Source organism: Echiichthys vipera (assembly GCF_963691815.1).
Source record: "Echiichthys vipera genome assembly, chromosome: 7".
NCBI classification, from domain to species: Eukaryota; Metazoa; Chordata; class Actinopteri; order Perciformes; family Trachinidae; genus Echiichthys; species Echiichthys vipera.
Window position 1 is genome coordinate 5344243 of NC_139832.1, and position 260827 is coordinate 5605069.

Genomic DNA, 260827 nt, shown 5'->3' on the forward strand with positions numbered 1-260827 from the left:
TTCCCTCTTAAATGATGCATCACCATTGTACCACATCAAGGAGCTGTTTTACTAAATCCACTGTAAAATATTTAAACCTACTTCTGCCCATAACAAAAGCATTTCATAAGATTTTAGCAACACTGACACGTTTTATTCGCATCGCACTGAAAATGATGAATATTTGATGCGTGTTTCATTTAATGCAGCCGATAAGATGAGAAACAAGAGATGCTGCGAGAGGCACATTTGTAAACTACAGCTGTGCAGCAAAAAAGCAGAACCTCAGAGCTCAGGGACCTGAATAAAAATGCCCTGTAATAAGTAACACTAAGACTTTGCATTGATAGAGAGAGAGAGCAGAACGCTGAGGGAGTCAAATCTGATAGAGCAGTGATGGACCTGGCTCCTGTCTCACCGGGTTCCCTTTAAATCTTCTATGAATTATGGATGAAATATTTAGTCCTCACAAAAGAAAACGGTTGTTTGGAAAAAAATACTTTTAACATTCAACCTAGTGTCTCTTTTAAAATGTATTTTCTGTCCGCTAGGGCTTACGATGAGACTTTATTCTGCTTAATTATGCTGCTATAGGCCTAGTCTGCCGGGGGATAATCCTGTTCCTGATCCTCTGAGCTTCTCTCCTCTCTGTCTGAATCATCCATATCTCATCAATGCATGTTACTGATTCAGCTTCTTCCCCGGAGTTGTTTGTGCTTTGTCGTCTCGCAGGTCTCTGCTGATCGTGGTGGTGCTTGCTGCCGTGGTCCTGCATGACGCTTCCTGCTGCTATTGTCACTGTTACTCATATATACTATCACTAGTTTAATAAACTATAAAATTTGTAGCTGTATCGTAGCTGCTATTGCCACTACTCATCATTGATCATGTTTGCCACCATAATTATTATCATTTTCATATTCTGTCACCTTAGCTGTGCTTGTTTCTACTATTCTGTTGTATTAACTGCCATAACATATACGTTATATTCACATTACTATATAAATATTATAGTTACTGTTAGGCTTTGCTTGCATCTCTGGAAGTGTGTCTGTCTTTGTCTCTCTCTGTCCATCTGTGCGTCTTTTCTCTCTCTCTCTCTCCTTCTCTCCTCTCTCCGGTGCAGACAGATGTGCGTCTTCCACAGAGCTGGGTCTGTCTGACGTTCCTGTCTGTTATAGGGAAGGTTTTCGTTGCCACCGTACTCTACGAAGGAATTGTTGGGTCTATGTTTATCATAAATAAGTCATAGAGTGTGGTCTTTACCTACTCTGTAAAGTGTCCTGAGATAACTTTTGTTATGATTCAACACTATAAATAAAATTGAATTGAATTGAAATTGAATTGAATTGAATTGAATTGAATTGAATTGAATTGTCCTTTTATGACTTTCGATGATGTCGATAGGAAATGGGTAAGGGGCTGAGAGCCAGAGTCAAACCTGCCCCGCTGCAGCGAGGACTAAGCATCTGTATATGGGGCGTCCACTCTACCAGGTGAGCTACCGGGCGCCCCGACCACGTGTCTTTTTAACCACATTACCGCAGTGCAAAGGCCTCAGTGCGGCTCACACAAAGTGCTTGTCTAATTGTCTCACGATATCTGAAACCACTTTCCCAACAGGAGACTTGGAGGAGCTGCGTCTGACAAAGTTTTTGTAACTTTGCAAAAGAGACAAACGACAAACATCATGCTGACTTCACAATTAACCAGACGTGTGGAGGTGAGAGAGAGGGCAGGATTTGAACGTCTCTCTCAAGCAATTGACCATTTTCACAGCAGACATTTTGCCATGGTTTCCCAGTAAACCATGGCACTTAAAGTATATTAATTACAGACAAAATTAAAAAAAGTCTGCTGTGAAAAGGTTATGGGTCTAGATAGATAGACAGACAGATCTATAGACAGATGGAAGATAGATGGGTAGATAGATAGTAGATGATAGATAGATGATATATAGATAGATAGACGGATAAAATATATACTGTATAGATAGATAGGCTGTTAAGATGTGACGTAACGCCCTTTCAAAATATGATAGCCGGTCAAAAGCCTCGTATTTCTACAACGCTGCAGCGCCGTGTTTCCCCGTTGTTTGAACAGAGCTGAGTTTTAAAAAACAACCTAATTGTCATTTTACCGATATAAAAGATGTATAACCGACGAAAGAGGTGATCGAAATTGTTCATATGTTCATCCGCTGTTGGCAACAGAGCGTTTGGACCCAGAAATCGTATTTTGAAAGGGTGTTATGTCAGACTTAACAGCCGGATAGATAGATAGATAGATAGATAGATAGATAGACAGACAGATAGATACATAGACGGATAGATAGATAGATAGACAGATGGATAGATAGACAGATAGATAGATAGACAGATAGATAGATAGATAGATAGATAGATACATAGACAGATAGATACATAGACAGATAGATAGATAGATAGATGACAGATAGATACATAGACAGATAGATAGATAGATAGACAGATGGATAGATAGACAGATAGACAGATAGATAGATAGATAGATGACAGATAGATACATAGACAGATAGATAGATAGATAGACAGATGGATAGATAGACAGATAGATAGATAGACAGATAGATAGACAGATAGACAGATAGATAGATAGATAGATAGACAGATAGATAGATAGATAGATGACAGATAGATACATAGACAGATAGATAGATAGATAGATAGACAGATAGATAGATAGACAGATAGATAGATAGACAGATAGATAGATAGATAGATGACAGATAGATACATAGACAGATAGATAGATAGATAGACAGATGGATAGATAGACAGATAGACAGATAGATAGATAGATAGATGACAGATAGATACATAGACAGATAGATAGATAGATAGACAGATGGATAGATAGACAGATAGATAGATAGACAGATAGATAGACAGATAGACAGATAGATAGATAGATAGATAGACAGATAGATAGATAGATAGATGACAGATAGATACATAGACAGATAGATAGATAGATAGATAGACAGATAGATAGATAGACAGATAGATAGATAGACAGATAGATAGATAGATAGATGACAGATAGATACATAGACAGATAGATAGATAGATAGATAGATAGATGGATTGATAGATAGAACATTTCCAGCACATCTATCTATCTATCTAAGGATTACAGTTCACAAGTGGAGAAACATCACACTGCTTGACCACTACTTGTCGGCTGAGTGCCCGTTGTGGAGTCTCTTGGAAATTGCGTGCATGTCTGGATCACATCTCTGAAAAAGCAGATTGCTTGGCTGCAGCTTCCCACACAAGGTTAACTTGCTCTGGTACTCAAAAGCCAGTGCATCCAAAGTTCAAGTGCCAACGCTTTCGACACTGTGACAGCTGAGACAGAGAGTAACATTAAACAATTTATGGCAGCGCACACACACACACACACACACGCACACACACACACACTATGAGCCAATGTCACCTCTCTTCTATTCAGAGCAGGCGGTCCAAACTGATGCTGTAATGAGCTGCTGTTTGTTTGGCTACAGGCCGTCTCAGATGAGACATGATGCTGTCACTCACTCAGATTTCATGGCAGCGGCCCCCGTGGCACTGACTCACCATCTGAGTCTCTCTCCAATCCCTCGTTTTAATCAAAGACAAGTTCTCAAACAGTTTAATGTTATCTCTGGTGTGAAATGTCCTCATCCTGGCTTTTGTTTCTTCTGTTTATTACGGTTGTTAAATCTTTATTCATCCAGAACATGTTCTTATTTACACTAATGACTTGGGAAGTTCACTGTGGGGGCGGATATTTTAATTCGCTGATATCCGCATGTACAATGATTATGTGCTGCTGGCCGCTTTGCTGGAGCAGTTGGGGGCAAATTGCTCAAGGGCATAGAAATGATAGAGTCTGACATGCAAATAGACTGACTGGAGTGGTACAGTGTCCTGAGAGTCTACAGGAATGTGTTAAATCAAGTGTTGAAAGGCCGGCATTTAGGCTTGCAACCCGTAAAAATGCAACGCTTTTCTGAAACCAACTAAGTAAACATGTTTTTGTGACTTCCACACAAGCAAACAGCTGATTTGTGTCTTTATTGCAGCAGTCCTACAAAATGATTCTGTGTTAAATGTTTGTTATGGCATCTAATGTTTCAGATTTCCACTCTGCCACCCACACGTTTGCCCTAATTTGTGTTGACGGTACATCTGCGGAGGCCGTACCTATGACTACATCAACACCTGTGTAACAGCTAACCAGGTCGATCTGAAAGGTAAGGCTACACTCGAATGTTTTCCTGATCTTAGATGCACCTGTTTGAGTGTTTACGTTGCGTACCAGCTGGTGTTGTTTCCATCCTGTGTGATTGTGAGTCATCATGGCAAAACATGGTCCTGGAGACTTTTACTGTAGTGGGAACTTCTACAGCTGTGGGTTGAAGCATTTTGGCAGGTGTTCATATTTCTGCAGCCAGATTCTGTTTGAAAACATTACAGGTGTGTAGTGGAGATCAAAATGAAGTTTGAAAATAGGGGTGATCTGTGTAAGGGGGCCTGAGGTAGGGGGTAGAACGTAGGGAAAGAGTCATTGACCCGTCAGTATATGCCCCTGGTCAGATTTTGCAGATTGTTGCTGATGTGATCTTGATGATCTCTAGTATTATCATTGAGTATATTTATATCTCAAATGCAACTTTGTGTCTTTTTCACTGAGTACAAAGATTTAAAAGTCGGCTTACAAGTTTCTTGAGCTTTCAATCACATTTCACAATCTTAATTTAGAGAAAAAAACAATAATATTTTAAAGGGAACCTCTGGAACAGGTTTGAACAATCAAATAAGAGCTAAACAAACTTAAAACTTGTATATGAATGAACTGTGTCTTTGGTATACTGTGTCCACACAATCAAGAGAAGAATAATAGAGAGAGGAGAAGAGAAGTTCAACCCTGCCTTCTCTCTCACCTCTGCATTGCTGACCAATCAAAGATGATTGTTTTATGAAAGTTACAGGAATGGTCGCACATAGCCTCCCAAGTCTATGTCGGAAAGGTCCGATGGGAGGGGACTCAAGAGCAGTTCTGACAGAGAGTACTTCCCTTTAGAGGCCTTTAATACTGAGACTTCCCAACAGACTTCCTTGCTTTGCTTTCTTAACCGATTCAAAAATGTCGGAATATTCACTCTTTGAACGGCCCTATACAGACATATTTCTCAAAAAGATAATAAACAGGTAGATTTAAGAAACCAAAACCATTAAAACTGAATAAAAAAGAGACATTTGACTCCTTCAACAGCCAAGGTGTTGAAATGTCCTCAAGCAAGAGCTGAACTGATACAACCAGCTGAGCGCGGCCACAGCTGGCCCTCCTGGAGAACGCCTGCATCTTAAATAACCAGCACATATGCGATGTGGAGAATAAACATAATTTGTTCATTCATTCATCTTCAACCGCTTATCCCCGGGGTCGGGGTCGCGGGGGGTGCTGGAGCCGATCCCAGCTGACATCGGGCGTGAGGCGGGGTCCACCCTGGACAGGACGCCAGTCTATCACAGGACACATAGAGACGAACAGAGACAGACAACCATTCACACCTACGGGTGATTTTAGATTCATCAATGAACCGAACACCTGCACGTCTTTGGACTGTGGGAGGAAACCGGAGAACCCGGAGAAAACCAACGCAGACACGGGGAGAACATGTCTGTAGCCCACATTATTTGCTCTTATAGATTTTCTAACGGGCAGCCAGCTGATGTAATGCTGCCCTCCTAAACTCCACTAGAGCACGGGGTATTTCAGTGGAAGAACACGCCACACGTCTGCTGTAGAGGCTCCGTGTCCTTGAGAGCACGACTGCGCCATGAAGCTACAGCGTGCTTTATTAGATATCGCACGATAGACCTGGTCTGAGGTAGAATTCATGTCTGCAGTTAGAGGGATAATGTTTGGCTGCGGTTCAAGAGGGAGGGTGCACCGGGTATTTATCACTGGAGGTGACTGGGTGTCAAATAAAAAAGCAGTGCTGGGTAATTTTACAGGGTGAAAGTCAATACAGTCGATACAGGCAATCGTCTAAGGGACGCCTCTCGCCTCTCCTCCAGATATTCATTGTTACAGTATTCACAACAGTCCGGGGACACGTGCTCAGTAAAGAGAGGGATTGGGTAGTTAGAGCGCATACCTAACGCCGGGTCCTTACTGTAGCGGCCCCGGTTCAGGCCGCAACTAACAATTATCTTCATTATCAATCTGGTGATTATTATTTAGATTATTATTATTTGTTTGGTAAATAAAACATCAGAAAAAGTGAAATATACATGTCATAGTCCACGTTTTTGCATTTTAATGTCTCGTTTCGTCAAAAGAAATATTTTAAAACCCAAAGATTTCTGATTTATTAACATAAAACAAACAAAAAAACAAATCCTTACTTCGGAAAAACTGGAACCTGTAGTTATTTAATTAATATTTACTCGAAAATTTTAAATTAAATACGTTAAAACAAATTAATTGTAAATACTGTTGCTAATTAATGTTTTTCTTAGCGACTAATTGATTTATTGACTAATCATTTCAGCTGCTATTACATAAAATAACAAAAATGAGAGGCTGACACTAGGGAATGTTTAAGATTTTTTAGGGAAGCATCAACTCATTGGCTGATATTTGCCTTGTTCACCACATTGCAGTGGCTGATGTTAAGGCAACCAAAAGCTGATGCCTGGTTACCAGCATGGCAACCACTGTTAAAAGTTAGCGTTGAGCCTTACTATCAAGTTTTTTCTCTTACATGTGACCTCAGAGACACCGAAAACTACTATTACTGTGGATTATGGGACAAAAATGTAATAATATTGAATGTTTTTCACATCTCAGCGATGTGTTGTGTCTGGAAACCTCAAAATTTGACTCTTATCACAGCAAAAATAACCAGCTTAGGTTTGAGTTTCACCCTAAGAGATGACAAGGATAAGAAGCCCTGACTTACTTTCATGTTTCCAATTTTGAGTGTGCAAAACAGGAAGGAAAAGGAGAGCAAACCAGCCTTTGATTTATATTCAAATGAGAAGTATACAGGGGAAATTGGATTTCTCTTTCATTTCAGAGAATGAATTTCCTGTTGGTAGATTGTATTGTATCATCTCATGGCATTAATATCCAGCTCTGAGCGTCAGGAGCTATTCTTCATTACAAAGACTCGCAGGAACTTTTACACCTCCTCGCCACAGAATGCAATGACAATTTCCATTTCTGTTTCAATGTTCAAACAATACCCCCGAGGCCATTTAAGACATTTTTCACCCGTTTTAATTCACACATGAAAGGCGATAACATATCAAAGGAGCTGTGCTTTAAATTCCCGAAGAAAACTTCTGTCTTATGTCCCTTAAGTCAACCAGTGGGGCTAATTTTGTACCTCAAAGCAAGCCGGCTGGAAGAGGATGCTTTTGTAGGTGTAATTGGGTTCAGCTTGTTTACGCACCGATGACAAATGTACACAACAATTCATTAGCAGTGAGCTTTCTGGGCAAAATCCCTTAATGCCTCATTCTGATTTGGTCTTTGGTTTTGAACAAACATGCTGTAATCCTCAAAGGATACATAACACCAGGTGTCCGGGCTTCTGTGACGCTGCTATTCACAAACAATAGAAACACTGGACTGGAGAGAAGAAGCTGAGTTTGATAACACAGTTGTTCCCAAGGCGGATGCCAGGGGTGCTCTGAGGACTGATGAAAGCTGCAAGATGACCGTTTAAAGGCCCTGTTAAAGATGCATTTGTGCCACGGTGCACAGCGGTTAGAGATGACAAATGTCACAGCAAGTGGTGTTGGGCTGCGACTAACGCTTTCATTATCGACTAATCTGCCCATTATTTTCCCGTTTGATCATTTAGTCTATGAAGTGTAAAAAAATGGCATCCTTAAACAGCTTGATTTGTTTGACCAACAGTCCAGATATATATATACAGTACGACAAAGACAATCAGCAAATCTTAATTAATGAGAAGTTAGAACCAGCCAATATATAGTTAAAGATAAATAGTTGTCGGTTTATTTTCTTTTGATTAACTAATTGGTTTATCGGAGACGCTCCAAAGAAATGAAAAGAGCCTTGAGATAAAATGTGAGATAGTAAAAAAAGAAAAGTGTTTTGGTTGTTTGTTGGACAAGAACATGCATCACTCTCCAACCAGTGTGGTAATGCTGCTGTGAGCTGATTACGGTTGAACTGGTTAAACAGTTTTATATTCAATATGTAGAACGAAGTACGTTAGCAGCAACTGTGTCTGTCAGCCCGTCACTCAGGTTCTCACTGAAACAGCTGTTTTTGGACTTTTAAACCTTAAAGTATGTGCAGTATATAGAGACCACAGACGGTTATCTCCAGCACCACCTAGTGGACGTACACAAGCCCACACTTAAAACACTTCTACAATAATAACATTTATTTCTCTTTTTTAAAGCATCTTATTTTTAATTGCCACACTGCAAACTGACGAGTGATTAGGGAGTTAAAGTGTTCATTCACCCAAATAAGGAAAATCTCATTTAGATTTAGAGATATTTTTTATTTAGCCATGCAAATAGTTTTGATTTCATTTTCCCATGTGTTGATATTTCTACTGCACCCAAATACAATAAAGATGAAGCAAATTTTGTTTGTGGTGTTTACAGCATTGAGATTAATGAATGTCAACAACATCCTGGCTACTTTTATACCTGATAAGTAGCCGATATTAAAATTGCAAATAGGCTGTTTTTTGGATTAAGTAACTCTGAAATGTTGCTGTTGATTCATGTAATTCTTTATTGCTGCATAATAAAAAATCACTTCCATTGAATCGTGGTTTAGGCAGAAATCTTTGACAAGAGTTGGACAAATAAAACCTGAATTATCCGAACAGATACCTCTGAAGGTAAGAGAGAAAATGTGTTTTTGTTACATTTGGTTGAACTGACCCTTTAAGCCCAACAAGCATAACTCATGATACAGAAACAAATACTCAACAGATGAAGCAGTGAAGTTACCTCGATCACTTTCCTCATAGAGACCAGAGATATATATCGTCTGTTTCTAAAGTGCCATTTATTATAAACAGCTTTGAGGACTTGTGAATCTTTGGCATGTGTGATGACAAAGCTGAAACATATTCAGAGTTAATGCTGAAATTGCACTGCAGTGATCTCCGTCAAGTGGTTAACGTCTTATATTGTGTTCTGTCTACCTCTGCATCCATCTTCAGTACCGATCTGTGAAAAACTGAAGCGTCAGGGTCTTTTTTCGGTCCTCTGTTTTACTTCCTCAACAGCAAAATAGCAAAAGTATACAAATAAATTAAAGTCAAGTTACATCATGACAAAACTGAAGTCCATGAGAAGATTGAAACTAGCCTCTGTCCAAGAAGAGAGTTCTCATTTTACTTCCAAAGTGTCGGTACGTCTGTGCTCCTTGTGTGATCCGATGGCAATGCTCTTGGTCGTCTTGGTTCTCTCTGAGTCACTTTGTCACAATATTTCCAAAATAATGAAATTATATTGTTTAGAAAATTAAAAGCAGTCAAACCGCATGCAAGCAGTTCATGGGAGGGATTTCCAAACCGAACGACAAATGTTTGTAATGCGAAAGAGGGCAAGATCCAAAATCGAGTTCTTGATGTTTTGCGCAAAAATCTCTCCAGCAGCAGGAAACATTTTTTTAGATTGTTTTATGTCGCTGCAACCGTGAGTCTCTAAAACCTGCAACACATCTGCAGGACAAGTTTTTGAGCATATGGCGTCCATTCAGACTCAATCAAAGTGTTTATTCCCCCCCGTCTTTCGATTAGTAAGGAAAGCGAGTGCCTGGAAGATTGCCAGTTTGATTTCCTGCAGGGAGGGGATAAATAATCTCCAGGCCCTCTGCAGTCGGGTACATCTGATCACAGCACTTAATTACTTATATAAGTTGGCAACTGCTCAAGTGAAGGTTGAAGGTTGTGGGTAAACTCAGGTATGAACGTGCGTGTGCTCAGTAGAAGCAGTATAGGAAGTATGATGCTGCTGATTAAGAGCATGTGGGTTCAGCAACACTTCCTGCATCAAGTAAAAGAATAAAAAGAACTGACCTAGAGAGCTGACTAGAGTAGTCCCACACATTTACACCTAACCTCTATCTTTACAATGAAAACAAGCTTTAACGAGTGATCCCTACATCTTGACAGACCTGCACTTCCTCCTGGCGACAGAACTGGATGGAGTCTCAGGTAAGAAGCAGCTGTGTTGGTATTTAAAAAGGAGGCTACTTGGTGGCAGAATCCCCATCAGGCCTCATGCTGAAGGGCTCCAGGCGTTCACTCTCAGGCAGCATGTTGTTGAGACGCTCCATCAGCGGCACCGTCTGGTCGATGCCCATCTGGATGCGTCTCAGGATCATGGACATCTCGTTGACCTTCTGGATCTGCTCGGCGTACTTGGCATAGCGTTTCTGGCGCTCCTGCATTATGCTGAACAAGGTTTCCACTGACAAGTCCATCTGGAAGTAAACAGTCGGGAGAGAAACAGAGAGTCTTGGACTTATGATGATGAATCATCTTGTAACGACTCATAAAATTCTACATCAGCAACACCTAATGCATGGATATGGTTCATATATTACAAAAAAGGTACAGTGCAAGCGTCTCTCAGTAATTAAATTAAAATATGAAGAATAAGTGGTGTTTAAGATTATATGAAGTTCTGTAGACATGTAGAGTTTAAACATATCTTTCCTAGAACATGCAAAACTGTAATGGCCGTGACTTAAGACTGAGGGGTCTTTTACATTCGCTCATTTGCCATCCAGGACGTTCTCCCCACTTTCAAATCCTGTATTAAACCCTACCTCTTCAGATTGGCTTACTTCGGGGAACTTCTTAGACATTTTAGAAATGTTTTGGTATTTAGTTGTGTTGGTTGGCCAAGAAGAACAACACAAGTTGCCCCCCTCAAAGGTAGCTTCCTCTAGCCTCCTCTGTACCTCAGGTCTTGCTGCCCGGCCATGTCTCTGTAGTGACAGCTAGTGTTTGTGTAGGTGTGAGTGTGTGTGTGTCTGTATGTGCATGTGTGTGTGTTGCTCTGTGCATGACTGTGGGGGTGGGAGGGTTCTTTTAACTTTCTTCTCCTGATTTTATTTGATGTTTCTCTTTTTCTGTACATCTCTGTAACTTGGCACTTTGCGATACTTTCTGTATGAAAAGCGCCGTATAAATAAATAAAGGTTGATTTGATTTGATTTGATTCTACTAGTCTGTTGTTGTTTATTGCCTCATATTTATGTTTGGTCTGTTTTATCTGTTGTCTATTTGTTGTTTATTTCTTTTTTGTTGCTGTGAAACGTCCTTGAGTGTCCTAGAGGGCGCCCATAAGCAAAATGTAATTTAGTTATTATAAAATGTCCAACAAAAGTGGAAGTTTCCAAAGCGTAAGGTCATGTCTTGAAGCAATTTGTTTTGTCCAACAAATGGTCCAAAAATCATAATAATTTACCATTATTATAAAACAAAAACAATCAGTAAAAACGGGGGAGGTTTAGAGTAACAGGTCAGAAAAGTCATGTCTAATAATTTCTTCTTAAAATAAAACATTTCCTGACAGACAGATTTTAAATCAAATACCATGTTAGTGGTTTATATATTTCCTAACCATGTTGGCACAAATCCTCCATATTCAATAGGAAACACATATAATACGGCTGTTTTGGGTTTGTTTATTTACCACCTCACTGGTAAATATCTCGTGCTGTACTTTTGAAGCCTCACCTCTTTGATTCTCTTCACCAGGGCGTTCTGGTCGAAGGCCACGGCCTCGGCACACTGGTGTAGGTGGTCCTGGTAGCGGATGCAGAGCTGCAGAACCTGAGCAGCATCCAGCCTTTCAAGACACACACTGCTGGGTGACGTCTGGCCACTCAGCACTCCTGCAGAGCGTGAAAAGCCAAGGACTTATGTTGGAACAGACTAACAGTATGCGTGTAAGCTGTATTAGATCGCATTCGTTTTAACATGTTGCACCTAATAAATGTTCAGCCTAAGAGAATACACTAAAATGAATGACAGCAGCTGAAACAATCATGAAGTTACCTTTTAAAAGTGGCTGAAAAGTTGGTATCTCCTGAAGCTTAATGACATCGGGGTCGTTGTGGATATTTCGCATTGACTGGGTGCCCTGAGCCACGATGACGATATCATCCATCTTTGCTTTCTGCTTTGCTGGAGAGGGCACCACTGCGATGACGATAATGTGGTTAATATCAACAGGCAGTAATTGTACATCACATCACCTCGTTTTGTTGCAATCAGAACACTAACTGATAAATCTGACAGAGATTCAGGATACTATATTGATCAATTTAAGCATAATTTAAATACTTGGGTTGTCATTTTGGACAGTGGTAAATGAAGTACTCATATCTGTAAGAGTAGTTAAAATATAAGCAGTCACAATGTAAAAAACAAAAGAAAAACATATCCAAACAATTTATTCAACGTTTGATTTAAGTAAAAGTATTATCAGCAAATGTAATCAAAGGTAAATGATGGCTTAAGTTAATTCTTGTACAAGATAGTATCTGGTATATGTAGTTATCAAGTACATAGTTAATAAGAAACATATCACTTTAGGATGTAGTAGAGTAGAAGTACAAAACAAATATAATACTCAATGTACTTCAATAAATCTACTTTACATCAAGTAAGATTATAGATATCTAATCTTAACTTACTTTTCATCACTTATGGCTCATGTGTCCCAAGTCACCAAAGCCTTCTATCAAAGATTTCCTGCATATAAACTGATTAAAACAAGTATTATCTTACCCGAGGAGCTGTAATCGGAGTGCTTATGCTCCGCGTCTCCACTCTGTTCGGCTCCCATGGTGCTAACGTTTGGCTAGCAAGCTAGCGTTTAGCTTTCAACGTCTCCAGAAACGCGAGGAAACACCAAAAACACCTGATAAATAGATTAATTGTCTGCAAAGACTCAACACGACATTGCTAACACACCGGGACCGACACAACTAAACAACCACCATGTCCCCGAGGAGAGCAGCTGAAACACAGGGTTGTTGTTGTTAGCGATTTCAAGCTAGTTAGCTCCGTTAGCTGTATTGTTCCTGCTCTTATTTACTAACAGGTTAAACAGACTTCCACTTGAAGCTAAGTGACATATGAGTAGACATCTATCTCTGTGGTGAGCAACACCGACTATCCTAATGAAATAACCAGTGATAACGTTACATGATGCGACATAATTGACAGTTCAAGACGAGGCATCACTTCCGTAAATATTGATCACGTGGTCTGCTTCTTACCGCCCCCTGCTGCTGAGGCCGAAAACAGACAACATGGCAACCCCGGTTATAATATGTATGATAATACAAACACCAGATATTCAAATACACTTTTAACTTTTAATGAACAGGACAAAAGCAATGCTGAAAAGCACAACTGGAATACAAAACACGCTGAGTAAAATGAACAAATATAAAAACGAATGCGTAGTAACGCTAACGTTTATCAGTGTGAAATGATTTTGAAACATCACAGGAACAAACAAGAGCTACTTTTTATAAACATGAACATGCTGAACCACCTGAATGCTGTAATTCGTAAAAGTAACAGTATTTAAGAGTCTCTGTGGGTCTTGTTATTGAGTCATATTTGCACGATTTTTAAAATGTAAGCTCATATAAAACAGAACTGGCTCCTGAACTAATTGAGTCAAATGCTGCGTTACCCCAGGAAACAACTCAAGTTCATTACAAAAATCCTTTTTTAGTGAAATCTATTTAGGTAATACAGCCTAAAACAGAACATGGTTAAGTGAAGTTAACTACTTATCCTGTAAACCAAGTCAAAACCGCGGATACGGCCAATGAACAGAAATGCAGGAGACGTACATGCAAACAGCATCATGCAGGTGTTTCCGTTCCAGTCTTCTGTCTCCCGTTGTCCTCTTCGACCAGAGGGTAGGGCCGCAGGTCCAGGGTCAGAATGCGGCTGAACATGCATTCATCAAACTGCGAAAAAGAGGACACGGTAGTAGTGACTGCATTTGTCATGACAGGGAAATAAAAGCGTTCTTCTCTTGTTAAACTTGTTATAAAAGTTAGTTACGTCTGAGTAGACTCCCAGCAAAGCGTCGGACTTGGAGAAAAACTCCTCCTTCAGGGAGATGACGATGATCTGCATGTTCTCCCTGGACTCCTCTCTGATGAAACTGGTCACCTGGATATAAAACAACACATCCACACAACAAGGTACACACAAAGAGAATTCATGCATTCAAACCTTATAAAAAAAACAACTCAATAATTACATGAATGACATTTCTCTTAGCTCGACGTTAACGCTTGCCCAGGGCGAGTAGGTAAGTGCCTTGTGCTTTTGTCTTATTGGGCAAATGAAAAGTATTTGTGATGTTGTTACTGACGGGGCTCAGCATTTAGCTACCGCAGCTAACCCGGGATTACAAAAAGAAAAAAACACAAAGCACCAGAATGTTTTTAAATATAATTTTAACCAGCTCTGCACACAGCAACATGTGGTATCCAGTGGACTTTTGCCAGCAGGCGAGCGGAGAGCTCTGGGCGCTGCGTGTTACTTTACTTTACATTTTTAATGGCTTATTTCTACCAAACTAGAGGAAGGGAGGTGACCAACTGTCCAAATCCCTGTTGATTTTATTTATTTTTAATAGGCCTATATTTTTCATTTCTGACAAGCAGGTAAAACATTTCAGCCACCTGCTTAATGTCAAGCCCTGCTCCGGCTGTTTTTGATGTTTTTATTGCTGCGGCCAACACAAACTTCCCTGCAAGCAAAATGTAGTTGATAAAAAAGTTTTCTGTTTGCAGGTATTCAGGTTTCATTTTAGTCTCAAACTATGTTGCTGGAAATCCAGTGAGCACTAATTGCTCTGAAACACAAGTAAAGCGTGTCTGAAGTAAACAAAACACCGTTTTACAGCATGTTTGGAATTTATTACTATAGATTAGGCCTCTAACTACTAATTATTTTCATAATTTTAAAATATTTTAGTATATAAAATGTCAAAAAAAGTGAAAAATGCCTCTTTTATTTCCCTGAACTCACAGTGACTCATTAAAATGTTGATTTGTCCGACCAACAGTCCAAAAAACGCAAATTATTCAGTTTACAATCACATAAAACATGCAAAGTAGCGAATCGTAACGTTGGAGCGCATGGAATCAAAGCATTACCTTGCCGATGTTAGTGTTGTCCAGTGCTGCATCCACCTCGTCCAAGATAAAGAACGGAGCAGGGCGGAAGCTAAGGGACATGACACAAGAGCGTGAAACAGCGCGGACACACTAACCCAGTGATGTGGGTCAAATGTCCGAGCCACAGCCAATAAAACTGATGCAACAGGTATAAGATAAAGTGGGACAAGTGCTTCAGCGGGATAGAAGAAGAGTTTTAGTTCACAAAGGAACAATAGTAGTACAAAAGAAAATAAAGAAGCAGCGGCGATAGATTCAGGGACATGTCAAGTGTCTCTTTAGGAGAGTTCTTCACATTAACCGTGTGAAAGAGGAGCAAATCAACAGGCTCTCAAGATGACATCGCCTTTACTTTATTAGCCAATTCATCAGTTTAAAAACTCATAGTCATTACAAGTTAAGTGCCCCGAGGCCAACTGAAAGAAGACATTGTTTCTGAAAGATATTTTATAGCATGTCGACAGCTGTGCTTATTCCTTTTTTATTCGTTGTTTTTGTTTTGATCGCTGTGGGGGGTTATTATGCAGCTGTGCAGCTAAATTAATATTCAGCAAACAAAGATTTTATTCAACGATTTTAGAAATAGGATGGTGGTTAGTCAGTCTGTCAATAAATACTTTACCATGTGTTGTGAATGATTTTGTTATCTTATTGTCACTAACCTCTAATACACAGTTTTCCCTTTTCTGATCCAATGTATTGTGATATAATGAAAATGTAGTTTATTTCAGTGTTACCTGTGGATGGAAAAGACCAGGGCGAGGGCGGCGATGGCCTTTTCTCCACCAGACAGATTGTCCATGGACATGAAGCGTTTCCCCGGTGCCACGCAGTTGTAGTTGATGCCGCCGAGGTACGGCTCATCGGGATTCTCTGCACTCAGAATGGCCTGAAGCGCATAAAGCAGGATCTTGTTTCATTTAAGGCATCTTGTTCTTGTCTGTAACACCTTCTGCAATACCAGTGCTAATGAGAGTTTAGTAAAGTGTGCACTGTTTAGGCTTGAAGTTCATGAGGGAGCCAAACTGGATAGGATCTTTTTTTGTTTAGTCGGCATAGATGAACACAATAAAAACAGAGAGACTTGAGAGTGTACTTTCTGTGGTTGAGGTTTAGTTACTTTACCTGGGCGCTGCTGTTCCTGCAAATTCTTTTATAGATCTGATCGATTACAACAGCCACATGTTCAAAGCACTGGTTGAAGAGTCGTAAGCGATTGGCTTTGACATGCTCAAACTCCTGGCTGCATCTTCTGGCTGCTCTGGTGGCGGCATCAAACGCTGAGCGAGGGACAGGAAACAAAGCAGCAGTCCAGAGACACGAGTTATCATGTTACAGCTCAGTATTATTATTAAACTACAGGTAGAAAACATGAGCAGCTGATCATTGAAGAAGGCGTAAACCCCTCCTTTCTTATTACACTTATACTTAACAGAACAGAATATAAAATCTTCTAAATAAGATGTCAAATATAGAAACTATGTCTTCTTGATTGATGCAAAACATTTGTTTATTGATTACAGGAGGTATATTCCACTGCTTAAAGGGCCGTCCACAGCAAGAATGATAACTATAAATATAAATATATAGTATTAAAAATCCTTCTAACTCAAGTGGATGAGAGATGATCAGTGACAGAAACAGTGACAGCCAAACAAAATCCGTATGAATTTACGTGATGAAGGTGTCACATTCAAATTATACAGCGTAACAATAAATAAAGAGGAGGCTACTTACTGAAACCTACACCATCTCTCTCTCTCTCTCTCTCTCTCTCTCTCTCTCTCTCTCTCTCTCTATCTCTCCTTGCTGCCAACTGTTTGCTTCACTCTTGATTAATAAGAACAATGAAGTGCTTCATAATAAGGATGGTCGTGAGGAATCGAGGAATCAGGCCATTTTTTAGAGATATTTATATCACACCTCCTCATTTCACTAAAAAAACCTAAATAAATGTGTTTTTGGAGCTAAACAGGGCCAGAAAATATGAGACCAGAAGAGTCTCGGAGTTAATGAGTGTGTCTGTTAATGTGTGCGTATGTGTGCGGCAGAGCTTTAGGGAGATGGCATATGAAGTGACTCGTGTAAAACAGATTTTGCTCTTCGAGGAATAGATCTCCCCTCAAGTAATTCATGTAATTACTCATCCCAATCCTTACTTTATAAATGTCCTATCTGCCTATTGCCTATTTCATGTAAGCTAATGTGATGGCATTTAGGAAACAGAATAATGCAGGAGACGAGGGACATGCACTGGTGCGTGCTTTGCGTCACTGTTTACAGAATGTTATCGTTCATCAGTGTGGATGCTCACATTGTTTCATAGTTTAAGTTCTTGGTGTGGATGGCCCTTAAGAGTCTGATTTTGAAATCAAAAACGTCATACATACCATCTGTCACTCCCTGTAACTTTTCCCTCACATTCCTCATCTTCTCCATAGCTTTCAGGTTAGGTGCAGTGGTGCGATGCAGCACTGCCTCTTTGGAGGAGACGGACTCCTTCAGCCTCGCAAAGCAGGCCTCCGCCTCCTTGTCTGTCTGCAGATTCTGTACACACACAAATTCATTGTATGTCATAGAAATACACCACAAAGCGCTAATTGGGACAATGATGAGGCCTGATGTCTCACCCTGAGTTCTTCCTCGAGGTCAGAGTAGTCGATGACTAGTTGTGCCTCTCTCTCATAGATGCTCAAAGTGGCTGAAGTGCTTTCAGATTCTGTGTCCAGCTGCACAGACCAGAAGAATCAATCAGGGCTTCAAGTTGTTTCATTACTTTAGTTTCGCCACACATCAGCATGGTTTCTGTCTTTATTACTCTAATGTGAAGGTTTCTACAGCTCCTTTTATTGCCTTCTTTTTTTCAAAATCTGATAATTTCTAGCTTAACTTCATATCCAGTAAATGGTTATTCAGTAGAGGCAAAGAACAGTCCGTTCTCTCTGTGTTACCTGCACTTCACTGATTTCATTCAGGCTCCCTGACAGCAGAGTGATGGGCAGACTCTGGATCTTGCAGGCGAGTAGCAAGTTGTGTCTGGCCAACTGTTTCTGCTCTAAGGCTGACTCTGCACACATCACCTCCCGCTGAAGCTTCACCAACTCTCTGATAGAGAAGGAGAGACAGAAAAAAGTGCCAATCCAAACTTTGTTTTCCTGCTGATCATTTTGTTGATAGGAAATCTAGACATACAGATATTAAATATAGAATATTCTGATGTTTAGTTCGTGGAATACTAGAACAAAAATCATACCCAATCATCCCACACCACGTAGTGCAAAGCCAATAACTTATAGAAAGGCTGTTTCCTTTTGACCTCAAGGTCCTCAAAAGGTCACAACAGATCATACTTCTTCACAATAATAGTGTTTATTTTACAAATACTACAGCCATCAATTATAGTTTTAGTACAGCTAGTGGGTTTATTTGTGTTTTAAGAGACCTGTCAATCAATTTATCAGTAAAAGCAAATAATGCAATGCTATTAAAGTGAAACTCAGTCGAAAATCGAACCCACGGTCTTTCACCGCATGAATATAATCAAATAAGCCATTAAGACAAGTTTTTTGGGTGATCACCTATAAACAGAGAAATGCCAGACGGTCGTTGACAGCCAGACATGGCTAAGGTCAGAGAGGAGCGCTTAAACATCCAAAACAGCTTTTTTAAACCACTAATATTACTCAAACACCAAACCTCTGCAGTAGCATGATAACGGTTCCTACACATTAAACGACCAATAACGTAGTTAGCGAACCTGGAGTTTATTAAAAAAAAAGACTGTTTTACAATGCTGCAAGCCTTAGCAGCCGTCTCAGCTCATATTGAGAGGCAGCCCAAACAAGTCGATTACCGAGTTCAGTTCTATTTAATAGAACTGAACTCCAGTCCGTTCGGTAATCGACTTGGCCCACGAGGAATTAATGCGACCCCTCGATCTTGGAATTAACCACTCGTGCCCAACCCTATTGGCAGCTTTACTTGTTGATCTCTTGGAGACTCCATGTTCTCTGGTCCAGCTCAGCTTTGGCATCGGCCACCTGGCTCTTTTTAGACAGCAGCTGGTTCTTGAGCTCCAGCATTTTGTTCTGAGCCTCATCCACTGCTTCCAGCAGCTTCTCCTCATCCTGAGGGGGAATAAAAACATCAGGCTGAAATAAAGTCGGCTGAAAGGTTCATTTTCACATCATGGTGTGTCCAGATAAAGCTCTGAATACAAACTATTTCTTAAATCTAATTTGGAGAAAATTGATATTCCAGGAGGTAATACAATTCTTCCATGTTCATTAATACTTAAACCTGTCATTTTGGAAATCTTTTACCCATATTACAGGAGGAGCTTTGACTGTGATGACACAGAATGAAAGCCTGAGATGATTACCTTCCTCTGCTCGGCAATGGTTCTCTCCTCATTCTTGATGGTTTCCTCCATTTTGCGGAGCTTCTTCTTCTGCTGCTCCAGTTGGTCTTGTTTGTACTCAAGCTGTGCATTTAAGCGAGTGCACTGACTCTCAAACTCCAGCCTGAAAGGTGAGACATATCAATGTGTTTGTGTAGAACATTCTGAACCTCAAGTTACAGAAAATAACTATTCATGGCTATGAATATAGGCAGTAAGAATTTTAATTACATTATAGCTAAAGGTAGGGCTGGGCAATTCTGCTAATTTCATTAATAAATGGTCTGTATAAAATAACCACATGGTAAAGCCTATTTTTGTAAACTCCTGTGTGATTTAAATACAGTACATGACAAATGAAAAGTACTTTATAGTACTAGTATTTTCTCATTTAATAAAGAACTGCAAATATGTGCTGCACATATTGTACTGAAGATGTGTTTTGTCGCACCGCTTCTTGTCGAGCTCCGTCTGCTGTTTCAGGTGCTCCTGCTCGTACTCTCTGATGCTGTCCATGCCGATCTCAGCACAGAAGTCAGAAAACACCAAGTCCTCCATCTAAATTCAGAGATTACATACACTGTTTATGTCTATTGTAATTATATAGGTCAATATCATAATCCCAAATCAAATTTGGCTCAAGATACTTCTTTACAGGATACGACACCCTCTATCCTTAGAACCTCGACCCAGACAAGGAACCCCCCCCCCCCCCCAAAAAAAAATAACTTGAATGGAAGAAACCTCAGGGAGAGCATCAGAAGAGGGAACTATCTCCAAAGACATACAGTAGCTGAAGAGTGTACAGAATAAACCAACATAGTAAAGTTACAGAATAGACAATCAAGAGAACAAAAATACAGATAGATTGCAAAAATTGGAACAATATGGATGTGGGACAGCATTAAGCAACTTTGTGAAGTACACGTGACCAGCTATTTGAAAGGACTGATAGCTTCAGTTGATGGCAGTGAAATATTTTTTGAACATGAAAAATCAAATTTGGTACTTTCTAACCCATTAGCCGTGGCGGTCATCCTGATTGCCCAAGCTTCTGACCCAAAACCAAAACGAAATCTCACCTTATGATATAAAATATGGCACTGAGAAGGGTGAAGCTACGCCAATCCGGTTTTATCCAGTTCAAAATAATGATTTAAAATATTAATTTCCTGGTAACCTAAGCATGAGGGTCGAAACTGCAGTCAAAGCCAGCATGTGGAAACAGAACACGGTGCACTGACAGCAGTACCTGGTCGATCTGGTCTCTGATCTTCCTCATCTTTGCATCCTTTGCCTCCACGCTCTCCTGCTGCATCTGGATCTGAGAGTCCAGGTTTGCTATTTCACTCTCCATACGAGAAATCTCCTGCAAAAAAAAAAAAAAACAATCAGCAGGGGGTAAGGGCAGATTAAGTACTGTTAATCTATGAATACATGATACAATATCCTTGTACATCTGATATGCTTTGGGATAGTGACACATGTATACATACAATAGAGCGATGTCAAAGAACACAGCCTCAATTCTGACATTACGTTTGGGAAAGTCAAAGTTCTGTGGCCCTACCGCTTGGCATTTAAGGACGTTTTTCTTCCGAATGTTTTCCAGCTCAGTCTTGGAGTATTTGAGGCGGGTCTGAACGCCCTGAGACTCAGCAATGATCTGTTTCAGTTCCGACTCCTTCCGCCTCAGCTTCATCCAACCCTATCACAGGACCAAAACACACAAAAGGTTAATTCAGAATGAATGATGTACTATTTTGTCTCGTTATAGACCAAATTGTTTAGCAATAAATATAAATCATGTAAATGATAAAAACTCTTCTGATGTGTAAACAGGCCAAGACAAAATTCATTCAGGACCTAAAATTCTGCACTTTGAACAATACTTTTATGGCCCTGAAGATTACATTGTATGATTTTTTGTGTGTGTTGACTCACGCGTATCTCTGCTGTCAGCTTTTCCTTACGTTCCTTCAGTCGCTGCATATCTTTCTCGTCCCAGCAACGAGCTTTGGTCCGCAGGTCACTGGAGCCTCCAGAGATCACGCCTGACTTTGCAAACATTGTCCCATCCAGAGCTACAGTCTACATGAAACACATGTGTTTACTTGTCTGCTGGTAGTAAAGGCCAACATGTCAGTCATTATATTTGATGGGTGTTTGGTTTTTGGAATATTTATAACGTATACAGTTTGCTTTATAACCTAAAAAATGCAAATCGATTTCAGTCAGTAAGCCCCATAGTTTTACTTTTCCTGAATGACAAAACTTTTAGAAAGTTGTTTGCAACACTTTCCCCTCTCAACAATGCTTACTGTTTATATTTTGAAATGCAGTAATCCTAATCCTAACTAAACTGTCTGTGGCCGAGGGCCAAGCCTACCTTACGGCGCTCCTGTCTGTCAAAGGCCACACTTCTTGCTTCTTTGATGGTCTCACATACCAGCGCGTTGCCACAGACAAACTGCACCACTTTCCTCAGCTGAGCAGCACCTGCTGCAGTGTTAAACTGTACAACATCGACCACCATCTTGGCACCGGGTATCTCCCTCAGTCGCTCGTTCAGAGGACTCACCTAGACACACAGGAGTGATGGTTTTCATTGACACTACATCTACTATGATTCACCAAGAGAAGATTCTGCAGTACAGTGACAACATCATCCTCTGCTTCTTTCAATCATCTAAATAAAGTACTTACTTCCAAGTAGTCGATAGGCAGGAAGGTCTCAGGTTCAGCTTGCTCCTCCTTCATGAAACAGATACAGTCACGGGCCACTTTCTCTGAGGCCACTACAATGGCGTTCATGTAGCGGCCAAACACCTTGATGACAGCCAGCTGGTACTTCTTATGGATGGGGCTGCACAAGTCAGAAAGGCGACCAAACTGGGACGTGAAAGAAAAATTAGTCAATAAAGAAGAAATAGTTTAATATGAATAATTTCATATTTACAAATAATTATCTGGCTCACAAGGTTTTGCTTTCCCAAAAAAAGCAACACAAATTTCTCTCTAAAGATGCAAAAAGACATTATGAGTAGCGCAAAACCTATCTCTCAGTAAGTTTTAAGACAGACAAGGGACTTGAAATTATTAAGTTATAAATGATGAATGACCATGTACTAAAGTGGTTTATAGCTACAATATATTTTAATGATGCTTGAAGGAAAAAGTGTCTTTTGATCTGCAGGGATTCATTATCATCTTGCAGGAAACTAAATTGAGCATGACGGTTGTTTGATGGCTAGGAGTTGACTGATGTTACTGTCAGGACTGTGCACCTCAGCGCTCTCAAAGGTGCTGATCCTGCTGCTAGGAGCACGGACTTCCAGCCAATAACTTATCTCTAAGTTTGTTGTTTGCGTAGACTCTGTAATAACGATGGATGTAGCTTCCGGGTCTGAAAAGTGCATCCAATGAGGAAGTGCCTTAAGCCTTCTTTCTAATGTCCAGCAGTGGGCGACTCCAGTGCCTCTAAAATAAGTCTGATTGTATAGAAGTCAGTCTGAAAATGACCCTACTTCTCACTTCATTTATTACCTCAGTAGAGACAAGTTGAGATTAGTTTGATATGGGGACGCACGGATTTATCAACAGGACATGGTTATTTCATGAAGATGTCTTCATTTCACTGTCACAAGAGGGGGAATACATTTTTGTTTTTTCGAGACAATGAATTCCTTAAACGCATCTCCTGTCTCACTGCACTTGGGTCCTCACTGTATTCTTACAGTTATCCCTGTTCACTATGTCACTCTGTATCCTACCACAGTTCCAGGGAAGAGTCTGCAGAGCTTCTCTAGCAGCTCTTTGCGCTGCAGCTGGCGTCTGCTCTCCTGGCTGTCGAGACGGGCGTTCCCCAGCTCCTCCAGCACCTGGCCTAGCTCCTGGTTCACCTCCTCGCTGCGCTGCTGGCCCTGCTGCAGCTCTGCGCCCAGGCTCTCCTCCCGCTGACGGTACTCTTCAAGAGACGACCTGAAACATGCAGTATTTCTAAGTTCCCTTCTGTGATGCTACATCCTGATTTCAAAATATATAATGTGTCACTAATAATAACCAAGGACTTTAATGAACACCTCCCTGACAATCAGGGACAGAGCTTATTATTGTGCAGCTATGTAGTACTGGGTGTGAATATGACGTACGTGCAAGACTTGGTGTACTCCTCCAGCTTCTCTGCTCTGCGTGTCAAATCTTCCAGCTGAGTCCGGTTGTTCCTGATGGCAACCTAAAAGAGTTGATGTTCCAAGAGTGATTAAATTAAAGCGGCTATATCTTATAATTTATTGTTCTTGTTCATTTTCAGCCACAGCAGGCAGCTGATTTCAGCGAAAGTTACTGATTAGCTGGTGGACATAATGGAGCATTTAGCAGCTAAAGAGACGGATATTTCCCTCAAGAGTTGGTAGAGATCCAAAGCTGCACTAAAAGAGATTGAATATTGGACTTATATCCATCAGGTGGACAGAAACACGACTCCAAATTAACAATAATGTTCCTCTGTAATTGCTGAATGAGTACAAACGCAACTGTCTAACAAAGTCACCATACGTCAATACTGTGTTCACAACTTGTTTCTGCTGCCCAATTGGCCCAAACATTCTATTATTGTATGATACTGAATGTATGTAATGTATAATGAATCCCAGACATGTGCCTTTCAGCAGCTGCTCACTTCAATCTGTGGTCATTAACTTAAAAGATGTGTAGTGGCAGCACAAATGTGCCACTGATAGTACCTCCACTTCCTTCTTTCTGCGCTGGTCAAAATCTATCTTCTCGTAGTCCGCTTTCACCTCCCAGTGCAGCTTCTCTGCCTGCTGGCAGAAGACAGCCCCCTGCTTTCGGGCCAGCTCCTTCAGCTCTTTGTATCGCTCCAACTGTATCAGAAATTATGCAAAAAAACATGCTGAGGGCTTTGTAACAATGCATTTTTGTCCCTTGTGATTTTGAGGTATATGCAGTTGTGTATCCGTGAGCCTGTAGTTGAAAAAATCCAGCCAATTAATTCAGTACCAGTTAATGTAGCCTCCGCCTCATAACTCTGCATAACTAACTGCATTACCACCAGGCAAAACTCCACATGCACACAGTGAAGCTGGCAGCAGCCACACTACTGACAGACTGTTTTATACTATTTGTGGTAAATTGATGTACTGTAGACAGTGTCTTTGAATAAGGTATAGAGGAACCTCACAGTTATAATAATAATGGCTAATAATGGTTTGGTGGGAAAGGAGTTGCTGCCGTTTGACACACACTGACCTGATCCTCATCCAGCTCGATGTCTCTCCCTAGGGAGGCGCCCTTCTGCTGTACCTGCTTCTCATACTTCCTCCAGGTCCTTTCCAGTTCAGAGATTTCCTGCCGTCCTTCTGCCAGCTCTTCTTCTTCAATATCCATCAGCTTCTGAGTCTTTCTCAGGGCATTACGGACCTCCTCCGCCTTCTTCATGTGATGGGAGGTGTTTACCTTGGCTTTGATGTACTGGGAACGACACTGGGACAGGACATGTTCCTGGGCACTGAGTGACAGAGTGAGAGGGGATCTCAGTTAATTCTTACACACTGCCGATGAATTTATATTATATGCCAGTTCCACTAGAGCTAAACAGATGCCATCATCTGAGGCTTGCCTTTTGAACATCCCTACAGCTGGTGAGGGAAACATTAGATGTATCCATTAGCTAAACTTAAGGGCAAGGCTATTCAATTATAAATTACATTGGGACAAATTTTAAAAACACAAAATGTAAATGTGCCAGAAATTCACAGCAGCCTGTTTGAAACCCGTCTGTGTGCTTGTGAATGTGTGTGTGTCTGTTCGTCTCTCTCTTGCTGAGACAAGGCTGACAAACAAGTGGAACAAGTACGCAATTTAAAAAACACAGTCACAAACAGCAGGGATACTAGGCTATTTCTAAGAAATATAGCGGATGGGCAGATGTAGACAGGAGGGAGAGGTGCCCTGAAGTGCCAGTAAGCACTGCCCCATTCTTTTCAGCACCTATTTTAACCAACGGGGGCTGTTCAGACAGGAACTGCTGCGGGGCTCCCCGGCCAGATCGCAATCTGCTACGATATTTCAGCATCTGGTCTATTTGCTCCACACACTCCAAGCAGATCTGGCAAGAAAATACACTAATAATCTATTTTTTATCTATCTAATATTAAATATGATGTGAATTATCTGAAGTTACTTCTGATGTTGCCCATGGACTACCAATTTAATAGACCTGATATACTGGTTTAATACTGTTTTTTAAATGTTGTAGTTTTCAAATCCTCACACACACACACACACACACACTCACACACACACACACACACACACACACCGTATCTCCTTCTCTATGTGCTGCTGCTCTCTTGTGAGACGTCCATGTTCCTTCTTGCAGCGCTTGACCGTCTGCTGAGCGTCCAGCAGTTTAATGTTCTTAGCAGCAGCAGCCTCCTGTTGCTCCCTCAGGTTGTTACTGAGAGCGTTGATGCCCCTCTCGTTATAGTAGAGCTCAGCCAGGCTCAACTGTAGGTGGTTTTGGTGGAGTTCGTCCACCAGCGCCTGGTACCTCTGGGCCTGGAAAAGTCAAGACAAGTTGACAGTAAACAATCAAATCCTGTGTGCACACATGCATCAGTAATTTAGGGCACCGTAAACTTATTTCTGCTTCTACTTTGACAGACACATGGGGGTGCACCCTAGAATGAGGCCCAGCATTAAACACAATTAAAGGAAGAAAATTCTAATAAAACAAAAGTCTGGCAATTTCTATAAACTTCCAAAAACGACCATCTGACAATCACATCCACTTTATGTTGGGTTTTAACTTCTATCTCAATCCATTTTTCCCCTTGTTTCAAACAACCACTTCACTTTTTTGTGCATATCAAGCACTATGAATGCCTTTGGGGAAAGATTGTATCCTTAACGATTATCCTCCTACATGACCGCAGGTTTTTTATTTTACCTCACCTTAGCATGTCAGAACAGCAATACACACTTTTGCTTTAATTCATGGTCGAGTAAACTAGCTTTTTTTGTTATTACCTCCATTAGGTCAAATTGAAAACAAGTTTTGATGTTTGTGGATGCACTTTTTTGTTGTTGTTTTTTTCCAGGATAGAGCCCTTCATTCTGGGAGCAGCATTAGTGATGGTACTGTAGTAGTATTGTGTCCTCCAGATTGGAAAATAAACACGAGCCACCTGCTCTCAGCCAGACACTTAATTTGTCTGTGAGTGGTTATTTATGTACCTGGCAGTAAAAACAACAGCAAATGTGTGGTGACTTTGGGGACGGGAGTGAACAAGTCACTGTAGCTGGATGTACAGAAAGATTACACTCCTAATTTGTGTGACTTTACCTCTACTTTTTCCTGGGACACCTGTTTCCTCTCGACAGTAGCAGATTTCTTCTTGTTGAAGTGAAACTGTGTGTCCTCTTTGGCCTTCAGCAGGGCCTGTTTCTTCTTATCATACTCTGCAGCATACTCCTTCGACTGACTGATGGTTTCGAACATCTTGGTCCTCTCCTTTGGGTCCTTCAGAGCTATGGACTCCACTGCCCCCTAGTGAGGAACATAATGAGAAGCACACTTGTTCATAAGGCATTATTACATTATTACCAGTCCTTATACTGGCTCAACCATGCACTGCACAGTGAATCCCTACATAATGAAATTACAGAAAGGAGTGCGTTTTGGGATTGCATGTGTTTGCTACAACCCTCATCATTTAATTTTAAATAGGGAGAATGCAGTCCTGTACCCTGTCTTGTTATCTCTCTATTTGTATGTCAAGTCCCCATATCAAGTTACATGCATTCATCTACAGCGTTCCCACATCATGAAATGTCTCAGGAACATAATTGGTTGACATACATCTGATCTTATTGTCTTCACTACTACAAACACTTTATACTACAGCATGTTTTATGTGTGTTATGACAGTATTTACCTGGAACACCAGGCAGTTTCGAGCTTTGGTCACAATGCCGATCTTCACCAGCTCCTCCATGTATTTGGTCAGAGAGACGTGTACACCATTGATGCGATAATCAGAGGAGCCACCTAAAATATACAATGAATGAATGAAGACTTAAGTCATGTTTCGTCCTCCATACACCCGCCCTGAACTGAAACACCCTGGGGGGGGGGCTTCTTAAACAGTTAACTACAAAACTATAACGTTAAATAATGTGTACAGACTCATTAAACTGACCCACGATGCTCCTGCAGAAGGTGGTCTCTTGGTCCTGGTCGTCGCAGTACCGCAGGACGACGCGGGCGGTGTCACGCACCGGCCGCCCGATGTGTGCTCCGTGTATCAGGTCCTTGAGGTGCTTCACCCGGAGAGAGGCAGCCCGCTCTCCCATGGCGAAGCTCAGGGCGTCCATTACATTGGACTTACCTAATGTCATTATTACATCTTGAGTAACATTTAAGGCGCATAATTATAAGAAATGTGTCACCAGTTGGACGCCGTTCGCAGGTCTTATCCCTATCCGGACGGATCTGCTCCGCCGCAGTTTACAGTCTTTTCGTGTTGCTTTTACTGGGTTATCGCCACCGGAGTGCAAGCATAATTAATTTACACACTTTTAAGAATATGCAAGTGAAGTTTCATATTTATACGTGAGGATTTACATGTTAAATTTGTACATGAAAGTGACGTTGATGAGAGAAACTAAGAAAGTTTCGGCTACGCTCGGCTCAGATGAGGGTTTACATTAATAATGGAAATGAAGAAGACTTTACGGTGTATTTTGTAGCTGTTGAAGCATGTAATTGTATTATTGTGAAGGACTGAATTACGATCCGGGTGTGTTGACAGCATCGATGTGAAAGTGGACGACCAGCAGCTCCCGGTGTTTACGGCGACGAGATCGGGGTGTCCGGCTAAGGCCGAGAGCGCACACGGCTAATTCACCGGTGTTAGCGTCCTTTTGACCACTCTTGTAAACACAGAGCTAAATTAGACCGTTAAAACGATATATGGTTAAAAAGATAAGAAATTAGACTTTAGTTTTACACCATTAAAGTAACTCAAAACATTACACTATCATCTATATTCATAGGTTAAACAGAAAGTTTCATAGAAATTAGCTAAAAAACTGTCTGACTGGTGACACAGATCCGCTAAAACACTGGAATATGTTAATTTTTAGACAAAACTTTTTTCTATTAATTCAAACATTATATGAAATGTTTTTTCAATTGTTGGTTTTCTTAAAAAAAAAGATGGATATGTAAAACATGGGCCCAGTAATATAACGTTAAGAATTTGACAAATGTAATATCAATGTAATTCAACGCAGCTAACGTTTAAGCTAGTAACATCGGCAGTTGACGTTGGTTAGCTTTGGCAGTTGACGTTGGTTAGCTTTGGCAGTTGACGTTGGTTAGCTTCGGCAGTTGACGTTGGTTAGCTTCGGCGGTTGACGTTGGTAGACGTTAGCTTGCTGGAGCTTTAACTTCAAATAAGTTCACTTACCTGAGCCGTTTGGGCCAATAATACAATTAAATCGCATGAACGGACCGATGACTTTCTTCCCTCGCCATGACTTGAAGTTTTCAACATCAATTTGTTTCAAATAGCCCATTTTAATCTCTAAACTTCGGAGAATAAAGAAGCTAATTAAGGAGTCAGAGGGAACTTGGTCAGAGTGAGCAGAGAGGCGGGAAACTGGTGACCGTTCGAAGCTCAAACGGTCACCAGTGTTTTTCTGGCAGTTGGATGTCAGTTGATGTAGTTTATCATATTTATTCATGGATAAACACAAAACAACTACAAGGTAAAATTAAAAGTCAGAGGTGGATCAATTAACTTTACTAACTTTTTAATTTTTTTTTTTATAATTTATTTCCATTTCATGCTGCCTACCTTTCCTTCACTACATTTATCTGACAACATTAGTTACTAGTTACTTTCAAGTTGAGATTATTCACACATAATATAAATCGTGTAAAAAGTATAAATTATAACAGATTAAACTACCCAGAAGATGGCTTTAATCCAGTGATATCACATATATTATTCTAAAATGAGCCATACTGCAGGAAAAGTATGTTACTTATATACTTTACTTTGGTAAGATTTTCAATACTTAAGTAAAAGATCTGAGTACTTCTTCCACTACAGCGAATAATATTTTGCTTTTAATAAAACTCAATGGAGCCAAGTTAAACATCTAATACAGTATTACTTTATATTTATCAAGTCTCAAGTAAATAAACTCACATACTTTACTTTTTGGCGACTTTTTGAGTAAAACAACTGAACATAAGAGATTAAAAGAAGTGCTGAAACACAGAAAAATCAAATATTCATGACTTTATTGGTCAATATTGACGTCAGAAGTCACATTTTCCTGATTCTAAACTCGATCCTCGTCACACGGGTTACGGCGATCAATAGGGATGGTCACGGACGTGCTCCATGATGTGTTTCAGACCCAGCCAGGTCTCGGAGGCGGTGGGGATGATCTGATTGGCTGGCAGGATGAAACCGTAGCGACCGGTGTCCCTCAGCTCGAAGGCGAAGGAGTACTTGATGCCCATGTTGTAAGACCAGTCGATGCTGCCGCCGCTGGCTTGATCTGGGAGGAGAGGAAGAGTTGAGGTGAACTTAAGCCGACCCTGGTCCCTGCTGCGGTTCCTCAAAAGGTTCCTATCACTTTATTATTATTCATCACAATAACAATAACACATCCAGGCTGTTTGACATGTGTGAAACTTTGAGGTGAGTTTGAATTTGGACTAAAAGAAGAAGAAAGAAAGTTACTCACAGATGATGTTGCAGATGCTTCCAACCTTGTATCTGGTACCATAGAGGGAAGTGAGTTTCTGCACCGCTGCTCTGCCAACAGAGTCCTGCAGGGAACAAGTAGTTAGGAGCAGTGCACAGATAATACGGGTGCAGAAGGGGACATGAGGGAGAAAAAGGTCAGGGACAAGGGCGCGGATTTCCTTTCAACATCCAGAGGGGGACACTCTAACTGAAGGAGTAAATTCTGAGCGTCAAACACTTAATTTCCTCCATTTGAGTGGATTTTTACGCACCAATTTCTAGTGGAAAGGTCTTTATTCATGTGAAGGAAAACATAGGTGACAATTTGGGGCGACTGTGGCTCAGCGGGAGAGTGGGTCATCCTCCATTCGAGCGATTGGCGGTTTGATCCCCACCTTCCGGTCCACATGTCGAAGTGTCCTTAGGCAAGACACTGAACCCTGAATTGCTCCCCGTGCTGTGCATGGGTGTGTAAATGTGGTGTGGATGGTTACATTAGATTAGATGGTATGTAGATGTCCACTGCCATCAGTGTGAATGTCTGTGTGAATGTGACAAACACTGTGAAAGCGCCTTGAGTAGTCAGAAGACTAGAAAGGCGCTATATAAGTACAAGTCCATTCACCAATTGAAAATAAGCAACCTACTCTGACTTTACTATAAAAATCTCAGAATATTACATTTCTTTCTAACAGAGACTCTAATACTCCGGCGTAGTTTACGGACTAGAATTTCTTATCGTCGCTCTAATTTGCTGCATTAGAGTAGCTTTTGCAGTGTTAACTTCATCTATGGTTGCCTTTGAAGTTGCATACTGCCCCTACGTTACCAGAGGCATTGCTGCGTCTACGTATGAGTTTCATTCAAGTGGTTCTTCACAATAAAAGAGATGTGTCCCCTGCGTCCCACTCCCAAGATCTGCCCCTATGACCACAGAAAAGTGCTTTTTAAGGTTTCCACTCCAAAAATAACCGGAATAAAAGAATAAGAGTGGTGAATAATACGGCAAATTTCAGGGCCATACATGTCCTTTTGTGGGTCGAGCCAATTTTATTCATATAGTCCAAAATCTGAAAGTCTCAGAGGGCTTTGTTACAGAGTTGTCATGTGTCGTAGTGATTGGTTTATAATTGGTTGATTTGTCAATCCTGAAGCAAATAAATAGAATTTTCAACAATACAACTAGCCTGTTAAAGTATCCTGCAGTCAAAAGGCAGGATATTGCTTCAAAAAACATTAAAGTAATTGCAGGATTACAGAGAGAAGAGACGTTTCCATATCAGGTACCTGCATCTTCCGTCTTCCTGAGAGCTCAGACATTCATAAAGAGACAAATGAAGCTGCCTGATGATGCTTTAACTCTCCCATGACAGCGCTCACAGCAGGGAGAAGTTGTCAGATTTAATTGACTACATGCCTCCTCACAATTTACTATTTGTGTGTGCTTTTTCCTTCCTTACCAGCTCTGCCTGATGGGGCACGTTCTTGCAGGAGTAGCCGTAGGGGTACATGAGCAGCTGGGAGTAGGCGTGGACGGAGATGAAGGACTTGAAGTTGCCGTGGCGCCTGATCAGGTTCACCACGTTCTTCACCTCGATCTCAGAGTGAGCCGAGGGGCCGTGGTAGGAATCAGAACAGGGGTTCCCGCTGGCTCCGGGGCCTGAGGGGGGAGAAGATTAAATGAAAAAAACAGCAATAGAGTAACACAATAAATGCAAGATCTTTTACACACTCAGTGGCCAGTTTATTAGGTACAACTAACTAAATATAATGCATTTCTCATTTCATCTCATCTTCAACCTCTTATCCGGGGTCGGGTTGCGGGGGCAGCAGCTTTAGCAGGGGACCCCAAACTTCCCTTTCCCGGGCCACATTAACCAGCTCTAACTGGGGGATCCTGAGGCGTTCCCAGGCCAGTGTGGAGATCTAATCTCTCCACCTGGTCCTGGGTCTTCCCCGAGGCCTCCTCCCAGCTGGACGTGCCTGGAACACCTCCCTAGGGAGGCGCCCAGGGTTCATCCTTACCAGATGATCCTGAACCACCTCAACTGGCTCCTTTCAACGCAAAGGAGCAGCGGCTCTACTCCGAGTTCCTCACGGAGGGCTGAACTTCTCCCCCTCTCTCTAAGATGTAAGGTCTATCATCTAATAATGCATTTCTTTTCGGGTAATTTGGGAGTTTGAGGTGCTTTTGAATTAAACTACGCTGTATATTTAGAAGTGTTTCTAACATTTCTACCTGCTCTATTCTGAACATGGGTGGACACATTATTAGAAACACTCCTCAGAATTTACCCATACAATTTAGTTCTTTATTTGTGCATACGGGAAATAAATAAAAAAGAAATATACAAAAACAAGAACATGCAAAGAGGGCCTTGCATGGCGGCCTCTACCATCAGCGTATGAATAAATGTGTGAATCGCAAGTAGTGTAAAAGCGCCTAGTACAAAAAAAAAACAAAGTTATAAAACACAAAATTCATGAGAAGCATTGAGAGTCTTTATCTATACTGACCACCAAAGCCTGCATCCCAGTTCCTGTTTGGATCGACTCCACGGCACGCAGAGCTCGAGTTCTTGGAGCGGGTCTTACGCCACATACGGTTCTGTACGTCACACAGTACCAGTCAGTCTAGTAACAGTCATCTCAAATGTCCATATAATAATCTAAATAATGTGTTTTGGTAAAGTGGTGTCATACGTTGGAGTGGGTGTAAACGTAGCCGTCAGGGTTGGCCAGGAGCAGCATGTAGATGTCCATGGTGTTCAGAAGGGAGGTCAGGGAAGTGTCCGTGCCGTAATCAGTGGCAATCTAAGCAAAAATGAAAAAGGCTTTTATTTTGTAGAAATAATCATCCAAAAACATGTTGTTGTTGTACGTACTGTCCAGCTTCACACCAACCAAATATAAAACATAAGAAACTGCAGCTCCCTCACAAACTAATCTGGAAATTTGACACAAAAGACCCCAGACATTCACAAATGTCCATGTAGTTTTTGGTTTGGCTTCACCTTTTCTTTGTCAGTTAAGGCACATTTAAGAGTTTACTTTTACAATGACTGAAACATTTAATGAAATGTCAAAGATTTTCTGTTACTCTAGTTATCAAACTGGGACTTCTGTCAGATGCACCACTAAATCCTTTTCCTCTGACAGTTTATTTTACAGCCTCAGGCGGAGATCTAACACATCTATCGCTCTGTCTCCTCGACGTGTCGTACCTTGTTGGCTGTCCACACTCCGGTAGCCTGAGACACCCATTCTCTGGAGTGGATACCTGTATCGATCCAGATGGCAGGACGCTTGTTTCCTCCAGTGCTGAACTGTAACACATTGTCGACAGAATCAAACACTCGTGCTGATATGAAAACATACGGAGTATAGGTGTGACACTCACACACATGTACGGACAGACTGGAGGAGGCGCGTCCTACCTTGAGCACATACATGGGTCTGTTCTCATACGATCTTCCAATTTCCTGTTTGGTGACCAGTTTAGGGTACTGAGCCACCAGAGTGTCCATCCAGCTGTAGATCTGTACGGGAGACATGTCAAACTTTTACTAGGGATTATCTATGCATGCATGTTCTTCTCACACCCACTTGTCTGAATGCTGTATGTCAAAAATCACATAGAAAATACTATAATCCGATGACACATTGCAAAAACAATGGCGTCACACTCATGCTGAAAACAAGGAGTCATGGATAATCTTTTTTTATTATACTAGATCAGTCTTCTCCTAATCTGTAGAGTCGTGAGTAACTTGTGTAACTGTGTTTTTATAAAAAGCCTACTGTCTCCAGCGGATGATAAGCTCCAAAGTTGAAGCTCCTGGTGCTGCGCTCCTTCATCTGGTTCTCCAGCATCTCAGCTTTCTCCTCATCAAGAAGCTCCTGAATGTCACACGGAAGAGAAATCCAGTGTTGTCATGGTTTCATTCTCAAATTCAAACTCAATTAGCTACACTCGGTGACACATTTACACACCTGAAGGTTGTCGATAATGACAGAATAGGAGATGCTGTGGAAGCTGAGGTACTCCGTCACAGAGCTCACACTGGAGCGGGGCACTCGGATGTCGACAGGGAGCTCGGTGGAGACCGGGTGGAGCCAGAAGTCCAGCTGGGATCAGAATGATTAAAATACAGATTGGATTTACTATAATATGGCGTTGTTTGTATGTTATTTATGTGCATTCTCCTAGGTTCATAACAGGAATGCATCATATTTAGAACGTATCAAGTGAACATAACTCATTATGCTGACGTCCTTTGTCCGTGTATTTGTTGATGTATAAGTGTAACTTTCATGTGCAACATATTTTTATCCATTTCTTTTTACAAATCACGTCATACTACTTTCAAACAAAGCAAAGCAAAACCCCCCACCCCAAAAACAAAACACAAGAAGTGTAACAACATTAATAATAATCCATAAATGGGACATTAAAACTGTTTAGCATCTTATAAATAACATAAAAGTTACATGGGCATTCTTTGTGATTAGCAGCCCAGGTCACATTTCTCCAAGAATGAAAGAAAGGGTTGTCACGGGACCTTTGGATACTTGTAATTTATAAATCATAACCTTTATTAGGCCAACCATGAATCCTGCATTCTCTGTGTGAAACTGTTTAAACACAACCTGCTGACTGGAACCTCATCCCACAACCTGTAACGATCGTCCTGTTTGTACATCTCTGGGTAGGCCCCTGTGATAATGAGTGTGACTACAGCATGACATGACATAACTCCAGAAGAGACAGAGGCATTGTGTGGCCCATGCATCCTGTTCTGTACAGATAGGAGATGACAAATCATCGATGCTTGCATGTGTGATGGTGAAGAATGATGAGTCTGAAAAGTGCTCTGTCCCCGTCTGAAAACATCATCCAGCTGAGCTCTTGTGTTTTGGACCTTATCTGTGTTTTGGCTTCTCATTAAAAGCAGAATAACTGTAAGGGTTCGGGCTGTACAATGATTTAATATTTTTTATTTTTTGTTATTTTTAAGGAGAGTGAGTTTGTTAGCTTACTGTGTACTGTTGTACTGTTCTAATATATTCAGTTAGACAAATATCAACCTGTATGGAAAAGATAACGTTTATTGTGAAGGAACCTTTATTGTGGAGGGGCCGGATGTGGGGTTAAAAATGTTGTTGCTGTTGTTGTTGTTGGTGACGGGCCATGATGGCGAATAAAGTTGGTGTTGAGCTGCAGTAAAAGTTTGTATTCTTAGCGTTTAAGACGGGGTCCCTCCTTCTGATTCTTAGCCTCGTGCATGAAGCAGCTGGAGTGAACAGAGAATTACTAAACCACAGAGAAAAGCTGATCCTGAAAGATGATGATTATTATTATAAAATTATCTCTGTGTCATTATTACTGTTTATAAAAACAGTAATAATGACACAGAGATGCATCCTCTGTGTTTCTTCTTAACTTCTCATTTCACATTTGGAGATGCGCAGAGTATCGAATCACTAGAAAATGTTCCAGTATGAATCTAAATGATGTTTAAGCCAAATAAAATATTTATTGTACTTCCTTGACTCTAAATCTGCATTAATTTACATGTTGGAGAAACAGCAAACATTTAATAAATAGAGTATAATAAGAGGGAAGGTTCATCTCGTGTTAAAGGGCGCAGCACAAACACCAGCTGAGAGTGAGAGTTTCTGACTTTCTGACTCTATAATTCAACACACACACACACACACACACACACACACACACACACACACACACACACCGACACACACACACACACACACACACACACACACACACACACACACACACACACACACACACACACACACACACACACACACACACACACACACACACACACACACACAACTTGATTTGCCTTCTCTGGGAAGTTAACAAGGAGATGTTTGGTGCAGGCAGCTGAGAAAACTTAAATGTACGTAGGTGTTTGTAATGTTTACCCAAAGCAGTGTGTGTGTGTGTGTGTGTGTACCTCCCACTCCTGCTGAGTCTCCAGAGCCTGCAGGAGCTGGAGCTGTTCCTCAGACTGCACATTGACCCTGATGACCTGGTCTCTGGAAGAAAACATTGATTTCAGAGTCTCGAGCATCATCATTTGCATTTTAGGTTTTTAGTTGCACAGTAAAGTGTGTGAGTTCAGCAGTCGAGGAAGATTTAATCCACCTCTGTGCCGATATAAAAAGCAATTAAACGGTCAGAACTGCTCAAACAGAGCCATGACTCCCGCTCTGTTCCTTTTAAAGCAACGGTAATTATGATTTAAACAAAAAGCCACATCATTATCTGCTCATTGAATACAAATGGACTTTTTAGACTTGGATAGTTATTGTTGTTGATTAAAAGGCAGCTAAGGGAGAAAAAACCCAAACAATTCGGTCTCTAAATACTTTTATTGTTATTATTTAATAACTAGGACTGCATGTTCCTTTTCTAAACTAAGTGGCATACTGAGTTAATGGACGTAAGTGTTGCTGGTGTAATAGTTATTTATTTATTGTAAGAAAATATACTTTATAATTCGAGAGACGCCCTTTATGTGTGACCACACATTTCCTCCTTTAGCAGCTGCAAATATAGTTATTTTTTTTGTTTGCTGACTATTTGGAGAAGGTTGTTATGAGCCACAAATGCCGATATGAGTGCACGTTATCATATCAGTACCATATTATCTTGAATAGAACCATTAACAGGTTTATTGTATAGTATGCAATCTCAAACCAGTGTTCTTTCCCTGGGGGCTCAGCTTTAAATCTGTTACTTGTCATCTTTTTTGCTCGGTTTATGCAGTTTTTTTTTGCCAGATATCCATTTCTTTTTATTCAAACGTGAAGTTTATTTTTTTTCATTTAAATGTCTGGAAGAGTTTAGCTTTAAATCATATTTAGTTGCTTTTTGTGAGTGAATATAAATGTAACTGATGTTAAACGGGCAGATGATATCTCATATCGATCGCAGGCCGCTATATTAAGTCGAATCAAATCTGTATTGTGATTTTGTGATATCAGCAAATATCGTATTGTTGTACAAAGAATCGATATAATACGAATAATGATAAAACTTGTGATTCACACCCCTACCAGGTACATCACAGCACAGTTCTTCTAAACAGCGTATCCCGTAATGTCTTTAGGCTAGGTTAGGTTTTAGTTTTTTGTCGCTCCAGAGAACCTGGGTCTGGTTCAGAACAGGTTGCCTCCAACATGGTTGCTGGGTCTTTACCCGTCTGCGTTTGAGGAAAGATTCTTCCCACCAAACTCTCGCCATACTGATCCAGTAAAGGGCCGTGTGGCTGCAGGTTTTGTGTTCTCGCTTGGTTGGAATGAAAACCTGCAGCCACAGCGACCCTTTACTGGATCAGTTTGACACCCCTGAAGCTCAGCAGTAATACACTGTCATACACATTTTATACCATTCTTCTGCTCAAGGTTTACTTTTGTTGCTTGTTCATGGGGGATGTGAATTATAAAGAGTAATCTAGACCTGCAGTTCCATATGAAAAGTGTCTTAAAATAACTTTTTTACTAATTATTATGATTTGATGCTATACTGTATAAGTCTTCTTGCAGTGTGCACAGATTAACTTACCCGATGAAGACCCTCTCAGCTTTGGCCGCAGCCACGAGCACCAACAGCAGCCAGAGGCCTCTCATCTCGTCTGTAAGTCCGGACTGAAGAGAGCCGGGCCCCGGTTTTCTCTTAATACCATCAGAGGACAGGTGGTCTGTTCCCATGCGAGAGAGTTACTTCACTCTACTGATAATCACACAAGAACTCATGTCTGGAAAAAAGGTTATTTTGAGAGACAGACTTGCTGATTAAACTTTGTTTTATCTGTCTATCCAGTATGCTTTACGCTCAGCTGCAGATAGTGCTAGTTTCCCCCGGTTCTTTTTATACTTCAGTGAACTTGTATTCAGATCCTTTACTTCACTAAATAACACCACACTGTAAAAATACTCCACATGCAAGACTTTCTAAAAAAAAAAACAACCTATTTTCCTACTCAATTAATCTTCGTTTGAATGATCCAATATTAATTATCAAAAGGAAAAAACTAGTAGACCTGGGGAATCCATTGGTACCAACCATGTCATGCTAGCTGGTCCAGATGGGGGCTAAAGCTATGCTACATTTGGGGATGTAAAAACAAGATATCGGACTGAACATGTCACTCAATACTCACTGACTGCAGAGTATATAATTAAGTTGACTGCTGTATACATGCTAAATACAAAAGTACATTAATGCAACAGCTCTGGGGTCAGTTCCTAAATGCACTGTACTCGATATTCAGAGCAGTTCTGAGCTTTCTGGCATTTCTACACTTTTGTAATCTTAAAATGCTCCTAACAAGCGTATGGCGCACTAAAATGTAATGTAAATCCACCAGCACCAAATAATAAATTATCAAATATTTCTGATAGAAGTCTGACCAACCATTTATTTTGGACCCAATCACATCTGCAGTAGTGATGTTTGCGTGTCCACATGCAGTAAAACAACCAGAGATTTAGGAAACACCTGCATGTGGTCACAGTAGCCAGTAGATGGCAGTGCGCGACCAAACTTCTCTAACAGGGTACCAGACATTAATAAAAATAAACCCTATTTATGGCTACAGTGACATCACACGCTGGAAATTTCCCTGCATCCTAAATTATGGATTACGCAGTGAGTCTTTTTGTTTTCATTATTGGAGCTGGTGAGCACCAGTGAGCAGAGAGCTACTTCATAGAGATAGAGTTGAGATGAATGGTTAATTAACTCATTTTCATGATTGATTCATTGTTCAAGCAGAAATATCAAAATTTGCTGAGCAGCTCCTTAGATGGGAGTATTTTATTTCTGTTTAATATCATTGTAAAAAACTACACCATGGGGATTTGTGATGATAAGGAATTTATAGACAAAAGTTGTAATCAAGAAAATAGCATAGGCAGATAGAATAGGCAGATTAATCGATCATGGAGTTGCAGCCCTATATAACACTTAATAATAGCTCAAAAGTAGATATTTCTAGATACATATCAGGGTCTACATTTTCAAACACAACATATTCTACACTTGAACATCCAACCACACATGTGTAGTGAAAGTAAAGTATATCACATGGTTCTTGTTTAAGCACTTCACAAGTCCTCATAGTTGATAATGTAATAAACACAGAGACACACAGAGAACCTTTAAATATTTATGTATTTTGGGGTTCACATTTTGCTGTCCTTATATGTTAAACAGTGGTTGCCACTGATGTCTACCAAAGGCAGAGAATTGGTTGCCAATTTCTCAACTTGGAGTCGATCTAGAGTCCACCTAACCTGACTCCGCCCGATGGATTGATTCCTATGATTTGCATATAGTCTGCATATCCATTTGGGAACTCTCCTTTGGAGATATTTTGGGAAGGGGCGAAAATACTGGTTGCTGATTGGATAAACCATCTGTCTATCACCAACCTACGGGCGCAATCAGCTCAACAAAGCGTATCACGTACTAACAGTGAGTAAACAACATTTCAGTAAAGATAAATTCAATTCAACCCCAATACCCCTGACACCCCTACCACACTTGTGCTACAAGTGTGGTAGGGAGGGCACACTGTACCATTGCCTATGGGACTGCCCACTGACTCAGGCCTTTTGGAGTGAGGTGATGGATGTGATTTTCCAGGTTAAAGGTAAACTAATATTAGATGTTCCAATAAACCATAACTTTAGCAAGGCAAATAAATCTATGATTACTTTTTGCATGCAACAAGCCAAATACACTAAAGCCAAATCATGGAAATCCCCTACTAAACCAAGTATTAGTGTCAAGACTATCAGATTTTCTGGCACTGGAAAAACTCACCTATAGGTTAAACGTCTAATTTTTGAATATGTGGAGATCTTTTATGGTGTTCTTAGAGGGGAGGAAAATATTGGAGGCATGTCCCCCTTTATGTAAACCATCAACAAACGTAATGACCATGTATTTATTATATATCTGTTTGTTTGTTTTTCGCTCTTTTTAGTTTTTATTTGAAAGCTTTTCTCTAAGGGAGTTGATGGATTATTTTACATTTTGGACTGTGCATAAAAACACACGCTACTGCCCTGTGATGGTTATCTCATTTAATTTTGATAGTTTTGTTCTACACCTGTAATATAGCTCGTTGTTGTGTGATTATTTATTCTGAAAATTATTAAACACAGGTGCCTGGTCCATATTCCAACAGAAGGATCCAAGAGAAAAAAGCGTTAGCAAGCGGCTTGCTCGATAGCTCATCTCATCCACGGATGCCGCCATGTTGTGTACACTGAGCGGTTGCTTCACCCACCACTTAAACCCGTCTCAAAACCAACGCTGATTGGACGTTCACTTGGCAGACGGCGCCAAATTTTCCATGTCCCACGTTACCAGACTGATCTGCGAGTTAAATACAATGGAGCTTGTGAGATCAGGATGGTCTCGCAGGGCTACAGTCCACCCCCCAGTGGTGCAAACAGTTGTGTTTTTATGACCGTTAGCAGAGGATTTTAGGTTTTGTGTTATTCATCCTGATACCCGCTGGCTCATGTCAGAATGTGCATCACACATCAGCTGCTGTGACACCCTGCCAAACCCTCCCCTGCTCTCAGAGTTAATAAAAAGAGGGTTTTAACATGTCACTTCCCTTCCTTTTCACTCCGAAACAATCCCACGAGACAAAGTGGGAAGGGTGGCGGGGCGGTTTAATAGGAGTGGGAGGCTACAGGGGACGTGGGAGTTGAGCTGGGGCTTTCCATCTTTCTCAATGTGGAAATTATTTATTGCAATTCCTGCTGTGTGTGTCTAAAAGTTTAATATCGCCATGAAAAGTGGCTTTACATGCAAATGTGGGCGTAGAGTGTGTTTTTTTTCCTCTCCCCTGTCATTTGCCTCTAAAAGCTATATGAACACGGCGCCCCCGACTAGCTTGTTCCACATGACTTCCTCTGCTACACTATAAATAGATCCATTTACATTGCATTTCATGGCTGAGCTCGCTCTCAATATTTCAGAAGCCCACCAGTAAATTGACCATTAATCATTCATTGCTCACTTGTTCATCACATTTTGCACACGACACATATGCTTAGATATACAAAGCATTTACCACAACACGATCAGTCTTTCTGATACGCATTTTTTATATTTTCTGTCCCTAAAAACGGCCGCACCAGATTCAAAAGATAATTTCAACGTGTGGGATTGGAGTTAGTGAGCAGCCGCGCTCGTGCGTTGGTCACATGTCCAACCTGGTGGTCACATGACGGAGGCAAGGAGAAGTTGATCCCCTCAGACTTCCTTTTGTAAGGAAATAATCTTTCCTCTGATCCGTTTACACTGTCAGATATCAACCTTTGACTCTGTGTGTCTCTTTAATGACTGAGCGCTGTAATTTAATTGTTTGATGAAGCAACTTTCCTTCAATCGCGCGAATAACTTTTCACGAGTGGGTGTGAACGAGACATAATAAGAGCAGGGTGAGAGTGAGGAAGTGACAGTTTCTCTAGCTGGTGAAAAAAAAAGCAAGACATCTGATTTAAAATGCATCGTGAAATGCAGCTCTATCACCTGCCTCTTACGTTGAATACTAAATATTGGCTGATGCTGTTGAAAGTTACTCTTTGATTGACACAGGATGTTAATATTTCTGTTTCCATAGTTCACACATTGTGCAGGTCATGTCTTCCCATTTACGCTACAAATACGTTTAGCTCTGTGTTGATCCTCCACCTCCTGAGGCAAGTCCTCCAAACTCCTTATGTTACTTTCTTCGCCAGCCGCTTGTTTACTTTTAGGCCTTCTGTCGCTCTCTCGGCTGCGTTGCGTAATTGTCCAGGTTGAGGTTGTTTGCTAAACAGTTGTCTGGAGCTTAATATGGGGGTGTATGAGAGCAGTGAGACTCGACCGTACACTCTGTTTCCAAACATTAAGCTTAGAGATGTTAAATACTAAAATATAAAAAAGCTGCTTAGAGGTGAAACGCTTGGTGTTGATTCTCAGCTGGTACGGCAGCGCTTACATCCCTTTCACTTTACAAAGAGCTTATACATTTATTGTTAATATCAAAATCAACCATTGGTGATTTTTTTCATGTCCTGGGCACTGCCGAGATGCTGTTGAGCAAGGCACCTAACCCCCTTCTGCTCGGGGCGCTGGTCACTGGCGGCCCCCTCGCTCTAACATCTCTCCATTAACTGCATGTATAGGTCCTGTCTGTGCATGTGTGTGTATCTAGGCCTGTGTGTGTGTGTAACATTCATTCATTCATCTTCATTCATCTTCAACCGCTTATCCCGGGGTCGGGGTCGCGAGGGGGCTGGAGCCGATCCCAGCTGACATTGGGCGTGAGGCGGGGTCCTCCCTGGACAGGACGCCAGTCTATCACAGGGCACATAGAGACAAACAGAGACAGACAAACATTCACACCTACGGGCAATTATTTAGAGTCATCAATGAACCGAACATGAAAAATAATAATAGAGTGAAAAAATTGAATTTCTTCTTCTTTTTGGTGACTTTGGGTAAACACAAGCTGAAAATAATCACATACCTCCGACATTAAGTTTTTTTAAAGTGTTTTGGCAAATGTGTTAGGTAATCACATACCTACTTACACATCAGTCAGACAGAGCGTGACATTTTCATCTACTTAAAGGAACAATGTTTAAGTTTCTGCCACTATGGTCTTCTCTCAATTTAAAAAATAAGAAAAGACTATTATAAGTTATAACTGGTGGATGTACTAGTCACTTTGTCCTGGTTAGGAGGCCAACTATGAATGAATGAATGAAATGTATTTATTTCAAACATGTTAAAAAGTGTATAGATAGATAGATAGATTAAGATTAATATAGATGTTATTGTCCTATAAACAACCAATATGATGTTGTGAGACAGCTCTCTACAGTGTGACACATGAAAGGAAAACTAACTCACAGAAATATAAAAACCAACTCTTCTGATTGTGTGTAAAGAGTCATTTTTCATTTAAAAAATATCAAAAAATGCAGTTTTAAGTCTCTCAAATATGGAGATCTTCTTTTCTCTGTTTAATATCATATATGCTATCCCCATATAAAATAACATTTCAAGCACTTTATTCAAAATCCTAGCATTTCAAAAACACCACACTAGTGTTTACAAGGATTGCCAGCACTCTTACGAACCCTGAATATGACATAAAACAGAGTAAAGAAGGAAATCCACATGTTTGAGAGGCTGAAAACATATTCTGCCATTTTTACTTGAATAACTTATTATCAAAACAGTTGTTGGTTAGTTTTCTGTCGATGGACTAATCGATTAGTCATCCAAATTTGCATCTGTAGTCTAATGTATAAAACCTCAAAGTTCACTTCCTCATCATTCTGCTTTGTTGACATTATTTCTCATTCACACTGACTCTTAAAAATATGCATTCAGACGTTTTCACTGATCTGTAAAAACATTATATAAGCGCTGTGTCATTTGCATTTTGCATTTTTTCCAGTTGAGTGTTGATGGAGCCGTACATCTGTGCAACATCACAGATGCGGAGAGCGAAAGAGCTGCTTTCTCACTATTTGACAACGATCATTGAATGTTAACCCCCCCGAGGCGGCATATTCTAATGCTGAAAAATCAACGTTTTTTCGCTTTAATATTATTACTTCTGCATACATGAGATGACATGTCCCCCTGAAGCAGAACTCATTACCTTTCCCTCCCTGTCAACCATCTGAGCTCACAGCGAGCTGACAAACCGTCCTCTGGGCTGTTTAACCCTGTGCAGATTCCATTAGTCTTCTGCTCCACACAAATCCCTACAACACAAGCTGCATCAAAACCATCTAAGTCTGTCTCTTATCCTTTTTTTTTTTTAAAACATAACACGATTGGATGATGGAATAACTCATTCTGGGTCTGACTCTGCATTCTTGCCTCATGCCTTGAGATTTATTTATTACGTAATGGTCTAAAAATAGACCAGAACAGCCCAGGAAGGCCTCGGCTTGTGTAAAAATAGAATGGCAGGCACAAAACGATCCAGTTATATTTAGCAACACCCTCCCCCACGCACTTCTAAGAATAGCAGGGGAGATGTTTCATATTCATCCTCAGACTTTGCCCTGTACTTGCCAGAATGTTTCTATTCCTGTACTTTCTGAGTCGAGTGGACAGGCGCTGCCTTTCTGCAGGGTCGGTGCATGCTTGTGCGCTGGCTGCGGGCTTTTTTCGAGGTGCATATCATCAAAATTTTACATACTATTCCTTATTCTGTTACTCATCGCTGCCTATTTCAGTGTGCAGGCATCTTGCAGCTGATGAGCTCATAAAGGGGGAGAGAGGGAAATAAAAGGGCTGAAACGGCAGCTAGGAGACTCCCCACATCGACTCAAGTGATATTAGATTCATGCGGAGCTTGTTGTAAGCTTGCTTTATTGCTTTAGAGTCTCGGTGCTCAATGCAGAGAGGAAAGCTAAGATGTGTGAGAGGTGCATATTAAAAAGTACATTTTGGGAGAGGGGGGGGGGGGGTCAGATAAGATGAAACAGGATCTGATGGAGCGTCGTAAAAAAATATATATATATATATATATTGATCCGTTTTATGAGAAGCTTCATCTCTAAAATATATTTTTAGCCTGTGTTTAGTTCATTTAGTCCTTGTAAGATAAAATTAGATTAGCTAAGTCAGTATCCTCCTCAAAGAAGACACTTTTACAGACGTGCTTTTATGGGCCAGTGGTTTTATTGCATTGATTTTCGTTTTACTGCTTTTGCTACTATCGTTTGACCTTAGTGCAGTGTTGGATACCATCAATCACACTATTCTTATTAAAGGAGTAGTTGGCCGTTTGGGAAATATGCTTATTTCCATTTTTGCTGAGAGGCAGATGAGAAGATCAGCGCCCCTCTCTCTCATATTGGTCTGTTAATGATAATGCTCGAAAGAGGAGCTGGCTAAAAAATAAAAATCGACCACAATGGAAATATGCTCTTCGGCTTTATTGTGTTTTATCCTTTTGACCAATGTACACAGATATAATACCTCCTGTTGAGGCCGTGCACTTATTATTTATTTATATCAAGAAAAACTGGAAAGCAAGGGGAAACCTCTAGCCTGGCTCCGTCTAAAGTAAATAAAAAGGGATACCCACACTTCTAAATTTGACACATTTACAGGTTATACTCCATAACAATGATGGGTTAGATACTTTTTTTAATTTTCTGACTGAAGTCTGCCTGGCAATCTCACAGTGATGGAAAGAGGTGCTTTTTGTTACTAGCTACGCTGAGTTAAGAGCCGCTCTAGCTTCATGTTAGGGTCGAATCGATCGTCTCGTCTTAATCTCAGCCAGACGTTGGATAAGTGTAATTTCTAAATTGTTGAACTTGTCCTTTAACAAACTATAGCAGTGTCTATTTCTTGTACTGTTCTGGACCCGTGTACTTGTTTCTGTTGGTGAGTTTACTTCAGAAACTGCTGAGATCAAACATGGAGTACCACAGGGAACAATTCTGGGACCTATTTACTCTCTGTGGGCTACACCTACATTTTAGAGTTGTTCCGATACCAATACCAGTGTCTGAAATGCCTCCAGTACTCCCTAAAATACTGTTATCAGTATCGACAAGTAGTGAAGTCTTTTTGAAGCCCTCTGGTCCAAAAAAACGTTTTCTCCACTGACTTACATGGTGAAAGAGGCGTCTTTAAATCCGCGGATACATGACTTGATACATGATTCAGTCCGATGACATTTTGAAAGTCCAGAGTGTGCGCTTATTGCGCCTGCTCTATGGGCCACACACCACAGACATATATTTATTTATTTTTTGACTTCATGCACCACTGAGCAGCTTCCATCGGATTGAATGGGGCTCCACCTAAAATGCTGTATACATTTATCTTAATACATCCATGATTTTGTACCGCAGCCTTAAATGGTGAGTACGTTTGTGTTATTGGGTGAGGAGTGAACGCTAGCTGCTAGCCAGCCCACAAGGGCCAATTTTGTTTTTGAACATTATCACATTTATTAATATAAATCTATTTAAATCGGACTTTCGTCTATAACTTTGCTATATAACGTAATGTGCTTTGAGTGGCAATTAAAGTTTCCCATTATAGCTTCAAGTGGGAGTTGACCATAATATCATAACTCAACATGAAGTCACACAGAGACAAACACACAGAGCAGATGAGCAATGAACGCTCATTAAAATCTTAAGACAGGACTGAAACGAGGAAGAGAGAGAGAAAAGTCTACCGGCTGTAATTAGTACACTGTCACTTGTTGCAAAGCAGCCCACGTTGTTAGCATGTCGGATCACTTCCAAACAGCTTCAGCAGGTTGTTTTGTTGCTTTCTCTAAACAGTGAACTGTGCCAGATAATAAGGCAGAAATGCCTCAATTTAATAAAAAACATTGGTGTGTAATTACTGTATAAAGACAGGAGGCTGCTACACTCACACACAGCTTTGTGTCTGTTGCAGCAAATGGTGCCACATTGTTCTGTAATTTCTGTTCTAGAAAAGCCACTTTTTCCTCTCTTGACACTCAACATGGTACTAAATAATGAAGCAGAGATCCCATAAAATGTGACTGTACAAAGAATGTCAGTGTCACATGATATAAAAAATGTACCCGCGCTGAGGAATCCTTCGACCGTAAACTGGCTCAATGTGAGCGAGACACCTCTCAGTATGTATGTATGTTCCACTGATGTCTGACTGCTGTTGTCCTGGGCAAACTTCATAAACCCGAACCCCTGTTTAGAACCCTTTGGATCGACTAGAGCGTGGGAGTCAAAGTCAATGAATGATCTTGGCCCCCGGGATGATATTTGATTAGTATTAGAACCGGCCCCCACACCACAGCCGCCTGCGGGTATTTTTCACGCACCGGAACTACATTACCCACAATGCAACGGTAGCCCGCAAACTCACTACAGCGCCGCACGTGGGCCGGCCCGGCTTCATTATTCATCAGCATTCAGGGCAGATGTCAACTTTCAGCACCCCCCCCCCCCCCCCCAATAATGGCTAAACTAAAGGTGGACGATGAGAACAGGGTGTTTCAAGCTCGGTGGGAGGCAGAGCGATGTTCACAACGCTGTGTGTCTTCATCTTGATATTAAGGAACACATTTTATTTTTGAAGGACATTTTCTTTTTTGCTGTTTACCTGTTGAAAATGTTTCCTTGTAATAACTAAAGTCATAAGAAAATTTTGCTTTATTCATTTAATGTACAGGATACAGATGTGTTTTCTCTTTGGAGGAAGTTTGTTTTTGTCTGTTGAAAAATGTTTTCACCTGAAATTACTGACAGAGCCGTACAAAATATTGGATTATTCATTGAATTATTAAATAAAATACGGTTCTCTGTGTTAGGTCTTGGTTCAATAGGTTATATGCATCATTTTAATATGTTTTAATAAACATTGAACCAGTCCGGCCCTCAGCTTGTAGCAAATTTGTTTTTTTGGCCTCTGATGTATTTGACTTTGACATCCCAGGATTAGAGAATCCATGGAAGTCTAAATACAGACCCATTTTTATCAGCTCCTAAAACACTGAGATTCTGAAGCCATAAAGTTTTTCTCTAAGAAACACTTCAGAACTGAAACCTGTTTACTCCTCTGCATGATAATGCTCTCTCCAGCAGCCGGAGGTAATTAAACGATGCTTCGCCTGGTAGTTGTTTCTTCAGTTTGCTTCCTGTTATTAACATCAGCCTTAAGTCCATCAACTCGTGCACTATTGCGAACTCCTGGACTTAAACTAAAGAGTTTCTTGATTGAAAATACCATGATTCAGGATCTTACCAAGGACGCAGTTTGTGAAGGTTTGTTTTTCAAGAGGACCTGAAGGTTGTATATAAATTACTGCAGGAAAAGCTTTCATATGCGCCTGCTCCACTACGGTGTTGTATTGTAATTACTGCGATGGTGCAGGGGTTCATGGAAAGTTCATATATATGATCTGCCCTGCCTTTTGTGAGTGTACCCAATGGCTGAATGCTTGTGCTGTGATTACAGATGGAAGACAAATTAAAAAGGAGTGTTTCTGTGAGTCTTTGTAATGATCTAAACAGTGTAACAGACATTCATAATGTAGCATGACGCTCTTTGACGAACATTATGGTTTTGCAAATTGTAATTTGCTAATACAACGAAAGACCCAGCTCTATGGAGGACGGCCATCTGTCTTGATTGGTTGGGGAGGAAGAAAGAGAGAGAACAAGAGAGAAGAGACAGACAGACGGACAGTTACAGTAACTATTATAATATCTATGTTAATGTGAATATGAGTTACATTAAGCTAAGGTGAAGACGAAGAAGAATATGGTACTGATAATAATTATGGTGGCAAATATGATCAATGACATGATGATGACCAGCATGAGTTTAGAGAAGCAGACAGAAGAACAAACACAGCAGCTGCAGCAAAAAGTACTTTAGCCACCGTAAATAAAAAAGAACCCCATAAAAAGGAAATTGATATCAGTTTAAATGTATTAATGAACTATGAAGCATAAATGCAAGTGCCAGAAGAAAAAAGCAAACTTTAGGCAACGGACAAATTACACCACAATAGCAATAGCCCCCTCGCTCTAACATCTCTCCATTAATTGCATGGATATAGGTCCTGTCTGTGCATGTGTGTGTGTTTCGGGCCTGTGTGTGTGTAACATGAAAAATAATAGAGTGAAAATTGAATTTCCCCATTCGCGGGATTAATAAAGGAATTCTTCTTCTTCTTCTTCTTCTTCAAGACTTCAGCGTCACACCACCACTAAGCTTACAGGGATGTCATCCTCTGTAGCCGCATTTAGCCACTTGTCAGCAACCGCCTTTTTAAAGAAAAACGTCTAAATTCACAAGTGGGGTATTTACTGACATAGAACAATACCGGAAAATCTCTTAATGTGTCATTCTCCCATGGTCTTTTTTGGCACTTGCATACATCAAATAAGTCAGCGAGATAGTTTTCGTGTAACAACTATTAACAGATAAATGTTTTATGTGCAGGGATACTTATGCTACTGCAGAGGTTTGGTGTTATTTTGAGCAGTATTAGTGATTAAAATGCATTCACAGTACTGCCCCGAGCTAATCTGTCCTTTTAGCGTCTCTACCGGATTTCTCTGTTAATTGTTGTTACACGAAAAAAACTGTCTTAATGGCTTATTTGATGTATGTAAGTGCAGAAAAAGACCATGGGATGATTGCTAAAATTACAATTTAAGCTTGTGTTAACCGTGAACATTATTTCTGGCATCGAACCATAAACGCATTGACTCTGAGACAAAGGGAACCAGAAGTGCAAACTTATGAACTCATTTCTGGGTTTTAGGGCTTGTTCCTGCAACGTTTTCAGCTCGACACTGAAATGAGAAATTTGGTGCCAAACCTAAAATAAATATTACATCATGAATTCACGAGATTGAGGGAATGAGAAAAGTCAGACTCCACTGAAACGGCTGCAAAAGACAACACCGATTTTGCCTTGAAGACAATTCTGCCAAAAAGGAGGCTGCACTTCTCAGCCATATTGGCAGCAGTGTTTGGAAGAGGACAGTCTGTCACCCCCCTGTTATAAGCGATAAGATCTTGAGATGCACACTTTAAAGGTGCAATGGTGTGAAGTACATCTATTCCAGTGTGCTGGCGCAGTTTGAACAGATTTTATTGGCATCGACGTCGAACACAGCAGCAGGTGCCTAAAAACATCTAACAAGAGAAAAGGTTGTTTTTTTTGTGTGTTTTACCATGGGTATTTTTATGAATTGTGAGGTGTTTAGTTTCTTTTCATAGTGTTGCGCTTACCTGGACGATCCTGTCATCTAACAGAAACAACAACAAAAAAGGGTTTGATATGAATATTTATTGAAAGACTTCAATTCTTACAGAAATAGTCATTTGAAATCAATCTTCAGTGACTTCCATATTTGCTATTAGAACAGTAAAACCTGTGCTTTCTTACAATATCACTTTTACTGCAAGCACTGATTTTAAGTATGCATCAATGGACAAATTATTTTTGATTAGTGTCATCACAAGCATCATGCAGAAGCCTTGAATCACTATTTTGAGAGCTGATGAAAAAGTAACAGTTGGATTAATTCGTTTTGGGCGGATGAATGGCTTCAGTTTAAAATACAGATCTATAGTAAATGTAAGCATGGCAGTATGAGGCTGGGCAACATTATTCTCAGCTGAGTGATCCTGCCTCTTCGCTGAGAGCGAGACAACCCAGTTTTTCCCCTCCGTTCGAATCATTCTCCCTTTAATTCTCATCACTTCAAACACTCTGGTCTGAGAGAACAATATGAGATGATGTAAGACGATGAGTGGCTGTGCATGAGCGTACAAAAAAAGTCTTTAAAAGAAACCTCTGAAGGCATTGCACAATACCAAGATTGATCAGTGAGATTTTTAAGGCAAAAAAAGTTGTCTAAATTACTCTGAAATAACACGTAAAGTTTTGCTTTTACACCCACTTATGCATCTCGGTTAGAAAACAAAGTATACACATGCAAACCTAATGCATGCTATAAAAACACACCAGCATCAAACATGATATTCATCATGAGCATTCAATTAAACCACTTTGTTATTATTATAAGGAACAGTAAACAACTTTCATGTCCTACGTGTGAAGATTACGTGGGCGTTCATATGGCCTGGCATGCTGACACGGTACCGCCTTGGCAGAGTGACATAGATGCAACGATGAGAGGTGGGAGGCAGCGAGGTGTAAGCCTACTTCATTAAAGCTTGTCTGTCCACCGTTAGCGCAGGGCTGTTGTTTTTGTTTTGTTCGCCTTGTAGATTCCTACACGATAAATGCTTTCGATTGTCACTACTACACCGACGCAGAGCCTCAGAGGAACAGTGGTTTCACACATTGCAGCTGCACGTGAAAAAACCCATCGGTATACGTTAAGACTTCCAACTCCACTGGGCTCCTGTTCAAACAGCATTCATTTCCTTTTCCTGAGGGCGAAGCCATGCGTGCCAGAGAAAAGATCTACATGCTTTCATATCCATGCTGCACATGATAGAAAATATGGCAGTGGTGTGGTTTTAATGTTTGATGTTGCTTTGTAGTCAATCTGACCAGAGCGACTCAACCCCTTGTGGGGCTGATCCATTTATTATTGTTCAAAAAATTTAAAATGCATTGACCGTTTGTTAAACCTCGTCTTCATGTTCAAAAACAGTTTTGAAGGATGGGGTTCTTTTTTACAGCCTTTCCAAAACCAAAAACAGGAGTCTAAGAAAGGTGTACCTATCTGAGATGCAATCAATAACTAATACAGTCACAGCAACAAATGAGCATCACTTATACTGTTTGGCCAACAAGTACATCATTAACTGAAGCCATTTGTTTTTGGGGTTGCAAGTTACGGTTAGATTTGGGGCAATCTCAGAACCCATCGCCTATCCGTCAACAACAATTTAGCCTCTGAGGGCAACCTCTTACAAGCGGCGGTCATGGTTTATGGTCCGATTAGCGACTAGAGACCATAGACAAATGTATGAAAAATGGACGTAGCCTCTACATCGAGGTCCGTTCTCTCAACTTGATCCAATCGTACTCGCTTACAGGAGTCGCCATCTTGTCAGACTTTAACTTCGCCTCATTTCCTCTTACCAGAAAAGGGCATGGATGTGACGTTAGGGGGAGGGAGATACGTCCATCTGGCTGACGTTTACCTCTGTGGAGAAGTGAGGGCCAGCGTCTAGCTGTCACTCAAGAGGCTGCACCTCAAATTCACCCCCCTCAGTGTTGTCATGGAGATATGACCTAAACATACAGACTAGAATGTTTTTTGTACCAGGCCTTAAACAGGTTCAATGATGCTGGGAAAACGGCCTGTTTAACATGGGGGTCAATGAGAAACTGCTAGTGGACACTCAGAGAACTGCAATTTTTGGCACTTCTGCATTGGATCAACCAGGAAGTCGATGTGGTTGGGGCTTGCTAGAGACGCAAGAATGGAGTTGGAGTTGAGAGACGTCGTCTCTAATAACAGATACCTGCAATAGAGAGCCAACATGGGTGAAGCTTAGCGAACAGTCAACTGGTTTCAATATCATTTATCTTCATTATCTCACATAAGGATGTTTTTTTTGGTCACATTTGTTTGATGTGGGTGAAATTGCCAGAGGGTGGTTTGCCAAGTGTTTTTTGGCAGATTCTGATTTCAGGAGTCCAGGAATTTTAAAATAGTACCTTAACAGTTTGAGATGGGCGAGTATTTCTGCTATTTTCTCATGCTGCCCATCAGTGTCAGAGTGTCTGTCACTTGATGTTTGATGAACATCCAAATGCAGATTGTTCTGAACATTTTCTATCATCAAAATTAAACACCATACATGTTTTTGCTCGTCGAGTGCTTTTTAGTTTTGAAATAATCCATTTGGAGTTGCCTCCAAGTTCTTGAAACAGAATACTGTAAATGCCATACAGACATTCCCATGACAGCTGGACAGCCTGGACACGAAACTGCGGCCACGGGGTGGGAAACGCTGCTTTTAAAAAGGTGTTTATACTGAGATAAATATCACGCCTCTGAAACCACCGTTTCTCTGAGAAGAGCAATGAACCCTTAATCTTCACTCAACCGCTGTTATGCAAGTGTCATGCATGTTTCATATACAAATACATGATGTACCGGATGTACAGTATACGAGAGTGTGGGTGCGAGATGAAGTTGACGTCGTGTCGTGATGAATAAATGAAGGGCCCCGCCTTTGTGTTTCAGGAGGAGAGTCACACTTCGCTGGAAGTCAACTCTCCAGAAAAAACACATTATATACAGAATATATACACACAAACATATAAAAAGACTGTTCCTGCCTGATCTGGTCGGATCAGGTTCAGTCTGGTGTTGCTCCAGTCCAATACAAGACCTGAGACCAGTGCTACATTGTGCAATTCAACATCCCCCGCTGTTGTACGGGGGTCCCCGCCATGAAACAACAACACAGAAGAGTACAAAATCTACTGCACCACCTGTCCCCCACACAAAGGGACCCTATTCAGTCAAACTGAACAACCAGCTCTTCTGGAAAAGGTCTCGGCCAACAATGAGACGCTACACTTCACAATAAGTCAAATTTGGCAGAAAAATGTTGCTACGTCGGGTCTACTTTTAAACACCTGGCACACATGAAACATTATCATTGAACCGTTTGCTTATAAAAAAATACAGGCCTGTCGTTCATGATTTAAATATGAATAACTTATGTATAAACATGAATAAGGCCTGTTAGTCATGATTTAAATATGATTACAGGCCTCAGTATAAAATGTAATACTTATATCAGCAGTTGAGAAGCAGCATTACATACACGGTATATTGACCATTACACAAGAAAGGCAAACATTTGTACAGTGTATAAATGTCTAAGAAAATGTTTCACAAGCAGTTTATAAGTGTAGACATTTTGATTTAACGTCATCAGCCAAGAAGTATAAGATGATTTTGAGGCGTACGTTTAGAAAACATGTTGTAAACCTTCTGTTACATTGAATCCTTGACTGAATAGGGCCCTAAGAAGTACCGATGGGATCTACAGTTTGTAGTACAGAGTCAAATGTATAAATGTTCTTCACACATGTACACGAGTTAAAAGGGGCCTCTGGTTACGAACGGTAGCTGAAGCTTCTTTTATAGGAAATGGTTTGTGCTTTGCTTAAAGTCATGTTGTAACGTTTTCGTGGACACATAAACGGGCGAAACAGCGAGGCTGCGTTTGAGTTTCACCCTGAAACTTGGCTAAAAGTGACTTATGTGCAATTACCTATTATAGGGTTTGAGTGTTTCCCCATTTTTAAAGAAAGTAATACTCCCCTCAAAGAACTAGGTTTTGAATGTTAATACTCATCCGCGGTTTGGCTCTGGAAAGTTTGGAGCTTGCTCTCTTTGCAGGGGACAGCAGCTGATCTCTACTTGGATTCACGACAGTTACAGTGGATTCCAACGGTGACGCAGCTTCAAGACGGAAAATAACATTTAAAAAAACGTCCATAGAAAGTTTTAAGAAGACGTAGTTGCACTTGACAGAAAGAGGTAAACTAGCTAACCGCGCTAGCAACAAATGAAGGCTGTGTGCTCAGTCGTATTGTGGTGAATATTGTGCTCGGATGATGATTCATTTTTTTGTATATTTTCACTCTATGAAACTGGGTTGCTATTAACCTGATAATCAGACTAATATGTCATTTTGTTTTCACTTTATTATTCAGTTAAACCCTCAATAGCTCAGCTCATCAGCACCGTGTGGTTTGATCAGATCCGACTGACAGTGGTGGCAAAATAATCAACCACAAAACTCTCATCGCATTTTGATTCAAATGTATGAGACATTAAAGTGTATTTTCCGCGCAAAATCATCCCATGGTCTTTTTCGGCCCTTACATGCATCAAATAAGCCGTTGAGACGTTTTTTTTTCGTGAATGAACTATGAACAGAGAAATCCGGGAGAGACACTAACAGCCGGACGTGGCTAACACTGATTAGCTCAAAAGGAAGGAGTCCATTAGTGCTTTGTTTTATGTGTCATGACTCTTCTCATGCCACTGCAGAGGTTTGGTGTTATTTTGAGCAGAATTCGTGCCTAAAAAAGATGTTTTAATGCCTTCACCGTACTGTCCTATCAGTGATAGCCACATCCAACTAGGGCTGTTATTTTCCCAAAAATCATGTTTGAAGTTGGTTTGTTTATTAATATTAACATTCCAATATATTAAAATATTTATAAATAATATTTTAACCAGTAGATGCCTTCAATAAGACCAAAGTGTCCATAACAGGTTTGAATATTAAGGGCTGCCTAATATTCGTTCCAAATCATTCAATTTATTAATATTCGAATTTCATTCTGATAACGAAGTTCAGAGTCAAAGCCCTACGTCCGACTGATAGCAACTCAGCCAAAATTTCTCCATTAATAGTTCATACACCAAAAAAAACCTGTCTTGATGGCTTATGTGCCGAAAAAGACCAGTCCCTCTCACTTCGAACCAGTGAAAAGAGCACAGACAAAACAAAAAAATAAAGAAATCTTAGAAAATATATCCGGAAATAGCTCACATTTAAAATACGTTTTCTGTTCTTGTTGGACCTCAGTGCTCCGCCGTCAATTTGGAGGTTCCTGTCTCTGGCTCTTCAACCAATTGACAATAACCCATTTTTAATGCCACCTACAAAACTCACAGAGGCTTGGTTGTTTTACCATCTGGGGAAAAAGCTGTCAATTAGTACAACTTCAAATCCAAAATGGAGGCGATCCAATAAGGAAAAGGGGAAACATCCATCAGAGAACAGCTGCTGTCATCCCCAAAGTATTGAAGAGGTGAGAGTTTGATAAATCGACTAAACTGTCGTTTAGTTACAATACTGTTGGACAATATAGAACTAAAAACTCACAGTCACGGCTTTGATCAATTTGGGTAGCTGCTAAATAAAAGCTATTTTTGCATTTTGGTGTGTTGGTTTTCTGTGCACATATTCACAATGTGAACACAAAGGTGTGTGTCACCTGATAGCTTCCGAAGTGCTATAATTCTCAACTTACAATTTGGCAAATATTTTATGGGGTACTATGTGAGAAAAAAGGTAAAACTGTGAACACTTTGTTATTTAAACAAACTTTTTTTGTCAATTCTAAACAAAGTGAGAGGTAGAGATGTAAAACACAACAAAAATAGAAATACTTCTGAAGTACAACGACTCTAACACACAGTCAGGTTCGGTAGTGAGATGTGTATTTTTGACTTCTGGGCTTGGAGATCCACATTTTCCAGAACCCACGGTGTACACGGTGCCTGTGAACGTTATCCGACAAAAGAGTAAGGCTGGTTCGAGTCCCTGCTGCATTTGATTTGACCGGGCTCCCGGGGAGCACAGCTTCCTTTTGAGTCAAGGCAGGTGGACGGAGCAGAAGGTAGGAGCGGGGGAAGATTGCGTTCGGTTGATGGGTTTGTTCTTAATGGAACATGGCAGTGGCAGTGGTGGTGGTGGGGGGGGGGGGGGGGGGGGTTTGTGTGGGTGGGACAAAGCCCTGAGTGCAGGACAACAGTGCATGCTTTTCTTAAACTAGCACATGCACCATTTATTTAAATAAAAAACAACCATACATACTCTAATGAAGAACGTGGCACCAGGGCCAAAATGTTTTTGTACAAAGTCACAACCTCTCGTTTCTGCATCCGAAAAATAGGAATCTGAAAGGTTTTCACATTGATCGGTATAAATTTCCGCCTGAAAAAAGACTCTCCACCTCCTGTCCTCAGATTTTGTAAACATTTAGATATCGAGAGATGATATTGTGAAAGATAGACGAAGTGGAAATAGAAATAGCAGATGGACAGTGTTCTTTCAGTCTCAGCTGTGAGTGGTCCGTTTCTGTCCTGTTTCACACTTCCTGGGGGAGGTGGGTGACCTCAGACCTCCACAACGACCCTTCAAAAACCCACCTTCGTCCACTACGGGAAAAGTCCCTTCTTCTAAAAAGTGGAAGCGTCCCACTCTGTTATTCGGATCGTGCCCTCGGCTCATAGCCAAACGTTCCACAGAAGTGCAACTTGAGGGAGCGGGCAAAGTTTTGCCGTGTGCTCAAAAGCTTCCAGTGAAGAGTAGGAAGAAGAAGAAGCAGAGAGAGAGGAGAGCAGAGACCAGTAGAGTTGGCTGGTCGGCGTTGGAGCGAGGCCTCAGCCTTTAGATTCGGCTTACCCGTCTGCAGAGGAGTGGGTGGACAGCCGGAGGGGGACAGGTGGTGTAGGGAGGCGGCAAGGGACCAGGTTTGATGCCCCTGGTCCTCATGTAGGACAGGAACTGATCTGGGATTTCAGCGAGCACTTCCTTAGCGAGGCGAGCCATGCTGAGGATGTGGTTTCCCCGGCGGTCAATGTAGTCTCTGAAAGGAACAAACTGTTGAGAGAAGAGGAAAGGAAATTATAAAAAAAGGAAAGGAGAGGAAAGAGGAGGCAGGAAATGAGGAGAGGAAATGAGACGAAACACGAAGAAACAATGAGAGGAGAGAAGAGCACACAATGAATTGAGAGGAGGAGAAACAAAGAGAAGAGAGGAAACAAGGACAGGGGAGAAAAGGAAACAAGGAAATGAAAGGAGATGAGAGGAAACAAAGAGGACAAGAAAGGAGAGACTGATGGATAAAAGATCAGTTAAGTAAAAGTGAAGAACAGAATTTAAAGGACACAGAGGGAAAGGTGGATATAGTTTAGAGGAGCGAGGCAGCGGGAGGAACATAAAGAAAGTAGAAAAACGGCAGACTGAGAACAAGAGCCCAGCAGAGGGTCAAGCACCGTGGCCTTTTCCCATTAATCACAAATCCTGTATTTCTCTGCTGAGCGAACGGTCTCACAGCCAGTCAGCCAAGTCTTTTGTGGAATACTGTACCTGAACAATGTCCCTTTCAGCGTATCGTCCTTGGGATGAAATCCTCTCCTCGTCTCCGTCCAGCTCAATCATTTCTGAGGAGGGAAACACACGCCCTGTCAGGTGCCTCAAACAGCCAAGTCTAAGCTACAGGCCACACAGCTCGGGATGAAGCCATTAACGTGCCACTGGGCTGCATTTCCTCAGGAGTGTTGGTGATGCCAAACGTGGCATGAGTACACAGGATTTGCGTTGCTGAGCGTGAAGCCGTCGGGCTGCACACGATTGTGCACATGGAGGGGGAAACATGCTAGAATATGTGTAAGCAGAGCCAACGATGTGCACCACGGGGACATCATGCAACCGTGCACACTGCGTGACAATCGTTGAAGTCCCGTCGACTTTGCAGCCTAATTGCTCAGCGTGAGTGAGCTTGTTTTTAACAGAGGACTGCTCCGTGAGTTGTAAACATGAAGGCACAGTAGAGAGAGAGAGAGGTGAGGAACTTGGCTATCGTCCATTAACAAAAAAAAAAAGGAAGAAGAAAGAGAGAAGGAAGAAGAAAAGCACCATCTCTGGTCTGACAAATGAGAATTTTCACATCCACTTAACCTCAGAGTCGGTGAAGGAGGATGAGAAGGAGGAAATTAGGGGGAAGAAGAATGGAGGAGAGAATAAAAGAAGAGCAGCAAAAGGAAGGGCTGAACCATGTGGGAGGAGAGATAGGAAGTGGAATGAAGGCGAAGGATTACTGCATGCAAATAAAAACACACACACACACACAAATACGCGCACACACGCACACACACCCACACGCACACACACACGCACGCAATCTTCACCCCACTTACCGTCAAATTCCGCTGGTCCAACCCCAACTATTATAATTGACATGGGCAAAGACGCAGCCTGTAAAAGGGTGGAAGGAGACAAAATAGGATCATCAAAGGCAGAGAAAGAAGCAGCGTTCGTCCTTTTAACCACTTGCTATCTTAAACGCCGCAGGCTGTCAGTGAAATACCCCCGTGAATGACTAACTGCGAGCTAACAGTCCATAGAAAGAAATAAGCTCAATAGCAGAAATTCAATGCCATTGTTAAGACTGACGGGGGATCGTCCAAATCCATCTGCCCTCTGCAGCCGCTTTCATAAAGCCTCTCGTCCGGCCAGAGTTTCTAATTTCATGCATCTACAACTTTGTCTAAATCTCCCAAAGCTCTGACAGCTTAAAAATTACTCCCATTTACATCCTCCTCTGCCCGGAGCTGCAGCTGAACAACCGCCCAACATCGCAATATTGTTTATTAAATCTCAGCTGAGTGGGACAGCAGAAGTACAGTTGGAGTGATGAATGAAGGTTTTTTTTTTTTTTTAAAAGTGTTTCATAACTGCGGTTATTAGATGTGCGCCCAAATTGCTTGAGAAATGAGGGGCATGGATGCTCCGCGGGCTAGCGAATAATTACTCTGGAATTGTACTTTAGAATAACATTACATCACATGGAGGCGTGTGTGAGGGGGGCGAGGGGAGGCTGTGTGACGGGAGAGCAGCTAGAGCAAAGGCGGCTGAGGCTCCAAATATATGAAAAATCGTTACACACATTGACTCTAATTAGAAAGCATAGTTATTGGAGCTGAACGTAGCAGGATGGGGGGTGGAGAGGGGGAGGTGAAGGTTTGGTGACCCCCTCCCTCACTCCTTCCTCAGAGGGAAATACTAAAAGTGAAGGACAGCTTTTCATATTCTCCCTCTCAAATTGTTGGCGTGTTGGTTTATTAGGAATTCCATTAGTGGCTTAATTACATCAGTACCTTCGGGGGTCCTCACATGTTTTACAGTAAATTGACTGAATGACTACGAGCACGGAGCACATGGACTGCTGCTGTCTCCACTGTAAACTGCACAAATGCAGGTAAAGCAAAAGTCCTACCAATAAAGTTTGAACAATAAAACATACAGTACATAGACTGAGTTTAAATCTGGTACGGTACATTGACTATGGACTCCTTGGTCTGCGCCATGTCCGTGATGACGCCGTCAGAGATGATGAGCAGGATGAAGTACTGTGAGCCGTCCGTCATCGCTGACGCATACCTGAGGCACGGAGAGAAAAAGAGAAGATTAAAAACGTATATATTGTCTTTTCTTTTCTGCTGAAATGCACCTCTCTTCATATATTAGAAAGGGCACTCCAGTGATTTGACACATCAGGACCAATTAACCATCTACGACAGAGAGCACTACTCAACCTTTTAAACTGCTTTATAATAGCTTCTATAATGTCTTTCTAAAGTCTGAGAAATTAACTCTGAACATGTCATCACAGTTATCTTGAGCTCGGAGGCTAAACATTTTTTTTAAGCAGAAAGCCTGAGTTATAAACTAGAGGCACAGTAGGGATGTCATCATTTTAAATAAGTCACGGTTTGATAACCGTAAGAAGTGTTGAAGCTTGGATATCTATGGTGTCCTGATTCCCGAGTCTCTTTCGTTTGTTGTGCTCGCGGTGAATTCTCCTAAAACCAAACACCTCACAAATACATTTTTACCTCAGTGATCACTAAAAACTTGGTGTAATTACAGGGTAAGTAAGTAAGTGCCCACATAATGTATACAGTATCATGTAAAACGCTTTTTGGTATGGTATGGTTATGTTTATATATTTTATTTTAATAAACAAAAGCTGTTTCTAACCTTTATTTAAACAGGATGTATTAGAAAAAGTAAGGTTGATGCTGTAAATAGACTGACACAACACTCATAGAAGTTTGCTGTTACATAAACCAGGTTGAAATGTTTGAAGCGATGTCACAGGACAATATTTTGAGAGTATGTGTTGAATAACGGTCTTATGCACACACAGTCACACAATTATGAATCTGACGTGACTTGGTGTCACTTTTTTTTTTTTTTAGCAGTGTCTTCCCGGGTTCCAGTCAGACGCTGCACAGAAGTGAGTGCTGAACAATGCAGCTATTCTCAGGCTGAGTGGGCGGACGGAAACTCAGATGGACGGACAGGTGGATAGATGGATAGATAGATATATAGATAGAGAGAGAGAGAGAGCGAGAGACAGACGGACAGACAGAGAGAGACAGAATGAAAGAAGTAGAGAATTGGGATTTGCAAGCCAATGATGAAAATGTTCATCTTGAGACTCATGAGACAAGATGTGGCAATAAGGAACGTCAGGTGGAAATCAGAAAATAACAGCACATTACTTTTTTATGAGTGGTTATTTATTAAGTATATTATTTATATTTATAGTATATTATTTGTTTTAAACGGGATATATTCTATTTTTAGTTTCTACTGGAACATGTTTACATGCTTTAATGTTCAAAAGAACACAATATTTTTCTCTTCCTGTCTGAATCAAGGCCCAACAGCACCACATCAACTTCCTGCTTGATCCAATAAGAAAGTGCTGAAAACTGCAGCTCTCCGAGTGGCAGGTTTCATATAGAGCAGTTTCTCATTGACCCCCATGTTAAACAAGCCGTTTACACAGCATCATTAAACCTAAACCTAAAAAAAATTCTAGTCTGTATGTTTAGGTCATATCTCCATGACAACACTGAGGGGGGTGAATTTCTTTGTACCAGGCTAGTTTGATTTTTATTGGAGGTTAAAGTTTATGAATAATTAGGGGCGCAGCCTCTTGAGTGACAGCTAGCTACTGGCCTTCACTTATCCTCTGAGGTTAATGTCAGCCAGATGGACGTATCTCCCTCCCCCCAACGTCACATAAATGCCCTTTTTTGGTAAGAGGAAATGAGGCGGAGTTAAAGTCTGACAAGATGGCGACTCCCGTAGGCGAGGACGATTGGATCAATTTGAGAGGACAGACCCCGACCTCGATTTTTTAAACAGTCTATGGTCTGAATATACCTGTATTCACGGTCTGTCTGAAACATTCTTTGAGACCCCCTCCTAAAAAAAACCCACTCTGATCTTTCACATCTGCACTCTTAGCGTCTCTGCACCATCACTGCAGCCCAGGAGTGACTGTGACGGCACAGCGGCAACACTTTCTACACATGCATAGTATAAAAATAGCTGTGACTAAGGAGGTAACAACACACTGACAATTAAAGAATGAACAGTTTGACACAATTCATGATACCGGGTTCACAATACGATTTTTTGAATTAGATCTTCTCTTTTCTTTTTTGAATTAAACATTATTGTTTCTAAGGTATCAACCGCAAAACAGTCCGTATTTCTTTTCTTTCCAAAAGTGAAACTGAAAATACATTTGTTTTAAATATCAAACGCAATAATTGAATTTGTCCTGTGTTCGTAGTTGTGTTAATGTTCTTTAAAAGGAATATTAGCAGATCTACATTTTCTGCACATTCACACTGTTCCTGCTGATGAACGTTCACAGGGACAGAGGTGGAAATTCTTCATAGTCAACTACAGAAAACCACCCTTTTTATCTTTTGCCATGAAAACACCAATTAAGCCACCTTGTTAAGTCGTTGATTCTTGCCCTCATTTGTGAGCAGGGTTTGGCAAAATGGTTTGTCAGCGTGGGTTTGGTGGGTTTGGTGGGTTTGGTCTTTTAGTAACTTTTTTGGCTCAGGTAACGGTGACCGGAGCTTCTCACTGCGGCGTCACTACATCGTGTTGGTTCATCGCCCTTGTGCGATATCTGCACATTGCTTTTTGTCTATCTTCAGACTTAGGGAAGCCTTAAATGCAAAATAGGCTGGTGCATCCTTATTTTTGGCATCTTGGCAGCGCTTGTCTACTGACGCGAGGGACGTAGGAAGTCAACAAGCAAAAGTTAACGTTAGATTATGCTACCTAATGATTAGAAAATACTACCATATTTTTTATCTCAACCATATGAATTGTCACATATTTGTGTGGTGGATTTACTCCCTCGCTGAGAATCTTTTTATTCCTATCTCTTGTGTTGAGTACTCCGTCGTATGTTATGTCTGATTTATCTAATCATGTTGAAACAGCTGTGCAGTGGAACTGTATGTATTGTATGTCAAGTGGTAGCTTGTGTTTTTCTGTTGGCAAAGTAGTTCCCCCTTGGGGATTAATAAAGTTTTCTAATGTAATCTAATATAATCTAATGTAATGTAATCTAATCACAACCGTACAGACGTCCTGACGACTCCTTTAAAGGAACAGCTTCTGAATACGGGCTGTGTGCAGGGTTTGTACACCTTTCAAGCACTTTCAAGGTCCATTTTCAAGCTCTCCCAGCACCTTACAGCTGTGACAATATGATATATTTCTACGAACACATATATACTGTAAATGATTATTTCACATTTTCATTTCAGACTCTAACTTTTGTTATTGCGACTCTATATAGATAGTTGTGGTGAAAGAAATATAGCTACAATTTCAAGCATTTTCAAGCACTTTCCAAGCCCCCTTTAGATATCTAGATATAAGATTTCAGGCACCCGTACGAACGAACAACCGTACGAACCCTGTGTGTGCCTTTCTCTGTGGATTGAGCATTTTGGCACTTTCACAGTATTTATACAGCACCTCCACCTGCTTTATAAAGAATGCATAGAAATCTAACATTTTATAATATGGAACCTTTAAATATTTACTTATTTATAACAGTGGAAGAGCAGCTTTGTAGAATTTGTTGCTGTAATATAAATTGAACTGCACTTGAGGGCCCACATGTCTCTCGTTAATGGGTTTTGGTTGGGTTTTTTTTATCGTGAAGCCCTGGTATATTTTCCTTCTTGTGTCTAGAGGGATACATTTACTGTTTTTTTGTGAAATAGTGGGAGGTGAGACATTTAATGTTATCCACAGAGCTGTTTCTTCTACTGTTTTTTTCTGATTTCCTTGGGGCCTTGTGCTTCAGCCCATCAGTCATCCTGCAGACTGGTCACCTTCTAAAGGACTGTTGCGGTTTGTTATGCGTGTCCAAACCACCACAGTGAGTGTTGATTCCTCTTAAGTGACGGAGCTATTAGCACATTTATTTTAATCTCCTCCCTTTGCTTCACAGATCGCTGTTCAGCAGCCCACACACACACACACACACACACACACACACACTTACACACACACACACACACGGCTGCAATTTCACCAAAGCCAATCGATCTTACAGGAATTCTTCCGGCAGAATTGTAACTTTCGTGGTGGCATTGTACTCCTAACATCTGCGTGTGTGTCAGCCTACATGTTTCTCGTCCCTGGCAGTGATTATAGTGGACCTACCTGGCCACATGGTTAATAACAGGGGAGAAGTGGGTGGGTCCGTAGAGACGCACAGATTTGAGGCTCTGGTAATAGGCCTCCATTACCCCCTCGATGCCATTGCAGTATGGGTTCTGTGGATTACCATTCTGCACAAAAACAGAAAGAGAAAACCGTTAATAAGTGTGGTAGAAACTGGAACGTAGAGGTAAAATTTATGAACCGCTGTGAGAGAAGGTTCAGGACTGTCTCGTCGTTGAGATTAGAAGACCTCGGGATGTCTCGATATCCTGACTGGATTTGAGTTTAGAGAATAAGAGAGAAGAGATACCTACGATGAGCCATAAATGCCTATCTTTATGACTTTGCTCTCATGGCAGCTTCGGTACAGCTGATGTGTGGAGTCAATTTCCGGGGTTAAAGCAAGAAACAATTTGGGAGCCTGAAAAGTTTTCCAGAAGGAAATGTGTACAAAGCATTGAATCAGGTAATATATGAATTTAAAGCTCCGCTCTGAGCCTGAAATCCGACATGGTGCCTGAGACCTTTAAGCCCTGGTGCTTCCTGGTATCAGTAAAGTAATAAAATATGTTGATTAAAGACAACAGAGGCCGACTGCAAATGGGATTGATCAATCAGTTTTGTATATGTTTAAGAAATTAAGACATTTCTTAGTTCTTAAGACAAGATAAGACAAAAAAAAGCCTCTATTTTATTGGTGAAACGTGGTCAATTCACACACATCTTTAACTCGGCAGCACATTAGATCCTTACAATCAGATCAAATTTGTGCCACATTTGAAAACGGGATGGATGGATGGACAGACAACCACAAAAAACATAATTCCTCCTGAATCGGCTGTCACAGAGGCATAAAATCTATACATATACAACCGATGGAGACAAAACTTGTAAGATAAAGTAATTAAATAATGACACTTAGTGTGTTTATGTATTAATGCAGAGATGTAATACAACTATAATGTAGAATATGATGCAAAAATCCAAACATACTGACATAATATAGTATAATATTGGGCCTTTCTGTGTGGAGTTTGCATGTTCTCCCCGTGTCTGCGTGGGTTTTCTCCGGGTTCTCCGGTTTCCTCCCACAGTCCAAAGACGTGCAGGTGTTCGGTTCATTGATGACTCTAAAAATTGCCCTTAGGTGTGAATGGTTGTCTGTCTCTGTTTGTCTCTATGTGCCATGTGCCCTGTGATAGACTGGCGTCCTGACCAGGGTGGACCCCGCCTCACGCCAGATGTCAGCTGGGATCGGCTCCAGCACCCCACGACCCCGATAGAGACAAGCGGTTGAAGATGAATGAATGAATGAATGGTGTGGGATATGATATATGGTATAGGTAAAAGTTAGTATACATACAGTATATGCAGTACAGCAATAAAAAAATGATGGAATAGAATAGAGTATTAAATAAACAGTAAAGTTTGGTCAAAATAATGGCAAGTGTAATAAAGTAACTGTAGTATAACCTATGAAAGAATATATCAACATATGTAGCACGGTATAATGTGATTTAAATACATGGAGGCCATCATTTTGCAACTATATTAAAGTATATATTTCAAAGGGGATTTGTTAGTTTGAAGGAAAAGGTAGATTTTTAACAGCTCCAAAATGATCTTTGTGTCAGTAGAAGCTCTATTGAATCCAGGATAATATTTGTATTTTTGCAGCTGCTGAAGCACAATTCTGCTGAGCCAAGAAAGCCTTTTACACTCTGTGGTGAAAAAGCATGGAAGGAGCTACCAGAGGATGTAGTAAAAGCTCCTTCAGTTAACTATTTTAAGAACAGATTGGGATTATTTATTGCATGTATATTGTAGTAGTGCTTGTTTCATGTGTTATGCAAAGTATTTATTGTCTTTATTTCTATGATGTACCAGAAAAATACAAAAATGACATTTTAATCTCTTGTGTCTCTGAGTTTGATCACGCTTTCATGACATTTCTAGATTACACGTTGGTTTTTCAGTATCATCAGCCACTTTTCCTGCTTTACACGTTCTCTATACGCCACCAACTAACAGTTAGCTCACACACAGCAAGTCTCTGTCATTGATTAGACGTCACCGCGACTAATACTTTGAAAAATGTGCTGAATATATTCAAGGGTAATTAGAATAACCTACTTACATTACGTCTCTGTGGTACACCTGGGACCTACTGTACGCACATTCTCACACTATGCATCAAAGTTAAAATAAATTGAATATAGTTTGTTTTGATATTCGCAGACAGTGGAGCTACAGTTAAAGGTATAATGAGAAAAGTGCCACCCTGAAGGAGATTTTATAGCCTTTTATGGGAAAAAGGCTGGGATGGGATTACATTTTGTTTTAGAAACAGGCATGTTTTGGCTGCAGGATAACAGGATTAAACGCAAAGGCTTTAAAAATGGCCACCTGAAGGCCAAAACATCAATAATACTTCAGTGTTATTAAAACACATTACCTGGTATAAGAGTCACTAGAGAGTTGCAAGCCCTTAAGGATACTGAATCCAATCTTACAACATATTACACGTATTTGAGAGAAATGTCGTTTGATTCTCCTGTTGCAGCATTTCAGTGAAGAATATCCTGAGGCGAGCCATTTCACATTTTTACCTCATGCACAGGGAACTTATACCAGAAGAAGCATTTTGTTCAAGTTCAAGTTGTGGTTGGATACAATTTGTTGGCAACAAATTACAAGGGGGCAAAACATGATGATAGTTTGTCTTAGAAGGAGTTTGTCTGAGGGCGGGTTCTCACATAAAGATCCTATTCTTATATCAAACTAATGCAAAGGTTTAGCCGTTGCAGTGGGATTTCAGGGGTTGCGAAAAATGGTCATGCCAATCGGGACCACCGGGCCGGGTTTTATAGATGTGACGTAGCAGAAAAGCGACTGTTTGTGATCGATCGAATGCCCAACCTTGTGGTTTAAAGCACAACCGCTACACCTCCCTAACAAAACCCACACAAACACCAAGGGGGTAAACGAACCAGGGTTCGGTTCAAAGGGATTAAACCAAGTTGGTGTGAATTTGGCACTTCCTACTGCGCAATGTGATGTCGGAGGTACGTATTTTTGATGTTGTTTTTGGACGTCCAATTTTGGTCCACTGAAAGGGGTGAAATAATTCACAATTCAAACCCCAATTTCAATCTTTTTTTTAAAGATACTTTTTTGGCAGTTTTCAAGCCTTTATTTTATAGGACAGACAGGAAATGGGGTCAGAGAGAGATGGGAGACATGCAGCCCGCGGCCGCTGCCTCAAGGACCTCCAGCCTCTTTACATTGGGCGACCAATGACCAATGTGCCACCGGCCGCCCCTATTTCAATCTTTATTAAAAAATAAATCGCTCTGAATGGCGCCAGACATATCAACATAGACAACAAATATTAATCACAAATGTCTTGTTGTTGAACGTGGGCATATGGGATTTCAACAGGACTGTCAGGTTTTTAAAAAATAATGTACTTGAACAGTGTGGCCATTCATCTTCAGCTGTAGCAAAAGATTGTTTGCTGCTAGCAGAGGTGCTAACATTAGCTTGTCGCTCCTGACCTGCATTTTCTGGCTCTGTAGTATTTGACTTCCTTTAAGGTGGGTTGGCTACCATGACATTATTTTACACAAATTGCATTTCCAAATTACAAAAAACAAACAGTTTAATGCAAAAATACATATATGGATAAATGAAAAACTCGTTCAAATTAAACCATTTAAAGACAAACAGGAAAATGTAAAATAACAAAAAAAAAAAAAACATCATGTACATTTCCTGCACCAGTCAAAGACGTCCAAAATGTACCCAGTTCAATATGATGTCCAAGTTGGGTCATGGTTGGACGTCCAAATAGTGGACCTAGTTTGGACGTCCAGAATTGATCATGACCGACAGACCAGAATACAGACATGACACTAAACACTGTACGTCTATCCGTTGTCCAGTGTTTAGTGGGAGAAGCAACGGTTTCTAAAGTAAATGAAGATATAAATTAAGTTTAAAGATGATGAACCAAAGTTGTTGCAGTGTTTTTGTATCTCTGCAGCCTTCCACATACTTGAAAAAACCCTAAAATAAATGTATGATAATAAATGTCTGGTTGACTGGGTGTAATATATCTAAAAGAAACGCACAAGGAAGCAAAACAAAATATAATTTAAGCTACCCATATGCTTCGGGTTCTCTCATTATACTCAGTATGAAACCATCTTGACTACCTCTGCTTGGTTGACCATGAGTACGAACGGCGCACATGAGACTGCTTTGCATTGTAAATGGAGCTTGCATAATTACGTCGGATTCAGTGGTGGTTTTCCTCCCACCGCGGCATCACAGCTGCACCCTTCCTCTTTGAGAGCTGACTAAGTTAAAACCCCTTAATGGTTAGATTAATGCATATGCGCCTTGTCTCGAGGTTTGGCGCCTCTGGGGAAGCTGTTACCCAACACTGAGCAGCTGCAAACGCCTCCGGATCAACATCTGGAAGCGACAGTGGACCAGGGAGAGGATTATGGGTGGCTGAGGAGTGGTCACGACGTCTACAGCCCCAGAGCGCTTTACATGTGCAGAGTGGTATGGACGGACGAACGGATGGAGGATGAAAAGATGCGTGGCTGAATGCTGACAGTGTTGAATGCAGAACACAGCTAATCCAGATCCTTAATGCGTTCTGCGTGCGTGCCTTCCATATGCTAGAGTTATCAAATGACCGTCATAACTTTGTGTAATTTCCCTAAAGAGATGAAACTGTCTTAGACTGACAGTGTGTTCATAAAAAAAATAATTTGGTGCGTTTTCAGCCCAAAACTAAGCGGCTCATTTGGCTTCCGTCCCCACAGAGTGCGCAGGCTGGTTGACTGAATTTGTTCATGTTTTTGGACAGCAGCGCTCCCCCCCCACTGATAAACTGCTGCCTGTGATTGGTCATCTGTGTATGAGAGCACCTGGTAGCATGCTGTGTGTTTTCAGTTTACTTTCACAGGGATTTATTTTTAAATTGTTCTGATGTAACTTTGAGTTTGAGAAGCACACAAGTTCCCTGTGCTCCTCACTGTGACAGACAGGCTTCCTCCAGCTGACATGAAGGTCATTAAAAAGGTGTATTTTCAGTCATGTAGTCAACAGAAGTCTGAGTAAAGGCCACATTTGTTTTATTGTTGCCAGTCGTCATCTCAATGTAGTTCAGATTTAGCACCACACATTTCACATTAGACCCATTACTTCATGTCTTTATCTCCTAAAGATGTTGTCTCTGATTTGAACTGTTAGATGATAAATATCTCTACAACTGTTGGATGGATTGCGATGACACTTGGTGCAGACATTCATGGTTCCCGGCAAAACATCCAAATAACTCTGGTGTTCCTCTGACTTTTACTTTAGTACCGACGTCAGGCCGACATTTTCTGAAGGCAAGGCAGGAAAATAATCGATGATTGATTAAGTCTTCATGCAAAAATGGCTGAAAATGCTGTTTTCAGACTCTTAAATATTGAGATTCCCGGCTTTTCTCTGTTTGATATCAGAGTAAACTGAATATGTTTGGGTAGTGAATTGACAGAACAAGACATTTAGGGACATCACCTTGTACTTTAAGGAACTGGAATGGACATTTTCACTATTTTCTGACATGTTATAGACCACGTGATTCATCTCTGAATCTAGAAAATAATCACTAGTGACAGCCCTAAAGTTTTAAATCATCCATTATCAAATGAGTCACATAAGGCACAAGGTTTAGTAGAGATATTTCCAGACAATGTATCCTCATGACTTTGTTGCTCCTCGTAAGTTTTCCTCTTTCCCCGTCATCAAGTCAAAATCTTACTCTGTCTAAAGCAAAGCTTCTAGAGCGGCCGTGGAGTCGAATTTCATTTGCTTTTTATTGCTTCCATCATTCAACATTTTAAGAAAGCTTTAAGCAATGGAATAATATTGTCCCTTTCCTGTGTTGTGCCATAAAGCAATATATTTTATATTGCAAATCAATCCTGTAACTTCCTGCCAAATCTGACCTGGTGGTTTGGTTCGGTTACAGTGATTATGTGGAATAAACGAACAGGTGTTTTTATGTTTCTTTTAGGTTTATGTGGAGAAATGGGTGCACAGATAAATTCAAGTGTTCGTACAGCATGCACCTATATTTTTAAGTAAATGACTGGAAGATTTGCGTGGACGGCTGGATGTTTGGATAATGCAAATAATGGGAGAGCGTTGTTTCCTCACCAGGGCAAACTCGTGCGAGACTCGTCCGTCTGGGGGAAGCTTGGCACCAAAGCCCAGCGCAGGAAACATCTTGTCACTGTCGTAGTCCTGGATGATCTCTCCGACGGCCCGCAGCGCCATGGCATAGTCATTCAGCTGGTATGGGCTCATGTAATGGAGCGAAGTGGGCTGGGACGGGTTGCCTGGGACCCCAAAGAAACACACATCAGCATCAAACTGTAATTATGCCTGCTCCCCCCTGGGCTGTGAGTCATATTAAAATAAAAATGTAGGGGAGTGGGTGGATGAGGGAAGAAATAATCTCACTGGTTGCCTCAAACCTCGGCGGGTTGTGTGAGTAACCACATTTTTTATTTCTGTATAGCTAAATTACATGACGCCACTGCGGCAATTGACCGACTACAGTAATAAGATGATGAGCCACAATGACCTGCTGACCCTCCAAGATCTTCTATTCCACTGTCATAAATAAATTAGAGCAGTAACGTGATTACTCATGAATTATACATCACTGTCAGATAAAGAAAAAAAAGATTTGCTAAAAGAACAACTTCTCTCTCTTGTCTATAAATGCAAGAAGCTGCACTTATCAATCAGAACTACAAGGACGATGTGATAAAAATGGCAAAAACAAAACTGGATTCATTTGTCTCGTCTTTATTTTTGTCTCTAAAAGTGAAGTGAGAACAGATAAAGATAAATACATCAAAGTAAGTCTAAAAACGGTTCTCACGATGGTGACATTAAAGGATAAGGCTGGTGTTTTTCTATATTTTGACTTCACTTCAATGTCTGCAGCATTCAGCCCAGCACCCATTAGTTTTTTTCTGAAGACGTGAAGCTTTAAAAATGGGTCAGAAAAATGCAGTTTCAGGAATAAGTCATTTCCCCCCAAAAGCTCTGCTCACTTCAGTTTTCAGCAAACGTTACTCAAACATAAGAAAAGAGTTAAATTGTTGCAGAATAATAAACATTTGTGCATTTGTGAGTCTTTGGCAGCAGGAAGGTGGATGTGGGATTGTATCAAAATGAACTACAGCTCCTTTGTTCAAATTAATGAAGGAACATGTTACCTAGTGAAAGAATGTGGCGCATTACATAACCTTTCAATTTCATGTGCAATATCATTTTTCAGTATCACTTTTCTATTGTTGACTTATTTTCTAAATGACTTACTTTCGTTGTTAACATGATTGGGTTACAATAACAACACTTGTTCAAGGATCAGTTCATTGTTGGTTTTTGTGTTTCATGTTCTTTTTTATAATAAGTAAATCTTTGAATACGCAGATCAGGGGTTTGAGCAAAACACGATTTGTAAGTTATCCAGAGGGAGATGTGAGGCGACCTGCACATCATCTAATCCAATCAGTCAAAACATATTGACACAGCCTTATTTGGGGTTCTGTATAAGACTTAATTCAATACATTGGGCAAAACACTGAACGGCTCTTTTTATGGACCTGGAACTTCAAACTCCTTGTGTGGACTGCTTTGTGCAGTACAACAAAAGACATTAGAAAGTTTTTAAATTTACACAACTTCTAGAACGACAACTGGAGGAAAACCTTCAGCACGCTTGCCAATTGCCAATCGTAAACAAAAGTAATTTTGTGCATAATATCGCTATTATTTCTGCCATTCTCAAAGGCGGGAATGCGGAAAACTAATTTGATGGCGGTAAAAGAAACCCACACATTTTCTCCGATGACATAATGATTCCTGCAAAAATTGTGTTACATATATTAACTTAGTAAATCATCCCTCACTAAAATGAGATCATGGCTGCTCTGTGACAAAGTCTTCTGCACACAATTGCTTGATTTGTTTGTCGTTAAATTGTCGTCATTGAAAAATGTAGAGCCGTTTACCTGTGGGGCTTCATAAACGCCGGCTACACAGGGGCAACAATCGGAACTGGAAAGGTAATTTTGAGAAATGTGGATATAAAAACTTTCCCTGTACACTGAAGCACAAAAGGTTCAAATTGTGGTTAATATAGAACTTCAAACCCTGCTCAGAAGTTTAAAATAGGAGATAAAGTTCAAATACAGTAACTGTCCAACTTCCAGCTTTGTCTCTGAACTGCTGAGCAAACGGGGGTGAAATGTCATTAGAATAAGCCGATTAAGACGGACGGATAAGCAACCACTAAAGACTTCACATCCATTAAAGATCCGAGTGTTAACCACCACAGTTTTATCTGGTCGATACACTTAATTTCAATGATAGGAGCAAAAGCTTTGAAACACTTACCATTTGATGCTGTGAAATCAATTGCCACTGTGAAATTAATCTGAGTCCTACAAGAGAAAACAAATCACGTAAGGAGTAACCTGGAACCATCAATCATGCTAGATTATAACACAGCGCGTTTCAAAGCGTGCAGCGGCGAGCAATTAAGCGGCGGGTTATCGGCAGCTGTCAGTCTTGATATGGGAGCTCAGAGATAAACACGGAGCGGTAATCCTCTCAGCTGAGTCTACACAACATCACAAGTGACTCTGGATTTACTGATGAGAGTAACGCTGGTGTTTAATCTCTGTAGAATCATATGTGGCCATTATTGTGAACTTACCCGCCGCGGATGTAGTCCAGGAAGGAGAGCTCGGTGTCCACGAGGCAGGACAGGAGGGTGACCTGTCAGTCAGGAAAAGTCCACAGTATGAACAGAGTCTGATAACGTCGCACCTGATTCTCAGATTGAACCAAACACACTTTGTGGTGGTGAAAAGCGATAACAGGCTGGTTAGATGGACTACAAACTCATCAAACACAAACATGACTTAGTTCATTCATTCATCTTCAACCGCTTGTCCCTGTCGGGGTCGCGGGGGGCTGGAGCCGATCCCAGCTGACATCGGGCGTGAGGCGGGGTCCGCCCTGGACAGGACGCCAGTCTATCGCAGGGCACATAGAGACGAACAGAGACAGACAACCATTCACACCTACGGGATATTTAGAGTCATCAATGAACCAAACACAAGCATGTCTTTGGACTGTGGGAGGAAACCGGAGAACCCGGAGAAAACCCAAGCAGACACGGGGAGAACATGCAAACTCCACACAGAAGGGCCCCAGCCGGGATGCGAACCTGCAACCTTCTCGCTGTTATCTCCGGGCCACCGCAGCGAACACTCTACCGCTCTACCAGGTGAGCTGCTGGGTACGTACATCTTTACAGAGCTTTATGCATCTGGCTCCTGCAGCTCTTAGCGGCTTCGTGGCTACACTTCTCGCCTTCTGACACATGAGACTGTAGCGTTAAGCATCATTGTTATTTCCGTAAATCGCCTTAGTCCTGGTTCAAACTCCTTGTCCTCCAACCATTTATGCGAAAACATTTCCCTAGTGGCAAAGTAGTTTAACACCAGGAAGTAAATGGGACTCTCGCAGTCGGTTGGTCAGTGAGCGAGCACGTTATCGGTTGTCCTTTTCAGATGACATCAAAAAATAAACTACACAGACTCCCACTCCACACTCACAAAAGTGCCCTTCTGGTTCAGTTTAAAAATAAATATGAATATAAATCATTCAGCAATTTAGACTGTAAGTGTAAAGTGAAAACACCAGGGAGAACTGCACAAGCTGTGGACTCACCGTTCCTGAGTTTTGGTATTTTTTCTTCTTCTTTCCTTTTTTCTTTGGATTCAGCACCTGCGGAGAAAAAACACACAAGCTTGTATCCACTTTGTTTGTTGCGTCTCAGTGAGCAGTGGGTGATCTTGACTAACATCTTCTTCTCGGTTCAATCCACCAACACCAAGAAGAAGAAATTAGAGAGAATTAGTTTAATTACCACGTTCACATTATTTTACTTCACTCGAAAAAAGACACTGCTTCCAAAATAAGTCACTGTAGTGAAATCAATATCAGACATCTCTCAGAAAATGCTCAGACCTGGGGTCTTGTTTGGTTTGTTTGACAGGTATTTCAACCTACTACACCCCCAGCTCAATATGTCTTTTTACAGTCTGTACCTCAGCTGTGTGAAGGTCAGTTCTGCTGAAAAACACTTCATGGAGTTTGAAAAATTGACAGTTTGAGACTTAAAACAGGTTAAAGAAGTCTGGAGAAAATCCAACACACAGCTAATTTGAAGAAGGGCGTAGAGGACGTAGGAGATCATATCACACGTTATGCCACGCGTGTGGAGAGAGAACGCCCCGCTCATTTCCAGGTTGTGCTTCATAAGCACCTTTACTGACTCTTCACCTTCAGATTCTTGATTTATGTTTTCGTCAGCTAGTGTAGAAATTAATGGTCCAGGTCAGTGAACTCCACTGATCATTAGAAGAGACAGAAGTCAGTCTTTTTAACTAGCGTATTTCGACTGGAGCACAGCATCCTGTTAAATAGTCAATGTCAGCGTGTGCAGTGCAAGTGCAATGACTTGGATCGAGATATAGACCAGGAAGGCAGGTCTTTAAATCTTAACTGATAATGTAACCCCCCTCCAAATACAAAAACTGCATACTAACCCATATTGCCCATGCTCAGGCCTAATAAGCCTTTATCAATTTAAAACCATTTACCCCTCCAAGTATGTGCGTGTCTACATTTTAAATGACCAGATGAGGAAAATGCACTGCACTGTAACCCAACATGGGAATTCTTCGCAAGCAATAGGTCACTCTCCACTGCCAAGATCTGGTGCATGCATTTTTTTTCCCAGTTTTGGTCAAGATCGATGTTGTTGTAATCCGTCTCTAGACCCGAGGCAACAGTAGGAGAGAGGGAAGTTATGTTCACATTATTGTGGGAAATTGATTTCTTTACTAACGCCTCCTCCAGTATGTTGTGTGTCTTTGGGCTTTTTTCCTAGCGTTGATCCTGTGCTCATGTATGCGCTGTGTGGGCAGCGCTTCACCCGAGAGACACAGGCTGTGCTCTGACCTTTGTGAGTTCAGGCTGTTGCTGTCATGGCAGCGCTTCTGCTGCAATTAAAGATGAATATTAATTTAACAATGTGTGTTTTAAAATCTCATTATTCTTGATAAGTAGCTGCTGCTGTGCCGTACGGTCACGGTGCAGTGTGTCTTTCAGCACCATGGAGGCGAGGAGAGAGATGCTGTTAATTGCAGTAATGAGCCTGCACTTTATTACACTTTATGTATTATCATATAGAGTTTGAACGTGAGTTAGGATGCGGACTTCGCCGTCAATTTGAATTAAAGCTATTGTTAAAACTATATATTAAGCTATCGTTATAGTTCTTGGTGTGGATGGCCCTTAAGACTCAGTCTCATGGGTATGATTTGTATTTGGGTCCAGTCATAGTAAGGGAAAGGACTTGAGGATAATGATTCCTCACAAGTATGGAGGTACAAGTGTGTTTGTGTGTGTGTGTGTGTGTGTGTGTGTGTGTGTGTGTGTGTATGTGTGTGTGAAGAATATCACCTCATAGATGTGGAACTGTGACTGGCTTCTGGACATTTCTCTGTAGCTGGTGCTGAAGTCCCCGATAAAGTCGTGGCTGTAAAAAAAAAAACACACATCACATTTCCTTCCAACGGAGAAAAACCCTACATGTTCTGCATTACAGTGAAAAGCACAGTAGTGGATATTAAAGCCTTGAGACCTGGTGATTTGATCCACTTCTTTGTAGTGTATTCACGGTGTCAAAGTACAGGAGAAATCAGTATCACTAACAAGCTCCTTGGTTACCGGAGGCGTGGGCGCAGCAAGCAATTTGATAATTTCATGGAGGTAATCAGCGCGGTTGGAATCAGGGTCAGAAATTTGTGGGGAGCTCAGGGCAAAACGCCCTTGAAGTGTCAAATAACTGCCTGTGAAATTAACAATGAAGGGCGCTAGAACTATCAGTTAAGCTAGAACTGCTCTCCCGAATGCCGGGAATTCACTTGCTACAAAAAGATAAACGCCGTCTTTATTCCCCAACTGACAAGTAAACTTTCAAGTGGCGTTCAAGCAATATTAATAGTTAATGACGTATATGTGAAGGAATAAGAAGTGTTGTCACATGTAAAGCTCTACGGTGAAATACAAGAGGGTGTATAAGGACAAACATCTTGGTAAGTACAGGGTTCATAACCTTTTCCAAGGTCAAGATCAAGCACTTTCCAGGTCAGTTTTCATGGTTATTCAGCATCTTACAGCTGGTAAATACATAACATATTTTTACAAATACATACATATTGAAAAACATTATTTCACTATTTTAAATCACGTTAAAAGACACGGTATTACGCTATAAACAACTAAGATTGGGCCCCGTAATACCAGAAGGATAAGGCATTTAATTCAAATTCTATATCTATTTGTGGTGAAAGAAATGCAGGTACAACTTCATGCATTTTCAAGCATTTCATCAAAAATCCAAGAACTTTTCAAACCTTGAAAACACAACATTCAAATTCTAACATTTTCAAGGATTTCAAGCACCTGTATGAACCCTGATAGTTGACTTTTTTGACACATTTTTAACATGTTTGAAATAAACTCAACTGTACTAAAAGCCTCATATATATGAATGGCATGTAGGGTTAATACATAAATAAATAATAGGGACATCACAACATAAAGCTCATAGGTAATTACTTCATCAACTCTGCCCTGGGGCCTTATTATTGCAAATGTGCGGTGTTAATCTCACAGCAGGATGTCAATGAAATGATAATGCTGTATAGATGGATGGAGCATCAAAACACATAATGAAGAGCAGCAGACATTACGATTTTAGGTTTTACAGTATAAAGACAGCGTTTTCCCTCACCCTCCATCTCGGTCCCAGTCGTACACCTCCACCTTGATGCTCCTGTAGGGAAAAGAGAAGAGGGGACGAGGGGACGAGGGGACGGAGAGGAAAAAAATCCCATTAAAAGCCAATTAGCGCCGCTGATTTACAGTCTTTCTGCTTAAAAAGCTGGTAACTGGTCCGTGGAAGGCTGGGGGGTCCTAAGTGGACGACGTAACACAGAGAGTGTAGTTTTTGTGAAGGTTGTTATCGGTATGCCCTGGTGTAACCCAGGGAAATAAGAAAATAATGAGAAAAAGATTAAAAATAAATAAGAATTTGGAAGCATTAACCACAACCAAGGCTGCACAGTCATCTAAAGTTGGGCTTAAGGGCTCCAGACTAACTTTTTACATTTGTTGCACTTGTTCGAACATTATTGATTTAAGTGTACCAGAACATGAATTCAGTCAGATGAGGCCATCTCCCCTCAAGATGTGGGTCGGGATCATGGACTAGTACATAAAGATGGACGGCTCGAAAGCGCCCCAAAAGTGAAGCCAAAACATTTCGATCGCCCCCTGGTGGCTGGCTGCAGTATAGCTCACAAGTGATGTTTGTTCAAGTGTTAGTTTTTCTGATAAATTTGGTTTTAATGCATTTTTTGATTTTATAAAAACGGAGTGAAACGTCATGATTGACAGCTGTGATTTTTGGATGTAAGGGCGGGACTTCGATGACAACATGGCGGAAACTATGACATGCAGTCTTAGGTCTTATGCATAGAAATTCCCATGGATGGAAAAGGACCCTATATAAATTTCACTTGTATAAAACTAAATTTTTTTTTTGTGTCCTACTGTACCTGTCGTAGTCTCCGTTACACAGCGCTCTGACGGGAATTTTAAAAGCCTGCCACACCGGATCAAGAGTGTTCTTCACCACTTCTGTTTTGTGGCAGATGGTAAACCTGAGAGTGAGACATACAAAGCTGTTAACAGAGGACACGTTTACCTTTAAATCCAACTGAAATCACATTAAGTCAAGTGTAATTCCGGCGTTAAGGCATCCCATGGACTTTTTTCGGCTTAAATATAAATAAAATAATCCACGGATACAGTTCAAGGAGGAAAGTATTGAACTGAACTCCAGCGCATTCAGTAATCGACTTGTTTAGGTTGCCTCTCCATATGGATGTAGCCAGCTGCTAAGGCTTGTAGCCTTGTAAAACTTTCTTTTGTAATAAACTCGGTGTTGGCGCTTTGTTTTATGTGCAGGGATTGTTATCGTGCTACTGCAGAGGTTTGGTGTTATTTTGAGCAGTATTAGTGGTAAAAAAAATGTTTTGGATGGTTTTGGGCGGCAGTAGCTCAGTCCATAGATGAGGGTCCGGAGGGTCGCTGGTTGGAGTCCCTGTGTGGACCATGAATGGAGTGTGGACTGGTGGCTGGAGAGGTGCCAGTTCATCTCCCGGGCACTGCCGAGATGCTGTCAAGCAAGGCACCGAAACCCCCAACTGCTCGGGGCACCGGTCACTGGCAGCCCCCTCGCTTTAACATCTCTCCATTAGTTGCATGTATATAGGTCCTGTCTGTGCATGTGTGTGTGTATTTCGGGCCTGTGTGTGTGTAAAATGAAAAATGCGGGACAAATAAAGGAATTCTTCTTCTTCTTCTTCCATCCGAGCTACTCAGTGTTAGCCATGACTCTTGGGGATTTCTCCGTTAATAGTTGATCAACAAAAAAACCTGTTTTCTTATTTAATGTATCATCCAAAATACAGCTGAAAGGTCTCCATCTACGTAATGTCAAACGTAGATGTGATTTACAGTATGTACAGTATCCTGTGGCAAACAAAAACCCTTTGTGCACCTCCTCTCTTTGCTGTTAGAGGAGAGCAATACCAAAGTATTTCATAAAGCATGATCTATGGCTGAAATAACAGCTTCCTGTCCTTTTTTTCCATGTGGCACCTAGTCTTTGTAAAGACAGCGTGCTGCTGTCATCGCCTGCAGCTGAACATTTAGGCTGCATCAGTAAATACCCAGCTGCACAAAAAGGAAGAATGTGTGTCTTTACTAAGGCGCTGAAGTCGACTTGAATAAAAGCATCTGCGGGGCAGAGAAAGAAAGTGCGACCTCCACACACATTTTTCACTTAACTCCATCTTATCCATCCCTTCTCTCTTTATTTTCCTCTTGTCAACGCTGTCCTATTATCTCTGCTCATCCTTCATTCTGCTGCTTTTTCCTGTTAACGTCTGGACGCCAGAAGTCCCATATACAGCACAGAAATTACATAACGTCACATAGTCAGTTTAGACCTTATATCCTCTGTATAGGAGCTTTTTGGAGCATGATAAATCACGCTCAAGAGTCTATATGCATGTCAGGCATCTGTACATGCCCTGTATGTGTTTTTTTGTGTGTATAAAACTGAAACAGCTGCTTTTGTTTGTTCAAGAGTTTGACATTCAACAAAGACAACGAGGAAGCAGCTTGTAAACTTACGATCCGTCTTCGTTGCTGCGGTAAAAGACGAGAAAAGGATCAGATTTTCCAAAGAAGTCCTTCTTGTCGAGCTTGTTGCCACAAAACTGCAGCATCACAGACTCCTGAAACGAAGGGAAGTAACCAAAATATAGACGTTACACAGCCACGGGTCGTAAAAAATGACACACAACGTGACCAGTTACTCTCAAAGCAGGTAATATTAAACACGGTGGTTTATTGGTGTGGGTACATTCTGAACTTTAAAGTGGTTCTTTGTGATTTCTGTATCTTCAGTTAAAGTTAGGTGCAGACTGCAGCGTATCATACGTTCTGCAGAAAAGGTGATTGGCTGCAACCTCCCTTCTCTCCCAGAACTCTACTCTTCTAGGACCCTGAGGAGAGCAAGGAAGATAGCTGCTGATCCCTCCCACCCTGGACACTTATCTGTTTGAACCTCTCCCCTCTGGCCGGAGGCTGCGGTCCATCAGGACCAAAACCTCCCGCCACAAGAACAGTTTCTTCCCCTCTGCCATCAGGCTTTGGGATTCTTTTAAAGACACTTAACGGTCATTCGTGATATTAACGACATCTGGATCTCATACGTTATATTAACCTACCCAAATCACAGGTGTTATATTAACACCCCCCCCCCCTTTTCACTGGACACTTTCACTTGCACACTACCACCTGCACTGGTCATGCAAATACACTCACTTATATTTCATGTATATAATTCAATGCTATATGTTTAGTTTGCTTGTGTTCATGTTTATATTTATGTAGGCACTGTCAAATCAAGTCAAATACCTTGTAATGAAAATTGCCTGGCAATAAACCTGATTCTGATTCTGATACTGAAATGTAGGACTGGCCGACTATTCCAACATCCTATCACTAAAAATAATAAAACACATGATCTTTTTTAATATTTTCAGCCACCGTGGTCTGAGATTGAAGATTAAGTCTTGATTTTCAGCCTTAATTCCTCCATTAAACACTCGGACACTTGCATAGTATTACCGTGTTATCATCTTAAATCTATAATTAATGATCTTTTTTCAGTGGTGTTGCACGTTTTGTGGTACAGTGCATTTCCCTGAGTTCTAGTTCCTAATTAAGAAATTCCCTTTGTTCTCCCAGGAGGACGGTGAGATGTGTAAAAAGGACATGTTGTATATTTCCTACAGCGTCTCTACAGCGTTTTTTCTCCTGTCATATTTTGGTGCACAATGGCAGCTCAGAGCCCTTGCAGTTTGATGTGAAGAAAAGACACCAGACTGTGATATTTACCATTTGATGTTTTGAGAAAAAAAACTGCTGTCACAATCAAAATAGAAATATGTTGTTGTGAAGTGATACAGCTACGGGCGGCAAAATCGCCACCAATCAACCAAATGGGACATGAGTGGAAATGCATCGTCAGAAAAGGTAAACAGTGTCCAAACGTTTGAGGTAAAATAAAGAAACGACAATAAAAAATAGACAGTCAGAGGGAAATCATAACAAAGTTCAAATGATGACAACAGTGTCCACCAGTCTGCTGTGTCTTGAACTGAAAACCAGTCCTCTAAACTGTTTGACAACTAGCACCATTTGTATTTTTGCTGTATGTTATTAATTACTGTGTCTTTGTGTAGCACTGTACAGTACTATCTTGTCGGTTTGTTTGAGAGTCCCAGTACAGTAAGGAATACATTTTTAATCCAGTGTCTCTGTGTTCTAGGTCATATAAAACCGCATTTCATCATGTCGGGGTCAAAAACTGGTGGTCATATGAGCTAGAAGAGCAATATGGAGAGAGATGGGACGAGATGTGTGAGGGCAGAAGCACCTAACTCTATATATTCATAGTATCTGGGGTTTCAGGACACCATTTTCATTTCCAGCAACTTGGTTGAGGTCTATTTCAGGGAGGCTCTGGTGAACCTGCTTTGAAGTGTTGTAGCGAGAAGCTTACCCCACCAACAAGTCGAGTTTCAAACTGAATACAAACTCCTAGGTTTACGTAGTCAAGTTAATTTTTCCAGGACAACACAGATTATTTCCAGGATACTTCGTCATTTTAGACTTTAGGCTTTAGACTCAGTACAGTTTATGGGCAGCACGGCGACAGATAATACACAGATGGACAAACACAACAGGATAACATGGCAGATATATGGCAGAGGGACAGTAGAGTTTTTTTTTATCTTGGCCTTTTCTTGAGGGCTGCTAAGGCTGCAGGCACCAGGCACCAGGCTTTTGCCATAGCGGGCCTTCCTGCACACCTGAGACCTGTATCTGTGTCCAGAGGGCATGATGGTGAAGTAGCGGTTGAATGGGTGTGTGTTCTGTGCTATTGTAGATGTGATGCGTGAGATGGCTTTGAGATTGAGCTCTGATGGTGTGGGTGTGGGGAGAACAATTCATTTGGCAACTATGTTTGTGACACGTGTGAGTTTGGCCGGGTTTTTGACAGTCAGCATGTTTCAGAAGCAGGTGGAACAGTAGAGCAGGAACAATACTCTGATATAGCAGCAGGAGGAGATGAGGGGCATCCATCCATTTCCAGGGCTTTTCAAGACAACTCGTCTCTAAATGTCCAGGTTTTCCATGTTTTCTAGGACATGTTGGAACTAAGTAGCAATACAGTATCAGTGCTAAAATGTATGGAAGGAAAGTGTTGGGGAGAGAATATTGAAAATACTGTACCAGTTTATTAAGTACACCTTGCTGATACTAACGCAGTCTAAAGCCCAGTTCAGACCAAAGATTCGTGAAGAGAAGTTGAAACTTGCAGCGTGCAGGTCTGCAACGTTCTGAAACCTGCCAGTTCCCACCAGCGAGACCATACGGTGTATCATCTCCATAGCAACGACTCTCTGTACTTCTGTACTAACCTCCGACTTCTCAGGCTTTTTTTCGCAGCTGGATATAATTTGTAGCATCATAAAAAATAAATGAGGATGGAGACAGTGAGATACCTGCCACAGCTGCATTTCTAGTTGTGATGAAACGGTGAAAATAACAGTTTATTTCTCTGATTTACTGCTTTGTCTCGATTACAGCGCTCACTCTCCTTATTCATTGTATTGCTCTCTCTCTCACTCTCTCTCTCTCTCTTACGTCAATAAAGGCCATTTTAACCAGCTGACAGTTTGTAAGTGACTTTACCAGCAGACTTTGCTAAGACTTAGTTGGCTGTTGCAAAAGGCAACGCGTCTTCCGTTCTAAAACCGGCTGCTGGCGATTTGACAAGCTGAGGCGCAGGCGACAACATCAGCCGGTTTGAGTCCAGAAGAGACGGTTCAGTTCACAACGCTGCAACATTGTAAAACGGTTTCTTCATGTCACACATCTTTGGTCTGAACTGGGTTTAATACAAAAGCAGTGCAATAAAATCTACCTTCATGAAGGTTATAATGTTCAGTTCTTGTTGTTTCAGAAGGTGTTTCTTATATTCTGTCCATCCTTTATGATATAAATGGGGGAAGGTGGGATTTGTCTTAGCTACAGTAGGTATACCTAATATACGGCCAACTGAGTGTATGTAATGTGCCTGCGTGTCCATGTTCATGTTTGAGTTAAGTTTGTATTAAAATGTCAGAGATTATGACAAAATATCCCAATAACGTGTCAAAAATGACTCCTATTAGTAAGTAATTGAGAGTTTTTAGTTTAAACTGTGTGAAGTACGAGCTGCTTGTCACTTCTGATAAAAGATAAAAGACTTCGAAGGTCGGTCTAATTAGAGGAAAGTCTCTGAAAAGTGCTCAGGTTTCACATGAAATGAATCAACAAGGGAACAAAACAGACTCTTACCCTGCAGTTGCTCAGCTCTTCTGCTCTCACTATGATGGTGCCGCATTTCTTCCCCGGGATCCCGCTGAAAAAAAAAAAAAAAGAGAACAAAACTAAATATTCCCTTAATGATGAAGCAGCCAAAGGCCTCAAACACTTATGGGTTTATGACAGGTAGGACCACGGTTTGAAACCACAGTTACAAAAACGTCCGTGTTGGTAAGAGACACTAATAATCGAGCTCTATAACAAATTAAGATTAATCTGCAGGTAAATGTAATTTAATTACCCTAAAAAACAAACATTTTATCAACAGAGACTCCTGAAGACCTGGAATCAAATGTCTCGGTCACATTTATTTCCCTTGTTGTCAAAATAAATATTAATTTATGCAGAATAAACACCTTCAAAATAGCACATGAGCATAATGCAACCACATCCAGTGACATTTCAACTGCAATGTTTGTTTACATCCTGAGCTGGCGAAGCGTAATATTCAGCCAATAAAGCCAAGGGAGGCTGACCACTAAAAATAGACCAGATGAATGCCACAGACCCCGGGCCTGATGCAGAACGAGGACGTGGGAGAGATAATTTCATCCCGGCTAAGCGCTGTCCAGTACAATAAGAAACTGATGGCAAATTGAAGCGAGGCTTTGATACGCCCGTCACCTGGGACACGCCGCCGTCCTTTGATGCACAGGGAAGCATTCAGTGAAATTAATTCAGTGAACGAGCGGAGAGATTGCTCGGTAAGGGGGCAGATGGAAACATGGCAAGGAGGGAGAGGGAGGGAGGGAGAGAGAGAAAAGGAAGAGCACAGTCACTGGAAAGATGGAGATGGAGGTGTGGAGGGAAGGAGAGAGACAGGCTGAAACATCAGCACAGGGTAAATGGGATTTCAGACTGTGATACCCTCATGTGCTGATAATCGATACCTTATATATTTGTAATGAAGCTGATATATCTTATATTCTAGAATATACATCGATAAGGCAGCGTGTTAAAGAAATGCCTGCACCAGACTCAAAATTTTACAGTATTTAATAATGAAAATGGCCCTTTATATTAATGTCCTGGTAATAAGCGCTAGTTAATAGGTAATAAGTATGAAGACGTGTTAGGGCCAAGTATGGGGGGGGGAAATCTCGGACCCGAGGAAGGGGGTAATATTTTTATTTTTAAAAGTCTCAGATTTATGAGATTAAAGACCTTTTTTTCATAGATTTGCTACTTTTAATCTCATTAATTTGCGACTTTATTTTCTCGTAGATTTGCCACTTTAATCTCATGAATCTGCGACTTTATTTTCTCGTAGATTTGCCACTTTAATCTCATGAATCTGCGACTTTATTTTATCGTAGATTTGCCACTTTAATCTCATAAATCTGCGACTTTATTTATCGTAGATTTGCCACTTTAATCTCAAATCTGCGACTTTATTTTATCGTAGATTTGCCACTTAAATCTCATAAATCTGATACTTTTTTGCAGAAATATTACCCTCTCCCCCGGGTCCGTAATTATTATTTTTTTCATACTTGGCCCTAATACGCCGTCGTAAATAAAGGCCTTACAAGAACCTTATTAACGTGTTAATAATACATTAGGCATTTAAAATCACTTATAAGAAACGCATTACTCAATATTAATTCTGTGGGCTTTAAAAAGCACACAGTCTAGTATTGCTCAGGCTTATTCTGCTTATTCTCCTTCTTCTGTCTAAAACAACTTTCCCAACAACATGCTCTATCTCCCACAATTTTTACCCTGGTCGCAGACATGTTGCTATGGGATCAAACAGGCGAACACATTTGACCCGATGAGCCTCCAAGTGACAGGAGTGCCGACCACTGGCCCAGCGTGCTGCAATACAAACTGAGCCAAGAAATGGTCTGGATCAAAGCAGACAGCCTGGTTTTTAACCTGCTCTGGTTCTCACATATTTGACCCCACAAACACGTTCAGCAGAGCCTCTTCTCTCTGGTGACAATATTTAGGACATTGGACTCACATTTTTTTAATTAAGAGATGTTGTTTGAGAGGTGTCATCTCCATTAAATCGACTTTCTGACCTGTCTACAGTAAGAGTATTGTTGATGAGGCCTAAGTGCCACAAATGCAATAGCATGCTGTGTCTGGACAGATTTCCTAGCTGTGCTCTGCTCTCTGCTCGTTATTAAGCTCCAGTTGCTGGATAACGAGCAGAGCATTAGACTCAGGGGTGTTGGAGCAGAGAGGAAACTAAAATATGCAGGACCGAGCAGGATTGGACACCTCTGGTCTATCATGTTACTACTACAGCCTTTTTTACTATTACTACTACTACTACTATTACTACTATTACTACTATTACTACTACTACTACTATTACTACTACTCCTACTACTGTTACAACTACTACTACTACTACTATTACTACTACTACTACTACTACTACTACTACTACTACTATTACTAATATTACTATTACTACTACTACTACTACTACTACTATTACTACTACTCCTACTACTGTTACAACTACTACTACTACTACTATTACTACTACTACTACTACTACTATTACTAATATTACTATTACTACTACTACTACTACTACTACTATTACTACTACTACTACTATTACTACTACTACTACTGTTACTACTACTATTACTACTACTACTACTACTACTATTACTACTACTACTACTATTACTACTACTATTACTACTACTACTACTACTACTACTATTACTAATATTACTATAACTACTACTACTACTACTAATATTACTACTACTACTACTACCACTACAACTACTTTTACTACTACTATTACTACTATAACTACTACTACTACTACTACTAATACTACTACTACTACTACTAATACTACTACTACTATTACACTACTACTACTACTATTACTACTACTGCTACTATTACTTCTACTACTATTACTACTACCACTACTACTATTACTACTACTACTACTATTACTAATACTATTACTACTACTACTACTACTATTACTACTACTACTACTATTACTACTACTACTATTACCACTACTACTATAACTGCTACTACTACTAGTACTGTGTATTCTATGTTAAGTTATATATGAAAACCTGTCTGTCTTTGTGTTTTTTACTGCATTCTTTTTTCCTGGCAATTATACGCAACTGTCCTATTTCCCGGGCTGGATGAACACCAATGTTCCAGAAGAGCAGCAGTTTTCAGCACTCGAATCGGCACGTCCTGGCTACTGTACCATGACTACTCCCTCTGTGTGTACAGTGTGTCTGCTGAGCACTGCCGGCCACAATCAATGAGCACAGATGATGCTGTTGTTTTTGTGTGTCGCTCTATAGACAGCCTAGTATCTCTAGGATTTGTGTTTGCAGTGGTAATTGTGATTTACATCAAATACAAACCTAAAGAGATGCTGAAGTTGTCTAATGGTAAGACGCAAACAGTAAAATATACTGTAATCTAAACCTCCCTGATTCCCTCCCCAGACACCGTGGTTTACCCTCTTTCTCTTCTCATTTCCAGTCACCTGTCAACTTTACACTTTCAAACACAGGTATGAAATGTCTAAAAAAAACATGCTTCAAATATCAGCATTCGGGGAGCAGCGTGTGCCCCAGTATGAAAACAGACAGAAAATAAAGCAGACTCCAGCCTCAATTAATGATAGATACTTCTTCTTTTTAGCTCGCTCGGTCAGTCTGTCTGCAGTTTTCTTAAACCAGGAGGCTGAAAGTCAAGTGTGTGTGTGAAGGTGTGTGTTTGTGTTCATGCCAAATGGCTAAAAGAGGGAACAGCAATGGGAGTGACATATCGCAAAAAGACACTTTCCAATTGATTCACAGAGTATCACAAGATTTAGTGGAGTCAAAAGGACAGCTAAGAGAGGAATGCATGCTTGTACGTGGTCGCAGTGTTGCAAATTCACACTTGTGGCGATCTTTTCATGACAGTAACCACACCTTAAAGTGTAATTACGGCAGAAAACAAAGCACCATTGAGCTCCTTCCTTTTGGTAATTGACTTGAATGGACTTTACTACAGGAGGTGCTGGAACTGGTCGAGTTGGTAAGTCTTTCAAAACACTCTTTTAATAAACTCCAGGTTCACTAACTACGTTTTTGGTGCTTGGTTTTATATGTAGGGACTCTTCTCATGCTACTGCAGACGTTTGGTTTTATTTTGAGCAGTATTAGTGGTTAAAAAGCCGCTTTAATGCCTTCACCGTACTGCCCCGAGCTAATCAGTGTTAGCCACGTCCGGCTGTTAGCGACTCTCCCAGGTTTCTTCGTTAATAGCTCAGAAAAAAACTGTCCCGATGGCTTATTTGATGTATCTAAGTGTCGAAAAAGTCCATGGGATGATTCTGCACTGGAATTACACTATGTACAGTTATTGTAGATGTAGATTATCATAATTTGCAGAATCGTCCAATATCAATGTTCTGTCTGGCAATAGTGTTGTAATGGACAAACTCATACGTTTGCACCTGGATATGGATTTGCTAAAAGATAACAGGGTACCTTGATACTTTTTGCTGTTGAAAATGATTTAAGAGCATCAAAATTTAGTCAGCCATTTCTTTGACTGTGCTGTGAGACGTTTTCTACTCACTGAGGTTAATTTATCAAACACAAAATGTTACATAATCTTACAAATATAATTGTTCTGTGTGATTTGAGCTCGTGGTCGTTTGAGTCGTCTTTGCTGCTCTGTGATCCGCCTTCACTCGACTGTGATGCTTTTGACTTAAGATGGGATTCACTTGCAGGCAGCGGAGTGAGCACAAACACACACACACACACACACAAACACACACACAGTTGTACAAACAAGCTCCATCTAAAAATATCTGCACATATCTAAAAAGTGGCTAAAAATAAAAGATGCGGTTATGCGCACTCACACACACACACAAGATCTGAGTGAATGACTGCAGGCCGAGGCGATTATATAATTCAGCGACAGTAACACATTCTTACTTCCTTACACTCTTCAGCAAGCCCATTCAGTTGCAACCACTTGAATTGAATCTGCGACACACACACACACACATACACATACACAGACAGTCATTGATGTAGACGCCGGTACAGTCCCTCCTCTCTCACTCAGTTTCTCTCTACTTTTGTCTTTCACACACACACACGCACACACACACAGACACACACACACACACACACACACACACATACACATACACATACACACACACACACACAGGACAGGGGATGAGGCGAGGACTACTGATGGCTCGCTGCCCCAGGTGGAGAAAACAAAAGCAACAATAAATTGTTCTCTTCAGTGAGCTGAAGAAGATGCTGCAGTTCTGCTGCGTGTTAGAGAGTTAGGGAACTCCAGTTAACGTCAAGTTGTTGTTTAACAAATAAAAAAAATATCAGTTTAAGCTTTGATGGGTTTAAGACGGAACAGTGTCTCTGTTGTAAATGTTCAGAAATGTAACTTCCACTGGTGTAGATCAAGTTTTCTAAGAGACTGCTCTGTTTTATGTGTAGGGACTCTTATCATGCTACTGCAGAGGTTTGGTGTTATTTTGAGGATTATTAGTGGTTAAAAAAGCTGTTTTAATGCCTTCATTGTGCTGCCCTGGGCTAATCAGTGTTAGCCGCATTACATTGCATTAATTACTGTTAGCGACTGTTCGGGATATCTCCCTTAATAGTTGTTACATGAAAAAAATTGTCAGACTGTAAGCAATGACCACCACACAGAAGCGGTAGTCATGGCCCGGATATCTGCCGGCTACATTGGAAACCCTGAGATATTAGCGTGGTAATTGTGTAACATCAAACCTTTTGCTGATGACATTTGAATTTCTGTGAGAAACACACTTCTCTCTGTCTTCAGCCATGGAGGCGATAATGATATGATATTTGAGTTATTGGAAACATGAGGAGAAGTGAGAGTGAGAGTGAGAGGGAAGAATCCTGGAGGATGTTTCCAAGGTGAGGCAGAAAAGTGAAATATTCATGAATTTGCTGACAGGCCCGACTGTTGTCTTATACTAGAGAGCAATAACCAGACATGTATTCAAATGAAAATGTCCCTGATTATTTCTTTATGCTTCAGTTGAGGCTTCAGTTCAGTTTAGGCTTCTTCAAAAAATTGAGCTGACATCTCCCCTTTGGGTGAACGATCCCTTTTCACTACACGCTGTTTACCATCTCAGCGTGTTTACAGTCTGTCATTAGGCCTGCTGCTGTTTAACTATTCATCTCATTTGGCTGATGGAGACAGTGTGCGCTTTCATCCACGTCTTGGCTCATTTTCATGCCCCTGCTTCGCTGCGGTTCACTTCAAAGACAAACAGTAGCAAGTGATCTCAAAATAACGCGCTGATTTTCAATTCACACCACTGAATGGAGCAGAATTGAAAAATCTGAACCTGAGCCCAAACAGCCTTTTTTTGTGGCACATAATGATTGTGGCTCTTTGATTAAGAGTAATGCGTTACAAGCCTTTTGCCCGTTCGCTTTCAATTATGAGGGTGTCATTAAAACAGCCGTGACTGTGTTTGTTTGTTTGTGCATGTGGTGTGTATGATACTACTCACATCAAAGGTTTTTCCAAGCGGCTTCCGAGGGAGCCGACTATCTCGCCCAGCGTACAGAACGCCTGGCCCAGGAAGTCCTGCGTGTGAGAAAGACATTCAAGTGAACACATGTAACAGAAATAAAGACAGCATTTAGAAGTGAAAGAGCAGGAGGAAACATTCATGAAGATGTTCTGGATATTTCTTCATTTAGCATGTAAGGCTGATTCAAACACGCCATGCTACAAAGAGAGCTTAAAGTAGATTTCCCAAAATGGAGGTGAAGAATATGTCATGTTACTGCGACCAAAAGCATTTATTTATACTTCAACTTCATTTTTTCTGACAATATCGATTAAACGCGAGGTTAATTCACAATAAAACACCACCATTTAACTATATTACTACCATTTACAGCAATTTTAGGGTTATATGTTTATTTTATCAGTAGAATTATTAAACTTTTATATTATTATCTTAGCTTTTCATACTCTCGCAAACTTTATCAGAGCCTTTATCAGACACAGTGGCTTCGGTGGTCCGTGAAGGCTGTCAACACCTGCTGACGCAACGTTTGCGGTCTAAACTAGGAGTAAGTGAATTATTTAAAATATATATATATACATACATATTTATACATACAGGTATATATATTTATAAACAAATTATTCCCCGATTAACTGAAAATTGAATCAGCACAATAGCCTATTATTAAAAAAAAAAAGTTAGTTGTTGCCCCCTTGCATTTTTTCCTCACAATGCCTTTGTCAGTCAAGATAAACAAGAGTGAGCCAGTTATGTGATAAGAAGTTGCTTCAGTCTGACTGATGAACCGGCCGTGATACAGATCAGCAGGGAAATGTTGACAAAAGATTGTATTTTCTCAGCTTGTCTTGTAACCAATTAAGAGTCATATTTTTTGGCTTCCTTTCTCTTTTTCATGCATATTTTGCACATTGACAGCTCAGCCCAGCTACAGAGAGTCCCGTGTCCTTGTTGGGCAGTGTAGGGTGACCATGGGCGAGGAATCGGTTTTGGGAGGAGGAGCCTTCAGCGTCAGCCAGCAAGAAGAGCAAAGAGCAGAGAGAGGGGATGGGGTGTAAAAAGTCGGTTTACTACAGGCAAGGAGGGCCTGTTCACGCACTACTACTGAGGCTCCCATACCAGATTGTGTGTGTGAGAAAGCATGAATGTACGTGTGTGTGTGTGTGTGTGTGTGTGTGTGTGTGTGTGTGTGTGTGTGTGTGTGTGTGTGTGTGTGTGTGTGTGTGTGTGTGTGTGTAAAGATGCTTGACAGATGAGCCGTGTAGAGTCCGGCGGGCAGAAAGCTGCTCCAAAGATCTTTGCCGGTGCTGGGCAAATTTCTCCCCAAGCAGAGGTCTTGAAACAAAAAGAGATGACAAAAACTCTCTGGCCGTTCTGTAATAAATGTGCTACTAGCTAGCAGCCCAAGCCTAGCGCCTTCTACGCCTCAGATGTCTAAGGCCAGCGGCTGAGGCGCCGCAGATTAACAGGCTCAGTGGTGGTGGAAAAAAAAGGAGGGCATTTCCTAAAGTAAAAAAGATCACAGTTGAATTTCACAAGTTCAACATTCCTTTTTGAAGCTCATTCTGCATCTAACATATGAATAAATAGATGTCAATAAAGGGAAATTCCACCATTTTAGTGATATTTCTGCCAATAATGACAGTTGGTCAAGATAACATTTCATGAATGAAGAAACAAAAACGTTTGATTCCAGTTTAATCTTCGTCAGGTCAAAGTTTTTAAAAATAGTTTTTAAAAAACCCATGTACACACCAACAGGCTGATAGGCTCTATGATAACAGGTGTAGCTAACACTTTGTCCTAATAGCATGTGAGCGTCACATTGACGCTCTTTCCACACCTATTCGCAAAATGTGTGGAACAAGTTATAAAATATGCCTCTGAATAACAGGTACATCTCATGTGCACCAGCAGATTCCCAACGTGTTAAACAAGGAACAAGCGGCGTCACTTCACAGAGGTGTCCGTCTCCCTAAAGCTCTGTCTTGACACACATACACACACACACACACACACATATATGCGCACGCACCCAAGCACACGCACACGCACACACACACACACACACAGTGACACTCACTTCCTCTGAGACTCCCCCCTTTTTTTTTTACCTTATCTGGCCCAGATCTGCTTCAACAACACATTCATTTAGGTTGTGTAGTAAAACGAGGATGACTCTTATAGATAACTCCTCCTCCTTCAACTTCATGAATCAGCTGTTCTTTATGTTTTGTGGCGCTTTCAACGTATGCGACAGGAATAAATAGAAACATTTGGTCCAAACGAAAAAGTTCCTCTCAAAATGGCGCTCCAGTTAGTACATCCCAATATAAAACAATGTAATCAAACTGAATTTAATGCTGACGCTAACTCTTGTTGCATGCTGTTAGGATACTTTAGTAACAATCCAACATGCCCACACTGATTAACATGTCAGAACAATAGAAAATACTGTTCAAATCGCTGTAGCTGTTAAAGCAAAAGTCATTCTTTTCAGAGTCTGCGTTTCCCAAACATTCATTAAAATGTAATCAAGACCAGCAGTGGTAATAGACAAAAGTATGAGAAGAATGAAAAATACCAGACCTTCCTTTAAAGGCAAATGGTTCTTTTGTCTTTTAGTAACCCCCTAAAATGAAGTGCTTTCTGTTACTACTCCTCATTACAAGATGCAAATAGTATGACACATCAAACATTAGGATGTAGCTGATTTCCCATAACAATCTGCAGGCTCTCCTCTGCAGCAACTGCATGTACTGGGCGAACAGTCACTTTACTGCAGGAGAATACTAAACATTGTATTCAGCAACAGTTCACACGTTATAGTACATTATAAGTACTCTGCATTGTGAGTAGATCAACCTGGATGAACCAAGGATGAAAGGAGAAGTAGGAATGAAATTTGCATAGTATCTCATAACCCCCCTCCAACTTTTAACAATCTAACAAAAATAATGATGACACAAAAATACGTTTAAAAGGTTGTTATAGTTTCTTTTGTAGCGACAGTTCATTGAAGGGGAGTATACTCTTAAATTAAAATCCTGACTGCTTCAAAAGCCATCCAGTTAACTTAATTACTGCCTGCAAACAAAGAAGCCATTTTCCTGCCTGGACTCATTTGCGAGCTAATCATTGAGTTTAAAATTATAAAATAAAGACATTGTAATTAAATTACTCTTTGTAAGAAGGATATTGGTGTATGTTTTTCAAACCAAAATAAACAGAAGTAAAAATCAAGGATTGTGAACTGGGTCGTGACAAGAGTCTGTCAGGATGAAAACAGCAGCATCCACTTCATCTGCCAGGAAACAGGATACACAGCCCTTAATTAGATTTTACTGTATGCTCTGTCTCCGCACATCATCCCCTGCAGCCATATCTGCACAAGGTATGCAACCATATGGCACAGAAAAACATCTGCTGTGATGGGAGGAGGGAGGGATCCTCAAACGCTGCCATTGAAGCTGCCAAGAGACATACTGTACTTGTGTGCATATTCTTTTCTATTTCCTGTTATTTAAAGTGACTGGCGATGGACTGTGCCCGGACAATGGAGCCATCACTGCGTGCCAGATCTCCAATCCCACACATCCACAACGGCGACAGGACGCATCCAAGCATCCTCAGCCTTCATGCTGAGAGTGAGTCGCTACGCCTGCATTGCTCAGCGCTCACAATAGAAGCCTGGGGGCATGCTGGGGTTGGGGCTGAGGAAGAAAAACTGCCCGCAGTTGGCAGTGAGTATGAAGCCGGGTAACTGGAAAAAGGGGCTGGGGGTGGAGATGGAGCCCAGGTTATAGACAGAACTGGAGCAGAATGCTGCTTTAGCTTCTGCTTGAACTGAAAGTGAAGGATGGGGGCTGAAGGGAAGTGAAATCTGAAGTCACAGGTTTTAAATTGAGATGGAGGTCGAGCTTGACCAAGAAAGGCAGGCGGAATAGTGTTTGGGAGTAAGGCCGCATTCACATAGCCTCAGACAGCAACAGTGAATCATCACAGGTGTGTGCGAAGGTGGGAGGGCCCCTTAACGCCCATTTGTTAACACCCTGCTGTGTTCTTTAAACCTCTAATGTAGCAAAAGACTTCATAAGATCGATATGATCTCGACATTTCAGACCGCACTTGAAGTCAGCTTCTCTTCACGTAGAGAAGAAAAGAGACGGAGCAACTGTGCTGCAGCTTATTGCAGGAAACATTCAGCTGTAACACAAAAACTCCCAGGCAGTTAAGTACTTCATTCACCCTCATGGTTTTTAAAACCCTCTTGTGTCAGAGACAGAGGTGGGATGTTAACTGTTGACGGTACAGGACTCTCACAACGCCTCAAAACGGACTGTGACAAGTCTGATCACATCGGCCATCGCAGTCTGACGTCAGGTTGCGTTTCTCCAGAAGTTGAATGGGAGGACTTTTTCGCCAGACCACCTGATCTAGTGTGAATGCACACTAACTTTAAACGGCAATGCATCGGCAGCAGTGGCAGGGGGACATGCAGGATGTCTGCCCACTCATGAGGAAGAGCAAAAGCAGAGCCAAATTTCTAATAAGCAATAACAAAGCTGATATAATCTCATAGCTGTATTAAAGCCTGTTAGCTGACACTATTCAATCATGTTGATGAGCTATCTCTCCCTCATGAAGTCAGAGCCCAAAGCCCCAAAGCTACAAAGCGTTCATTTTTACCAGATCACCAACATCTCTCTGGTAGAAAGTGTGATGTAAAAACCCTCTGAATGTCTTTGTTTCAGGCCATAAAAAAAGTACTTTCTGGAGGAGAGTTTAAATGCCAACATGATTGTCCTGCCACTCTTACCTCTGACATTCTGATTCACATCAGGCTGCTATTGTACTGGAAGGGTAAACATTTGGCTGTGTAATATCTCCATGAATGCACGGCTGATTGTTGAACAGCTGAGGTGAAGGAGACACTCACATGTTTGGAGAGGTTGTCGCTCTTGCAGTCTAAATCGTACCTGCGGAGAAGAGGAGAGATGAAAGGTTTGAGCAGCGGGTCTGTGACCGAACGGCGGCCAAAACACAAATTAGCAGTCGATGACAAAAGCTTCTCTACCTCATTACCTACCATTACTGCGAGCCACTCGTCCGCTAATCACTGCAAAGAAGCTGCTCTGGTTTAAAGTAGGCTCGTGGTTACGGCAATAAAAGCACTAGTGATCTGATTTCATGCACGTGGGAAAAACAATATTAGAGGCCTCGGCATCATGAATAGCTCTCAGGTGGAAATCGTTACATTTTACCCAGCAAACTTTCCATTTTCCCAATTTCAAGTATTGTAGTTTTAGCAGCAGTTGAATAAAATATACAGAAATAAGAGAGCTCTATCACTAAACAATGAAAAATTTAAAAATGTTGCGGCAGTAGAGCATATGACATTGTAGACACAAGTAGGTTTGGATTTAACAGGATGGATGGATGGATGGATGGATGAGATTATTATTAGTGTGTGTGTGTGTGTACATCACTGAAGCAATGTCAGGGGTATTTTTTTCCCATGTGCACATCAATGTATTTTTTCTTACTGTTTAGGAAACTGGTAAATGGTAAATGGACTTGTACTTATATAGCACCTTTCTAATCTTCTGACTACTCAAGGCGCTTTCACAGTGTTTGTCACATTCACCCATTCACACAGACATTCACAGTGATGGCAGTGGACATCTATATACCGTCTAATCTAATGTAACCATTCACACCACATTTACACACCCATGCGCAGCACCGGGAGCAATTCGGGGTTCAGTGTCTTGCCCAAGGAAACTTCGACATGTGGACCGGGGGAGGTGGGGATCGAACCGCCAATCTCTCCAGTGGAGGACGATCGACTCTCCACTTAGCCACAGTTGCCCGAAACTGGATCAGCAAATAAAGACATTTACCGATCACATTCCGCGGAATTCAAAACATACACTATAGTGTATCCCAGGGGATATGAGTTGCGCCTATCGCAGAGGCTCTGCAGTCCGGACCTAGGCGGTAAACTTTATCACCCTTTTCAACCTTGAGGCACCACATAGTACCTGGTCCAATCTTTCACTCTGTTTACCTTCACAATAAAAGCCCTTAGACAAATACACTACATAACTGTGCGCAACCAAGGATACTCAAGTTCAATTAGAGCATTTTACTAAAAGGAAACCAAATAAAACATCTTACAGTAGCTCAATAACTTACCTCCTAACTTACAGACTGCCAAATGCTGCTCTGGGTCAAAAGGATCCCAGTAGTTTTTCCCTGACTGCTAAAATCTATTTGAACGTTTTACTGAATAAGTGTTGCAAATTTGCATCCCTACTGCTGGCAAGTACTATTTAGATTTTCTTGTTGTTTGTCTGTCACACCCCCCTGTGTGTAAAGACCTTAAGCATGTCTACTCCAGTAGCATTAAAGTGAAATTGCATTTCAGTTGTATGAAGATACTGTATGTTTGTTGTCTATACATAATACATATACGTTTATGCCTGCTTATCTATGTTTAGCTATGCTGTCTGTGTTGAGTTGTAGGTTATAGTATTTGCGTCGGCCTGTATATTTGTTCTCAGCCCTGTGTTTTAGTTTACTGAGAGCGGCTGACAAGCAGAGTCGATTTCCTTGTGCGTGTCAACATAATTGGCCAATTAAGTGGATTCTGATTCTGACAGGACAGCTGGCAGATTGTCCAAACATATTTAGGAATACAGTTATGTTAAGCACGATCTCTTGGGTGCTACTTTTGGTGAAACTTTACGGGTAAAACATCTCCATTCGAGCATTTAAATTGCATTTGGCCAAAGCAGAGTGATACAGTGTTTGACTGATGGTCATATTTGGAAACACTGATTACTCTAAAGGAACTGTCACACAAAATTGCGCAGAATAAGACCATTGTTATCAATCAAGCCATGGTGATGTGCACTGCCCTGACTGGTTGCCAGATTTTGCAACTAAACTACACTGAACTTTGACCCCGAACTGATGACTGCCACAATGGTAGTCCAATGGGATTCTGGGATTGACAGGGGGCAGAAGTGGGTAAAAAATGGGTAAGGCAATCCCTACATTCAGGGCTCCAGACTAACTTTTCTCACAAGGAGCACTGTGTGTTTAGGGGCGCAATCAGAAATTCTAGGGGCACACACCGTAAATCAAAATGCTAGCCAAATAATCACATTTCTACTAATTTTCACTGTATTATTAATAAATACAAATACTGACAATTTATTCAGAAATAACATGTGCTGTTTCACAATCAGTGTCACATTTTATCGTGCACTTTTGAAGATGCAACATAGAAGGTAAATCACACCATCACTGTCGTGAAAGTACAATATTCAACATTCAGAATTAGAGATTGGAAACAGTTTAATCCTAAAGGTTCTGTTAGTTTGTGAAAGGTTTGTGAGGTCATCTAGAATGCAGCTGAAGTGAACTTAGTCATTGGAAACAGTAAATATTAAATATATAATGTAAATTGTATCGTAGAGTATATATCCAAAGGCAGTTTATTCAAAAATTCCACAGTGAAAAGTTCTATGAATATCATGCAATTAATATTATTTCCATATTAATCCTGTAAATGGGCCTGGTTGTGTAACTTTATTCTGAAAAATGGAAACTGGACGTCGACACAACAAATACACTTTTGACGCGACTAAATTTGCTTATTCCACGTGGTGTTCATGTAAAGTTAAAACCCAATATGTCCAAGGTAAATACTTCATCTCCTCTCTGCAGGTAAAAGTTTTATACTGCAGAGTGAGACAGAATGACAGTAAAATGTTTACCATATTCAGTCGCAGACTCTCTAAAGTTTTGGTCGTATTCTGGAGCCCTGAAAACATTGTGAAGTATACTTATTTTGACAAAACCTGGAGAATTTATAAACCCAACCACTGCATTAAAAGAGCAAAAAAAAGGATCAAAATCAGTGCAGCAGCATCAAAAATATCATCTTCCTTGTCAAAACCTGGTGCCTACATTACCCACAATGCAACTCAACCACCAACTGTTCAGCCTGAGTTTTTCTCACCTATGCAGCAGAGCTCGCTGTAAATAAAGTCTTTAAAGAATACAACATGTTATCTTTTTTTGAGGATATAAGAAAGGGCTTACAAAGTATTCAAATATAAGGATTGGACAATCATAGCTTCTCTCCGCCTGACATACATGTTCATCAGGAGCATTCATTCAAAGCATGTGATCCACTCGCTTCTCCAGAGAGCAATTTATCCAGCTTTATTTACTTTCCATAACCCGTCACCTTCCTGGGTGTCTCAGGTGTGTGTGTGTGTGTGTGTGTGTGTGTGTGTGTGTGTCCGTGTGTAACGCAGCAGCGTGCAGCAGAGTGTGTAAAACGGAGCGCCTGAGTGGTTTCTTCCAGCAGACAGCATGCCATGTACAATAAGGTGCCCGCTGACAAAACATGAAGACGCTGTGTCCAATACAGTGATGTTACCAACGTTATACCATAAGAGCAAGGAAGAACTGCTGCTGTTACGCAACGCACCGAAGGCAAAATGCACAGGTGCGCTTCATGTTCTATGCGCCCCTTGACTCAGTCACTCCCAAATGTTCATGAATGATTCATGTAAACTTATTTAATAATGACAGACCAAAGAGAGAGAAACAGAAAGAGAAAGAGAGAGAGAGAGAGAGAGGGGGGGAGGAAAGAAAAACAGTGTACTGATATATGTACTCATGTCAAGGCAAGTCAAGTCAATTTTACTTATATAGCACAGTATCACAAATACGCCTCAAGGGGCTTTACAATCTCTATAGTATACAACATCCTCTGTCCTTAGCTCCTGATAGGAAAAACTACCCCGTAAAAAAGGATAAATGGAAGAAAGCGCAGGCAGAGCACAGAAGAGGGATCCCTCTCCCTGGAATGACGGACGAGCATAATAGATAGTGAAATGACCATCAGCAGGCTCAAAACATGATTGTAAACATATTAAGAATTTATGGTGATTTGGCTGCACATGTTCACTCGCCCACACACACACACGCGCACACGCACACCTGCACACACACACACCTACAGTACAAACACACACATAAGATTGTGTGCAGGCGTACAAGTCCCAGGGCACCTCGTGAGTGCACATTTGCTGTGTGTGACTGAATGTGTGTTTATGTGGATGACATCACTCTGCAACGGCGCTGGGCCAGACAGGATTTCTCTTGGTCCTGTGCTGTCTGTCTTGCGGGGGGGAAGCGGTTGCTCAGAGCCCCGTTTTGAACTGAGCAATGATGACTAATGATGGCACACAAACAAACGCGGCCGGCGAGGCAGGGTAAAAACAGAGGACAGCATGCTGACACTTGAGCTCCGTTTTATGAAACCTTCATAGAGTCTTTAAACCGGCTGATACACGATGCTACACGTTTTTTTTTTAAACACATGTTCGCTGCTGAAGTTGATACTGACAGATTATCCTGAATATGGTTTTTATGTTTTAATTATTGCACTTACAACTTTAAGGCTGTGTAGCTGTTTCTTTTGAGTTGGCTCCACTTATTATACTAATGTCGCCTTGAACAACAACGTCTGCCAAACAAACGTCATGGAATGAATATCTACATGAGAGATATTTTTAAAATGTGGATTGTCGATACATAAGTATGCACTTTTAAATAGCTGGACTCTTTTAATCATATACAGATCTCGCTTGCATACAAAATAATGGTCAGATGTTCAGCATGGCATATGCAAACTTAGGATTTGTTGCTTGAAATCCATATAAACCTATGTTGGTGTCTGTCGTACTTAAAAACACAGGAAAAATGGGCGGGGTATTGGGTGTAGATTGTTGTGATTTGGCTTATTGAATGCTTGTTCTACTTGTGGTATATTATTTTAGCGAGGAAAGAAGACAAAATATGGTGAAACAAAACAAAAAAACACCTTTCTTTTCAGCAGATTCCAGTCATCTGTCATGCATAAATTTTACCTGATTTAAAGCATGAACTGATTCTGAAGTACTTTTACTGCAATACTACATTTTATACTAAGATGCAGGATATGCTTCATCGCAAAAGAGATGCCTCTATTACATAAACTCAAATCAGTGTAGTGATTTCATTTTAATGCAAAACTGTAGTCTTCTGACCTGTTTAGCCACGCTGTTATGTCCTAACTGCAATCCACCATATTGTAGACACTATTACGTACATACACCTACACGTATGTACTTATCCAGCAACATGCATTCTTATTTCCAGAAATTGATATGTGAAGATGAAAAGCATGTTTCTTAATAAATTCAATGTTGTTATGAATTTGAAATCAGTTCGGACACAGAACAGTTCATGAATTACGGATTTAATATCTTCAATCCAGTGAAATAAACAAAGCTAATACAGCTGCATCCTTGTTCTATGTCTTAATTGTGAGGGTATTTCACATTTTTTTGTAGTGTGATCCAATTTGCCACACTTGATTAGACAGCCATCTGCCCGGGGGGCTTCCACTGGCTTCAGTGAGCATCTCAAGTTTCAATAAAAAAAAATGTAAAAAGCAAAGAGGAGCACTGAACATGGCCGGCAGTGAGATGGGGGTCAACAGGATTTCCAGGCATGGATAGCAGCAGAGGAAGCAGAGTATGCTGTGGCTTTGGGGGTCTTCGGGTAAAGAGAGCATGGATGGTTCAGCAGCAGCTATGCTGGCGGTTAGCAGGGAGCTCTGTGTTGTCTGGCTGTATAGACGTCATGAAGGGATGTGATGCACTGAGTGGGAGTAAGGGAGGTGGAGGTAATGAAGGGCTTCGCTGGCTGCAGGAGCTGTACAGTAAACAGACTTCCAGACCTCTGGACAGAAGCGTGAGAAAATTTCATGAGAAATTGGAGAAATGTGTGCATGAGTACATGAGTTTGTGATTTTTTATTTTTCTGAGGACAGACGTGTGTGTGTGTGTTTGTGTGTGTGTGTGTGTGTGTGTGTGTGTGTGTGTGTGTGTGTGTGTGTGTGTGTGTGTGTGTGTGTGTGTGTGTGTGTGTGTGTGTGTGTGTGTGTGTATGTGTGTGTGTGTGTGTGTGTGTGTGTGTGTGTGTGTGTGTGTGTGTGTGTGCCATGCCCTCGCTGCTAGTGATGGAAGCCATCACCCCAGCAGACAGTAACTGGGCCTGATGCTCACCAACTCAAAACGAGCCCAGGGGGAGTCAGCCATGCCACACACAAGCACGCACGCACGCACATGCACGCATCGCATGTACAACTCAAATCAACCGATAAGCATCGTTTCCAGTTTAGGTACCATCTATATTACAGAAATGTTCTAAGTGCTTCAGAGTCGTGCAGCTTTTGCTCAGGAGATAAAGCCGGTCTCCCACTAAATTATACTCCTGATCCGATGTGGAGGCTGACAGCTGTGGAAACTGCGGATGCATAACACCGATAGTTCTGCGAATACTACTTTCTGGAGTCTGTTTGGAGGACGCGTCCCCATATGCACAGTGGATCTGTGTCTACAGGTCGGTCACTTACATACAGTATTTACACTTCTGCAGACGCACTTTTCTTTCCAAAATCGTTGGACATTTGATTGTCTTTATATTGTTTAAAAGAAAGAATGTCTTCACACAGCCTCTCTTCTGTAACAGCGTCCATTTTGGTTTCCTGCGCTTGTGTAGTTGGTGTGTAGCCATTCACTGTTGGCGTTGTGAAGGACACAACAAAAAAATCTGCACAGATCTTACACCAGCAACCTATGACGAAAAAATGTACTCAAGCAAGCACTTGCGCACTGGTGGATGCAGAAAGTATAATCCAGGCTTTAGGAGGTTGTTTTAATGGTCATAAAAGGTTAGGAACAACTCATGATATCCATGTTTTTGTTGCCTCATAATCACAAACTCATAATTTCTGAATATCAATGGAAATACATATTGCAAATTATGGTTACTTGCTATGTTTAAGGTGAGAACATGATGGGATCTAAAAAAAAGAGCTCTGAGGGGCAAAATAGGTGTTTGTTGTCTGTTGTGTTAGCCGAAGCGTCTTCTGTTTTAACAGTGCAGGTTCTGTTTAAACAGTAAGGTCTGAGAAAACTCTGTGTGGACCCAGTGCTTAAGGCAGTCAATTAAAATTGTATGAACAACTGTGTCAAATGCCGCACTTAGGTCTAAAAGGATTAAGACCGAGCAATCTCCTGCATCTGCTGTTGAAAGGAGGTCGTTTGTTACTTTCATAAAGGCTTTTTCTGCATTGCATAGCATCCTAAAACATGAATCAAGTTCATTAAAAAACTATGTTGGAAAAAAAAGTAATAAAAAAACAATATATAATTGACAGGCAGGAGTTCAGCATCTTGATCACAAAAAAGGAACCGACTCTTGCAGGTTTGTGATACCATTAACATACTACTAGGACGACAGTCTTGTCTTTTCAATGGATACAAAAGTGAAATGAACAACACTGAAAATGGGTCATTATGACCATTAAATGCTGTATTATTCTCAGTGTGCACATGGCCCAATGTTGTCTCAAAGTGTTGAATGAATGGGGTGAATTCAAATGGAAATGCTGGTGGAGAAAGTAGCATAAAAACTTGTCTTTTATTTAAAAAAGGAGTAGACTTACATCTCCCTCCGCGCAGACCATGAATATTTCAGCCATGCTCCACACACAGCAGTGCCGACGCCTGCACAACAAATACACGAACACACACTAACATGCACAAGTCAATTGTTAACTCACAGGTCAAAGCGTAGATTCTGCCTCTCCTCAAAGAAATAGTCCAGGATGAATTTGCGGACAAAGTCGGGGTTGAGGGTGTTGTCTATGACTTCTGTTCTGCCAAACTAGAGGAGAAATGAAGCAGGTGACGTTTGATTACTGGCTGCAAGACTCATTCAGCAAATTACACACCAGAAAAACACCAGTGAAAAACAGAAATAAATGTCCTATATCATACTTAAGCTCACATGAATCTTTCACTTTCAATCAAGGGCCAAGTCTGACAAGCTAAGTCTGAATGTCCAAAGTGGCGGTTCAGTATAGATGATAAACAGTTGTGATGAAAGTAACAACACGGCCATTCCCCCAGTGCGACCCTTGTTAGAATAAACACACATCAATTTTTCATCCATCCTAGAAATGGACGTTACAGCTTCACAAGGCTGATATGGTTTGCAATAGTTATGTGATCATTTGATGTGCTCACTAAGTTACTTATTAAAAGCTATCTTTCTGGCATTTTTACACTTTTCTTTTGTTATCTTAAAATGCTCCTAATAAGCGCATGACACACTAAAATGTAAAGGAAATCCACCAGGTATTGTAACTCAAAACATTCAGTTCTCATATATTTCTGATAATAAGTCGGACCAATCATTTTATTCGGTCCGAATACAATTATTTGCCGGGCTTCCTGCCTGTCATCCATCGCTCCGTTTCACTTGCGCTGCTCGTGTTGCGTTCAAATGCAATGGGAAGTCCGAAGTTTCAGACCTCCAACTAAGCAAAGTGCACTGAACAGGTGTCAACCTCTAACTAGAGTAATAGGGATAGGTAGATCTCCCCCAAATTTGCTAGAAGGGGGTTCCACTTTCACAGGCATTTCAGTGCAATACAAAAACGTCAGACTTCACATAGCACTCGAACGCAGCATTTCTCTCAGCGCACGTGTCAGGGAGAGGGTAAGATTTTGGAGGGAATCACTGTGAGGCATGCAAGAAAGGTGAGAATTGCTTTTAAGTTGGTAAATGTCAGTGTTTGGGACTTCACAGGTCCCAAATCCAAAATGGACTGAAGGAAAAACTAGCCAGTAGTTGCAAAGATTATTCAAATTTTCCAAATGGTGAGAGCTAGGGCCCAATTCACGGAATTTGCAAGATGCAAGCTGCAATTTGTAACGTGAGATTGCTTCCTCTTGTTGATTTCAGCATGTTTCACTCATTAAGAAAACAATACTTGTAACCCTCTGGGACTTGCAAATGAATCTGCAGTTTGAAGGCATCAATAATTTGAAGCTCCCATAATTTGCATTCTGCAGGTAAGCAGTGCTTAAAAATCACTTTGGTGAAACGGGCTCCTGATCTAAAAGAGCCTTGAAGATAATTTCATTTGATTGCTCCAAAATGCAATTAAACCCAAACACACAGAGAGAACATCAACACAATAAATATAATTTGGATAACTCAGGTCGCAAGTCCCAATGACTAGTAATTACGTAGACCCGAAACAACTTCTAGTTTACATTACACACACTTAAAGCTATCGTTGGTATCTTTCTGTAAAAAAAGTGTTGGTCACTATATCCTGACAGCACAGTGAGACAGATGATTTGGGAATAAGTATAGTCTCTCCACCTCTCTCTTTGTGCTCCTAATGTAATCTGATAGATCCACTGCGCCTGACAGACAACCAAACAGAGAATCTAGATTCAGTGTCGCCATAAATTAACAGTTTCATGGGTTTTCAGAGCAGTCAATGACACTGCGTCTCCTCAGCTTTGAGTGGTTGTTTTTCTTTTCTTCGGGCGCGGTGGAAACTAGCAGGAGCATGCGGCCAGGGCTTTGGAAGCAGAGAGGAACAGCAGATGGAGGTAAAGACTATTGACTTCTTCGCAGATTGTCTCATCATGCTGTCAGGATATAGTGACAGTTTCAGCAAATATGAAAAACAACAACACCTTTTTCATAGAACGTTACCAACTTCAGATTTAATCTGTTTTTTTGACGCAAACATTTGAACATGAATGCCCCAGGAGTGATACAGCAAAGTCATTAAACACAAACTAAAAAGACACGCCTGCACGATTGCCAAGTTTCCATCAAAACAAGTTAATGAAACAACAAAAAGAGTGAGCTGGGTTAGAAGAGTTACATTAAAAGTAACTTGTTCATCCAATAGGCTTAAGCTAGCTTGTAACAGGGCAAAAACAGTATTAGTTGCCAGGCCAGGCTCACAAAACTTTACTCTTCAATATTACTTTCTGAGAGACCACCACTTTAGCTCGTGAGCTTTCACTCGTTATAAATGATTCCCCCACCACACCTCACCCCTGTACTCACCTCTCTCCATTCCCTGTTGGCTATTCCTTGAGTGTACAGCACACAAACTGTTGAATTAAAACAGAGGAGGGGAGAGAAACAAGAGAGGGTTAGATTGATTGAAGAGTATTTAACGGTGCAAGTCAGCTGAGAGCGTGTTCTTTCCCGGACCCCAATATGAAAGGAAAACTCCCTAATTAAATGTCACAAGAACTTTGCCTTGCAGCATGATGATATTTAAGAGAGGGTGAGAGGAGGGAGGGGAGGGAGGGAGAGGATGGGGTTGGTGAGTGTTTATGTGGGTGGAGAAAAGTCCTTATTGAGCATCTCCATACAAGGGAGTCTTGGAGTGTTTTTTGATTACGGAAGGCTTGTGAAAACAGCGAGGCAATCAGCTGGCACTAATATGACATTTCATTTGCATTCTAGCAGCCTTTACTGTATTCACACACATCTGTCACATAGCAGCGACTTTCAACTCTGCAAAACCCCGGGAGTAGACACTTGGAAATCTGTTTTAACTGGTAAAACATTTACATAATGAAAAAGTGAGTGGTGGAAATGCTTAAGCAAGACATGAACTATGTGTAAACATGATGCAATTATAGTTAAAATCCTTAGAGATTGAGGACAACAACTTCCTGCCAAAAAAATACATACTGTATATATATTTTGGATATGTTTTGACGGGGGGCTGGAGCCGATCCCAGCTGACATCGGGCGTGAGGCGGGGTACACCCTGGACAGGACGCTGGTCTATCACAGGGCACATAGAGACGAACAGAGACAGACAACCATTCACACCTACGGGCAATTTTAGAGTCATCAATGAACCTAACACATGCACGTCTTTTGGACTGTGGGAGGAAACCGGAGAACCCGGAGAAAACCCACGCAGACACGGGGACAACATGCAAACTCCACACAGAAAGGCCCCAGCCGGGACGCGAATCAGGAACCTTCTCAACAGTGAGATGTTGTTTAACAGTCACTGTTGCCTGTTGTTAGCACTGTTGGCAACAGTGCTAACAACTACACCACAGGACAAGCGGTTGAAGATGAATGAATGAATATGTAATGTCAGTTGTGTGAATTATTTCTTCTGCTGACGCTTTCTTCTACTACAGTAAATATCTACACCCAGTTACTCCCAGGTGTAGCTGTTACATAGCTGGCTCAACCAACTGACAACGCTAATGTTAGCTTGCTAATATACAACAGCTAAACCAATTGGTTGAAGAGAATAAGAGGTGCAATTACAAATTAAGTTTGAACACCACAAATTAGTTCTTACGAATACATTGAAATATACTCCAACTAACTGCCAGGTGTTACTCTTACATAAATAACCAAGTAACAAAGCTAATGGTAGCTTGTTAACATGCTAACCCATTTAGACTGAAGAGTAAAACACTTGTGTAACAGTGACCTAACACTTAATCAAAATGCTGTTTTGAAATGATGAAAACTGAGGAGATTTTAAATTACAAGTAACAACACAATATTCAGAAAATGATAAAACATCAACATTATTGTACTAAAGTCAGACTAAATGGCTAGCTATCTTAATAGCCTGGTTAGCCTAATTGGATTGTACAGCATGATCACCGCTAGCTAACTCTGAAACATATTTTGCTCTATGTTTGTATTCATTATCAATAAAACAAATGCATACTTTACCTACTTTACAGGTTGGCCCCTAAAACTGTAATTTTTGTTATTATGTTGCATACTACTTCCTGTTAACAGAAGTTGATTGGATGGTGCCACACATATTTACTCATAAGTCTTCTTGTTAGGGTGTAACCTGATTGACAGTAGTTAATAACTATTTTAAAACTAGATAGTAATTACTCTGACTTCTGGAAGACTCAAACTTAGAAATGGATTTAAAAATAGTGAGTGCAATCCAATCCAGTTGGAAATAAATGTAGTAGTGAAGACACACACTTTAAAACACCAATATCTAGATTAACAAACATCAAACTGCTCTGTTTGGTATGGTCGGGTACTGTAGCCCAGTGGTTACAGATACATTAGCAGGTTTTATTGTGTCAAACATTTAGACTAGTACTTATTGTGTTATGTTTGTGTTTTTAACTGAGCAGTTACGGCAGATGGAAAGAGAAAGAGCTTAATCTGGAATAAAACATCACCAACTTCTGTTTTGAGATGAAATCCCAAACTGTTTTGTGCTTTTACAAAAGTGCTGTTGGCATGTAAGAATCCTTCTCCTCCTTATTCTTCTTTTTCTCCCTAGTGGTAGTGTCCCGTCGTGTAACATGATTGTCATTTTTCTGTTATCAATGCACGTCTGTCAGAGGCAGACACACAGAGAGGAGGAAGGAAGGGAAAAAGCTGCCTGGCAACCTCACAGTGACAACAAAATTACAGGAAGTTCCTGCACCTGGCCAAGAAATAGTCTGAAAGATAACAGTGTGAATGATGTGCTTCAGTTTTGCTTCTTGTGTTTTACTTTTTATATACAGTATATGCATATGTACGTCCCTCCCCTGTTACACGGTAACTGCTGGATCAATCTCTATCTCCGGCAAAGAGGTGACATTTTTGGTTTGATTGTTTGTCTGCATTCAACATTCATGTGGCGTCCGAATAATCAGAAAACTTAGTTCCTGATCATATTTCAGATCTCATTTCCTGTGCTCTTTGATGTCACAAATATTGGAAACAGCCACAATTCGTTGGATAAAAGCTCTGAGAAATAGAATACAACACTTCTTAGTAGCGTCCATATTTCCATATTACAACTTAAAGCTCATTACTACTGAAGTCGAAAGAATGATTTCACAACTCTGGAAAAGGAACCATCGGAGGTGCATGTGTGTGCACAACGGGCCTTGGCGGGTGCCTGTGCTCTTCAAGCATGGATTGTATATTTTAATTTTAAAATTGACTTGACAACACCTCCAAAAACCATAACATGTTATTTCAAGTTTTGTATGAATTAAGGTGGAAGATCATGCTTGGTTAGTTGATCTTTGTTGAGTGGCTTCTGTAAATGTTGCTTCTCGATAGAGAATTGTTACATCATATATACATTATATACGAGTAGTGAATGATTCCAGTGCGGTGAAGATCTATTATGTCTGCTGGAAACGACACACACAAATAGTATGCTTTGTTCCTTATAATGTTTAACCAAAATAAATTAATTAATTCATTCAAATATTTTTTTATTACCTGCTCTGTGACATGTTATGAAGCCTCGTTAAACACTCAACTCTAAACCTCTCAAAAAGCATTGTCAGCAGGAGAGTAATGAAACACACGTAAACCCAACTACCATGGCTAATGTATGCCTAAATTACTTTACCTTTAAATTACGTTGCAGAGAGTTAAGAAAGAAACTCTTGTTAATAATTAACCGAATGCCACTGCTACACTGTTAAAACCTGCAGTTAAACAACATTAAAAAGATTAACTTTGATCATCTTCAGGGATGAAGACTGGGAGTTATATTTAACCTTAAGGAGAGAGACTCAGTGAAGCCAAAAGGTGAAAGTATTTAAATGCAGCATGCAAACATCAGGGTGCACACGGCCAATCAGAGACTCTAAAAAAAGAACTTGAGTTGATCTAATTATGAAGGCAACACCTACCATTGAGGCGATATGCATCATCATTAATTACAGCATTGATTAATTGTAAATGTATGCCTAAGTTGGTGTATGAGCTACCGCCTACTGATGAAATTTATGACTGATTTAGTCATGGATTAATTAACAGTTGTGACTGTGACTGTCTGATGAATTCATGCTTTTCCCCCAAAACTGACATTTCCATTTAGAGCGAAGCTTCTGCAAAGTTCTCTTATTACTTACATTGTGTTTTGCTTTTTGAAACACAGCCTTGTTGAAAATGTCACACTGTTTTTGAATGCAAACACACACACACACAAAAAAACATCCCAATTACCCTGCGCCTGGTGCTGTGGCACAAGTTCTCAAACTTGCTGTGATTTGGCGGACTGTCAGTCTGAATGTGATGTATATGTTGTATTGTGGGTGGCGTGCAGCGAGCCGGGGCTCAGCTGGTTGAATATACAGACATTCTTTAATCTTGCAATGAAGCATCGCATGACACATGGTCCCTGCGTTACTGTGCGAGGAGGGGGGGGGGGTTTAGCGATACATCAATCACGCGCCCGTAAATAGCGACGAATCCTCGCTATCCGTACCGGCCCACTTTCAACTCTTCCTTTTAATCAGGCTGAATGAGGAATGAAGCTTGACAATAGCATCGCTCACACCATCTCCTGTTTCGAATGTAGGCGATATCGACGGTCTAATGTTCCTGTCTTCTAGATGCCTTTTTCCAATCAGCACATCCAAATTCCTGTAGCGGCTAAAACACACACACACACACACACACACACACACACACACACACACACACACACACACACACATATAACACACAAAACACTGGATTGTTGCCCAGCTTTATGAGCTAATATGAATATGGTGCCTGAGCCTGCCTGAGGCCCTGGATGTGTGCACTTTTTGTGTGTGTGTGTGTGTGTGTGTGTGTGTGTGTGTGTGTGTGTGCGTGTGTGCGTGTGTGTGTGCGTGTGTGTGTGTGTGGCTCTGCTGACGCAGTCTAATGCTGTGTGACTGGGGCCAGTGCTGTCAGCAGAGCAGAGACATGGACGCAGCACAAGTGCCTCCTTGTATAAATGTTGGGGCGGGCACGGATGCTCATCCTCTCCCACCGTCTGACACTTAAAGGTCCAACCTGCGATTCTGTGAGTTCATGCACACCGGTCAACACTAAAAACACCATTGGGTTCACTGTGCAACACCCAGGTGGCAAAGTGCTGAATATCTTGGGAATGAAGCAAGGTGACGCTAAAGAAAAAGCATGGTCACCAAACCCCAGGTGAATACATAGCAAAAAAAATACATTCATTTCAACTTTATCTTTTCATCACAACTCAGAGTATTTTCCTCCCATCGTGATGTTTTATTTTTAGAGGGCTTTAAACAGATAGGACTGTCACAGCCTGTTACAGAAAACAAAGCTGACACAACCGATGAAAACAGCAAGGAACTACTTTTCAATCTTCAAGCTTGTGTGTGCACCTGTGCCCGTGAGTATTAGAGGACCTTTTCTCAGCATTAAGTCACACTTAATAATCTGAGGAATATAAACCTTTTTTCATAAAACAACAGGCACAGTCGTCATAAGTTAAATGTCTAAAAACAAGCAATCATACAAGGACTTTTCCCTAATAAAACATTCAAAAGTAAAACAAATAATGGACATAGCCACTGCGACTTGGTTTGTGGACATTTTTGACACCAGGAGATTGACATTTGTCCGTCAGCATCTTGGTATTTTGGAGCCAGATGGCCATGGTGCTGCACTAAGCAAGATGCTAAAGATGGAAAATTGCCAGTTAATGCTAGCACAAGCTTGGTGAGCAAAGTGCAACCACACATTCTAGGCGACCAACATAGGGATGAGTCACGAGTAGTTAATTCCAAGATCAAGGGATCGTATCAATTCCTCAGGGGCCAATCGAGTACTCGTTTTCCAAATCTATTTCTAGAAGGCAACGCATCTTCCTGCAGGAATGATGCACAGCAATACAGCCTGCCCCACACCTAATGCTGATTCTCAATCAGTCACAGTTACCCCTGAAGGATTTATTTTTCTCAACCATAACTACAAAACATTGTTTCCTTACAAAAGCATTTGGGTTCCAGTGGGTTTTTCTGAGGCCGAATGCATGGCTAACTGAAACAAGCTTCTGGCTTGTTGACATCCATATTTTTAAACTGGTCCTCCCCGAGAGGTTGTCCAGTAGCTCTGTGCTTTTGACGTTGCTTCTCCAAGCATCACTGCTTTACCCCTCCATGGCGTCTGGGCCTTTCACAGTAACCCTGTCATGTATTTCACACAACTTCTCTCGGATGGTGTAGTGAAGTGCTTGTGTGAGTTAATCGAGTTAATTTGAAACGAGGACTACTTGAGGAATCACTCAGGCCAACCCTAGACCGAAATGTTACAATCAACTCTAATAAAATGAAAACACACTGGGAGAGGGTCAAAGTCCTAAAACGATAACACTTAGGTCGCAGTGTAGCCCTGCTCTGAAGCATACCCTGCTTCATCGCGTATTTTAATCTAAACGATACTACAATTTACTAAATGAACATCTCACTGTTCTGATAAAAACTTGAAATTAGCCATTGAGACAATAAACTCATTATGAAAATGTTTACTTTTTCAAGTGAGAAGGAGGCTCATTTTCTCATTGACTTCTATACAATTTGACTTCTTGTGGAGTCAGTGGAGTCGCCCCTGTTGGACTTATAGAGAGAATGTAAATTTAAGGCACTTCCGCATTAGATTCACTTTTCAGGCATGGAGGCTACGTCCATTATTTTCTACAGTCTATGGGGTTAGACAGAGTCATAAGTTCTTGCTGCAATTTGGCCAATGGACAGTCACACCAATCATCGACCAATCATAGCATAGTAGGTGATCAGAAAGGAGGTGCTCAGGACTGTTCTATGATCACCTTTGGTGGTGAAGATGGGCCCTGTCTTTTTCCTTCCAGTTGGTAGAAAGATGTGTTTGGCTGATAAGTTGTGTGATAAATTTGCTATTATGCTCCTGACCTTAGTTTAAATGCCAGCTTTTGGTATTTGACAGTTTTCCATACGCCATGCTATGGATGAATTTCAGTCTGGTATTCAGTTCTTAGGTTTACAGGTTAGCTGAGGACAAAATCATTCTCTAAAATGAGAGTTTGCACGTTTACAAGTAATAATGTCTTTAATCTGACTCTTTCTGTTTCTCTATCCAGCAAATTACCATTCGCTTGCAAACTGGGCCTTTGAAAACCACTGGACCAGTTGCCAAATTGAACCCCAGCTGACGAGTGTGTATGTGTGAATGTGTGAGTACCCTTCAATCTGTATGAGGGAAGTGGATGGTATGTGTGTGAGGATGATCTGGTTCCCCTCACTCACGTTGGGAGATAGAACAGTGACGAATACGACCCCTGACATATGCAAATGTCTACTGATTCACACAGGCGAGGCAGAGCGTGTGTGAGGGTGTGTGTGTGTGTGTATGCGTGCGTGTGTGTCCATATGTAGTGCATGCAGGCCTTTGTTTGCACAGTTAAAATCTGCCTGCATGTGGTGGATGTTTGTCTGTGGATATTTCTGTTTGTCTTCAGAATTTAATGTGCACGTGTCTGTGAGCCGTGTGTTTGGCCTGCTGGGAGCTGATTTGTGTGTTCATGTTGTGTGTGTGTGTGTGTGTGTGTGTGTGTGTGTGTGTGTGTGTGTGTGTGTGTGTGTGTGTGTGTGTGTGTGTGTGTGTGTGTGTGTGTGTGTGTGTGTGTGTGTTTGTGACAAGCTTACTTGGATCAGACTTGGAGAAGGTGTCTCTGTCCAGCAAGTTTCTGGAAAACAAGAAAAACAAAGAGACACATTGACATAAAAGAAAATACTTCGACAAAGAAAGTGAAACTAGGAAGTTCTTACATCACTAAACCTCACCTAATTAGCTCCATCGCTGACCCCGAAAACTAGTTTAACCATAATCCTCCTCTGACTTGATTAACAAAAGCCCATTTCATCCACTCATTGAGGCAGCAACATTAAACAGAGTATAAAATCGAGCTTGAAGCAGAGCCCATTTATATTTAAAACCTACAGAGAAAACAGCAGAGGAGAGGACCTATTTTTCACATTTCTGCACTCCCTGGGTGCCAGCAACAACAACAGTGAAGGCTGTTATCAAATTTACATGACACTCCAGTCTTTGCTCTTTGCATGGAGCGGGATTAATGCACCGAAGGGTCCCGTCACAGAGCAGATGCTCAGCACTACTGAGGTACTCCACGGTTAAACAGCTCTGAAAGGATTAAATATGCACAAAAAAAAGACGACAAGTCACAGCTGCCTGGGACCCGAGAAGTAACCGAGTTCGGGCTCAGCACAGGGAAACCCGGCCTGCTACGTCAGTGGTTGGCCTTTGTGGTTTTTAACTCTGCAGACTTACAGTGCCCAGGTCCCAGGAGGGCATCACACCCAAAGGGGCTGATGTGAACCCTTCACTCACTTACTCAGCTTGAACCCCTGCCAAATCTTACATTAAAACTCCATTAAGCTTTCATAGAGGTAACCTAGAAAGAGAAAATATTATAAGTGCATTAGCCATCAGCAGGGAAGCCAGCATTACCACAAAATCTACTGTACTGCACATGAAAGTATTTTTACACAACATCAAAAGGCAAAACTGGCTTAAAATGTATGACTTCATTCTATTAAATTACATTTTATATCAGAGGAGTGATTCAATGAACACAAGAAAACCACAAACTACAGCGTAGAAAAAAATCCATCAGGGACGATTAAAAAATGAATGAATTAATGATTAAAAATGAATAAATAAAAAATGTCCCTGAACCAGATATTTCCTCCCTTTCTGTCTTTATTCTTTCTTCTTTCTCCAAAAACCCAGGCTTCTACACAACCCATGAATTATGAATTTTCCTCATGACATTTCTCCTGGAAGCTCCTGGCTAACAGAGATGTCCTAAATAAAAAAAGACACTGAGGTGATGATAATGTTTGTATGAAGACACATTTATGAGGCTGATTTCCTTGTGACCACTTCCATTTCTTTCTGCAGATGTCAGATGATCAATATAAAGCAAAGTGTAAAGAAAAATGCAGAAAAAACCCGATGACAAAACCAAATTAACATACAAAGAGTACAGGCTACTTCTGCACTCTACACTTCTGTGAAAGCCTTTAGATGCTCCACTTGTCCTGGTGGTAGGTGCACCAAAGTCTGTAGTTTTACAACAAGTCAATCTACATATTTTACGCTGTAAACCTCTGATATATATATATATGATAATTTCCTGATCTTCCAATCTGATCTGATGTACACCAACTATACACCTGTACCAAAGGCAGAATATGAAGATGGAAGGGTTGACAGCCCCCCAGAAATGAAGCCAAAGCAACTTGATCAGCCCCTGACGGCTGACTGCAGTATAGCTGCCAGAGTTGAATTATGTAGAACTTTTTTCTACGCGACATGCACTGCAATCGATGGACAACAGACTGATCCCTGCTGTTTGAGTTCAATATAGAACTGTTTTCTAAACAGTTATTAGGAGATAAACAGGAGGCCAGAGTGGATGTTTTAACTTAAGCTAAGCTACAAAGTTACGACGCTATTTAATTCAAATCCTTTGAATCATTTGACTGACATGAATTAAAAGTTGACCTTTGCCATCCTGCTCCCTGAAGTAAAAGCCACAACAAACTTTTTAAAGTCACTTTCCGCCGCTACAGTGTGATTTTTTAATTCTTCATAGGGAGATTCTGAGCATAACTTTAAGCTGCAGTAATCGCAGCAGCCTGACTTCGTCCACATTGTGCTTTGCTGAGAGACAAAAGATGGGTTAGTGGGGAGAGAGGCTCCTGCTATCATGCTAGCTGCGGGGTGAGCGTTCTGTCGCCTGTCCTGTCTTGTATGACAAGCAGTGAGTGTCTTGAAGCCACTGATGGCTAGTGATGTATCTAGATCAGGCACTCGCATTGTGCTGATCCCAGTGTGGCCCAGATGGTAAAGCGCCATGCTCCGCTGCCTCGCTGTCAGGGATACGCCCACCGGCTTTTCCCCAGCTTTGAGACCTTAAATAAATGATAATAAGAGATGGAATTGGGCCTCGTCTTATCGGGGTTGTGTTTGTGACTGGCGGAAAATCTGAGAGATTGTGCACGAGTGAGAAGTGGAAGACTTCACCTGCCAAATGGGATAAATGTCCAAAAAAGTCAAAAGTATTAAAGAGGATATAGAGAGGATTATGAGTGAAGGCAAGGGATGAGATCCATTGAAGAAATGAAGTCAAGAGTGTAGGGAGTGTATGAGAGACAGGACGCATCTGTATGTGTATGAGTGCTGACAGAAGTGCACACACTTGTATGGATATGGTAACCGGCCTCTGATTAATGTACGCCCGAGGGCTTCCACCTGGCCCTGATAGAGACGGGCGACTCTTTTAAAAAGCCCTTTCCACCGCGGGCAGCCCTGGAAACGTCTGGGCAGTCCGCGCAGAGTGCCTCGTCGTTCATCAAACATTTACGAGAGCGGTCCCTCCTCGACACCAGAATTACATTTGAAATCCCACCAGTTACATCATAGCTACCTAAACATGGCAGCTGGAGCTTTAAATACCTGTACGTGAGGAAGAAGAGGAGGAAGACGGGGACTTCCATCTGCAAGAGCAATTGAGATGGAAATTTGTGTTCTTTTAAAAAGAAGGGAACATTGCTTCAACCAGACATAAAGAAGGATTAAAAAGGATAGTGTGGGCCTTGGAAAAAAGGTAAAGGTAATGCGTTCAAAGCAAAGATCATGACCACACCTGTAATTGTTGAACAGGTAAGAAAATCCAAGCGTTTTCCATATTATATAAATGCTTCAAGAGAGCCTGGTCCTTATTTGAGTAAATGTTCTCAAGCTTGATACAGTTCTGTACTTCTTTATTTATAGCCTTACTGTACAATTTACGAGGAGAAGGGTGTTTCCATTCAAGATAAGCGAAAGACTTTGGGTTGTGAATCCAAAAAATAATACATTTAACAATATCAAAACCCAAAATAATCCAAATTTGCACTAAACCAGTCCTGCTCATTAATAACAACATGGACCAAAACGACTTCAAACCCAGAGATTATAAACTAGTTTCCATTCATATGCCTTCAATATGAAAATGCATGTAATAAAAATGATCTAAGCTCAAAAGGTCTACTTACAATCTTTCTGTGCTTTCAACCTCACAGTCTTCATTCAACCATCAGCCATCACATATTAAACGCTCAAATATGAAAATACATTAGCATACTTTTGAAACCTAACTTTCCAGATTTTTATATTATTTTAGTGCCAAGATATGGAAGCAACTTAACTTGCAAATGAGTGTACTGTCCAAAACAACTATGGTCCTTTAAAGCTGCACTACTTGGTTTTACAGCCTGCGACTTTCATTCACTCTAACTAACCCTTTCCACTGAAGAAGCTCTCAAAAACAACCGTACATTACATGCTGGCAGACAGATAGTTAGCGAGTAGCTGGTGAACATTATGTGCAGCTTAGTTGAGTATTGAGTAAAGCGCCAGATATTTCCCTCAGGAGACCAAAATAGGAGGGTGAATGTTCAGGTGGACAAAATATAAGTTCAAATGAATGTTAATGCCGCTCCAAGTCTGCTGGATGTTTAAGTAAGTTACTCAATTAATAGGTTTTTAAAAAATCTTAACAAAAGTACTGTTATAATGGAATGAGAACACTCTGGTCAGGTAACAAACTCAGTACTTTTAAGAGTTCTGACCGAATTACGTCAGTACTTCAGAGTACTGACTCATGTTGAATCAGACTGGTTTCGGTACCCGAGAGTGTGCATGGGAGCTTCTCTGTCCTCTCCTCTGTATATTCGACAGAGAGTGGGGCTCAGCTTTGATACATACACACACAGAGACGGAGCGACATCCTGCAGCTTGTTTAAGTCACAGTGAGTCAATGGCGAGCAAAAAGAAGTCGCAAGTGTGGCTACACTTTTCAAAACTCCAGGCAGGCAACACTTGCTCCAATTTACTAAAATATCAAGCAGGTAACAGTCAGTAACACTTCCTCTGAGACACACACAAGTGTTCTCTATGCCCTGGTGACAGACAGAGAGGCTGGAGGTTTGAGGACTGGAAATTAAGTTTTTGTTGTTACAGAGAGAAAGTACTGAAAACGAGTTCTGTAGGACACCGAGGGTAGGTACCGAAATTCCATGTACCGGCAGCACCAAGACCTGCAAACGTTCAAATGGGAAAAGTACCCAATCCCAGAGAACACCCCCCAAATTACTAATGCACAATGGACTAAATAGAACAATTAAGCTTTTGTGATAAAGCAATGCTCCTGCAGCCCTGTGATTGTCCCCCATCTTAATTTTCATCACTTCATTTGATCAGTACGAGAATGTGCAAACATCAACTGAGTAAAACAGCCATCAACATAATACTTTCAACCATTCGGCTACCTGAACACATGCTATGAGATGGATCTGAGTGTGCCAACATTTTTAGCCCGGGTGGCCCCGATGGGATTGGAAGCGTTAACCCCGGCAGTGTTAGTGCCAGCCTCCGCTCACCGGACTCCACGGGAGCGCAAACAGCAAGGAAACCTTCTCGACAAGAAAACCACCTCCTCTTCTTGCTTTTAAAGACAGAGAGGTCCAGAGTGCTCATTCCCACAGTGTAACCGTGCAGTCCACTTCGACATTTAGCCCTCTAGCCATTGTGTAGGTTTGTTTACCGTTAGTGCCGTAGCAGTTGTCTAATAAAGAGGTCCCCTTTTAATGAACAGCACAAGCTCGTCCTGCTGGGAGGATGACACCGGATCAATAAGGTCAATTGAGTCTGAAGAAAACTCTGAGCTGTTGTGATCAATCCCCCGTTGAAGGACACTCTTAACTCTCAACGATTTTCTCAGATTCTCTGTGTGTGTGTTTGCATGTGTGAGGAGAAAAGAGAAAGGAAAGGAATCCAACGTCATTAAGAGAAACGCTCAATACTGGTCCAAGTCCAAAAACGTTGGTGCCATTAGTCACTTGCAGAGAAATACATGGGGACTGAAAAATACCTCTTAAATTTCCGGTCTGCAGTGAAATGATTTCAACTGCTCAGGGATTGTAAACAAGAATATATATCTATATCTATATATATATATATATATATATAATATATCTTAAACAAAAACATGAGGTGAGCTGGAACTGACATTGTGGATGATCAACCTGATAAACACTAAGAAGCAAAAGTATTAAGATATTTTACTTCGACAACACTAAGTAAAAGTCAGCATTCAGAGTCTGCTTTCTAAACACACTTAAAATGCAATTCCAGTGTAAAATCATCATCAAATAAGCCATCGAGACATTTTTTTCCGTGTATGAACTATTAACGTAGCCTGCCATGGCTAACAGGCGTAAGCTCGGGGCGGCGTGTTGGGCGCATTAAAACGCCTTTTTTAACCACAAATAGTGCTCCAAATAACACCAAACCGTTTGCAGTAGCATAATAAGAGTCCTTACACATTAACCGAAGCACCAACAACATAGTATGTGAACACGGCGTGTATTAAAAGAGTGTTTTGAAAGACTCACCTACTCTATTCAAGTCGATTATCAAATACAGTCCAAAAGGAAGGAGCCCATTGAACACGTAAACGTAGTGGTTTGTGGCAGACACGGTAATCCCCTGTCTCGATTGGCGTCTCAATATCCAGATTCAAAACAATAAGCCACTGGTTTATCAGAGCGTGGTCATAGTACAGCAATGGCAGCCTATGAAAAACCTCTTTATTTTAAGCTTTAATTTTTGTTTTGGAGCTGGGAAAGATAAAAACCCGAACCATTCTGTCTCCCTTCACTTGAGGTTGCAGGCTATTCGGCTTTACCTGTTCCTGAACTCACTGTGCGTCTTCCGGCAACACATGCCCCCTGACCCCTGCTCCCTGACCCCTGAGATCAGCGTAATGTTTCGGTGCTGCAGGGAAAGCTGATTGGGACATTTTACCAAAATGCCACAAAACACAACGTCTACGTGTTTTGCTGAAATAAATAATCAATGGGCACCTAAAGCTATCAGACCAATGTAGTTCGATAGTAAAAAGGTTTAAAATTTGCCTCCAAAATGCAGTGAAGTAGAAGAAAGTAGCAGAAAATGGAAAACTAAAGTAGAGTACATCAAAATTGTACTTTAGTACAATACTCTCTTTATCTTTTTATCTCATTATTCTTCTTTCTTTGCAAGCACCTTATGTTAATTAACTAACAAGCTAATAATAATTCCCTTTGTCCTCTGTACACTTTTATACAATGATGTTTAATTTATGGTTAGGTTCTACCGCATTGGATTTTACTATTATTTATATTATTTGTTTTGTTTACACTGTATTTTGATTTTTGCTATGTCAAAGCACTTTGATAACTACTGTTTTTAAAGGTGTTATACAAATAAAGTTATTATTAATATTATTATTACTTGAGTAAATGTACTTAGTTACTGTACTTAGTTACGTTCTACCTGCTGATCAAAATTTTACATTATAAAAGAAACTGCAACCACTGTAAAGCCACATTTTCTAACCATATACACTAATCTACAGATAACATAGTTACATACTGTATATTAGCTGAACAAATATTAATTCATATAATAATAACATATTTATATAAGATCATTTAAATGCTGTAAATTATACTGATTGAATATACAGCCTGCTCAGATCAAAACGGCATATACTTTATTGTGCTCAGTACGGAAAGGCATCAAACACAACTAATCAACAGAATGTCTTCAAATCTGCCCGCATCAATCACAGAGATGGAGGAAAGTGGCTATGCCAAAGATGAAAGCAGAGGAACAGAGGGGGCAGGGGGTGAGCTGGTTAGTAATGTGATGGAGCCACAGTCGGCTCTCTGAGGTAACCAGGTGAAGCTGCGGTGTCTGGCTGGGGCCTTAATTAGGCCAAATTACTCCTTCAAAAAGTCATTATTGCAGCGGCTCAGCATGACCCCCACTGGGTCTCCTGCGGTTTGGTCCTGCCATATGAGAGCGCCTTGATCTGTTGGTTTCTATACTATTTGGTCTGTTCCACCTAAAAGGGGGAAGAATGTGTTAAACTGAAAACCGATGGCCTACGCTTCAGGGAGCAAAGCCACAAGGTGAAGCAACACTGAGAAAGAGAGATGGAGGGGAGACAGAGGGTCTCGTTAGTCTGTTTCCAGTTTACTTAGTTTCAATAAAGTTGGGTTTGAATTCAAAGTTGTACTTAGTTTTAGTTGGTAGATGACAGATCTACCTGGTCATTAATAAGACCCAACAAAATTAAGTGGACATTTATTAAACAATAGGTGAAAAAAGAAAGATTACGAACAATAAATCAATAAGAAAAAGTGATAAATTACATAAAAAGCTGTACCTAGAGATATTTTTACACCCAATTATAACAGTGCACACAGCAACTGAGTGCGTCCCTGCTCTTAGTCTACAGTGATCTTTAATCATGTTGGTCCTTTGTTTATTTGACTTTGACTCAACAATAAACTTAAAGCAGCAGACTAAGAACCCAATGGCAAAAAGTTTAAGAAAACTAAAGACACTTCCCTATGCAAAATCCATTAACCCTTGGGTATGTCTCTATTGGTGCAAAGCTTGATGTAATTTATGTCATTTCTACTTAATATTACAAATGCAGAAAGTACCAATATTGAGCTGATATGGTGACATACATTAAATCAAATAACAAAGTAAGTTAATTCTGTATTTTATTACTTACATGAATCTTCCAGGTTCTTTGGGTTAGAGTCAGAGTCAATGTGTCTAATTCCAACTTGTTACTAGCTGGATTGTGCATTGACTAATAATAAACTTTATTTTGTGATACAGACCTCCTATGATATATTTTCCTCCTGCTACAGCGCCTATCGACAGCTACCACTCAGATCGTAGACACAATCTACTTCCCCTGAACTACAATTCCCATAATTTGGGGGCTTTGGGGAATAACAGGAAATATGATGTTCTAAATACATTAATCAAAATAATCTTTAGTTGCAGCCCTACTTTAAGTATTTCCTTTAAGCAATGGAAGTTACTTAAATGTGTCGTTATCTTGTTCGGTAAACCAGCTTAGTATTGCAGCCATGTTTATGTACAGTAGTAAATCATAAGATACATGCACGAAGAATTCCTTCTCTCTCACAAAGTCTTTCTGTCTCTTTCTTCACCTTCCTCGCAGAAATTGCAACATCGGCTGTGACACATCGACCTGCCTCCCAGCAGGTCAGCGTCCGGCTTCAATACAGCCACATCACAACACGTCAATTCTTCAACGTTATACACTTTCTACCTTTTGTGCCCAAAGGTCACAGCCATCTCTAGACGATTCAGATCAGGTGACAGTCACACTCCCGTGAACCACGACAAACATTCTCAGAGGACCGATGGTATGCAGCTTTGAACGCCCGTTGCCAGGCTTCGCTGTTTCAGGCTTCTGTGCACAAAATTAAATGCCATGTGTGTGTGTGACATCAAGGACTTGTGATCAGGAGTGTTGTCACTTGGGGTTGCAAAGGGTCAGAAGATTTCTTGAAAATTGCCAAGGTGAGTTACGTGTGGCAATTTGGATTTTTTGCACAATTTCGATATGAAAATCTTACCTTTTAATAGTGAATTTGTTTGGGAGGGGGGACGCAAATAAAAAAGCAATACTAGTTCTTGCATGTTTTGGTTAAAAGTGTGTCCATTTAATTGAATTGCAACCATGCACGCCAGCAGCGCTATCTTCCATCACATGCTCAGATCATCTGCCAGCATTTCATTAAATAGGAATCCTGTAAAATTACAACCATCTGCATGCATGGTGGATTCTCCCATCAAATGTGCAGCCAGCACTTCTGCACAGACTGAGCCAAAGTACTGCATGCTTTCATGCATGTTTTGAATATATTACTAGAGTTTATGTTTTTTGTTGGGTATTACATTACAGTTAACAGGCAGATAGTGCAAAGAAAAGTGCACAGTTCATAACTTGTAGCTAGCTAGCTAGTTTGGCTGATTGATGTTTGCATGTGAGCTACAGTTTTATTCAGGAGTTTTAATTAATATTTTCACTTTATTCTGTATGGTAAAACATCTATTTTATAAATGAGTTGTTCACTTTAAAACCTAAGTTTGCACACAGTTCACGTTAATGGATTCATTTGGCAAATTTAATAACTATGTCTGCTTGTGATATAGTAAAGATCTGATTCTATCTTCATATGACATGGTAAATACAGCCTGAGCAAATAACTCCTTTAATTCCAGTTTATTGCTTTTATTTCCAAATGAATGTTTCCACCTTGAATATTCCTAGAATTCTGCAACCCTAATAGGCAGCCAAACGGAGATGTTGTAGCAGACTGGGGGATTTGCTTCTCACTGATGCACAATATTGGACTTGAGTTAATCAATCTGTCAGTTCTTCTGCTTGACTACACACATGATGAGTGCGGCCACAGTCTGGATTTATTGAGTGAAGCAGGGCTTTCACTGAAGGATCTATCTAGACTGAATGCTTCAGTAGCTTTGACGACGCGCAGAGACACCAAAGTGGGATAATCACACCACCCACCAGCTCAGGGCTGGTAAATTTTGTGTTGGAGAGGATTCTGAGGGGGGCGACTCTGTCATCGGCTTGGCAGCTAAAAATCAGTGATCAATAGATGGTGTCTGTTTAAAAATAATCAAACTAAATGGTTAAGCAATGGATGTGTCTATCAAATAGAGAAAATATACTGGCTACCTCATCTTGTGGATGAAAACATGACAGCACTGGTATGCCATGTGTGGGACTTTATCAAAGTTGTGTAAATTAGAGCCACAATTAGTCGTTCAACAGAAAATGAATCATCAGCTATTGAGATCATCAATTCAGTCATTTTTTCAGGCAGAAATGGAAACCGTTTTGTAGTGTCCCCTAGAATGTGATGAGTTGATGCCTTTATTAGTCTTTTATCATAGTTGTTTAAATATAGTTGCATTTTGGACAGTTGGTCGGATAAATCAAGACATCTGAAGACATAACCTTGGGCACTAGGGTATCATGATGGCCATTTTTCTGAGTTCTGATGTTTTACAGACCAAACAATTAATCAATGAATCAAGAAAAAAAAATCAGATCAATCAACGACTAAAATAATCATTAGTTGCCGCCCTGTTCAATTCACCGGGCCGATCAGCACGGTTTCCCTCTCTGGTTGAGAGTTTTAAGTCTGTTGTCATGTTGTACACGGTGGAGTACACTTCTACATCACAGCTGGGGCAGCGCAAGATTTTTTGCTTCAAGATTTTTGCAATCATTAAGTGTTGCTCTTCCATAATGTTGGGGTATGTGGCACACAGAGACAGATTACAAAGAGGAATGGTATAAATCAATACAGTGGAGACCAAGGTATCCTGTCTTTTACTATCTAGTTATGGGTCATGCTCTAAAAAATCTGAATCCTACATTTTCCTATAATACTAATGGATAGTTACTTTCATTAGACCCTCATTGTTTGGTAAACACTCCTCCCTTTTACACTCCACACCTTCAGTTTGTAACACAGGCTTTCTGTAATAAATGAGTACCCTCTAAAACAATATTTTCTCAATATATTGTCTCATCCACAGAGGTGTTGAGATATCTGTCATTGAGGTATCTGCTGCCAACTCAACACAATGGAGGATCGTGGGATTTTGTCGCACGCTGCTCACAGCAGTTCACACTGACTTTAAACTTGTCAGCCTAGAAATAATGCCCTGGTTACTCCACAGACCTCCATGCGAACACCAAGATCTACATTGTTTGCCGGTCACGGCCCGTTTAGGGGAGGTGGGCTTTTGTAAAGCACGTTTGTACATGTACGAGCACGAGCGTGTGCACGTGTACGAGCACAAGCATGAGGCCTAAGGTGGTTCTGACATCATTTCATGTGTGCCTGTTCGGACATAGAAAAAAGAAGGACGGACCATGCGCGGACATTTAAAACAATGGCAGCAAAAGGTTCACGTTGGTGTGATGCGGAGGTGGAGTGTTTACTGCAGATTTGGTCGGATGAAAATATTCAAAAACAGTTGGACAATCCATTATGTGGCCAAAAGACCGCACGGTTTTGTAAACAAAGCAACGCATCAATGCTTGTGACGTGTTACAGCGTGATGACGTACAGGCAGGCAAGAAGCATTCGCACCGAGGCCCAGGTAGTGTGGGTACAAACGGGCCTGGACCGCGGGGGGAGAGGGAGGGTGAGACAAGTACCCTAAAGCACGGGGCATGGTATGGATGGACAGTGTGAGTGCACCCTATAAGAATTATCCTGTAGCCAGAGTAATGGAGACATAGATTTGTGTGACACTTTAATGTCTAGTTCACACTATGTCTTAAGCCCTGATTTCCCACTCACTGAGTTTCTGGAGCTCCCAGACAAAAGCCCCAGATCGAAGCTAAACTGCTGTTGGCTCAGTGCATGCTAAATCAGCGCTCAAGTGCTATGTGTGAACCGTTCAAAGACGCAAGCTTAGAGGCTCGCCAATATATCGCACAAGACATGGGGTGAGGGGAAACCTGGGTGAGGGGTCACCCACAGACCAAAGTTGTTGTTGCACCTACAGGAAAATGGCGAACCATGGATGTGTAAGTGGGAACAGGCTATTTTGTGTGGCAACATAAATAAGCATGACTTCATGGAAAGTTCCAGCTTGAACAAAAACCCTGCCTTGCGCATGTCCTTTCCAATGTCATTTCTGAAACAACTTATCATTTGATGGTCCTCTGACTGAAAACTCCTTTACAACATTAAAGAAATGCTGCTGCCCTTTGTGACTGCAATGCTCATCCACCCATTTTTTATCAGTCTTATGCATTATGTTTGTACAAGAACAGAATAAGTAAGTAAGCAGACAACTCTTTTCTTTCATAATGCCATCATTTCAAAACAACAATTATTTTGTCTGGATGGTGGGTTCTTCATTTAGGAAGAAAAGAGTTCCAGGGCTCTGATCTCAAAATCGTTCAGGTCATTACCAGGCTGACTTCTTCTGTTGAGTTATTATCAGGCTTTTATCTGAGACCGACAGAAAACAACAACTGCAGCACAGTCTCCTGCAGCAGCTGGCTGATTTAAGGTCAGTGGAAACACAATTCAGTCCAAAGTCTTTGTTCTTGTGCTCATTATATCTCAAAACAGGTTTACAAGACTTTGTTTTTTAGTAAAAACTCAAACTTAATCCTCCATGTTAATACACAACTGCACCTGAATACTTCAACAACATTTATATTATTCATATGATGATATACCATCTTATGTTTTGATCGATATATTACTGAAGATAGTGCTGGTGCTTTGACAGATGATCAATAAGTCGATTAATCATTTAGCTGACAGAAAATGAAGAAGCAACTATGAGGATAATCAGCTTAGATTGACAGATAGACATATGGATAGAATTATTATCGTCGCCATTACTGCTTAATCTGATTATGTTTGCGTTTAATTGATGAGTAAGTCTATAAAATTAAATGAAAACAGGAAAAGGTATTTGTCTAAGGTGACATCTATATATATTCTGTTTGGTTTGTTCAACCGCCCTCTCATTTGAGAAGCCGCAACCAAAGATTATTAGTGTTTTTGATTGAAAATTAATCAATTACAAAAAACAGCCATTAATTCATTTTCTATGGATCTACCAAAGTGTCTCACCTCTGAGATAGATAGATAGATAGATAGATAGATAGATAGATAGAAGTATAACATATATTAACTATAATACATGAACTTTGATCAGGGGTGACCACGGAGTCTTGACAGTGGCATCCAGAAACGACTCCCTCCGTCCCTCCACACCCTATTTACAGTACACCCTCTACTCTACTAGTATTTCTAGAGTAAGACAGGAGCAGAGAGGATGGTGCTTATAGTAAAACTGCCACAATCCCGACCAAACACACTGTCCATGTATGCTCCATTCAGTCTGCATGCACAAAATCCATAAACAACATGGCATGTGTTGTTTTTTGGTGGAATATTAAAATTACCGAGCACTGAAAAGTGTCTATTTGCTGTTTAATGCAAAAACACCTCACATATGTGCATGTGGCATCTGTATCAGAACAGCAGCTACGGTACAGTAAAGACAATTCGGTTGTATTGCCCTTCAAATTCCTCTATTTAAGCAACCATCTATTATCAACCAACTTCCACTACTATATACAAAGAGAAACCTGCCCCTTAAAGAAGATGCTTATCGGGCTAAAATCAGAGAAAACGACCGTTCCTGGTGCGTTTACGCTCCACTACCATCCTCCGACAGTTACTTTCCTTACAAGTGTCCAAACTGTTTAACAATTTCACACATTTAAACATGTCCTTTTGTGTATGTAACAGCAGCAGGATGTGTAAGGACACCAGCAGGAGTTTGTACTCACCTACAAGACACCGTCAGTTCAACTTTGGTGGCAGGTATCGCAGCGGTGAAGGGGTCCGCGTCCCCAATACACGCCATATTCATCAAGCTGCAGCCGCGTCGGTCGATCACAAACCTCCCCGTATCCAGCGCCTTAGCGGCGGCATGAGAGGAACCGAGAGGAGAGGGGGGTGGAAAGAAAAAGCCTCGCAACGAGAAGAGAAGACGGTTGTTTATGGAAGCGCGAAGCACCCGAGAGAGAGGGAGGGAGAGACGCCGACGTGAAGCTGCAGCGCACCGGAGTCGGGTCTCTGTGCGCCTCGGTGCTCCACTGGAGGAGAGAGGAGCAGTGTGAAGGGGAGGGAGGATGGACGGACACACACACACACACACACACACACACACACACACACACACACACACACACACACACACACACACACACACACACACACACACACACACACACACACACACACACAACACAAAGAGAGAGAGAGAGAGGCTACACACTGTACATCCTCATTCGTAAGGATTTAATAGCCTGACAAAGATGAAGGATAATTCCTCCTTTCTCTTCAGAGTTCAGACAATTACGATCAGGGTCAGGTTTAGTTCAGATCCAGGGTTTTTCGGTGTTGGGGATTAAAGTATTTTATTCGGGTTAATGGTCAAGTGCAGTTTAGTTTAGGGTCGGGCTGTAGAATAAAAGGTTAAAATCAACTTTAAAAAGCAGGAAAGTCAACTAAACATAGGTCAGACATGCGCGAAATACTATATCCATAAAATGATGTAACTTAACAAACTACCCTCATTTTATATTTTAAAATATTCTAAATTTTAAATCATATTTGACCACAATATGGGAAACTTAAAATTCAAAAATAATACATTGGCAAAAACTGTTAGATAATTTAACGTTATGCATTTCAAATTTACTCCGTTAGTTTACCAGCCCCCTTATGGTTTTGCTATTCTGCATTCCTTTTTCTACGTCTTTGTACTTTTTAATGTATTTAATTATTGTTATTACATATAGAAATACATATTTGGCATTAAATATTTTCAATAAAAAAAAAACAGACACGCTAACGGTTCTTGGTGCACTAGACATACGGGTCACGGGGGTAACGTTAGCTAACGTTAGCTAACGTTAACGGTTGGAATTTCTCAACGGTTCGGAAAAAACGTAACGTTACCGTGTTTCCGGCCATATTTTCTGAATCCTCAAATATTCTTCTTACCATCTACATGAAAAACTATATATATTTATATATTTCATCTTCTACATGATAAAAAATAAATGTTTTTAGCGAGTTTCCCAAGTTCTGTTTCCTGCCAAAGTAGCCGTTGGTCGGCCATCTTTGTTTTGATTCAGGAACAGAGGGAAACAGGAAACAGATCAATACAGATACACTGGAGATCAAAATTATAATAAAGTAATAATATTTGATTTTTACTTTAATGCTGTTATTTGTTACTGTTCAGAATTGTATAGAATATCCGCTGTGGCTATACCACTGCTGTAATAGCATGTTTTTTTCAAAATAACCAAGGCACTTCAACAAAAACCTTTATTTTGTGTGAGCAAAATTAGAGAACAGTAACCATTGTGTCAGAAGAGAAGATTTAAACAATGTTTTGTTATGGCTATAGGATTAAAAAATGAATATGAAGTGTAGAGACCCTTGCTTTGAATGACTTCAGCACATCTGCACCAACAGTACATCACTAGTTTCTCACACTGCTCGGGTTTGATTGGCGTCAACCCTTTGTTCCCCGGGTCCTATGTTCCACGGTCGCAACATAGGACGCCTTCGCTGATGTAATTCAGCATTTTGTTCGGGTTAGGAGTTACGGTTAGGGTCAGGGTTAGGGTCGACAGCCTATTTGCCGTGCAATTTGGCCCTGATTGTTAACTGTAGTGGGTTTCTTAGCCATTACGTTGTTGCCAAGGATTTTCCAGAGATTCTCTATGGGGTTTATTTCTGGACTGGTATAGCCACATGTGTGTTTTAACGTTTATCAGAGGAATGGGCTATTTTTGTCATCCTGAAGGTTAAATATAGTATTTTTGGGGATTATGGAAATACCTTCTGTTATCTGAGGTTTAAATGGCCAATAAACTAGTTGGCACCAGTACTTTTAGCTAAATGCAGATATTGTCATGCTAACATGCTAGTTCACAATGACAGGGCTAACATGCTGGTGTATAGCGGGTATAATATTTAGACTTAGAAGTTTAGCATGCTAACATTAGATACTTTTAGCACTTAAGAAGTAGTACTATACTATAAGTGATTCTTATGGGAACGTTTCTAGTTTTACAGGTATTTGGTCATTACCTAAAGTATTGGACAAATAAAAGATGATGAGAAGTAATGGGATCACTAAAGTTAATACAATTCATCAAGCATGACTATTTGCATTTCACTTCAAATCACATATTTTAACCAGCCGGTGGGGAAGTCAGGGGTTCACCAAAGTCACCTTAGTCCGTGAATATCTGCACAAAATGCCATGGCAATCCATCCAGGAGTCCATGAGATATTTCTGTCTGTACCAAAGCGGTGGACCCACTGACAGACCAACATTTCCAGCACCAACACTTATATTAGGCCTACAAAGTAACTTTCAGAAAAGCTGAGAATACTGTGGAAAGAAAGAAATGTGATATTAAAAGGTAAATATAAGCGTTTCTGAGGGGAAAGACTTTGAAGGGATGGGATTAAAATGAAAGAAAGTACAGACTTATGAAGTTATGTATTCATTATTGTCTTTTGTTTTAGATAAAACATAAAACAGTGACGTTATAGCTTACAGTCCTGAAGAACACTTACTAAGCAGTCTTACTGCCCACCCTGAACAATACAACTTCCTACTTTACTTTTGCCTCTTATGTAAATGAGACTTAGTTACTGTGTCTGTTAATTCACCTGGATGTGAGGGGTGAAGAAGCCACGTGTTACCCAACAAAAAATAGCTATGTTATCTAATTACTTGTTTGCACTAACCTTATGAGCTACTCTAATTAAAGGTTGAGTTACCCATAATATAATTTACCTTACAACCATCCTTTAAGATATTAAAGTAATTGAGATGAAAGACGGGAAAACAGAAAGTTGGCTCCCACTCCATTTAAATATGAGCAAACTCAGTTATCCTTGCGGGCGGGAGAAAATGTAATTATCTTTCTGGAGTATAAATGCAATGTAATACAACATTATGTAACGTTGTTATTTGAATATTTTAAATAATTAATGATGTGCGGTGTCTCAAAATGAGATTGAAAACGTCTATAGCTGACAGGTAATGAGCTCAACACAGAGCAAAAGTAATGGCTGCACATGGATTTTTAACTTTTCTTTGTACCTGCAACACAGTTTCTTCTCCACCCACATGAAGCGAGCTGCTTCCTTTAACTGCCAGGTAGAAAAAGGTGTGTCACATGAGTTGAGGACATTGTCAGAGCTACACAAGAGATACCACCTGAGGAGCAAAACCAACTCAATTAACCAGCTCGGCATGAAACCGAGAGCTAAAAATGGGATTATGTGTGTCAGCTCCAATTAGTTTGATGAAGTAGACAGAAAGTTCATTCTGGAGGTCAAACACCTGTTGGATTTGTCAAATCAAGAGCCATGTGTATTCTGGATTTTGTTTTCAATGCATAAACCAACCCTCTGAATAATCAAAATGTAGCGTTTCAGCATCCTGTTGTTGTCCTTACACCAATATAATAAAAGCACCTAAAGAAAAGGCTGTAAATAAAGTGATTAAGTCTTTTTCTTCTTCTTAATTTTAATCTCCTCCTAATCCTCCTGCGAGCCCCAGCTTTTATCTGTGACCTCAGGAGGGTCACGACCCCCGTTTAATGACAGCTGCTGTACAAATTGTTGTGGAAATGGATTCTTCAATAAAGATCAACAAACAGGATCAGCTTTTTCTCCGTGGTTTATTTTGCCAACGAATTTTCCTCTGCAGACAAAAATACGTTCACCCCTGCGTCCTCACTAAACCTAGAGCGAGCCACTCGCGCCCAGTCTTTTAGGGGAAGAGACAGGACGCGATAAGCCTTGGTTGGGTGACGTCTTTAGACCAAACAGAAACACGCTTTAGATGTTACAATTCTGAACCTCTCTCATCACAAGGTCTCTAACGCAGGGTGCAGATGCACAAATATGCCATCATGAGTTAGTTATTTGTATTATCCATTGAGGAGGTGAGACAGAGGAGACACTGAACTGTGTCTGACCTGACAAAACTATGATTATCAATTACAAATATCCAAAATTCCCACAAGACGACATACTGGAGTTTTTCCACATATATTTGAATATTATATTTTCTTATAAATTGTTATACCATTAATCTCTTCCTATAAATATTTATTTTTGGCATTCGGTGGTAAATTAAGGAACATCATCGTCTGATCTAGACTTTACATTTGTAGTAATAATAATTATAACATGTTTTTGGTATTTGTTTTAATGAATCTTGTAATTTTATTAATATAGTGTTAAGCTCAAATTGATACTGTCATTACATCCCTACTTGTCCGGCCTTTTCCAGCCCTAAAACTAAACAAAATAATGTACAAACTTAAGCGTATGTTAAATAAAGTTACATATACTGTATAATGTATAAGATACCACATGGCCAAAAGTATGTGAGCATCCTAATAAAAAGGATCTGGACATTTAAAAATCTGAAACCACGGGCAATAATATGCAACTACCGTGTCAAAGCTATAACATAACTGTTCTATCACGGAGCTGAAACTGTAATCTTTCAGTAAATTGGTATCTCACCCATTTCTGACTCCCATTTTGGATGAAGGAACTGAATGTGGCTTATACAATCTCAGTGTAATCTTCTGGCTAAAATGACGCCTTTACACTACAGCCTCTTCATCTCTACCTGAATTCAGCACCTGGCAATTTTGACAACACAAGATGATCTGACTCCCATTTTCCCCAAAGACATTACTGGAAAAAAAAGGAATAAGAATCGGATAACCTCTATGAATTCATTCAACTTCGAGTGGTGTCGCGGTCCTGGAGGCTGCTGTCGTTTTGGCTACATCTTTTCCCTATTTGAGACTTTAAACACAGAGAAAATCAGCATAAAAAAGACTGTTGGAAGCACCTTGTTTGCAAAAATGAAAATATCTGCTCATTCTGCTTCATGCCAGGAAGACAGAAGACATTTGAAATCCTAATCAAGTGTGAAAACTCTCAGTTTCACACATTTAATGACTGTTTTTGCAGTTGTTGACAAGTACACGGTGTTCTTGATTGAGTCTGTTTTAGTCTCGCATTGCCGTACCTATCTCCACCACATTCTGTCAGCGAGACTCAGCGAGTCTGTGGGGATTTTAGGAAACCAAAATGAATAATCATCTGCATATAAACATTTTTTATTTGTGATACTAAAAAAAACAACCACAGCTGTATGGGCTCAATTTGTGTATAAATGGTACAGTAAGGTGCTTTACCTAGGCGAAAAAGATCACAACCAAACAATGAAAACCTGAATAAAATGAATTATGATCAAACCCCAACGACTGTCGTTCAGACTCAATAGAGCACTAACGAAGTCGAAACCAACTGCCCACCAACGACTGTCACCCTAACGATGGGCGTGGGCTTTTGGAGCACAAAGGGTTTCAGTGACATCATCGGCCTTGTGAGAGGTTAAATACCTGGATCTCACACCAGATAGTTGGACCAGTCCCAACCTGGTCCTGGTCCAGTCCCAGCTTGGTCAGATGCGTACATGAACTGATGAAGCCTCTTGGATGAGAGGTGAAACGTCTTCCTAGATAAATAACCAAGTCCAGTTGTTTTTTGACTTAAATTGCTTTGAGGATAACGACGACCTGGACGAATGAGAACATTCACAGGCTTAAGATCAAAGATAAAATGAGATTTCAAGCATCACTGAGTCTCAGTGTGGCATCACAGATCCGCTGACATGGCTGTCTTCTCTTGGTTTTTGGGGCGATAACCATAGACATGACATAGGCATGAAAGTCAAATCACTTACTGACATATTGTGTGCGTTGGGAACGACTGCTAACAGGATGCTGCCACGCAACATTTTGTTCATTCATGGGGCTGGAACATGCATGTCAGTGAAACCAATATCCCCCCACAGAAAACACACGGCACGTTATTTTTGCAAAACTAACAGGTGTTTGACCTTCATTTATCAAGGTAAAGGGCCTCACTGTGATTAAAAAAACATGCTGACATTAGCATTAAAGGCACCGAGTACATCCTTACACAGCTGATAGACACTTAGTCTTGTTTCAATCAGTTTTATTCTGCTGCAGTAGGAGCTTCATACAGCAGCTGAGGGAGTGATCCGAATAAAGTGGTGAGGTGGTCATTTACAGGGGGCTTTGTCCATCTCCTTGGTGTAGCTGCTTGTCGAACGGGCTTTAATATTAGGGAGCTATTTTATCAACTTTTAATTGGGGAACTGCTTGTATCAATCAATCAATCAATCAATCCTTTATTTGTTAGGGACAGTGCACATTAATGGACAACGATAACATATCACTGTAAAAGTGCCGGATTATAGCAAAGATGCTAATTTGCATCCGTAGTCCCTGATAAAATAAATAGATAAAATACAAATACTACTAAATAAATAAATAAAATACAAATAGAAGAGACAAGACACACCGCACAATACATTACATACTCAGGAGGACACCAGACCCACACAGGAAAAAACAATGAAAATGATTACAGTCGAGTCAGTGTTCGCACTTTTGATTTGATTTAAGTAACTTTTTGAGTTGACCTTTAAAAGAGGAATATGTAGGGCATTCCCTTATTGTGGAGGGAAGACTATTCCAGATCTCCCCCCCTACAACAGACAACACATTCTTCCCAAATGCGGTGCGCATGTGGGGATCTCACATTGTCCTCTAACACAAGCCCTGGTGCTCAGACCTTCCAGAGTCCCAGGGCTTGTGTTTGAGGAGACTGTGAGAGGCCAGGATAAATGTTTATTTGTCCCTAACTTTTGTCATTAAGTCTTTGGAGATCCATATTGGCCATAAAGTCATTAATACTTTCAGGATTGCACTTTTGACTTAAATCAAAATGCTTCCATGACTTGAATCTGGATTAAATCCCTTAAATTGCAAAATAGTTTTTGCTGTAAGCTGCCACTGTATCTGGACGGACAGAGTTGTGTTATAATTACGCCTCAGTGCCACAAATAGATTTGAAATTATCAGCGTGACGCTGCTCTGAGGAATTCTAATGACTCTCTCCTCAATCTCCCCTTCTCTTAATTTGCCAGAAAGAAACATCGATGCGATAGAGTTGGCAGATCCATTATTACGAGCTCATGCTGTACATCTGTTCGAACACTGAACTTCATTTTAAACTCAAACCTTCCAAAGATATTAAATATGTCGAGCTAACACTTTAGATTTGGATTCGATGTTATGGTGTCAAAGTCAAGTATCGCACAGTTAATATTAGGTCTGCAACCATCATGTATTCTCCTTATCAAGCAATCTGCTGATACATTTTCTCAATGAATAGATGTTTGTTCTCTAAAACGTCAAAAATCACTGGAGCCCAAGGTGACATCATAAAATCTCTTGTTTTGTCCAACCAATAGCCCGAAACCCAAAGATGTTCAACTTACTGCAATGTAAAACAGAAACAGTTATGCTTGAAAAAGGACTTAAATGAGGACTGATCCATCACATATGTTTCCTTCCAATTTGAGGGTACAGGGGTTACAGGATTATTATTCCTTCACAAGTTTGCATATTTACTCTTGCAACTGGTAACACACCAGAAAGACATGATTAGAATGGCTTTCAGACCCAAAACAATAGTAATGGTATGATAATTTTAATCAGCTATGAGTGCTGATTAAAGGGCACAATCGTGTCAAATGAAAGTTCAGATTGAAAGGAACCCACCCTCAGTAAAAAATCACCTGGTGTGATTTAACATTGTTCTAGTTTGTGCTGAGGCAGGTCGAAATCTCTCTCTGGAGGGGCGGAGATCTGCTCACTGCCCGGGTAAAAAATGTGCACATCTCTGCATCTTGACAAAACAGCTGCTTGTGCTGTTTTTAAATGAGGATTAATAGACTTGCATCAAAGAAAGAGATTACTGACCAATGAACACATCAGCAGGAGTAGCACCGGTGGTGACAGGCTTTGTTAAACCAGAGTTAAGACTGTGCTTACGGGAAGTGATTCAAAGGTGCTCTACTCAAAATACTGGGAAAAAAGGTGGGTAGCATTGCCTCCACACAGCTCTCATCCCCAATACATCAAATATTTATGTTTTTTTCACGGCCACATGCACTAACATGCACACTTGGCTGACCCATCTATCACAAAAACAACAGGGAAACTCAGATTACAACACACACACAGAAGGAGAGTGACTTCATTCTCTGCTCAGGACGCTGGAGCAGGGTTTAGCTTAAAGTCAGAGTGCATTGGTATCATGATGGATCCATTGGTCACGCTAACATGTTGGGGCAAAAACAGGCAGTTCGTTCTAATGCAGTACACATGTGTTATTTTGGCCTAATATTTCTGCATACTGGGGCCCATAAGCAGTCTTGAATTGTGTAAATTGTCTCGGATTGTAAAGCTGAGACTCGTGTGGAGTCAAAGAGCCCAGTTGTGTTCACGGGCGATGATATCAGTCCTCACAGGAGCCGTTTTATCGTAGTAAGACTTTAGCTCACTGTGTAAAATGAGCTGTTGTGACCTCTAGGATAATCACAGCCTCGTGAAACTTTACAAGCACAAACTGTAAACCCATTCAACAAACATCTGCCGTCTAGATTTACAACTGAGCTCACTACAGACGCTGAAAGACAAATAGTCTGTAGCCAACCAGCGGCCCATTAAGAGGATAATGTCGGTCCGACGTGCGTTCACACTTACACGCCACCCCTTCATAAGTCAGTGCACCACTTGGGCAACCCCAGTGAAAAAAGTCTGGTGTCGGCAGTGGCAAAAAACTGAGTTAATTCTCGATGCACTGAAGCGATGAGGAACTGTGTTTAACAACAGAAAATTACAGCAAAACACCCATTTACATAGTCTCGTACAACTTGTGCAGTAGGATCCAAGTCTTGTTCGTCCAGTCGTGTTCTCATTACTTCTTAAACGCATGCATTTTTGCTAGAACCTTACTATTTGAGTTTTTATAGTGCTTTTCTCAGTACTCAATGATGCTTTACAGGTTCAAAAAAGTAGACAATCAAACAGAAAGCCAGTTAAACAACACTAGAACAAAAGAACCTCACATTAAGAGAAAACAGAGGGTGGAAGGTGGCAGATTTATTTACTCTTGCTGTTGAATGATGCCCCTTATTTCTGCAATTCATCAAAAATGTTCTCACTTTTTTGGATTCTTTAGATTCCTTAAGTTTTCGTCAAGAATTCAAGCTAACAGCAGGTGAGTCATTGATATTAAAAGGAGCATTTTGAAGGTAAAGTTTTTATCCGGGGATGCGAGTTGGTGCGTCTGTATACTCCTGGCACAAAGTGAAAAGTGCTGCAGGGCATTCTGGGTCAAATTCAACCCGACATTACCTCAGTGTCATCCACACACAGTTGACACTGTAACATTCACATCAGGTGGCCGGTGATTGGTGCTGCCTGTCAGACAGTCCTGCAGATTTATGATGGCAGACCCTGATGGGCCCCCCCCTGAGTCGTTCATTAGGCGTCTGAACAATATCTCTGTATGAGTGTTCTCACTGGATTGTGGCAACATCACATCTGTGTTTTAGGCTTATAAGACGTTGATCCATTTGATCTTTTTGTAAGCAAATAGCCCAAAAATATGAGCTTCACGTGTGCAAAACGCGACACCATGTACTCTCAGACACTGTTTCAGATCAGGACAGGAAAGGAAAGGAAGAAGCTCATGAAGAACAACTGGTTCCCTCGTCTCAAAGTCTTCAGGTTTTTGGTAAGATGACTGAAATGAGGTCTGTGCTTAACACACGCTTCAGAGATGTTCGTCATCTCTGCAGCACTCTCTAACTTGTAAGGTGTAATATAAGTAGCAATATTTGGGCCAGGCAACAATCCAGTGTTGTCATTTCGTCTTTCGGTTGAATTCTAGTGATGGAAGAAGACCCTTTAAAAGTAAAAGTACCAATCCAACTACAAATACACCATCACTAGTCCTGCATTCAATAATCGAACTCAAGTAAAAGTGCATTAGTATTATAAGCAAAGTCTGCTTTAAAAAGGTTCTTGTTCTGCAGTAAAACAATGTTATTTAATTAAGGCTACGCATTTGTTTTGTTTTTTAAATCTTGCATGCTTACTGCAGATGACCTGTAATGTTGTAAGGCTGGATTAAACCTCCAGGCCCTAGACCCTTAGGGGCCCCAACAGCTCCATGTTCATTATGTCAGCTGGTCTGTAATAACACGATATATATCATATGAATATGATATTGTAAATGTGTTGGGAAGATACAGCACTATCCGAGTCACTGGGTGGCCACTAATGAGTCTGGGGGTTGTCAGTGAAGGACTCTAACATATTCTACTGCTTCTCTTATTAAACAAATGTCAGTTAAAGTATTTTTGGACACTGACAGCTCTGAGGATTACTTACACTGTTGCTGGTCAGTCCTGTAGGTGCTGCTGCTGCCATCTTGTGGTCGCAACTACAAACATCTGAAAGCAAATCCTACAACAAACAGGTGTGAAAAGGCAACACAGCAACTCTGGGAATTAGAGCAGGAGACTAAAAGCACTTCTGCAGGTTGCATAGACGCACGCATGCTAATTATGCTCGTGTCAGATATTTTGGGGGAACCTGAAGTGTCATTTTAGGTTATGAGATCCCAAAACAGCAACATGGTGTACTTGTGATTAATAAACAGTAGAAGTGGTATTAAGAAATAACCTTTATCTCTGTCAAAATCTATTGGTGTCAGCAAAAAACTAAAAAAGGAGCCTTGAAGTGATGTTTGCATGCTTTGTTCATTTAGCATTTATGATCTTTTACGTGTTGTTGTAAGCAGAAAAACAAGTTGTTAACCATTGTAACGGTACATAAATACGCATTTAAAATGTTCCTGTAGTGAGTTATAAAGTATTCATTAAATGTTTGTATACTGCTAAATAAGAGGGTGACTTGGTAGCTCAGCAGGTAGAGCGTGTAACCTTAATGCTGAGTGCTGCAGCCGCTGGGGTTCATGTCTGGCCCAGAGTGCTTTGCTGCAGGTTTTCTTCTCTTGTCACTATCTAAATAAAGCATAAAATGGCTAAAAAAAAACTTAAAGTAAAGGGTTTCCAAAAAAAGAAATGAAGAGCTTTCTAAAAATAAGGAAATCCAACGGACAGAAATATCAAGGAGGCAAAAAAAAGAACCTTTAATTGTTCTATTTACCAACCTGGAGCTATATGAACAGCGGTAATGATCTTTTAAATGACTGACAGAAGCAGTAAGAAACACAGAGCTGGTTGTTTTTGACAGATGGCGTTTATTCTCACCAAGGCATCTGACATTAGAATCGCTACAGAGTCCGCCATTTGGGAATGGCTTCTAAAACTCCAGGATATTTGGAACAGGAACAGCTTAAACAAAACAAAGAAAAGAAGAAGAAAAACTAACCGTAGGCCACTAAACACAACCTGCCTCCTCATTGGAGGAAAAAGCTCCCGCCAAGTCTTACCGCCAAGTCTAGTCCTCTCAGCTCTCGGGTGAGTCAGATCGGGGTGGTCCCACAAAACTAAAATTCAGTCAGATTCTTCTTTTAAATACAATGTTTACAGTACACACATTAGATATGTACTTTAATAATGCCTACAACTGCAACATTCAAAAGTGACAGCACACATCAGGGAGACCACGCGTGTCTCTAGGAAGGCCCCACAAGGATCAGAGCTGGGAGACAGACGTCAGTCAGTGGACGCGGTTAGGCTCACAACACGGGCAGAGTCCGAAGGCCTCTCCTCTCCAAAAACAAGAAGATACCATTACATATACATATATATTTATATATGTATACGTACACATTGCTCGGTGCTGAGAGGACCTCACCCGGGGTCCATGACAAGAAGCCCTCTTATGGGGTTGAGAGAAGAAGGTGAACGCACGACTTAGCAGCATGGAGATTAGACGACGACTCAGTAGTGTAGTTTCAGTGAGTGTTAACTGCGACACGTGAAAAGTGAGCACACGCTTTTTACATATACGGTGAAACACGAACCTTAAGTGTAGAATATCCTCAAAAGCTGAACCTGCTCACATTTACGAAGGATTAAGTGCATCTCAAAGACTAATGTGTCAGTTTTCACAAGTGCTCAACAGCTAAAGGAAAAGTTCGACATTTTTGCTTTTGGGTTAATTTCCCTTTCTGCCAGAGAGTCACAAGAGAAGGCCGCAGAAAAAAAACAACCTGTTTGTTTGAAGCCTCAGCTGCACCAGAGACGGTTCAACTCACAGTCATTTCCTTTTCTGTGTCACCTGTGTTTGGTCACGGCCCACCTCTCCACCTCTTTAGGAGACCAGCAGCAGGTCCTGAGTGTATTGATTCCAATAAGAGAAGTGAACGTGAACATAGACTATGATCTTTCCCTGCAACATATCTCCAGAACATTCTGACATTAAACATTTTCAGGTGGACAATAACTTTGTTTGAGACTGGTTATTGTCTTAGCAACAAACTCACGCGAGATCTGGTCACAAGTCCCGTCAACTGTCGTTCACAACATTTTTGTAATACTAAATATGGCTGTTAACTGTGTAAATATTTAATGTTAGCAAAAGAAAATGTACATATAGTAAGTAATGCACATATAGCTTTTCATACATCCAACAAAATCACTTCAATCGTGTTTGTTTGAATCTTTACAAAAACCGATGTGTAAAAACGGAGCTAACGCCACAATTTAACTTTTATTTCTTTGTATGGACTGTTACGTGGTGAGCTCTAGAGGTCCTTATAGTCAGGTTTTGTTCTAATCTAACCTTAACCGTAGCCTTATATTTAACAGCGGCATCATCAAACTCCCATCAAGAAGGCAAATAATCATATTTCCAAAAATGTCGAACTTTGAGCTTTGAAGTGGGACACAGTGTGTTTCGCTCACGAGTGCAGTGCAGGACAGCAAAGACGACAAGTTTGCACAATTTTGGTCAGTGATCTTAAGCAGCTGCAGAAAACTGAGGCGCACAAAAGCAGGACAGGGACGTTAAGGGGAACGGTGATTTGTCTTTTTCACAAACAGTAAAGCCACTTGTTAAATGTGTTGGGGAAGAGGAAGGAGGGGGAGAGGGAGGAGAGGGGGTGCAGAGAAACAATCCCAAGAAACTGGAGAACTGGGTTGCGAAGACCAGCTACCAACCCGTTAGATCCGCCACACTTCTTCTCCTCTAACGTCCAGTCCATTTGTTTCTACTCTTACGCTGCTACCCTTCTTTCCTGGTAATTATGTGTCTGCAGGTGTACTTTATCCTGACACAGCGCTGAACAGCAGATATTTTTTCTATGAGTGTGTGTCGCGTTCGACTCTTAAATAAACATCCTGTGAGTAAAGGTTCTTATCACGATCGGCGATGACGTATCGTCTACAGCGCAAAAGAGAAAAGGATACCTTCATCCTGGAGAAGAGTCATTAGCAATACAGTGAACTAAAACGGATCAGCCCAACTCTGAGCACACAGAGACGAAGAAAACAAGGGCTGTGCTAGTTTCAGGATGACATTACTTTCCCGCGGGCTCAGTCATAACGGTTACATGGCGTGGAAAGGTATGCGTTTAAGAGGTCAGCATTGCGCTTGAGAAGATAGGGGTCAAAGTGCAGGGCAGCAGCGTCCAAAGATGCTGTTAGTGTCCTTCCAGAAGCGTTCAGTTACTGGCCACCTCGTCTGCATTGTCACCCGCCTCTAAAGTGCTGTCCAGTCCACCGCGTGCACGCCAGATCTTCACAGTCCGGTCACTGGAAGACAGGAACATGAAACAGTAAGAATTATATTTAGTTATAATCCAGAAGCACACGGATATGATGAATCGCCCCAACTCTGCATGACAATGACATGTGATGCAGGACAGAATCTTAAAATGTGTGCGGTTGGGTTGACGTGACTCACTCAGAAGCGGTGAACAGGTGGCTGCTGTTGGTAGAGATACCGTTGATGGGGCTCTCGTGGCCCTTCAGCTCCCCCAGAGTCCCCAGCGTGTCTGTGTGCCACAGCTTGAGCACCCCACCTCTGCAGCCGCTCAGCAAGGCCGGGGACCCGGGGACGACACCCAGCGCACAAACCCAGTCGCGGTGGGCGTTGGGGACTTGCTGTTGGAGTGAAGGAATTAAAAGTTATAAAAAGGACTTCACCAAGTCTCTGAGCCGTGAAGTTTATACTCAAGACTATTCTGCTCAGTTTTATTGGTAGAGTCAAACACTAAACACTGTATATACTGGAAAAAACTGGCGCCCAATCCAGGTTTAAGATACAGCACATCCATGTTGCAGCCAGGGAACCTCCCAGTAACAACTTTCTTCAGGCTTCTGATTGGCATACATCTTCTTCTTCGTGTCTGCCTTATTAGCCAACATAGCTTTAGGGCTTGGCCTGCTCTTGACAGCTCTTCAATGTGTTTTTGCATTTTCATTTGGACAGAGATTTCTATTTACCTGTGCTTGTGTGGACTGTTGTTTTCTTGAGAATGAAGGAAAGGGAAGAAAAACCCCGTTCCTTGTCTTAAAGTCTTTTCATGTGTTATGTAGAGCACTTTGAATTCCCTTACTGTTAAAATAAAATACACAAATAAGCACTGTGCAGACCTGTGCATCGCACCAAACAGCTAAATATTTCATTTCATCTCCTCGAACCATCTTTGTAATGTATCCACCATCTCGCTCGTCCAGTACCTGCAGCAGGTCTTTGCGGTCGAGGTCCCACTTCTTGATGCCGTTGTCTCGAGAGCCGCTGAATAAGATGTCGCCCTGGACCACCAGCGACTCGATGCCGTCGTAATGTGGAGGTTCGAAGTTGTGTGTGGGGACGATGCTCCCCAGAGAGCCTTCGGTCACATCAAACAGCTGCGACAAAAGTGTGTTACACAATCACTGCTTTGTTGCGCCTTTTATTGTGAAAATCCAATATATGATCTTTACAGCAACAGCAGCTCTTTACTCGGTTAACACAAACAGTATTATTACCTCACAGAACACGGGAGCTCCTGCTCTACCACTGCCTCCATTGGTTAGTTTGTTTGTTAGTATTTAAACACCAAAGTCACACAATTACAACTAACTGATCTAAGGCAGTGGTAAACCAGCATCTCCTGTGTTCTCATCTCATCTCATCTTCAGCCTCTTATCCGGGGTCGGGTCGCGGGGGCAGCAGCTTTAGCAGGGGCCACATTAACCAGCTCTAACTGGGGGATCCTGAGGCGTTCCCAGGCCAGTGTGGAGATCTAATCTCTCCACCTGGTCCTGGTCTTCCCCGAGGCCTCCTCCCAGCTGGACGTGCCTGGAACACCTCCCTAGGGAGGCGCCCAGGGTTCATCCTTACTAGATGATCCTGAACCACCTCAACTGGCTCCTTTCAACACAAAGGAGCAGCGGCTCTACTCCGAGTTCCTCACGGATGCTGAACTTCTCACCCTAAACTCCTGTGTTCTGTGCAATTCAAATCAATTTTGTACAAGTAGTCTGGTAGTGTTTAGGAGAGCGCAGAACGGATAAAGTCCCCCTTCAGAAATGGCTGGCTTAGGGTCAGGGTTTGGTGAAAATATTCTGAATTTAGCGTACACGTAAACTTATAGGGATTCCCTGACAACAGCAGTTGGCTGTCCTCCGTGTTGACCGGCATCTACTGTAGGTAATACACCGACTATGGATAAGAACCTCAAATAATACCACTTCAAATCCGAACTATCCCTTTAAGAGCGTGTTTTGGGTGTAAATGAAGGACATACAGAGGTGGTGGATCACTGAACACACCTTGATGTAATGGTCCTTGGAGCCTGTGATCACCAGATCCTGGTTGTTTCCAGACTGATCCACAGTCAAACACATCACTGGGCCCAGGTGACCAGTAAGTTTCCCCGTGGATGCAAATCTGACAAAGAAGGGAAGAACACACAAGACAAAAATAAATAATACCAGTTTTAGTCTTTATATCATGACGTTTAAGATGCCGACAGTGTTTCACTTCATGTATAATTCACTGATATTTAAAAGTATCATGTGGATAAACAATGTTTTGTAGATTGAGTTTGGAGGATTCAATCTTAGTGCGTATTGATTTAAACTTATTTCAATCATGCAGACGGCTGATATTAAATGTTTTGATTTTCCCAGAGGATAAATTCATCGCGACGTAGACGAGCTGGTGGTAAATGATGGATGGCAGCTCTGGATTGGACACCTGTCAGGTTTGTTACATGTTGAATCGGAAAAAAATAGGGCTGTGAAATAACTCACGGTGTGTGGTGTGCATCTGAAAACGGTGCTGCGGTATCAGAATGATAAACAGTCTGAGTGCCTGCATTGCTTCATAAAAGACTGGACTTTAATTAACTTGAAACATAGAGTACAGTCATTTTATACTAACTGTATCTAATAGAAAATCATACTAATGAGTATAATGTGACACGGAGACATTTTCAAAGGAAGCGTTGTTAAAAATATTCCTTATTATTCATCAGGCCTTGAATTTCAAATTAAGTAAATGATAAAAATATTAAAATGAGTTCCCTGGGGCGGCCGGTGGCTGCGTGGTTAGAGCAGGCGCCTCATGTAAAGAGGCTGAAGGTGCTCGACGCAGCAGGGTTCGACTCCGACCTGCGGCTCTGCATGCATGTCTCCCCTTTGCTCTCTCACACCATTTCCTGTCTGTCCTATATAGTAAAGGCTTGAAAACTGCCAAAAAAATAATAATCTTAAAAATAAGTTTTAGCATTTAGCATCTTAGCATAAATCTTGAGGTACATCGGAGGCGGACAGGAAGTTTCAAATCAGAAGATCATACCCTGGGATAATTGAATGACCAAAATGTCATGATACTCCATCCAACAGTGAAGATATTTCACTATTGTGACGTCCCTGTACTGCCTGCTTCAATCAGTGCCTTTGAGGAAATCCTGGAGGCAGTGGGCCGGCCTAAGCAGACCACACCTTAGGTCGTGGCTTCAATGATAAAAGGCCGCCTCAGTCAGTCTGCTCTCTCTCTCTCTCTCTCTCTGGTGGCTGAGCAGCTGACTGCTGCTATGGCCTACAACGTGCTGTAGTGTTTGTCTCTTATTTACACACCCACACACATGCACACACCTGCACCCACACAGACACACACACTCCATTTGATGCAACACACAGCCAGGTTATGTTCCTCTTGGGTTGTTTAGTTAAATAGACACTGCATTATATTCAGAGCTCTGTGTGTCTTCTCTCCTTTGTTTCAACCTGAGAGCCAGGGTTGTAACACTTTATACTATGTTAGACCAGGGGCTGTATTCTCAAAACACTTTATCTTAGCACTAAAAGTTCTTAGTTCAGAGTAATTTCTTCAAACTATTCCCAAAGCCTCTGAGACCAACTTTTACTAAGGAGTGGGAGGGACTCCTAAGCTAAGACTAGAGGGCAGGGTTGACCTTGTTGCTTCTAAATCAGCAAGTTAGGACTTACTCTTAGCCTTCAGATGTTTTGTGAACACTGCCCCAGACTGCCATCCCTATAACCAAATCGTTAGCGGGGCTAAAGACACGATCAGTTGTCCAACGCCCACATGATCAAAATGTAGCATCACTGTCTGATGCTGTTTTACCTTCGCAGATCCCAGACCCTGACTGAGTTTCCAGCGGCGGCGTACAGAACCGTCCCGTTGGGGTTGAGAGCGATCTGGTTGATCTGGTTCTCTCCTGCTGGGATGGTGACCGTCCGGCTGGTGTTGGACGTGCAGACATCCCCAACATTAACCTGACCAGAGGACCTGGAGACGCATGGATGACACACGTATGAACCTGCACACTCACCCAGACACTGTATGTCAGCGCGAAAGACTTCTTTTAAGGTGTAAAATCTCATTATAGATTTAAAATACAGATGTGGAGGTGGAGAAAAAGAATGCTGCTTTATTTAAATCTACATATAGGATTTTTCTTCTTTTGAGATATTGTTATATTGTAAAACATGTACAACAAAGTGTGCAAAATGTAGAAAGAGCAACATTAATAAGCAACTAGAATTACAGCCTTGCAGTTGAACGCCTCCACCAACCAGTCAAGTTTCAGTTTACTTCCAATCTGTCCAGACTTACATAATATATGTAGAGAAGACTTTGAAGGAATTTAATGTGAATGAATTAAATGTCTCCCCTTCTGTTTCTGTTACGCTGTGGATGGACTTATGGATGGAAACATTACGGCGTCACAGTGAAGTTGACGTTTGACCTTTTGGATATAAAATGTCGTCACTTCGTCATTTTATCCTATAAGACACTTGTGTGAAATGTTGTTCTTCTGTCATTTCAAGTACAAATACACAAACTAAAGCCAAAATACGCAAGTTCTGCTCAACACAAGGACGAAAGAGGCATTTCAGACTGCTGCATCGCACTCACGTCAGTATTCGGATGCACTTGGCCGAGTCCCGGATGTCCCAGACTTTGATGTAGGAGGTGGAGACGGTGAAGACCAAACTGGAGCTGTAGCGGACCGACACCACGTTGTTGGGGTGACCGGCCAGGGACATTATCTCCTGACCCGTCACCAGATTCCACACCTTACAGGTCCGGTCTGCAGGAAGACACAGGGCCTATCATATCAGCATCTCCTTTTATTATTACATATGTAGGAATGCAGGGAGCACGCTGAGAGGAGGCTTTCAAAACTGCAGCTCAGGATTAAGACTGAAAGGAAATCCATCTTGTAGCAGAAAACACAGCATCTTAATATTTACAGCTTTATCTGGTAAAAATTAAGCAGCTACGGGGATAAATGAGAACTTCAATCCCCAATCCAGATGACTGCGGAAACATATACCTCCCATCTATCATCATAAAAAAGCTCTTTAACCATAACTTTGACTGTATGTACAATGTCACTTTATGCCATCACCTCATTTATCCGCACACTGCGCACATGACAGTCTTAATTAATACTCGTCAGGTTTTATTTGCTGCCATGTTAAAGCATAATAACATGTCAAAGAGTAATAAATTAGCAGCGTTGTATCGGGACAGACGTGAGGAATACTGATGAGACAGAGAGGAACTATAGCGGGGTGGCCAGTGGCTGAGTGGTTAGAGCAGTCGCCCCATGTTAAGAGGCTGAAGGTCCTTGAGGCAGCGGCCATGGGTTCGACTCCGACCTGAGGCCCTTTGCTGCATTTCTCCCCCCATGTCATATCTGTCCTCTGTAATAAAAAGGCTTGAAAAACTGCCCAAAAAGAATCTAAGAGAGAGGAACTAGTGTGAAGATGTGAGCTCTCACTGGTATCTTACCATCCCTTATCAATTCTTAAGTATCTTTTAATGCAAGTCTCCATCATACACACTCAAAGGACTGGATCATTCTGCAGGCTCCCTCTGTTAACACTGCATTTGGAAAGTCCTGTTTTGCTCACTGTGCACCTGCAACCTGTAAAACTCTGCAAGACCACCTTAAACGTACCACACTCTTATTGTCATTTAGACAATTTAAATCCATGATCTTATTTGACTTCCAACTGCTCCTGTTTTTAACTAGATTTCTCTGTTGTCATTATTCTGTGTCACTTTACTTTCCTGATATTTCGGATTTGCTCATGTATTTTTCAAACGTTCAGTGTTTTGTCTCGTCCTCAAACGTTTTGTGTTTTTATCTCGGCTTCATTGCAAACGAGGTTGCTCCTCAATATATCCCCGAGTTTAAATAAAGGCTATAAATAAATATGGAAGGAGAGAGAGAACTGTGGGATTTCAAACCTTTGGATCCGGTGAAGAGCAGGTCGTCAGTGCAGTCGACACAGAGGACAGCTTTACTGTGTCCCTCCGCCACGTGAACGCACTGCAACGTCGATGACCGACTGCTTTTAGTGGCTGGCACCGAGTGAATGACGCCCCTGGAAAACACACACACACATAAACACACACACAGCTATCAACAGGTGTGGCATGGACATAACGCTGCATGATAATCTGAGTGCAGCACAGACAGAAATCACACCCACACAACAACCAGAGTCATGCACGGCAGCATGCAGCTCTCGTGGCTGATTGGCACGATGCTGCAAATTAAAAAAACAGAGTCACCGCGCCGAAGAAAAGAAAAGCCAAGAGTCTACAAACACCCCTGGAGCTTTTTTTCCCCCAAGACCATAATAGATTAGAAAAAATAAAAAAGCACCCAAGGAGACAAAGACAGATGATCATTTGAAAATCTACGGTGTCGGATCATCAGGGACCACGAGCTCAATAGCTTCACAGAAACCCACATCGATCACTAATTGTCTGGTCGTGTCGACAAACCGGCTTCTAATGGTGTAATCGTACAATCACTGCTCTCTAACAGTTGAAGCGATCGGCATCAGTGGAGCAGCAGGATGAGCTGATGGTTTACCACATATCCAGACGTCGATATTTTCAATGAATGAGCTTTCAAAAAGACCCGCTGTGTGCAGAATAGAAGGATCGCTTAAATGGAAAAAAAGGTTCGAGAGGAGATTATCAAGGGTTCAGGCTCAATAGTAGTAATAAACTCACCAAGATGACACTGTTTGGGTTTAGTGTAATTACCTATTGATCCCGGAAAGGTCACGCGTTCATTGTCTTAAACCACATTGTGCTTTTATGTGTGGGAGAATCCGGTCTCATGAAATGCCTCGCCTCCCTACAATCGTGACCAAAGTCTTGAGATTAACAGTGGAGGTCATGATGGAAAAAGAAAGCAATCCACGCCGTGGGCATCTGTGGTTCGGCGACATTTTAGTGTGGCAGTAAAAGACAGAATGGTGTACTTGGGTGGATTGGAGAGTGGAGGGGGAACAGAACGCAGGATGTTGCTGGAGGACAGGTGAAGGCATCCGTTTGTCCTGGAGGGGAAGAGACTACTTGCTATCCCTGTGACCTGACAGCTACTGAATTAAACACTCATTATTTCCTGTTCTTAATTGTTCAGTCTGTGTTTGGTGACTTAACATGAAGAAGAGGTAGTTCTAGAGGGAGCTGATGTATGAACGGGAAGATATTTAAAAAACAATAAGAATGTAACTTTAGTCTGACTTAATGTCACTCCTTGTATATAACGAACATTAAAGCACCATACCAGTGGCTTAGCATGCCTTAGCTATAAGTATTCTCTACGTTCAATGCACCCATTGCTTGTTATTGCAGGTCAAGTCTGTCTGTCTGCTCCTAATGTCACCTCATAGATTCCACTGTGCCTGACCGACAACTGTTAAACTGTTATAACTGTTAGAGATGAGGACGCAGCGTCAATGATTGGCTGACTTTCTTATAGACAGCAATTGCTAACGTCATTTAGCATATGCCTAGCTTGAGGCGTGTGCATGAGATATTGAACTTGTGCGAGGGGTAGAGGGGGGGGGGGGGGCGCACTGTGGCATGTGCACGAACTGTGACTGACTAACTAAATGACTTCAAATACAAAATACCAATCAAAACAAAACTGCTACCTTGAGAAAGCTAGTTCAAAATCTAAATATGTGCCACACGTACATTAACAGGAGATTAACGATAACTTAAGTAATAAGTCAGCGATTTGTCAGATTTTGGAGTGCAACCCCCAACCCTAACCCTGCTCATCCTCAGCATCTTCCTCCAACTCAAATCTAACTCTCTCTTCCAGGCTGGTGTCAATTCCACTTATCACTGGTTCTCATTTATCCTGCAGGATGTTTGCAGCACGCCCCACACACCCTGTCATACGGCTGAACACAGCGACATGGTTACTGGGACGAGCTGTAGGGCAGAGAGGCTGTGGCAGGCTGCTCTTCAGGTTCCTGATGACTGGGCTGTTGAGGGAGGACAGTGGGGCTGCCAATTTAGCCGCGGCATAATGAAAGTGTGTGCTGAGCTGTTTACACACTACTTGCAGGAGTGTGGGAGGACTCCATGGAGACAGAAGGGAGACGCATACGCTGCATTCACGTCACACGCGAGCATCTGTCAGGACAGCTTGACAGGAAAGTGTTCATGTGATTCAACTGAAGCCAAAAAGAAGACTTTACTGAGGATTTCTGTTTAATTTGGAGCAATTGTCCAGTCGTGAAAGCTCTTGTCTCACCAGAGCAACACAAACACCAGTTCTCCGTATATTTTACAGCAGTTAATTCATAGTTTCTATTTTTATCTCTAACGTATCAAAGGGATTTAGTTGGCTGGTATCAGGGGAAAAGCATTACGTCATCTTTATCTACTAAGCAAAACCACAATTCAAAAACACCATCTTACCTCAGGCCTCCTTAAATGCTGTCAAGCTACAAAATGACAGCATTTTTGGTATAAAAAATGACATTAAGATGGATTTAGTATCAGCATATTGCAGCCTATAACAGCAGCTTAAATCAAACTAAAGCCAGGCCTGCGTGAGGCTGTAACACACCAGAAAACAAAAGGGTCGAATTGATGAAACTTGAAGATACTACTTAAAATTCTTATCCTTCAAAGGCTGAGAGTGGTTTAGTTGAGTCCTTTTCAGTCTCAAGGGCGCACTCACACTGTCCTCCCACACCAGGCAAAAACAGGTTTTTCGGGTCAAGCCTAGTGCGTTTGACCAGTGTGAGTGCACCCGCTCCGCGCATGACTGTGGCCAGCTGGCCGTCCAGGCCCGCCTGAGAGAGGTGGGCTTTTGTAGAGCGCGTTTGCACATGTACGAGCACGAGCGTGCGCTGGTGTACAAGCACGAGGCCTACGACGGTTCTGACATCATTTATGTGCGCCTGTTCGGACATAGAAAATAGAAGGAGGGACCATGCGCGGACATTTAACAACAATGGCGGCGAAAGGTTCACGTTGGTGTGATGCGGAGGTGGAGTGTTTACTGCAAATTTGGTCGAGGAAAATATTCAAAAACAGTCGACAAGACGCACAAAAACTCAGAGGTCTATGGAAAGATTTGTTAACAAAGCCACGCATCGCCATGACGTCAATCAATGTGTGTGACGTGTTACTGCGTGATGACGTATAGGCAGCAAGAAGCATTTGCGCGAGGCCCAGGTAGAGTGAGAACAAACGGGCCTGGGGCGCGGGGGGACAAGTACCCTAAAGCCCGGGGCGCGGTGCAGAAGGACAGTGTGAGTGCACCCTCACATTCATTTACTGATAAGACAAAGAAAGGGAAAAAGACAGTGATTTCATCAATAAATAAAAATGCGTAATGTAAGTAGATCAGCAGCAGAGGGGTTGATTTGCAAGTTGAACACTGAATTTGAGTTAAAAGAAAACAACAAAACAATATAAGAGACGTCCAAGTGAAGACAATAAGACTTTAAATTCAGCGTAGAACTTGACGGGTCACAGGTTGTCACACCAGGCGCAGAGCATTTCTCATCTAGTTAAGACCACATGCTTCTTCAAAGCAGGAAAACCCAGAGAGAAGGAGTATTAGTAGAGTTGAAGTGAAGTTATTTTGCTTTTTTTTTTTCTCGGGCTTTGCAACAAAGCTCTTACTGTTTAATCTCCTTGACCTTTGCCCTGTCGGACGCCGCGTGTGCCTTGTCATAGGTCTTCCTGCGAGAGAGCGGGGAAGGCTCCGGAGCTCGCTTTTCCACCCCTGCCGAAGTTCTGGAGCCAGAACTGATCGTTTTCGGTTTCACACAATTATCCACAAACAACACAAAGACAGTATACAAAAACAAAAAATGATGATAAAACAACAGAAAGATGTAAAACGATCACAAAATAATGGCAACATTGGAGAGATGGGCATGCAGTACACACAGAAACACGTGTTACCTGATCTTTAAAGGTGGTGGTTCTTCGCCAAGCTCATGTTTAACTACAGAGGACTTTGTTGACTTTGTGCTACACTAAAATATATCGTTCTTTAAGGCTCTTTATTTACATACAAGTCAATGTGCACTTCGATTTGAAGCATGGCCTTTAACAAGCCAGTTAAAGCCGTCTGGTTAGTACTTGTGCTTTTAGTGTGCAACTGGGCTGTAATAAGGAATTAGAAAAGCAGCTTTTGCAGTAATAAACCAGCCATATCGATGTTAATACTGTCTCCTCTCTACATGCTTTAAAACACTCATCAGCCGGAGGAAAATATGGCCATTTGATGTCAGGATGCTCATAATTAACGTCAAACAAAATGAACTAAAGCAGAGGATGCAGCAGCAACATCAAACATGCAGGAAGGAAGGAAGGAAGGAAAGAGTAATTATTGTGTTAGCGAACAGAGCGCCGAGCTTGGACTTACATGCTGCCCATTTTAGAGGAAAAGCCGGGGGAGAGAGCCGTGTAGTCCCTGACTGATGAGCCTGACGACTCCATGTCTCCTCCCCCATCTGGGGTTTCCGGTAACGGCAGCATCGGACTGGAGAAGTCCGCGGTGGGGGCGTCGGGGGCGGAGTCGCTGTTTGCGTACAGCAGCTCCATCTGAGTGGTGGTCCTTCTACGAGCCTGAGGAGCAAAGACGAGAGGAAATGAAGACAGGAAGTACTGACTAATGTATGCAGAAAACCAGATAAATGAAGAAATACGCCGTGATACCTTATTTCTTGTTTTGGTCTCTCCGCAGAGTTTCATGAGATCTGATGTCACAGTGCTGAAGGGAATACACAGTTTTACACGTGAGTGTCAACGAACATTTGTAAAAACACACTTACAAACATACAAACTCATAATGTTACATAAAATATAACATTATAATACACAAGAAAGCATTAGGACTGTGTCAAATGTCATTTATCTCATCTTATCTTCATCCGCTTATCCGGGGTCGGGTCGCGGGGGCAGCAGCTTTAGCAGGGGACCCCAAACTTCCCTTAATAAATGTCATTTATTTTAGATCAAAAGCCTCTTTGAACGTCTGTCTTCATATTTCAAGAAGTTATCACCCTAAAACTAAAATAATGATAAAAAAAACTAAATTAAAACCAAAAATCCTCAATTGGATGTGAATGGGATGTGACCACGTGATAAGATACACAGACTTAGTAGTTTAAAAAAAACTAAATTAAAACTAAAAACCCTCAATTGGATGTGATTCATGTGCTAAAGCATTAGTGACTTTAAAAACAATTAAACTTATTTTCTTTATTGAATATTAATCATCAGATTGGTCACATAAGCACATGTAGGCAGTAGGCTCATCCAATATGTGCATAAAATAAGGATAACATAATAATTAAGCCCTTAGGCTCATAGCAACATCATGCTACGACAGAAACAACGTAGAGAGAGTAGAGCAAGGGTGTCAAAGTGATCCAGTCAACGACCGTGTGGCTGCAGGATTTCAGTCCAACCAAGCAAGAACACACCTGACTTGACTTACTCAATCTCCTGAACTGTCTTCACACAGTTGATTTGTTGGACCAGGTGTGTTTTTGATTGGTTGGAATGAAAACCTGCAGCCACACGGCCCTTTACTGGATCACTTTGACACCCTTGGAGTAGAGTAAAGATCTGAACTGGAGTCAGTGGAAATCTAATCCTAGAAATACTGCAGTATAATAACCACAACATTAGTGTGGGCTGTGAAGGAGGTCGTTTACGATAAATAATAAAAAGCTGCAATTTTCCACTGAAGTTCAAATGTACCAATATATATTTAGGATTAAACGTTTACAAGCAATCAGATCTCATAAAACTAAGGCATTTGGGATTCAAATGATGTGTAATTCTTCATTTATCTGACCTACTATTCATCTGGAGCATATATCTCATTATAATACACATATGTTGATTCTTGCATTATTAATTTTCACAGCATAAAACTGTTCTCCTCGGGAAATATAAATAATATAAACAATAAAAACAATGAAACAAAATCACATTAAGTTTAAGATAACATGAATACAGACACAAAATGACGTATCGTAAACATTTAAATGAACAAAACATAATAACATTGATACAAACACAACCAAGACATTAACCAAATGATAACGTAAAATAGAAACATAACACATAATAGAATAAAGTAGCCTAAAACGAGCACGTGATAAGATACACGGACTTACCTTCCGTCTGCAGAGGGGCTCTGGGCCGACTCATCACTGCTGCTGTCGTCTCCGTTTTCTGTCAAATGAGATCAATGAATAATATTAGAGTTCAGAGAAAAGCCCGAGATCACAGCTTAAGGCTTTCCGAAATGGTTCTTAACAAGTACACTTTGCCTGCGACTAAATTATTCATCCTTCCGCTCACTTTCACTAAAGCGAAGCCACTTTCTCTTTCTTTTTTAGATTTTCTTTTTTTAATATAGCTGCTCAAAATGGATGTAGAAGAGGTGAACAAGGGAAGCAGATGAGGGCGATGTCAGCGCGGCGCCATGCTGTTTTGATCCACAAACAGAAACCTGGTCCTCACTGAGCTCAATGGGATCAGGTGGATGGAAAAGAGGGTCAGAGAGCGGCCGGGTGGGGAGGGTTATAAAGAGAGATGTGTGGGGCAAAAGGTGAATATGAGGAGTGAGAGGAATCATTAGTCCGTTGCTCCCGGCGGGGTCAGCTGACCTACAGGGTCCGACAGAGCTAAAACATCCATGTTGTAGGGTTCCTGTGGAAGGGTCTTGGGTTAGCAGTGTGCTAAAGCGTGGGGGCTGTAGCACATGATGAGCTAGTAGGAGGAGGAGGAGGAGTGTATCCAGATGAGGGGAAGGGAAGGGAGAGGTCAGCAGACAGATGGAGGGAAGCCTTGGTTGCATCGCACCTCATGCACCTGCTCCACGTTTACGTTGAGTTAGTTTTCAGAGTGCAAAGGGAAAGGAACCATGCGTTCATAGCACAGATAAGAGTCTAATATGGTGTTTCACTTACCAGGCGGGATGTTACCTAGCTCTGTAAGAACATGAGAAAAAAAAGAAAAAAAGGAAAACGTGGGGGAACAGACAAAAGGCAATGCACAAATCAAAAACACTGTCCCCCAAAATCCTACAACGAAACCAACCAAAGAAAAGTGCAACTACTGTAAACAAGAGCGTCCTACTGAACAGAGGCTGGCAAACAGACGTGTACAATGATCTACTCTGTAACCTGTTAAACATAAATCTGGATTATAGTAATTAATCTTTGTACCAGACTTTAACAGTGTAATAATAATTATTATTAGGCCAGCGTCCATTTCAGCAGAAGGCACAGGCAAGAGCATATCAATAGGCCCAATCATGCAACTGACCAGTGACCAGTAGCCCAGTCCACTTCCTGACAGGCCAAATGCTTTGTAACAGACGAGTTTAGTGTTAAATTTACATTATTTTTAACAGAAATAATTCATGGAAGAAACATCTCCATCATCCCAGAGTAATCCCAGTTTTTCTTGTTATTCAAGACACTTCCAGGAAGTGGGCCGGGATAAACCAGCGGTCTGGTCCGTGTTTTGGGTCCTCATCTTCACGTCAATCTCAACACTGATGTTGTTGATGTTGTTACCTTGCAGCGCGTTCCCCAGCAGCGCGTCCAGCTCCGGGTTGAACTCAGCCTTCTCCTTCAGCATGTGAAAGAGCAGCTGGTTCTGGGTGGCGCTGGTGATCTCCGTCTGCTTCAGCCGGCCCTCCATCACCTTCACCTGAGACTCCCTCTGGGCTGCCTGGAGACCCTGAAGAGGTCAGAGCGCAGACATTACTCAAAGGTTAAAGAATAATCCACCGTCTACAATTCACATCTCTGGGATACAATATAACAACTAACAGCTGCATGTGTAACTACATATCACACACAGTCATATCCATCTGTAACTGATGCTTTTTTCTGAACTTCTGCTGCAATAAAAATGTTTAAAGCTTAAAGTTCAGCATAATTAATGCTTCACGTCTTTGTCCATTTTTGGGTAAGCTGGGTGTTAGTCGTCGCAGGCACTGAAAAGATGGCGACGGCCAGAACCGCCCACATTGACCGTAATTGTGGTTCTTGAGTGACGTTACGGAGGATGCTTTCACACCAGCCCTTATTTAGTTTGCTTATATCGAAGTTGAGTGTGGTTTGTTTGTGCATGTAGGAATTCAGCGATCGTACTTCCACCAGAAGTGGACATAATAAGCGGACCGAGACCTGGTAGAAGAGGTGGTTTCGGTCCCCAGCTCCCTCGGTTCGCATGTCGAAGTGTCCTTGGGCAGGACACTGAACCCCGAATTAGTCCCCGTGCTGTGCATGTATGTGTGAATGGTTACATTAGATGGTCTGTAGATGTCCACTGCCATCAGTGTGAATGTCTGTGTGAATGGGTGAATGTGACAAACACTGTGAAAGCGCTTTGAGTAGTCAGAAGACTAGAAAGGCACTTTATAAGTACAAGTCCATTTACCAGTCCATTTACATCTGGTGCATACCAGGAACCATGGTATGGGACCATATCAGGTGTAAAAGCGCCCAGAGACTTTGTTACATTGCCTGATTTGGGGTGAAAAAAGTCAGATAATAAGAAGTCCCCATATGTTCCCTGAGAAGCTTTGGTGTCATCAGGGCTGGTACCTTGTTGATGGCCATTGTCATGAAGTGATCCAACAGAAAACGAGCTTCTGTGAGGGTACAGGAGGCAACCACAGCAGAGATGTCCACTGTGTCAGCTTCCTCCTGGAAAAAAAGGGTGGATTCATTCAACTTCAACGAAACATCAAAAAAGGATGTTTGTAGAGGAGCTTCATTCTCTGCAACTCTTAAACACATTTCCTAGTATAAAAGTTCGGCCAAAGAAGTCAAAAGTAGTAATGGGATAAAGCTCATTCATTCATTTAACCAGCTAACATTTAACTTTTTAATCCCCACAAGCTCTCAGCATCTCTCACCTTGGTCTCCTCCATCTGCATGATGTTGGCCTGACAGTCGGCGATGCTGTCATTGATGTAGTCGATGTTGGCCGTCAGCGCATCCACTTCCTCGTTGAGGGGAACAGCGGCCTTCTCTACCTCTGGTCCCTCCTTGACCAGCCGGTCCCTCTTCCGGATGACCTTCTCTTTGCGCTTGGTCAGCTCCTCTCGTTGCTATGAACGCAAAACACACTGAATTTTTAACGGCTTTCACCCGAGTGAAGGGTCTTTTCAATCGAGCTTATTTATGGTACAGTAGAACAACGTACTGCTGCAGCTTTACCTTGAGCAGGCGGTTCATGTCGGTCTCCATGTTGGAGATGGTCATCCTCTGCATGATGACGTCAGTGATCCGGCGCTCCAGAGACTGCCACTTATTGCGTGCGATTCTGGTGGAGTAAATACCTACTGTGCGCCTGTAGGAATACCTGCACACACACGCACACGCACACACACACACACACACACACACACGCGCACACAGCATCAGTCAGTAATGATCCAACACTTTGAGGCACATTGATGCAAACGAGCTCATAAACAGGATCCATTATTATGTAAACATATCTTTATCGGTTTTTGTGTTCACACAACAACATAACACATATGGCAGTCATGAAAATAATAATGAAAAGAAATAAAAAATAGAGAAATTAATTATTAATACAGAAAATTAAATATCCTAATAAAATAAGTAATTAAAAAGATAAATTAGTCAACAAATTACTGTGCAATAAATTATAAAATACATAGCTAAAGAAAACCATCTAAAATAATAAATTATTACTCAATATTAATAATAATATTATTAATATAAGTTACATTGTACACTCTCAATAAATTATAAAATACATAGCTAAAGAAAATCATCTAAAACAAAAAATCAATTAATATTAATAATATTCTTAATATAAGTTACAGTGTACACTCTCAATAAATAATAAAATAAAAATAAAAATAAATAAAATAAAATCATCTCAAATAATAAAAATAATCAATTATTATTAATAATATCATTATTAATAAAGTTACATGGTACACTCCTCACAACAAATTCATTTTTTTATTATCTCATTCTCCCTCTGCCTCCTCCACATCTCCACCTTTCAGCAGTTCCTGAAATATCTTCTAAACATCATAAATCTCTGAAGCCCTCTTTCTAAACATAGGTCAGTTTCTCAGGAGCCAAACTCCATGTTAAGTTTTTCAACCAGTGGTTAAAAGAGGGGCTCCGTTACGTATTTAACTCCAGTGTTTTAATGTGCAAAAGAGAGATTTGTGTTACATTTTAAAAGATTTTCTTTGCAGCATGACTTATGATGGTGCAGGTGTTTTAATGCTGCGAGGACTTAACCTGGCCTTTACTGGTTTGTTAGTAGCCATATTTAGCAGCTTTCCTTATTTGCCCCTCTGGAAACACACACACACGCACACACACGCACACGCGCACACACGCACACACACACGTGCACACTCACCGAGTGCCATTGGGAGCAGCATTGCCGGAGGAGTACAAGCGTCCAGATGGAGGTCTGTGGGCGGAGTCCGGCTCTGGGAGATTCACTTTTCTGATGACCTTACCTGAGGTGGGTCTGGCCTGCCTCCTCAGAGCCGTCACCTGACACACACACACACACACACACACACACACATACACACATGGCAAACAGAAACGTGAGGTCGGGCAAACGCTAAAAGCATACCACATGAATTTCTGCATCCATTATGTATCACAAGCATTTCTCTCTACATTATGTAAAGGGACAATCCACCTCCTCAGTCTTTCTCCTCAGAATGAGCTCCTGCTGCCTTTTCTGCGCCTCCAGTAACTTCAGTTGGTGCTGCAACACAATACAAGTTCAATGATGACACTGGAACACTTGGCTCAGATTGATTAAATTACAGCCTGACGTTAAAGAAGAAGACAGCATGTAGAGGAAATCCCCTTGGCTCACCTCTTGCTTGCGCTGGTCTTTCTTTAACGAAGCGATTTCTCGGTTTCTGCGAGACTCGTTCATCCGGTTCTTCTCCTGCTGCTCCTTCATCTGCTTCATGAGGCGGACCTGGAACAATCAAATCAAAAATTGGAAACATTCATATTATATATATATACACAAATATAGTATGTATATGTATGTATATATGGTAGTCTAGTCTCTAAGTCAATGGGCCTCATGCAAGAAGTGAGACACAAACACTTTTTCTCTTATTTTTCGTCATATCCACGATTTGCTCTCATTTTTTAGCCCCAATTGGTTTTCTGGGAAGGTTTCAAGCGGAAACCTCTGGGGCTGAAGATGTAGACACACTGCAGTTCCTTGCATGTTAAATAAACAACTTTACAGCAGAAATAAACATGTTTACAGCCTGGAACAAAAAATGGTTTTGGTCTCTAGCCGGTCTTTAAGTCGTGACGTAACACCCTTTCAAAATTCCAGGTCCAAGTCTTTTCAAAAGAAAAGAACTTGTATGGGGCGCCCGCTGCAACCACTGAGCCACCGGGCACAACAAGTCTCATATTTATTATTTTTACAATGCCTCAGTGCTGTGTTCCCAGTTGTTTGACTAGACTTTTCTCTAGTTATTTTAAATCTTACATTCATTGTCGTTTATCATTTTAAAAAGTCTAGAAGAGCTGCACGATTTAATTATTTTACCCCTATTCAAGTGAGCATGGCGCTAAACCGGAAGTTAGGAGCTCAGATTGGAAGTCTCTGATTGGTTAATGCAGGAAATGTCAGACTGAAGATGGAAACATAGTGTAACTAGTTGATAATAAAAAAAAGGATCAGCAGTCATGATCAATCAGTCAAGCATCACAGAATCATCACGGTCGCCCTTAAACATCGCACCTTCGTTTTCTTCATCTCCGCCACGTCCACCTGGAGCTTCTTCAGCTGTTTCTCGTACTGCGACTGGTTCTTCAGCAGGCGCGCGTGCTCCTTCTGAGCCGACTGCAGCTTCTGCAGCTCCTTGTTCATGACGCTCAGCTTCTTCTCGTATTCAGCCTTGATCTTGCGAGACTTGTCATCCGTGCCGCTTTCTACCGTATCTGAAAGTGTGCAGCACAAAGATCATGAGGAAAACTGACTAACTACCTTAAAATGATGTGATAATGCTGGAACAACTTTAAATGACACAATCGCTATTATGCAAAAGAGTTTCTGTTGTAGCCGTCACATGGCAGATACAAACATACTGTCTGTAATGGTTGAAACAGTCAGAAACCTTGATCTTCAGTTGTCAAAAAGTCTCTTTTCTGTTTTATTTTTTGATTAGACAAGCTGGAAAAACTCCACAGTGCTTTTAAAATGTGCATGAGACAATGCTTTGATCCATTAGTGCTGGTAAATATAAATGTTACTGTCGTCGTCTGGCTGCAGGCGGAGAGCATTCACATTAAAGGATTCTCTGAGGTGCATCAAGTCTGGAGCAGCGTTTTTTTCAGGACTAAAGAGCAAAATCCAAGATCAAACATAAGGGTGAGGTATAAATTCTTTCAAATGGAAGTAGGACGAGCAAGAACTTCAATATACTCTGATCAAAAAGGCACCGGCATTAAAAGCCAAACCCATGTTTGGTGCGTGTTTGTATCTAACTCGCCTGATCCATGAGTGGATAAATGACGTACAGTGTATTTAGGACATGACTCCTCCCCTTCTGGCACCCGTGTCTTACTCATGTTTTGGAGGACGCGGTCCCTCTCCAGCTGGGTGTCCTTGATCTTGCACTGCAGCATCATCAGCTTTTGCTCGTACTGCTGTTTGAGCGTGTGCAGACGCCGCTGGCTGTTCTCCAGCTCGTCGATCAGCTTCTGCTTGATGGCGATCTCGCAGGTGATGTTGGCCAGATCGGCCTGGAAGTTCTCTGTTGGACACGAGGTGAAACAAAATCAACAGTATTATTTGTATGTGGTGTTAAATGATGCTTTTACAGGACGTGCCCCTTTGGAACCTTTGTCTCATTGGTTGCTTTTGTATTATCAACATAAGTTATGGTTGTTTTCTGAAAATTAAGGCACAAACATTTTATCTTTTGTCTGTTCATGTTTGTAGAATTGTCCTAAATTTACCAAGGTTAGCACCAGATAATGCCACATTTTTATATTTAAAAAAAAGCTCCAAATACAAAAAGTAACTGTCTAATTGTAAGTAATCAACTGGGGAAGTTTCATGGGGAAATCTTATTATTAACATGGTTTACCCTTTTCACCTGCGGCGTCTCAAAATGTATGAATTTCACAATCCATATCTTTAAAGGCTGGTTTTCAGCCTAACTCTGAGCACGAAATCTCCACTTAAGTTGCAAAAAACAAAACTTTCCAGGTCTATTTCTATCTATATTCTGAAGGATTTTACAGATTTTTACTGGTTTGTTCATATTTTATTCATAGCCTGATATTTACAACCTTTTATTCCCAAATAATGACAAAAATAGCTTTTTTTAAGGCTGTCGGCTATTTTCTGATTTATAGAGTGATAAAAAGAGAGATCTGTAAAATCTTTTGCCTCCAATATGTCAACAAAATAAAACAATAATGTTGAACCCGGCTTTATCCAGTGTTGTAGAGGTGTGCAAATGAACCCGTATTTCATAAGATAATGCTTCATTTGCATATTTAAACATACATTTTCAGTAAACTTGTAATACAAAAAATACTCGTCTTAACGTCAGTAATAAACCTGAGGAAGTTCCATGGTGATGTCTATAAGTGAAAAATGTTGCCCTATTCACCTCTTACCTTTCTTGCATGTATCAGTTAGAGCACTCCGCGCTTCCCTCCACAGTCCCACCCTCTCCCCCTGCCTAACCTCTGACGCTCCCTCCTCCCCGACACGTGCGCTGAGAGAGGAATGCTGCGTTCAAGTGCCATGAGAAGTCCAAAGTAGAACCTCCTACTATCAAATTTGAGGGAGATAGACCCGACCCTATTTTGCTAGTAAGAGGTTCCACTTTGACAGGCAGTCTAGTGCACTTTGCCTAGTTGGAGGTCCGAAACTTCAGACTTCCCATGGCACTTGAACGCAGCATGAGCAGCGCAAGTGAAACAGAGCGATGCATGAAAGGCAGAAAACTCAGAAAATTGGGGCAGCAGCAGCTCAGTCCATAGGTGACTCGGCTGGGAACCATAGGGTCATTGGCTCGAGTCCCTGTGTGGACCATGAATGGAGTGTGGACTGGTGGCTGGAGAGGTGCCAGTTCATCTCTTGGGCACTGTCGTGGCGCTGTTGAGCAAGGCATCTAACCCCCCAACTGCTAGGGGCGCCGATCCATCTGGCTTCCCCCTCGCTCTGACATCTCTCCATTAATTGCATGTATATAGGTCCTGTTTGTTATTATATTATTCAGGTTACACACACATAGGCCCGAAAAACACACACATGCACAGAGTGAAAACAATTTAATTTCCCCTTGCTGGTTAAATAAAGGAATTATTCTTCTTCAAATCATTTTATTCGGATCGAATCTCAAATGAATTATCTCGTTATCACAAGAAAACGGACGACAATAATATATATGTAATCTATGACCTTTTAGAGCTAAGGTTCAACTCCTGGTGGATTTCTTTTACACTACAGTATTTTAGTTTATATTTTAGCCGTACGCTTATTAGGATCATTCTAAGAATGCAAAAGAAAAGAAAAAAGAAAATATGCCAGAAATGTAAGAATTGCTTTAAGACTTAATAACTATGTTTTCATCGATACATTAACAGCCTTGCCTCGACGTTTAGTTTACATTAGTTGTTATTTAGATTGTTGCTTCCCTTGCGCGCTCTTTTCTCCCGTAGTTCGTCGCCTCTCTACTTGAGTACTGAACGATTTCATTCATCAAATCTGCAAACGTCTCATCACCATTTAAAACTAAATGAACCGCCTTACTTTTCCCCATTACGTTGAAATGATGATACTCTCCTTCCCTGACAAATGTTTCTGGGTTGTAAAACATGATTTTAATGATGTTTTTATGACGCTCATGTTTTTAATGTTGCATTATGTGCTGTCATGTTCGGTTGTTGATGACCTTTTTTATTTGTCTTTTATGCGCCACGCAAACTCCCGTAGGGGGCAATAAAGCTTTCATTCATTCAACGTCTCCCAACAGAGGATGATTAGGGTCGTATTTGAAGGACATTACATCTGGAACGCACGTCTTCATCATTTTATAGTGTATTTTAAAGTATGAATGTTACAAAATGAAGAGCGGGTGAATGCGTCAGCAACAGTCATTGCTCTTTATCAGTGTTTTTGTATCTTTAATGCATCTTGGGTGAAGTTATCACAAGTGCTCAGCTCTAATGAATGTCCACAGTTGTGCTGGATGTGGTGCTGGGTGGAGTGTAACGCTGCTCTGTGGTTCAACCGCTCCCCCTGCTGGAGAATCAGCAGCCTCTTAAGGCGACACACTGCAGGTGAAGGGGGAAACCTTTTTAACTTCTAGATAGCACAATGAAACATCCTCAGTTTACTACTTCCTACTACTGTCTGTCCGTCTGTCTGTGTCTCTATGACGATCTTGTCTGTCTTTTCTCTCTTTCTCTCTCTTTTTCTTCCTCCCCAACTGGTGCAGACAGATGTCCGTCCTCCACAGAGCTGGGTCTGTCTGACGTCCCCGCATGTTAAAGGGCAGGTTTTCGTCGCCACTTTGTGCACCAGATTCAGTTCAATTCAATTGTGTTTTAATTGCCAAATCATAACAAAGTCATCTCAAGACACTTTACATATAGAGTAGGTAAAGACCACACGCTGTGACTTATTTATGATTTACAGAGACCCAACGATTCCCCCATGAGCAGCAGCAAGTTGCACTATCTTTAATAAAAGTAGTAATATTTATTATATACAGTATTAATCGAGGAATCTAGTGCACACAGTGGCAACGAAAACCCTAAAGATTGATGGATTAATACTGTATATAATCAGGCCAATCAGTGGATATGTAGGTCTATATAAGAAGCCTTTTAATGATAGGGCTAGAATAACCCTGGCTGACAGACACAGACACATCCCCTCTGCCAAAGCAGAGGAGAAAACCAGACTGGACTAATGACAAACTTCTATTCCTCGCTCAACTTGTGGAAGAAAGGAAAGATGTTATCAAAGCAAAGTTTGGAGTTGGGATCTCGACAAAAAAACAAAAACAGAAGCATAGAAAATTATTCCTGGAGAGGACTCCTGCATTTTTATAGATTAGGAGCTACTTTTAGCGCTTAAATGCTTTGTGAATTACACTTATCTTAAAAAGTTAGGAGTCCTAACATTAGGAGAGAAACAGCCTACTGTGAGAAACAGTTACTCCTTAATTAATTAAAAAGTTAGGACCTACTCTTAGCCATAGGATGTTTTGTAAAATACGGCCCCCGTGCATGAAAAAAAGCTATCTTTTTTGCCTTAAGGTGAAAGGGTGAGTAACCAGACGCTGTCCTCCGTACCTTTTTCATCCGACTCAGAGTCAGAATCATCCGAACTGTCCTCCACATCCATCTCCTCTTCCTCCTCTTCCTCTTCCTCGTCTCCTTCCTCGTGGTCGCTGCCTTCCTGGACCTCCTGTAACATAACATGTTAATCATCAAATATCTGAAGGCACTCATCGATGTGTTTCAATGTGCAAAATAAAACAAAAGGTCCCCAAAGCAATTTCAGTCGAAAGCACCTGGACTAGGAAGATGCAGATGAACTGATGAAGCCTCTTGGATGAGAGGTGAAACAACTTCCTAGACAAATAACCAAGTCCGGTTGATTTTGACTGAAATTGCGTTGAGGATAACGACGACCTGGATAAGTGAGAACATTCACAGACTTAAAACAAAAGTCCCTCAATCGTACCATTTCTGCCTCCTCGTGCCCTCGCTCCGTCATTTCCTTCTCTGTGCCCTTTTCTTGCTCGTTGTCGGGAACTTCCTCCTTGTTGGCGCTGAAAAGAGTCAGACGTGTTTGAGAGTTCAGAGACATTAGTGATCCCCTGTGACTGCAGCAGAACACATGGTGCACCTCCACAGCTACTGTGGCACGTGTAAACAAGAAGCATATTTCTAATAAAGTAGGCAATAAACACATCGTTTCATTGGTTTTTAGTTGGTGCAGCTTATGTTTGGTAGATGACATAATGCACAGATCACTGTCTTTTTGGCAAACAAACTGTTTTTATGGACTGGGAAACTATTCAGGACTTTGCTTTTGCTCCGTATTCATGAGCTTGTTTGTGGAAAAGACAGTTTTTTTAAACAAAAAGGAAGGAGGCGTCTCATCAGAGTCCGAACAAAACAAGGAAGGCAAAAAAGCATGTGAGTAAGAATAATAATAATAATTAAAAAAAAAATGTGAATCAAGTCTATGAAGCAGATCTGTTGGATAAATATTTCATCCAAACACAGAGGGTTTGAGATTTTTAGGTGGTGTTTTGCATAAAATCATCCGTCTCGACCCAAAACTAAAAAGTTAAAGAAAGTTTTAATGATAAACAGTCTGTCAAAAATGAAAGAGGATACATATTGAGCCTGTGTACTCAACCTGTCAGTGTATTTAAGTAAGTTCCAAACCTTCAACACTAAAAATTTTAAGTGGAAATATGTTAAATAATAAAAGCACTGGAGCCCTTTTAGCAGAGTTCCATGTAACTACATGTTACCACATCTCTGCCATGAGGTAAACTTCATCCTTGAACTACTGTATGTTGTAATGTACATAGTCATTCATATGTCTGTAGCTGATGCATATTGCTGCAATAAATCACTTCTAATTGTTCTTCATAACCAAAAACTAATTTTATGGCCAAAACATGTACCAAGACTAGAACATTTATCAGGGAGAATGTATATTAAATTACATTATGATGACGTAAATGTTGCAGATTTGGCCAAATGGCAATTTTTCTTCCTCACTCTCTGACCTGGTCGATGTTAACATAACTACATTTGTATCATATTTGATGCTGTTCCTGACTTTCTTTACATCTATGTCACCCACTTTATCAATACTTCCCTAAAAAAAACATCTGTTGTATACAATCTGATGTGTGTTATCTGCCCCCTGGTGGATCCTCTATGCACTGCAGGCAGCAGAGCTCTGCTAATATTGACAAAGTTACTGTAAGAATAACAATTTGCTTTTACATTTTGTCAAAACCTTCATAACTACATCAAAAAATAAACTAAAATGTCTCACTGGTTACAAACTCCTCTCTCGTTCTCTTTCCCTGTCTACCTCTTTGCTCTCAAACTGTCAAATAAAGTCAAAAAATGCCACAAAACAAAACAAAAATAAAAGCATGAACTAGAGTTTTAGGGGCCTTGCTCTAGTGTTGAAAGACAGACACGTCAGGTTGTCTTTAAATCCTACTGCAAAGTCAGTAAAAACGTAAAAAAGGTGCAACAGAAAGCAAAGATGTAGCGTGAGCGGATCAATGAATGAGCTCGGGGGTTCACACAGAAGCTCTAAAGAGAGATAAGAGCTTTCAAATACAGTTAGAAGAGTGTTTTATGGAAGGGAAGTGCTTTTATGGAGGCGAGTCTCACTCCGGGTGGGGAAATACCTGCGCAAAAGAAACAAAAAGTAAAAAATAAAAAGGTGAATTAGTGGAAGCGGAGGATGGGAATGGCAACAGGAGGGTGGAAGCTCTGACAAACCTGTCGTCATCAACCTCCTCCACCACCTCCTCCTCCTCTCTTTCCTCCCTGTCTCTCTCCTCCAACAGCTGCTGGAGTCTTCGGGGAGGGGTGAGGGGTCAAACGAGAGAAGGGGCAAGAGATGAACGAAGGAAGGAAGGAAGAAAGAATGGAGGGAAAGAATGATCAGAGGAAGCTCTGCACTGGGAGAAAAAGACACCTTTTATCCCACTGATGCACCCCACTGCACAGCTCTGATCATTCGCAGCCTGCAGCCTCTCATCGCTCTCTAACGTAGGTCAGGATCCACTTCGTGCAGTGGATTTCTTGTGTTCATCAGCACCAGACTACTGTCACAATATTGATCTACTTTAAAAACATTAAACGTGTGTGTTATTAATTGTTTCATGTCTATAAATGAAGTGTCTATTAGCTGCACCGTGTCTACAAAGCATCCCTGCAGGTCAACAGATCTTTATATTTGCATGTACAAAGTGTTAAGCTGCTGCTATGTTTCTTATTAAAATGTATAAAAGTGACTTCTGGGTGAAACGGTCACTGATGCGCCTTTGAAAAACGTTGAATGGGTTAAAATAAATACACAAAAACGGTGTGAAACCTATTCCTGCAACAACAGCTCCAATCAGAACTCAGTCGGTTTTCTCTCATTACCTTTTCTTTTTCTTTTTTTCTCGCTTCTTCAGTTTCTCCAGGTCTTTCTTGGCGAGCTCGATGATGTCAGAAGTCTCCTTCTCGGGCGCCAGCAGCGCCGGCCCCCCGTACAGCGACTGGCGGTTGGAGGCGCGAGACAGATTCTTCCTCAGGTTCTCGCTCACAGCTTCGCTCTCCAGGAGTTTGGCCCTGAGGGTCAGGGACACATGCATACGTAAATACATACACATATGACCATGTGCACCAAATGTTAAAGGAGGAACCCCAAAGTATATGCCAATGTGTCCTTTCACTGTTCACTCGAGGTAAATATTTCTGACTTTGAGGACGTTTTCACGACTGTGCTTTAGTCCAGGATGCAACAAACATGCTGCAACAAGTTTGAACAGTACAATAAACCGACAACTTTGAACGTCTTTTAGTAGGAAGTTGGCATAACGGCAAAAAGATGGTGAGCCAGCTGTGTAAAATGTTAAAATACTGTAAACCAGGGTTCGAACAGCTTTTCCGAGGTCAAATTCAAGCACTCTTCAAGGTCCATTTTCAAGCTTTTCCAGGACCTTACAATCGTGGTAGATTACATATCTCTATGATTAAATATAAATATTGAAAATGGATATCTCACCTTTATGTTTTCCTTTAAAATCACGTAAAAACAGATGGTATTACGCGACAAACACCAAAAATGTTTCGTAATACCAGAAGGATAAGAGTATATCTCATCTCATCTCATCTTCATCCGCTTATCCGGGGTCGGGTCGCAGGGGCCGCAGCTCCAGCAGGGGACCCCAAACTTCCTCTTCCCGGGCCACATTAACCAGCTCTAACTGGGGGATCCTGAGACGTTCCCAGGCCAGTGTGGAGATCTAATCTCTCCACCTGGTCCTGGGTCTTCCCAGAGGCCTCCTCCCAGCTGGACGTGCCTGGAACACCTCCCTAGGGAGGCGTCCAGGGTTCATCCTTACTAGATGATCCTGAACCACCTCAACTGGCTCCTTTCAACGCAAAGGAGCAGCGGCTCTACTCCGAGTTCCTCACGGATGCTGAACTTCTCCCCCTCTCTCTAAGGGAGACTCCAGCCCCCCTCCTGAGAAAACCCATTTCGGCCGCTTGTACCCGCGACCTCGTTCTTAATTATTACCATTTTACTTTATGTAATAAATATGTAGAATAGTGAATTGGGGCACAGTTAGCGTTTGCATAATCTGCCGTCACAGTAGTTTACCTGAGCTCTTCAATTTCTTTGATGTAACCCTGAATCATGTTTCCAATTTCTTCGGTTCCACCTTCACCTGGAAGACAATCAAGAGCATTTTAGATGAGACGGAGGAAGAGCAAACGGCTTCTCTAACCAAATTAAACACTAAACTTGCAACACTTATGTGCCAATACCCAGAAGACTGTACAGTATGAACCTGCAGGTCTGAAACCCACCTGCCCTGGCGAGGACCTGGTTGGCCTGGTCACTGATCAGCTGGGTGAGCCGCGCCCGCTGGGCATCGATTGTCTCTTGCATGGCCTTCACCCTCACCCTCAGGTTGCTGTTCTCCGTCTGCAGCATGGCGTTCTCGTGGAACATGTCGCTGAAGCTCTCCACACCGTCCTCGCCCGTCAAGCGCTTACCCTGCAGGGAGGAGGAGGAGGTGGAGGGAAGACAGAAAAAAACCTTGTTACTCCGGTTCGAGACCCTCCTTTGACATGAAATATGCCCTGGTGCATTTTTAAACTCCTCACCGTTTTGTATTCCATCAGCTCCATCTGCAGTCGAGCGATTTCCGTCCTCAGAGCGCTGATCTGCTGGCTGGCCTTGTCCTGGTTCACCATCACCTTGTTCTTGATGTTCCGGGCTCGGTTGGCGTACTTTAACGTGTTCAGCGTCTCCATGAAGTCCCGGTCAGACGGGCTGATGCAGGCGATCATCACTGTTTGGCTGAGACGAGGAGGAGACGGATAATCATTTATCTCATTTCTTGTGGTCCACAGAGACACAGATGGTACGTCATGAGACAGGTGACCTCAGTTGTGCACTGACCTGTTTCCTCCTAAGGAGTCCTGCAGAAGTCGGGTGAGTTTGGAGTCTCTGTAAGGCACATGTGAGGAGCGCTTACTCCGGTCGCCCAGAGCACTGATTACATTCCCCAGAGCGAGCTGCAGCAACACACAGGAGGTGATGAAACAGTTTATATGTACAGTATAAAAACTTATACACATTGCTCATCATCTAAACGAGGTTTCTAGCTGTTGAATTTTACTGTATCTCTATTTTTAAGTTTCCATGACTGTTCTTTTGGATCATTAACCACAGAAGGTCGATTAAAAGCAGATGAAAAACCTATAAAACTAATACATTCATTCATTCATCTTCAACTGCTTTTCCCTGTCGGGGTCATGGGGGCTGGAGCAGATCCCAGCTGACATCTAGCATGAGACGGGGTCCACCCTGGACAGGACGCCAGTCTATCACAGGACACATAGAGACGAACAGAGACAGACAACCATTCACACCTACGGGTGATTTAGAGTCATCAATGAACCGAACACCTCCAGGTTTTTCATCTGGTTTTAATATTAAGTGGGCATGCAGCGGATAACTATGGCAATGTCAAAGAGCCAAATATCCACCAATCCAATGCAACAAATGTGTGAAAAATGGGTCGGCTATGAAATGTGTCTCCGTGCCCCAAATCGTGCACTTCCACCCTCAAAATAGCCACGGCTGAAGTCGGTAGAGTGCAGTCCACACTCAAAAACCGCCAAACCGTTGAGTGTGGATCGATGGACATTCAATGCCATCAATCGCCACCATTTTGTCTACGTAGCAGAAGAGGCGGGACTTAATTCGAACTATTTATATCAAATGTAACCACTCCTCTTCATTTTCCTCCTTTCCCATGTATATGGCTATCTATTCTCGTATTCTAATATTTCTTTCTTCTCTAATATTTTTATGTGTCCTTAAATTGTTTTTTATATTGCTGTTTTAATTGTACTTATATTGTCTTGGTATGTACCAAAGAAGTTGCACTCTAATGTCGTTGTATGCAATACAATGATAATAAAGGATGTTCTATGCTTTTCTATCCAGAAAGCACATCTCAAAATACTCTATTTAATGTAAATAGAGGGAATCCTGCGATAACAGAGATGATGACAAATAAAATCCTATGAATTATTTAGAAATACTTCTGTCTTCAAGAGAAAGAACACTTTAGACTGCAGCTAAAGTTTAATTTAGGCTTTCATTGCTGCAGTCTACAGCAGCTTTAATGTTACTATATTTACATGGGTAATATTGTAATATTGTTTCCTGTGTGCAGTTTATCTGTTGTTGCGTACTGTTGTCAATGACCTTTGAGTGCAGGCTGCACATTTATGATATCCAGCCACTAGATGGCACTCAGACTCTGGTAAATGACTCTACTCGGACTGGAGTGAATGATGAATGATCTGGCTCCTCTGAATCACTGAGCCACTTCCCTCATCCTGCAGCAGCGACGCAGCGGAGGCAGAAGCACACTCACCAGTCCACAGTTGATGGAGATGCCCTCTTTGGCTCGATCGCCCGTCGCTCCGGTTCTCTTCAGCCTCTCGGAACCGGCCAGATCCACAAAGTGGAACTTGGCCGTCAGCGTCTCGTACTCGTCCATCTCGGAGTTTCCGTTGGAGACTCTGTTGTCAGTCTCACTTTCTTGCTGAGTGACGACAACACACACACACACACACGTAAAACACTGTTAGTTACACAGCACAGCGCCATTTAACCCCTTTATATTTTTCGTATACATTTTCGAATCCTACTGAGACTGGACTGACATTGTCGGAGGCACAGACGCGAACTTGGCACAGGTGGATGGTGAAGATGGCGTGGGACCGAGAGCTCTGGACGTTCATCTGCGTGCTGGCTGTGGTTCGAGACAGAGCCCCCAGCTTCAGGCACTGCATCATCTAAACGGGCAGAGACAGGAATCTGAAGATTAACACGCAAACTCACTTTGATACAGCTGGGAGAAATAAAACAATTACATCAAATCCTCTCTGGTCTTTATTAAAGTAAACATCATTGCAGGAACAGCTCAGGAGTGTATTTCTAATGGCTTTGTAGATCCATTAGTAAAGATTCATTTTAGTCATTAACTCGGCAGTTATAATGGGGGAAGTGTACACAAACACACACACGCTCATCTACCTCGGCCTCGGAGGACACGGTCCGCGTGGTCACTCCCACTGTGTAGATTCCCCCGGTGGCGTCCTCGTGGATCTTGATGTGAGATTTCTGCCTGGAGTCCCGTGAGGAGTCGAACAGGTCCAGAACCTCCTCATTATAAAGCTGCGCAAAAACACACACACACACACACACACACACACACACACACACACACACACACACACACACACACACACACACACACACACACACACACACACACACACACACACACACACACACACACACACACACACACACACACACACACACACACACACACACACACACACACACACACACACACACACACACACACACACACACACACACACACACACACACACACACACACACACAGACAGACAGACAACGAAGACATCAACTCATGATCCCACACTACTTCACATCGTCATCACATCTTTTGTGATTGAGAGTGGGGTAAAAAACTACATATTGTACCTTTAAATTATGGATTTCCTGCTAAATCTGTGCGATATTCATATTATCAGTTCATCATATTTACTTTTGTTACACCACATACATGATGCTACACACCACCTGACTTTATCTGATCTGTACATTTTGAACACTTTCCCTCTGCGTTTTCTAAACTGCAGCTGCTTTAACGTGCACATTTCTCCATCGTGGGATCAGCAAAGTTGATCTTATCTTATTAAATCCTCACAGATTATGTGAATGTTTCATATTCATAACCTTCATAATACCATCTTGAAGAACATATTTGTGCCTTTTATCATTTAATTTACCCTACAACAGCTGTTATTCCTAACAGTCTACGTTTAAATTTAAGTCTCAGTGTCTTCAGGGTGATTTGGATGCCTTAAAAACATGTGGAGATATAATTATACTACTAATAATAATAATAATAACTGTATTTGTAGAGCACCTTTAAAAAGAGCAGCTTACAGGGTGTGACATAACACAAATCAAAATACACACGTAATTACAGTCTAAACAAAACAAATAATAATAATAATATCCAATAAGGTAAAACATAACCATATTTACACATCATTGTACAGAAAAAAAAACCCTAAAAAAATCAATGAAAGGTGCTTGCTGTCATTTTTAGAAATACTTTTAAATGCTCCCCTCTAAAATGCTTTTACTTCATTTGAAAATCTTGGTTTTATGATAAATTCAAGTACTTTAGTTTTTATTCTAACAAATTCCAGACCCCCTAAACCAAACAGTGTTTTTATCCAAGACTTTTCAGACTTTTTACTTTTAACATATGAACATCTGCTGTGTAAAGGTAACATTTAAAGATATATACAGATATATGAATAGAATTTTATATTTTATCTTATTTTTAGTACTTCTGATTGCTCTGTACCGCCGCTACGATGACCTAATTTCCCCTCGGGGATAAATAAATTTATCCATCTATCCATCTATCTATCTATCTATATGAACAGCGACTGTTGGAGATTGAAAACCATCTGCCTCGTGTTTGATTCTCGTGTATATCCACACTTCCTGGCCACAACATTCCCCAGTTCCAGGTCTCCTCGAGGAATCTGAACACTGTCACAGTGTGATGGACCGGCACAACTGTCTCCTCACATTATCATTCCTGTTAACTCTTCCTGTCCGGACTGAGACACCACCACCACCACCACCAACAGATGACAGCTGCTGCACTTCAATTGTCAATGTGGGTATTTTCAAATGATGGAGCGCCGCCGGTGTGAAAGCTTGTTAAGCGAGGGGTGTCAACAATATAAGCCTGAGCCGTGACATCTGTGTGAAGCCTAACGCTAGTGAGAGACACATTATATGTTGTGTCTTTTATTTAGTGCGGGGCTTTCATCTATAAATCATTATTTATGATGCAGTCACAGTGAAGGTGGGTGGGTGTGTACCTCGAGGAACTGGGCGTTGATCTTAAACTCAGGAACGGGGCACCCCTGCTCCTGGGCGGCCTGACGACGCTCCTCGATGCCCCTGAAGAGGTGGTGGACGGCGCGGGGGATGATACCCAGCTCCTCGTCTACGATGTTGACGTCAAAGCCCGTCCCCATGGTGTAGGTCTTCCCTGAACCCGTCTGGATGGGGGAGAAGAAACAGTCACACAAAAGAACAAAAAAAACGAGTCGATACTGACGTTTGAAAAATCAGACGTCTGCCATAAAAATCTCGATCCTCTGGGACAGTTCTGCTCTGTGTCCCCAGAGTCAGGACTAAACATGGGACAGGTCTGCTCTGTGTCCCCAGAGTCAGGACTAAACATGGGACAGGTCTGCTCTGTGTCCCCAGAGTCAGGACTAAACATGGGACAGGTCTGCTCTGTGTCCCCAGGGTCAGGACTAAACATGGGACAGGTCTGTTCTATGTCCCCAGAGTCAGGACTAAACATGGGACAGGTCTGCTCTGTGTCCCCAGAGTCAGGACTAAAGATGGGACAGGTCTGTTCTATGTCCCCAGAGTCAGGACTAAACATGGGACAGGTCTGCTCTGTGTCCCCAGAGTCAGGACTAAACATGGGACAGGTCTGTTCTATGTCCCCAGAGTCAGGACTAAACATGGGACAGGTCTGCTCTGTGTCCCCAGAGTCAGGACTAAACATGGGACAGGTCTGCTCTGTGTCCCCAGAGTCAGGACTAAACATGGGACAGGTCTGCTCTACGTCCCCAGAGTTAGGACTAAACATGGGACAGGTCTGCTCTGTGTCCCCAGAGTCAGGACTAAACATGGGACAGGTCTGCTCTACGTCCCCAGAGTTAGGACTAAACATGGGACAGGTCTGCTCTGTGTCCCCAGAGTCAGGACTAAACATGGGACAGGTCTGCTCTGTGTCCCCAGAGTCAGGACTAAACATGGGACAGGTCTGCTCTGTGTCCCCAGAGTCAGGACTAAACATGGGACAGGTCTGCTCTGTGTCCCCAGAGTCAGGACTAAAGATGGGACAGGTCTGCTCTGTGTCCCCGGAGTCAAGTGTTTTAAATCTTTAATATGTTTTATGCAAAGCACTTTGAATTACCTTGTTGTTGAATTGTGCTATACAGATAAACTTGCCTTGCCTCGTCTTGCCGTGGGGCAGTAACAACATTGAAGCATGACAGCCTCTCTCACTCTCCTGGTTTTGAGCTATCTGCAAGATTTTGGAACCAGGCCGCAGGGATTTTCTCCCATTCAGCCCGGAGAGCATTAGTGAGGTCCAACACTGATAAAGTCTGGCTCACAGTCCGCGTTCCAGTTCATCCCAAAGGTGCTGGATGGGGTTGAGCTCTGTGCAGGTCAGGCAAGTTCATGAAGACTTCCTTCACCTAGAACTAAGAGGCCCAACCCATGAAGAAGAGCCCCAGATGGGACACAAACGTCCACATACACAAGTTTATTTCACTTCTGCCATGTGAAGTTAACTTAAATATGAGCTTTTATGCCTTTCGACGTACAGACAGACATGAACTCAATGTATTTAGCTGGGGGCTACACGTGCAGCTGGAGAGCAAGTTTTTCCTGTCAGAAAAAAAAGGTGGCTTCTACGCACACACACATGCACGCACACACACGCGCGCGCACATGTCATACCTGTATATAAACATATACTGTGGAGATGTTTTAACCACTTATCTGCACTTCTCCCATGTATAGTTTATATTTTAGAGGAAGGGTTCCCAAACGTTTTCGGCTCGAGACCCAAAAGAGAAATCCGGTGTCTCCCCAGGACCCAGACTTACAAAAATACATCATGAATTAACGCTATCAGAGTGAGGGAATCGCGGAAGTCATACTCAACGTGACCTCAAAAAGTCTGAACACATTTAGAGCATCAGAGCCGTTTACAACGCACCACATACCAAAGCCCTTTCCACTTTCTACTTTCCATCATTTTCATTTCAGTGGGTCAGAGCTGTTGTGATGTCGCCGAGTGGGTCGGTCTAAATCTAGATTAGTCCATGTAAAGCCACAGAGGCAAACAGGTCTGAGCCAAAGCCAAACCGACTGCAGTCTGAGCTCTCTGTGTGATTCAGAAGTAGGCCAGCACTGACAGAAGCAGCTACGGGGGAGATACGGGTTAACGCGGACACGCATTAAAGATGCATATGTCTAAAAAGGTGTGTGCGTGTGTGTGTGTGTGTGTGTGTGTACTTCACTTTGAATTGTGTAAATGCCGTACAGCATGAGGCCTGTCACCACAGCAACCTAAGCAGTAGGGCAGTTAAGGGGGAGGAAGGAGGAGGGGGGCTAACTTGCATGTTATTGCCATGTGGTGAACTTGGTGAAAAGAGGAGGGAGGCAGAAGTGGAAGAGAAAGGGGGAGAAACGTAAAGAAAAAGAGGAGCAGAGCTGCAACCAGTGACTGTTTTCAGTATCCTCATGCTTTTCACTAAAGCTAAATCAAAGCCCTCTGACCTCCCTCCTTTCACCGCTTTGCAGGACTCTGTGATTGAATCTGTGTCTCAATATAAATATCTGGGAATTAGAATTCTCTTTTTATTTTACGTCTCATATTCAGCAACTTACTTTAGAAACAAACGTTGTTTTTCCTTTGAAGCCAAAAAAAGACTTGTTGCTGAAACGTTTCTGTCCGTTTTGGACTACGGTGATGTTTTATGTATGAATGCATCTTCAAAATGCCTACAGTATTTTGACACGCTCTACCACGGAGGACTGAGATTTGTCACTTATTTGAAAAGCCTCATGCACCACTGCTCTTTGTATGCTCCAGTTGGATGGTTTTCCCTGTCCAACCGCAAACTCCATCACTGGCACATTTATAAGACTACGGTATCCTCTGTGTTCTTCCTTCAAACCTGCAGACATGTGTCATTCGAAGAAGCACAGGAACCCCTCAGCTCTTACTAACTCTACCTATAGTCCGTACTGAACTGGGGAAAAGGGCATTTAGTTCTGCTGCGCCCTCCGCACGGAACCAGCTGCAGAACAAACTGAAACTGAAGGAGCTGGTTTCTCTAAACACATTTAAATCCCCGCTTTATAATTTTGAAGCAGACTCTTCTGTCCGTACATGCTTTGTTTAATAATGTTCTGACTCTATTCATATGTTCTCTGTTGTTTTTCAGCTGTTATCTGTAATCGTGGAACTGTGTTGCTGCCTGTCTTGGCCAGGACTCCATTTTTAATCTCAATGAGACTTTTCCCGGTTAAATAAAGGTTAAAAAAAATCCATTCATTATTTCCCCTCAAGAAGCTCAAGGTGACTCATTCAACTTGCAAATTTTGACTGACCATGAGTCCAAAAAATCCAAAGGTTGTCTTTCGTTCCCTCACAGTTTTGTGATTCTGTGTTGTATACAAAGTTAACACATGCAAGGAAATCTTGTTTTTCACCATCCAGTTTTATGAAATATGCACATTGAGCTTAATAATGAACTCTCCCACATTAATTCACTTCAATTCTGGTGGTGTAGCCCATTCTGACCATTCAGCAAAGTATTTCCAGTGAGTGAGAACGTATTTGACACAGAGAATCTCTGTTGTGTGCTTGCATGTAAGAGAAACTCCACATATCCCCAGACCTGATTCTACTGGTTAATATGTTCATATGTGAAAACAGATCAAGTGTCCCGTTATATTTTACAGTACGCAGGCAGACTTTCTTCATCTACAGACAGCCAGGCGAGCCTTTACCCCTGTTTCCATCCTTTATGCTAAGCTAGGCTAAGCTAACTGACTCCTGGCTGTTACTTTATATTTAGTGTACTGATGTTACAGTAGCATCGACCTTCTCCTGTAATTCCCAGCAACTAAGCAAATCCTTTCCCAAAATGTTGAATTATTCCTTTAAGACTAAAAACAAGGTCACATATCAAATTCCAACAGAAGTCTCCTCCGCTCTCCTCCTACTCAAATGTCAACGCTCCCCCTGAAAGTGCACAGAGCCCATTTCCCCACATCCAGGCAGCTATAAAGCACCCTCAGCAGCTGTGACAGTGAGGACAAAGACTCGCCTGTCCGTATGCAAAGACGGTGGCGTTGTAGCCCTCGAAGCAGCCCTCGATCAGCTTCTCTGTGCAGGTGGAGTAGATGACTTCCTGCTGGGAGTCCATGTCGAACATGTAGTCGTAGGTGAAGGACTTGTCTTTCCCCAGGATCACTTGGGGCTCCCCGGGCATCACGTACGTGCAGATGTGACATCCCTCTATCTTCTCTCTGGCCAGCTGAGGGCGAATCCTACAACAGACATAGAAAAAAAAACAAGGTCACATCAACAGGATGCACAGAAAACACTAACGACAACAAAAACACTACAATCTGTCTACCTGTGTTGCCGTCAAGGAGCTGCTTCATTATGCATTATGAGTTATTTCACATATAATAATTTTAGCATAATAAAGAATTGCATTTGTACATGTTGGACACCTGGCCATTAGAAACACATCACATAACCCCCCTTTAAGATCTAAATGTTGGAACTGTTATTCCAAAATCCATTTTGACCGTCCTGAATCCCAGCAACATGCCAAACTTTTCATCTGCTGCAGATTATGCAAAAGCATAAGGTCAATTTCCTAATCTGACCCAATACTTTGTCCTGTTAAATCTGCCAGCTGGGTTAATATGTACTGCTTTAGTCTCTGTGTGTGTGTGTGTGGGTGTGTGTGTGTGTGTGTGTGTGTGTGTGTGCGCTGGACAACTCTGAAATGCTTAATGTTAATAATCCTGTCCTGAATGTTGGCCATTTGAAATCTGGCATTTGGATTTATGTGGGTATGAGAGAAAAGAGAGAGGGACAGAGAGAGAGAGACAGTGGCACTGTGTGTGTGTCGCAGTGAATGTGATCATTCATTTCTATTTTGAAAGAAAAATGGTGTATCAACAGTATAACACACACACACACACACACACTGAGGCTGCATTTAAGGACACCAAGACAGAAACAAAAGCACATCACCAAATGATTCTGTCCGAGGTCCCTTTTAACACATGCACTGCAAACCTGAAATGATTTAGACATTATCCGGTGGAGCTGTATGTTACAATGCAAATGTTCGAATAAATTGGACCGGACCTTAAACTTAGACTAAACCCGGCCGGCTCTCTGGTACCAAGTCTGCGTAATGTCTGATTGGGCCCATGTGTGAGAAGTCACAGCGAGCGAGCGGGTGTTTGGATGATGTTTCTATCATCTGAGGGTGGAGAAGATGGGCGAGAGACGATATTCAGGAACTTCTGACGGTAAGAAACGACACGAGTATGGGTTGTTTATGACCAAATTATAAAAATCTACATAATTTCATAACAAAAAGTCTCCCTTCTTCCTTTTAGCAGGTTAGGAACAACACGTGCACACACATTATTTCTTGTGCACGTCGAAGAGAAGCTCAGCGTACAAAAGGAGACTCCTGCACATTGTTCTTACACTCGACGCATTTATTGACTTAATACATCAAATAAAGGTTTCAGTGTCTTCAGACCTTCCTCAGAGCGAGAGCTGGTAAGAGATGATGAAACATGAGAACTCATTTTCTGGAAAAGGTCTGTTGGGACGGACACGTTGATGAACTGATTTAATAAATATCATCTAAGAGCTGTGTGCAGGAATCTACTTTAGGGAAAAACTGGGCCAGTGTTACTTGAACTCCAAGTGTTAGCATGTAACACAGCAGCACCAGCGTCTTTGTTTGCCTCACACTGGTGTTAATTGTGACCGAGCGGGCAAAAAATACCGCTCTGTCATTTCGAACAAACTCTCAGCGCACTAACAAGCTTGGAAGAAAAGCACCTGACAGCGGGCCTGCCAGCCTCTCTGCCCTGTGTGGATAAGAGCCTCATTGTGCCTCCAAGTCCAGGGGAGAACAATGCTGAGAGGAGTACAGTGCGGCCATTGTGTCCGTCTGTGTGACACTGGATCCCAGCGCTGACACCAGCGCCGCGGCTGCAGGATTACACGGGTGGACGGAGGCGAGGGAGGAGAGGTAACGTCCTGCCCGGAGGTCATTGGGACAAATAACGACCCAAAATGAGTCACAGATGAAAGGTACTACTTCATAAAGCAAACTATTCTTTGTCTCTTTCTTCTACTGGCTGTTTTTGGTAACACGCAGTCTTTCGAGGGTTGAGATTATTTGTCCGATGTATTTTTCAGGCTCCTGAACTTTGCTGAATATGGAGAAGAGGTTGGATCATGTTAGTTCAGGGCTACCAAGAACTTTATGATTGATATTTGAATATAAACTTAAGAAAACAACGCCTGGAAGAAGATCAGCTCCAAACTGATATTTGGTTATTGTCCTGTTTTTGCTCAGAAGATAACTGCAGAAAGACGCGTGAGCAGCCTTACATTAAGGAAAGGATAGGAGAAGTGGTTCAGTGGGAGGAAGTGGTCTTTTATACACCGCTAAGCTGGTCATGGTTGCTTAGCAATGTCAGGCGCCATCTACCTCTAATTGTACCCTAAGTGCAGGCAGGCACCCAGAGCCCGACACCAGCACCTCAGGTTTTCCAGGCTGTAAAAGACGCGCTGTGTGTCCTCGGCCTTTGACAAGAGCAAAGTGTTAAGATGAGGAACTGCACTTTGATTTGCATGAAGTTTGTTTCCCCAAGAGTCATTAGAACTGCAAAATAGGATTTAGGATTTAGTAAGTTCGGTGCACGTTTGGGTGTAACACTCAAAAGAAAGTCACACAGCCTCAGAATAAAACCCAAAGACAAAGAAACAAACCTCTCTAATCCTCCTCTGTACTGAGCTCGTGCTCTATTGTTTGTTGTTGTAATTGTAAATGATCCCCAGTCACAAAAAGTATTAGCTTCCGAGAAAAATTCACCGTATTCAACCAATTAAATGTTTCCATGGACTAAGTGTATTAGCGATCTAATCCTTTCCGGGAACCACACGGGGAGGGTCTTTGTTTCAGAACATTTAGCCCGTTAATCGAGTGTGTAATCCAGTCTGTCTCTCACACTCCCAGGAATCTGATGGCATTTCCAAAATTCACTCTTTTCATCAGCGGGTGCAGAGACTTCTCGCTGCAGCATCAGGATTTTGGTGGAGATTTGCTTTTCGTTGATGCATACATTATTATACGTTAGTTCACTCTGAAATAATTAGAATAAAAAATGACAGGTTTTAGCTGAGGGCGACACGGTGGGGTGGTGGTCAGCGCTGTCCCTGCTGGAGCCCTTCTATCTGGAGTTTGCATGTTGTCCCAATGTCTGCGTGGGTTTTCTCCGGGTTCTCCGGTTTCCTCCCACAGTCCAAAGACGTGCAGGTGTTCGGTTCATTGATGACTCTAAATCACCCGTAGGTGTGAATGGTTGTCTGTCTCTGTTCGTCTCTATGTGCCCTGTGATAGACTGGCGTCCTGTCCAGGGTGGACCCCGCCTCACGCCCGATGTCAACTGGGATCGGCTCCAGGTTTTAGTTGTTTTTGGAGTAAAGTCGTAGAAATTGAAATCATTTTACAAGATTACAATTACAGTCAACTTTTAGATGTACTGTGTTGTATCATGATGATATGAACTCATTGTGTTACAAGACTTTGTCGTCCAAATGAATGATATCAAGCACATTTAAATTTAACCAAAGTGTCACCTTTTACACATTTGAAGAAAAATATTATAGTTAAAATCCATATATAGATATTGATTGAATAATAAATACAATGTTAAAAAAATGGAAACATTTGTGGCTAAGATGTAAGCATTCTGTTGATTTTGTATGGGGAAAAATGTGTCTCTGCAGTTAAGATCCATATCTCATTAATTATCACTAATAATTATAATAATTATAATAATAATGCATAAAGAGTGCTTCAGTAAACTGAGCATCACTGTTTCAGCGAGAACCATAAAAACACAGCTGGGGCGACTCATCTATTTCAGGGGCTCTGGATTTATCTTGGAGCGTTATCGGGGAAGGAGTCGAGGTCAGAGGTCAGGTGAGGGTCAGGGTCCAGCTCAGGGTCAAGGGTCACGACGTCTCTGCAGCACAGACCTGATGTCTGGCTCACACACAAACACAGAGGGTCCAAAACAACAACACACACAGCTCTATATTCTCTCAGCATGATGACCGTTTGAGTTCGAGTCTGTTTTTAAATACCACTCAAACAAATTAGAAGTAAAAGATGCTTTATTTTATCTGGACTTAGCAAAAATTCACAGCTTGTTTCTGAGCTGCTGCCGTTCAACTGTGAACACGCCCAAACCTGCTGCCACACCCCCCAAACCCCTCCAACCCCGTCACACCTCCTTCTCCTCCTCCTCCTCACTGCACTCAATAAATAAATCATCATGAGGGGTGACGGATATAGAAGTGTGTGTGTGTGTGTGTGTGTGTGTGTGTGTGTGTGTGTGTGTGTGTGTGTGTGTGTGTGTACGTGTGTGTGTATGAAAAGTGTGTGTGTCTGGGATTTTAAGCTGTAGGCTTCATCTGCAGCTACAGTTCCTATCCAGTTAGTCAATTATCTAAATGTATAAAAATATAAAACGATAATTAAAGTGTATTTCTGACTCAAAATCATCCCTTGGTCTTTTTTTTCGGCACTTACTTGCATCAAATAAGCCATCGAGGCATTTTTTTTCCGTGTATGAACTATTAACGGAGGAATCCAATAGAGTCACTAACAGCTACACGTGGCTAACACTGATTAGCTGATAGTTGTTACACGAAAAAAAACTGTCTCGATGTCTTATTTGATGCATGTAAGCACTGGAATTACCCTTTAAGGATAAATGACACCAGATCAGTGCAATAACACAAAAAAGGCCTTAGGTCAGAGATCACCTCTTTTGGAGGTCGAGCCACCGACACTGAAACATGTCAAGCCTGTCTTCATTTTGTTGATATATTCATCTCTATTACTTTTTATTGCACTTGCATTAAAAAAAGAAACACCTGCTCCTGTGAATACTAAATGTTCAAGGAAAAATGATTCTGATGATCCCAATTGTTATATAGATGAAACCCAATCACAATGCTAAGATAAAAACTGCATTTATGATGCATTTACACTTATTTAGATTTGTGCACAAATGCATTTCAATTTAATTAAATTATACTTGGTTAATTATATTAACAATGCATTTACCTATACCGCACAACAGAACAATACACAGTTCAGCACCAATATTTATTATATTATACATTTATTATACTTTTCCTCAAACATATTTATATCATTTTACCATTTTTGTGTGTATTTTTGTTTATTTATGAATCCTGAAATGCATTTGTGAATGTTTCTTTGTGCTTTGATTAATATTAATGAGAAATGATCTATTACTGAGAAAGAGCCGTGCTGCAGAGAGCCAGCTCAGACAGAGAGCAGAGAGCACCCTTCGTTCATGCACACGCAGCCAAAAATCAAAGACACACACACACACACACACACACACAAGCTACAGCTCCCCTCCCAGTGGTCGCTGCAGACTGGAGAGGGTAAACAGGCCACATCTTTATGTGGAGATTTGCTGAGAGCAGCAGTGCGGCTGTTCGGGATGATGTCACCTGCCGCTGGGCTGCACACTCAACTTTAAGCACAACTGTCCTTCACAGAGGACACAATTAAGCCGGGGAGAAAGAGAGTGTGTGTGCAGAAGAAAGAAAAGGTAATAAGAGAGAAAGTGTGTCTTTGTCACACACTCGGCTCGTTGCCAGACACTGAAGGTCGAGTACGTGCCTCTTTGCCAATGTAATCGTAAAGAGGAAGCGGTGAAACGGTGGCTTTGATAGCGCAGGTGTTTGCTCCGAGGCCGTCAGCTTTCACCTGTTTCCTTTCTCACCTTTCACTCACTGAAGGACAGAAAAATAGATTTTTGGGGTGGGGTTTACCTTTAAGCTTTACAACATCAGAACAATTCAGAACTGGTCAGGTAGGTTGCAAATTACAGGAGCGTGTGCTAAATTGCCTTTGCAGCGGTTTTTTGTCATGCGTCTTAATCTTCCAGTCAATCACTTCCCTGAGAAGGCAAACCCGACAGTCCTCAGGGCTTAAGGTGCAACCGTTTGAGTCTTAAGAATTACAACTTAACTCAGGTGTTCAAACCAACTTCAGAGAGGGACTTTCAAACAGCACAATCCAGAAGTCATACATCCAAAAAACACTTTGTTGCAAAAGCTGCAGTAATTGGAGAGGTAGTATTTATAATTTGTGTCTGTATAAAACTGCTTTTTCTGGTATTTTTCAGGCAAAACGTTGAGCTCTGATTCCAGCATAAAGGTAATAATGCTTCTTTTTAAAACACTGATGTTTGTCACAATAAGGCTGTTGTTTATTGTTCAATTGATTCCCTGTTGTTGCCATTAACTTCTACAAAATACAGTGCAATTAAACAATGTCTGAACTTATACTAGTACACAATACAGTAGTAACACTCCTCTGCAATATAGACCATATTGCCTTTACACCAACACTGTACAATTACATTATAAAAAACATCCAGTATGATAGAAAACCATCGGCTCAAAAACACTAAATCTCACTCCAATTGAACGTTCGTATTAAAAGACAACATTTATTTTTCCAGGACTTAAGAATTACGTCTCGAGGTTATACTCCTATGTTAACGTCCACGTCCGCAGTCTGCAGACTTGCACCGCTCGCACAAACAAATCTATCGAGGTCTGCTCAGTCTCACGTTCCAACACGTGCATTTCCTGATCAACTCCAGATGGCGGCGGTCGGTGCCGTGGTCTTTGGACTCCCTTAAAGACGGCACATTTCCTCCTTTATAACGCCGTACTCACTAACTGTCTTTTGAACTTTACCTTTACTTTCCTCATCCTACATTTTCTTGTTCTTTTCCTTCTCTTTCGTCTGCGAACCAGATAGAGGTACATAACTTTATCGGTGCACAAGTAACTGGACTGGAGTGTGAGACAACTAGAGAAAGGGACGCAGTAGGCGCGATTGCTATGCGTACAGCATGCACGGTCATTTGATTTGGGCTGCACGCGGACAGACTGCCTGGACCCTCACGGACACGTAGACTTTATACATCACAATTTCTTTCTATTGCTTGTCATTCAATCTTTTCATTCATTTTAAACATCCCCACAGACCTTACACACAACACTTCTAACCAAGTCCTGTTACCATCATGCTTTAACTGCACTATATTATAACATAACTGTAAGTCTACTGACATTATATAGAAAAACTGCATGCTGGCAGAGTGCATATTACACTTATGTGCAAGAAATCAGCTCTGCAATGCATGGATTAATGCAACAGAGCTCAGCTGGTGTGTATGTCAATGGGGAGGGGGGTGTTGTGTGCAGGTTTAAAGAGAAAGACTTAACACTGTGGGAGATGGAAAGATACCGTGAAAGACTTAAAGCACGTGTGCCTTTTTGCGGCTTGCGAAGCACCTCTCTGTGTAGAAGCAGGACATTCATACACAAATGTGGATATTAATACACGGTCCTGGTTTTCACAGCATGCTTGGTGACCACGCAGTTTGGCTCAAGGCCTCAGTTGTAACTGCACAGCAGAAAATGACAGAAATCTTTGGCCCAAATATACAGAATTTAAAAGAAAACTGTCTGCAGTACCAACGCAGAAAAAATGCATGACAGAGATCCTTTTACGGCTTCAGCGGATGCTTTTAAAGAGCTCATGAGAAGGTACATTTTTAGAATCAGACGCGGTGCTACTGTAGAAGTGGTTTCATGCTCTGCCCATTCAGCCAGACGGGACCACCTACAGCTCCAGACAAAGAGCACCGTCTACTTTAAAGTGAACGCCAGGCCGCAGACCGGCTGCAAGAGAACCGTAAGCACATGCGATCTGTGCCACAGCCAGAAACACATCCATCACCGATTAAAGCTTTTAACTTCTGTGGAGATTCAGTATTTCCTGATAATGTACTGATTTGATATTAATGCCGCACTGAGACACTCTGTACTCTGCGTGACATAAAGGATGGGGTTGCCATGGTGACCGGTAATGGAAGCAGAGAATTAAAGTCCTAATCCGATCCCAGCGGGGTTTAAAGCTGGTCTGGTGGACTAAAAGATGCCAGGAGGAGGGGCACCAGCGAGAAACCTACTCGCTCAGCATCCTGCCACCTGTCAAAGGCTTCAGGATCATTCACCGCCAAGTCAACCGGTGCATTAGGCTCAGCGTTTTCTCTGTGCCTCCATCCTCGTGACTGAAGCATGAGCATCAAAGAAGGTTCATCATATGATTATTCTTCCTACAGGGATCATTTAACCTCTTTTCAAATGTACCCACATAACCAGGCCTTAGTTGTACACACTGTTTTAATTGCAGAAAGCTGCCCACTCGGTCTGGGCTAAAAATCCAACTTTCATTTAGAGGATATGAAATATTAATGAACCCAAAATGAAGTTGGAAAGGAGAGTTCGCCCCGGGTCAAACGCAAAGGCTTACTTCCGTGTGTGGAATCAATTAAATGAAGTCACGAAATGAAATAAGAAGCAGCCATTTCACTTCAGAAACTGCACATTTTCAGATAACAAATGCTAGAAATAAGACATTTTGTCTGGAAGCGGACAAATCTGTAGGTTTTAATTAGGTCGATACAGCCCAAAATCAGCTGTGTGAGTATCTGTACAACGTGCATCACTAAGCCTTCAATTCAGACGGGAAAGAAAAATATGTGTCACTAAAACTGTCAAACATCTTAATGCCACGCCCCTAAGGGAAGTAGGGTCCTGTGTAACCTAGAAACACAGCCCTAACTCTGAATCTATGCACAGCTTTTATCCTTCAACAGGAGGAAACCACACCCAGACTCCTCAAATCCTTCCTGCAGAGCTTAAAAACTGGAGTAAATGACTGAAACCAGACGTTCCTGCACAGAAATATTAGTATTACCAGACACTCAAGACTATAAACAAAAGGTTGATATTTTTTCATTCATTCATTCATTCATTCATCTTCAACTGCTTGTCCCTGTCGGGGTCGCTGGGGGGCTGGAGCCGATCCCAGTTGACATCGGGCGTGAGGCGGGGTACACCCTGGACAGGACGCCAGTCTATCACAGGACACATAGAGACGAACAGAGACAGACAACCATTCACACCTACGGGTGATTTAGAGTCATCAATGAACCGAACATGTGCACGTCTTTGGATTGTGGGAGGAAACCGGAGAACCCGGAGAAAACCAACGCAGACAAGGGGAGAACATGCAAACTCCACACAGAAGGGCCCATCTTATTAAAAACAAGCTACCAAGCGTTCCCTGAGACTTGGACTTGACTGCTGTGAGACTTGACTCACTTAAGACTTCACTTGAGATTTGAAAGCAAAGAATTTAATTCTCAAGTGTTGACCCTGAGACCCCAACAGCGACTGACGGGCCAGGCCATGTAACAACAGCAGCACCTGCACAGCTTTGAAAGGAAAACGTTAAAATGGTGTCATTTCATAGTCACATGAAAGACCTGAATCTTGACCTACCATGTGTTTATTAAAGACTTGTGACCTGACTTGCTGTCAAGGACCCGATACATCAAACTCCCCTCGACAGACTCAGCTCTGAATTGGGCTTGGGCGCGGTACGAATAGAGCGGTGAAGTCCCGCCCCTTGCATTTGATCCCCATGGGACCTCTGAGATGGTAAAAAATGAATGGGTCTCAATGCAGATACTTTCCTGGTATCAGTCGGTATATGCCCCGAATTAAAAATATGTGGTTTGTGGATTTAAATGATAACTCTTCACGTCAAGAGTTTGACCGTTTATTGTGCAATTGTTCAGTTTAAGGCTGCAGAGAAAACACATTGAGAAAGACTACATGTCATGTCGCGTATGAGACATCACGTCATCATCAGCTGAAGTAAAACTCTCCACATGCCCCGACCTGTAATGGTGTTTACCCCTTTCGATGTTATTATCCTCCCCTTGGAAAAAAAGAGGTGAAGTGGAGGAGCGATATCCGCATGTCTGTACCAGAGGACCACGTATATCATTCGCGTCGAGAGCAGCAAAGAGTTGTAGTTCCCAAAGACAAAAACCTAACCTGACTCTTGCCAGATGAATTCATTCTGCCTAGCTCCATTCATCTATCTTGGATCGCTCCGGGGACCAGTGAAAAATGGTTTACTGTGCGCAAAGTTGCCTTTTATCCGCAAATTTCCCTTGACTGCTGCTATATTCAAGATGTCTGCTGTTCTGTTTTGGTTTTCCCTGCATAGTAGTAATAGGAATACATGCATCAGAAACTCCTATTGAGGTCCCATGTACCGGAAATACAAAGGTCAAGAGTGAGTACGCCCTTAGACTTGCCCCTAAATAGATCTTAATGTTGTGTAATTTGGATTTGTCGAGTATGTCGTTCACACATCATGATATATATCGATAGAGACATGAAATGACCGATATCAGGACAGCAGATTTTGGTCATATGGACCAGCCCAGGCCCCAAGTAAGAGTTTCTTAGGTTACAAGTGGAAAGGACCATTTCTGTGACTGTTTCGTAACAGTCAAAGCTGTAACCACAGATCTTATCAGCTCATTTTCCCGCCTGTGCCTCTGAACCCAGCTTTGAACTGAGTCATGTATTTTGTTAATGGTTTTATCTCCATAGACTTGTTGTTAGGTGTGTTACAGAGCAACGGGGAATACAGAGAACAAATTCACCACATATTTGTGCACGAGGCCAGAGCTTGCAAAAACAAGACACACACCCAGGCCTCTGCACACGAGGTTCATGGAGGCTGACACTCTGCTGCAGACACGAGCTCATTAGGTTCATCGTCCCCTCGTACAGCTTTGGATACGCATGAATATCTCACTGAGCCTGGAGCTCGTGAGCCTTTCGGAAAAATGTGCGCTCAAAAACAAACGAGGCCCTGTGGAACGCCGATACCGGCTTTGCTGCTTCCTGCGGGTCAAGGGTCAGGGAGCAGAACGCCCCCGTCATTACCAGGGGCAGGCAGAGGAGGGGAAGGTTAGGCAACAGGAGGTGTCAGCGAGGGATCATCTGAAGCTGTCGACGCGGAGACGAGCTGGAGGGAATATTTCTTTCCCTCAGTGGCACGTGATGTATCCACACATGCACGTACAATTTATAAGACAGGGCTTTCAAACAGAGTCAGACTGACGGATATACATCAGGAGGCCTTCCACAGACACATCAGGATCTGTTTGAATCGCTGTAAATGTTTTTGATATGCACCGATATGAAAACGATAATGCAAACAATTATGCTTGGGGTGATTTAGAAATGGTGTAGCAATATATTTATTTATTATTATTCTTTAATTGTTAACAGTTGACTGATACTGAACACAATTGACTGATACCAACTGTGGCTCAGAGGGAAGAGTGGGTCGTCCTCCATTCAAGAGATTGGCAGTTCGATCTCCACTTCCCCCGGTCCACATGTCGAAGTGTCCTTAGGCAAGACACTGAACCCCGAATTGCTCCCTGTGCTGTGCATGGGTGTGTAAATGTGGTGTGAATGGTTACATTAGATTAGATGGTCTGTAGATGTCCACTGCCATCAGTGTGAATGTCTGTGTGAATGTCTGTGTGAATGTCTGTGTGAATGGGTGAATGTGACAAACACTGTGAAAGCACCTTGAGTAGTCAGAAGACTAGAAAGGCGCCATATAAGTACAAGTCCATTTACCATTTACCAAAGTGCTATTTAATTTATTGTTTTAATTATTCTTTATCTAAATTGTCAACAGCTGACTGATCCTGAATATGGTGTGTTTTTGAGCCATTTGTCTAATTTTTATTTATTCTTTAATTTCTCAGTGTTGTGAATTGATAGGTTTAAATATTCTTTAGTAAAGGCAATTGTTCAGGAAAGAAGTCTTCTAAGTACCTTCGCAGAGTAATTTTGGTACAAAATCTATTTAAAAAAAATATATATTTTTATAGAAGCCCATTCACTATATAGCTGCTGTATTATAATTGGTGAATTTTCCCTATCGGCCAGGCACTACTTTCAAAAACATCTGTTGGTTTCTTTTCTGTTGGCCCGTATGCCAAAAAACAGCTTTTGTTCATGTTAACTGTGCTGACTGTGCTTAAAATATAAGAAATAGGACCAGTACTAAAGATCAACATCAGGTGTTTTAAAACATCAATGAAAGCTAAATTTAGTGCGTGATTATACCAATTATGTATTCGTCAACCACAACCACAATTAAAGGCTTAACTTTTCTGCATTGTATTGGTTTCATTTAGATTCTTACTGGCTCAACTACAAATAACTCAGGATGTGAATGAAAGTCACACAGAATTTTCACTTTGCACTTTGAAACTATGCGGTTCCTCTGCAGTTCGCTTGGAGGAGGACCATGAAAACCTTCGGTCGTCTCTGTGCTGTTTCATTTAAATCTCCTGTTCACACCTGCCACAACAAATCGGACTGAAGCGTAACGTGTCCCAGAGTTTGATCCAAACAATGCCTGCTGAGAACACAGCCACAGAAACAAATAGCAGGTCAGACTCATCACATTACTGAGAATGATGGTACGGCAAAGTTGTTTCTAAACTGGTTGATGCACTTTATTTGTGGACACATCAGGAGGCTATGAAGGATGCATCCTTTTCAGGAGTGGAAAGACACACACACACACACACACGCTGAACCTAATATGAGCGGTGTTTAATTAAAACTGGATCCTCAAGCACAACAAATAAACTCTTACTACAGTTATCTAGCATCACACACACACACACGCACACACACGCACACACACACACAGATATAACTGTAAACAAATCAGATGAGTCACACTTGCCACTTTAAAGTGATGCTGATGCTGCAGAAGAATCAAATATCAGAGGCATGTGATTATTATAAGACACATTCCCTCTGGCTGTTTGCATAAAGATATTTACATTTACAGAATACATTTAAACAAAGTCATCCTGTCAGGAAAAAACACATTTTAAAAGGTATAATTTAGACCAATACACAACGAGCAGTCCAAAACTACAGCATTTTTTCTTGCCGCTTGCTTGTTACATCCATCTGGGTGTGTTGAATTGAGTAAAAGCCACTTGACCAGACACAAATCAATATGTGATCCTATTTACTAAAGAAAAGGAGAAAATACCAAAGATCATCCTGCGATGGGATCACAGCAGTTGTGACGCCGAATCGGAACCAGGAGTGTAAAGTGGTGGGGCAATGGCTCCTTCCCTACTTCTGACTTCCTTGCTCAGATCACACCCATCTCTGAACTCAGCCTTCGTTTTGACCTCAACTACACACCTGTCACGCTTGGTTATGTTTGACTGTTTCATCTTGCGCGGTTGGGGATGTTATCGCGGTGACAAAATCTGTCCACAGACAGAAAGACACATACACAAAATACTCAAAACTGCCTTTGTGTTGGTTCCCACTACAGGAGGCGTCTCCAGGACCACTTTTTGCCATGTTGATGCACACAGATACTAACAAGGGGAAAACAATACCAGTTTGAATTTAACGTGATGTAATTTGATCCGTTTTGACTCAAAAATTCCACTTAACAGCCCGTTTTGCAGAGTCAGCCGTGGACTGCAGTGTCATTCAACCATGCAATGTTGACACAGGAGTCCCGTCTCTGTGTCAACCACAGGCCAGCGACACAAAAGCTAGCCCTGTCGCAAGCTTGTGTGTGTGTGTGTGTGTGTGTGTGTGTGTGTGTGTGTGTGTGTGTGTGTGTGTGTGTGTGTGTGTGTGTGTGTGTGTGTGTGTATGTGTGTGTGTGCATGTGTGGGACACATCAGCCAGCCGCCATCTGCAGCTTTCAAGGCAGCCAGATAGCAGATAATAGGTTAAGCAAACACATCAGTTGAGGTCGAGGGGAACTCAGTTTAGCTCCACGGTTAACCATTTGCATCTCCGTCAGACGCACAATCTTATTTTCTTGCCGTTATTTGCTGGCGCTGGCAGGCGGCCAATCAACACTGAGACGTTTAAAAAGTCACCACCCACGTTGAGTGTTCACACCTGCAGCAAAATTCTAATTACTTCCTCATGAATGTGCAGATTCACACAGCTGCTGCATGAGGCCAGCAGGCAGCAAAGCAGTGTCATTTGCATACGCTGCCTTCAGCACGGTTTAATCCACGCCTGCATTTTATGTGCAAGACTGACACAGGAAGGTGTCCAACAAGCTCACTGTACAGAAGGTGTGAGCTGTGTGTGTGTAGGTGTGTGTGTGTGTGTGTGTGTGTGTGTGTGTGTGTGTGTGTGTGTGTGTGTGTGTGTAGGTGTGTGAAGAAGCTGTTGTATTGTTCAAGTGGCTGCCTGCACACTGATGGTGAGCTCAAAATGTTGTCCTCCACAAATGATGCAGAGTACAAAGTCTGTGTAATGTCCGATTTGAGCCCATGTGTGAATAAAGCAGGTCGTTCTATCATGGGGCCCGGCGAAAACCAGACGAAAACAAACATCCGAGAGTGAAGAAGAAGGGTCATTTACATGATAGTCTAACTGGACAAACGACAAGATTCAGGAGCTTCTGACGGTAAAGGCCAACGGCAAAGTCCCAAGATAAATTCAAGGAATGGAAAAAGACTTCCTGGCCTAAACACAACGTTTCACTGTAACGAGTATTTTCAGTAAGTGAGAACTCGTCTGACACGAACAATCTACGTCTGTGTGCTGAATGTGTGGAAGAGAAACTCTGTGTATATCCACACCTGATTCATCTAACCAGTTATTTTCTTTATCAATTCATCTGTTTTGTCTATTATATCGTTAAAACCTCACATTTAAGCACTCTAATGCAAAAATAGTTACAGAAATAGTTGCTGGTTAATTAGCTGCCGACTGACTAACCAATACTCGACTATGCTCTTATTTTAAAGGGTTTAATTTTTCATATTAACTTTAATGAGTCCAGAGAACATAGTGTCATTAGGGCTACTTTCTCCAGGTTTCTCATAAATGGAGCCAGTGGTATCAGACATTAGCACTGAAACAAGTTAAATCATTTTGCTTTTTATTGTTTCAGATTACTTTAAGTTAAATATGTTTGGGTTTCGACTGTTTGTTGGATAAAACAAGCAATTTGAAGACGTTGAACAGGACTTTCTTTATCACTTTATTATAAATCAAATGATTCATTATGATACAAATAACCAGCGGTTATTGCCCCATCTGGGATGTTACATGTGTGTACACTATTTTAATCATAGCACCTCCATTAAGCTCATCATACATTTTTTAATAACCTTTCTTAAAGACCGTTTAAAGGCCCATCGTTTAAATGAGGCCTGTGATGTGGGAGAATCACAGCTATCACCTCTAACATCACATTAAACAGACACACTGATCCCTTATTAACTGCAGGGACGGTGACATAAATAACAAGGTGGCAGCTTCACTATGCAAACACGAGCTATTTGTGACCGTCCGAGGCCTATTTGTGACGTTCTGCTGGCAGTTTGATGACGTGAAGTTAGGTTACATCCACATCCTATTTGCGGCACCATATTCACATTTAGACCCTGATCCGTTTTAGCCGAGCCCCTTAACTGGACAGATCTGCACAGAGAGGGAAAACGCTGAGCACACGAACTGAGCTGTGTTTAGGATGAAAACTGGAGGAAGAAATGCAGTGGGAGGAAAAGACAAAGGCAACATATTTGCATGGGTGTGGTGTGTACATGTAAGCTACTCTGTAATTACATCCAATTTATTTTACATGACCAGCTTGTTTCCTAAGTGCTACATAATGGGGGAGGAGGAGGAGGAGGAGGGTGATCCATTCCTTGTCATAAACGTGTCCACATGTGGTGCGTGCGGCGCCACGGTAGAAGGCTCTCATCGGTGCAGATGCGTCTGGGCACAAATGCGTCTGGGCACAAATGCTCTGACTCTTTAGAGGTTGTGATATAGATAACTGAAGTCTTCCAGCAATGCTGCGGCCAGTCGCGGGTCTATTTTGGGGCAAGTTGAGTTTAAGTGTAGGCTATGCTTGGCATCATCTTGGAATGGAAGAGCCTTCTGTCTAGAAAGAGGGTCATGGCGGCTAAACACTGGAAATGTATCTGGGTTTCACTCAAATTACTGTGTTAGAGGGCAGCCTGTCATCACCACAAAAGTCAGTTACTAAAGATAATTTGAATATCTGATCACTGGAGTCCTGCTGCAGAGAGACGCTGACAGCCAGTGCGCTTACGTGCAGTTGAAAAACACGATTATGTTCAGATTAAGGCGATACCGCGGTTTCTCAAACGCCATGTAAACACCATACCCAGGGTGAAATTGTAGTTTTCATACCCTGGTTTACAGCATGTAAACAGCGCTCCCAGAGTGATATCGGGTTACAAGACTGTGCATGCTCTGGGGTTATAACTCCCCCTCCCCACTCCGCGACAGTGGTTTCTGAACCGGAAATAGAATAAATAAGGAAGCCACAGCGCTGAAAACGTGAAAAAAACAACAATAACACAATAACTCAAGCTTTTCCTTTAAAGTGAGCCATGGCAAGTAACATCACTACCATTGAGACCCATTTCTGTCAGGATTCTCTCAAGAAGTCGGCAATTTCCCCCCCGCTTTACAAGTTGTTGATTTTGACAAAGCTGAATCGGGGAAAAAAAGCCGTATTCGAACCAACTGTATGTTTTTGGAGCGCCACCTACTGTACCGGAGGTCAAGTTACTCCCATCGTTCTCACATTGGATGTTTGTGGGGCTGTAACTAAATATTATTTTCCTTGTGCAAAGTATTTGAGTCTTTAAAACTTGTCCCAATGACAGGCGACGTCTTGTTTTGTAAAGCCATTTTCTCATATGAACTTCGGACAATGCCAAACGAATAAGGTATTGTCCGCTTTTTATCTTTCACACAGAGTCAGACGTGTTCTCACTTACTGGAAACCCTCCGCTCGGTTTAGGCGAGGACGTGGCGCAGATTACACCGTGGTCACGTAGTCGGTTCGTAGTTTTCATAAACAACCAACTTCCTGAATCTTGCCTCGTCTCCACGGTTAGACATTTCCATTGCAGTCTTCATGTAAATCACCCTTCGTCTTCGACCTTGTATGTTTGCAATCTTCAGGTTTTGCGTGATCCGTTAGTTCTTTAACAGAAAATTGATCCATAATATTGATAATTCATTAGTAATTTAAGTCATTTATAAAGCAGAAATGCAAAACATTCACTGGCAACAGCTTCTTAAATGTGAGATATGCTGCTTTTTCTGTTTTGTATCATTCTATCTTTGGGTTTCAGACTGTTGGGTGGGTAAAAACAAGCAAACCAAAGACATCACTGCAAACTCTAGACACCTGTAAAAGACATTTGTCTCTTTTTTGTTGACATTTTAGTGAATTGCTCCAGGTTATCAGGCTTGATTACATGTGCAGAGAGCCTTCACGTCTGTCATCAACTCTAACAGTATAAAATAATATCATCTGGCAGCCTGAGTTCACTTCTTAGCACCATAAAAAACAAAGTGATGCGAGGTCAGTTTATCTTGCACTGTAAAGAGTGGAGTCTATTCACAGCTGGCCTCTGCTGAGCTCCAACACACATACACACACGCTTCAACCAGTGCTGCAGGCAGAGTAGGTGGTATTCATAGCTTCCGTCTGGGTAACTTGGCTATCACTTTAACACATTGGCTAACACTTTGCAAAACAAGCAGCATGTGCAGAGAGGTAACAGAGCACGATATGAGCTGCCCCTCAGGCCAGTTCTTCAATGGAAGTGTGAATCAAAGCATGAGGATGCAGAGCTGGATGCAAACAACCGAAGTCAGAGCCAACGCTCATTGCTCCAGACAAAGCAACAGAGAATGACCCAGACTCCCCGGTGGCAGTGTGGAAGAAGAACACTTCAAACACCACAGTCTACCCAGAAATACTATTATTCATAGCCTCAACGTGCCCATTGTGTTAGTGTGTTGTTCAAGGATAATCCTCTTTTTGGGAGCAGCCCTAAGTGAAGTCAAGATCAACAATGCTTCGAGGAACAGCATCATGTTGTCTACATGGTCAACTTTGATGATTTTTTCTTTTTTATCATCTGCAGGGCTGATAGTTATTTTCATCTGCTGATTATTTTCCCTATTCAACAATTTAATCTATAAAATGTCGCTATCAAGGTGGTGACCCCCAACAGCTCGTTTTGTCTCACCTACAGAACAAAACCCAGAGATTGCATTCAATGTCACACAAGACGAGGACCGCAGCTAACGATCATTGTTTGCTATCAATTAATCTGCAGATAATTTAATAGTTTAATCCGTTAATCATTTGGCCTATCAAATGTTGGGAAATAGTAACAGTGTCCATCCCAGTTCCTCAAAGTCCAAGGTGAGGTCTTTAAAAGTCTTGTTAAGTCGGTCCAGGTCATTGTGCGTTAAAAATTACTCAACGGTGAATTGATAATCGAAATAGATGCCGATCAAGTGAACGATTAGTTCGCTAATCGTCGCAGACAAAGACAAAGAAAGGCAGTGAATCCTCACATTGGAGAAGCCGAAACCTGAATCCACGTACTGGATTTATGTGACTACATGAAACGGTTACTGTGTGTATTGTATTTCATATGGAGTGGTAGAGTGCACAACACGTAGCTCCTGTTTCCCTTTAGCAGGTGTTTAACACAAAGTATTCGACTTAAAGAAGCTCTCCGTGTGGAAGTGTGGAAGTGTGGAAGTGTGAAAGTGTAAAACTGTAACGGCACACATGACCGGTACGAATATTACACCGGATCGACAACAATGGGAGGAAATGGAGAGCAGCTTGAGACCAACACACACTTCTACACACGCAGACCCACGGGAGTACGGGTCAGCGGCTCACTCCTGACAGACTGGCTTGGCTCAGTGAATGTGAACAAAGCCCGAGGTCTGAAGAGGCTTTAGACCCGTCGGGGCTTTTGTGTTTGCACGGTGATGCCATGGGTAACAAACGCGCATCTGAACGTTCCGTATCCAAGCTCCCACACTGGTCCGCTGCCAGCCCTCTACTGGCCCTGCCCATGTTGCTACGACTACTTTCTGCTCAAATAAGTATCCCAAACTTACACTTTGTCAAGAGTTATATCATAAAGGTTATTTTTCCAACTGAAAAGGGCAGTTTTAAAAAGCAAATGTGCTCATCATTTTAATTCAAGGTTCAAAATCGCCCCACTTATCTGCTCAGCTGAGGGGCCCCGAGTCTCTGTTTGCACTGTTAACCCCCACAGCTATTGTCTGCTGTCGTCCGGCCTGGTCTGATCATCGAGTAATAGCAGATATCGGCTCTAATCGCGCAGCTCATTTTAACAAGCTTTTGTTCTGCCGCGGTTAACCCTGTCTCCACAGTTGGCCCGTGAGCTACAACCTGAGGCTTAGACTTAGCCACTTATACCAGTTGCTACATGCCTCCATGTCATTACATTAAAGTATGCCTGTAACTTAAGCCTTAAGAGGTTTAGGGACTGATTTCATTTCATTAGCGTCATTGTTGTGCCCTTCAGCTGAGCATCTAAATCAAGTCCTTACAGGGGGAAAGAAAAACAAGAGACACTGAATTTTCAGGAGGAATCACGTGTCTCTTTTTTTATTTTCCGAGCTTCTTCTTCATGCCATCGGCTGGTTAATGAGCTTGGCAACGGCGTCGAAACTGCAGCGCACAAAGTTGTTACAGCAGATATAAACACAGCCCAGGTCCCTCCCTCTCGCTTTGATCAGCGCTGCTCGTGTGTCACCGCCTCGAGAATAAATGATAGCTTATATTTGCTGTTTTGCAGTAAACGCCCCAGCAGGCAGGTTCAACAAGTCCTCACTTCCACCTGAGCCCTTCCCCTCGTGTACACCTACCATTTAAAGATTTTAGTGACGTCTCACACTGTGCAAACAAGCCCACTGTACGGCACAATCTAAATACTGAGGTGAACCTCCCTGTGCATGGTCGAACACATACTATGGGCGCAAATGCATGTTGAAAAGCAAATGTTTGGAGCTCTGTGTTCCTTTGTGGGGGTTTGAGAGAACAGGACGGCCTCTGTTGAGTTAAGCTCAGGTCTCAAAACAGATTAAACGACCTCATGCGGACCCCTCATTCCTTCAGAAACCCTGTTTAAGGTACGGTGCAATCTGGGATCAAGAATTATGGCTCAAAAGTTCACATTTTAGACTCCAAGAGCAGCTTAGCATATTTCCCATTACCTTTCCATGTTGTTGACACACACTTGCAGAGTGAGCATACCCAAATATGTTGGAGCTCGTCGGGTTTATTTGTATTTTACGCAGCCGAGTGAATGAGCTGTCACGCCCAATCTGAACTGGTTGCGCACGTGTGCACAGTGAGACTTGTCAACACACTCCTGTCATGAGAAACTATTTTGCCAGTTGGTAGTTAAAACACGCCACTGAAATCCCATCACTACAGCCGGGTAAAGCTGCAACAACCAGACGATTAATCAATTAGTTGCCAACCTTTAAATCAAATGCAAACTATTTTTGAACTGATTAATCCCACAATACTGATCCATTTAATCATTTTTAAAAAAAGACAAAATTCTTTGGTTCCAGCTTCTTAAATGTAAATATTTTCTGGTTTCTTTCCTCCTTTATTACAGTAAACTGAAAATCTTTGAGCTGTGGACAAAACAAGATGTCTGTCTGTCTGTCTGTATACCTTTGTGTGTGTGTCTGTCTGTCTGTGTCTGTCTGTCGGTGTGTGTGTCTGTCTGTGTCTTTGTGTCTGTCTGTCTGTCTACCTTTGTGTCTGTCCGTCTACCTTTGTGTCTGTCTGTCTGTCTTTGTGTCTGTCTGTCTGTCTGTCTTTGTGTCTGTCCGTCTACCTTTGGGTCTGTCCGTCTACCTTTGGGTCTGTCTGTTTGTCTATCTGTCTTTGGGTCTGTCTATGTGTCTGGCTATCTGTCTTTGGGTCTGTCTGTCTACCTTTGGGTCTGTCCGTCTACCTTTGGGTCTGTCTGTTTGTCTATCTGTCTTTGGGTCTGTCTATGTGTCTGGCTATCTGTCTTTGGGTCTGTCTGTCTACCTTTGGGTCTGTCTGTCTACCTTTGGGTCTGTCTATCTGTCTTTGTGTCTGTCTGTCTTTGTGTCTGTCTGTCTTTGTGTCCGCCTGCCTTCTTTATGTCCGTCCGTCCGTCTGTCTGTATGTCTTTCTGTCTTTCTGTCTGTCTGTCTCTTCTCTCTCTCTCTTTGTCTTCCTCCCCAGCCGGTCAAGACAGACCCCGTCCTCCGTAGAGCTGGGTCTGTTTGACGTACCTGCCTTTTAAAGGGAAGGTTTTCGTTGCCACTGTGTGCACATGATTGCTGGATGAATACTGTATATAATAACTATAATAATTGTTATTATTATTATCAAAGATAGTGCAACTTGTTGTGGCTCATGGGGGAATTGTTGGGTCTCTGTAAACCATGGAGTGTGGTCTTTACCTACTCTATAAGAAAAGTCTCTTGAGATAACTTTTGTTATGATTTAGCACCATAAATAAAATTTAACTGATTGAATTAGAGGACGTCACTAAACAATTATTTAATTGATCGGGAATGTGATGAAGAGATCAATCAATGAAGAAAATAATGACACTCTTTAGTTTTACGGGCATCACTAAATCCTTCCAGATAAATGAGATCCAGATATTAGTCAGGGTCTGAAGCCTAAAAGTGCCCATAATATGTTATTGAAAAAGATGAACTGAGCTTCTCTGAGTACGTCGCGGGCTTAAATCACATCTGTAATTTAAGTTCCTGGAACCAGAACACAAAACATCCACCTCTTACTGCACGAATGCTGTCCACACTTTTACTGCAATCTGCACGCTCTCAGAAAGACTCTTTTAGAAAGTGCGAGTCATTATGAACACATACTTATCTCCAGTGCGGACAACAAGCATGTATTTTTTAGAGTCTTTAGTTAGTGGCTATAATTAGCATCGCAATTTACCTCCACAGCAAACATCCTGTGTCGGATTCAGGGTAAGAAACCGACATTTATGTGGAGCTTTGTTGCTTCGCACACTCACACGAGTTGTGAAATTTGAGACACCGTATTAGACAGGTGATCAAACAGCTCTGTGGTCTGGTTTGAGGATGTAGTTGGACGTCTTTTCTCTAAAATCCAGTAAACAACGCAACAAATTACGGCACCACAATGATTTTACATGAAAATGTACAAAAATAAGAGGGGGTAGGACCAGAAAAGTTCATTTTTTTAACTTCTTCTTACCCCGTTTGAACATGAATGATATAATTTGTATTATGTCAGTTATTTATTTGGGTTTTCTTTTTTGTTTTTCTTTTTTCATTGCTTACACATTTTATTTTGCCTCAATAAAAATTGTCTAATAAAAAAAAACTATTACAAAAAGTCATTTTTTAAGACAAAAAAAAAAAAGGTACAAATTCTCTCATCCCAGCTTCTTAAATGTGAATATACTCTGGTTTATTTGCTCCTCTTTAACAGTCAATTGTATATCTTCCTTTTGTTTTAATAAAGGCTACTCTGCCTTTTTGCCTTTATCATAAATAAGGTTCATACAGACAGGAAAGGGTGAAAGAGGGGACGAGCACAGGAGCGCAGGACGGATTCGATCCCAGAGTCACCACAAGAAAGATTCAGTTGTGGACAAATGAAGACATTTGAGGACGTCGTCTTCGACTTTAGGAAACACTGATCGACATTTTATAAACCGTACAACTAATCGATTAAAGGAGAAAATAATCAGAAGATAGATGTTATTTTTACCCAGTGTTACTCAGTGCTACCACCAGAGGGTTTTTTTCTGCTAACTGTGCAGCTTCAGGGGGACAAACAGAGAGGCACAAGCATCATCGTCTGCCAGGCACCTGACTGTGCTACAGGCTCCAGAGGGGCGGGGGGAGGGGGGGCAACGTGGCACAGACACACTGGAAATAGGTATCATTGGTTTCTAATTTGCAGATTGCAGCAGGGACTGTTCTGTAATAAAGCACTGCAAAATCACTTTGGGTTAGTTTACTAATTGGCCCTCAACAATTCATCCCCTGCATGACTTTTGCCCCTTCTTCAAAACAAACACCTCCAGACATTATCACTGTCAGAACTGGCGTCTCCGTCTCTCTTTTACGCTGGATTTCTCCCTGCATGACTCTCAAATGTTGGCACAAGATGGTATCTTAACAAAGAAGCCATTTCTGCTACAACCAAGCTGCTGGACAGGACGTCACATCGACCATGTTTTGCCTTAGAAGCAACATATCAGAGAACAAAAACAAACCCACCCCCAAACGAACAAATGCAGCATCAACAGCATGAAAATGTGTTTTTTTCACCCTCAAAACGGGAAATCCAATCAGGAAGCTCGTGACAAACACGCACAAGATGATGATGCACTTTTGTCAACATGAGGGAGACTATTTGGCACAAATGAGCCAATCCAAGCATGGATAAGGGGGACTGAACATATACAGAAGACGCAAGATAAATGCAACAATTCAGCCATTATCTATCATTTCATAATGATCAAAATGTCTCTGAATGGCCTTGAATTACAGAGACAGAGGGGGAGACAGGTTGCCCATTATGCCACTGTCACTGTGCCACCTCACCAGCTGGGCGGGAGCGGCCTACTTCAGCACAATGGCACATTTAAGTGGATGCACTCGGAGGAAAGTCTTTACTGATAAAGCAAACAGAGTTAAAACACTGGAGCCGTGGTCTCTAAACAAAGGGCAGACTTTGACAGGAGCTGCACTGAACGGCCCGCTGCCCTTTCCTCTAAAACTTGGCTGTCAGTGAAGCTCCTCTTTCATCGATTAACCGTCTTTCTGCAGGAGGCTTTGAGGAGAGGAGAGGCTTCAGGAGGAGACACACAGGCTGATTGTGTGTCTCCCCCCACCCTCTCTCCTGACAGCTCAGCCCTTACAATAGATGATATCACCTCTCCCCATGCATGCAGGAGTGTGTGTGTATGTGTGCTGTGCAGCTGTGCAGAGGGTGTGTTGCTTTATGGGTTTTTTTTTGCACATAAAACATCATGTGCATCACACTTTGGGTGACTGCAAATCCTAGCAGAGGTGGAGCACATAAGAGGCCGAGAATCTCCTCTGTGAAGGCGGCAGCAGCAGCAGCAAGAGGTGCCCGGCTCCAACTGGGCCACAGTGCTTAAAATGAAATGAGGCTGATCATTTATAGATACAGTGTGTGTGTGTGTGTGTGTGTGTGTGTGTGTGTGTGTGTGTGTGTGTGTGTGTGTGAAGATGCTGCTGTTGACCTGCAGGTGTTTCACTAGGCCCGCGGCGCTGACTGACAGGTGGCGCCGGGCAATTAATACGCAGCTACGCACTCACTCGTTAATGGGGAATTAAAAATAAATGTCAGTGACTCACCTCAGAGCCACGCGGACTGAGCTCTCGTCCTGCCCCGAAGACATGATTCCTTACACAGCAATGTTGCAGAAAAGGAAGAAAAATGGATTTATCTGTTGGCTTCTTGCCTTGGAAAAAAAAAGGGCGAGCAAAGAAGTGCGCACTCCCCCGAAAAGGCAGGCAGGCAGGCGGGCAGGCAGGCGAGCTGGACCGAGCAACGGAGCCGCTCAGCTCGACTTCAGCGCCGCCATTTCAAAACAAACATTAAAATCTTCCCAGTGCGTTTTTTGGAGCATGGTATCAGCGGGGAAGGTGAGGCGCGGCGTGTCCGCATGTCGCGTCTACGTGCGCCGCATCTCTGCGCAGTCCGGCCCGGATGCTTCAGCTCCGGCTTGAGTCCACATGCAGACCGCTCCTGCTGCTGCTGCTGCTGATAGGTGAGCCAGTGCCGGGCGCGCACGCATACACTGATATAAAGCAGCACACACGCGCCGCCGTGTGCGTCTCTGCCGCTCCGTTTACGCACCGGGGAGGGAGCCGCAATGCGTCAGCAAACCACGCCCTCTCCGGGGGAAAACGACTGCGATTCGACGTCATGAAGGTGTTTTTTATCTTTATTTATTTATTATTATTTATTTTTTATTGCAAGGACAAGTACATAGTAGTCTTATACAGAAAGATTCATATGATAATACAAAAATATACATATCAGTATACACAATATACAGATAAGGGGATACCTGTTTAGGTAATGGTCCATATGTAATAATAAATAAATCAAATTAGGTTATTTGCTGCTTAATTTGTGAATGTGAGATTTTGCTAAGTTATTTAAAACATTAATTATAAGTGACTTATTTTCTGTTCTTTGACTTTTGAAGGAACAGAATACCACATTGTCCCACATTCATGAATAAAAATGGTCAAATATGAATCTACTGAAGTGAAAAGGGTGTAAAAATGAACCATGTAGTGATTGACAGGATAAGTGTTTTTTTATCTCACAAATACCACTTCAAACATAATATAATATAATATAACACAGTTGGTATTACAAAGTTAATTGGGTCGAGTGAATGGGTTTCCAAAAGGAAGCTAGAAAAGCTTATAGGCGGGGACTGTGAGCAAAAATAATGAGTAAATGCACGCAAAAGCACCAGAACATGCATAATTAATACATGACATGCACATGCAATCATACACATACACCCCAGTTGTCCATGAGGAAACAGTTTTATATTAGATATAGCTTGATAGGTCGGGATTAAGGCCTTAAGGCCATCACCAATCCTGTTCCATATCTGCGTTCCAGTGTTCATGTCTTGGAAAACTTAGAAGAAAGTTTGTAAATGTAAAAGTCAATATGAAGCATGTTCTGTAATGTATGCTTGTGAAATACATCCTGCAGGTAATTTTTAGTCCCTCATGTTTTTAGCCTCCATATTTTAACCCTTTACTGTTTAAGGCAACAGTTTTTAATCTCCAGTGTTTCCTCAGGGGGCCTGCCAGATTGGGAGTTGTCTCTGGTCTGGCTGCGGGGGGTGCTGTCCCGTGGACGATTCCGGCCCGGGCGACTAGAGGGCTCTGCACCTTAGTGTGGAGGCTCCTGTCTGCCCGGGTTGGGGTGGTCTCTGTGGCGGGGCTTCCTGGCTCCATGCGACCTTGGACTTGGATCTCTCCCAGTGTGGTTGCCCCCCCAAAGGTAGCTTCCTCTAGCCTCCTCTGTACCTCAGGTCTCGCTGCCCGGCCATGTCTCTGTAGTGACAGCTAGTGTTTGTGTAGGTGTGAGTGTGTGTGTCTGTGTGTCAGCGTGGCTTAGTGTGAATGTGTGTGTGAATGTATATATATATGTGTGTATGTGTCTGTGCATGACTGTGGGGGTGGGAGGGTTCTTTGAACTTTCTTCTCCTGATTTTATTTGATGTTTCTCTTTTTCTGTACATCTCTGTAACTTGGCACTTTGACACTGCGATACTTTCTGTATGAAAAGCACCAAATAAATAAATAAAGGTTGATTTGATTTGATTTAGTGCAATCTGAAGTTATGTATAAATGATGCTAGTTCACTACTTACTCACCAGTGCCACCTGGTGGACATGAACCGTCATGATCCTGTGTGAGGGCACTGGAGTTAAGTGATTTTTAGGAAGTTTATCAGGTGTCTGTTTTTGTCAGAGGGAAGGTTTTCAACGCCACCGTACTCTACGCGGGAATTGTTGGGTCTATGTTAATCATAAATAAGTCATAGAGTGTGGTCTTTACCTAGTCTGTAAAGTGTCCTGAGATAACTTTTGTTATGATTTGGCACTATAAATAAAATTGAATTGAATTTAATTGAATTTTAATTACATTCAGGAATTCACGGACCCTTATACCCACTGCTTCTAACCACAGACCAAACATTTACACACAAACAAGTATTTTCTAAAAATCACAAAGGTATAAACAGTTCCTTTGGATTTAACTTTGTAAGTATGTAAATCATGATGAATTTGTAAATTTTTTATATAAATTTGACATTTCTATGTAGGACATGTTTCATCCCGACTCAAGAATCGGTGATAAATAAAGGTTAAATAATAAGCCGCAGCAGAACGAAACGCAGTAAAACAAACAGAGGCTTCACATTGAAATGTTGGTTTGAGTGTAAAAGCCTCCAGCTGCACTCCACCCACCCAGCCACTTCCTGCTGGGCAATAACACCGTGAATACAGGAGTCCCGTTACAAGCCTATTGAGTTACGGTGACAGGAGAGGCATGTCGAACTACAGGCTCACTAATGACTTTACACATGTCGGTGCATATTATAGTGAAGCCACGCCAAAGACTGCATGCTCGCTGCAATTCTGTTTTAGAAAGTGTTTATCCAGATACTTGTTACAAACGCTTCTCTCCCATTCACCGCTGCTAACCTGCAGAGCGAGGGTCAGGGTCTCCGTGTGGTGGGAAAATATCACCCGGGCCTCAGATAGTTATCAGCTTGTTATTTGATAATGTGTTGCGTGTGTTGGCTCTGGTTCAGATCCACAACTGTTTACACTCCAGATCGTTTCGGCTCTCCTGTGCAGAAGCTCTCAAAGGTCACGAAAATATCATTTAAAGGGCCGTTTCACACACATACTATTCAAAAATCATTAAACTCTGGTGTCCAGCCATGCAGACAGTTTGGAGACATTGCTTCTGAGATTTCTGCCTCCACTCCAGGACAACAGAGGCGGAGATAATTACATTTGTGGTGTTCAGAGTGTTGAAAAATGTATTTTTTTTTGTTTTTCACTTGGGACAATGTCCCTAGAACATAGTCCTGTTGAGGAAAACAATGATGATGTTAATTTTTCAGCGCTGTGAGCTCTACAAATAAACAATCGATGGATATCTCAAGAACAGAGCAAAAAAAACCAGCAAACCAAAACTCCCTGCATGGTTAAAACACTAGCGGTAGGACATTTGGTTTTCTTTTTAGCGGATGAAATTAACTCCATAGGTATTTAATGTAGGGCCCTGTGCAATCTGTAATAGCTTTTTAAAATTTAAAATTTGAGATTTCATCCATGATTCTGTTATTACAGAAACTACAGGGCCCTACCTTAATGACGCCATCAGTCTGTCGATAGTCCGCGCTGGGAACCTGTCAATAAAACACACTTTCCACTGGGTCTATCAACTTTTTTTGGGGCAAACGACCAAACCCTTTAAGTTCTGCATAATTAATACTGTCAGGCACAATGCTTGAAATGCTTTAGTGTGTGTTTATTTTCAAAAGATCACACTGATGAACAGAACATGATTAAAGACACGTAAATATGTACGTACAGCATGATCATTTAATTTACTAAATGTAAATGACACAGGACCAGAATAAACACATCTCATTTGGCATTTGGTGAACTTGACCTATGACCTACACATCAAAGGCTGTTGTACAAAAATAGTGGCAGAGTTTTTGAATATCTGTACATTTTCCAACACAAAGAACCTAAAACTTCCCCCTCTCTGTAATTTCACACACAGGCTGGTAATTAAAAAGAGTTACATGAACAGTGGGAAATTGATATTTCTTATGACTTTTCACAACAAACATGACCTCATGAAAGCACGACAGATCTGTAACCACAACAAATGGAGTTAGAAATATTGAAAACTTTTTTGTTCTCATAAATATGAAGGTTTTTGTGCCATTTCAAAATATTTCACTCGTCAGAAAAGGATTAAATTTAGACATAACCCCGATGTTTGTAGAATACTAGAAACATTACTAGAAATTAAAGATGGTTCTTAAATAAAACATTTAAAAGGGAACACATTAGGCGTCTATTAACGTCTAGCTTGTACTGTAGTAAAGGGGCGGCAGTAGCTCAGTCCATAGGTGACCTGGCTGGGAACTGAACCCCCAACTGCTCGGGGCGCTGGTCACTGGCAGCCCCCTTGCTCTGACATCTCTCCATTAATTGCATGTATATAGGTCCTGTTTGTGCATGTGTGTGTATTTCGGGCCTGTGTGTGTGTGTAACATGAATAACAATTTCCCCGTTGCCGGACTAATAAAGGAAATCTTCTTCTTCTAAAAACATGACTGACTCAGAAACACTTTCGAAGTCTGTTTAGATCTAAAAATGCAAATTGGCACACATCAAAGTGTCTGTTGACGTTGTGAACAAAGATGCTCTGCTATATGTTGTTAAGGGATACTTGGTCACCGTTATCTGAGCTGCAAAAACAAAGAAATTCAACATTAAAAAGGCATATTTAGCATTTAGCACTGCAGTGACACAGCAGGGAAGTTATTAGCACACTTAGCACCGTGATGCAGTACTTACAGTTATATACGCTATGGAAGTGTCTGAGCCCACTGCTCCATAGTGTGCTGCGTTGATTTCTGAATGATTCTAGAAAATTTAAGATTTTAGCAACTCGTTCATACAATCTGGGCCCATATTCAGAAAACATCTGATCTTCCCACTAGGAGGACTCTTAAAACCTCTTCATAAAGCTCCTGAGACCAACTTTCACTGAAGAATGGGGTCTTAACTGAGTCTTAAGTTAAGAAAAAGGACGGGTGATTGGTTGTTTTGAGTCTCTGTCAGTGAATTCTTGATAGAAATACTGCAAGAGGTATGTTGCCATATCCAAATCAAGATTTCAAAATAAAATGTGTGCTAAGAGTCACTTATTTAAGCGTGAACTTAAGGCTATGTTTACATGTGGCTGGCTATTTTTATAAACGGACATTTCACCGTCTCCGTTTTCTCAAATAACATCATGCACACCTGTCCGTTTTCAGAAAGACATTTGTTTACAGTAACCCGTGAAGAGCATGCCAAACCTGTGGGTGGCAGGGTATAGAGAAGCTCAAGCCCACGTTAGCCAATGATCCATGATCACCACAGCCAAATGACAATGGAAACACAGGTCACACCTATGACGCAGGTGCAAGTTCTGGCGTATACTGTGTTGTCGGATGCTGGAAACTCAGTTTTTCCTCTGTTTACATACAAATGTGCAGCCGGAGTTTTTCGAAATCTCCATTTTCGTCAGAGTTTTTAGAAAATTACGTAAACCAAGCTCCAACCACAGAGATTTCCTAGTTGATCCAGTAAGGTAGAAAATTGCAGTTCACCGAGTGTGAAAGGAAGGACTTTATTAAAAGACACATTCAGGGTCGGGATAAGTATAAAAGCCATAAAAAGAAGCAATCCCTTAGGTCAGTATTATTAAAAAACTTAATTGAGGCGTTTTGCTGCAGCAGCCATTTTAGGAATGTTGTTGATTTGCTCTTAGTGACGTAAAAAGTCCTTTTAACTACTCCTCACCTCACAGATTTAAGACCTGCTCTTAGCGCTAAAACACTTGAGATGTTCTGTGAATACAGGCCCTGACATAAACATCGCATAAAGTGCATCTTGCTCACTGTGCAAACAATAGCAGAGACCCGCAATCAACTGTGCAGATTAGCACCAGCACCAGCACAAATCAAAAGATTACACCCATTACATCGACAAATCATTAAAAACACAAACACATTCTTGCTGCCGTATTGACTGTGAAGGTGACAGTGCCTACAAAAGATGAACGGACTGGAATCATGCAAAGAGTTTTGATAGTGGAAATAAAACTGGATGCTACAGAAAGGCTGATGAAATGGTGAGTCAGTAACCGGGTCACCTGATTTCTGAACTCACTGGAAAAACAAAAAATCATCCCCCAAAGTTCATCTTAAATGTCCCTAAAATACAGATGATCAGTTTGTTAAACAAGGGCTTTCCATAAGTACCATGTTCTATTTGAGTACCACATGATTTGTTATGATTTACTGGGATATTCATTCATTCATTCATCTTCAACTGCTTATCCCGGGGTCGGGGTCGCGGGGGGCTGGAGCCGATCCCAGCTGACATCGGGCGTGAGGCGGGGTACACCCTGGACCGAAGCCAGTCTATCACAGGGCACATGGAGACGAACAGAGACAGACAACCGTTCACGCCTAAGGGCAATTCTTAGAGTCATCAATTAACCTAACACCTGCATGTCTTTGGATTGTGGGAGGATATTCCAATTAACCCTGCTCGTCCGAAATCCTGGAAAGTCTTGCTCCAACGTTCCCGTTTAAGATGACAGAGGGAATGATGGGAAACAAGAAGGAATGCACAGGAGAAAGAGAAGACCAACTCCCAGGTGAAACAAAGGCAGACGGGAAAAAGAGAGATGATGAGCGAGGGGAAGGTGCCAGTTAGAGCCAATCACTGGAGAGAGATTTTTTCTGTTTGTTTGGGGCCACCAATGGGCAACATGATTACCTTTCCTCCCCAGCATCAGCGACCCAAAGGAAACACAGTCTACTCTACATCTGAGGCCTCGTTGTCAGAGTGGAGGTGGTTGCTGCCTTTTACCCGGATGTAGTGGACGTGGCCTTTGTCGTGAGGTGAGGAGGCTCCGCAGGAGCAGAGCCGACCGGCGAACAGGTTATCGACATCCTCCAGCTGCAGACCCCGGGTCTCTGGGAGGCAACCCTGGACGAAGAGGAGAGCCAACGCCACCAGGCCGGTGTACATGAAGAACGCCCCTGGAAGAGAGATTAACATGTGCACTTTCAATGTTGACATTAAAATGAAAACATACAATAAGATTTATACAGTACAAAGAGGAAATGGGAATCAGATCTTAACATAAGATACAATGGCAATGGCTGGTGTTCATCAGTTTAATTAGTACATCAGTAAATAACTTGCTTACCTTTGCTATTTTATATACTAAAGTATAATTTTATGATTATTTTGGACCTCGAACGGCACTTGATTGTATTTTATTTTGCCTTTTATAAGTAACCAAAGGTGAACTCATGCGATTATTTGTTTATCTATTTTTTTTTTTTTTTTGTACCAGGGTTGGGGTGGGTGAGGGGTTCTGATATTGTACGTCTGTTGTTTTGTTTGCCTTGTTTGTAAAATTATATATAAATTAAAATATCTTGAAATTAAAAATAATGTAAATTGCTATATTTCATCGTCCTACAATGTTAAATCCTTGCGGATTATAATGAGATTTAAGGTGAAACATCCTAAAACAGCTGACTACCTAAACTTGAAAAATGAAAATGCAAACCGGCGTTTTGCATTTCCGTTCATAAGATGGCGTGATGTTAAAGCGGGGGTAGGTTGTTTATTTTTGGCGTTGAAAACTTGACCTCTGCTCTTCCTCTTGGCTCGCTTTTCAGCCCGTGAGACGAACAACACGAACAGGTCTCACTCTGCTTTAAATCCTTTTTATCGACTGCAGCTTTAACTCACGTTCTATAAAAACAAAATGGAAATGACAGCGTTCCCCTGAAGCTTGTTTTGTAAGCTTGTTAAAGTTACTTAACGATTCTCCATAAAAAGGTAATTTGGGGCTGTTTTTTTATAAATATATTCTTTATGATATTATATCGTTTATTATTCAATTTGGAAAGAGACTCAGTGACTCAGAAGACTGTGAGTTTGAGCTTGTATTTGACCGGTTCGTGCTTTCTTTGGGTGGATCAGTGAGTGTTCACGTCCTCCTCAAGGACTCTTAGACAGAATGAACAAAACCAATGTTTCATTCATCAGTCTTTAACCTGCAGACTTCACAGTGAGTTTGATATTCAGCGAGATAGCACCTGTGTTAAATGTCTGAATCATAGCTTAATATATATTTATATAGAGTTTGATTCAGTCACATAATGCTCTATTAAAAGCAACCTGGGACAGGAACCGCTTTCCAGTTGCTATAAACAACATGGTGTTTATAGTTTCCATGCCTGGTTATAAATAAAAAGAGTAGAAAAACAACATTTTTGAACCAAGCTTATGCAAAAGATTCCCTCTGAAGTTGCAGTAAATGCTTAAACCCTTAAATAGAGTGATATTAGACAGATCAAATGAACCAATCACGCCTTAAAAACACATCAGACAGGCTATTCCCTTTAATTTGATCTGCTTTGTAAGACTGGAATGACCCCGACCTTTCTCTCATCTCATCTTCAACCTCTTATCCGGGGTCGGGTCTCGGGGGCAGCAGCTTTAGCAGGGGACCCCAAACTTCCCTTTCCCGAGCCACATTAACCAGCTCTAACTGGGGGATCCTGAGGCGTTCTCAGGTCAGTGTGGAGATCTAATCTCTCCACCTGGTCCTGGGTCTTCCCCGAGGCCTCCTCCCAGCTGGACGTGCCTGGAACACCTCCCTAGGGAGGCGTCCAGGGTTCATCCTTACCAGATGATCCTGAACCACCTCAACTGGCTCCTTTCAACGCAAAGGAGAATCGGCTCTACTCCGAGTTCCTCACGGATGGCTGACCCTTTCTCTTGGTTTCTAATATTATTATTATTTAGTCTTATTAGTACTATTATGTAGTTTTAATGTCTGATTCTCTGACTGCTTTATGAGTATGTCTGAGTGTTTTTATTGTAAGGTAACTGAGTGTTCAGAAAGTTCAAAAGCATTTTTATTAATATTCTTATTAACTGTCTAAGCAACGTAATATGTGAGCGATACAATGATTTATATTGAGTTTGAAACGGGAACAATACTTTATGGGTTAAAACAATTGAACACTAAAGTGCATGCGTCCAAGAGAAAGCCAGCAAACACCTTCTTCTGATAAAAGGCCTGCCCTCACATGTAAAAGCAGTCTTACCGTAATAGGTCAGATACTGAGCGACATGAAGGAAGGTGAGAGACACCAGGACGTTGAAGATCCAGTTGACCCCGGCTGAACAGGCGTTGCCGGTGCTGCGGGCCCACAGCGGGTAGATCTCAGAGTTCACTGTCCAAGGCATGGGGCCCATACCTGACACACAGAGGCACAGTTGTTATTTTTTTGTGGTAGAGTATAAATTAGCGTCCTCCTTATCTGGGTTCTGTTTCCTGTATCAGCCACAGTGGAGGTTTGGGTCTGAAACTCTGTATAAATATGATTTCTTTCAATCATCTTTTTTTAAATATGTAAACTTGCTCAGAACAATCGGAGACGGTTCATGTTATAAAGAGCCAGACCGCGGCCGCAGACATATCGCATCTATCGGTATCAGAGTGTGTTTTATGAGATGAAAAACTTTTTTACAGAACACACAGTGCAGATGCTTATGGTGACTAATACATGGTTTTATATTGCTATTTACTGTATTTATATTTATTCTTTATTGAAATGAAATGGTCAGAAGTTGACTGATACTGAACTTGATATTTATTTAGATATCTATTTTATTCTTTATTTATTGTTGGTTTTCTTTAGAATTGCTTTCTATAATTAAATAAACTTGATTTCAAACACTTCAAAAAGAATAATAAATCAAATAAAACTATAACAAACAACAACAAAGTAACCAATAATAACGGTGAAAAAATAAGCAACATTGACATATGTTGGAAAAGAATGAGGAAGAAGCACCGTGCTTGTCAAGTCCTTTTCTATAATAATCTAATCATCAATTACTTAAAATGTATGTTAGGGCGCACTCACACTGTCCATCGGTACCGTGGCCAAGCACGTTTCACGGCTAAAGTCTAGTTCGTTTGACCAGTGTGAGTGCAACCCTACCGCGCCTAGGAGCGGCACGTTTGGGAGAGGTGGGCTTTTGTAAAGCACGTTTGCACATGTACGAGCACTCGCACGTGTACAAGCAGGAGCATGAGGCCTACGGCGGGTCTGACGTCGTTTTATGTGCGCCTGTTGGGACATAGAAAAAAGAAGGACGGACCACGAGAGGACATTTAAAACAATGGAGGCGAAAGGTCTGCGCGTTACCATGTTTTCTGCGCTGCTTTCCATTAAACAAAGCGACGCATCGCGATTATGTCAATCAATGCATGTGACGTGTTCCGCCGTGATGACTTATAGGCAGCAAGAAGCATTCTCAGAGGCCCAGGTAGTGTGAGTACAAACGGGCCTAGGCCACGAGGGGAAAGGGTAGGGGGGACAAGTACCATAAAGCACGGGGCACGGTACGGATGGACAGTGTTAAATATTATTTAAATACATTTGAAGTTATTTGTTTAGGAGAGCAGCCTCCTGAGTCGCTTTGCAGTCGTATTGGTGCAAAATCCACACTTTCATTCCAGAAGAAAAATGTCCTAAATTAGTAATCTGTGAATCTTTCCTCTTTAAAACCGGTATCGCTCTCAAAAATCCCATATAGGTCGGGTGCCTAGAGTGATTCCTCTGTAATTTATAGCATGACTGTGAAATATGAGATGTTTTTGAAAATCATTGAGAAGTCGTTTCAGACCCGGAGCAAAGAATGCAAGGTAGAGGATGAGGCCCATCAGCACGATCCAGGAGTAGGACGTCGGACAGTAGTTGTAGGCCCAGATTGGACTGTCGGCTGCTTCTGTCTGGTTGGAACACCTGCAGGAAAGAAACCAACATTTCTCTACAGGTTCTGCTCAGGTTTTTATCAAGAAATCTGGTTTGCAGGCAAATCTGTGTGCTTTAATTAAGTTCTGTATTTGGACAGTAGCATAAGGAGGACGCTACTTCTTTAGCTTCAACTTTAAAGTGTAACTCGAAATTGGACCTCACTGTTTTTTTACGCATTGAAAACTATTTCTGATGGCTTATTTGATGTATGTAAGTGCCGGATGTAAGACCACGGGATGATTTTGGGCCGGAGTTACACTCTGAGGATGCTGAAAGAAAATGCCTGTCTTTGCTCTCAATAACTGCCATTTTTGATGCTATTTCCTGTGCAAAGCTATCCAACAGTCCAGACCACAGGAGCTTTTACTGTAGGGGTTAGACATATTTTCAACATGTGGTGATAATGTTGTAATGACAGCCACATGGGTGTTGGAAGCTTGTACTCTGACACTTGTGAATCCATCTCAACTATTGATCAACCTCTCATTTACTCTGTAACACACAATCACACACAAAAAGAAAAACAGCATCTGACCTTCCCCAGGCGGCGTGATCTGTGGAAGCTTGATTGACGGGAACGCAGGATGAGTCGTACACTCCAGTGCGGTTTTCACGATAGCAAAATCCACAATCTGGATCCAACATGCAGAATTCACAGGACCTGGAGGACAGAGCTGAGGGTAAAACCTCACACATACTAATACAATACTGAGCAACAGACAGGCACAAATACCACTCTGTCAGCAGTGAGAACGTCACCATGATAAGATAGGGAAGCTTTACATCCACTAAGAAAACAAACCAAAGGGATATTGGACTCTCAAAATCTTGACACAGAGTCCTGATGAGGGTGTGCAAACACAATCACATCACCCCCATCCTGAAATCTCCTCACTGGCTCCCGGTCCCACTCAGAATCAAGACCTGTGTTCCTGAGAATTGGAGCAGCAGGGGCAGTGCTGCAGTAGCTCTACCGCACTGTTGTGACAAAAAGAGAGCTGAGCCGGAAGGCAAAGCTCTCGATCTACCGGTGAATCAGGTGGTACCAGGTGGAGAGATTAGATCTCCACACTGGCCTGGGAACGCCTCGGGATCCCCCAGTTAGAGCTGGTTAATGTGGAAATGGAAGTTTGGGGTCCCCTGCTAAAGCTGATGCCCCCGCGACCCGACCCTGGGTAAGAGGCTGATATGAGATGACCTTAAAACCTGACTGTTCACAAAAGCATTTTGCTAAATGTCTTTTATACGTTCTCATTTTAACCTATTACGTATTTCTATTTTTTCTTTTTAATTGTTTCTATTCTGCTCTGTAGCACTTTGAGATTGTTGAAAGTAAAGTGCAATACAAATAAAATGTATTATTATTATTATTATTATTATAAGTCACAGTTCTTACATATGCCACTGATCAGGTTGCCTTGCACAGAAGCTAAATTGTCGCGATAAGACGATTTCCCATGAAACAAACCATGTGACTCAGGTGATTTATCAGGTTAGTCATCAGGATGAATGAGAAAAACTATAAACTGATGTCTCAGAATGAAAATAAATGGCTGGTGGTGAGTATTAAAATGACTGTGAGGTAGCCGTTGTGTGTACTCTTACCCATAAAGTCTGCAGGTTGAATTTTGAGAGTCGACTGGGTGGAGGCTGATGGACGGAGAATACTGGGCAGACAGCAAGAACCCGACCGCCAACAGAGCCAGACTCAGACCCGTACCTGTATTTAGAGAAAACAGCCACACTTACTACAGCTGTTAAATTAAATTATGACTTAATAAATCCTTCATACACCTCTGCACAAGACTGCAGGTAAAATCTAGAAAAAGAGATGTCCTGTCCATTTAGGCTGAACGATTATTGGATTCAAACCGATATTGCAATGTTGTTTTTTTATCATACACAATCTAACCAACCAGAGGGTCGGAAACAGCTTAAATAACAATAATATAGATCAAGTCAGGTCATTTCATTAGTACCTGGAAAAACGCATGGATGCATATATCACATGTCCTCCCACTTAAGACAGTGGAAATTAAAAGGAATGGCAAATTAAAGTGTTCTTACAGCTTCAGAAGCATCTTAAACCAAAAACTAATAGTAAAAATATAATAAAAATAAAAACTAATAAATCCGTAAAAATCATTTAGGTTATTAAAACGCAATTGGTAAAAAAAAAATTAATAAAACAAAATAAAATAAAAATAGAAAATACAATAAAAATAATAAAATAATAAAAAATTAGTAAAAATCATTTAGGTTAATAAAACACAATGGGTAAAAAATAAATAAAAATAAAATAAAATAAAAAATAACATAAAAATGTAAAAGACATAAATACAGTTAATAAATGGTATATAAATAAAATAAAAAAAGTATATCAATAAAATCAGCATTAAATAATCAGCTGTGCAAAATGTAGCTACGGCTTATTCCTCAGTGTGATGGCTGCAGGGATAAAACCGGTTTTGTGTCTTTTTGTTCTACAAATGTGGACTGCTAACCTGCGCCCAGAGGGCTGAGACTCAGTGTGCAAATGATGGGAACTGTCATTTAGAATAGAACCGGTTCTGCGCTGAAGCCGTTTTGTGTATAAGGTCTTTTTCAAAGATAGGCATCCAAACCAAGCTGCTGCTGAAAATAATAAAACTGATTCAATAAAAGCAATGATGAAACAAGGTCATGATGGATTTTTTCATGTGAAAGCGACAGAAGAGGCACTGATGCTCCTAAGGTAAGGAACCTTTTTTAAAAACACATCTCATCTTCAGCATATATCAAACTACTACAACCAAGAACTTCTCTATTTCAGAATTATTCTGTTCTGTTATGAATGTATACACTAACTGTGTTTTAACCAACTAATAACTGGATAAAAACAATATTTAAAAAAGTAAATCAGTCAACTAATTACTGTAGAAATATCCGAATTACAAACCTAAAAGACTGCCCAAGGTCAGCTTCCTGCGGCCCACTCTCTCCACCAGCCAGACTCCGACCAAGGTGAACACAAAGTTGGTAGCAGAAGTTGCAGCAGACAGCCAGATTGCTTGTTTAACATCCCGCACCCCGGCCATCTGCAGAATAGTTGCACTGTAGTACCTAGATATGAGCAAAGAGGGTCAATGGAAAGATCAGTCTAGAAGTTCTTCCAGTCAGACGGGCCGGGACGCAGTAAAATACACGGGCTGTTGAGCTGTTATCAACATTCTCAGGTGGATGTTATCAGGAGATCATTATATGGTATACCATATATATATGGTAGCCATTACAAGATACATAGTTGACCTACATGACGGTGTTTATCCCAGACAGCTGCTGAAACATCTGGAGGCTGCAGCCGACGATGAGAGCCCTTCGAGTCGGCCCGTGTCTGAGGATCCGCAAAATAACAAGACCTCCTAAAGAAGAAACAGCCGAAAAATAATAATATTGAATTCAATTTCTTTCTAATATATTTGGCTTTCAGTGTGACATCTTTTTCACAGAAACCCTTCACCTCCATTCGTCTCTCGCTCCTCGTCCTCGATGCTGGTTCTGATGGTGTCGTACTCCTCGTCGACGCTCTGGCCTCCCCTGATCCGTCTGAGAGCATGGCGGGCCTCTATGCTGCGGCCCTTTTGGAGAAGCCAGCGGGGGCTCTCCGGCAGGAAGAAGAAGCCGACGAACTGCAGCAACGCTGGGAGAACGGACAAACCCAGCATGTACCTACAGTAGTGGAGAGGACGAGGAGGAGCAGAAATCTGATATCTGCTACCGATGTCAAGCTGCATCATCACTATAAAGCCTCAATCATGAGTCGGGGCACCAAGACACACATGAGAGGATGTTCACAACATTAAAATCTGAGATAACACTTTAAGTTTTAATCCTTGCATTTGGCTTTTTTATAAGGGTCAATGTTGCCTTTTCAAAGCCCAATTCATTTCTGATCCTTTGTAGGATGCCCCCTGGGCGCCTCCCTAGGGAGGTGTTCCAGGCACGTCCAGCTGGGAGGAGGCCTCGGTGAAGACCCAGGACCAGGTGGAGAGATTATATCTCCACACTGGCCTGGGAACGCCTCGGGATCCCCCAGTTAGAGCTGGTTAATGTGGCCCGGGAAAGGGAAGTTTGGGGTCCCCTGCTAAAGCTGCTGCCCCCACGACCCGACCCCGGATAAGCTGATGAAGATGAGATGAGATGTTGGCAGAGTGCAAACAGAGTACACTAACGTAGAACTGAACAGTCGTTGGCGCGAGAACCAATACTGATATTTGAAGGCGCTTTCACACCTGATAGTCCGTTCCTAGTCAACTTCACTGGTGCGCAGTTGCTAAAATAGTTGTTGTTTTTTCATGACATAAATCACCTAACTGCCTACAGGAGCTGGGTCCAAAAAAGCGCAGTGATTTCTACAGTAAGTGCAGACCCAGGTCCGAGCACGTTCTCAGCACAAACAAACCGCACCAGAGTTCTTTTGGTTCTTATTTTCTCATTTGGTCCACTTCTGGTGCGCACCAGAGTACGATCGCTGAATTCCCACCGGCACAAACAAACCGCAGCAAATGAGGCAGCGCTCTCAACTTCGATTCAACCGAACTTAAAAAGACTGGTGTGAAAGTGCCCGTAGAGTTTTTTAAGATGAGCACTAATACTGATATTTTAGAGGTTTTTGGGAGGGGATTTAAAGCTAATGTGGGTAAAAAGCAAAAAAATAAAAATTAAAAATCAGAGTGAGACATCTTCTGGCAGCTCTCCCTCTCCCATCTCTGTCTAGTACATCAAACATAAACAAAAACCTAAACCTGGCAACAGTTATATAACTGGGAGAAGCTAATATTGGCACAATGCAGATCATGTACCGGTCACACACTTCACACAGAAAAAAACTGGGTATACAAAAACACCTGTCATGGAAAGTTACTAGCAGAGAAGACGATAGCTGTAGAACCACGCCCCCACCACAGATACTTCCTGGTTGAGCCAATCAGGAAGTGCCAAAAACTGCAGTTCACGAGTGTCCACTAGGGGCAGGTTTCATAATAGAACAGTTTCTCATTGACCCCCATGTTAAATAATTTAGGGGCGTGGTCCCTTGAGTGACAGCAAGCCTCTGGCCCTCACTTCTCCTCAGAGGTATACGTCGGCCAGATGGATGTATCTCCCTCCCCCCAACGTCACATACATGCCCTTTTTTGGTTAGAGGAATGGAGGCGGAGTCAAAGCCTGACAAGATGGCGACTCCCATAGGCGAGCATGATTGAATTCATTTTTTATACAGTCTATGGGCAGAACCAATGCATACCTCCAGCCGCCGTGGCTCATGTAGCTGAAGGCACCGTCGATCACACTGGCAATGAACTGACCCCCGGTGATGAAGAGGCTGTTGATGGTGACCAGCTGACCTCTCTGGTGAGGGGGGGAAACTTCGGCGATGTATACAGGAACCGTCATAGAGGCAATGCCTGATGGGAAAACAAGAAGGAGTTTCATTTTGACAAACACCACAAACATTTTTTTGCTGAACAAGTTCTATTTCTGTTCTGTTACAAGATCCCCTCTCTCTCTGCATTCAGAAAAAATACAGGCCAATAGTAGAGCTGGAAAAGCAGGTCAGGTGGGGTCAGAGTCTGCCCGGATCAGATAACTCAGCTTCTTGGGAGTGGACTTTGTATCTTCTCAAACTACACCGGTGTTCTGGAGAATTTGATAGAATATCCGCCGTGGCTTTACCACTGCTGTCCTAGCATGTTTTCTTTTTTAAATAACCAAGGCACTTCAACAAAAAACCTTTATCTTGTGACAAAAGCAGAGAGAATCTATGGAAAATCCTTAGTGACAAAGTCATGTCTAAGAGACCCACTACAGAGACTGAAGAAGAATGGACGCAGATCAAACCAGAGCAGTGTGAGAAACGAGTGATGTGTGGGAGCAGAGTCAGTCAAAGATGTGGCCTCTGCACTTCCTGTTCCTTTTTGAATCCTGTAGCCCGAAGAAAACATTGTTTAAATCTTCTGACACAGCGGTTACTGTTCTCTAATCTTGCTTTGGTTATTTTAAAACAAAACATGCTAGTACTGCAGTAGTATAGCCACAGCGGATGTTCTATCAAACTCTGAACAATAAAAAATGACAATAAATCAAGTTTTTATAATTTGATTGATCATATTTGCCACCATAATTATTATCATTTTCATATTCCTACCTTAGCTGTGCTTGTTTCTACTGTTCTACTTTATTAACTGCCATAACACATAAGTTCTCTTTCATAATATCTCGTTCGATGTCTCACTACATACAGACTAAACTTTAAAGAAGTGAACAGGGGGAACTGAGAGGGGGCTCTTAGGGAAGCGCCTCATTTGACACATCTCAATATTGTTGCCTATAAAATTCCAGAGCTTCTGAATGATACCAAAACAATACTTTTCGACACCTTAAAGTTGAGAATTTAACCCATTTTACCCTTTAAAAAAAAAAGTATTAGTAAAAGATACAAACCTGCTCTGTAGATCAGTGTAAATAACCTTAATAAAATACAGCTTTAAGTTTGAAAAGTCTCAAGATTTAGATAAAGAAATATTTGATTAAAGAATGCGTAAAAAAGCCTGGATATCTGACAAAAAGTTTGTTATGATTTGGCACTGTAAATAAAATTGAATTATACGGATATTTCACTTTTTCATTACATTAAATTAGATGTTATTGTGCTATAAACAACCAAAATAATGTTACATGACATAATTCTATAGAAGGGTGACAAATTAAAACACAACATCATGGTTCAAAACGTGTCACCTGTAAATAGACGTTAACTAGATAGGTCACCAACTTACCTATGCCTAAACCAACTGTGATCCTCCCTGCAAGAAGAACCACCTTGTCCGGTGCTACACTCATGATGACGCCACCAATGCAGAAGATGAAACTGGCCATGAGGATGCAGACCTTGCGCCCAAGCCACTCGTTCAAGTAGCCTCCGCTCAGGGCAGAGAGCGCCGCTGCCCCGACGGTGCTGGAAACCAGGAGCTCCTGCCACAGAGCGCTCAGGTTCATCTCCTTCTTCAGGAGCAGCATCGCCCCGGAGACCACCCCGGTGTCATACCCGAAGAGAAAGCCTCCCAGGGCAGAGAAGAACGCCAACATATAGACGAACCCCGGTGTGGAGACATCCTGGTCCAGGAGATCTCCATCAGTGGCAGATGATGGAGGCCCAATGAGACTCTGCTCTCCGTCATCCCCTGCGTTCTGTCTCCTGCTGCCCATAGAGTTGCTCTTGTGTTTCAGGCTGTGTTCATCGTGGCTGCTGAACATAGGATTATTTATCAGCGCATTACAAAACTACCTCAAAACATAGCACAGTTGATCATTACATTATTATTATTGGGGATCGACTGAAATGGATTTTTTGGGGGCAATGCTGATTTTTTATCAGCCTTAGCCGATGACCGAATGATGATAACATACATTACGAGCCTCAATTTTAAAAAAAGGAACATTTATTGAACTTAAAAAAGGCGTCTCCAGCAACGCAGAGCTGCCTGTGGACGCCTGTCTGTAAACAATACTTGGAATAAAAAATATCGCCGGACACAGCAGCCCGCATCTGCCAATACACGTAACAAACACAATAATATCGATAATATCGTCCAGCCGATGTATCGGTATGTCACTAATTGTTATTAGTTTGATTGATTAGTATAGATATTGCGACTTGCTGCCGCTCATGGAGGAACTACTAGACGTACCACCTCAGAAAATACCAGGCTCTCTGAAGTACCACCAAAATACAGCAGCGTAGACACGACGGTTTATTCCTAATCAGATTATTTATTATTGACCTCAGTAACATCAGAACTGACATGTCAGTGTTTTCAAACCAATCATTTTGCCTGTTTACTATCCTGCCATCACAGTTTAGCTCGTTACGCATGAACGTCACTACGTAAAAGGCTGATATTGAAACAAAAATGACAGTAATGCTAAACTTGTTTTAAATGACATTTCACAGATCTTAAAAGTTTAAGTATTTTCTTAGTATTATAGTAGCTTAGTGATTATGTTTCCTTTTTTGTATTTTGGAGATACCTACAAGTACCACCAGAGAGAGTTTGAGTACCACAGTTGGTCGAGACCTACTCTGTATGTAAAGTGTCTTGTGATCACTTTTCGTTATGATTTGGCACAATAAATGAATTAAACTGAATTGAGAAAAGGTCAAACAAAGGGAGATAATGATGCCCCCCAATACCAGACGTCGTAAAAATGCCAAACTGACAATATCTTGCTGTGCAGCAGCTATAATAGCCTATAAATTAATGGTTTACAGGGCAAATATATCCATTTTCTGGTTCAAATGTCGGCCGAATTACAGAAAACACAAAATATTATTAAGAACATTTATTTAAATGTATATAACTTTTGCTGATAAACAAGGATTTACAAATATTATTAATTTTGAACGGGGTTTGGAGCTGCGTTTTAGAGAAAGTGACGGAAAAAGCCAAAACGTCGAGGCTAGTTGCTAACTTTAGCTTTAGCAAACGATAACGTTTCATTATAAGTCAAGTTTGTGTCGGTTCGGCTCTTTAAGTGTTTCAGATTTCGCTCTAAATTCGCTTAAACGAAGCACTTTTAATGGTTAAAAACTGACTGAAAACGATGGTTTACCACTGACGGCGCTACAGCTGAGCTCCGTGAGCGGCCATGTTTGTTTACGTGTACGTGTCAGCTGACTGCGTCAACAAACCCCTCCAAAATAAAAGTCTCACGGATTCTCTTGTAGGCCTAAAGATCATATACTGTATAAAAGTCTATAGTATATATGTATACATATACACCACAACTATTCACAAATAACATGTATCAGTTATTTGGAAATGTTTCTTTTCGATATCCAATTGATTTAAATGTATTTTTTAACACTGTATTTGTAATTTTCCAATCATACAAAACAGTCATATTCTCTATTTTACAAATAACCAAACAAAAACAATCCCACCAAGAAAAAGACAAAGACAGACCGAACCCAAAAACAGATAAATATATATAGATATAGATAAATACATAAATAATACAAAGAATAATAGTAAAAAAAAAATAAAAAATAAATAAAATAAAAGAGTTATCCGACTGATTTTCGCCAAACTCCGTACAAAAATAATATTTTTTATAAATCTTTGCTGATGGCCAAACGTTATATCCATTAAAACAGAAGTGCATAGCATTTATTTGTCTTCTCTGTAATTCGGCCTACATTTGAACGACCTGTTTTTATAACTATTGTTTTTTAATTTAGCCTGTAAACCTTTCAGGATTAAGCTATTTTCTTAAAAACATTTGCATGACCGGGATAATTGTCAGAAGCTGCTAAGTAAATATAGTAAATACATTTCCAGTTTCACAAAGACGGTTGCCAGTTTGGGAGAAGATATGATGAATTAGATTACTGCTTTATTTATTGATAAACTCAAACTATATATGCTGAGCTTTAAAGATTAAAACCCACAGCATGCCACACAAACCACAAATTCAGTCATCAAATATATGCAAAATATATAATCTCCCCCCATAAGCATGCACAGTGTCGCGCTGGTTGGCACATACCATGTAAACCACGGTAGATGAAATATAAAGAGTCAACATCAGACCAAAAAACGGTCTTAACTGAATGAAACAGAAGTCATCTGTGTAAAATGGACTCACCTTTACCTGAGAAAAGCTTCTGCAGCACTGTGTGCAGCGGCGGGTGCGTCCTCCGAACAGGAAGTTCGGCTGAAGGCCCCGTGCGGATCATGTGACGGTGCAGGAAAGGAGGAACACGCCCAGTTACAGTGTGACGCCTGCACAGCAGACAGCGGTGTTCACCTGTCAGACAGCAGGGATGTGCATTGCTCTAAATAGATATAATTAACGAAATGAGAACACTTTTAAGGGGAAATCGGATTAACCTTGAGGCATCTGGCTGTAGATGTTTTGCCTTAGGCTTGTATTATTGTAGCTGACCTTGAAATGTTTGCTGTTTTTTTTATGCTAAGCGTTTTAATGTTTGTGTCCACCTTGTGTTTGTGTGTATATGCATGAATATGCTGCTCCCTCTCTTGGCCAGGACACTCTTGTAAAAGAGATTTTTAATCTCATTGAGTCTGTTCCTGGTTAAATAATAATATAATAATATATAATAATATAATAATCGTTGAATAAAATAAAAATAAGGGCCGACATAAGCAAACTGTCACAACATATGTTTTACATCAGTCTTATTTGCATTCTTACTTAACAGAATTTGGGTTTTATTCAGTCTATGATACTTTTTGGTCCTTGAACCGTCAGTTTGCTGGGATTAGTTCAAAGGATGTGTTTTTATTATTATCAGGGAACACAGTTTAGATTTTTTCATTCTGCGCATTTTATTAGTTGTGTATGTCATTGCCAAACTGCACATTCAGGTGGGTGAATAACCTGCAAAACCTGTAGTTTTCCAGTTGGCTCATTGCTCTACAGTAAATGCATATTTATAGTTGACTTTATTAAACAGATTTCCTCTGTTTTTAATAACTCTTTCTCTACATCCTTCCATGACATTGGCCTGATATCGAATATTAAATATGTGAACTGTCATTCAATGATGGTAAATAGCATTTTGACACTGTCCAATAATTAATACAAATGTATCAACAATTTTGGTTTGTCTGCTTTTTGTTTGTTCCTGAATAAAGGTGCCTGGTACTTTTATGGTTTTCCACCAATACAAATGTTCCCCTTGGACTCGTTGGGGCTTAAAGAGGGTGTTTGTATTTAAAAACACCACTAGATGGGGATGTTTCAACCACAATGTTCATTTAAGTTAAATTAAAGTGTAAATACAGAAGAAGAAGAAGAAGAAGAAGAAGAAGATGAAGAATTAGAAGATGAATAATAATAATAATAATAAGATGATGATGATGATTATGATGAAGAAGTATTAGAAGAAGATGATGAAGAAGAAGAAGGAGGAGGATGAGGATGATGATGATGAAGAAGAAGAAGAAGAAGAAGAAGAAGAATTCTTAGATTAATCCCTTAAGGGGAAATCCACTTTTTTCACTCTGTAATTATATTATTCATGTTACACACACACAGGCCCTAAATACACACACATGCACAAACAGGACCTATATAAATGCAATTAATGGAGAGATGTCAGAGCGAGGGGGCTGCCAATGGATCGGCGCCCCGAGCAGTTGGGTGTTTGGTGCCTTGCTCAACTGCACCTCGGCAGTGCCCAGGAGATGAACTGGCACCTCTCCAGCCGAGTCACCTATGGACCCAGCTACTGCCGCCCCCGAAAAGAAATGTTTACACCAAGTAGTAAAACCTAGGTCCTCGGTTAGGCCTGGATGTTTAGCAGCCTGTAATTTCTACATCCAAAAGGTTTTTAAGACTTATTTAAAATATAAAAGGTGAAGAAACTGTTAGTCACCTCTTTAATCCAGTGCCACTTTGACCATGCCCGTGTTGCGTGGTAGTGGACTTTCCCAAAAGCTTCAAAACAAAAAGTGGCCACAGTGGATACATGTGATGGATCGCTTGTGTTTTTGAGTTGAAGATGGCTGCGTGTCAGACAAAAGGGTGTGCTACAGGGCTTGTGATAGTCCTTCTAATGGTAAATGGACTTGTACTTATAAAGCGCCTTTCTAATCTTCTGACTACTCAAGGCGCTTCCACAGTGTTTGTCACATTCACCCATTCACACTGACATTCACACTGATGGCAGTGGACATCTACAGACCATCTAATCTAATCTAACCATTCACACCACATTTACACACCCATGCACAGCACGGGGAGCAATTCAGGGTTCAGTGTCTTGCCCAAGGACACTTCATCAATTAGATTATTATTTATATTATTAATGTTTTCATTATAATTATTAGCATCACAACTATAATTATAATTATTATTATGAACATTATTAGCACCATTATTATAATTATCAGTATGATTGTTATTATTATTATTATTATTATAATAACAACAATACTTTTATTCATATAATCTATATTATTTATATTGTCGTTATACTTATTATTAGTAGTATTATTATTATGACTATTGTTATTATCATTATAATTATAATTATCAGTATGATTATTATTATTATTATAATTATTATGACTATTATTATTATTATTATGACTATTATTGTTATTATTATAATTATTATGACTATTATTGTTATTATTATAATTATTATGACTATTATTATTATTATAATTATTATTACTATTATTATTATTATTATAATTATTATGACTATTATTATTATTATTATTATTATTATTATTATGACTATTATTATTATTATTATTATTATGACTATTGTTATTATCATTATTATTATAATTATCAGTATGATTATTATTATTATTATTATGACTATTATTATTATTATTATAATTATTATGACTATTATTATTATTATTATTATTATTATGACTATTATTATTATTATTATTATTATTATGACTATTGTTATTATCATTATTATTATAATCATCAGTATGATTATGATTATTATTATTATTATTATGCATTGCTGTTGCTAGGTAACAGCTCGGGCCTGGAACATGGAAAACTATGTAAATAACCTGAGACAGGACGTGAACTCAGTGTGAAGAGGACCTCTGTCACTCATGTATTTATTCTACTGTCTGCTTCTTTATAAATGTATATTATTATATATTCTTCTTATTATATATATAATGTATTCATGTTCATCCATAAGAGACTAAACCAGCCTGGCTTTGACTTTATTCAGTGCAAAGTGAAAGTAAAGGAACAACGGGGAAGTTTCCACCCTTTGTTGTGTAACGGGGACAATCAGCAGCGTGACCGTGGGGACGGGATTCATCCGCAGGCGAAAACAAAACCAGCTCCACCGAGTTTCTCTTCCGCTTAAATGAAACTTCAGCGGCGTGTGTGTCGGTGTGACTCACCTGGTCACCTCCTCCCTCCCGGTCCCGGGGCAGGACCAGTCTGAGCCTGAAGGTGAGGATCAGACCCGAGGTCAGCTCACACCAAACCACACTTTACCACGGTGAGTCCACACTTCTGTATCCGGCGTGACTATTGTGAACATTAATTATTAATGTATTGTGTCAGAAATCAATTAAGTCAATGTACTGAATCTGCTTTTTTATTCTAAATATTATAAAAAATTATTTTTATTCTAATATTCTATTCTATTCTAATTTAGTCAATGACATTGACTAAATTAATTTAGAATAAAAAGCAGATTTAGTACATTGACTCAATGTACTAAATCTGCTTTTTATTCTAAATTAATTTAGTCAATGTACTAAATCTGCTTTTTATTTATTTTTAAATTAACACTTCTGTATCCGACATTTCTCACTTTACAGCCCGCTGTGTTCAATAGAACTTTACCTTTAAGGTGTTTTTAAACGGAGCTGACTATTGTGAACATTGTTTATTAATGTATTGTGTCAGAAATTAATTTAGTCAATGGACTAAATCTCCTTTTTATTTATTTTTAAATTAATTTAGTCAATGTACTAAATCTGCTTTTTATTTATTTTTTTAAATTAATTTAGCCAATGTATTGAATCTACTTTTTATTTATTTTTAAATCAATTTAGTCAATGTACTGAATCTGCTTTTTATTTATTTTTAAATCAATTTAGTCTTTGTACTAAATCCGCTTTTTATTTATTTTTAAATCAATTTAGTCAATGTACTAAATCTGCTTTTTATTTATTTTTAAATTAATTTAGTCAATGACTAAATCTGCTTTTTATTTATTTTTTTAAATTAATTTAGTCAATGTATTGAATCTGCTTTTTATTTATTTTTAAATCAATTTAGTCCATGTACTGAATCTGCTTTTTATTCTAAATTAATTTAGTCAATGTACTAAATCTACTTTTTATTTATTTTTAAAATTAATTTAGACAATGTACTAAATCTGCTTTTTATTTATTTTTAAATTAACACTTCTGTATCCGACATTTCTCACTTTACAGCCCGCTGTGTTCAAAAGAACTTTACCTTTAAGGTGTTTTTAAACGGAGCTGACTATTGTGAACATTATTTATTAATGTACTGTGTCTAAATTAATTTGGTCAATGTACTAAATCTGCTTTTTATTTTAAATTAATTTAGTCAATGTACTAAATCTGCTTTTTATTTATTTTTTAATTAATTTAGTCAATGACTAAATCTGCTTTTTATTTGTTTTTAAGTGAATTTAGTCAATGTACTTTCCCTACTCTGTAAAGTGTCCTGAGATAGCTTTTGTTATGATTTGGCACTATAAATATAAATAAAATTGAATTAAATTGAATTGTCATGACTCCATAGGGGGCTTTAGCTCATGTATTCATGTTCCTGTATTGTATTCCTGCAGATGTCTGATAAAACCATCGTTTTCTTTGACCTGGAGACCACTGGATTAGGTAAGTTTATGTAATTAGATTAAATTGTTATACTTTATTTCCCTTTTTGATAACAGTCAGTGTTATAATATTCACATTTATTACGATATGTATTTTTCCTTGATCTTAAATGTTCTTATATCTTGGGAATAGTAGTGTAATTATCTCCCAGAGCTTTCCACCACACCTTCCTTCCTTCCTTCATTAATAAGAATTTATTGTCAAGGTAATAATTTTATCCTACATTTGACTAAAATTATCTTTTATTCTTTATCTGTGATGACTTTAAACCACTGCATGTTAGTTTTAGACACAAGTGTACTGTCCCGACCCCGGGATAAGCGGTTGAAGATGAATGAATGAATGAATGTACTGTGGTGTAGTTGCTGTTTCCTTCACTGTGCACCAGTAAACTGGAAATTCAACTTATATAAGTCATAATTGTGCTATCACTCCTGTTGAAAGGCACATATCAGCTGGAGCTTTATGGCATGAGTGGGAGGAGGAGGAGGAGCTGTGTTTCAGTTTCTATCTTTATTGGTTTCTAATCTCACATATGAATCTGTGTCTGCGCGAAGTTCATGAGAAATGAAAGCTATGGATTTGGTTAGAAAAGGGCGGAGCGTCATTTGGCTGGTAGTCGACTTTGAACTACAGAGGATGTGCCTGACTGTGACGAACCACGGAACCAACCAGATGCTCTTCCTCTGCCCCAGGACACAAGACTCTGCATGGAAGTCGCAGACTGAATTATCAACAATTGTTTCCTAAAATATCGAATACCTGGAAAACAAGCAACAATCAATATTTTAATTTTAGCAAAAATGAATCAAAGAGAGAGGCAGATTTCACACGTCATCCAACTTAAGACAGTCGAAATTAAAAGGAAACGGCAAATTAAAAAGTTCTTACAGGTCCAGAAGTCCAGAGGTCATGACCGAAAGAACGAGGTCGCGGGTCCAAGCGGCCAAAATGGGTTTTCTCAGGAGGGGGTCTGGAGTCTCCCTTAGAGAGAGGGGGAGAAGTTCAGCCATCCGTGAGGAACTCGGAGTAGAGCCGCTGCTCCTTTGTGTTGAAAGGAGCCAGTTGAGGTGGTTCAGGATCATCTGGTAAGGATGAACCCTGGGCGCCTCCCTAGGGAGGTGTTCCAGGCACGTCCAGCTGGGAGGAGGCCTCGGGGAAGACCCAGGACCAGGTGGAGAGATTAGATCTCCACACTGGCCTGGGAACGCCTCAGGATCCCCCAGTTAGAGCTGGTTAATGTGGCCCGGGAAAGGGAAGTTTGGGGTCCCCTGCTGAAGCTGCTGCCCCCGCGACCCGACCCCGGATAAGAGGCTGAAGATGAGATGAGATTAAGATTACAGGTCCAGAAGTATCTTAAACCATATCATGTTAAAATATAAACACTAATAGTAAAAATAGCATAAAAATATAAACCAAATAAATCGTTAAAAATCGTTTAGGTTGTTAAAACGTTGTGGGTAAAAAAATAAATAAAAATTAAACAAAAATAAAAAATATAATAAAAATGAGACAGATAAATAGAAACAGAAAAGATAAATAGAAAGATAAATACAGCAAGAAATAGTCAAAACAAATGAGAAAGCTTTAAAGGAGCCTCCTGGTAGATTTTGTCCTTCGTCAGTCTCTAGGTCGTCCTCAGACGAGCCGTCCATCGTTGTCTCCAGTCATCCCGACTCTCCATACATCTTTCCAGTTCGCTGGTACTCCAGGCTCCTGCATCCCTCTTGAGTATGTCCACGTATGTTAGTGTGGGACGTCCTCTTGACCGGCGCCTGCGTGTCGGTTCCCACAGCACCAGCTTGCTGGCTGACAGTTCTGGGTGTCTTTGGCAGTGCCCTGCAAGTCTTATTCTCCGTATTCCCTCATACAGGATCATGTTGGTTACATGTGCATTCCTGCTGATGTTAAGCGCTGCACGCAACATCCTGGTGTAGCACCCGTCCAGCGACTTCTCTAGGGTTGGTTTAAGGGTCCAGCATTCACTGCCATAGAGGAGAACGGACTCTACTGTCGCATAGAAGAAGCTGAATTTGATTTGGTGGGGGAGATTGAAGTTCCATACACTGGTCATCCCGTTCAGGGCCCTCCACGCAAGTGCCTTCCTCACTTTTAGATCTTGCTCAGTTGAGTTGACCCATGAGCCCAGGTACTTGAAGTCATGAACTTCTTTCAGCACAGTGCCTCCTGCTGTAGACAAAGGTTGGGGTTCTGGGTGAATGTTATAGGTGATGACCTCAGTTTTCTTGGCGTTCAACCTGAGGCCAACCTCGGCACACTCTACCTCTGTCCTGTTTAGTAGTTCTTGTGTCAGTAGATCTCTGAGAATTGTAGAAATGTTGTTGCCAGGAGACGGTTTTTTATCATATTAAATGTTGTAACCTACATTCAAAGACGTGCAGGTGTTCGGTTAATTGATGACTCTAAATTGCCCGTAGGTGTGAATGGTTGTCTGTCTCTGTTCGTCTTTATGTACCCTGTGATAGACGGGCGTCCTGTCCAGGGTGTACCCCGCCTCACGCCTGATGTCAGCTGGGACCGGCTCCAGCACCCCCTGCGACCCCGACCCCGGGATAAGCGGTTGAAGATGAATTAATAAATTAACCTACATTTATTTATCTTTTCTTTCTCTCTTATCCTCCTTTAATCCATCCCTTCTCAGACACTGCAGTATGTGACATCATCCAGGTGGCGGCCATCTCTGGAGAGAAGGTCTTCAACGCCTACATCCTCCCCCGCCGGCCCGTCACTGAGGGCGCCACGCGGGTGACGGGCTTCACCGTCAGCGACGACAGTCTGTTTCTCAACGGGACTCGTGTGAACACTGTTTCCATCGTTGACGCTCTCGTCTCCTTCCGCAGCTTCCTCCGCTCCTTCCGCAGCCCCGTGCTGCTGGTGGCCCACTGCGCCAAGCGGTTCGACGCGCCCGTGCTCACCAGAGTGATGCGGCAGCTCAACCTCTGGCAGGAGTTCCGGCAGGTGGTGTCTGGGTTCGTGGATAGCTTCCTGCTGAGCAAGAACCTCTATAGTGGTTCTGTGCAAAGTCACAGTCAGGAGTCCTTGGTCCGCCACTTCCTGGGAAAGACCTACAACGCCCACAATGCACTGGAGGACGCCACGATGCTGCAGGAGCTGTTCAACTGGTGGAATCCCAACAACTCACAGATCTCAAGGGTCACCTTCATGACCTGAGCATTTTAAAAAAGCTACAGAAAAAAAAAAAATCTACATATTCTATTTAAAAATGATCCTTTTCTCAGGAGACTTGTTGTATCATGTACCTCTGGTGGTCAGACAGACTCTTACTTTTAGCATTAAGATGAAAAATAAGGTAGATTAAATTCCTCATGATCGGTAACAAATAATGTTTTTATCAGACTCACAGATATGCAATGTTCATACTGTATGTTTTGTATTGTTTAGTTTTGTTGTCTAATGCACTGTACCACGTGTCATTCTCACAATTGTCCCACAATTACATTTAAACCCATTTTATTCTGATAGATAAATAACTAGGTATTTTTTTAATGACAATTTGCACCAACTTTCAGCAATGACATAGACCATCGGCGTATGTGTGTGAGTGTGTGTGTGTGTGTGTGTGTGTGTGTGTGTCTGCTATCATTACTCCCATTACCTGCGGACCTTTCTCACATTTTGGGAGATTGAGTAAATCCCCATCTAGAGGGAGATGAGAAAGGTGACTTAAGGTAAAGGGAATATTTTCTTGTTTTACCGTTCATGTCCTGCAGGGAGCAGCACTGTGCTTGAGATGCTTTAATTTGGTGCATATTTCACAGAAGAAGAAAGAGTCTCTGTAGTGCAAGGGTGTCAAACTCAGGCCCGTGGGCCAAATCTGGCCCGCGGTGTAATTATATTTGGCCCGCAAGATCATATCAAGGTTCTCTGAGAGCTGGCCCACGAGTATAAAGCACATACACGTCTACTTTTCTGTTAACACACATGAGCATCCATGCTACCAGTCTCTGCAGACACACTTAATCCACCCCTCCCCAAAAACGACCCAAAGAAAGATGGAGAACAGGAGCTTTAAGCAGCGGTAGGAGGCAGGTTCAACGTTTGATATCTGGAGAGAAGGGAAAACATGCACATTTGCAGTCTTTTTTTTGTAGATATTGAGTTTGGCCTGCAACTTCCCAGTATTTAGATTTGGCCCACTGTGGATTTGAATGTGAAACCGCTGCTGTAGGGGAACTGCTGAATGTGTGCTTCATGGGGAACTAATCAGGTTGAGTCTTTTTTTTCACATTTCAGGTATTTCCAGAGAATTTCAGGTAGAAATATTTTTTCAAGTGAATCGATACATTTACTGATGTAGGAGGAAATCTGTTAAATGCAAATTAATCACATTATTTTTTAATCTTCTGAAAGGTTTGTTAAACAAAAAAAACATGAACTTTTAGAAAGTTCACACTACTGCTTTAATGTACTGTATGTTTTTTATTTGAGTGATGGGACTTTTGTTGTGCTTCAGTACAATATGATAAGCCGGGTGATGTAGGTATAACGTGATAATAAAAGCTTCAGTATATATTATTACTTATTATTGGGCCGCAGTAGCTCAGTCCATAGGTGACTTGGCTGGGTCGCCGGTTTGAGTCCCTGTGTGGACCATGAATGGAGCGTGCTCTGGTGGCTGGAGAGGTGCCAGTTCATCTCCTGGGCACTGCCGAGGTGCTGTTGAGCAAGGCACCGAACCCCCAAGTGCTTGGGGCGCTGTTCACTTGCAGCCCCCTCGCTCTGACATCTCTCCATTAATTGCATGTATATAGGTCCTGTCTGTGCATGTGTGTGTGTGTGTGTGTGTGTGTGTGTGTGTGTGTGTGTGTGTGTGTGTGTGTGTGTGTGTGTGTAACATGAATAATAGAGTGAAAAAAATTGAATTTCCCCGTTGTGGGACTAATAAAGGAATTCTTCTTCTACAGATGCATTCAGTTAATGAAGTTCCTAATTACTTTACCAACTGAACTGAAAAGGCTGAAAGTCAGATGATGAGAAAAGTGCTTTAAAATACGATTTTTACAACATATTAGAAGGATATTTCACCTTGAATGTTTTAAATGATGTTTTGAGGTAAACTCCTGTGGACTGGTTCTTCTCCCAACACCAGGGGGCGTGTTTGTATCTTAAGAATTCATATTTTGAACACAGACAAAGGTTTGAATTTACAGCAGCAAGCTTTTTCCTTTTTTTACATTAATAAGATACTTATCTAGGTTGCTCCTTCCCTTTGCTTCCTCCCTGCTGGTGTCTGCAGCAGATTTGGATATCATCTTTGTTGTTTGATGTTGATTCTGTCACTCAATCTGCAACAAAATGACCACAGAGAAGATAATAAAGTACCTTAAATATGAAGCAGCTTGATTTAGCCCTGCATTTCTTTGTCCTGCATTTATTGTTTTCGTCCTAATATCCTTTTGTGCATTTACTCTCAGCTTAGACAGCAGCACCTTTCTGGATTTTATGAATGACAAAATGTTTTAAATTTCTAAATAATGAGGTGACATGTCAGGTACACAGAGAGAAACGGGACCATAACTTGATTTATCCTCCAAACAAACAGGAGTAAAATATAACGTCCATGCTGACGTCACCTAGACTTGTAGCCAAACCAGCCTAAACCGAGACCAAGACACTACCAAGACCAGAGAGTATCAAGACCAAGACCAAGACAGACCAAGACTGGTTCAGCTTGAGCCCGAGACCCAAAAAAAACAAATTATTTTTTTGCTATTTTGCAGGAGCTGTAGAACATAAGCACCATACTGGGTTCAGCTGCTTAGTATAAATATGAGATTGTATTATTTCAACTACAGGCACAATAATACAGAGACAGTGCACGTCTTGTGTGTGAACTCACTTTAAATATGTTTCCATCGATAAGCTAAAAATCAAACATGTGTAGCAACTGCATGACCGCTATATGAGCCAACTAACTCGTGTGTATTGCTGATGAGAAATGAAACCAAACTTAACAGAAATACACTTCTGCTCTATAAGGTCTGATGTTCTCTAAAGAATCTGTAGCCTAAACCACTCTGCAGCTGTGGTGGCATGACAGGGCCACACAGAAGAGGGCTTTACCATTATACATACCACACCAAACATGTAATCAAATCAAATATTTAATAATAAAATAAGGCTACATTGCATGTTGCGTGTGCATGTATGTTCTCATGGTCACCCCACCCCCTTCTTTCCCCACCAACGTCACGGTTTCCAGAAACACTGAAATCCAAACAGAGACCAATGCTACAGCCTTTCGTTAGCTGAAGTCAAAGCTATTCAATTGGCAAACAGTGAGAGCTAGCTACATGTACTTAGCATTGTTGTGTGTGAAAGACTGACACGCACAGACGTTTTGCTTCAGAATATCAACTAACCTCTACTTTAGCCTCATGTCTAGATCAACACTTCCTTGTTTTAGTTTTTACGTGCTTCACGCGTAACGTAGCATCCCATAATAATCACAGTCTCTTAAAGGTCCCTTAACCCCTATTTAGCAACATACAGCAAACCCCATGTATCACAGTGTGACGTGTTATTAGAACATAACAAGCATGTGTTGCCAGGTTAATAAAGTGCACAGAGGCTTATAAAACGCTGCACATGTAAGAACGCAGAATAAGTCACAATAATAAATGACGCACATAATCTGTTTAGGTCACAGGAGGTTAACCAAGTATCAGAGCTAGTTGCTGAATTACCTTTCCCTGTGTTTTGGCACCAGGTGTCTAGTGAAAGTGGATGTGGTCCCTCCTGTCTCCGTTAAGGACGCTTTGCAAAGTTGCACATTGCAGAATGCTTCTACTTATACTCCTTCTTCTTAGTCGTGGGACAAACAAGCTCTTTATGGTCTGTAAAACCAAACCTGACGCCGTCTGTGTTACAAAATGCATGAGATTGGTACCACTTGAAAGGGCATAAAAAAGAACTTGCCTGGATATTAAAGGTTAAAAATCCCTCTGAGACCAAAAGACCCGGGATCGAGACAAGTCTGAGACCAAAGACTGTGGAGGCCGCGACAAGACCAAGACCACAAAAAAGGGGACAGGTCTCGAGAACTACAAGTCTAGCGTCACCTCAGACGCCACAGATGCTGGAGGGGCTCCATCATCCTGTCAGGGCAGAAATGTCTCAGTGACCTCAATGACATCATGCAGAGTGATGTCATTTCACAGAGTGCAGGCTTAAATATGAACTGAATGTCTTGTCATGACTGCAGCGGGGCAAAGGGCGCCCATTTCTGGGGTCAACCCCCACAAAGTCAAACACGTCATTTCCTGCATCCTGGTGGATTTTGATGCACTAATTCATGGTGGAAATGTTTTTATTTATATAAAGGAAAACACAGGTGACACTTTAAATGTGAAAAATATAATGATACGACTCGCACGCAAACCTATTCTCGTCTCATCTCATCTTCATCCGCTTAGCCGAGGTCGGGTCGCGGGGGCAGCAGCTTTAGCAGGGGACCCCAAACTTCCCTTTCCCGGGCCACATTAACCAGCTCTAACTGGGGGATCCTGAGGCGTTCCCAGGCCAGTGTGGAGATCTAATCTCTCCACCTGGTCCTGTGTCTTCCCCGAGGCCTCCTCCCAGCTGGACGTGCCTGGAACACCTCCCTAGGGAGGCGCCCAGGGTTCATCCTTACTAGATGATCCTGAACCACCTCAACTGGCTCCTTTCAACACAAAGGAGCAGCGGCTCTACTCCGAGTTCCTCACGGATGCTGAACTTCTCCCCCTCTCTCTAAGGGAGACTCCAGCCCCCCTCCTGAGAAAACCCATTTCGGCCGCTTGTACCCGCGACCTGGTTCTTTCGGTCATGACCCAACTTTCATGACCTATTCTGTTATAACAAAAGTCTCAAGATTTCAGGTGAGGAGTTATTATTCTCGCTTTAATTTGCAGCTGTACTGGAGGAGCTTTTATTATTAATGTTTATTTCATCTATCAGAGCCTCAACGTTGCTTCTTCTTTTTTGTGTGTTTTATGGCAGATTGCTTCTTTCTGTAACCTTCTTTACCGGAGGCATTGTTAAGACTATGATTTACGTCCTGGAGATTCTTCAAATCTGACATTTTAAAGCAGCGACTTGGTAATCAGAACAAAAAGGACCTTGTTGTTTGACTTAGTACTTCCGGGACAGGAACATCAGTGTTTTGGGACCCTACCCGACAACCTGACCCTCTTGCTATGCTGACTTTAATGGTCTTATCCTATGCCACCTGATTTCCTCCTGTGATTTCTACAGTTATACATTTGGGTTGCCAGGTTGTGGAGATCCACCTATGATCAAACTTGCTTTGTCTTTTTAGCCAACTCCTTAAAAGGTCCAATTCATTCTTATATACACTCACCGGCCACTTTATTAGGTGCACCTGTCCAACTGCTCGTTAACGCAAATTTCTACTCAGCCAATCACATGGCAGCAACTCAGTGCATTTAGGCATGTAGACATGGTGAAGACGATCTGCTGCAGTTCAAACCCAGCATCAGAACGGGGACGAAAGGTGATTGAAGTGACTTTGAACGTGGCGTGGTTGTTGGTGCCAGACGGGCTGGTCTGAGTATTTCAGAAACTGCTGATCTACTGGGATTTCCACGCACAACCATCTCTAGGGTTTACAGAGAATGGTCCGGAAAAGAGAAACGATCCAGTGAGCGGCAGTTCTGTGGGCGCAAATGCCCTGTTGATGCCAGAGGTCAGAAGAGAATGGCCAGACTGGTTGGAGCTGATAGAAAGGCAACAGTAACTCAAATATCCACTGGTTACAACAGAGGAATGCAGGAGAGCATCTGTGAACACACAACACCACCTACTTTATAGCAGACAGGGAACAGCAGCAGAAGACCACACTGACACTTTATTAAGCACCAGGTGTGCCTGATAAAGTGGCCGGTGAGTGTATATTGGGTATACTGGGTATTTATACAGCACCTCAACCTGCGTTATAATAAAAACAGACATGAAAATCTCACTTTCTACAATATGGGACCTTTAACATTTAAAGATACAGTTGATTGACAGACATTTATTTAAAATTGAGAACTTTTATCAATCACTGACTAACACTTATGACTGCAGCCCGGTCAAGTGCTGAAGAGTTCCTTGTAGAAAGGGAATCATTTGGTATAAAATATAAAGTTAAAAAAAGAAACTTTTTAGAAACTCAGCAAATCCTTTTTCCGCGGCGACGACCGTAGATCCTCACATAACTTTTACTATTAGACTGTTTAAAGTGAGTGTCAGGTTTATCATTTAAAGGAGGACGTGTTGCTTTTCTTTGGAATCACCTCTGAATAAATCCACTCACAGACGTCTGCCGTCTGAATTAATGTGGATTCATGATCCACCAGACATCCCCCCCCCCTCCTGATCTCTGCTTCAGTCCTCGGTGGTCTTGTGGTTTTCAATATTCAGCTCTTAAACACTATTTCGTTTCAGGACATTTTGTTCTTCCAAGATTTATCTCGGCATAATTTGTCAGAGAAGAAAGAGCATAGAGTGATTTATTTTTTTTGTGCCATTTGATCGAGAGAGCTCATACTTTCTTACACTTTTCCCTCAAACTGCTCTTAAATGTAATATAATCTTTCAGGAAAGCTGCACCGTGAGTGCTTTTACCCTCTGAACCCAATAAAAGACCACTGATAAAACCCACTCTGTGCTGGCATTAAGCACTTTGATGTGAACGAACATCCACTGGGATCTAAAAAATTGTCCGCCATTGAATGAAGACAACCCGAGAAAGATGAGAGGGAGCTTTCAGGCGGCGAGCGGCCCTGTGGCTAATGTAAAGATAAAATGGAGGAAATTGACCATGAGATGTTTTCAAAGGGAGGTTTATTCCCCTCTTGTGTCTTTTAAACCCACTTTATTCAGTCCAGTAAACCTCAGTCACATGCCTGCTCTCTTTCCTTCTCCCTCTTCTCTTGTAATGTGCAGATGTTTCATTTGAGGACATCAAAAGAACATCTCATGCAGCTCCCCTCTCACTGTCTGAATCTCTCTGAAAAAGAAAAAGAAAGAGGCAAAGGCAGACACTCCTCCGGCTGCAATCGTCTACTTTGAGATAAGACCTACATTGAATATTTAGAGCAAACTCAAGAGCATGCATTAGCCACGATTATACACCTGATAGTGATCGTTCTTCTCACATTTGTCACTTTGGAACAGCTGCTGAACCAATTTGTGCCCGACGACTATAGGGAAAAATAACAAAAGACTTACTCCTGGGCCCTTCTGTGTGGAGTTTGCATGTTCCCCCGTGTCTGCGTGGGTTTTCTCCGGGTTCTCCGGTTTCCTCCCACAGTCCAAAGACATGCAGGTGTTAGGTTCATTGATGACTCTAAATCACCCGTAGGTGTGAATGCTTGTCTGTCTCTGTTCGTCTCTATGTGTCCTGTGATAGACTGGCGTCCTGTCCAGGGTGTACCCCGCCTCACGCCCGATGTCAGCTGGGATCGGCTCCAGCACCCCCCGCGACCCCGACCCTGGGATAAGCGGTTGAAGATGAATGAATGAATGATTACTCCGATTGGCTTACAGCAGGGCTTCCCGAACTTAAGTGTGTGGCTTAAGTTGTTGCTAGTCTTTGTGCTATTTAGGGTCATTCAGACTCCCTTACAGAGCTGGTGAGTTATTGCATTAAAGAACTATTTTCTTGAATTATCATGTCCCAGAGTGGAATAAGTGTGTTTTCTTTGGAAAAAGGTGAAAAAAAAATGATATACCACCTTTTAGGTTTATGATAAAAGCTGTGTGGGTAAGAAAGATGGCTCAGCAAAGATGTTCTTTAAAAAATGTTTCTGTATCTTAGTGTGAAAGCTCCGGGTTATAACTCATATGGAAGATTATGTTGCACATCATTTTTCTCATTTGAGAAAGTTCCCGTGCCAAAGACAGATATTTGGATGCTTTTAAAGCCATAAACATCAAAATAGAATAAGAGCAAAGACCACGGGCACAGCCTCAATCATCAGTCATTTAGTCATCATATCTTCAACATGGAAAACATCTCCTCTGATGCCCAAATTTGGGAATCCAACTTTAGGGGGAGAAGAGAAGGAGAAGTTGGGGAATGAAGGGTGTCATACAATGTCCTAATGCCGGACAGACGCTGCCTCTGCACTTCATTAAACCAGCCTGTCACAATGACGACACTGGTTTAGTAACATGTTCAAGATGTCTGTGTGAAGGGAACAAGTGACTACAACTGAACCGACAGGCTCGGGACAGAAAGGACGACCATGAGCTTTGGCTTCAAAGGTGAAAGTCACATCAGCTCAGATTTCTTGGAACAATTACAGTGAGACCCATGTTGAGTTGATCGATAGCTGCATCTCAAGTGTTGTTTCTGTGGGTTTTCAAAGGAGAAATAATCCGCTGCTGGAAACTCTGAATGTTTTTACGTATTTTGCACTAGAAGAGCAAATCCTCTCTGTGATCCTTTCCCCCAAAATTAAAGTTATTATCATTCCTTGATTACTTGTTTGTTGATTATTTGTAGATGTTGCTTCTTTATACGGTTGAGTCCAATTGTTTGTATTTTCGCCTTTCATTTTGTACCATTCGCACAATCAGTGTTTTAAGTTATGACTAAGCAAACTTAACAAGCTTCAATTCACTTTTTTATACACTAAGCAGCTTTGGATGATGTATGTTAAGATGGATTTTGATTGAGAGGAGCTGGCAGAGTTATATTTGTGTCGCTTCAGGGGTTCCGCTCAGGAAGGACAGAGTCACCAGTCAGAGTTGATTGATTTGACTCATTCAATCGGACCGTGTTACATTGAACACAAGTTGTTGTGTACAATGGTGGAAGTTTCTGTAATTAAATAAAGAAAAGGAAAAGTGGTTCATGATTCTCCACATGCAAATAAAATTCACATGAGAATACACGGAGGAGGGGACCAAAATGCAGACACGGAACTCAGGAGACGGTATTAACAAATTTAATAAAACTTATTTACAAAAAGGTGCACTAACACCAAGGAAAAACACGGAGAGAACTGATACAAACTGACACGATGGATGGACACAAGAGGTCAGGTACACAGGGAGACATCAGGGTATGTTGAGGGTATGATCCGGCACTGAGTGAGGCTCAGGACCGGGTTGATATACAGAGTGGCAGGTGATCAATGCTAACAAGAATCACCTGCCAGGAAAGCAAACTCAAACCGGAAAACAGAAAGAAAGCACATACAGAAAAACACAGACAGAGGGCGACAAAAACAACGATTAAAAAGGAGAGGGAGAGACTGTCCAGAACTAATCACAACAACACATGCAGGTATTAACACACTAAGCAAGCAAACATAGCTGCTAGTATTACCACATGAACACAGTTAGCTAGTTACACACAGTATACATTAGCCTCATAAACATCATGCTGATTTAATTAGCTTATCACAGTTAACACACACAACATAACAGACCAATAAGTCAGTTTTAACACACAGCTATCCAAGCTAGTGCATATTAAGAGATAAACATCGGATTAATAACTCACGTCGTCAATGACTTCCAACATCACCGGAGAATGAACGGAACTGGTGGTGCGGACATTTACGCTAAATTTGTAACTACGTTCTACGCTAAGCAAATAACTGACGTAACACAGACACTATCACTAAATAAACAGGTGGTACTCAGAGAATTCACAATAATATATATAAACACATATATTTTAACTAAGTAACTAACGTGACAAAGTCAGGTCAAGTTAACCAAGTTTATCATTGTAACACAATAAATATTATTATTATTGTTTTTTTATAGCATAACTAAATCAAGCAAGTAACTAAACTAAGCTAATAATGCTAAATTGAGCTAATCTAAAGCCCCATTCACACTGCCAGTTGGTTGCGGGGCTGTTGTGCCTTTATTAGCAGCGGAGGTAGTCACAGTGTTGCAAAAGCCTAGTCGTCAGCTCGGCTTCGAGCGGCTGATTTGCGGTAAAGATCGGTTCACACACGCGCAACGCTGACTCCTCCTTTGCTTCTGGGATGCCTGCGTTCTGTTTTTCTAACGCGGCCTGGCATTCCTTTATTGCGGCGCTGTTGGAGAATCTCTGTGTGTAAAGTCCTTAAGATGGCTGCGGATTTTTACACTTAGCATTTCTGTATTATAATTTTGTTTTACTAAGCCAAGTCAAAGACACGGTCCACTACTCTAAACTAACTAAACTACACAAATACAACGACTGATGATTATTTTTGTTCGAAGACCTCTAGAATAAATAGCGGGCACCTAATTCCAGTGACATTCAGTAACATTATCTGTTTAGTTTTAAAATAGCGTCTCCTGTTTAGCTCACAGCCATGAGGATATCTTCAGTCCAACATAACTCTTTACATGTCATACACAGTAGATAATCTCATTCTCACAGCATAAACAACAGGCCTCAAGACAGATTCCTGGTGCACAGACGTGATGTAATGATGTTGTACCATGGTGCCCTCTGATGTTGATTTGTTGAGGTTTTGTGTGTGTGTGTCTTTGTGTGTGTGTGTGTGTGTGTGTGTGTGCAGCTGCTGAGAATAACGTGTTTCTTGGAGTGTGTAGTTTTGTGGGTCGTCCCATGTGAAAAGCCTATCCTCAGCCACGTGTTGATCAGCTCTGGAGAAATGATTTTCCTCTCTGATTAAAAGCTAACATGGATGGCCGGGCCTTCCACTGTCTGGAAGTTGATCAGAGAGATTTTGTACAAAGGGAGTTTTTGAAGCATGAGATGAAAAGCGATTTTATTGAATTTGTTGGGCTGTTGAAGTGAGTTGTTTTTTCTGCGGCTAATTGAGGTCACGAAGCTCGAGTGTGTCCGGCGTTCGAGGCTGATTAAAATTCTTCCTTTACTGTTTTGACATCAGGCATGATTGGAGCAAACATATTTTCCCGAAATGCAATATTAATCTCTTTATTATCCAATATTCCCTTTCATTCTGAGGAGCGAGTCAAAGAAGTGACGTGTTTTCTGGGTTTTCAGTCCTCATCTGAACTCCCAAAACGTGGTACCAATTACTTTTTCCTCATGCAAGCTGATTTGCAGGGTATATAATATCCAAACACTGCTGAATGGAAAGAACATCATTTGGTAAACATTTCAAAAGCCCATGCATCTATCCATGCCGTGCATTACGAGCGGCTTTGGACGCACACAATGTGGTCGGCTGTTTTCATTTAATCGTTACAGCCTTTTGTTTTAGATTATTGTAAAGATCCGACTCCGTGATCCTAAAGTCAACATGAAGAGAGCGGCTCAAAGTCCAAAAAAGGAGGTTTTCAAAACATTTCTTCGCGTGCTTGATTGACAGCGTTCTTGATGCAAAGACTAACATTTGGAATAACGTATGTATTTTTAAATCCTTGTTTACATTTGTAATGTTTGAAAGGATCGGGCCGTGGTAATCCTAAATTTTGTGGTATCCTTTCCAACCATTATAATCATAGAGAAACTATGTAAACAGACTAAAGCAAACCCAAAATTAAGGCTTAAAACAGTGTTGTAATGATTCTTTCGAAAACTCCGTTAACGTGGCCCAGCGGCCAGATATTTTTATTACCACTGTACGTTGATAGGAGATGCGTCGGGTTCCGCAAAGCGCCTGTATGAGATCTACCGAGCTTTCCACCGACACCACGTCAATATTATGTGGAACAGGTGCTCAAGAAATCAGGTGATGTAGTACAACGAGTCCCAAACACTGATTAGGGAGGATGTCGGGGTTGATGGTTGGGTCAATCACTCACCGGAGTTTCACCCCGGAGACCACAGTTCCTGTACTGTCCCATGTCAAAGTGGAACATAATTACATAACAGACATAGAGCTACTTACTGTAACCCAAACCACGATCCCTAAACCTAACCACATTTTGAAAAGGCTGTTCTTTTTCTCTGTTCGTACATACAATAATGAAAAGTAATGCACTGCGATCCACATATTTTTTTAGGATAGAAATTACATCCGGAGCGGAGAAGGAAATCAGGCTATGAAGTATAAAAGTGCAATACTCTGTGTAGGGAAGAGGATCGGGTTGGTGGATGGGTTCCCAAAACACAAACTTTCACCCGGGGTACCGATGTCGGTGTCCAGGAAGTGTTGAACCAAACCACAATATTTTTTATACCGCACCGTTGTGACGAAAAGAGAGCTGAGCCGGAAGGCAAAGCTCTCGATCTACCGGTCAATCTTGGTTCCTACCCTCACCTGTGGTCATGAAAGCTGGGTCATGACCCAAAGAACGAGGTTGCGGGTACAAGCGGCCGAAATGGGCTTTCTCAGGAGGGTGGCTGGAGTCTCCCTTAGAGAGAGGGGGAGAAGTTCAGCATCCGTGAGGAACTCGGAGTAGAGCCGCTGCTCCTTTGCGTTGAAAGTAGCCAGTTGAGGTGGTTCGGGCATCTAGTAAGGATGAACCCTGGGCGCCTCCCTAGGGAGGTGTTCCAGGCACGTCCAGCTGGGAGGAGGCCTCGGGGAAGACCCAGGACCAGGTGGAGAGATTAGATCTCCACACTGGCCTGGGAACGCCTCAGGATCCCCCAGTTAGAGCTGGTTAATGTGGCCCGGGAAAGGGAAGTTTGGGGTCCCCTGCTAGAGCTGCTGCCCCCGCGACCCGACCCCGGATAAAAGGTTAAGGATGAGATGATCCTAACCAAGTGGTTTTGATGACTAATCCTAACCCTTGAGGTTTTGTTGTCTAAATGTAACCGATTTGGTCCTCTTCCTGTCACCGTTTCAGCGTTAAAAAGAAAGTCATACTTTGTAAGATATCATATATATTTACGTGCATTATATTTCGTAAGATATCGTACAAACCTGTTGGTGAGAATACATTGTTCTGATTTTGAATTCAGAAATTAAAACTGACTCAAAACAAAGTGACTCGGGTCAGTGCGTAATGAGTAGGGAATGGGTTGATGTGGTTCAGAAATGAAACAGAGAGATTCAATGTCTCCGTGGTTTTGCAGTAACGAACAATGCCAACATTTCATTCTGGTGACTGGGTTAGTTAACACCAAGACAAGTGCAGCCAATTCATGACAGCCCTCTCTAAAAAGCGAGGGCAGCATTTAAGACTTTCTTTTGGCAGAGGGTGACTGACTTTGCACGCAAAACAGATCAAAATAAAGCCCGTTTGGAAATGCTCCCAAAATGCCCAGCATGCAAGAGGATGGGGGGGGACAAAAATGTGGTTTTAGTCTGAAGAATATTCCCTTTGTTGGCTGACGTTAGTGTCTGTGCAATCGAAGCTATTGGAGGATGATTTATTGGCTGCATGTGCCACATTTTGTGTGGCTGCTGAAGCCGGAGGAAAATGGATTGCTCGTCTGAATCGATTTAGTTTGATGTCAGGACTATGACTGATGCTCTAATCAGCGTTTTTATTGCTGCCCTTCTCATGGTTTCGCCTCTACATGGAACCCAAAGCCCCCACCACTCACTATATATACGGTATAGCTTCAGTCTGGTGAGCCGCGGCTGTATACGGTTGACAAAGTACATAATCAAAGTCATCAAAATGTTTCCCCCATCATATCACTGCCTTTCCCGTCATGAAAATACAGTGATTCAATTTAAATAGCAGACTTAATTGAGCCAAGAATATTAATAAGACTGGATTCAGTGGGAAGATCGTATCACCTGAGGAAATACATGTGCGCAACTGTGCCAGAAAAAAACAAGCTGATAGTTCATTCATTCATCTTCATCTTCAACTGCTTGTCCCTGTCGGGGTCACGGGGGGCTGAAACCGATCCCAGCTGACATCGGGCGTGAGGCGGGGTACACCCTGGACCTGACGCCAGTCTATCGTCCACATACTAAACTAAACCTCTGTGGGAAGAAGAACAATTCCTTTATTTGTCCCGCAATGGGGAAATTCAATTTTTTCATGTTACAAACACACACAGGCCCGAAATACACACACATGCACAGACAGGACCTATATACATGCAATTAATTGAGAGATGTTAGAGTGAGGGGGCTACCAGTGACCAGCGCCCCAAGCATTTGGGGGTTTGGTGCCTTGCTCAACAGCACCCCGGCAGTGCCCAGGAGGTGAACTGGCACCTCTACAGCCACCAGTCCACGCTCCATTCATGGTCCACACAGGGACTCGAACCAGCGACCCTCCGGTTCCCAGCCAAGTCACCTATGGACTGAGCTACTGCCGAAGAGTTGCTGGCTGGATTTTAAGGGAGAGCGTTGCAGGGAGGACCAGTGGATTCATGCTGTCATTTTTTTGTTTCTTTTATTTTGCATGTTTCCGTGTGTTGTGTTTGTTGCTTCCGTCAAAGGCCCCTTCGGAAACAAGTTAATAAGAGCACGATCCTCCGGGATTTAGTGTCACGATGCTCCTTTGAGTTGTTGTGCTTTTAAATTGCTAATAAAAATCGAATCAAATTTTCTCCTCCTGGTGGGAACGGGCATCCGTCCACAACATTACAGTATGAAGAATAGCACTAATGTCCATAGATGGCAGCCAGACTACAGTTACACTGTTGGAGCAGCACAATAGGTTTAGTCAGCCATGACCTTTGAGTAACCTCTCTGTAGAAGAGGGGGGAGGCAGAAAGAGAGAGATATATGGGGACAAGAGGGGAAAGAAAAGAAAAACAGATGGATTTAGAGAGGAAGAGAGCTTTGTTGGGTACAGGAGAGGGAGAGAGAACAGAAAAGAGAGGTGTGAGAGGGTGAAGAGAGAGAGAGAGAGAGAGAGGAAGGGGGGCGCTTGTTTTCCCTCCTCTCCTCTCCCTTCAGCTTTAAAAAAAAGTGCTTTGAAGAGGAAGAGAGGGGGGCAGTCCTGCTCACCCGTGCAGCCTGGACTGTAAGGAGCAGTTAGTGTGCCGACGCTAACCCACATACCAGACGCGACACACAGAGAGAGAGCCAGCTGAGGACCTGACAGAGCGCAGGCATGAACGACATCAAGTTGGCCCTGCTGGGGAGCCAGGGGGCTGGGAAATCAGGTGAGAGACTACAGGCACTTTTTATTTTTTTTATACAGAAAAATATCATCTCTGTACTTTGTATGACTATTTCGTTCGTTTTGTGCTGTCAGTGGGTTTTTCAAATGATGACGACGAAGTGGTCAAAAAGTACAATTTTGAGGTGCTTTTCTTGAATATTCCCATTTCATTTGCTACTTTATAAGTTTACTCTTCTACTTTTTGGAAGTCAATATTGTACTTTATACTACATGTCATTTGTCTGGCAACATTAGTTACAAGTTACTTGAAGATTCAGATGATAATAATAATAATACTACATATCAATAAATAATGTTTTATCACAGGTTAAGCAACCATAGGAAGTAGCTGAAGCCATCAGCTCAACAAACGACTTTCTATCAGACAACAAAGACAAAACAAAGTGTGAAGAACAGCAGAAACATCACAATAAGTTTAAATCCATAAAGGAGAAAATAAAAAAGAGAGAGAAGAAATTAAATACAAATTAAATATAATCAGTTTAAACATAGTAGAATATCCATGTCCCATTTTTAATATTTGTGCATTGTATTAAACTTAAAGACAAGGAAGATAATAGATTCTGCATGAAAGTATACTTTTACTTTTGTTTTGAGTAAGATTTGTATTTCTACATCGTGTTTCTTCTTCATACAGTAGAAACAATATAAAACTGTTTCAAAATTTCTACTTTTGTTTGAGTAAAAATACCCAAACAGAGAGTGTGTATCAGACAAAATGGGGATAATCTTTAACAATGACTTTAAAAATCATGTCGTAGTTGCGACCTCTGTGAGAAAAAACCTGAAAAGCTTCACAGGGCGTCACACCTGAGTTTAGAGCTGCAACTAACGCTTATTTTCATCGATTAGGCTGATCTATTATCTCCATTAATCGATTAAACGTTTGATGAGCAAAAGATGACATAACAGAAAAATATTGCCATTGAGTTTCATGCTAAATTATATATATGCCAGTGCATCTATGCTATCTATGCTTACAGTCCAACCTCACTGCTGTTGAAGTAGCAGAAGAACAACAATTCATAGTTTTTATAATGTGTGATAACCATCCCCTCCAGACGTCTTGTCTTTAGCTTGCAACTGAAAAGTAAAGCTGTTGTTAAAACTAAGTGTTTGATTATGAAACGCCTGACGCTTGAGGCTGTTCTCATGCCTTATTCGTACAGATAACAACAGGAAGTAATGCTCAGTATTTTTTTGCGTTCATATCACAGACGTAATAAACCAAACCACAACCTTTTTATAAATCCTAACCAAGTGGTTTTGATGCTTAACTCTAACTGCCACATTTTGCAGGCTTAAACCGGTCACGTAATGGTAGTTTTGAATCCTAAACCTAACCGTCACTAAAAGCAACTGGGAAAAAACCAGGAGTTACACTCTAAGTCTGGGCAAAGTAGCACGTAATTGCACGGGAGATATATTCTAAGACACAGCCTAGTTATACAGTAAAACATGGGAAATAAGTGGGGGAAGGGAGCGAGAGTTACTCTGTACTTGTGTGGAAGTTGGTGTAAAGCAGGATGTAAGTTAACCGGAGTTACGTGCTAAGATGCATCCTCGTTACAGTGTAAATGCACGGGGGAAACAGGGGGGATGATGAGCGGGAGTTACTCTGTACTTGTGTGAAATAAGGGGCCACCTACGCGGAAAGTGAGCCGTATGAACGCCCACAGTCGCGGAGTAGTGTTACCAACTTTTTGCGTGATATCCTACGAACCTGTTGGTGAAAATATGTTGAACATGATGAAAAAATACTAGAGATTTTGTATAATAATGACAAAATATCTCCTCAACTCAATGTTTTCTGTGTCTTCCACAAAACGGCGAGATAGAAATGACCAAGACAACACGACAAATGTTTGATATGAACACAATGAAACAGCGCTCTCTCTAGTTTGGCTGTAACAAGCACTGTGACAACCAACCCCGCTCTCCCCTACTACCACTTTTTCCAGAGTTCAACAACATCTCACACGCTCTCTAAGACAAAGACTTCTATCTTATCTAGACATCTCTGTGAGCTCATTTACCTTTAGCTGGCTCAGCCTCAGTTTCCAGGTAGTGACACACCTTAGCTTTTATTTTCACTGGGCTTCGGTTTCATGCTACAAAACAAAGCAACACCAGTTTATTGGCTCCATTCATTGAGATTAAACTGAAATAATGAGATTGTTTATGCCTCCAGAGAATCCCTGCCTTTTGAAAGACCTTTGTTAGATTAAAACTCATCCGTCACAGCGCTGATTTAAAGTTTGGAAATGGGAAAACACAGTGTACATCGAGGTTTCATCGATCAGAGTCAGCGCACTCTACCTCTAGGGGATCTTAAGTTCACCACCACTGGTTTGGTTTACGTTATAATTGCCTGGATCAAACCTTTCCCTCCGGCTTTGCTGTATTAACAGTTGGTGCCACTTACGCGTTGTTTATTTACATGAATCATATGTGAAAAAAGATCCTGGGCTGAACAACTCCATCAGCTTATTTTCCATGACTTTCAACAGCTTATGTGACCATACCTTAAATCTGCAAAGTCAAACACGTTCCAGATTTTATTCTCAACCGACGGTGAAAAATGCTTGTGAGGCAAAACGAGGGGAGGTACCAGACCCTTGTTGCTGCTTGGGGGTCTTGTTGCATGTATCAGTATTCAGTCTCTGTGGTGCTGGTTAAGACTCACTGGCTCTGCGCTGTGTTCAAGATTCATAAAACAATGGGACGTCTCCATTCTCGCTGGCTGGCAGTGAGGCAGAGCTGTTACTGTGGAGATGCTGTAGTCCCTAAAGGCTGTATGTGCATACGTGTGTCCATTTAATTGACTCTTGCTGTTCTGCTTGTCGCTTTTGATGTGCATTTCTCATCGTCTTGTTGCACCAAAAGGATTGCTTTTGTGCCTTAAACTCCTATGTGTTGAATTTGCTTTGGTTTCATGTGTGCACAGGTAAGTTTTTGGGGCCATATATCCATTTTTTTTTGTCTCCATAGCCTTAGCATAACCCCTTCATAGGCCCATGACCACCATCACCACTTTAAACGTCAGCCCTTAATCGAAACCAATTGTCTTTGGCAGCAAAACTACTCAGTTTAATGTGTAGCTCGCAGTCTGGAGGTTGAACCGAGGGGGGATATAACCATTCAGCTTGCCAAATAAGCACACTAGACCTTCCAGAAAAGTCATACAGCCTCTTTCATATGAGGCTATATTTTCACCGCTCCAATCCCAGACACAGTTGGCACCGTGTCGCGCCTGGGGGAGTGAATGAGGCTCGTTTAAACAATCACTGTTGCCACCTGTGAGGGGCGAGAGTGTGAACGATGGCATGATTCATTTTGTTAATTTTTCATTTCCTCCAGCTGTCCTCGTGCGGTTCCTGACAAGGCGCTTCATCGGTGAATATGCCTCGAACGCCAGTAAGTGTCTCCAGATTTAATCACGTCATGGTTTGATGGAGGTTTGATATTGTTCCTGGAGAATGGAGTTTATCTCCAGACAGCATGGATGTTGCAGTTTAGTCTCTTAGAGGTGCATACAGTTCACCACAGCATTAACAGTCCTGGATACCTTCCGTATGCAGCATAATACAAAAGGATTAGATTTGTGGAACAGAAATGCAAACTTTTTCTAGTGCACATCTTTCTAAAGTAAACCAAGTCAAACTCAAGATGACTTCAAAAAGTAAACATGGAGAGAAAAGTGTGACAACGAACAAACATGACCGGTAAAGAGGGATCATTAGTATCACAGAATGCAATACACACAAAGAGATTTAAGATTTTTGTACCATCAGTCTAACTTTGAATCAACTGGTATACCTGTTATATATGTTTTTCATCCTTGTTACAGATTCCCTGTACCATAAAAGGCTGTCGATCGATGGCAGGCAGCTGAATCTGGAAGTTTTTGACCCTTGCTCTCAGGTAAAACACATCTCTAACAGGCACATTTTACTATTCAAGGACTCGTGGTCTTCATTGGTTCAGGTTGTTGTCATTCACTGTTTGTACATATGTCAATGAAAAGCAATGCACTGTATTTAATATAATCCACGTATTTATTAGTTTAGAAATGACATCTGGAGCAAAGGTAACCTAGTATAAGAGCGCTAAAATCCACATAGGGAGGAGGGTTGGGGTCGTCGATTGGGTCCCAAAACACGACTTTCACAGTGAGAAAAAAGTCACCGGATCGAGTCGTCGCTCTGCTTCGACTGTGCGAGAGTCTAGTGACGGCAGAAAATGTCAGATGTCAGAAACAACATTTATCGAAACATGGGTTGGGAGCTGGTGGTCGACCCATCATCTGCTCCTCCCTGTAGACTGCACGGCAAACGATGCCTGACGAAACTGAAATTTGGTCAGACCCATGCAGACTCATGGAACGACTCACGCGACTCAAAAATCAGGTCAGAAAAGGATTCAAATCACACAGTGTACGTCCAGCTTAAGCCAGTCAGAGGCAGAGTAGGGCGGGTCATGCCTTCACCATTATAGGAAGGGACCACACACATTGTCGTTAACTGAACTTAACTTCATGTCTTGTGAACACGATTTACACATGTTACAGATGATGAATAGTAAAGTTGGTAAATATGGAGTTTCTAGCAAATGTTACAGAGGGAAACATGTTCTTAAAGGTTGTTTTTTGTGGCATTTTCAGCCTGCTACCAAATGTATCCCCTCACACAGGTGATATCCTACCATTAAGTGTTTAATTTTGCACATATTTTGAATCACGACTATTTAATGTTTTGTGTTCCCAGCAAATATTATAGGGATACACTTATTTAGGGCCCGAGCACCGCCGACAGACCAGGTGAAGGCCCTGTTGGATTTGCTCCGTTCTTCTTCCTTTTCCAAATAAATTGCCTCGTTGGAGGCTTTATCATATTAAAAAAAACTCACCAACTTCACAAATTATTCAGGAGTGTTGAAAATGTTTGCATTTCATTGGCTTCAGACTTGAGCGTGGTAAATTGGCTCGCTAGCCCCCCAAGAATACAGCCCCTACTCCAAGATTGTTGTTTATTCATAAAAACCCGTAGGCATATATGAGTCTTCCAAACATTAAAAAAAACAAACCCTTGGAGGGATATCCTGATCTCAGCAGAAGTCATGTCAAGTCCCAGGAGATCCAACAATCTAACCTCAAAGAACAACTGTTCACAAAAGGCCTCCTGTGACCCCAACGACTGTCGTTAAGACTCAGTAGAGCACTAACGAAGCCGAAACCAACTTCCAACGAACGACTGCCACTCTAACGACGGTCGTTGGCACTCGGAGCACAAAAGGTTTCAGTGACATCATCGGCCTTGTGAGAGGTTAAATACCTGGATCTCCACACCAGCTAGTTAGACCAGTCCCAGCCTGGTCCTGGTCCTGGTCCAGTCCCAGCCTGGTCCTGGTCCTGGTCCTGGTCCAGTCCCAGCCTGGTCAGATGCGTACATGAACTGATGAAGCCTCTTGGATGAGAGGTGAAAGTCTTCCTAGACAAATAACCAAGTCCAGTTGCTTTTGACTGAAATTGCTTTGATGACAGCAGAAGTCGTCTATTTTTGGAATTTCTTTTCCAACGTTTGCACTTGTCGTACTTTAACAAACTCCTCCTAGAGACGTAACAAGATTAACCTAGAAAATAGATCAGTGGACGCAGGAAGTGATGAAAAAGTTCCACTACATCGCCTGCAGCCCCGCGCCCTCGTCCTGGTGTCTGGCGTTTGCAGAAACACGCGGCCTCCCCTGACACGCTCCAGGTGCGAGACCCAGTTTATCGATGCTTGCAGCTTTAATTTTCCAAATGCTTCCTTGTGTTTGAAAGAGTTTTTGAAGCCAAAGTGTGGTGGTAAGCAAAAAGATCTGAATCGCTCAGCCTCGGTGAGAACATCGATTTTTTATTTTGAAGCTAGAGGTGTTTCACATGAAAACAGCAGAAACGGGAAAGGTTTAAGTCTGCTGGGGAAGCTGCACCACAGACCCGTGACTTTGAATGAATCATGGTCAGATATTCACCTTTGGGCCGGCACGTGTGCGATCTGTACAGCATTTAAAGTTGAATCCAAAAGGTATGCAAGAGGATGTGTGCCAGTGGCTGTCTCTTTGAAGAAGAGAGCCATATAACCTGCTTGCTTTTCTTTCAGCCAGACTAAAGACCCGAGAGGCCTTTTTTACTACGGAGTTAGTATTTTATTGGAACAGCCCTTTGGCTCAGCAGAACAGCTCATTGTCTTTGTTGGTTAAACTCACCTTAAGGCCGCCCTTTCATAGGAAACACTGAGTTGATGTCCTGCCCTCCTGACCTGGACTGCATAAAGAAACTGAGTCAGTAAAGAGAAGGGGATAAGTGAGTTTTTACAGTGCTCAGACATGTCACCAGGCCCCTTGTCTTTGCTGCACTGTTTATTTCTCCTCAAGGTCACTAAAACTGGTACACAGTCCTATTCTCAATAGACAAGAACAGCCGTAAAAATAACTCCGGAAGAAATGGGACAACAACAGTAATGTATAAAGTGTAATGGGAAATTCCACCTTTTAGAAAAGCTAAAAACACCTCCATGAACAAAAACAATAAGAGCTTTTGTTGGCCGATAACCATTTCTCACTGCTTCAGTCTGTTCCAGTAAAGGAAGAAATGCGTACTGCCTGGATTCAGCGTGGTGCCAAAATAAAAGCGTGTGTTGTCCTTGGCAGAGTTCAGAGGCCAGGTGTATACTGGAGGAGCCGGTGGACTGGGCAGATGGCTTCGTGGTGGTGTACAACATCAGCGACCGCACTTCCTTCATCAACGCCAAGAACATCCTGCGTCAGATTCGGGAGGCACGCATGGAAAACTGCAAAGGGTCAGAAGCACAATGGGTTATTTTATTTGAAAGGGGACAGAGGGGGACGGGGAGTCTAAAAAAGCTGAGACTTGGTGGATGAGAGCAGCTGTTACTGCCTGTTTCTGCTATTATTATTTATTATTTCTAGAAAGTTTGAAGTGCTCCAACACTGCGGGGTTACACGAACTGTATCCTTTGCTGAGGCTTAATAGTTTTTGCAAATGTTTTCTTAGATTTGCTTATGACTTAGGGGTCTCACTAAATTAATATTTTGGTTATGTGAAGAATGTGTCGAAAACACAACTGAGAGTACTGACTGTAAGGCATCTAATACATCAGTTAAAAACAACCTATTTTACCAGGTTTGTCCCATTGAGATCAAGGATCTTTTTACAAAGGAGACCTGGTCGAGAATAGCAGCGATACATAGTTTCAACATAACAGCACATAGATTTGAGAAACATTAAAATGATCTCATAAAGCATTTGCACAATGTCATGGGATGAAGCTGAGAAGATGACCCAAATGCAGCACAACAACAGACAACAGACAAAGACTTAAAGAATTAACTAATTTATTTTAAACACAACTGGCACGTTGAACAGATCGTACTTGAAGAAAACACACATAGGCTTTCATTGCATTTCAAACATGAAGCTGTAATAATAGAAACAGTCAGTTTCAAGTGTATCTAAAAGGGCTTTTTATGATTTCTTCAAAAAGGTACAGTATACATGTAATTTTCTGCCCCTAGTGGTCTTCAGCTATCTTCGCAGTAAGCTTCTCCTGGTTAGGATTCTTTCAGTGTTTGTGGTTCAGGAAGTTTTTTTACCATGAGCCGATTTATGCGCAGAGGTCTTTTCCTCTCCAAAACAAACAGACTGAGGGATTAAAACCTGTAAAAACACTAAAAACCAGTGTTTCTCCAATGCTATATGGATATAGTTCAACTGCCTCTAACATCGGCTCAACTTAATTTAAGAGCAATGACTAAAATCCTTCATTTGGTTAAAATATAGAGTTAAAAAAACACCAAAATCTAATAAAAACGTGGCTTAAACTGGATTAAAAAGTCACTTTATGAAGCTTCCAGCAGACAAACAGAACGCTGATGCATGCTCAAAGTGGATATGATGCACAGACAACTCATTCATACAGAGTGTGACCTTGAATAAAATGACAGATTTGACAGATATCACCACGCAACTCTTATAACAAAATATGACTTTCAGAGATTTTTACAAGGAAATGTTTTAACTTGATTTACAATCATTAAACAGTCTGAGACAGCAGAACCAGAACAGTGTTGTTGCTCTCCTTTCTATGAAGCTGAGCAGGGATCGTCATGTTGTCTTGAATTTGAGGAATGTTGGGAGTCCTCACTGTTCCCCGACAAACTGATAAATGACTCACGATGACGAGGGAGGGATCCGCTATAAAAACCTACAGACATCTAGTAAATTTGGTCTGCCGGGAAAAAGGGGCCAAACATCCATCAGGCTGCCCGTCATGTGCCAAAACATCCTGATAACGTGAAAGGAAGATATTTATTTAGTCAGCGACGAGCATGTGAGCATAAATGTAGATCAGTAATTCTAGATGACGGTAAGGGACTAATGGACTCACTTGTTTTGTGTGTGTGCGTAAATCAAACACAATCGGCCAAAATAGAAACAGAAGCAGGTTTTTTCTACGTGGTCTCATGGGAGGGCGTATAAATAGCACGCCACTTTTCATGACTTTCATGACTTTTCGCGTGCATTTCTACGCATATTAAGATTTTTGCGTGTCATTTAACGCCCGTAGGTTAGGGTTAGGGTTAGGGGTTAGGGTTAGGGTTAGGGTTGGGGTTGGGGTTAGGGTTAGGGTTAGGGGTTAGGATTAGGGTTAGGGCATTTCACGCCCGTTATTTCAGCTATCCTTCACATGAAATATTGATTTAAAAACAACCCTCTGACAGAAAGCTCTGCAAGGTGGCGGAGAAATACGAACACGTGGGTTTTCCCTCAATGACATTTGTGCGTGAAATGACAACGCCATCTCTGCACTATACAAGTCAATTGAGACTACATGGCGTGAAATGACACGCTAAAATCATGACATGCGTTGTAATTATACGCGAGATGGCTTGAGAGAAATAGCGTGTCATTCACACGCCTTTTGGTGAGACCAGGCTGGGTTTTTTAGGTTTTTGATTTTGCTCATGACTATTTTTGGAAGAAATGCATTATTTTAATCAGTGGTGGAAGAAGTTTTCTTATCTTTTACTGAATTAAAAGTAACATACAGTGTAGAAAACCTCTGTTAAAAGCAAAACAGCTTACACTTACCTTTAAAAGTAAATGCACAGAAGTATCAGCATCAAAATATACTTTAAATTGGGTGAAATATCAAGTTTTTATGGCTGCATTTCAACGTGGAATTGATGTTTTGTGCATTTTGCCTATAATTCAGATTTACATTCAGTGTCTTTTAATCTTTTGGATCTTGACTACAGAATAAACCAGAGTTCAGTGAGTTTGATGAATGCTTCTCTGCTCCAGGGAGGTGGAGGTTCCCGTGTGTCTGGTTGGGAACAAGCAGGACCTGTGTCACGCCCGGCAGGTGCGTGAGGACGAGGGCCGCGGCCTCGCCCAGGAGAACCGCTGCCACTTCCAGGAGGTCTCAGCCTCCGAGAGCTACCAGGACATCGCCAACCTCTTCACCCAACTCATCCGGCAGGTGATGGAGCACCTCAAGTACAGAGCCGACCGACGGCGCTACAGCGGCTCCAAGTCGATGGCCAAGCTCATCAACAACGTGTTTGGCAAGAGGAGGAAGTCAGTGTGACGGACCGGGATGTTGTTTGTGGAGTCCTGTTTAAAGGGAACTGACCAAAAGGTCACATGCTGGGTCTGAAAACTGTTTCAGTGCAAACATTAACTTCATGTTCACACTGTGAGCAGAAGGTGTAGTGTGTGGGAAGGCCTGGATGGTGTCAAAATATACTAACAAATACTGTTCTTTTACCCACCTGTATCAAGTGTTGTCCTGCTTTGAGTGAACACGGCTTTTTATAAAAAGCTAATCGTGTCGTGATTAAAATGAAGCAGGTTGTTGTTGACAAGGGCAGTGTTTTCCAACCTGGGGGTGGAGGCCCTAAGAAAGGGTCACAACAGGACATGAAAGCATAAAAAATACAATTTTTTGCTACACAAAAGTACGTTTTTATTCAGACTCAACACTTTTTCTTCACAACTTTAAACTTTAAACATGAAGAGGAATAACAGTTTTAAGGGATCACACGTTGAAAAGGTTGGGAAACTACAGTCTTTCATTAATAAATATTGCAGCATCCAACACTGTCTCGTGGAAAATGACGTTCCCATCCAACAAAACTGCATTCTTAAACATGTTTGCCTCAAAACGTATTTTCCAGCGACTGACGCATTTGGTTAGGTTTAGAAAAAGATGATAGTTTGGGTTAAAATAAGTACGTTTTTAATGTAATTTATGCTTGTGTTTGTTTGACCTATCCATCTACTTTGACCTCCTCCGCACACAGACTCATTAGAATAAGTATTGTGTAAGTGATACTTACATGTTCATAATCTAGGACAAAATACATTTCCCTCTAAACATAAGAATTCAATTCACTTCAATTTTATTTATAGTGCCAAATCATAACAAAAGTTATCTCAGGACACTTTACAGAGTAGGTAAAGACCACACTCTGACTTATTTATGATAAACATAGACCCAACAATTCCCCCGTAGAGTACGATGGCAACGAAAACTTTCTCTATAACAGACAGGAACGTCAGACAGACCCAGCTCTGTGGAGGACGGACATCTGTCTGCACCGGTTGGGGAGGAAGAGAAGGAGAGAGAAAGAGAGAAAAGACGGACAGATGGACAGAGAGAGACAGAGACAGACACAGAGACAGACACACTTCCAGTAACTATAATAATATCTATAGTAATGTGAATATGACTTATTTGTTATGGCAGTTAATACAGCAGAATAGTAGAAACAAGCAAAGCTGAGGTTATAGATTATAATAGTAGCAGGAAGCATCACGCAGGACCACGGCAGCAGGCACCACTGTCAATGTTTGCAAAGAATGCAGTTTAGTTGTATGGGAATGTCATTTTGGGACACAGAGCTCCAATATCAGCACTAGAAAAGCACTATTTTTCAATTGAAGGCCTTAGAAACTCCAGTACCCATAATAACATACTATTAGTATGCCAGAAAAAGATTTAGTATGTCCCAATACTTAGGATGTGAAATGCAGTATGCCGAAAATACCAGGATATCCTACTGCATCTGGTCTGATTTTGCAGTATGCAAGGCAGCGTGCTTTTCTGGCTATCTGACCCACAATCTTTTCAACAGTGCGTTCTGTGGAAAGGCAGCTGCGGTGCATACTAAAGGTAAAATGGAAAAAGTATGTGAGTAGTTGGATTGTTTCAGTTTTTCTGGCTAAGTAGAGCTCGGCTCGGGTCGAGGTTGGGCGGAGTGGTGGTGCTGGCAATTATGTGAGGTCATTAAACTGCAGAAAAGAATGAGAAAAGGGTAAAGTGTCCCGCGCAGGTGCAACAAAGCCGCAAGGGAAGTGTCAAACAGCACTCTGAACTTGTAAAGGGGCGCCATAGATGTGTGGCCTTTCAGAGAATACACTAAATTACTCAAATACCTTCACAACTTTGCACAAAAACGATCAAGATTCCCTCTAAATTTTGTCAAAATCGTATCAAAGACCACATAATGAATAAGTAAATGTGTTTTTTTTTACATACTTTGCATGTTCTGATGCTGACAATTCGTTACGACGTCTGGCTCACATGAAAGCTCAGACTCGTGTCTGACTGATGGGCTTTAATCAGCTGCTCCTCTGTCTTTCACTCCTCAGACGTAACTGTTTATCTTAAATCCAAATCACAAAGTCTGATGAGCTGCTGATCAGCACGAGAGAGTGCTCTGACGAGTGTTGGCTGCATCTGCGTCATTGCTTTCAACAACTGGAGCATTACTGCAGATCTGCCTTTCTGCGTTGTACTATTGGGAAAAGATGTGTTGACGGTTCAGGGTTGTTGCACGGCAGGTTAGACGTTATTTTAGGTGGAAAATCCAGCTTTGGTGCATTTTTACATTTGACTGTTTGTTCATGTTTTGACAGTCTTTGCAAGCCATAGTGTTTGTCTATAGTTGCTTACTATATTGTTGATTGTAATGTCATACTCTGTTATTTTTATATTATATTAATCCATTCACCTGTACAATAATGTATGTAACCATTTAATCTGATCTATCGCGTACGTACATACAGTATTCATCGATAATTGTATTAATTATTGTAATTTTCCTTAAACATATCTTGAATGTGAACTCACGACTTTCAAACTTTATTAATCTTAATGCTTTGCTGTTGTTATGTCACCGCGATGCTGTAAAGACACGCACCACCCATCGTGAAAGTTCATTGTTTTGTGTATGAATGTTCCTTTTGTGTAAATACTGTAAAAACACCGACTGCTCCAGAGGAAATTAAAGTTAAACATTGCGTAATAAGATTGAGTCTTCGGCAGGGCTGCTGTTTCACTTTCAGCTCAACCTTAATCAAACTACCATTAGAGGAGGCATTTCTCTAAAGCCCTCAGGAAAGAGGAATTTCCTGTGTGTAGCTGCTAAAAATAGCAGCTTTGGAGGCAGAAGCAGTGAGAAAAGCACCAAAATGACACTGAATTCAGGCCTCAGAAACAAAGAAATGTTCCGTAAGTATCCACTAGATGGCAGCACAAAACATCATAATGAAGTGCTCTTCCCCCCTCCACGTCTAATGAGTTCCTGCTCATGTGATCTGACCCAGTACCCCCTAAATCAATTCAAATTATAGAGAGAAATGACAGTGAGCAATAAAACGGAAAAAGGGGAACACACATCATCTACATCAAACTATTAAGTGACCCCTCGTTTCCTCTACTGAGGCAATTGTATTCGATCTGTTCCCCCACTCATTCACACAGGTTTGTCTTTGAATCACTCACCCACTGTGAGTACTGTACGCATGGACGGATAATGAGACAATGGGGCCCTCGGCACCGATGTGCAAAAGGCCCAACCAGCAAGACACCAGTGATGATGCTTCTGCCTCTTTGTGGTTGTTGTTTTGTGTCTCTCTGTCGTTGTTATGCATCTTTTGTGGGGTTTTTTTTGTTCTTTGCAGTTGATTTGCGTGTCTTTGCAGTCATTTTGTGTCTCTCTGTAGTCATTTTACGTCTGTTTGTGGTCTGTTGTGTCTCTTGGTAGTCATTTCTTCTTCTTTCTGGCCATTTTGTTCCTCTGTGTAGTCATTAGTGTCTTTGTGTGGTATTTGTGTGTCTCTTCTCTTTGCTGTTGCTCTGTACCTCTTTGTAATCGTCATCGTCATCATCATCATCATCATCAACTTCATCATCATCATCATCATCATCATCAGCAGCAGCAGTAGCATCATCATCATAATAAACATCATCATCATCAACAGCATCATCATCATCATCATCATCATCATCATCATCATCATCATCAGCAGTAGCAGCAGCAGCAGCAGCAGTAGTAGCATCATCATCATCAGCAGCAGCAGCAGCAGCAGCAGCAGCAGCAGCAGCAGCAGCAGCAGCAGCAGCAGTAGCATCATCATCATCAACATCATCATCATCATCATCATCATCAGCAGCAGCAGCAGCAGCAGCAGCAGCAGCCTCACAGCACAGACAGCAAATGAAAGCTGGATCCCTTCAGTCATTTTAGTAGTTATTTTTAAAGCTTTTCTCAGTTTACACATTTAAACATTATTTTATGTGCATCTCTTAGTTCCTTTCATCCATTTTAGTTTTTTCTGAGCCTTTTATGAGATAAGCTTTTAAAGAAATGATCCCTGACATTTTCCGAGAGATGCATTTCTACTCCCTTTATGAAGTAGTTCACATTTTCTCTTCTAAAAAAGCTTTTTAATCCCGACAGGAAGTCATGCATTTAACATTTCCAGCAGCAGCAACAGTGATTTGCTTTGAATCTATTGAGGGGCGGTGTGGCTGGCAGGAGCAGCCGAAGTCACTGTGGTTGAGCAGAAAAAGAAATAGCTATGCCTGCAGAGACTCAACTCAAGGTCTGAGGAAAGAGACGTTATAGTGCCACCTGCTGAGTTTGACTGACAGGTAATTTCTGGAGGGAGCGGTGTTTAAACAATGCTGGCATTAACACTTAATAACAAAGATGTCAGGAATAAAACACGTAAAGCTTAAACATGTGGTGGTGCAAAATGCTCTTCTTTCTATCCCTCCGTCTTCCGTTCCCCCTCTTCTTCTCTGTCTGCGTCATTTCTGTCAGCGAGATGAGGAGTGCAGACGGATAGAAACAGAACCTCCAAGCGTGGCCTTGTAGCTTCAGGTCAGTGATCTTATTTGGCCCCTGCTTGGAAGAAGAATTGGTTTTGGCTGGACCGAGGAAAACCATTTGAACCAAGGGGATTGGATGCTGCTGGGACACCGTGAGAGCCAATCAGAAAGGCCATCGATCAGTTCCCCTTAATCTCACAGTTGGTGAGCACATCCCCACTCCAATCTAAAACTCTGCAGCTTAGTCCGACTGACAGGGGACTGGATGGCTTCCAAAGACTTGAACCTCTGGCTGAAATAGATCCACGTAAAAAGCAGGAACAGTTTGTCCGCAACATCACATTTAACATCCCTTTCTGCGGCTGCAAAAGTAAAAAGCAGTTAAAGTTGTTTAGTCTAGTGATGCCTGAAAAGTCTCATTTTGCTTAAATATGGGGAAATTCAAATCAACTACAGAAAAGGATCCAGGTGAAAGGATCCTAACTGAAACATATTTTCTCCTACAGTCTCAAGGGAAACATAATTTAAACACTGGCCTGTATGATTTGCTCAAGGGGACTTTTGGCTGCCTTGTACTGTGTGCCATGCTGCATGAGTGCACACAGTGATTGCCTGCTGGATGTGTTGCATTGAAAGAGTTTGTTTCTGAAATGGGACATGAGCTCCCTGAAAAATGTGATGAATCTTCTCTTTAAAGAAGCACAAGAAGCAAAAAGCTACTTTGTTTTTCTCGCGTGCATTTTTGGACGAGTTACATCTGGATCATCTGGTTTTATTAACACTGATTGAATGTAAAGCAGCTTTTTTTGTCGAAGGAATCAAATGTAATCCCTTTCATATGTTATAGGCATCGCTCAAGGTCTACTCAGTGTCCTGTGTGAGCTCCTGTTACACTAAATGTGATGTCCTGCTGTCTGTGCACTGAAAACTGCTTTGTAAGATGTTGGTGTCTTCCTGCGGCGCTGCTGCCAAAACTCCGCAAATGAAGTGGATCTGAAAAAGCGGCTCGATATCACAGGGATGTTCTCAAAGCTCTTGTTTGCGGTGGCTGAATCCGAGCATCCCTTGATGACGCCGCGGGAAAAGCGCTGTGTAATTAATGAAATGAATGATGGCTGAACTCCATCTAGCTGCGTCAGGTTCAGGGTCCTGGTACCGTGCATGCTGGCTCACTGTCACACTGTCGCGGATTACTGGGACACGTTCTTACTCCCAACTCGTCACATACGGATGCTTAGGGAGGACCCTTTGGCATCACTTTTCAACGCTCTGGGTAGCCCCTTTGGCGTCATTTTGCAACGAGCAGAGGAGAGTTAGGGCTGGGGAAGAAAACTACGTGGTTAGGTTTAGGTTTTTGAACTCTAAGAAACATTATTGTACATGTGTTCATGAGCTTCTTGAGGCCTCTATGACCTGATTAACAGAAGACAGAGAGATGAGTCTATTCTGGACATTTAGAGGGTATTTGAAACAGTGGTACTAATGCGGTGCTGCTTTTGGGTAATGCTATGAGGAGCTCTTTTCCAAAACGCTATAAATCTTAAAAATTTTAATAGTTTTCAGGAAAATGACATTTTTTACCCAGACCCACACATTTGGTTAATATTCAATGTATCTTGTCAAAATGTTTTTTATGACTCAGTCTGAACATGTTGAACGGACGGACGACACAAAAAACTCTCCCGCTTCAGAGCGCCGCCATGTTGGATCGCATTGAACGCTCACTGAATTCTGATTGGTCGAGATGACGTATCGCATTCAGGCTAAAAATAGGTTTGGCGCTGGTCGCGGTTTGGAAAGGAACTGCATCTTGAGACCATTTTAAACAAGGAAATATAGCGATTTGGCATCAAACACTGATGAAGCATTGAAAAGGTTCTGTTTGCAGCAAAGTGGCATGAAAAACTCATTTTTTAAAAATTTGTCTTTTATCTCGTTTTGGAAAAGAGCTCTTCATATGTAGACTGATGATGCTTCTCGTCAATGATGATCTACTTCTCTTTTCAACCTCGTAGTTTACAATGAAAAGAAATCGACTGCTGTTATTATACAAACTACAACAAAATTGAACTAAATTAAGAAGACCGCATCTCCTCTTTAATTGGACATGTGACCTCTAGGGGGGTTATTAAAAAAGAGTCGTAGTGACGCAGGCTCCCAGATGCTCACGTCAATAAGGTGTTTGTGTGAGGGGGTTTCATCATCAGCGCCCGACACAAGGCTTAAGGGCCTTGCTCAAGGACACCTCAGCGTGATGATACTTACTCCCTAAAAAGAAACTTTTACCTTGTTTATATTTCAACAGTGAGTATATTTTGGATTTTTTGGATTGTGAATAACTGCAGAAAGATTGAAGCGACAGACATTTGCACCTTTTTTAATGTTTTATGTTTTACACAGCTATTTCCCCAGGATAAATTAAGTTTTATCTTATGTTAGACAATCAAATCAGACTTGGAAATGCCTGAAAGAAATATGGACCTCCCGTCAACCTTTGGTTTAAAAAAATAAAAGTCAAATTTAACGTCTGTAGCTGTGCTGTCAGTGGAGAGTATTTTTAATCTTAACATGAGCAACGCTGCAGTCATACATTCATTCATTCATCTTCAACCGCTTGTCCCTGTCGGGGTCGCGGGGCGCTGGAGCCGATCCCAGCTGACATCGGGCGTGAGGCGGGGTCCACCCTGGACAGGACGCCAGTCTATCACAGGACACATAGAGACGAACAGAGACAGACAACCATTCACACCTACGGGTGATTTAGAGTCTGTCTTGAATTTATCATCCATCCCAACGGCTCAATGCAACCACAAAGGAGCTCCCCTGGTTCATCTATATCGAGTATCACATGCACCACAACAACATGTAAACATTTTGCTTTCTTCCCCAGTTTTTCCCAGCCAGTTGAGGGATCACAACAAATAATCTTATTCCCGCTGGTCCAACCTCTCGGGAGTTCAGGTGCAGCTCTATCACAATCAGACAAACCTCCCCCGTGAAGCACTTTGCTTGTGAAACTACTGTTATTTATTATTTCAATAGAAAGCATTTGGTCATAAATTAACACACTCAAGTATTTCTGATGTTTTACAGCAACATGGTTTCTTATGACGTTTTTACAAAAATGACATAATGTATGTTATAACAGTGTGGTATTAGCAGCCTACACTAACTGTTTAGCAGTCGCCGTTGTTGTTTTCTAACCAACAGCTGGTCCTTCAGTCCCCCCCAACTGCCAGTAGCTCCGCACAGGACTCTAATTGGTCAGTTCACTTTGGCTTTGAACACGGACACATTTCCTGGAGCCTGACAAGATGTTTTTCTGCATCTCTTTGTGGTTTTGTGTCTCTTTGCAGTTGTTTTGTGTCTCATTGTAGTGGATATGTGTCTTTTCGAGTGACATTTTGCAGGTGAAGGCGGGGGGGCTCCTGACACTTTGGGCCCCTATGCCTGTCCCCGGTTGGTCCCTTTAGTAATCCATCCATGAACCACGCTGCTGGCTGCTAGTGTGGGTAAAAAAAAAGAAAACTCTGAGGGAAATCATCCATCTTTTTATGTTCACGTGTTTAAGCCAGAAATAAAATGTCTGGCACCCTGAACCTTGCATTTGGAAAAGAGAAAACCTAATGAAGGCATGTGTCGGAGAATGATGGAAATGTAAAGTGAATATAAATGGTAGAAAATGGCCTCTAAGTCTAAAAAACACAGTTTTCTCTTTCCAGTCTGACAAGAAGCAGGAGCTCTGTGGTTTCATATGCAAAACCATAAGGCCCCGCTGCCACAA

General features: G+C 41.5%; 7 protein-coding genes across 12 annotated transcripts; 1 reads left to right on the top strand and 6 right to left on the bottom strand.

Annotated features, from left to right (window-relative positions):
• Positions 1 to 8154: 8154 nt before the first annotated feature.
• On the bottom strand, positions 8155 to 13287 carry borcs5 (BLOC-1 related complex subunit 5). Its single transcript, XM_083916989.1, has 4 exons — positions 12824 to 13287; positions 12089 to 12232; positions 11768 to 11925; positions 8155 to 10503 (listed from the first exon to the last, which is right to left on the bottom strand). The coding sequence occupies exons 1-4, from the start codon at positions 12879 to 12881 to the stop codon at positions 10270 to 10272; spliced, it is 594 nt and encodes a 197-aa protein (XP_083773115.1). The 5' UTR covers positions 12882 to 13287; the 3' UTR covers positions 8155 to 10269.
• Positions 13288 to 13917: 630 nt separating this feature from the next.
• On the bottom strand, positions 13918 to 29254 carry smc1b (structural maintenance of chromosomes 1B; the record flags this gene model as incomplete). Its single annotated transcript, XM_083916393.1, has 25 exons — positions 13918 to 14025; positions 14123 to 14233; positions 15229 to 15298; positions 15987 to 16138; positions 16375 to 16529; positions 17640 to 17796; positions 17880 to 17978; positions 18201 to 18354; positions 19231 to 19376; positions 19631 to 19772; positions 20100 to 20206; positions 20901 to 21017; positions 21219 to 21356; positions 21593 to 21739; positions 22038 to 22229; positions 22355 to 22540; positions 23422 to 23629; positions 23800 to 23882; positions 24394 to 24534; positions 24920 to 25178; positions 25992 to 26230; positions 27018 to 27221; positions 27610 to 27722; positions 27874 to 28062; positions 29146 to 29254. 25 exons carry the CDS (start codon positions 29252 to 29254, stop codon positions 13918 to 13920), a joined length of 3726 nt encoding a protein of 1241 aa, XP_083772519.1.
• An 808-nt stretch (positions 29255 to 30062) lies between these two features.
• cpa4 (carboxypeptidase A4) lies at positions 30063 to 38106 on the bottom strand (the record flags this gene model as incomplete). Its single annotated transcript, XM_083916248.1, has 11 exons — positions 30063 to 30250; positions 30440 to 30524; positions 31902 to 32101; positions 32959 to 33049; positions 33145 to 33255; positions 33666 to 33767; positions 33879 to 33980; positions 34243 to 34341; positions 34435 to 34569; positions 36429 to 36510; positions 38042 to 38106. 11 exons carry the CDS (start codon positions 38104 to 38106, stop codon positions 30063 to 30065), a joined length of 1260 nt encoding a protein of 419 aa, XP_083772374.1.
• Positions 38107 to 57184: 19078 nt separating this feature from the next.
• LOC310949663 (copine-8-like) lies at positions 57185 to 126038 on the bottom strand (the record flags this gene model as incomplete). Its single annotated transcript, XM_083917166.1, has 20 exons — positions 57185 to 57397; positions 57887 to 57960; positions 58717 to 58774; positions 59857 to 59959; positions 64082 to 64209; positions 70307 to 70488; positions 72563 to 72609; positions 72885 to 72946; positions 73907 to 73963; positions 75707 to 75782; positions 77043 to 77084; positions 77869 to 77973; positions 79514 to 79617; positions 83297 to 83360; positions 89868 to 89944; positions 94831 to 94870; positions 102592 to 102695; positions 104910 to 104956; positions 112289 to 112329; positions 125956 to 126038. 20 exons carry the CDS (start codon positions 126036 to 126038, stop codon positions 57185 to 57187), a joined length of 1707 nt encoding a protein of 568 aa, XP_083773292.1.
• An 11394-nt stretch (positions 126039 to 137432) lies between these two features.
• LOC310949263 (kinesin-like protein KIF21A) lies at positions 137433 to 199969 on the bottom strand. 2 transcript variants are annotated; one of them, XM_083916637.1, is made up of 34 exons: positions 199559 to 199969; positions 175302 to 175524; positions 171249 to 171431; positions 169342 to 169482; positions 168969 to 169100; positions 168677 to 168847; positions 167188 to 167303; positions 166890 to 167085; positions 166590 to 166779; positions 166381 to 166447; positions 165156 to 165344; positions 162706 to 162793; positions 162312 to 162426; positions 158558 to 158746; positions 157732 to 157931; positions 156835 to 156942; positions 156652 to 156720; positions 156358 to 156497; positions 155163 to 155307; positions 154859 to 155053; positions 154545 to 154646; positions 153507 to 153672; positions 152895 to 152915; positions 152097 to 152154; positions 150625 to 150679; positions 150332 to 150534; positions 149581 to 149706; positions 145876 to 146012; positions 144532 to 144706; positions 143737 to 143901; positions 141915 to 142032; positions 140838 to 141008; positions 140059 to 140258; positions 137433 to 139907 (listed from the first exon to the last, which is right to left on the bottom strand). In XM_083916637.1, the coding sequence occupies exons 1-34, from the start codon at positions 199600 to 199602 to the stop codon at positions 139817 to 139819; spliced, it is 4689 nt and encodes a 1562-aa protein (XP_083772763.1). In that variant the 5' UTR covers positions 199603 to 199969; the 3' UTR covers positions 137433 to 139816. The 2 variants fall into 2 exon arrangements, with proteins under 2 accessions (XP_083772763.1, XP_083772764.1); XM_083916638.1 differs by lacking the exon at positions 152895 to 152915.
• Positions 199970 to 203345: 3376 nt separating this feature from the next.
• Positions 203346 to 220156, bottom strand: LOC310948907 (proton myo-inositol cotransporter-like). Of its 5 annotated transcripts, none has more exons than XR_014593262.1 (13): positions 220095 to 220156; positions 217226 to 217695; positions 215695 to 215854; positions 213910 to 214118; positions 213703 to 213811; positions 213349 to 213512; positions 212016 to 212130; positions 210946 to 211071; positions 210280 to 210398; positions 208689 to 208841; positions 206332 to 206597; positions 204355 to 204423; positions 203346 to 204245 (listed from the first exon to the last, which is right to left on the bottom strand). XR_014593262.1 is itself a non-coding variant. In XM_083916199.1 (13 exons), exons 2-13 carry the CDS (start codon positions 217653 to 217655, stop codon positions 204237 to 204239), a joined length of 1836 nt encoding a protein of 611 aa, XP_083772325.1. In that variant the 5' UTR covers positions 217656 to 217695; positions 220095 to 220156; the 3' UTR covers positions 203346 to 204236. The 5 variants fall into 5 exon arrangements, 4 of the variants coding, with proteins under 4 accessions (XP_083772325.1, XP_083772322.1, XP_083772323.1 ...); XM_083916199.1 differs by having other exon boundaries at positions 206425 to 206597; XM_083916196.1 differs by having other exon boundaries at positions 203346 to 204423; positions 206425 to 206597.
• Positions 220157 to 242702: 22546 nt separating this feature from the next.
• On the top strand, positions 242703 to 255125 carry rerglb (RERG/RAS-like b). Its single transcript, XM_083916984.1, has 5 exons — positions 242703 to 242840; positions 246221 to 246277; positions 246711 to 246784; positions 249551 to 249699; positions 252225 to 255125. Exons 1-5 carry the CDS (start codon positions 242789 to 242791, stop codon positions 252508 to 252510), a joined length of 618 nt encoding a protein of 205 aa, XP_083773110.1. The 5' UTR covers positions 242703 to 242788; the 3' UTR covers positions 252511 to 255125.
• The last annotated feature ends 5702 nt before the right edge of the window (positions 255126 to 260827 follow it).

Bases quoted from the DNA above. Each gene is read 5' to 3' on its own strand.
- LOC310948907 (XM_083916196.1), bottom strand. From the start codon at position 217,655: ATGGGCAGCAGGAGACAGAACGCAGGGGATGACGGAGAGCAGAGTCTC. The intron at 208,842-210,279 runs GTCTGAAACGAC...TCTGTGTGTCAG, and splicing joins CCTTGCATTCTTTGCTCCGG to GTATGGGCCCCATGCCTTGG. The intron at 206,598-208,688 runs GTAAGACTGCTT...TCTCTCTTCCAG, and splicing joins TCAGTATCTGACCTATTACG to GGGCGTTCTTCATGTACACC.
- borcs5 (XM_083916989.1), bottom strand. From the start codon at position 12,881: ATGGGAGCCGAACAGAGTGGAGACGCGGAGCATAAGCACTCCGATTAC. The intron at 11,926-12,088 runs GTAACTTCATGA...CACGCTCTGCAG, and splicing joins TTTTCAGCCACTTTTAAAAG to GAGTGCTGAGTGGCCAGACG. The intron at 10,504-11,767 runs GTGAGGCTTCAA...GTTTACTTCCAG, and splicing joins TGGTGAAGAGAATCAAAGAG to ATGGACTTGTCAGTGGAAAC.
- LOC310949263 (XM_083916637.1), bottom strand. From the start codon at position 199,602: ATGTCTTCGGGGCAGGACGAGAGCTCAGTCCGCGTGGCTCTGAG. The intron at 162,794-165,155 runs GTAATGAGAGAA...GACTCTTTTCAG, and splicing joins GAAAAAAAGAAAAAGAAAAG to CGCCAACAAGGAGGAAGTTC. The intron at 141,009-141,914 runs GTGTGTTCAGTG...CTTTTGTCGCAG, and splicing joins CCAAGGACCATTACATCAAG to CTGTTTGATGTGACCGAAGG.
- rerglb (XM_083916984.1), top strand. From the start codon at position 242,789: ATGAACGACATCAAGTTGGCCCTGCTGGGGAGCCAGGGGGCTGGGAAA. The intron at 246,278-246,710 runs GTAAGTGTCTCC...TCCTTGTTACAG, and splicing joins TGAATATGCCTCGAACGCCA to ATTCCCTGTACCATAAAAGG. The intron at 246,785-249,550 runs GTAAAACACATC...TGTCCTTGGCAG, and splicing joins TTTTTGACCCTTGCTCTCAG to AGTTCAGAGGCCAGGTGTAT.